Source organism: Spea bombifrons, chromosome 7 (genome assembly GCF_027358695.1).
Source record: "Spea bombifrons isolate aSpeBom1 chromosome 7, aSpeBom1.2.pri, whole genome shotgun sequence".
NCBI classification, from domain to species: domain Eukaryota; kingdom Metazoa; phylum Chordata; class Amphibia; order Anura; family Pelobatidae; genus Spea; species Spea bombifrons.
Window position 1 is genome coordinate 41,800,648 of NC_071093.1, and position 209,455 is coordinate 42,010,102.

Sequence of the window (209,455 nt, forward strand, 5' to 3'; positions counted from 1 at the left end):
TATAAAGTGAGTGAGGCATTCAGTGTGCCAAGTGGAGCCTGGAATATAAATCCAGCCCAGAATTGGGTCTTCTGTTGGGTCTTCAGGCTTCACAGATGTTTAACATGAAGGGTATTCATAGGATATGGGGACACTATACCTTTAGTGTCAATATTAAGTCCATGCCCTTGTCCATAATATGATTTATCCAGGATGGTTTTAGTATTCATACCTATGGCTATATAAGATATAAGTGAAGATCACTCTATGGCAGTAGGTAGAGATATACCTCCATGTCGGCTGAGGGACCAGTTGTAGTGAAGAAAGTCTCTGTTTTAAAAGTATTTAGTCATAGGCATGTGATCAGCGGCACTAACTGGGTAACTTCTACATACGGGACACCTCACAGCATTTTGGGCACAGTTCTAAAGGTCACAGCTAACCAGAGGGTACTAATTGTTTTCACCCCAGTGCAGCCCACCATGGATAAAATGGGAAAATCAGGCCCGGGTCCTTACATTGCCCAATACTGAATCGGTTAAAGGGATTTTTTTTTAATGGCTTGAATAGAGACTGTGGTTTTTATGCAAAGTATAGGGTGTGGAATTGATAGTAAGTTGTTAACAGTTTTGGTGCTGGAATGTTCACCTGGAAAGGAACACTCGGTTTTAACCCTTTGAATGTTCTAAAATAATTTTACCGCCCTTTGGCATCCTAGAAGTTAACGCCAATCTTCAGCATAACCACTTGGCATAGCAGTCTGATTCACAACACTTACCCGAGTGCCTTATTGCTTCTCTGTTGTACCCCTGCAAGATTACCCAAACACGTACGGCACCTAATTTTCACCCCAGCCCCAGTTTGGGCAGCGAAGCAATAGCGTATACCACATACTGTTTCCTTTATTTTTCGTGGCGATGGAGCAGGCTCCCGCCTTGTAAACGTCTTTCTAATGCGGAAATATTCAATAAAAAAAACTTGACCTAACATGTTTCGGTTACTGTTATTATATCGTGGATTCACTGGGACCAGGCATGCGTACAGATATATGGTTTTATAAGAGTTTTAGCGATTATTGAATTATCTAAACACCTTAAATCCTTAGTATATTTCACGCTTAAAGGGACGCCATCACATCGACAGAAAACCTGGAGCATGAAAACATGCACATTAAAATAAAAAGAGCCTTAACTATTGCCCCTCTGTGCCATTTTACCCTTTTATTATTTGCAACACATTTTCACATAAACTCTAACAGAGATGACATTGTCTTTGGAGGGGCAATTTATGAATCTAGATCCGTTTTCCATGCTCTAAAACCGAAAACACAGGCAGAGAGGGGGATATTAAAAAATAAAAAGCCAAAATTTTGAAGGTGGAGATTCATAAAACAGAGAGACACCTGGAACCACGAACTGAGGGGGAAAAGAAGGAGCAAGGAAAGATTTGAAGGAGTTGAGAAGTTAATTCATCACGTTATCATCAGTCACACACCTGGGCTGAGCGACGGATGGCCAAAGGTGACCTGCGGATGGCGGGAGGACTTCATTTCTGAGAGAAAAAAAATAAAACGAAGATTTATGATCTTTTCTTTCCAGAAATACTGTAGCATTAATGAAACGTTATTTGAAACACTGAACAGAGATATAACCCAGGGGGATGGAACAGCTGTGGATTAAAGAACACACTTATGGGTTCATCTGCACAGTCCTGCCAGCAGAGACTGCGGCAGCCCAGGGTGCCGAGTTGGAGGTGGGCATCGCTGCCGGGGTCTGGACTGAATTAGTAAGCAGATTCATGCAGGTGTGAAGGGTGTCTAAAGCCACAGTTCACCTAGAGGGTTAGAAACAATGGGAACGGCCATTGCTGCTGGAGATCCTGCGCCGTGAAGTGGCGGTACTGAAGGAAGACTAAAGCCTGGGAAGCCACCTGGGTTAGGACCAGCCTAGGTTGAGCCAGAGCTGTAATCTGTGTGACTATAATAGAGTACTGGAGCGGCAGAGGTTGGCTATCTTTGTTGGTAGCTAGTGGGTTAATGCGCACCGCTCCTTTCCTGCGCTGGCCGGCGTGGAGCGGGGACAGGTGCACAGGGGCCGTCTGTTTTCCTGCTTTTCATTCCAAGAGGAAGAATTGGGCCTTGTGGCTGAGGCAGGATTCCTCCCGCTCTTCTCATCTCTGCCAGTAACCTAAAGCCAGTTAAAAGAGCCGCTTCCCCCCCTCCCCAATCCACCCCGGCTGCCTGGACTCACACCTGCACTTCTGACAGCTCCCTGGAAACAGGAGAGCCGCACTTCATTTTATATATCAATTAGGCCAAGCGGTGATTAACAAAGAGCATACTCTCCCCCGCCGACCTACCCTCCTGCCCGTCTACCGCCTCAACACACTGCATCGTAAACCATAAAGCATAAACTGGCAGAGACCGGCAATACCTACCTCTCCTTACCATACATTACTGGCAGAGACCGGCGATACCTACCTCTCCTTACCACACATTACTGGCAGAGATACCGGCAATTCCCACCTCTCCTTACCATACATTACTGGCAGAGACCGGCAATACCTACCTCTCCTTACCATACATTACTGGCAGAGACCGGCGATACCTACCTCTCCTTACCACACATTACTGGCAGAGATACCGGCAATACCCACCTCTCCTTACCATACATTACTGGCAGAGACTGGCGATACCTACCTCTCCTTACCATACATTACTGGCAGAGACCGGCAATACCCACCTCTCCTTACCATACATTACTAGCAGAGACCGGCGATACCTACCTCTCCTTACCATACATTACTGCCAGAGACCGGCAATACCTACCTCTCCTTACCGTACATTACTGGCAGAGACCGGCAATACCCACCTCTCCTTACCATACATTACTGGCAGAGACCGGCAATACCACCTCTCCTTACCATACATTACTGGCAGAGACCGGAGATACCCACCTCTCCTTACCATACATTACTGGCAGAGACCGGCAATACCTCCCTCTCCTTACCATACATTACTGGCAGAGACAAGCAATACCCACCTCTCCTTACCATACATTACTGCCAGAGACCGGCAATACCTACCTCTCCTTACCATACATTACTGGCAGAGAACGTCAATAACTACCTCTCCTTACCATACATTACTGGCAGAGACCGGCAATACCTACCTCTCCTTACCATACATTACTGGCAAAGATACCGGCAATACCTACCTCTCCTTACCATACATTACTGGCAGAGACCGGCAATACCACCTCTCCTTACCATACATTACTGGCAGAGACCGGCGATACCCACCTCTCCTTACCATACATTACTGGCAGAGACCGGCAATACCTACCTCTCCTTACCATACATTACTGGCAGAGAACGGCAATACCGACCTCTCCTTACCATACATTACTGGCAGAGACCGGCAATACCTACCTCTCCTTACCATACATTACTGGCAGAGACCGGCAATACCTACCTCTCCTTACCATACATTACTGGCAGAGACTGGCGATACCTACCTCTCCTTACATACATTACTGGCAGAGACCGGAGACACCTACCTTCCCTGTTTACCGTTTCAGTAATGTGCTACAGAAAACACAAACTGGTGCGCCTTTTAAAAAAAAAAATCTTTTGTCTATTTTATAAAAGGGTTAAGAGTTTCGATTTTGCGGTGAATTTTCCTCACATTTTTGTCACGCTCAGTATTCTCTGGTGGGATTGGTCAGCTCACACATCTCTCCTTTGGCCATGAATACATGTCCTGTTTTGAATGGCTGGCCTTGTGTCCAACCTCAGCAGATAGAACCATCTTGGAAGAAGATCAGATATTTCTCTGTAAATGAGCAAGAATGCACAAATAAAAAATACAGAGGGAAAGAAAGGAGTGAAAAGTTCAGGCTTAATCTTTGTGCAGTCAGAAGAATGAGCTGTAAAGCTAGACACTCATATAGAAGTAGACAGAGACAGATAAAGATACCGAAGAGGAGGTGCATGTGTCTTTGTTATATAGTCTAGTCTGGGGTAGAGCTCCATCTGAACCCAAAACCTGTTAACTAATCATCAGTAAATTTGCACACCTAAATTACGTCACAATTTAGGGTGAGAACAGGCCACCATAGTTCACCATCTTGGTCAGCAGTTGACCACAAGACTCATGCTTGCCAAATGTTTTAATCTTTTAAGAGGTAGGGGTAGGTACAATAGAATCACAAAAAGGGCAAGAAGGTGTGGCAGGCAGAGGGGAGCCGAATGTAGGAAACAAACAAATCTAGAAGTAGGTGGAGGACAGCAGAGTCAAAACCAGGGGAGCAAGAACTTCACCCAACCTTCATCATATTCAGAATGCTCAAGATACTGAGAGCTGAAGACATTTCTCAGTAGGTGCACATCAATGGTTAACACAATTGTATTTTTCAGTAAATGTCTAACAATACGAAGGGCTGAACATGTTGTGAAGGCCAACAAGAGTCCATGGGATTAACTAAACTAGAGCATATGAACAGGCAGTGGTAGTTTCTGTGGCCAAGAATCGAGGCAGTGAGCCAGCAAGCATGGAGACCTTGGATGGAATCCTGGCAGATTCCATCAACAAGGCTCCATGATGTGTGTGCCGGAGCTTGAGTCATGTTGCACTTATACAAGCGCTCGGCTAGAATTTTATTAAATAAAGTTTAGTTTTGCCATATACAGACACAACACAGTGATTGCTGCAATCAATATCATAACCCCCCAACCCCCCAAAAAAAAGCTGATTACAAATCTTTTCCTGCAACTGTAGTTCATGGCATTGCTGTCCTGTTTAGTAGAAGCCTGAAAAAAAGACCTCCAAAGAAGAAAAAGCACAGACTGAGAGAAAAATAAGTGAATAAAGCTCCTCTCATTCCTCCGGCTTTCGTGCGCATTTACTTTTTACCAAAGAATTTCATTATATATAATAGCTGAAAGTGTTTTGCTGTTTGCGATGAGTTCTGCTTCTTTCTGATCCATGGGTTTCATTGTTCCCAGCAGCGAAGTTTGGAAGTTGCAGTAAAGTTTGAGTAACGTTATGGTTTCCCTTTCACAGAGTTGTAATGTACACATGATCATGGGGAGGGTTATTTTCTTCAAGTCTAATTTGAAACCATCTCAACGTCATAAACACGTTCAGTAAATGCTAAGAACCTTCCTGGTAGAGGTATGATGTCACACACCCTTATCATCACCCTGTGGATATCCATTTGGTTCTTAAGAGACTATTCCAGTGTCAAGTGATATTAATAGACATACAGTAGAACTGTATATAAACTGGTCCAAAGCGTCAACTATAAAGCTAATCTCCGTCCTAACCCTGGGGTGTGTTTTTGGAGTAGTAGTGGAGTGGAGTGGTCCCCCATACAGCCGTATTACATCCCAATAGGAAATCGAGTCATTAATTGGGCCAACGTAGACACCTTTACACCTCTTTCTCTGCCCCAATTAAAGGCATCAACTTCAACTAAAGGCTAAATGTACATTTTGATGATATGCATTCTCTATCATATATACCCTTCTCAGTGCGTGTACCATTTTTTATTTTGGAACCTGCAGCCTCACCGGAATTCTGAGCCTCCGTTACGGTCAACAAGAGCTGACTAGGCTGTTTCTTCTAGTTCCACTGGCTCGCTTCCTCCGCTTACTTGTGATGGCAAAGAGCTACCAAAAAGATTTTTTGGAAGTATTGGGAATAAATTACACCCACGCTAAGAATCTAGCCTAATGCTATTTTATCTAACCTAATAAAGGCTGAACAATAACAGCCCCAGGCGGTAATGAATACACGTGTAACACCACACTGCTTTACACAAATGTTTCTTATAGGAAGAGTCATACGGAATTGGCCGAGTCTTCTTCCCACCTCGGAATGTTCTCACACCAACTCAGAGAACGTTTGTTGAGAACATCCACCCATCATGTTCCAAAAAGCCCACCCTGGCGACTAATGATATAGATCTGCATTGAGAACTGGGGTTGTTCCCCACAAGTCAGATATGGTTCATAAGATCTGTCCTTCGTGTCCTCACCTTCGTGTCCTCACCCACTAGCAGGACTAAAGACCAAGTCAGAGAAGTGCCAGAGTTGGTGGTACTTGATACATTGACAGGCAGACATTGATAAACATAGAGATAGAAAGATAGATGGATAGATAGATAGATAGATAGATAGATAGATAGATAGATAGATAGATAGATAGATAGATGGATAGATAGATAAACAGAGATAGATGCGAGCTTTTATCAGACAGAAATTCCTAGACCAAATAACTGTCATTGAACAGAAGCGAGGGACGGAGACATTGGGGAGAAAGTAGAGACAAAACAATGGCGTCAGGGTGAGAATGTCGGAGATAAAAGCAGAGAGCGAAACGTGGCATTTTTATATATAAACTGAGAACCAGAGGCGTTTAAATATTTATTTAAGGCGAGACGCGTTAATTTAACTGATCAAAACACTGCTTAGCGGTACGCTGCTAAAGCCAAGATCTGGTTAACCCTTTCAGCCGGTACACATTTGGCTTGCGCCATAATAAAAAGAGAGATTGCTGGTCCATGGAAACCAGGAGAGCTTTCAGCAGAGCCTGCTAATTAGCTTGAGAAGGATTCTCCAAAGGAATGTTCACAACAAGTGAACGCTCTCCATCTTTCCATAGCTTTTCAGCACAAAGGGGGAGAGGGTGCGAACTAGAATATTTATTCAATAATTTGGGCTCCACCGCTATTTCTACCCTCCTTCTCATTTGGGAGAGCAATAAAGGGTCTTCAATATAATCCCCGGTGGTCAACAAAGATTCTGTCAAAGGTCACTCACCATCAGCAGTGTCTGAAGGCACCAAGATACGATGTCTCCTCAGTGACCGCTGATGGTCCCATTCCTGGGGCTTAACAAAGTAAATGAGTCTATAGTAACCAAAACACCATTTTAGTGTTAAAATTATTAACAAAAGGGTTAAATAAATATTGAGTTTTTGTTTTCTTAATGTCAGTTTTAGAATAAAAGGCGTCTATTTCCAGGTAGGAAAGCGTTAACCCTCGGGGTGCCAGCATATTCGGGGAAATGCTTTGGTGCTGTTTGAAATGTCTGTATAATATTTACAAAACCCAAAGATGGATGAACTGACTCAAAATTCTGAGAGGGACGGGAGAGGAAGGGAGGGGAGGACAGCTCCCCAGGAGCACAAGTCCGTGGATGTTTAAAACCAGGCGTACAACCTCTAGGACTATAAAATGGCTAAGTCTGGCACTTCTAGGTCTTCAGCATGCTGCGGATCATGGGTGTTGTAGTTAGAACAGGTTATGTAGCCTCCTATAGGACTATACCCATGTACTTTCCTGCAATTCTCCAACTTTTTACATTTAACCCTCCCCGTACCACCCCATACCCAGGAGCTTATAGCAAGCTGGAAGTCAGGCGATGCCGCGGAGGGAGGGAAGATATCAAGTTTTTCATTTCATGTGTCATGGGTTAGTGCCCGTCAGTTATTTGCAGGTCACTCAAACTAATGAAAATCGCCCCCCCCATCAACTAAATTCATCAAGTGATTAACCTCTACTATGCTAGATCCGAATCCCGAACTAATGAGTAACCGACGACTTCGAATGTACGCTGGCAGGCACTGCAAACAAATGAAACACACACCACGGAAACATATAAGTGCATATAAAATATAATGTATAAACAATAAACACATCCGCAATGGCAAGCGGTATAAAGGCTGGTGATTCTGTTTCCATCAATGTCATTTGTGGTTTGTTTATAATGGTATTTTGAAAAAGATACATATTAACAGGTCGGAGGATAGAGGAAGAAAAAAAATGGTCAGACTAGATGGGCCAAATGGTTCTGCCATCAAATTCTGTGTTTCTATGTTTCCATGTATACTTCCCAAGTGTCCCTTTTTAGGTCGGACAGTCCTTCTTTGGGACCAAAACCCCTATATCCTTCTTATATATTTTATATATCCTCCCCATCGTGCTTCAGCGTTACTTCTTAAACAAACAGGGGTTAATAACAGACTCCCCATTCATGTACCGTGCATGAGCGGTTCTAGAATTTGTGAAACGTCCTCATTCACACACTTGTAATAAGGATGCTCACATTGACGGACAGCTCTGAGCAGCTTGCCTGTGGCAGATAGGAAGCAGATAGGGAGCAGCACACGCGCATTCCAGCGCACGTCACATACACCTGCAGACACGCACACGCCGAGTATCTGTCAGTACCAGGCAATATCAAGGAAATCCTCCCGTCTTTCTACGAAGAAGATCATGGGAAAGTTCCCTAAATGTCTGTCTGCCTGTCCTTACCTGTCATTCTGTCCCCGGCCGAGCTGCCACCCAGCTTGAACACCTGTTACAAAAAAATCCAGAAAGAAAGCGCCTTCCAGACTAGTGGAATTTGTGCAACATGCGCGGTATTGCAATACAGAAGCTATACAAGTAGAGACAATAAATTATTATTCTTATAACTGAATAAACAGAGATGGAGCGATGTTATAAATATATATATATAATGTGATCCCGGTAAATCATTCATAATAATACACGCATTAACGCTGCGGCTGCTGCAGGCGAGCTGGTATTTAGAAAAATATTGTGACCAACAAATAACCCGGCGGAGGCGATACCAGGATAGGATTTTCAGAATAGGGCAACACTCTAACGATGGAGAAATCACCATGGAAACCAACAGAATGTTCTCCTTCAATGCTCTGTATTTAGAACACCAGGTCTTCTTTTCTTTTAATACATACATCAAATGTAAGGGAGGAAAGAAAATGACACCAACAACCTGTGTATAACTGCAGAGACACACATCAAGAAAACAGACACAACAGCGCAAACATGCCTACACACATATACAGAACAGGACACACACACGGAGAACACACACACAGTGTAGGACACACATACAAAGACACACACAGAGACAACGCAGGACACACATACAGCACAGGACACACACACACGAAAAAGGACACAGTGCAGGACACACACACAGCACAGGGCACACAGATGGACACACACAGAACAAGACACCCAGAGCAGGACACGAACACAGTGCAGGACACACACAGAGAGTGCAGGGCACACACAGCAGAACAAACACACACACACAGCAGGGCACACACACAGAAGGACACACACAGTGCAGGACACACACACACAGCAGGACACACACAGAAGGACACACAAAGCAGGACACACACCTTTCACTCAACAAGCTGTGATTAGCATCACAAAGTGCCCTTGGAGACCAGCTCCTGGTGCGGACAGATCGGTCACACAGGATTAAACTACTGAGCCCTCAGCCCCGGCCCTGCACTGCCAGTAACCCTTCACCTGCCAGGGGACCGGAACAGCCAGTGACCCTTCACCTGTGCACCGCTGAGTCTAAGCGCTGGGCTATGACATCATTTCCCTGCGCTCCGATATAGGAGCTATGAGGACCACAAAGCGGAAGAGCTGGCACTGGCCTACCTGCTCCTGAGCCAACAACTTTCTGGGGGGTGCCCTGCCGGTAACCGTTATCTGTCAGCGGCCCTGCACTGCTAGAGACTACTTGCCTATAAAGGGGCTGCAGCTCCAGCAGCCCTTCACTTGCCAACGGCCCTGTAATACTAATAACCTCCCAGGAGCCTTTTATCTGCCATTACAGGTAAACACCCTTCCCCCGCCCAAGAAGACCATATTTTACGGATGTACATATTTAGGTGCAGATTGGGACACAAGCAGCAGAGTTTCGTAAAAAATAAGGGATTGTCCTGTTAGCAGCACCCGCTAAACGTTAAATCGCTTTTATTGACGGACCGTGAAGCCTTTTACCCCCATCTGCCAAAAACCTGCATTGACTGAGTAACTTCTCAGGTACCAAAAGTAGCAGAATACAGCAAATAAATACTCAAAGAAAGCCAAATCATTAGGGTATCGTCGGCCGAAAGCCCTGCCAAATCAGTTCCAGGTAATTGACCAGGGAATAAAAAAAAGACGAGCCCAGCTATTGAGAGACGATTCCGCCAACAATACCTTCTTTCTGGGACAGAAATGGCCCAGTGTCCAAAACCACTCAGGCAGCCAATCAGAAGATGGAATGCTGAGCGGCTTCTGTTAGTTGCCGTTTGGCATAATGACACCCCAGACTTTAAATCCATCAACAGCCAGGGGTCCACACAAGCCAGGATGCCACATACCAGCATCCCACATTTACCAGAAGATCACCCAACAAAGAGGGGCTGATAATTTATTTTGAATTTTTTAAATGCCTACCCCCCGTCTCTAAGTGGTGCGGAGACGTGTTGCCCACCCTTGGCCACTCTTTGCATTTTTTGCCAGACACACAATGGTATCCACTGTGAGATGGGGGTGCAATGCCAGGCTGTGTTACTCCCTTTGCCACACACTGGGGGTCCCTGGCATTAACCCCCCCTCCTTCCATAAACACCCTTTTATCCAAGTTATGCCCCAATTAGCATTTCAATGTGTCTGTCACCCTGTTCTCTCGGAGAATGTCAGCAGGAGATGGAAAGATACAGGAAAACGAGGAGATTTCTGGGGAAAAAAGGGACAGCGGTGGAGGAGGGAAGAGAAAAAAATTTGAACTATAAAAAAATGACAGAGAAGAGGCAGGAGGGTATATAGCAAGGGAAAAACTGAAGGCAGGGGCCAAAACAGATAAAGATAAGAATCAAAAGAGAGAGCATAAAATTGCAAAAATATGCAAAAGTGTGTATGGGCAACTAGATGAATCAGCAAAAAAACGGTCAAGAAACGGAAGAAAACCGACTGCAAAAGAATATCATATTATATAAAACTGTGGAAGGAATTTCTGTCCCGACCAGGAGTCATTGAATCAGCTCCCTTCCTTCTCAGAAATAACTTGTTTTTCAGATCCTTGTTCTCTCCCACTTTGTCTTTTGCAACCTCTCGGATTTCTTTCCGACAATATAATGTAAACGCACCTGGTGGACTCAGGTCCCTTTCTTTCAATGCCTTCTTCCTTCCCGTTCCTTTTGTGAATTCTTCCCCTAGGTTTTGATTACTTCATACATTAACCCTTTAAGTAACAGAGGGGGGATACATGTTTTTTTTGGACACCTGGTATGCAAAAAAAACCTATTATCATTATCTCCCCCAAACCTTCTTCCTACCACCTTCAAGATCCAAACCTCATTCCCTGAATCTACTTCCAAAAGGTATTCCCTCAAGTAAGTTTATGACACAAATATACCACGGAGTAGAAAGTAGAATCAATGCTGTCCCCTTTTTTATACCATTGTTTTGGGTCGAATTGAAACTCCAGTCACCCAAACCCACTAGAAAAACGAATCCCTTCCTTCAGAAGCTCCTTTCCATGATGCAGTTCCTTCCAAAGTTCTGTAATGTTCTGATTCATGTTTCCTCCCGAAACCACAACTTTTCAAGTGGCAGAAAACTCACCCACGCCACCTTCTATCCTATTATATTTACACACACATTTATATCTTGCCTGCTTATTTTCAGACTCATAAACATGTGTGAATACATGTAGTCCTCAACATTCTACAGGGGCCAGCTCAAGGCTTCTTATGCTCCTCATAGAAAGGCTCCTCTCCGGTTTAGTTATTTGTACTTATTTATTAAGATCATTCTAGAAACAATACTCAGAGAACATGATTGGAAAAAAATATATTTAACCAGCACATTCGGATGAACTATGAATCTGAGGTGAGTGGGTATGGCTAGAAGTAGGCCTACCTTCTCCATGGTCAGCTTTCTAATGCCCCAGCCATTTCTGCCTATGGCCTACACATAATGGCTTCCATGTTTCTTTTGAGGGCATGAACGGTATTTGTGCCTTCGTAAATATTGTGAAAAGATTCCGTAATGAACCTTAATCTTCTGAATTGAGAAGCCCAAATTGGCAGTCTTTTCTCCGACCCTTGTGTAAATAGGTCCGCTAATTCTGCCCATTCTGTACCTGTACACACATGCCGCGGGCCTCATGTCCTGGACTCCCTCCCAGCCATGAAATTCTCTAAAACTTTAAGAAAATAAGGTGCATTTTTCCCCCCTCTGCCATCTCTATATTTATTTAACTGAGACAGAGTTTACACAGCTTGTGAGTGAAGCAGGCCGGCCCCAACTGAAGCGAGGAGAGTTATTTAAAAGTCCATTTGAAGGCCAACGTAACCCTTGGGATTCTAATAACTGACTCTATAAAGGTTACAAAATAGGTGATATTAATAAACTTTACCCCAGAGCTGCCCTATATAAAAATATAACATTCAATCACAGATTGTAAAGACAATTACGAAAATTGGGTTTTATTCGCTAGACTGTGGGCTTCAGGTGAGACGAGGAGACTTCAATCATTTTTTGTTCTTCAATTTTGTTTGTATCACAATTATGGCAGAATCTACCACTTTTATAACACAATGCTCAATCATGACAAATATCGAATCACCCGCCCAGGTAATATGGAAGCACGCCTGGCATGGGGTAGTTTATAGTGTAACCTATAAGCTCTGCTGGTAAGTGCCTGAACTCATATAATGCATAGTGTGTGATGCATAGTGTAACATTTATTGTAATTAAGAGAGGTAATTAAGCATTGGGGTACTAAGGTGTCCACAATAATCTTCTTAGGTCAAAACATTGATACTAAAGCAGATGCTTGTGAGATAGCATGGTGGCCACGTGGCTGTGACGTGTCTTTGGCTTTTTGGTATGTTGCCTTCACAAACTTTTACTAGCCATGGATGAAGGGCACTTGATCACCTATGGCCCTCAAGTGGTTGTAGGATACCCAGTGAACGGTACCTACTGAGAAATAACCCAAAAGGTGAAAATTCTGGGTTAAATAGGGCTGCACCTTTATAAAATATGATTACTAATCAGTGGATGCAGAGCAATCATTATAAAACTTAATGATGGTCATGAGAGGTTACATCTAAAATGTGAAATTAGATAAATTCTTTACACTTTTACTAAGAACAAGAAAATCTGAAAAGCTGTTAATTAGCTCTAGGTTTGCTAGACGTTTGACTAAAATAATCAAATTGAAGATCAAATTAGAAGAGTACTTTGTAACAAAGAGGACAATGAAGATCATTCTTTTTTGTGTCATTCTACACTCTGATTAAGCACTGAGATAGGGGTACCTTGTAACTCGTACTGTATCTTGTCTACTTTATAACACCTGCGTTCTTCAAGAACAATCGAACGCCATTATATACACATTTGAGAAGAGTGTCCGTGAATCACTGTTTTATTGCAAACCCTGGAGAGCTGGGTTGTCTCTTTGTCACGATGGGCAGCCACTTCTGGATCTTGAAGCTTAAGGGCGTGCTTTTGATAGTTTATTACCATTATAAAAAAGATAAAAGAGATTAAACAGAGATTTGACTGGGTATATGGATTTTTCCCATCAACATCCTGATTGAGGATCAGAGGCCATGACTTCAGGTATGAAGGAGTCTGATGTGGGCTAGTGTCTTTCGACTGGTGGCCACTAGACCTGAAGGTGTTTCGTACAGCCCCCGTGGCATAGATGTTGTCGTGTTCAAGAACATCCTTGCCTTTGATTAAAATAGAAGTATTGAGTATGATGACTGTACATCAGATTGTGTGCTAGTGGACAGATTTGGGTGGGAAAAACTGGGTTTTTTCGCCATAATCCCCAGTTTATACTTTGTGTCCCATACCCATAAATAACTTTACATGGAGAAATTTAAACCAGTCAAATTGCTGCCCATTGGGGATTATTGGAACAGCGACTCTTATAATGCTCGGTGTCTACCTGGCTATCTGGGTGGAAACCTGTCTGTGTTTTAACCCTACAACTCCTTATGTTTCTGTCTTTTGGTGATTCGGTGTTTAGGGGAGTCCGTGATTCTGCTGCTTTAATCCCATTAAGGGGCCTGAGTCACACTCTTGGCACATTAACGGTTACATTCATGTACGCTGTCACATCCCTGAATTTAGGAGAAGGGGTGCTGAAGAAGTGTTCCCCCTCCTTCCCTTTCCTGAAATGCCAGCACTCAGCCCATCCACGGCCCTGCTCCCTGTCTCCTTATATAGTATTACATTTTATACGCAGCTGCATTCCTCGCACACACGCAGCCTCACCCTTCCTCTGCTCTGATCTTCATTACTTCTTACAGTCTCTGGGGCTCTTACCTCTCATCAAAGGCCCATTCACCCCCCCCCCCACCCCCGGGGTATCCTTCATTCCTATGGCTGCACAGAGATTTTACATACAGATCCCTCCTGCCAACCACACGACCCAACTGCCAATCTCTGTCTGAAAATTTAGCTTACTACATGTATACTGCCCTATTACCAGACCCCCCCATCTTATAACTGCCCCGTACCGATCACTGCTCTATTACAGGACCCCTCGCCCTATAACTGCCCCGTACCGATCACTGCTCTATTACAGGACCCCTCGCCCTATAACTGCCCCGTACCGATCACTGCTCTATTACAGGACCCCTCGCCCTATAACTGCCCCGTACCGATCACTGCTCTATTACAGGACCCCTCGCCCTATAACTGCCCCGTACCGATCACTGCTCTATTACAGGCCCCCCTCACCCTATAACTGCCCCGTACCTATCACTGCTCTATTACAGGACCCCTCGCCCTATAACTGCCCCGTACCTATCACTGCTCTATTACAGGACCCCTCGCCCTATAACTGCCCCGTACCTATCATTGCTCCATTACAGGACCCCCTCACCCTATAACTGCCCCGTACCTATCACTGCTCTATTACTGGACCCCCCCCCATCTTATACCTATCACTGCCTTATTACAGGACCCCTCGCCCTATAACTGCCCCTTACCTATCACTGCTCTATTACAGAACCCCTTACCCTATAACTGCCCCGTACCTATCACTGCTCTATTACAGGACCCCCTCGCCCTATAACTGCCCCGTACCGATCACTGCTCTATTACAGGACCCCTCGCCCTATAACTGCCCCGTACCGATCACTGCTCTATTACAGGACCCCTCGCCCTATAACTGCCCCGTACCGATCACTGCTCTATTACAGGACCCCTCGCCCTATAACTGCCCCGTACCGATCACTGCTCTATTACAGGCCCCCCTCACCCTATAACTGCCCCGTACCTATCACTGCTCTATTACAGGACCCCTCGCCCTATAACTGCCCCGTACCTATCACTGCTCTATTACAGGACCCCTCGCCCTATAACTGCCCCGTACCTATCACTGCTCCATTACAGGACCCCCTCACCCTATAACTGCCCCGTACCTATCACTGCTCTATTACTGGACCCCCCCCCATCTTATACCTATCACTGCCTTATTACAGGACCCCTCGCCCTATAACTGCCCCTTACCTATCACTGCTCTATTACAGAACCCCTTACCCTATAACTGCCCCGTACCTATCACTGCTCTATTACAGGACCCCCTCGCCCTATAACTGCCCCGTACCTATCACTGCTCTATTACAGAACCCCTCACCCTATAACTGCCCCGTACCGATCACTGCTCTATTACAGAATGCCTCTCCCTCCAAACCTAGTACCAAAAACATGAATGCACCACAAAAAGTAGAGGCACCAGTACTAGCTTTTAAAAATTATAAGGCGATGTGTTGAGCAGAATTGCCAATATTCATAACAGCAAAGAAATTGTGGTATTAAATGATAGCCGCAGGAACACACATTGACAGCTGGTAAATGCGGCCAGAACTGAACCCACATGTTAAGGTTGGTTAACACCAACCCAGTAACCACTACACCACACCTTCAATCAAACCAGGATCTCACCGTATATTAAAGATAAATACTGCACCGGCATATAGTCAGGTTAGAACCCGAAGGGTGGGAGATAACCAGGTGTCCGTGGAAATGCTTCTACAGGAATCACCAAAAGCTTCATTGGGTTTAAAGCAGTAAAAATGGAACAATGGAAAGGAAAGGGACAATAAAGGACATTAAAGGGGGGGGGGCATTGAAAATAATTATCCTTGAGCATAACCCCCAGTGCTGTATAGAGCAATAACCTCCTGTGCTGTATAGAGTATATATTGTGTACAGTATTAACCCCCAGTGCTGTGTACAGTATTAACCCCCAGGGCTATATACGTTAATAACCCCAGCAGTGTCTAGCATTGTTATTCAAACTAAACCATCTGCCACCAGGTCTTGAGTCGCATACAGCCCTGTGGTGCCCATCCAGTGCACCTTTGGTGGCTTTGATGATGTCACTTGATGACTGTACCTGAGTAACTTGGTCTTAACTATGATGTCACGGCCAGCTCTGCCTACTTAAAGCAGCGTCGCTGTGAGGCACAGTGAGTGCACAGTGCCAGCTATGTGACAGGTAACTGGAAGCCGCTCTGGTAAAGCAGAAGTCCTATTGCTGGCCAAACACGGACAGTTGACGACTGATTATTTAACCCAAAAACCCCTTCTTATCATTTCCAAAGTCATCAAACCTGAAAGGCAAAGAGAATCCCCCGATCTCTCTATAAACAGGTGGGTTACTCCATACAGTGACCAACTCCATAGTTTTCAAACACCATACCCCTGAATGGCCCCCTTTCCCGAAAGTAAATGAGTGCAAACTTCTCTATAAGGTATCTACTGTTTGAGCCAACACAACTTCCTTTGGCTGTGAATCCAGCATTCCATATTATAAAATTCTGTTTACATTTGTGGTGCTTTGTAAATAAACACACATACATACCCGTTACTGCCCCTGCCAATCCTTACCCATAGGAAACCCTCCAGACGGATAAAAGGGATAAGATAGGAAGTATTCTTTTATGAGTGGCTACTAAGGAAACCTCCGGAGTAAACGGCTATTTATTTAAGCTTGTGAGTGGCCACAAACTGTTGTGTCTGAGAGCGGATGGAATGTGTAGTGAATACCCTTTAGTTTACTTACTGGACCTGCAGCTCGAATACTGTTTGCAGAAGACAGAAAAGCACATGGTGGGCTCTCATTTTTTGCCACTATGGAAGTTATCAATAATCTCATTGATAAACTCCAGGCCTACGTAGCAAACGGGGGTATTTTACCCAAGGCTGCAGGGAGCCGGGCTTTTTTTGCTCCTGCTCCACAGTGGTCCACTTGTGGCCGCAAGTACTCAGATTACTGGGTTATAATATTGTTATCCAATACATTGGGTTTCCATGCTTGTGTATCATGGAGAACAGATCACCCATGACTTTTCCAGACCACCAGAACTATAAGACTCCTAAACTGTACAGACACAGTGTGGGAGGAGGAAATATAATTGGAGGGTCCCGGAATACATTCAAGCAGGGGCTCCCTAACTTTTCTTTTAGTCTTCCTAAATATGTTCAAAAATAAAGTAAATAACAGCGTTTCTACTAGATATATGCATAAATAAAGTATATAAAGTGAATATAAAAATAGCTGCAAGCACGTAACACATAACATGGATAAATAAAGTATATAAAGTGAATATGGATAAATAAAGTATATAAAGTGAATATGGATAAATAAAGTATATAAAGTGAATAGTTACGTCCCAACATCATATGTGCCTATTGTACAGCACCATGGAATATGTTGGAATTTTTGCAACTTTGTATAACTCGTCACTACCCACAGCGTCTTATTATTAAGGTGTTTTCATGCAAAGCATCTACTTTCAAGAGTAAATTAAATGATTGCTAAAACAGTCCCTACATAGGAACCCTGTTCCATACTCATATAAAATACGTTTTATTTTATCTTTCTATGTTTATGATAAATCTGAACCTACACCCATGATAAATAGGAGAAAATCGTTCCAATATGAAACGTGCATTGATTGAAAGGTGAACATCGCCCTCTGCTGGCGATAAACCAGATTACAAGATGCTAAAGTTTCATGTACCAGTATGTTTTAACTTTTGTTAATGATGTCATTTTAAATTATCTTATTTATCATACAATATTCTTCTGCAAATTTGAGTTGCATGAAAAGAGTGCGTGCCTTTATGTTTTATGCTCTGTAGCCTTGTAGAGACTTGTATGTAAACTGTATGATGTGCTAGAGATGTTTGAAAATTGATAAAAAAAAAGAATTTACAAGAAAAAATATCTTAATTACTTTCACTGTCCTCTACTGCAACAGTGCTACAGGTCTGCGGTACAGATCTGCTGGTGCTATATAAATACGTTATGTAAAGTAATACGGCAGATTCTGCAGAATCCCTCAGTGTACTCGCATGGGGGGCACCAAGTAAATTCAAAGGGACTGTTAAGCTAATATTTACATTAAGGTGTTATTATGGTTGCAGTGTCTGTTCAAAGCAAACAAGAGTGTATATGTAGAGCAACTTAAAAGTATGCCATCTCTGTTATTCATAGTGAATGAAGCAATAAACGATTTGGAACAGTAGGGAATTTAAAGAAACTGAACTTCCTGATGACATCATAGTGTTTGTAAAGGTGTTAGTGACAGCAGAATGGTTTGTAAGCTGCCTATCAGTGCGTTGAGCTGTCTCTGATTTATTGTCTCTCTCTTTCTCTCATTCTGAGTCTCACTAGGTATGTCTGTGTATGGCATATGCTTTTGTTTGCGTTTACATCTCTCTGTTTCCTTCTTTTATGTCTGTGTCTTTGCCACTTGTCCATGCTGTCTTCATTTCTCTCATGGTCTTGACATGTAACTCTTTCATCAGATCATCTTATCACTACCTTGCTTCTCTTTTAAGAGAGAGAGAACTCCAGCTGGGTTGGTTTTCATTCAGTTCCCAGCTGTTCTTGAAGATGCTTTATATTACCTATCAGATGGTGGAACTTTTTGTAGAAATAGCTGAGACCATCTGATCACCCACAGGCAGATGCCAACGAAGAATAGGCAAATGGGTGGGTGAAGGCAGTATAGGTCTGATACAAAAAACAGAAAACTTGAAGGTAAACAAGAGCAAAATACTCAGTATGGCAGGAAATACAACAACAGAAGCCTCAGCAAACCAGCAAACTATTGCAAAAAGCCCTCAATGCCTGCAGTACGTTTTGCAATGCGAAGGTGCAGCAACGGGTACAGAACTAAAGAAGTAACTCAGGAGGGAAGTCAGGGCAGGCTGAAGGTCAGAAACACCAGAGAACAGGAGCACGAGGAGATCTGTAGAGAAGGTCAAGGGCAGGCCAGGAGGTCAGCAGTAACAAAATCCAATAAATAAGCAACCGCTAGTAACTGTAGAAGGCAGCAGGGAAGAGAGTCAGGAGCAGGGAAGAGAGTCAGGAGCAGGGAAGAGAGTCAGGAGCAGGGAAGAGAGTCAGGAGCAGGGAAGAAAGTCAGGAGCAGGGAAGAGAGTCAGGAGCAGGGGAGAGAGTCAGGAGCAGGGGAGAGAGTCAGGAGCAGGGAAGAGAGTCAGGAGCAGGGAAGAGAGTCAGGGGCAGGGAAGAGAGTCAGGAGATTGAGATGGGCAGGCTAGGTCAGAAAACAGGAATCCTAGGATCAAGGAGGAACAGGTATTTGTGGAGGCACAAAATACAACCAAGCACCTTCTATTTTACAGGTGCCCACTGCATTAATAGGTTGATACAGGCTACTGCACATGCTTCTCCAAAAATTAGGTAGAGCTGCCTTAAAGAAGGAAGAGGAGTAAGGGGCCATTGAGTCAATTGGCCTTACCTGCCCCCCTATCAGCCACCAGCCCATTTCATTCATTTGACTCTCTCCCAATTGTAATATCTCTTGGAAATCTGCTCCAGGCAAGGTGATGAGTAAGAGGGTAAAGGGGTTAGGCAGGGAGTGAGTATGTATGTGTGTTATAAGTATTTATGTATGTATGTTAGAGCAAGTGTGTATGTGTCAGCATGAGCGTGTAAACGTGTGTGTTCACATGAGTATGTCTTATCATGAGTTTTTGTTTGAGGGGATGTGTGTATGTGTGTGTAAGATCACTTTGTGCAATGCATCGTCTGGAGTGGTGTAAAGACATAAAGGCATGTTTGGATGAGTTTGGTGCAGAAAAACTTGACCGGCCGCGCGGAGCCCTGACCTCAACCCCATCGAGCACCTTTGGGATGAACTGGATGGATATTGTGAGCCGGACCTTTAAGACGCTGAACATCTAAATATGACATCATATCCTTGCGCTCCTCGTCTTAAAGGCACGTGGCGTCGTCTGATGTAGACTATGGGGGCTGTGGTGGGTTGGCGCAGCCTGTATAGTGTAAATGGGCCAGTTGAGGAGATGAAAGATCCCCTTGAGTAGTGGGATACTGGGGGGCCGCTCTAACTGCCCCCGGTTTGGCAGCAGGGTACCGGGGAGCCAATTGATCTGCGCCCAGTTCGGCAGCAGGTCCCCGGCATATTGCTATTTGTATATAGAAACAGCAGAAACGCGTTCATTAAACTGCGCCGACCAAACACTTTCTTCCAAATAATTTCTCAGTTATATAAAAAAATATTAATTGGACCCAAAATCACACAAAATATCCTCACCTTAGCCACGCCCCTAACCACACTCCTTAAAGCTAAAGGGTCTCTCATTTGAAACGTTGGGATTCACACTTCAGCGGCATTTGGTCACATGATCATTATTTCCATCGGTAAGCATATATATTTATATATTTTTATTATTATTAGAATTTTTTTTTGCTTCAGTTTACATTTCCCTGACCAATCAGCATACGGGTACCATTACCTACCACCGGGAGTACTGGCATTACATGTGTACCTGGAACCAGTTGAGAAGATACTCATGCGCATGCGCGGGCTAGCGGACTCATCCCGACACCTTCTGTGGGTGGAACTACACATTTGATTGACAGAACGTTTATAACAAATGGACAGAACCTTTCTTACGCGCACCCGGAGGGGATGTAATCTGGAAAAGACGTTTTGTAGGCGTGGCGATCAGTGAGCAATTGCACTGATGAGTTAGGGACAGGGAGGGGTCTTTCGCTTGTGAGTGACAGCAGGAGGTGGGGGAGTACGCGAGTGGGCGTGACCCGGCGGTGGCCCGCTCACGGTGTGGAGCAGGCGAGACAGCTAAGGTGGGAGGAGACAGCTCAGAGAAAGAGGTGCTGGGGAATGGCAGAGACACCCAACCTGACAGAAACAGATAAAGACAGGCGCCGGAGCACCGACAGACGTTACATTGAGGCAGACTGACACCCGGGAGAGTGCCCCCTCAGGCTAGTCACTCAGGTGAGTGTTGTTGGGGTATAATGGGGGTTGGGGATGCAGGTGGTACCAGTTTTGGGGGGAAGGATTGGCATAGAGAGGATGTGAGAGCTTTTGGTGCTGCTTCCAAGGAGGCCTGCAAACAATTCTATCCATTATTGGCCTCTGCAGGTTTGGAAGGGTTAATGTCTTGCAGGCCCCTCAATGTGGAAGAAGTAGTACCATGCAAACCTCTATGGGTGGTAAATGCAGCAAGGGTTAATGCATTTGGGGTCCCTTTTTGAATGCCATAGGGGTTAATTCATCTGCAGGCCTTCCCAATGCAAAACAGTGAATGCATTGGCTGCCCCCTTGGGATTAAAAAGGGTTAATGCAATTGTAAAGCATATTTGGATGCTTGAGGGAGCGGATACATGGGCAGGGGGGCTATAATGTTATATGTAGGTGGCCCTTGACATGTATCGGTGACCCTTATGTAAACCAGGAAGGTGGGTTATGCCCAGATGATGGGGGGCTATTATATGGGGATTTGCCCCGTGCTGGGACCACAGAAACCCTCCCAGGAAGTAAACAGTTTTCCTGCCCTGTAGGAGGGGGAAGGAAAGGCGCGTATGGGGAGCATATTCTAGTACAACAGAAGCTCCAGATGGCAGAGTCTGGAAATGCTGTTTTATGGAATGGGTGATGGAATTCTATTGGCCGGAGCCCAGCAGAGCTGGTAAAAATGATACAGTTAGGGAACTCCAAGATATTGGGGAGCACTGCCTGGGCCTCAATTATCATGGGGAGAAAACTGGTGAGGGCCACCAAGGCTGGATCCATTCTGTTGTGCTCTTGTGTTTCCTAGTCAGCTTTGTGCGCTTTAAAATAACGGGCTTGTCGGTGGTATTGACACGGATCATATAGAAATGTATTGATGGAGGTAAAAAAATAAGCAAAGTATGTTAAATGTAAGGTTTGTAGAGTGCCCCCCCTTTACATACCAGGTGATGCTCGCTTCCTCCTGCGCGATGGGAGTGATAAAGGGCCGTTGGAACACAGGAGTGATGGGAGTGATAAAGGGCCGTTGGAACACAGGAGTGATGGGAGTGATAAAGGGCCGTTGGAACACAGGAGTGATGGGAGTGATAAAGGGCCGTTGGAACACAGGAGTGATGGGAGTGATAAAGGGTCTCTGTACACCTATAATAATATTCTATTAAAATTCAACCGTTTCCAGCTACAATAGTTATTTACAACTTTAACCCCGTCTGCGCTGGATTTGTGATCCGTTTCATGTTATTTTAATGGACAAAATTAACTTTTCTGTCAAAAACATGGAAACTTCTAAGTGACCCCAAACTTTTGAGCAGTAGTTTACGTTACTTGGTGATCAAAAACTTATAGAAATAAAGGGATTTGGGGAATACTTTTTAAAAAAATATTTTTTTTTTTAGACGGTTCTGAGAGTGAATCAAAGGGTTGCCTCAAGTCCAAAGGAAGATTAATTGTATTATGTTAGATTCCCAAGAAATAATTCAATAGGTATTTTCTCTACTGTCTATTATACAGGGAGGCCAAAATTACAGTACACAGTAATTGCCGCTGCCGCCGGCGCTCTAATGATCTGCGTGTTTATAAACTCTGGCGCTTGCCGACGATCCGATACTTTATTAAAAAAAGTCTTGTAAACGCGGCTGAGATCGGTCAAACCTGACTTTTACCTGATAACAACAGAATGTTACAAGGACAGCATTCTACTAGACACAAGAGAATATCTCTCAGAATGCAATCCTTATCGATAATAATCTTTATGTAACGATACATTATAACGCACTCGGTAAAAACATCGCAAAACATTAACATACTGGAAATATCCCGTGTTTTAAAATGAAAGAAAAATCACTAAATTGACATGGTATCCATGTAAACAACATTGTCGCCGACCACAGGTTCTGTATCGTTTATACCACCCGACATTGGCAACAATGCACTGTATGTACTTATAACCTAAAGGGTTAATCACAGTATACAGCCAGTAAAAATGTCTCAAGGACCGAAGGGCAAAATGCCAGTAAATTGACTCTAGGGGGTGACACTGGTTATCAATCCAATATATTTAAGTGTTTTTGACTTTGGCTGTTTTGCTGTTAATTAATCTTTAAAAAGCCATTAATGCGGTTACTGAGCTCTTCTGTTAGAAAACAATGTGATGACTTAGTTACCCAAGTCTGTCTTATTATAGAGATGGCAAATGAAAATTAATATAGTTTAATGGAAACAATCTTGGCCTATGATTGAAAGAGTTGCAGATTATCCCCCCCCCTGGATATTTACTTTTATTTCTGTAGATCTCCAGTGAGTTTTTGTCATTGAGTGACTAGGAGTCTATTTAACCAGATTATTCTTGGGTTACCGCTTGGCTATTTAGATGGTTTGGGGGTAGGTTGGGGCCGTAATATGCAAACAGACCTTATAAAAAAAAAATAATAATAATAAATAAATAAAAACGAACCCGCCCCGTTTGCTTTATAAACCCCTTTGAGGCGGCTCCTTTATTTTCTGCCTCTGTATCTGTCAGAGACCGCATTGCCGCCCTGGCTATAAGCTGTGGGTGGCCGCCAACTCTCCCGACACCTGGTTACTTCATTATTTTTCTGTGCGGTAGGCGGTGACGTCGTGGCGTTCCCAGAGTTTGTTCTTCACGAGGCTTGTGTTTTCACTGCGTTAGTGGTAACGTCAGAAGGCACTGGAACGAGGAGCGTTTTATCTGCCCCCCGGAGGGGCATAGGACATTATATATTTATTATATTCTATATTGATGCGTTATACCCCACCCACTCTTGCGCCCAACGCGGTTTACGAGCGATCTGAAAGGGGATGTAAAAGCTTGGAATTATTGTGCTTGTTTTAGCTAATCCTGTAAAATAATGTTTAATTTCTGTTTAAATACCCCCCCACAATGCCATTTTTGAAACAAAATATAAGTTATTTGTTTTATTTCCCAATCATGCAATTTGTTTATTTGACATTTTTCTTGAAGTTGAAACTTTTTATTGATCCATCATACAAAATGTAACGTTCTTCACACGGAATACTTAGATTTGGTCAATAACGCCATCCTTTAAGGGCTGTGGCTGAATTCGTGTGTTTTTGCTGTCAGTGGGAATTCGTGTAGAGGGCTGTTTGGACTTTTAATAATAAAACTCATTTTTACGCATCTATATTTGCTTATAGTCCTGGATTTTCCAATGTTTCATGAGACGACATCCCCCACCCCCCCCCCCCTATTAGATCTCACATGTCTTTCATTAAACGGCGATTCACTGCGGCCAAATTAAATTCACGGCTAGTAGACCGTTGCAGGCTGGATTGATTTAATGGCCGTGCGTCAGATCTTTTCTCGCTGGCCTCAACAGCTCTATATAATATGCCGCAACCCTAGGCCCTCGACCAAGTCTTTTCTTTCTGGATGGAATTAAAATTAAAGGGACTGTCCCTTCAACATGTTATTGTCTCTTTAAACTACAGTCATTATTATCTAGCTATTCATGCTTTTTTCCATTGATATAACTGAAAAAGAGCCATGGATAATATATAATGGGGTATTGATCTGCGCTGTCACTGAATATTAAAATAATGCTTTTACCTCCATGAGCTTAAATGGCTTTTATGCTTCCCAATCCATCGGTATAATTAAATATCCTTTTCATTAGCAGTATGTTCCATCAGGTTTTATGAAACTATTCTCTGAGATTAGTCACAACCTTTTAAAGGTAAGCTTTGTCGTAAAAAAAACAAATAGGCACAAAGAGGCACGTAATGAGGTGAAGTACCTTTTATATCTTAATGATAACGCGAACCACCGAGGGATACCTTAAAGCCGATTAGTTGAATTAATGCAAGCCGGTTTCTCCACAGGGCTGGGAAATTCTCCCCAAAATTGCAGGGGCCACAGGGTTCAATGTATAGAGCTTTAAAATGTCTGGATTTTTGACTATTAATCAATTGAGCCATTAATCTTTGAGCAACGGAACAGAACGCAGGTAATCTCTCGAACCAGGGATATCCGTGCAATGACGCCTTAATGGGAGAGTCTGCTGCTCTGAAACTAAATATATCATCTTTATTTATTTAGGTCAAACACGAGGCTTCCAATCTTAAAATGGAAACAATGCCGTGTTTGCTCATACAGGTGAACGCATGAAACCGTTGTGTAAACACATTTGTCTGCGAGCGTGTTCCCGGGCCAAGTTCAGGTTTGGCAGCTGCCGTGCATCGCTCTGGGTTTATGGCCGCGCTGCTGGCTCGCAGAATACGTTCTGATCAGCGCAGAGCCGGCAGCTATTCAAGGGAAATCGAAGTGCATTTAATCTCGTTGCAGGGATCTATTGACCCGCGCGGCGATGCTGTAATAGATCCTCTCTCGCTGAGTCTCTGTCCCTCTCCACTTAAACCGCGTGCAACCCCCACCAGTTCATGGAGCTTTGGAAACATTCCGCCTTCTTACACAAAGCATCAATCTAGAATGCACATTTACACAAAACGCATGAGCTGTGGTTATCTGGTCACTTTCCTGGCCGGACGTTCTCTCCCTTCTCCTCGCTCACCCTTACAGAGCCTGCCTGATGCTATCAGCAGCTTAACAGTATAGTAGATATAAAGTAATGGGGAGGAATAATCATATAGCTCCTGAAAACAGCAAGTTGTGTTGCCTTTACTTATACAGGTAAAATAAAGGTGTGTGTATGTATGTGTGTGTATATATATATATATATATATAATTATATATATATATATATATATACACGCGAAATCTAGACAATGAAGGTATAGCCATATGTAAAAATTCCTTTAAAGGGTTAAAATATGATTTAGACCAGACATTGCTGTTGTGGTGGCTTATAATGGGCCGTTTTTCTTTCTTTTTTTTTTTTCTTTCTTCTCCTCATTGGAAACCCCACAAGCCCTGAGCACATCTGTTTAATAAATAACCAGGTTTCAAATGATCTGGGTCAGAGCTGTTTGTTATCGTGGATAGTACCGGGTTCCCTATAAACCAGAAGCCGGCCGGGACTGGCAGAAACATTGTTTTCTTGGGGAGATAGTAATTGCCGATAAACTATTTGACACTGCAGGCTTTTATAAAAACGTCATCGATATATCGCTTCAAGAAAAATTTAAAAAATATAGGATATACATTGTAATTATTTTTCCTATTGTAAAAATAAGTGTCTTTTTATTTATTCTACTGATGGCTGATGAGAAGTTTGTTCTGATCTGTGGTTCAATTGCCTCTGCTTAAGCTTCGCCAATGTCATAATGATATTAAGCCGGTATAACTTTCATGAGAAGGTGCAAATGAAGTGTTCTTCTGGTTAAACACCGCTTTCTGTACAACCCAAGCTTTTGTCCAGCAATTTAGGCTTTGATGAAAGATTTTAATAGTGGTCGGACGTTGTTTTATTTATGTGGTTGTTGTGTTTCTGCAGGATATGCGTCTATTTTGAAGAAGGTGCGCCAGTTTTTACGACCTTGGCCAACGCTTCTTTGGAGCAATGGATGACACAGAATATGGCACTTTTGTGGACTGGGATAAGATGGAGGTAGGGAACCAAGAGCCGAGTCCCAAAGTTCTAAACTGCACGGACTTCCAGGAGCTAAAACAACATTCTCGCCAGGGGTATTGGGCCAAAAGCCATTCGCTGCGAGCCAAGGTTTACCAAAAACTAATTAAGGATATCCCGTGCAGAACTGTAACGCCAGATGCCAGCGTGTACCGTGACATCGTAGGAAAGATTGTCGGCAAACGTACCTCAAGCACCATTCCTCTACCTGAGTTTGTAGATGACCGCCAGGTTCCTACTTACTGTCTGAACTCAGAAGGCATTGGTGCGGTCAGAAAAATTATCCTTTGCATCTCTAATCAGTTCCCGGATATCTCTTTCTGCCCAGCCCTGCCATCTCTGGTGGCTCTGCTCCTCCACTACAGTCAGGACGAAGCAGATTGCTTTGAAAATGTGTCTCGAATCTTAGCCTGCAATGACCCCAACAGGAGGCTTGTTGACCAAACTTTCCTAGCCTTTGAGTCCTCTTGCATGACCTTTGGCGATCTCGCGGGGAAATACTGCCAGGGCCCTCACAAGCTTATGGTGGCAGTGTCTGAAGATGTCTTGGAGGTATACTCTGACTGGCAGAGGTGGCTCTTTGGAGATCTCCCGTTCGCCTTCGTTACACGCGTATTTGATGTATTTCTGGTGGAGGGTTACAAGGTACTCTTTAGGGTAGCCCTAGCCATACTCAAGTTCTTCCACAAGGTAAGAGCTGGCCAGCCCATGGAATCGAGCAATGTGAAGAGAGACATCCAGATGTTTGTGAAGGACATCGCCAAGTCTGTTACTCCGGAAAAGCTCTTGGAGAAGGCGTTTTCCATACGGCTGTTCTCTCGTAAGGAGATTCAGCTGCTCCAAATGGCTAACGAGAAAGCCCTGCAGCAGAAGGGGATCACCGTGAAACAGAAGAGGTAAGAGCCTGGGTCTCGTTATGACATTCATGTCCTATTCGAGGAACATCCATCGGAACTAATGTAACTAATGCGTCTGTTCCTCTTCAGACAGAAGCTGTTCTAATTCTCCCCACCTGCCACCAAAGTGTATTCTTCTGGGTGGAAATGGCATTACGCTGGGCCCGTGATTAATAATTAAAGCATGTGTTTAGTTAATTTGTATACGAGGGTTACTATATATCAATGGGGAAATCTCCTCTGGAAAAGTGTATCCTTTGGTGGCTCAGTGTCTGAAAATATAAATATGGTTGTTTACTTTTTAACCCTTTGTAGCATATTCCAGCTTTTTAGCCACGGAAAATGAAAGTTAATAGAAATGATGTATTACCTTCACAGTAAAGGCGAACCCGGAGTCACCCTTGCCACGTGTCTATCAGTGCACATGATGGAATGAGTCCAGGAAAACCAAACACGACCCTTTACATGACTCCAGTTCGAATTACATGCTTAATGCACATCGGACACCATTATGCGTGTATTTTATTGAATGTAAATCCGCGCATGTCTTCTTTAGTTGCTGGAGTTAGAAAACTAGACTGTCGCTTCTAGCCAACAGCGAAATCAATGAGTGGCAGCAGCCAGTCACATGTACGTTGTCTTAACTGTTTTGATTGGCTGCTGGCTCAGTGGGCGTGCTGCTGAGCAAGAAGTGTACCAACGAATGCTTCCTGGCTTCAGTAAAGGCAGTCAGGGGAGGATTAAAACAATAATAATAAAAGGATCACTTTCTTTTTCTTTATAACTAAAGAATATATGCTCCAATTTGCAGAAGAGACCCAACGTGTGTTAAACCATAAATAAAAAAAAAATTGGGAACTAGACTATTCCTTCAACAGTGTAATTTTTCCTAAAAGGATTTCCGATATTTTTCCTTCTTTTTTCAGGTAGTAGAATTCACTGATGTGTTTCCTTTCTCTCTTCCTGTTTTTTTCCTCCCTCTTTCCCCCCTCTTCTTCCTGTCCCTCGTGTCCTTTTCCAGAGCCATATCTCCAGTCCGGTAAGTGAATTGGCCATCTCTTTCCTCTTTCCATGTTCTAACTTCTTGCTTCGCCTAATCCTCAGCAGGCTGTAATCTGTTTTAAGCGCATGAGTTGCTGCTCGAGAAGATGTTACCGGCAATATATAAAAACTGCCGGCATAACGATAAGGAGCATGCTTGTCATGGCTTGGCTGCGGCAATTCTAGAACCATTAAACCATGTTTCTTCTAAATACTCCATTTCATTGGCTGACAAATCCCCGGTATTTATGTATATATTTTATATAGAGGTATTTTAGATGGGTATTTAGTTGGCTTCTTTACTATGTATTGTGCCCTGCTAATGAATTTACGATATTAACGTTCCATACTCTCCCCGCATGAAATGCAAAGAAAGGGAACAACTAGTATTCTTTAAAAGAAGACTTTAAATAATTTCAGTAATTTGATTGATTTAGCAGTAATACATTCCAGAAAAGTAAGTATAGTTTGGTGCAGTTTAACTGTTTGTGCGCTCAGCAGTAAAGCAGTTAAATGCTTACGATATTTATTTAATTTGGTTGACGCATCATTTAACCCATGGAGGTGGTAGAGAAACGCGAGCAGGACGGTGGCTTTCCCGACGTGCAGACTCTGTAGCGATGCGTCGGCCATTTGTAGAATCGTGAAGCTGCCGGGTATTATTTCAGACACTACTTCGGTTGCTGCGGTGAGGATATTGGGTATCCAAGTTACATGGCCGTACGCCATTCATTTTTAATGCTGTTTTTATAGTCCTCGCTTTTCTTTTGTTTTAACTGCAACCAAGGACAGGCCTGGGGGGTGAGCGCCTCCCTCCCTGCGTGAAACACAACCCTGGCTTATTGTCTCGTCGCATGGCTGATGCCCGCTAATGGACGGCTGCGGGATGCTCTCCCAAATGTCACCTGAAGCTAGCCTGCTGTGTGTGGGATTGGGTGGGCTGGAGTTTCGGGGGGCCGGCAGCATTTCATGAAAACCAAAAGTCACAATTGCTACATACACAGTGGAGCTTCCAGGCGGATAAATACACAATTGTGTAAAATACAGGGGTATAAAAACACCGCGTGTCCTGGTTGTGTCCTTCAGATGACCTCTATGCTGCTGCTGTTTGTATCTGTGTGTAGAATGGGTAGACCCTGCACAGAGGGGCTACGGGGGATTTAAGAGTAGAAAGATCGACTGTTTTTGTATGAAAGGCCATTGTGTGTAATGGCCAATGAACTCAATGTTGTGTTAACTGAGGGTTTAAATTGTGCAACTAATTATTGGAACTGCGGTTACTTAAGAAGATACAATTGTTGCAAAATGATGAAACCTAAAAGTTCTGTTTCTCTTGGTAAAGGGGATCTTCATTATTCAAATGCAGACTCTGCATCCCTTTATTTTTGTGCTAAATAATAGAAAATATTAAACACGCCTGACATGTCTTATGCAGGAAATCACTGACCCAACGAGCGGGCCGACTGGCAGATTCACGCGGCAGGACTGGGGGGCTATAGCTGTTGTGCACATGAGAACGGGCGATCTTGGTTGAGTGGTTAACCCTTTAGATGCTGGATTGTGTTCATGTAGTAATTTTTCGCACCATGTGTCTGGCAGACAGAACGTCCATCTTGCCGTCCACGCGGAAAACTTCAGATCGGAAATAGTGAGCGTTAAGGAGATGAGGGACATATGGTCCTGGATTCCGGAAAGATTTGCCCTCTCTCAGCCGCTCCTGCTCTACACCAACCAGGAGCACGGTAACAGCCTCAGCAGGTGAGCTTCCCCCTCTCAAACGCCATGCGGTGCACACAAGGTAAGCCGATTTACTAATGTGCCGCTGCCGGGGCCACGGGATTACTTGCTCCGTCGGAAGTATTTATCAAACGGTCTCCACGCCTGGTGTCATCAAGGTGGGGCTTTGGTTATAGTGTTTGTTGCTGGGGATGTAGAAAGACTTGTTGTTCTAAGTGATCTTCGCAATCTGTTCCACCTTATTTAACCTTTTATACCTTGACCGGCGTAATCTAGATATCGAGTCTTCTTCCCGGGTCCTAATTTATAACTAGAAAAACCTTGCTATACCCAGTGAAGAAAAAAAATAATAATAAAAATAAAAGTTTTTTTTTTTTTTTTTTTTTCACTTTATTTTTATTACCGCAGACAGCTAGTGCTGGAACTGGATAATCCCTGCGTTTAAAATGATTTACAGAACTAAATCTGATAGACTGTGTACAGAAAGTGTGTAACATGACCTTTTCTGTGGACTGTTAGCCTCATTTACAAGACAAGCGGGTATAAAGTTTAATCTACATAAAGGTTTAGCGGTTATAAGAGTTTGAAATATCCAATGAGTTCATCAGTGAAAGCGTCGTCGTCGTCATCATCATCATCAAGTAAAGCAATGTTTCGTTGTCCAGGTTTTACCTGCACTGTGAGGGACACGAACCAACGCTGCTTCTCATCAAAACAAGTAATGGCGAGGTGGGTATTCGTATGAATTATTTTCTCATTCGGTGGGACCCCCTATTCTCAAAGGAAAGCATGTTGCTATATCTAGTTCCTGAGCAGATGTAACAGCCTTGGCTTAAGATTTGTGACTTGAGAAATGACTGAACGTTGTATTGAATGTCCCTAGGTATGTGGCGCTTACCTTTCTACCGACTGGAGTGACCGGAAGAAGAGTGGAAATAAACTGAGCTTCTTCGGCACGGGGGAGTGCTTTGTGTTTCGAGTAAGGACACCAGCCGCATATCTGTTCTATATATTTTCCATTCGATACCTCTCACTATAGTGTTGCGCTTTGGTTTTTACTGGGTGGTAGTTGCGAGTTCTTAGCTTCCCAAAACATACACAACACCCCAACACTGTCACTGAAAACAGGACTTTTTTATATTTGGGGAAAAAACCTCACTGTATTGTCAGTCTTAATTACTTAGACGTTGGTAAAATTCCATTGGTTTTCTGGTTGGACTTTGTCACATGGTAACTCGTAACACGGGGGCTTGCTGTCTTCCTTTTGCCCGTTTAGCTTCAGCCAGAGGTGGAGCGGTACGAGTGGGTGATCATAAAACACCCGGAACTCGGACAAGCGACTTCATCAGCTGACAAAGATGAAAACGCTTCCCAAGAGCCGGAGGCTGGATCTGATCCTTCTGATCGGCTTTCCCCTTTCCTGGCCACTCGGCACTTTAACCTCCCCTCCAAAACCGCCTCTATGTTCATGGCAGGGAGCTCGGAGTGCATCATCATAGGTGAGTGACCATCGAGGCACCCAGCCTTTGTTGTTCCACTGGGCTTGGTGAGTACTGTGACTATTACAGAAGGGCCAGTAAACCAATTATTATTCTGATGCCCTCTGTTTAGGTGGGGGCGACGGACAGGCATTATACTTAGACTCTGATCTGAACTACGGAAGAACCAGCCATTGCAACACGTTCAACAATCAACCTCTGTGCTCCGAAACCTTCCAAGTCTCCATAATTGAAGTATGGGGCTTCAAGGACAACCTGAACGATGATGACAGGCACTTGCCTTGATGCCCTCCTGCTTCGTGTATCATAAAGAGGCTCTCAACTGAGAAATCAAGGCAGCTGCAGACAGTCGGTTGATGTTCGGGGCTTGTGCGCGTTACCACAGACGTCCCGTGATGCACGTTTATCAGAAGACGGTGAATTGCTGGCTAGCTGTGCTACAGAGAACTTGGTCTGAGGGATCAACCCTGATGTATACATCTGAGTAATTTTGCATATATACCCCCCCCAATCAGGACCTACACACTTTCTGACACACACTCATTCACTCTTACCAAAATATGCACTTTTACGTGGCTCTCAGAGATAAACATGGACCTATGCAAACACATTAACGTGCATTCCTGACTATGTGAGCTAATGAGCCAGTCGCCCGTCCCTTCTAATCACTATATCCAAACGTCTTAAACACGAGTGACATTCCACCTCACCGAGGGTATTTCCACTGCATATCTGCAATCTGATGGATAGAGGATCGTGTCCTGTATGCATCAGAGATCAAAACTCCGTGAGATTTGTTGTGAATTCTATGTGACTTCTGTTTGTGTTTTGTTACTATCCTTCATGCCATTTTTTTTTCTTTTTCTTTCTTTATGTCCCTGAAGTTGTGTAAGTGAAGCCACCGGTGTTTGTAGGTTATTTGAATGTTGATCCTGAGTCTAGAATCATACAGAAAATTTGTCTCCATAAGATTTCAGGAATAAACTTGAATCTCATACGTGTTGTTTTTGGTTGCTTGGATTGTACAGGGATGAATATATTCTGGTATACAAGGCACTGATGTTGGGAAGTTTGCTGAGAGGGTGGGTGCCGACAGGCATAGGGGTCGGTGCTGCATAACTTCTGTCTTCTTCTTTAGCTTGTTCGTATTCTTTGCAGACACCATCGCTGCTCTTAGGAGACCTAAAGTCCACCAGCGAAACGTTTTGCCCGTGGAATGATAGGATAAAGACATTATGAGTTCACTTAGTGTACCTGGAGTGAGATGCATACTACATACAAAGCTTATTGCTGTACACAATACAACAAGCTTAAAAAATAACAAACAAATGTTCCCCTTTAACCCCTTCATGACAAAGCCCATACATGTACAGGCTTACAATGCATTGTTTTAATGGGTTTAAGGACAATCCATTGTTCTTAAAGGGTTAAAGTTAATCATGCATGTTAAATAGTTTGCCTTTGAGTTAAAAATTAATACACATAGGTGCAACTTGGCAAAAGCAAAGAGATCACCTGCTCTGTCATTTTTAACGTTATAAACATGTTACCCAATGCAGGTTTTATGAACATGTTTTCTTTGGAGCGATCCGTGCGATTACCGTGTTTGTTTGTTTGATTTATAAGACGACTCTCCAAACTTTGGATCTTATTGAAATATAAACAAAAAAAAAATGCCTAAAAACAACCGTATGGGGGATACGGAACAATCCGATCATCTGCAAAGTAGAACATCAAAACAAAATCTTGTATACTCGCCTACCTGTCAGTAGCCAGTGGCTCAGAGATAAGTAGTAGAATCATGGGATATGCAGTCCACGAAGATTTGCCCCTATTTGAACGAGCTTATCTCTACATCTCGAAAAGGGATGTGTTATGCAGCATAAACTTCACGAAGAACGTTCCTTAGTGGCCCACGCCTACATGTGGCCTGCAAGTCTTTGGACGCAAGCGTTCAAATGTGTCCGCGGGGCTATAGCAGGTGGTGGAAGTGTTTATATCGGAGTATCAGCAGCACGGGTCTGAATAAAAGATTACTTTTTCTGATTTTTTTTTTTTTTTTTGTAGTCTTAGAATCTAACACAGAATATTTTATAGTATTATATGTATTATATAAACAGTATATTATATAGTATTATAGATACAGAGTACTATGCGTATGGCTTCATGGTTTGTATGTGAAATGCCCACTAGATGGCAGCAGAGATGGGCCTTACAGCAAATACATATAGCGAAGACTCCATAGCGCTCTTACAATACAGGGCCCTGCTCTTATGAGCTTACAATTTATCGTGGTTTTTTTGTGTGTGTTAAGTAACGACGCTTAATTTTTTTTTATTTTTTGTAATGGTGAATGGGTTATATGATTGTTCACAACTTTTTGGAGTGGAGGGCAATGTATGAATTAAAACCATAAAATTGTATGCCAGGCACTCGATAGCAGTCTCCTGAACAATGAATACAGGTGAGACCACTTTAAGTAAGTTTCAGATGCATTCATTTTACCTGCAAAAAAAAAAAAACTTGCAGCAAAACGCTCCTTTGGTTGTATGGGGATTCGTGGCAGGAAAGCACTTCCACTGAAATCAATTTGGTTGAACACATTTTCTTGCAAATGCATTTGTAAGGGGGGGGGCACCATAAAGCCACAATGCATATGTATATGTGGAGTATAGCTTAAACAATAACTGCACACTATGAGCTTAAGGGGCCGGCAGCTTCTCGTTCCAACATGTGACAGCGTTTCTTTATGTTGATGATGGAATTTCCCTATATCTTGACCGGCTCTCATTCTTACCGCTTATAGTCACGTGTCTACATCAGACTTGTGGCCACATTGAAGAAGAAAGTCCCGTTGCCTGCAATTTCCACCAATGCAATATTTAAATCCTCCATCATGTACGGCTGCCATCAAAGTCTAAAAACTTCCCAATCTGCGTACTAAAAAAAAAAAAGTGGAAGCATGTATTGGGCCGTGACACCCTCTGTTCTTAGAAAATTAAAGAGGAACTGTGACCTGGGCCTAATTGTTGAGACAAATTAAGGGTATGTGTTTGTGAAACTCTGTTATAAAAAAAACTATTAAACCGTAAAAGAGCTTGTTTTTTAGTTTTGTTGATTAAATTCAAATTTTTCTATTTTCATCCGCCCTTTTAAAGAAATAACCTCTGCCGCATTGTGTTTGCTCTGTTATATATAATGGCTGTAGTTATAAGTTGGGGGTCACAGTTGGATATAGAATAGCTCCTCCATCTACATTGTGCTGTACAATCGGTTCCTTTGTGACATTTCTAGGTTAGTTCACGTCCTTTTTTCAGTAGGATACCGCAGGATGCTGCTTGAGCAATCAGATGACTGAAATCGCACACTGCCTGTGGTTCCTGGAATTGTTTAACTCCTTCCTTCTGATACTTTTATTGCAAACAGACACTTTTCATCTCTGACCAAGACGGTCACTGACCATCTACACCAGACAACACCCCCCCCCCCATGCTTTGCAGACACTACTACTGTGAGCTCATAATGGCAGATCATATACTCCTTCCCAGGAGACAACTTACAGCCTCCGCTGCGAGAAACGCGTGGGTCAATGTAAAAATATCCTGCTCGCTATATTAATAAGGACTTGATGGAGGCGGCTCACTTCCATCATTCATGTTTTCAACATCGAATGCATTATTAAAAACGCAAGAGAGGATTGTAATTTGTATCGGCAGCGATGTGTCCTGTTTGCAGGGAGACTAGGTCTACTATGGCACTGTATTCTAATAGTGGACAAGGGGTGGGGTTTAACATTAGCTCCACCCCTGTCTGGGGGAGCAGTGGCAAGGGGGTCTGGGGGGCACACTTTTGAACATTCTGGGCCACTACCAGAAGCCCTTTTTTGTGTTGATTACTTGTAGTTCAACATAAGAGTGCCTATATTAACGAGGATTTTATGCAGCGAATACACCTTATCTGGATCCTTTTCATGTTTCTATTAAGGGATCCCTATTCTGGGCTATGTGTTGCGTCCCAAATATAGTCTAATCTGCTGTGTTAATGGTCCTCCTTATGTTTATATATTTTCTGTTTAAAGATTTTTATGTTCTGGTTTAAATAAAAAGATAAAAATAAAACGTGGGACTCATTGCTACATTCTAAGGCGCAAACTGTGTTATTATGTTTGTATCTTTATTTTTCATTTGTAACAAAAAAAATATTTGAGGAGAAAAAACCCCACAGAAAACATCAAACAACACTTTTTCAATGCTGTGTTGATTGGTAGTCGTTCAAGGCCGCTGGCATTTAATACCCATTTGGACTTGTAACTGGTGTAGGGTTAATGTTTTCTCTATACTACAGGGAATAAATACCTTACGAGGTTCACTTATTTCACGCATGTGCATCGGATCCCCCCAGGAGCGTTGAGTATAACAAGCCCCCCTTTGTCTCGCCCTTCGTCTCTCTTTACCAACAAACACATCAAGTCAAACCCATGACAAACCTTCCTGCTTCACCCAGACGCGGTAAAGATCTGACCGGTTTGACGGTCTGTCTCTGCCTGTCCTCCCCAGGACGCGGCAGCCTCCTACCCCCGACCTCCAGCACAGGTATCCACCTCCCTCCAAGCCAGCGTGTTTAAAAGGAAAACAGGGCATCTGGATACAACCAGCCCTTAGAATATGACCTCTAAATGTCTAACCTAGGTATGTTCTGGATAAATGTATGAATGTATGTATCGAACATCCTCCAAGACCCGAGTCTACATTATGATTTGATTCATGGTGGGAAGTCTGATCTGATTACTTTATTATATTTTCATGACACTGTAGTATTAAGTGGAATGGAGAACCCGGGGGTATCAAGCGCCAACCAATAGGTAACAGGCAGAATTGTGTCTGCCATAGTACGATATACGGTGGATCTGGAGGTGCGGAGCATCTTAATTTGGTTCCCTGCTTAAGGTCTGGTGGGATCATAAGAGAGCCCCTAAAATCAGGGTCATGACATAGAGGTCAACAGATCAGAGAGAGAAGGGCAAGAACAGATGGCAGAGGGCATCTACACCCAGAGCTGAGGGGAGGGTAGAATGAGGGGCAAGGAGACAGTAACGGGGAGAGTAAAAGCAGAATGAAACCGAGACGGTAGGAGACGGGGCATCGGGCAAAGTGAAATAACCCATTTACTTCCTGCCAAGGTTTTCCATGTTTCTGCACGTGGACCTCTTTGCACAATGTGCAGCTGGGTTTATGTATACATCATGCTTACATCGGCTCCACTGATTGGTTGAAGCTCTAGGCCAAGGAATATTTCCCCATCAGCCCTTTTCTTACTAGCCCCTGAGACTCTGCATCAGCCTTAGTGCCACCCCTGCCAAGGGGCTTCTTTTAAGTTGCCCTAAGCCTTGCCGTGTTCATGTCCCTGAGTCAAGGGGGCTTAGATGAGCAACCAAATTCAGCACCGGACTTGGTATCAGCTCCACCCTGCAGCTCTCCATGAACTCCGCCGATGCCAAGGTCTGAGGGGTCCTAATGGACATAATGGACAATCTCAGGAGAGTCCTGAGTGATCGCCTCGATGAATACCTGCGATACCCTCATACCCACCAAACATTCTGAACGCCTAGGAGAAGGGGCATCAGGGGTGGAAAGAGGGGCACAAGGATTTGGACTGTTCCTCGAAATCAGGGACACATGGGTGACATGCGATACTCCAGATTATTATTGATTAAAACCTAGTTCAGTAGCAGCAGCCGCCATGGAATGATGTATTTGTGAGAAGGCACACGTGATTCACATGCGCCGCTCAGATTCCTGCCGGGGGAGGTTCGCCCCTGAAGACGTTGTGTACTCCTAGCCGGTGTAACCTGTGCTATCCAGCGCTGTGCTTACAGTACACAGAGACAGCACTCCGTGTATACACAGGCAACACTCCCCGGCCCAGATCTACTAAACGGGGGATACAGCTGGGGAGGTTTTAACCCTTTACATAAGAGCAGCATGACATTTCTGACTTTGCTACGGGTCCTCTCAACCTGGCAGTGAAAGAGTAAATTTATAGTTACTGCCACATCCCATACAACAACCCTGCAATCAGTGGTGGAGCCAGGTAGTCTAATGACAGTCACATGTTTAACCAAATCAGTGCCAACGCGGCCCACAATTTCCACGTTTAATATTAGGACACCAAATGCGATCATTATCCGCTTATAAATGAATGTGTGTTAAGTGTCATCATTCTGACGTCTCATTAAACTTTCTGATGTTCCTAATGCAGACTTTAATCATTCGTCTGCCTCGTATTAGATTCAGGAGCCGGATGCCAATCCCATGCATTTTTAAACTACCTCAATGAATAAGCCTCTACCACTTCTGCTGGTAGGCTGTTCCACTCAGTAGCATTGCTGCTAGTATTAGATAGGACCATGTTCAAGGCGGACATGAATGGTGAGATGCAGGCCTTTTCTGAACAGTCCTATAGAAGAGTTTAATAATAAGTTTGAACGCCGCAGTTTTGTTTTTACCTTTAAGAACTTTGGCTGCCGATAACCTGTTCTTCAAAAAACATTCATATCCAAAACACGCCTTAGTTTGCCCTACAGTCCCTACAACTGACAAAAACATGTATTGAAGTCTTGATATTTATCAAGAAGTCAATGTATTTTATCACTAGTATGGAATAATTAAGCAGATAGCAGGAGTTTGGCATCCCGGACGACTGATGATAATGCCAACCATTCCTTAAAAATAACAGCCGTTCAATGTCGGAACCCCAACAGATCTGAGCAGCCTCGTCAGACCATGTGCAGTCAGAGATGTCTTCTCCATGGTCTGTCCTGTATACCTGCCCTTGGTCTAGGGTCCAACAAGACCTACACTTAAGGAGTTGTATGTCCCAGGAGGTCCGTGTAGAACTCGAGGAGAAAAGGTTTAGTTCTAAAACATTGGAACATGGAATGTCTGTGGACTCCACTCCTTTAATGTGGTGTTGGGTGGACTCAAGGAGTTTATGTGACCGTTGGTGGTGGAGAGACAGTTATATAATTATGTCAAAGATCTACTGGCCCAGTCGGCCAAAGCAGAGCCTCAAGATCAAACTTTTCACCTTGGGTTTAAAGGGCCACCTTGGACCTCCTTGCCTTGGAAACTCACCAAGGTTCATCTGGAAAACTACAGAAACTTGTGGAAACTCACCTAAACTTGGGGGGGGGCTGCTCAGTGAATGGGGAATATGCTCCAAATTCATTGACTAAATGAACATGACCCCCCCCACTACGTCTAATAGCATAGCCTGCCTGGATAATTCAAGAGTCAGACTGGTATGGGTTAATCACACCATCAGAGACACTTGTTGGGCCGGAGAGGTTATCCTTCGTTGTCCTTCAGACCTCGTTGTCTCATGTGACTCTTAGTCTGTCTAATAACTTCTCTTTTTCCTCTAACTGCTTTTTACTCACCGTCTGATCGTCCGTTTTAAAGGGAAAGAATTCGCAAAAAAGAAAGAAAAGACGCAAATCTGGTTAAAAATGATATAAATGTATCATTACCACGTTTTCTCTTTAGTTTTGGGGGAAATAACCCAGTAAATCTACCGGCGGCTGCTATGAAAAAACCTCAAATCAGATTCGTCATCAGGGCCAAAACATACTAATCCTGCTATAAAAATTTAAATTTTCTGTAAAAAAACATTACTTTTTTTTATTCATAGTAATATAAATATAGACGTTTCACCTAAAAATAACTAATTTAAATAGCTTAATATGTTTAGGGATAGTCCCTAGAATTCCAGGACAGCTGGCAGGTGCTTGATTTTGCAACGCACACATTTCTCTGTGTTGAGACCGCCGAGTCCTTTGATGCAGACAGTTGTATTTTGCGTATGGATACACAGTACTTTTATTGTAATGCAAAAAGCTGAATTTACCAGCCCCCCCCAGCTCTCTCTGTACAGCAGCCCTCCCCACCCTCTTATCTCCGTGCGGCACAGCGGTTTGCAGTAAACACCTAGTTATGTTGTTGTGTATGGGAAAGAGCGATAGACTCCTCCTCGGGACTGATCAACTAAATGGATTTCTTTAGAACGTAGTCTTGTGAAGGTTGCTCCGGGTTTTTACGGCGGGGGCCGATCTCTGGCACAGTGCAGTAAATGAAGTGCTTTGCAGCGATTTACTGATGCTTTGCTATTTGCATGGGCTGCATTCGCGCAGCGTCCGGGGGCTCCGTGGAATGAAATTAATGCAGCATTAGGAACATAAAATGTTTGTCGGAACATTTAATTGTCATGTGACACAAAAGCAGGCACTGATAGGTTGTTTTCATAGAGATGAAAAAACTTCTTAGATGTTTCTGTGTGTTTTTTATGTGATTAAAACCTTCAGAGGAAAGAAAAAAGTGACAGATCTACTAAGCTTAACATGTCTGAGAGTGCAGTTAATGTTTTGTCTAAATGGAACAGCACCTTTAGGTACTCTGTCACTGCACTCTCTCCTCTGTCCCTGCATTCCCTCCTCTGTCACTGCACTCTCTGCTCTGTCACTGCACTCTCTCCTCTGTCTCTGCATTCTCTCCTCTGTCTCTGCATTCTCTCCTCTGTCTCTGCATTCTTTGCTCTGTCTCTGCATTCTCTCATCTGTCTCTGCATTCTCTGCTCTGTCACTGCACTCTCTGCTCTGTCCCTGCATTCTCTCCTCTGTCTCTGCATTCTCTCCTCTGTCTCTGCATTCTTTGCTCTGTCTCTGCATTCTCCCCTCTGTCACTGCACTCTCTGCTCTGTCCCTGCATTCTCTGCTTTGTCGCTGAGCACCCTGCTAAATTACTGCATCATTTACAATGATTCACAATGCGCCCTGTTAGCCCAGCCTGTGATCTTATACTGTACATTAGCATGCAGTGTTACCGAAATGTGCAGAATGGGATCAGTATACTCTGCGCTCTCATACTTTGAAGGCAGTGACTCTTAGCATGTGGTGCATGAACCCAGTTGAGATGCTTCAGCGAAAAGCCCCTTTATCCCCCCCACTCATAGATCTCTTATGCACATAGCCGACGCATCGTACAGGCATCTGTTGCCCCCTGCCGGGTACCGGACCCACTCCTGCACATTGGGGGCACGATTGACTACCAACCCCCCCCCCCGGTCCTGGCACTCTAAGAAGCTGCCTGACTCGGTGCCACTAAGACCAAGCCCTGTACTGAAAAACATTGAGATGCCACACAATTGAAATATTACGCAATTCAGCTGGAGCGATGCCCTGCACTCCCTGCCTTCCCTCCTGTCCTATCCATCATCTATCTGGCTCAGTGAATGCACTCCTCACCTCGCTGTATGAGCCCCGGCTCTCGCCCTGTCCAACACCCACAGAGAGACTCCGAGGGATGCCCTGCTACGGGCATAGAATAATAATCCAGAGCATTCTCCCTAGAGCGTGTATTAAGAGTAAAGATGCCAGAATGCGGACCCTAATCCGCATCCAGCACAATTCCCGGGGCGCTCTTAATCCAGCTCTGCTCTTTCTGATGTCTCATCTGTACAGTAGTGTACACAGTGCTGCTCTGCACAGTGCTCCATGCGGCCATCTCATTTCCACAACCCTGTGAAACCATCCATGCATTACCATCCCCGTCATAATGAAACTCTCCCTTCTGCTTCCCTGACCATGCAGCCACTACACCGTTTAAGTACACAATAAAAGCTTGATGCGTCCTCCACATTGTCTCTCTCGTTCTCCGCTTCCCCTCCTCTATCGCCCACCTTCCAGCTCTGACGTCTCGCTCTAATCCATCACTGGAAGCTGTGCGGTGACACCGTTCCCCGGCGTCCGTTCCAAGCCCTGTGCCGGCATAGATTTCCGCTGGCGTTTCATTGCAGCCGTGCCCTCACCTTGGGGGAAAAAGCGCTGATATCCTCATCATTCGTACAGCGGCCTTAAACATGAAGACATCGGCGGAAAGCAGCTATAAGCTTTATGTAAATATACATAAATTGGGATATTGTGATCTGCCTAGTGTGGTTACAGACGAAGTTCCGCAGCCTATTTACGGTGTGACCGCCAAGACTGGGGAGAATCACCCATCCCTGAGGTTCTGGCCAAGGCCTAGGGGAGTAGTTCTGGGGTAACAACAGCCCCTCTTTCACATGCATGCCTCCCAATGTCCCCGCTTTGTGCGAGAGAGTCCTGATTATGATCCCACTGTCCCTCTGATCTTTACCTCTGTCCCGCCGTAGGGACCATAGGTAGAGCATTGGTAGAGCATGTGGGACAGCGGGATTTAGGATCGAAAGTCTCTGCATGCACTTGCGCAGTCCCAAATGCTATGAACGGGGCTGGCCCTTGGGTAGGGTTCACTGGCCAGCCCTCAAAAGTAATGGGGGGAGGCACAGGAGACCCCTTAACTGGGATTACAATCCCAGTCATCGGCCACCAATTCTCTTCTGTGTCCGTATCTTTGTGACGGTGTTTCCAGCTCTCTGTGATGGATTCCCAATTGGAAACCTACATGGATCGGTTACGCGTATGATGTATACATAGTACAGGACATATTCCTAAATGACACTGCGTAGGATGCTTAATGGCTTCAGGCAAACAAGCCGCGGCCACATTGGTAGGTGATCACCGGCCGATTTCATTGAGTTCTATTAGCCACCAAAATCTGCAGATTTATTTACGTTTCTCTGCTGGATTTCTTCATATATATATATGATACAATATATTAAATCAGGTGGAAGTATGAATGTATTTATTACTCAGTTTTGTGCCGATTTGGAAACAAATGGTAAATCTAAACAGGAAGCAGAATTATTCCAATAACCGGTCACTTCGCTAGTGAATAAAGACTATTATTGAGATTATGTGTCTGCCACTAAAACATTCTGATTTTGAAATGACGTCCATTGTGCCTAAAAGAAAACAAACCCTAAAACGCTTTCTATTAAATATCGACTTGTTGACGGGTGAGAAACCTGCGCGGCTCTGAGCCGACCCAACACCTCGACTCTATTACTATAAAGACATTTCCGTGCTCGGTGTTCTTGCAACATCGTTATTTTACACGGTAAACACCGTTCTGCACGCTGATTGCGACATGCACAGACATATACACGCCTCCCAACTGTCCCGTTTTGTGTGGGACAGTCACCACTAATTTTCTTTCTATTTATTGATTTATATAGCGCCATCATATTCTGCAGAGCTGTACAACGGGTTACTATAGCATCATTTTACAGAAAGGTAATCTTATTTATTTAAATCAAAATTGAAAAAAAAACCAGAACTTGGCTTTTGACGTCACCCGGATCATTGACATTTATTTCCACTAATTCTGCATCCTCGTCCGGGTTAGGGACCCCGTGTAAAGCGCTTTCTGTAACGTGCATGCGCGCTGCTCGGTGCCGCGGAGTGAACCCCCAGCTGGTTAATTCTGCAGGAAGAGTCATTGATAAAACAGCGAGCCTCCCGCAGGCCGCTCTCACCCAGACATCGTCCTCTCGTCTCATCGGCCCCATCCCCCTTCACATCCTCGCCCTCCTGCATCTCACCTCCTAGAACACATTCTATTCCCTTTCCCTTCTCGGTGCTCCTTTCATGCATCTCTCCTTTATCACTGATCCACTTGGCTTCTGCGGTTAACCCTTTCTGTTTTTGTTTTTTTATTAACCCTTATCTCCTGTGATCTCATGGTTCTACTCGCTGGTCTGATCTACTACATCAACATCATGTCCATAACAGAAAGTCCTTGGCCTCCTGAAAATTTTGGGGTCCGCTTTTGGGTCGGGGTTCCCACCCGCTGTCCCCACCCCATGCTTGCATCCAATTGGCTCTCTTGCAAAACATGTCACTGTATGTGAATTTGTTATATTAAGTAAAAGATGATGAAAATGATGTCATGTACACTGCATGATGTAATCGCCTTATTACTGCCCATTCATTATCTCCACTAACAAATAATGTGTACCTTTATCCATTTTGTATTTCTTACATTCTTTTATTTCCATTCCCGTTTAGTTTCTCGTCCCTCTTCTCTTTCGCTTCACTTGGTATGATGTCATGAGTCCCCGGCCGTCATCATCTAAGGTCTTGTAGAGTTTGTTTACAGCGAAGCCTTACAGCCTCGCCATGTTCCCAAATACAATCTACAGCGTCTTCTTCAAACGTCAAATTCTCTTAACGTGTATCATCTCTGACGGGATCCCTATCCCTGTATCCACCTGTTTTTGACCTTGGTGGCCATCAAAGAGCTAAGATAAAAAAAACACCAAATCAAATAATTCACGCTTTATAAATATATCTGTGTGTACCACACACACAACACACACACACATTGTATTTATACTGATAGAAAGAAAAGTGCAATCACTTTTAACACAATTCTATGATATTTATATTGGTTTAAACAAACGTGTGACTTATACATGACGCGTCCAAGATACTTTGTCATGTGATTAGGGAGCAGGATTTATTGTACCGTATAAAAACTGATTACTATAAATCATATAAACGATAAATACATTTTTAGAATGGACCCACATACCTAAATGGGGTGATTTACATGAAAATAAAATTCCTAATAATTTGGGTATCATTATTTTACATAATTCCACTTTTCTTGAAATGGTTATGTTATATACTACTTGTTATGTCCGTTGTACAGCGCTATGGAATATGATGGCGCTATATAAAGCAATAAATAATATTAATAATAATAAATGACGATCTGTGTTATATCAGTGGCCTCGCACGGCGTCATTAGCTTCATACGCATCGCGGTAACTTGGCCTTGTAAAGATTTGCTCCCAAATCCGATGTTGGCCGAGAAGACTACAAATTGTGTTACATGTGATGACCTCATCACCTTTTTTTTTTGGTGAATAATTCACCGCTAAACACTGGCTACTCAAAGTATCATCTCCATCTTACTTTGTTGTGTATCTACTAAGAGATCTAGCTGTGCTGTCGTTACAATGACACACGTCCACCCTTTGTATTTTTTTGTGTCCAAAACACAGCTAGTTCACAGAACCGCAACCTCCCCCGACCCCGTGTGTTAACTGCCCCAAACCCCCCCTCCCTCACCGACCGGGGCGGAAAAATCCTGCACCTGAGTAAACTGGACTTCTAGGTGTTGAGAAGATACAAATCTGGAGTGCCACTGGTTTGGAGTAATTACAGGGAAATGCGCTCCAGCAGGGTCACTTAAAGCATTCTTAAGATGTTTAGATAGAAATAATAGTACATTCAATAAAAAATAATAATAATCTGAAGAAGCAACTGGTGGCGTCAGCTCAATTTAAACGATTCCAGACTGGAATTTCCAGTGGTCTTTAAAGATGGTGGAAATGGGGTCATACTGCATGGATCTGTAGTAAGAGTCACGCTATAACATAGGGGTGGGCAAGAGAGGGTCCGCCGATCAGGACATCACACCCATGAAACGAGACTAATGCCCCCCGTCCCTGCGTTGGGTTTCGGTTCCTGATTTCTGGGGCTCAGTCCCTCTTAACAATTCTCAAGGTGAAAGTTAAATCCTTAAGGCGCTTTCTAAACGCGAGCACACGGCTGTGTACATGTAACCTGCCGAGTTTATGCATATGATGAGGGCAAGACTCCATCTGAATGTGTGTTTTACATAAAACCACCGGTAAATATATTCTACTCCTGCTCCAAATGCTTCTATTTATTATTATTATGTTATATAGCGCCATTAAATTCCATAGCGCTGTACAATGGGTGGATATTTCCTATCATCCATGGTCTTTAATTATAAGATGCCCCTCTTTATACTCTTTCCTGTTCATTGACATCAGGTTAGGCGGTATAATGCTCTCCATCAAGTCCTCATTTGTACCCTTTTGTGACCTTTGCCAACACTGTATTGACCTTGGGATCTGTAACTTGAGATTGTGTGTAGTTACCGAGTTAGAAGTTAGTTGGTATTCCTAAATATTTAGTAACTGTCAGCACTCCCCGTCCGGCTACATTTCATTTACAATTAGCGTGTTTTTTCACTTTCCAAAATGCGTTACCTTACTTTTATCAATGTTGAATCTCATCTACTGAGTCCAAGAATAAAGTCACCCACATTAACAAACACCCCGAGCTGAATGTTACCCTGCCACACTTTGGCGTCCTCTATAAACGAACTTTACTTTCGATCTACAACAATAATATACAAACGTACTACCCCACCATCAGCAAGAAATCCGCTTAATAAAACATTGGCCCCCAATTCGCTGTTTTAAATGGGCATCTGAATGTTATAGGGGCCCCAATGTGTTCCCGTGCGAGAAGGGGGTAGTTGGCCCTTAAAACATTTTAACGGATACCACAAAATAGGGGCATTTTCATAGTGAACGTTTCTCCCACCTTCTCACTCATAACAGATTGTAAGCTCATAGGATCAGGGCCCTCTTCTGAACCGGTATGCGTTACGTTTAATGTTGCCTATCATTTATTTTAATGTTATTGTTAAACGTGTACTTTCCGTTCAACGTAATAGCGCTACGGAGGCCACCGGCGCTTAATACGTTTTATAAAATAATGATATTTAGTAGGCCAAATTCTTAATTTGGCACCAGTGGGCAGATCGGCTTTTTAGGGCCTTATCATTTAATATTCACTAATAGTGACTGCTATATTTAATGAAGCGATGCCTTTACACATAACCTTATTGTCTTTATCAGGTAACTTTCAGCATAAAATTAATGTATACATAACATAAAAAGCCAAGACATGCTAAGCACGAGCATCCCTTCCTCGACAGATCCAGATCTACCTGACACCATAACATTATGCTAATGAAGCCTGAGTGACGCATGCCTCGCTACACCCAAGCAGACCGTACCAACTGTGCTTAACATTTAAAAAAAAATATTTTACACGTACGAGCCTGTGAATTACCTTAAATAAAGTTAATATAATTTCATCATTGATCTATATTAAATATAAACTTAAATAATGCCGGTCAATGATAGGACTGGGAGGATGCACGCCTTCATTTTGATCTGATGGTACATTCCACCTGAGGAAAGAAGGAGGAGGCGGGATGAAAAGTCAAGGCAGATGGACACGCCAGGGCGTCACGTGATTGTGGACGCCATTTTGTGCTGCGGTGAAGTATTTAGAGCAGCCAGCGGTGTTCGTTCCCGTCCAGTTTGAGAGCCGCAGCCGCCCTGACAGGAGAGAAGCAAACTCTAGCCCCGCTCCCCTCTTCCTCCTCCTTCCCGTAGGCTCCGTATCTTCTCTCTTTTTCTCCCTTGTTCCCCGGCTTTTCGGTTCTTGCTCAGTCAGTGACAGGCACCATGTCGACGGAAACCAACGCTCCCGAGTACTCCGCCTTCTTCGCCGTCATGGGCGCATCGTCTGCGATGGTGTTTAGCGGTGAGACCTCCATCCCCCTCACCCTTGCATGCCCCTGTCACCCTCATAGCTAAGGAAGCCTTCATTGTTAGATTTTACCCAAGCTGAACACGCCTTTATTATAGGGGATAGGTGCGTCCCTATTCCCTCTGATGTATTCTGCCTATACTATCACCTTAAAATAGAAATGATGTCCTATGTTAGCTGGGTGTGTTTTATGATTTCATCTTTTAGCTTTATAATTTATACCCGCTTGTATGGGGCAAATCTGCGATTTAAGCCTTAATGTTGGGAATGCACCATGCCCTTGAGGTATGTTGGTTTCTGTGACGAATACCCCCCATATATGATCTGCTTGTATGATGAGTCTTCATCGTGCTGATTCTTTGGACCATATAAAGCGCCTATGTAATTTATCTTCTAAATGGGGATTGGGTCCAGTCGTGTCTATCGTATGGATGTGCGGTCAAGAATCTGTAGGTGCCTGATCCTCCTTCCTCCATCATGTGACCGGTTCCAATCTGCCATCTTTTTTATCTCCTCGCGTCAATGGCTTCTGCCTTACTCGTCTCCTGTCAGTCATCGGGTTTTCTCGCTCTGTCAAGGCCGAAGGGGTTCGGGTGTTTCCGGAATCGTGTTGGTTCTGGGTTAGCTCACCTGTCTGGGGGGGGTGTCTGTGGAAAAGGGTTCGGGGTTGTGTGAATAGTACACGGGGGACGCCGGTAGCTGACGTCACTCGGGTGATCCCGGCAGCTGGTGAGCTGTCACATGACTGCAGAGGGAAGGGTGACTGGGAGGGGGGCGACCATTGATCGAAGCCATTTTTCCTTTCCAGTGATGTAGGGTATAACTGGTTCAGCACTAGTATCGGAGCCCTGGCCCCTGTGTTATTGGATCTACCCACTTAGTGAACTAGGCTGTTGTATGGGTTAAATCTGCTTCATAATTGAGAATACAAGTGTGGGGGTCCAAGGATGTGTGTAAATACTTATTATATAAAGCAAATCATACCACCCCAACCCTGTATACAATCGAACGAAGAATGCCAAAGCGAAAGTGCGAGCTGCTTGTCAGCTGTATCTTCCCTGTTTACAGCAGTCATTCATTAACCTGTCTGGTTACAGTGTTTCCTCCTGGGTTAATTGGCTTCATGCATTTTCTTTATTTTAGCTGCTTGGGTTCCTCTGTCCTCCTAGTTTATAGGCCGTGTGTCTGATTTGTCTCGATGTGCATTGTTTTCTGGACCAATTTGTTCTCTGTAACCCTCCTCTGCTGTCAGTTTGACCTGAACTGCTACGACTACTGCAGCTGCAGTTAAACATCTCAGCGTACTAATAATGCTGTTAATGGTACAAATTCTAGCTCGAGCATTGGATGCCTAGATTGAATGTGAGCGTGTTTTGAATTACTGAGGTAGATGAGTGGAACAATCTCCCAGCAGAAATGGTAGCGGTTAATACAGTGATGGACTTTAAACCTGAATGGGCTCCTGAATCCAAGATTCAGGTCACAGTCTTTACAGCAGTATAAAAGGACAGACTGGATGGGGATGGGGGGGGGGGGTGGCGATCTGCCGGCATATTCTTTCCGTGTAAATTAAGATTAGCTTTTTATTATGCAGGCGCAATTTAACTCTCCTAGTTGGATATTTTACGTTTTGCTTATATGTAACCATTCTTGTCTATGAAGAATAACCTTACCCCTATGGCCCATCTGTGTCACAAGATTACCCCCCCATTATGCAGAATGCTGTGCCTGTCTTTTCATCTTTTAATCTTTTCATCCCGGTATGGATGCTCTGATGCCTTAACTCGTGGGAGATATTTTAATGATGGCAACTAACAAGCAAGCATTAAGCTGGAAGCTTCTTGGCGTTTCGGCAGCGTGTCCTTAAACTTATTTTCCCGTTTTGGGCTGACTGCGGCTGAATTTGCACCCTGCGACTAGTGATTTTTCAGATCTCTGAAAGCCTGCCAAGTTTCTATTTTTGGGCATCTGTTTTCTTCACCCTCCATGCCCCAGCGAGTAACGTGAAACTAAGACTTTTTTTTTTTCCCCTTGCTCATCTTTACTACAGTTATTTGCTATACATAAAGTTTAACCCATCAGTTACTGTTTCCATCATGTTTGGCGTTATGGCCATAAAAATAGCAAGAGCTTTAATTTGAATGGCGGGCGAGTAGCTGAAATCCCTTCACCAGGTCTGTAAGAGTTTCTTTTTTTTCCTGTACAGGATGACGGCGTCTCTAACGTTCGTCATTCAGTTTGTCTAATTACCTGAAGCTTTCTGCGCAACAGGTTGTCCCAGAATGCAGCTGTAGAGATGTGCGCCGTGAAGCGGACACTGGCCCCTAGTCTACGGCTCCTACTTGGCTTTGCGAGTTGTGCAACTCAATATTACGATTGTGAAAGCGAGAGGAACAGATTTAACTTAATTCTGCTTCCTCTTCTGGGAATTGGCAGCCTGCATGAAGCATAAGTGTTGGGTTCTGTGACTCTAATCCCCCCCCCCCCACAGAAGACATGTGGATGTGTTGGTACCCTCAACATCCCAGATTTCCTTGATGAGTAAGAATAGACACCTTGGCCATAGCTTAGTACTTGGGTCTGAATTTATGGTCCATAACCTATTAGCTCTTATATCTGTTGCTGAAACCTTGGAACACACAATGCTGATGTATGCATGTGTAAATATTTATAATTAGTATTTATAGATATTAAATCTTTAACACTGAATTCTGTCCAAAGCATGGAAGCTTCTACGACCAAACTGCTCTTGTGACCTCTGTATCCCATGAAGGGCTCGTGACGTCCCCCGGTGATGGGGAATATAGCTGTCTGTGCTGAAAGCATGATTTCTTTGATTTCCCGCTCTCTTCACTCCATAGCTTAGTTTTACAAAGCGGTTTGTGTCATTTGGAAGCCAAGCCATGTTTAGCTGATCAGGCGTTTGTTTACACTCTTATTTTTTAGTTACTCTTCATTCCATATCAACCAAATGGTGCTGTATTGATCTTCCGTTTCACATTCATTCGGGGAAAATGATTTGAGTGTGAAGGTCTTTCCTCTACAAAGCCTTTGTCGGGTGGTTATTGCATTACAGCGGCAACTTTTCATAAGCAAACGTTCTATTAGTTCAGGATGAGGATTACAGGAACGTAAAATTTCTATATATTTAGCTCTGCCAGACTCTGTATTCCTTTGTACATTATATACGCTACGCCGCGTGTCTTGTGCTCTCCGTGCACACGCGAGATCATGTGCTAAAGGCTCATTCTGCTTTTACTCCAGGCTGTAATCTCTTCATTGAATGACTCGAAATATGACTGCCGCAGTTTGGAGTCTCTAAAACTAGAGTTTAACTTGTGAAATATTTCAATGTAAACTAAATGGTATTGACCCCCCCCCCACCACCCAATCTGCCTTAACAGTATTAAAGCTATATACTCTATTAGGACCTCTAAGACTGTAGCCCCGTTTTAGATACATTAGACTTTCTTGTTAAACAATTTTGGGGAAATGTCTGGTTTAAGCATTTTACGGTCTTGTAAAGACAAATATATTGGGATTCTGAGTGAGTGAGACTTGCAGTCATGTGACTTCCTCTGTTGCTTTAAGCTCTTCCAAAAAATGCTGATCGTCACGGGATATTAGTCGTAGAAATGCTGGAAGGTTAGCGGTGGGCATCTTGGCGCTGCGGCTATAAAGTGTGTAACTCCTTCTGGACACGTTTTGGGATGCTCAAATTTTTCTAAACAATCCTCTACTCTTCACAGCGTTGGGGGCTGCCTATGGCACAGCAAAAAGTGGCACCGGTATTGCAGCCATGTCCGTCATGAGACCCGAGCTGATCATGAAGTCCATCATTCCTGTGGTTATGGCTGGTATCATAGCTATCTATGGCCTTGTAGTGGCAGTGCTCATTGCAAACTCCCTGACGTCAACAATCACATTGTACAAGTAAGTATTTTGGCAAAATGGTGTGAAAACTCACAAGTATATATTTTCAAAGTCTTGAAACTGATAGCTCAGTGCCCCCCCCTGTTGACTTTACATGGCTGTTTGATCTGTGTGCCTTAGGTTACCCCTGCTCATGCAAAGGTTTAAGGGAAAGAATATATTATAGTACTCTATGTATTCTAGCACAGGATCTACTGTAGTTTTTATATTTATTTTTTTTAAATTAACATCCTATGACATCTCCTGGCTGCGTTCTAATGTTTCCCTTAACAGCCATACCTACTTATTACTAATGTATTTCATTTCCTCCACTTTAGGAGCTTCCTACAACTCGGTGCCGGCTTGAGCGTAGGCTTGAGTGGTCTTGCTGCTGGATTTGCCATTGGCATCGTCGGCGACGCAGGAGTCCGGGGAACAGCGCAGCAGCCCCGACTATTTGTCGGCATGATCCTCATCCTCATTTTCGCTGAAGTCTTGGGTCTGTACGGGCTCATCGTGGCTTTGATCTTGTCCACAAAATGAAGAAACCACCTGAACAAAATGCTCTGGAAGTCGCCACTTACAAATGGTTTTATCTCGTGTACAGTCATTCTTCATTCACCCCGATTCAGTAGTTTCTCTTTCCCCCACCCTGAACCCTGTTACTCCGCCATTGTAAGTTAGTGACTGTTGTGTGTAATACTTTAGCTATACTCCTTCAGTTGGACTTGAGGTTGTTAAAAGTCCAGACGCCAGGCTGGGAAGCAGTTGTCACTTCCCTCACGTGACTTCCTTCTGCGTGCAGTGTTCTTTTTTCCCCCCAAAACCACTTCTGGATGTTTCCTTAAAAGTACCATGTATAAATATGATCTAGAATTGTAACTTTCCCATTCCAGTTAATGTTTTATTTATAAATATAAAGGAAATCATTGTTCATACTTAAGAATGAGCCAGTTCTTCCCTCTGAAACCTATTCCAGTCCTCCTTTTTGCTGCGTAAATATTTAATCTATAGCTGTGTATCTGTGTGGGGTTTCCTTGTAAGTGCTGAGAATTCCCTGGATGTATAATTTGGTTCAAGATTGCTGTACTGTTCTGCCATTGGAGTGAGGTCTCATGATATATATATTTTTGTTTTAATACAAGGAACAAATTGATTCCCGTCCCGTGTCAACTGGTAACCAAAACAACCATTTAAAAGAAAACCTTGTATATGGCACCTGCTGCTGGGTATCAGTTACACATTTCCAAATAAAACATCTCCAATACTTTCAGGTTTCCACTTTATTTATACCGAATTTGCGATATTCCCCTAAAAAAAAACAAAACTTTTTTTATCCCAATAAAGAAGCATCGCCTGCGTGCTTCCTTCCTTGGGCGCCCCATTGACTTGGCCGGTGCGACTGGCGATTGAAGCCAGTTAATTTATTGTCTCGATGCTGTCATATAAGGTATAGGATTCTAATAGCAGAGCCTGAGACAGTATCATGGGATCAGATCAAAGGCCCTTATGTGTAAAGAATGGACTATGTATGATCTAGTAGTAGATATGGAAGTAATTCTGTCTTCCTAAAATAGTTTACCTCTTCATCTTCTTTGTACTGTTCTCTAGCAGCTCCTGTTGCTGCCGCTGGCTTCAGACACATGTCTGGCTGGGTGGGTTAAGGCGATGGCGTGCTTAAGCTACAGAAATGTCAGGAAGTCAGCCCGATTCCGAGTGCACGTTATGATGGGTTAGATGTGGACCAGGACTCTTATCACCGGTCCCTGTGTACATTAATATGATCGGGGGCATCCTGTTTGGAAGTGTGAGATGGACCTGGTCAGATGTCTGCCGTTCATCCCCCAAAAGCTCCTACATGCCTCTTATTTGGGGAAAGCGCAGCCAAGGGTGTGAGGGTACAATGTCACAAAATATTAATGTGCGTCAGCTCTGTTCCTCACTTTCTTATAAGGAAGACCTCTGCGAGGCGGGTTTGGGTGGAGGAAACGCAGGTGGCGTTACGGTCAAGTGGTTTACTCTGCCATCCGTATAAAAGGTGGTTCTCTAACAAACTACCTGGCCAGGGCACGGTCTAAGCTGGCTGGTGTCTGGGAGGGATGGAGAGCGTCCCACATGCAGTCTGTCTTCAGTGTTTACTCCTGCCGGAGAAGGTCACAACGACCAAAATGCCCTAAATAGTAAGATTACAAATAAAACAAACCGTAAACAATGGGCTTAATTACAGGGGATGCTGTGTTCTGCCAGCGTGGCTGTAAAAATACTGTATTGTTATACCTACAAAGTGCCCCCCCCATGACAGCCCTAAAAGCCCCGATAATGTGTATAGAACCATATAAAATATGTAAATGGGATTGTACATTAAACTGTATACAATTCTTATAAATACCTTCATTACTAATTAAGTGTGTGTGTATATATATATATATATATATATATATTTATAGTGTGTGTAACGGAAAAACTCCCATCCCCCAGCACGGTTCGTGAATAAGCCCACCCGCATATGTCAGTAATTGCACACACGCCCATGTGACGTCATAACGTTGAGCTTTTTATTGCATACGAAATGTAACGAAAGTACCCGTTATAGTTACATACACGTTCTTTGATATTCACGGTACTCGTGTATCAGCATTCATGGAATAATACAGCAGGAGCTGGAATGACCTTCCTAAAATGGCGCTGTGACGCGTAATTGCTTCCATGGTGGCAGGTTCTATCACGTGACTAACCAACCCTTCCCTGTCATGTGATCTGAGCTCCTGTCACAGGCTGCGGGGTAGCAGTGAGTGGGGGAAGCCTCTGCGCTGCAGCATTAAAAGGATCCCGGTGAAGCCCCGCCAGTCAAAGTAATAGAAACCGCATAATCCGAATTAACAGGGTCTAAACATTTTCAGTAATAAGAACAACAAAGATACCCATAAAACGCCTGTCAGCTGACCTCACAGCAGATTAGATCCACCGAGATACCACCAAGACATTTTTATTGCTTTAATACCAATTTTGTCACTAATTGAAGACTTGTTTTATGGCCTCGTTTTATGGGGCTCTCGGGTAAAATAAATGTCTTTTCGGCAAACAAAATATAAAATTACAATAATTATAAGGGATACGCAGACAGACTGTGACGTCAGCTTTACCCCAAAGACCAATAAAGGACCCTAATGGGTTATGAAGAAGGTGTCCATCGATGCGCGCACCCGCAAATCATTAGAGCTAGCTAATTCCGCGCTCCCGCGCGGTAGAAAATGCGCGTGTACGTCTGGATGACAGGTCTATGGAGCTTTGGTGACCTTCCCAAGATGGCGCTGGGGCCCGTAAGTACTTTCCTAATATGGCGATGGCTGCATTCACGTGACAGATCAAAGGCTATGCCATCACATGACTTGAACCCACGTGATTCGAGGAAGCTGACAGGATATGGAGCACAATGAGTAGGGCTGAGGGGGACAGGGCAGTGGGAGTTGGCAGGTGATCTCTGCGCTGTGGTGTTTGGGTGAAGGGGTTCAGACCAAGTCCCAGAGATGCCCTCAAACAAGTCAGTGTCTGATGCCCCCATCACCCAGTTTAGGAACTGCAGGATCTTGAGGGACCATCAGTTGCAGAGGTGAGAGGAGGAGGGGGTGTTTTTTGTGGCCCTAACAGTGAGATCAGTGGGTTCTAGAGTGGCAATTAAAGGGGCAGAGACACTTCAGAAGTAACATGTCCCACAATCAACAGCATTTTGTGTTATAACGTGTGATTCCAGGCAAATAAACGTGTTGTTAACGTGTGCGATGCGGCTCACAAAATCCTCCTTACAACACTGCATTCCATTAATAAAATATAGATTTTTTTTTGTATAATGTTATCATTATTTCTTGTTTTATATTCCATAGCGCTGTGCGAGAATGGCTTCGTTGGCCCCGTACAGTTATAGTTGCACATTGAATTATACATTATAGAGGGCCGGGCCTGCCCTGCCCTGCTCTTCGCACTGGAGACATTTGCCATTAACGGATAGTGAAGTGCAAGAGTTAATACCTCAACTCTCCCTTTAGTGAATAAAGCCCATTGGGACAGTAACTCACATTTTAAGTACAATTCTACTCCCTACGTCATCCCTTTAACTGATGATCAACCACAAGGAGGGGCAATCGTATATCTCCCAGATCATTAATAAGAGTTTACTGATGTTCTTTCCTCACTTTTATAGAGAAGACCTTTGGGTGCGAGAAGGAAAGATTCTAAACCCCGAGAAGCTGTTCTTCGATGAGAAGGCATCAGCTGATGTCCAGGTGGACTGTCAGGGCAGGATCGTCGCCCCGGGGTTCATCGACGTCCAGATCAACGGTAATACGGTATTGAGAGCGTTCTCTACGCCGTGGGGATCTTCTCATTCGATGCGTCAAATAACCTAATTGCTTTTTATTTTAGGAGGATTTGGTGTTGATTTTTCCCAAGCAAATGATGATGTAGGAGAAGGCATTTCTCTCGTTGGTGGGAAAATATTGTGTCATGGTGTGACTTCCTTCTGTCCCACTCTCGTGACTTCTCCCTCATCGGTCTACCACAAGGTAACGTGTCTTTTCTGGCAGGGTCATCCATCCAATGATGCAAGGTTCCAATCCATGATACATACATTTCAGAAGCTGTGAAGAACCATGATAAGTACAATGTCAAGTCAATGTCATTGCCTGTCCTCTGGAAGAACGTCAAGGCATTGGTACAACTTGGCTCAAACACTAGGAACCAGTAACAAAGTTCACAACGTAAACCTCTAGGATGTTGGATCTACTAGAAGCTAATGTTTGACAAGATATTACTGAGGCTTTAAGGGGGTTCATCTTTAGCCGTGTTCGGTTTCTCGCATTGATCTATAAAATTGGATATTTCAGGTTCTTCCCCAGATCTCTGTGAAGGATGGTGGCCCGGACGGAGCGAGTGTGCTCGGTACGTTCTTGCAATATGTCCTCCATATTTGATCCTTGTTGTGCTCTTGTCTTACTAACTTTCGGACACTTGGCAGGTGTCCACTTGGAGGGTCCGTACATCAGTCGGGAGAAGAAGGGAGCCCACCCTGAGCGTTGTTTACGCTCTTTCAGTGAAAGAGGATTCCCAGAGCTTTTGGCCACGTATGGGACCTTGGACAACGTCAACATATTGACGCTGGCCCCTGAAATGCAGAGGAGTGAGGAGGTCATTAGAGGACTGGTACAGCGAGGGATATGCGTGTCGCTTGGTAAGAATGAAAACAATGAAGTTCTAAAGCCGTCGTAGGAAAACCAGCAAAGAATGACCCTGTGTATGACATCACCAAAGGACACCCAGGGCCAACAGTGTGTCTTGGTCCAATAGTGGACTGCATTTTCCACACTTTACTTACTTTGCCGTTAGAGATGAGTATTCTTGTCCTTGCGTATGTACATGACCGTATTCCTTTACGTTGATTTAACTGTTCTGCTAATTTATTACTGACGATCAGCAGCTCTACCGCGTTTGGCCGCCTTCTCCGTGTAGGTCGTGTCCATTGAGGTGGCACCAGTCTAGTTCCTAAAGGAAAAGATGCTCTGTTTTGTTCAGTCCCTCATAATGCATCTCTAATATACCTTTACATGGCAGTTTATGTTCAGAATTAACTCTTCCATGGACAACAGGGCCACCGGTTCTCCGTGATACGTGAAACGGTTCTACACAGTAGAGTATTGGGGCTGAAATTATGGTCACAAGATCTCCCCTCAAACTATGATCCCCATTTATCTAAACCAGCAAGCAAATACAGATGAGTTCCTTTTTAGGACTAGTACTGTTTGTATGGGTTATTTACTAAGAAATCAGTGCACGTTATATATGTTTTGATGTTTGCTCTTGTGTTTAGGTCACTCCATAGCTAATTTATCCCAGGCTGAGGATGCAGTGACCCACGGAGCTTCGTTTATCACTCACCTCTTCAACGCCATGCTGCCGGTAAGTTTAAAACCTTATTTTGTATTTTTTTTGAAGCATCTTAGATTCATAGTTTTGGGATCCAACTCTACGTTTTATTCGCTGAAATAATCGCCTCTGCGCTCCTCGCAGTTCCACCACCGTGACCCAGGCATTGTGGGATTACTGACCAGCGATCGCATTCCGGCGGGAAGGACGGTTTATTACGGAATGATCGCGGATGGAATCCACACTAATCCGGCAGCGCTGAGGATAGCGCATCGCGCCCACCCCGGGGGTGAGAACCGGAAATTCATTATTAATTCTAATTAATAATTAAGGAATTAAGATTTAGAAATGGTTCTGAGTTACAAATAGTGGGCTTGATGAGTGATATAAGATTTTTTTTATGCTTATGCAAAAAGTATGCATTTATTTACTCATGATGTCATAATTCTCAGTTTTTTATTGAAGTATCTGTGTTTTCTCCTGTTACCCCGCAGGTCTAGTTCTGGTAACAGATGCCATCATGGCCATGGGCCTGGGCCCGGGGAAACACATGCTTGGTCAGCAGGAGATTCTCATCAATGGGCTCAATGCATATGTAGCAGGTGAGTGAATATGTTTGAACTACAACTCCCATAATCCTGATCTATTTTGAATCATTGCGGCCACTGGATTGCCCCAGAGTGCCCGTTTCTGGTAGTCAATCGTATCCTTTTTTGCCTTTTTATTAATGTATATCCCAATTATTTGAGTCTCGAGATCAGCAGTAAGGTCACTAACGGCAGCCGTCTTATAGGAACACAGACTTTGGCTGGGAGCATCGCCACGATGGATATGTGTGTGAGACACTTCCGCGAGGCCACAGGTAAGTGCCGCTCACGGACAACTCACCCGAATCAGCTGGTTTTGTGTTGTTGTTTTTTTTGCAGTGAATTATGATCTCTTTAACCGTAAAGCAGAAAAAGCCTTTGTATACTAAATGCAGAATAGCAGCACTTTTCTAATTAATAGCCAAGTGCATGGGACACAAAAACCCGAATCTCGCACCCCAACAGAACTGATTAAAACGCGTAGATTTCAATGTTTCTATTCTGGCTTTTCTATGCAGTCATCGGAGCCTCTGTTTTTTCTCCCCGTCTTGTAGGATGTACAGTAGAGGAAGCCTTAGAAGCCGCATCCCTGCATCCAGCGCAAACTCTGGGTATCCAGCATCGGAAGGGGACCCTGAATTTTGGGGCAGATGCAGGTATGGAGGGACACTGTGTGGGGCAGATATATGAATTTCTGTCCTACATTTTAACTTCATATAGTTCAATGTATTTGTAGATAAAATAATGCCTTTCTCTGTACATTCATCCTGCGCAACTCTAGCACCCATCCAGCCCATTTCACAGATAATCAATATTCGCTGTCTTCATTGAGTTGCATTGAATCTTAATTTACGGTAAATACAAGGTACATTCTGTCTGCCCACATTCCCTGTATTATGTATGACGTGTTTTAATCGCCTTCAGTAGACCTTGAGGTCACCGGAAAAGGAAAAACGACACTGCATACTCTCCTTTCCCTTTTTATTTTGCCCTTTTTCACTCTGTCTGACTCTTTCTTTCTCAAACTCCTCTTCCCTTTCAGATTTTGTGCTTCTGGATGACCGTCTGAATGTTAATGCCACCTACATCGCAGGACAGGCTGTTTGGGAAGAGACAAGCTCTAGTTAAGTTGCTACAAACCAGAGGCCATATAACACGAGCATCATTCTGCTGCTGTGCCTTAACCCCGGGCCGCTTGGAATACATCCACCCAAAATCCCTTAAAGTGACCACGTGATTTCCCAAAAGTGGATTATCACGCCGGAGATCTGTGGGTAGTTCTCCGGTGCGTTACTCGCTGTGACGCGTGTTCTGTACGGGAACAGTCTTTTGACCATTCCATTCTTGTAATGATAACTACAGAGCCATTTAAACTTATGCCGCTTGCATTCCACCTTAAATGCATTTCGTGAGACCATTTGTTTCTTTTCAGATCCCCTGTCCTTGTTGGTTCTAACAACATCCCAATTTTTTTAAGCTTTGCAACATGTGAGCGCCCCTCAAAAATATTAAGTGGTGCCATTCATAGTATCTATGTATGGACAAAAAAAAAGCCATCACGCTCTCTACGATTAATGGAGGCTTGAGAACTAAACCAATAGCACCCTGACCTGTATATTCTTGTTGAGTGCAGTTTACACTACAGCCACTAGATGGCGCATTACCTGACCTCACATATGGTGGGCAAGAAGCCTGCATCGCATTGCGCAATCCGTGTGCTCTTCCATGTCAGCCACAGGCAGGTAGCCTTCCCTAAGCTTGTTGCTCCATCTCCTGTGCTTAATTTAACACTTACAACGAAATGCAGAATTAAGAACCCCAATCCTAGTGCTGTTAAACGCCCAAACCCTGCCAAAAATAATTCTTTACATTTTTTTCTGGGAATACTTAACTGTCATGTGACATAGAAACTGGAAAAAAAAAGCTCCTTTAAAACTTTGTGTGTTTTAAACCTTTAGAGGAAAGCTTAACGTTCTACAGCTTGCAATTACACTTTCCCCCCTGAGAGTAAAATAAGCTGCGCGGGGGCACAACTGCCATCAGACATTGGTGGGCACAGGCAGAAGGGGCCACTGGGTTTAATGGTTTCCATCTATTGCATATATTTAATCTGTATAGGAACCCTGCCGAGGTGAACTGGTTAACTGGGTGGCTTTGGGCCAGAGCGGTAATTTCCAGTATTGACTCACCGTTTATTAAAAAGGCCCTCGGGTTCTGGAGGGGGTTTTGCTTCTTTAATTCCAGAAGCTGGATCTCCCGTATCAGACCTTTCAGACCGGACACCCGATACACGTTCGTGGTCCGGCTCTGCGCCGGGGTCATTAATTTAGAGACAGTTTGTACACAGCCGGACAGCGCATAGAAGACATTCACTTGTTCTGTTTTGGGACCCGTAGGCGGGGGGGCAGAAACGGCCCAAACACAATCCTGCTTCTGATTGTAATAAAAGTATAAAAATATCCAATCTGCTTTATAATTCTGGGAATAGAAACCTATAAATAATGCTGGAATAATGCAAAACCTCCTCTGTAATCATTGCAATGAAACCCAGCCATATTAACCCTTGCTATGCCAGACCTCCTCTGTAATTTATACAATGAACTCCTGTGTAATTGTTGCAAAGGACTGAGCCATATAAACCCTTTCGTTGCCGGGGTTCATTGCACACTTCCCTTGGCATTATAGGGCTATACTGAATACATATTGCTTGGCTTCTGGCAATCACATGAGAATAAACGTTATGTACGTACGGCTGTCGTTTCTTACCTCGGCGATGAACGCGTAAAGCAAAAAGTTACAGGGCAAGGGGGGCAAATAGCGCAATTATGTTGATTTACAGCGAGGGGTAAAGCGTCAACATGTTCTTTTGATGGATTTATAAGCAGCAGCTACATTATTTAACTACTTGTTATCAGGAAAAAATATACAGAATTCCTGGCCCGTACACGGCCCTCGGGGACCCTGTCTAATACACGGAAGGGTATCCTATAGAAAGCTGTGATGTGTCTACTATGGAAAGGTGTGTATAATGATGTATATTACACCTGGGCTATTACCATTACTTTTTTTTACCCTGAATCTTGGGATTTTGGCCCCAATCTCAGGGCCACAAAGTGTACAGATCACCCCTTCCTATTATTCACTGCTGCGATCATATATATATGACTCCCAGTTGGTGCCTTTGCTATACCTGCTTGAATGCAGGTGACTCAATTAAGTGTATCGTTAAATAATGTCATGGTTTCTATAATGACCGGTAACAGGTTTGGCGATCACATTGAATCTTCACAATGACCTATTAAAGGGTTAATATTTTGAGTCTCAGGGTCAGCTCATTTAGAAAGTTTCCAGATATAACTATTACCCACCGGTTACCCTTTCATGGCAGAAAGGGGTAGAGCGGCCCCCTGAAGGCAGGATCGGACAGCCCTGAGCTTGATTCTTAACTGGACCGATGCTGGGTGCCGGTGCATGCGCAGCGCTCCGGTAACTGGAGGGTTCTTTTATTTAATTGGGAAAAATCCGAGACGGTCAGGGAGTAATTTGATCTGCGGAGTTTATTTCTGGCCGCGATCTGGCAGCCTGCGTAATGATAGCAACGCTTGCTGGTAGCCGTATACAGGGGGCTCTACAGCTGACATAATGAAGACCCTCAGAGTAAACTGGTTCCAGGGCAAAGCCTCAATAACTAGCGGGCTTTAGCCCTAGATCTTTAGCACCAGATGGGTTTCTTGTCGCACAAAAACCAGGACACTTGGGGGTTATGAGTCAGGTCACTGCAGAGGCATGTCTATGTTGGCATGGATGGGCGTTATAGGGGTTGCAATTCTACAACTGCAGTTCATTCATAACATTACAGTATAAAAGTATCATAAACATGTTCTATTAACACATTCAGTGCCAGAAGGGCAGCAGAGCACAACAAACCTGCTAATGTTAAGGAATAACTCGAATCACAGCCGGCCAGTGAAAAGCCTGGGCTACAGCTCAGAGGGGTGAACAATCTGCGTGTGTTTTATGGACATTTCCCAAATCACCTGAGAATATTTATAAAGTAGCTAAATAACAATTTTTCCTGACTTCTTGTGCTAGAAACCCTCTTTATACTGTTTAGACGGAACCTTTTATATGCGGAACTAAAGGGCAGGCGTTTCGGTTCCCCCCCGGAAGCCTATTTGAACGGAGACAGATGGGGAATGAATTCCCGAAAGGACGCTCAGCACGGGCAAAGCATAGTGTGCGTGTTTACACTATTCCTTAATGTAATGTGTGTAGCAGAGGGTCAGCGAGAGAGAAGCGTGGTGCTGCGTGTACCCTGATAGTGTCCATTTATCAGTTTATTTACGGTAATAAACTGCTTCAGTCACTTGCAGAGCCTGCTGTCTGCCACTTCCACTGCCACTCGTGGTTTCTCGTGGGTAAAGTAACTAAAAGTTGCTCTGCAGACTATCTATAGAACTGACATTTAAGTCTTTTTGATGTTGCATATTATATTTCATAATTTTCTCAAACTTTGGGAGTTTTCACTCATTTTGTGATTCAGGTGTGAAGTCGCTGGAGTAACGCGGTAATCCGGTTCAGCCTCGCCATGGAGGAGGTGAGATTCACTTTATCCGCCGCTGTAACTTTCTTTTATGATGTGTTTTGCCTTTTATTTGTTAAAATCCTACACTTTGGGCAAGCGGCACACTCCGCACAGGACACTGGGAGTGAGCATACCTCCCAACAGTCCCGGGTTTTGTGAGGGTGCCATGCCTCACCTTCCCAAACCCCCCAACACGGGTATCCCAATTTGGCACCTGAAACGTTGGGGGTATGAGGGAGTGCAGCGTAACACCCCCCCCCCATCCAACTTCTCAAATAGCCAGAGGGGCAGTTTTGTTTTAGGGGGTCTGGTTAGAGGCACGCCTAGGGGCCGGGGCTTTACCAAGACATTTTTATATAACGATGCACCCAAAAGAAAGGTTTTATTTTTTGCGTTTTCTGGCCAGGGCAGGAGGTAGCCGTCTTCTCCGTTCTAGATTAGGTAACACGAGTTAATGTTATCTTTGCTTTGGCTCGTGGAATTGTGTAGGCACCTAAGGGAACTTTTGAAGATGAGCTGGAATGGTGCATCCAACAACTGGAGAAAGGACTTCTGAGGCGGAATCCCACCCCAAAACAAGGTGCATAGCTTTACGAGAACATGACTTCTGGATCTTTAGCATTGTGACCCGTGAGGAAATAAAATCCAAGTATAATCAGGGTAACTTTAGCCTAGAACTTCCGATTACTACAGCTCATCGCTACAGACATGCATTGACCTGTAACATTCTTATCAAAATAAAATATTTTATCTAATTTAAACTTACCGTTTTTACCGTGGGTCTGGCACAACATAGATGGGTAACGCGCTTCTCGGTTGTTGTTTTTTATATCAGTATCGGAAGCTCAGCGTGTCCTCCAGGTCCTGCGCTCTCGGAAAGCTCCCTTTGTAAAGAAGCGTCAGATGATGAATCAAGTGTTCGGAAACTACCGTTTAAAAATGGCCGAAGAGCGAAAAGCTGAAGAAAAAGCAGGTTTGTATCGATATTATTAAAATCAATAGTGGATGTTTTTTATGCGTTCTAAATCATACCCCGGATTCTTCTTATGACCAAATGGGGACCTAGGGCAGCACCCCCAGCCACCACCTCCTCAGCGTCCAGGTAAAGCAATGGCGTTGCGCACCTTTTGAGAAACAGATCGACGGGGTATCTCTCGGTGGGTCGTGTCACGACATCGTATCCCGGCGAACTGTGTCACGACATCGTATCCCGGCGGACGGTGTCACGACATCGTATCCCGGCGGGCCGTGTCTTAAAGGCCTTTTAATGAAGCCTTTGGATGCTGTGCTGAGCCGGCACAGCCTTCATAGCGTAAATAGGTCTGTTGGGTAGATGAAAGATCTTCCTCCTAACCAGCCCATTGTGCAGCAGGACACGAGGGGGCTTGATCCTCCAAATGTTGTACCAAGGACACTGCTGCCCCCTGGAGCTGGAGCTGGACCTGGCCAGGATATGTCATTGGAGAAGGAGAAGCCTTCAGAAGCCGTTTCCCATATTTTACCTATAACCTTTCCCAGTGTACAATTTGCTGGCGCTATTTCCTTCATATCTGCTGTATCGTTTTGTGGAAAGAACTATAACTTTTATTATTTTTTTTTCCTTAAAGCTACCAACTCCTCCGATGCTCAGATCCAAGAAGGTGCCTCTCAGGATTCTCACAGCGTTTCCTATAGGAAGTGTTCGAAGGACACGCCAGGCGGCTCCGGGAGCTGGTTCCCAGCATCTAATAATTCCTTCAAGTTCAACTTCTGTCCAGATGAGAAGGTTCCAAGCACCGACGGTGGGTCTGTGGACTCTGAGAAAAACCCTAATGAACTTATCAAAGCTAACGATGTTGAACAGGGACGTGTCATGGATTCGGGTGAAAAGTCTGGATTCTCCTTCAACTTCCAGATACCCTGTGATATGGAAGCACCATCGCAGAGCTCAGACTGTCAGGGTCGGGGCTGTGTTCAGGAGACCTCTGGGCCGCTCGCCGTTGGGTCATCATCTCCAGAGGAGACACAAACGGTGTCTGAACCAGAAAGATCTCAGCAAAGCGATAAAAAATCAGAAGTTCCAACAAAGACTTTAACTCAGGATGTGTCCGAGAAGATTCCTGGAGACTCTCCCAAGAAGAAAAAGAAGAAAGCCTCTCGCGGGAAGGGCCCGACTGGAGGAGGAGGACCGAAAGACAATAATAAAGCAGCAGGGACTCAAAGCGAGACCGTGAAAAATGTACCCCCCCGAGATGAATCTCAAGTAAGCCTATTTTCAACGGTCAAAAATAATGCAGAACTAGGAAGCACATCGGGGGGGGGGGGATAATTTTCTGTTAGGGCCTCCTATTATGATAGATGCTGATTATTAAAAAACTTGCAGTCGTTATCTTTTTTTTTTTCTTGCCCACATCCTTACTTACAGCCACCCGGAGGAAGCACACTGTCAGATCCGCAGTTTAAAAACAATCTAACCATCCAACAGAAAATATAAAGCAGAGAAATGTATTTCAAACGTTATTCTCTTTGTTAAATATACTTTTTTCATTGGATACTTGATGTCCCTGTCCTAAAGCTTCTGTATCTCTGCCAATCATTTGTTTGGTAACGGCGATAACCAATACTAAAAGCTGAAGCGGCGTTTTCATTCTTTTCACGATTTGCCTCCCGACATCGTGTTTTTATTTTTTAATTAATGCTTATTTAAAGTCCCCAAACCTCGTTTGGTCTTGCGTATTTCAGACGGCAGAGGAGGAGCTGCGGAGGGAGCTGGACTGGTGCATCGAGCAGCTGGAAATAGGGCTACAAAGGCAAAAATCTACACCGAAACAGGGTGAGTAGGAGATCTAAAGTAATAAAACAACAAATAGAGAATGGCTATTGTGTATTTTAAAGGCATTAATAAAGTCTAAATATATATAATGACTACCGTACGAAGCTCATCTGTAGTTAGGAACCCTGTGCCTTTAAATCATATATTTATACCCGCTGCCTGCTTAATGTAAATATATGAAACTAATGCATACTCTGTACATGCGGCCCTCTATATGTCCCGTAAGATCACCCTCTGCTCAGACTCTTTCTCTGTATTTCTCACGCAGTGGAAGAAGCCACGCGCGCCATCAAGACCCTGCGAAGCGAGAAGGCGGCGTTGGTTAAGAAGCGCCAGGTCATGCGGGCGATGTTTGGGGATTACAGGAGCAAGATGGAGCAGGAGAAACAGAAGCAGCTGAGGTTAATGCAGATCGGTGAGTGATATAAAATCGACAATTATTGGGGAGAAATAATCAAGTTCCTGGGCACAGGCAGTCAACATGGCTGATCTCATCGCACTTGGCACACTCCTGCGGCCAGCTGCCACAGCTCCTAATACGATAACCGCATGACATTAATATGTATCCTGTTACTTTTTGTTTGTAACGCTGAACGTCTCTGATTCTTAAGTTAGATTTTCTTGCATCATTTTATGTCTTAATATTATTTAATTTTTTAGTTTTTTGTTAACATAGTGTTTCTTTTTCCATTTTTCTTTCCGTAGATCACTGCCTGTCCTTCCTCTGGAAGAGACCGGGTTTGTGATCTACTGCTCACTGGCTTATTCTTATTGGCCACCAATGACTTTGATGTAGCCAAAAAGACGCGTAGCCCGATGATTGCACCAAAAAAGGGGTACAGATTACCGTAGCTCAAAAAAATAAGTGATTTTGCTTTGAGGGAAGTGATGTGTTTAATGCGTCTTTCTTCGTAGCGGCGCAGTCTGCTCGGGTCAGCGAAGTGACCGGCGTTGCGAGGCGAAAGAGCAGCAAAGTCTTCAGGCGGAGCATCAATAAAACTCTCCGTACCCCAAGAGCGCATCACGCCGGCAGCCCAGCTCCCCGCGTCTCCAATTCAGAGCCCGCGGACCCCGGAACGCCAAGTCAACGAGTGTTTGTACTCGCACTGTTGAATGAGCCTTTCTGCTTTAATTTTCAAGTATAAAACGTATCCCTCTACTTAAGTCTAGTTCTACATATTTAAATGTTCAGAGCGGATATTTAATAATAATGCACTTCAACTCATGAGGCTAAAGAGGTGTCTTTAACCTGCAAAGTGCCTTTTTATTTGGATTCGGTGACCCCCTGTAAAAAGATTTGTGTTTATTAGAGAGAAAAAAAGTAATTTTCTTTGGTTTTTATTTCTTTGTCTTTTGTTTTGTTTTTTTTATGTAAAAAACAAAAGGTAATTATGTTTTATCAGGAACTATCAGAGGATGTTGCTGGGACATTGTCAATAAAATAAACTATAAAAAAACAAAACATTTTTACATATTTATGCTATGTCTGTTTTTAATAATTGTGATTGAATATAAAATACGTTTATAATATCAAAATCAGTACATGTAAGACGAATACCACATTCAGTGCAAGGCAAGTTCAATATAATCTGAATGTTTTCCCCGTAACGTTGGAGTTAACTTTCATTTATTTGGATTCAGATTTTAGATTAGAACTTGGTGGGTCGTGATGGAATTATGCTGGAGATTTTAAATATTTTGGGTCTAAGAAAGTAATTTCCTACTGTAAGTTTCTTTGCAATTAAATAGATGCAGGAAAAAAAATAAGTAAAGTAAAATGGGATCTGAAATCTCATTAATCTACTAAGAAAAAAAAAATCAAAATGAAGCCTGGGTTATTAAACTTTTTCCGTTTCTCCTACGCGTGAGAATGTTGCAATAGTAATAAAGTGTTGAAATTCTGTTGCAATTCAAAATTATAGAGTCCCCCTCCCTATGTATACGTTCTGCATCGAGAAACCTGACCCCTAATATAACCGCGGCCTATGTTACGGCATCGTTTTTTAGGTGACGCCTTAATAATACCAGTTTTCGTTCCCCCGTGTTTTTGTAACACTTCTTTAGATGGTACTTGATTACAAAATGGCCGCCCTCTGTCAACAACATGGCTTCGTTCCAGCCAGATAATGAAATAAAAGCCTTTGCCCTCTTATCTGATTGGTTGGCAAAGAAGAAACTGCAACAGGAGATCTCGAAATGTCATTGGCTAAGGTGTCATCCAAACACGTTGCTGATTGGCTGGGTGTTTTTGGCGCGTTGAGCAGCTGGTGAGGGTTAGTTATATTTCACCTCTTGTAACAGTTACTTCACTGAAGACAATTAAGTTGAAGACTGTAAACAAGTAAACAACTCGCTACGAACTAGTCTGTTATAAGGGACATATAGCTCTTAAAGGGCATTTTTACCTGATTTTCTCCATTTTGTAAAAAAAAAAAATAAAAAAAAAGGGAAAAAATGCTATTTGGAGAAAAGAAAAAAACAGAACTCTACGATTTTTTTTCTTATTAATAACTAGGCTCTTAACAATTCCTTCTGAATCATTTTGCAACTAAAATTTTCTGAAGATACTGTTTCAAGAGGTGTCCTCAAACCCTGCTTTACGTCTACAGAGGATACGCTAGATCGTCTGGAAAATGGATGAGGTCTGGATCATTTCCTTATGTCTCACCTTGTTTGCTTTTTTTATTGTTGTCTGGTCGTCAAGGAAAAAACCCGAGCCAGAACCCGAAAGTATCCGTAAACGGCCAGCCTCCGTACCCGCTAGCTATGGAGGAAACACTCTGCAAGTGGACGAAGAAGAAGTGGAGAAGATGATGGCCAGGTTGACCAAGCTGTTAAGTGAAGCAGAAGAAAAGAAAAGAGAAGTCCTTCAGGAGAGGAGAAAGATCGTTCCCCAGGAAAGGGAAGAAGAACGTTCCCTGCACAGACGAGAAGTTGAAAATGCCAATGAAACCCAAGAGTCAATGGGAAAGTCGCCAGAGAAGAACCAGCCTGCCTATCAACCGAGCCATCACAGGGTTCAGGTATGGGTCAAGGCGAGGTAAAATTAGTCCATTCAGCAGTAACGCAGACCCAAAGGTCATATTTAGCAACACGGGAATTATACATTTATTTCAGCAAGTCATGGAAAGCCCCCATCTGGAAATGTAGCAAATATTTTAGTATAATTATTGGAATTCCACTTAAACAAAATGTTCTAAAACGTGCTAAAAGGTACCGCTGCCAAATGTAAATGCCAGTATTATTCATATTATAAACAATAATAATATTCTTATATAAATAATATCTATTACAGCATTATTCTTATTATTTACAATAATAATATTTATTATTATATAAATATATTATTATTATATATTACAGCATTCTTATTTACAATATTTATTATATAAATATAATTAGTATTATATATTACAGCATTATTCTTATTATAAACAATAATAATATTTATTATATAAATAATATATTATATATTACAGCATTATTCTTATTATTAACAATAATATGTATTATTTTTATTACTGATAATAGTTATTATTTCTTTTTATAGCTCTATCATATTCTGCATTTCCGTATTTAATTATAATATTAACGCAGAGATATTTTGTAAAAAAAAAAAAAAATCGAATTCTAAGGGTGGAGAAAAAAGATAACATTCCACGTTTCAGGAAAAGTTATCTGAGAGATCTGAGTTTCTAATCTCTATAAATTTGGGAAATTATGTTTTGCATTCTGTCTCGTTCTGCTGTATTTCTTTCTTATACAGGAAATTTAATATTTTGAATTTTTGGTCATATTTTTGCCACGTTTTTGGATGTTTCTTAGTTTTTTTTCTCATGGTACAAACAAGTTTGTAATATATTGTTACAAGGCACCAATACAGTAATATTCATTTTCGTTAAGATATTTTATTATTTATACTTTCCTGACCCAATGATGTAGATTATACAGAAAAAATAAATAATTTCACGTATTAAAATGATCAACAAAAAAAATCGATATAAAAATCAGGTTTATTTAAAAAAAAAAAAAATCAATAAAGAGACAAAAAAAATTAATTAAATCGAAAAATTGGCCCAATTAACACTTTGTGTTATTATTATCTTTATTGTTGTCGCCCTCCGTGATATATATACTTCTCACGCACAGATCTCGATCGCATATATGGCATATCCCGGCGCTCCAGACATGGCGGCTGTTGGGGGTCACAGGAAAACAGGATCTATGGGAATAGATTCCTGTAATCATAGACCACAAAGTACACAAGAGGGGGCTCATAACTGGTTTGTGAAGGATTGGTGCAGCTGGTGGTGCTGCTCTAAAACTGAGGGTTTTAGGTACCCAAGATGGACGGTCCCTCCTAAAGATGGCATGGTGGTCCTCTACTGAGATGGGCACGGTTCCCCGGGGAGGTTGGCACCATAAGGTCTTCTCCTCCGTATGTTCTTCTTTAATGATTCAATGTATGGTTATAGCCATGAGATGAAAGAAACTAATTAACATTGTAACTGAGAATGCCAATACCAGATTAATCCTTCAGCTTCCGACCTGCTGCTTGGAGGATTTCGTTTTGATATGTAACAGGTGAACGAGGATCATGTGTGTCCCGTAAACATGCGGATTCTATATTTGGTAGGTTTCTAAAATTAACTCTGCTCTTTGCACTTGTACCTTGTATTGCGATTAAGCGTCTGCCGTTCCCTCTCCGGCATGTCGTATCCTCACGTGCCAATGTTGGGAGGATGCAGGTGAGCATTCAGGCTTTGGTTACAATATGAGGCTGAAAACTTATATATAGAGTATATGTGTGTATATATATATGTGTGTGTATATGTATGAGTATACACACAATCACCCTCAATCACAGGGGATGCGGGGTCCGGTATAATCCCCCTAACCACTCGGCTGTCTTAGAGATTTGTAGCATCCATCACAAGCCGCTTTGTCTGCCACACGATGACACCGATCTCTTCCATCACCATCAAAGTCCGCACAGATCTCCAGTTCCCTAACGCTGCCCCATCTTTTCTTTTGCAGGAAAGATCTCCCCCATCTGGTGTTGAGAATATCATGGACGAGATTGGTAATGAGAACTATGGGTGAAACATAAGTGTTGTTTGCTGAGAATATTTAATAATATGTAAAGTTTTGAAGTGTTATGGGATGCAATTAAATTTGCCTTAACATCTACCACCCTCTGAGTTTGCTGCTGCACACAAGCACTCGTATGTTAGTGATTATACCTGGTTGTCTTCTGTCTTTGTGTTCTTTTTACACACATCGGGGACCCATACTCATTTAATTTGGGGACAAAGTACAATTCCAAAGATCCAATTGACCCTAAATGCAATCCGTACCCTAAACCCCCTTACCCAATCCATAACGTAAACCCCCTAACCCAATCCGTACCCTAAACCCCCTAAGTCTATAGTCAGTACTGAATACACTTCAATTTTATTTCCATGACGAGGCATCATCTAACACAAGAGATACAAAAAGATTGAAGGATGGAAACCAATAATACAGCAAGTCTCAGCGCATATTATACATCTGTACCTCAAAGTAGCGTATGAAACATGGTGGGCACCCTGCATACCCGGGTCATTCCGTTTTTTTCAGTTTATCACCCCTTTTATTGTTATAGATGAAGCTACACACCCGAAGAAGAAGGGCTTCTTCCCCCAAATAGTCTAAAAGTAACCAGGCAATTCCCTACAAGCTAGGTCGTCGTCCTGAAATCAGTTTGAATGCTTTGAGCTGTAGTGTTCTGCGTTGGGTAACGGTGTTTATAAAAAGAAGACAATAATGGAAGGAACATAAAGAGATGCTGAGGGAGTTTGATCATTTCTAATGTTCTCTCTCCAGAGCAAGCCGTTCAAGAAACAGAAGAGCCGGACTACTATACCCGGCGCAGGCAGCAGAGAAGACAGTGGTACGTAGAATATACATTTATATCACTTTAAAATCTGGCTCTAAATGAGCGCAGAGATCCCAGATGGGAGTTTCGGACTTTTATGGGGGGCTCTTGCAGTTTTTCGCCAGTGAAGAGTAACCCCTTGCAAACCCAACCGTGGAGTCGCAACGCTTTGCTTCCACTCTGGCTTCCAAAGAGTTAAATCTTGCAGGGGCGAGACACAGAAGATACACAGCTGTGGGGTTTTCTGAGAAATCTGTGGCGTGGATCTATGGATTTCCTCAAATAAAAAAAATTGTTTAAATACCAAAATATACAGTCACGTGCGTGACGCTCGGTATTCGTTGAAGGCAAATGCGTCCTTTTACAGGGCTGCGTATCTTCATATTAGTTATTGATTGATACAGCGCCGTTATGTTACACAGTGCTGTACGATGATTAAACGGGACATGAGAAGTGCTGCGTCATATAACCGTTGAAGGCCCTGCTCCAAGAAGCTTACAATCTATTTTTTTTTTTTGTGAACAGCAGGTCTGAAGTAACAGGACGCGGTGAAATGGACAGCATCTGAAAAGGTCTGTGATCCGGGTGAGATGGATTATGAAGTCATTCTTTGACATCATTTGGTGTCTGTCTGGCATCATTTGGTGTCATGAGAAATGTAATTGATAATGAAAATACCAGGAAGCAACGTTTCTTTTCCAGAATCACCGTATGGCCGCCAAGCCCGTGCTTTCCTTCTAGCTGGCATTGGAGTGTTGTGGTTACTAAGTGTCACATTGGCCCAAGTACAACAGTCCAAGAATTAGCACCTTGTATGTGCAGAGCTCCTTTCCACCCTCTCCCTGTAACCTTTACCGAGCTCCACAGACCTGCTTAGAATTCCACAGATAGAATGTCCTAGGGGTCAGCAAAAGATTCACCCATAAACATCAATTTAAAGAAAAAAGCGAGGCTCGGGCAGCGTTTTTTCTTCTTCTGAGTAATGGTTACCTGGCTTTTAGGACTTCTCATGCCATGGCCCAGGTGCTTCAATATGGGCACGGTGCTCCTGGGTCTCCAACAGATCATCTGATTACCGATATCTGCTCTGGAGTTACCCCTCACTCTCCATGTCTAGAAGAAGAAAATACAATAAAAATAAAAAAAAAACCTTATCATAATAAAATACTATAATAAAATGTAACCTAACCCCTAAAAGGCCAATTCAATGCATTATCATAGTGCCTCTACAAATCATTAATTAACCATAATAAGTTCTCTTTAGATATACAGTTGGAGACCCACGACTTATAGTAATTTAGTTTTCTGGTGGACCAACCATGCTTGATCCCCGTAATTAACTCCATCCCTGATAATTGGGAGAACAACGTGATCTAAAATAACACTGCTGCCTCCTCTTCAGATTCCGACGAAGTCTACACTCTCTAAACAAACAACCCGTCATACATCAGAGGGTAATTATATCCAGTCTACTTTGATACTCGAGAAGGTTTTGGGAACCAAGTCAAGCGTTCTGCGGCTCCCCGGACCAGGCGTCCGTCTCAATCCCATATAGGTTTTGATAAGTAAGCTAATATCGGCCTTGGTGTTGATCCACCAAGGCAAGGAATCTTTCTCATTCCTAAGTGGGGTGTCTGGATGAAATATCAAGCTGCTCCTCCAAGACAGTATTCCCACAAAAACATGTTACATCAGTGTTCGGAAACTCTTTATGAGGACCGTTCCAAATCTTAGAAATCTTAGAAATCTTAGAATATTTGTTTTTGTCTTTTCTTTTTTTCCTCTACAGGTTGTGCAGTGGTGCTTTGCAAGACTGGTGTCCACATTTGGTCAACGCAAACTGGTCTTCTCAACGCAAACTGGCCCTCTCAACGCAAACTGGCCCTCTCAACGCAAACTGGTCTCAACGCAAACTGGTCTTCTCAGCGCAAACTGGTCTTCTCAGCGCAAACTGGTCTTCTCAGCGCAAACTGGTCTTCTCAGCGCAAACTGGTCTTCTCAACGCAAACTGGTCTTCTCAACGCAAACTGGTCTTCTCAACGCAAACTGGCCTTCTCAACGCAAACTGGTCTTCTCAACGCAAACTGGCCTTCTCAGCGCAAACTGGTCTTCTCAGCGCAAACTGGTCTTCTCAACGCAAACTGGCCTTCTCTGAATGGCGTCATCATCCCTGCTTTAAAAGACCCCTGACATGCGGCTGATATGGCTTGTTGTACCTTAAGATTAAACACGAATGAATGCAATCGTCTGATATTTTTGTTTGTTCCATACAACTATTGGATCATCAAAGTCCTAGACATGAAGCCAGTAGCTCTTGTAGACCATCCTTTTGAGTAGTTTAAAGTTCTAGAAGCAACTTTTTAACTTATATGGTGGCACCTTCAAGTTTTTAACGCTTCCAAGGGCCAATGTTAAGACCATGCCACTTGCCTACGTCAATATAGGGTTTAGTGGTCAGCAGGGTCCTTGAAGATATATTCTTTTTAAATACAAAAGTATAAGTAGATAATGTTACATGGGAGGAGAATACAATGTAACAAGAAAGGGAGGGTGCGCAACATGCACAATCGCTAACCCCATGGTCATTAAAAAGGTGACATGTCTTATGGATCATGCTGTGAATGTCTGCATATAATGGTATAAGTAGTCTCAAGAGCTTGCAATCAAATGCAATACAGTTAACGAATAAAAGTATTGACACAATGTGGTATCATTGACAGAGACGGCTGACAGTTTAACCTTTTCATGTCCCTGACCACATATGTCACGCCACCTTCAGACCCCATACCAGCCCCTCATCCGTCACCCCCCATGGGATCTCACGGTATAAGAGGACGTGTAGAATCTGCCATCCTCACCCTGTCTTCTCTTCCATGTTAATGTTTATTCCATTTTATATGAATTAACCCTGTGATATTGGTGCGTAACAATGTAACAATCTGCTGTCTGTTACCAAGGACCTTGCAGACCGTTACAGTTTCCAGATAAAATTATGAATATTAGAACACCGGGGCTGCGGAGGAACCTGGCATACAAAGGCCTCGGCCTAGTTCGGTTTGAACACAGAAGTATCGCAGTATACTTCTAGGATCACAACGTTGAGTGTCGTACTCGCGCAGGGGCCGCGCTAATCCCTGGTTTCGAGGTATTTGGAGTATTTTGTGTCCCAAGTTCCCCTGCGTTGTATGATCTTTGGAACTGTACTTTGTCCCAAAATAAAATCAGTGCGGGTCCCCGATGTGTGTAAAAAGAAGACAAAGACAGAAGACAGCCCTCTTACCAGCACAGAAAACAACCAGGTCTAATCATAGCGTACGAGCGCTTGTGTGCAGCACCAAACCGAGAGAGTGGTAGATAAGTGGAACTGCGTCCCAGTAGAAGAGGTAGAAGTCCCATCACTTCTGTGTTCCAATGGCCGCTTATCACTCCCATCACTCCTTTATCACTCCCATCACTCCTGTGTTCCAATGAACCTTTATCACTCCCATCACTCCTGTGTTCCAATGAACCTTTAGCACTCTCATCACTCCTGTGTTCCAATGAACCTTTATCACTCCCGTCACTCCTGTGTTCCAATGGCCCCTTATCACTCCCATCACTCCTTTATCACTCCCATCACTCCTGTGTCCCAATGAACCTTTATCACTCTCATCACTCCTGTGTTTCAATGGCATGTTGTGTTCACTGATCCAAGTTTAAAAGGCTAATTGATGGTTAGAAAACCCTTTTGCAATTATGTTACAGACAGAAATGTCCTTGTTTTCCGTGAAAACAGCTAACGTTTGATCAGTAAAGTATATACATTACAGTTATACACAGGGGCAATTTGTTAGTTGGGTTCATGCGACCGAAAGCCGCACCTCCCCTAAAGACACAGTTATAAAATGCGGTCAGCCCAGCTGGGAGGTATGCATTTGCTATCACTACATCCCACAGAGAAGTGCTTAACTTCTCTCCCAGCTGCAGTGACTTGAACATGTGGAATCCATTAGTGTCCCTTCAACTCACCCCAGCGAAGAAGGATCCTTAAACAGATCAAGGTGTGTTACAGTCCCTTGTACATTAAGCGGTTTCGGATTTCAGAGGGAAGAAACACACTTTTTTGTAATTTGGGATTTGTGGGAAGGAGAATGAGAGGGGAGGAGAAGGAGACGCTGGGATAGGCCATACGACTAGAACTAGGTCAGACGTGCAGTGCTCAGGACAGGATGCTGTGTAAGTTACGGGGGCCTCGCTAAGGCTGCGGGGTACTGGGGATCTGTAGAAAATATATTTAATTTACACCGAAAGGAGACGGATCTTCTGCTAATTCTGTACAAACTTTTAAAACACATCTGGGATGTTTGCTGGAAATGTTTACCAATGTTTATCAAGCTGCGCTATTGTCTGTTGCTTAGGGATTGCGTTAACTGTGGTTAACATTTAAACAAAATGTCATTAACTGCGTGTTTACCAAATATTTTCTTTGTTGCAAACATGTCAATGGTGAGGTTATTTATACATTCTTTTAACATGTTAACGGAGCGCTCCAGCCTTCATGCGCACTTTAATGCACAGTGTCCCCTTTCAATTATTTTTTTTCTCCCCCTTTGAAATGCATTAAAGGTTTGTGGCAGAAACCCCCATGCATTTGCTTCTTCCCCCACCCCCCAGCTGCTTCACTTTCTCGAGATATGTTCGGCCAAACACATCTCCTGCTTGTTGTCAGTACACATGCGTGCTACGCTCGCCCCACACACGTGCAGAAAGCGCACCCAAGGATTTCAATGGAAGCGCTTTCCAGGCGCTGATTGGCAAGCATCTAAAAGTAATGTGGAAAAGTGATGTGATGCACTGCAGCTTTGGAGCTCTAGCTTCTCCTAAATAAGTTTAGTCTTCTTCTACAGATTAAAGGGACAGTTTAGTGTCCCAATGAGCCCCTCCACAGAAAAATATACATTAAAGTACTTTATCTCAGAAGCTGCAGCTTCCCTCTTCGTCTGAGGATTCATGAAGCTGCTGGCACTTCATGCATAAAACTCCCGCAGATTCCATAGCAATACAACAGGGGGCCACGAAAATGAACATTGAATCTGCCGAAATATACAACTTGACAGTAAGATAAACACACATTAAGAGATACCGGTACCCAAGGAGATGTCTCGGCTCTTGCCAACTCTACGGCATGTCTTTAATTTATCAATGGTCGCCATACTATGAAAGTTCCGTTGACGGTTTGCGACATAGAATAGTGAATGTCGTGTAACATTGTGGTCTATCTCAAGCCTTACCACATTTTCAGCCTTTTTTACATGAATGAAACGTTTTTAAAGCCTTTGGTCAATCCGTGAGTACGGACGACCACAGAGCAGGACTGCGCTGATCGATCTGACATTGCCGAAAGCCACCGAAGCTGATCCAAGGAGTTCTAGATTTCTCGAAGGACAGCATTCTAATCAGAACCAAAATAAATCGTTCTCCCTTTAAGGAACAAGTAAGGAGCAAGTGAACTGCGATCTAGGTGTAGTAATACAGTACGTTTTGTAATCTTACCATCTCACTGCGGTTTCTACTTTTTTATGTTTACGGAAAGCTGTTTTTTTTCTTCTTTTTGACAATTTGTAAGATCCTGTGAGTCATCTGAATTTCATCAGATATTTCGGTCACATGCTCTTGTGGGATACATTGAATCTGGCTTTATTTATTGCCGTCATATTTCTTCTGCGTTGGCTGCTTTCCTGGAAGTCCTTTAAATGGTCAGTCTTACGTTACTTTTCAGGTCCTTCTTAAGCTCTGTGAATCTATTACATTTTATGCTAATTAAAGTTAGATCGCTGTTCAGGTTTAAATATTTGATTTTTTATTTTAAGTTAAAATTCCTATAGTGAGTGATTCGGCGTGTTTGGTGTTAACGTTTTCTGCTTTCTACTTTAAGGAGGAGACAAGTGAAAGATTTTAGTTGTCGGAAATACAACTTGCTGGAAATGGTAGGAGTCAAGCCAAGTGTGTTGTTGGTGCTGTGCTGGGCTGTAATATCGGGAGAATCCCACAACCTTATTAAAAACGCCAAGGAACAAAAGGTGGAAGGACAGCTACTCATTAGTGAGGTGAACACAGACAATCCAGGACTTGATACTACTGAGTTTGTGGAACTCTATCACACCAGCGGACACAATGTTTCTCTTGATGGTTATACCTTGGTCTTCTACAATGGCAAAACTAACACCGCTTATATGGTTCTGAACCTGACCGGACTTTCAACAGATAAGAACGGGTTCTTCTTAATCGGCTCACTAATGGTAAACCCAAGACCTTCCATCATTGTCCCAAAGAACACCATCCAAAATGGGCCAGACGCCATTGTCATCTATTTTGGAAATGGTCCTTACAGGGAAAACATGAAGATTACTAGGGATGGCTTGGTGGATGCCCTGGTCCATAAAGCTAAAGCCACAGAGCAAGCTGATATTTTGCAAACTGTCCTTACGCCTGGGGTCGAAGCCTTTCTGGAAGACTCCAGCTTTCACACATCTGATGAGTCTATCGGGAGGTGCTTGGAAATCGATGGCCAGTGGACCTTTCGAATGACGCATATATCTCCAGGCAGCGAAAACTTCTGCAAAGGCTTCCCAGCCGTGGTCATAAGTGAGGTGTCTTCTCCTTACGCTCAGTATCTATATGTAGAAATCCAAGGACCTCCATCTACGCCTCTGTCTGGACTGGTACTGGCGTTTATTCGTGGAGATGACCAAAACGTATACTATACAACAGATATTAGAGGTTATACCAACCAAGAGGGATTCTATGTCCTTGAGAATGAGAAATACAGTAATCGTGGTGAGTACATGATTTCGTTTTATGTCAACAGACGACCTAAACACGTGTGTCAAAGTCCTCGTTGGAAGACATTGAGTAATGAAAAAGAAACCTATAATAATTTTCAGCAAGAGCTTGAAGGCCCTTTCAGAGGTTTGACCAGTAGCTGGATTGGCATCAGTAGGATAGGATGATAAATCTCAGATTTTCTTCCAGATGATGTGGATTTGATTATTTTTCCCCGTCTTGTCTTTTTATATGTGTACTTTTCTCCCCCTTCCCTTTACCACCCAGCACAGCAAAGCCTGCCAGATTCAGTACGTTTGTTCACCAAGGGCGGTGGGGCTGTGGCCCTGTATTTGGGGAAGACCACTGGAATTTTGCCAAACACGAGCTTTCCTACAAGTGGTTTAGTGGATGCCGTGGTGTACGGTGATTATGAGGATATGGGTCCTCATCCCCTTCAGGATTTGACCCTGGACCATCCCATCATATATTGGCATAGCGGGTAAGGAATAAAGGAAGTCAAATAAAAATTTGTCATCGAAAGCTTTTTTTCTCCATGGACTGCTCCGGTCTTCCATTGTCCAGATAGGTTCTCCTTAACCTTGGACATTATCGTACTGTCAAAAAAAATCTAAGATCTGTTCATGTTTTGATTTATATGAAAAACTTCTGACAATTCTCATTAATGGTCATTAGTCTCAGTTTTTACCCGAATTTGCATGCATGGCCGACGTGTTTTATATCTTCATGGTAACTCTTTTCTTTTATCCTCTGTAGAGATGTTAACATTTCTGCCAGCCGCTGCAGCGTCACCGTGGGGGAGCCAGCCATCTTCATGCTAAGAGGCAACTCTCCTGGCCAAACCAATGACTGCCCTCCACAAAGCAGCCCTCGTCATATCATGGTGTGCTTCAAGATATCCGGTAAACAATATATCCATTCTAGCCATGGTTCAATTTGGTCCCTTTGCCTCTATACAATCCATCGTCACGACAACTAACTCCTGTCCTCTCTTTTCAGACTGTTCCCAATGGACTGGAAATCAAATTCTCTTAGACCTTCTGTCTTCCATGATCCGCTCCCTGCAAACTCTCTGCAGCTGTAACTTGCCTCTGAACGTCGTCACAGGTGAGATATACAAAAAAGTCCAGATAGGAGAAGATCCATGGGCATATTGGAATTGAAAGAGTTTCATGATAGCGGTCCTAGCGCTCACACACCAGCCTGGACCATGACATACGCCAACGACTTCTGTAGAATTGACCAAGAAATTATGTTGTAATGTAATTGGCCCTCTGTGTGCATTGTGTCTTTGGTTTCTACTTTTATGTTGTATATATAGGGATGGTTTTATGGACAGAATATAAAATAACAAAAAAAAATATTCAAAGCCGACTATAAAAGTATAATTTTGCAGTAGAGAAAATAACCCTGGCTTCATTCATAACGCCATTCAGATGCCAGCCTTTCCTGCCGGTCTGATTTTCTAACCCTCAACGCCAAGCAAAACACCACATTGGGATTACAAGGTGTTGACCTGACTGAAGTTCTCCATAAATTTGTGACATCGGGAAGTTCCCTAACTGTTGGAAACAGAAATGCCGCGGTCATGCCAACCTGTTCGCTGCCTACAACTAATCCAACAAAGCCGCCAGGTAGGGAAATGCATCTATCGGCTTCCATCTTGTTGCTGCCTCTGCAAGTTACTATCTCTTATGACACGGTAATGAGAGAAAAGTATAAGGGTTCTAAATAAATAAGACTAACAATTTTCCTTTTCTCCAGTGGTCGTTACTGATGCTTCTCCTGCATCCGGCAGTCCTGGCCTCCTAATCAGTGAGGTGAACCCAAACACTCCTGGTTCGGCTGAGGACACAGAATACGTCGAGCTTTATCACCCCAAGAACACGTCCGTAGGCCTCACTGGCTACTGGCTGGTTTTCTACAACGGGAAAAACAACATGGCCTATTACACTTTAGATCTCAAAGGCTTTCAGACGGACAAGAATGGCTACTTCTTGGTGGGAAACCCTAGGGTGTCGCCAAAACCTCACGTTACAATGCCCATCAACACTTTACAAAATGGCGCAGACGCGGTGGCTTTGTATTACCGTCCTCAAAAGCCCTTTAAGAAAAATATGGCAGTGACGTCTCATGGGTTGGTCGATGCTGTGGTTTATGTGTCCCAGGTTGGAGACGACGCGGACGGACTATTGAAGGTTCTTACACCTGGCCAGAAAGCAGTGCACGAGGATGAAAGGTTCCATCAGGAAGACGAGTCGTTGAGTCGATGCTATGGACTGATGCCCCTCAACCAATCCGGATTCAAGGTAATTGGCGTGGCATGAAAGGGCTTCGTGTTATTGGTTGGAAGAAGACGCTGTCCATTTTACTGAGTAGACATTCTGCACTTCATATTGAAGATATTTTTGGGTCAGCCCGTAGGCATCATACTGGCATTTTATTTAGGACAGTCCAACGATGGGATTTGACACTAAGTTAGGGGTTCAACATAATTTATTTCATCATTAACATGAACTTTTAGAAGAAACGTGAGGTAATATTTATCAAATATCCCAACCCGAAAAACTGTTGTTTAATGTATATGAAGTGTCATGGTCTGCCATTAACGAGAACCTGTCGCCATCAAAGCTCTTATTAATAGGTTGATTAAAACTAAAAATTATAAGCTGCCTTTTTTTATTCAATTAATTTGGGTATATTTGGTGAAAAAGTTTTACCTCACCAATGCTAAGCTGAGAGGCAGCATGTTTACGCGTTTTAACCTTTTCATTTACTAAAAGACATTACAGGATTAATTTGTATAATATTTTTTTTCCATTGCACCCTTTCAGGTTACCAGGCTCACCCCTCTATCAGATAATGATTGTCAAAGTCCTCTTCCATCCCACCTTCCGCCTGTGACCCCCGTCCCCCCTGAGACTTCTTCCCCTAGCGCGACCGCGGTGATCAGCGAGGCAGGAGTGTTAAGCGGTTTTGAGCCGTATGACTTCATTGAGCTGAAGGGGACGCCGGGCAGCGAGCTGGATCGGCTGACGATGGTTCTGTACGGCGCGGGCGGGAAGGTCTACAACCGGTTTGGCCTAGAAGGCACGATAGGAGCAAACGGTTACTACCTGATAAGCATCAAAGGAAAAAGAGGTACCTAAGCTTCTTGGATCAATGCTTCATTAGGTATTTAGTTTAACTCATAATATTATAATATATATGATATAATACATGAGTGATAATATTGACACGTTATGGAGACATATTTGATGTCTATGATTGGATGAAAGAAGAATATTATGCAGAAATTCAGGATGCCTATAAAGGACAAACTTTTTCCATTAGCTTCCCCGTCTTTTTAAGTGTAACACGTCTTAGTACCACTAACGTGGAGAATGTTGACTTCCGTTCTTTTCTCCGTACAGATCAGCTGCTTCCATCTCTGTCTCGCCCCGGCCTCTCAGGTCCAGAAGCCTTGGCTCTCTACGCTGGAAGTCCAGAACATTTTCCTGTGGGGTCAAGCTTGACCAAAAAGGGTCTCTTGGATGCCATTGTGTACTCCATGGAAGAGGAGCCAACGGCTGAATTCCTGAAGGACTTGGGGAAAGACACCATCATTTTAAATGAAAAACGGTGGGAGTTATAAGATGTCACACAGAGGCCATGCGTGTTAACTGGTGTCCTACATATTGTGTAAAGTCCTATATGGTAGTTAATTGAAATGTGTCTCCAACAATCATACATCACTCAGTGCGATCTAGTGAGCTGCCAGGCGTTACAGAATATTTATTAGAACCATCTGAGTATCTGATGTAGAAAGTCTCGCTTTTTCTATCCACCTGACAGTCGGATTGTTGTTGTAGGTTGGTGTCCGTCAGCCTCTGTCCACATCCTGGAAATCTTTCCGCTCCACTTATGTTACCCGTTACGATGCCCAGTCCGGGTTCGGCAAACCTGTGCCCCTCCAGTGTCACTCCAATACGTATCAACAACTGCAAGGACTCCCATACAGGTAACTTATCCTTTATCCTTCAGAGACCTAGAACCCAAACTTGGTCCTTGGTCTTGTCTTAGATTCAGGAGCCATGTGCCTATCCCATGCATGTTTAAATTCCCTCACTGTAGTAACCTCTGCCACTTCTGTTGGGAGGCAGTTCCACTCATCTACCTCCCTCTCTTATATATAGTTATATGTATAGTTTTATATATATAATAGTTTTATACAGACGTTTTGTATGCTTTCAGGTCCATCTCTTTTGGCTTATGTGTGTTGGATGGGACTAGATAATGTGTTGCAGAGGTCATGTTTTCGTGGATATATTAATATATAGAATATTAATGAACAATTTTGAATTTGTATCAAAGTGGGTTGTTTTTTTTCTCTATCTCGTCGTTTATCCTTCTCTCTCTCCAACCTGCAGACTGCTCCAAGTGGGAGAACGTGACGCAGAAGGCACTGGACAGTCTAAAGAACTCATTAAGCGAATTCATGCAACATGACTGCTCGTGCGCCATGCCTCCTGCCTACATACAAGGTCACGCCATGTCCGCCATGACTGTACATTGCGCTCCAACTGTCTGTCTTCCTTTAATGATAAATGACCTGTAGCTGGTTTCCATGTCCGTAACCGCCTGGGCTCCCTATAACGTTCTTTATCTAAGCAAATGTAGTCAGACTCCTCAGCTGAGGCTCTGCCAACGTAGGGAAAGTTGAATGTTGGAAATAGTTGAGGTTTGGTCCAAACTGGGTTTTTTTTGGGTAGTATCTCTGCATGACATTCCCTTCTACCCTCTGATCTATCGATACGTAATGGTTTGATTGAGTGTTTGCTGCAACTCTTTTAGATATGAAGATCACGTGTGTCGATAGTCGGCTGTCTATCTCTAGCCATGTTCTGTCATCTGTGGAGAACCAACATCTCGTCCAGAAATGGAGCCAGGAACACGCCGACCGCCATTTTACTTTGCATGGACCTTTCCAGCCTTCGGAGTGTTATATCACTGTACCAAGTGAGGGTAATGGAAAAATATGCTCTGCACACAAAAATTGTTAATTTTGCCGTGCCTTCCCTTTTTCCTCCCCTCCATACTCCGTCGCATTCTCATTTCCCTCTCTATATTTGGGTTAGATCGTGCCTTACGGAAAGTAAGTTGAGGAACTTGGTCTGCCGGTCGTTGGGGCAGTACAAGCCGCGCAAGGGTTAAGTCAAGCCCTTAAGGTACTCTGTGCTTCTGATGGCTGCCGATAGACCTCCGGACGCGTCTCCGGTCCCAATAACGGAAAGAGAAGAGGTCTCGGCTCTGAATAATACTTCCCAACACTCCTGAGCTCAAACACATCTATAGAAGAAAGTGGGAAAAGGAAAAAAATGACCTTCTGCAGGGTGGATTTATATATAGACTGTTAATCATTTTTAAAAACCTGTGTCAAGCTTCTAAATCTATCTCATTGATGCTTTAAACACATTTTATTTATTCCGTGCCAGAAGTAGGACAGCCTGTACCGGCTATTAATAGCCCAATTCAGGCAGAAAGCACGGCTCCGAGTGACGGGTGACATTATTAAATGTCCATCGCTCTCGCAAGTCAGGTTGCTTTCAAGTTGAAATCATATATTTTCTGCTGCGGAGACGGCTTCTGGTTCTGAGTCCGGGCAATAGGGCTTCCTTTATGGCTTTTTGGGTGAGTGTGTGGGGCGCTATCGGCCAGAAGCCTACCAGGCATTTGCCAAATGGCCAGTCCAGGCCTGATTAAGACATTTATTTGGCACCTCACCCTGCCATCCTTCCCAACACATTCTTCTCATATGGACCCCGTGAATGTGCGGCCAACTTAGACCGATACCGTACAGGCTACTACAATCTGTTTGTCCAGACAGTCACCCTTTGACAGGTACTAATGTGCACAGCTGGGTCACGTAACAGCTGGCACAGAGAGCGGAAACTGCTCTCAAGATAGTCCGTGCACAGGGTTAGAGTGTGTAGGTGTGAGTGTATGGTATTAGAGAGTGTGTAGGTGTGAGTGTATGGTATTAGAGAGTGTGTAGGTGTGAGTGTATGGTATTAGAGAGTGTGTGGGTGTGAGTGTATGGTATTAGAGAGTGTGTGGGTGTGAGTGTATGGTATTAGAGAGTGTGTAGGTGTGAGTGTATGGTATTAGAGAGTGTGTAGGTGTGAGTGTATAGTAGTAGAGAGTGTGTTTCGGCATATGGTGTGTGTGTGTTAGAGAGCGTTAGCATATTGTGTTAGTGTGAGTGGGTGTGTGTTAGCATACGGTACAAGTATATGTGAAGTTTGTGTGTCAATATACCGTACTGTAGTGTTGGAAAGTGTGTGTTAGAGTGGGTTTGCATGTTAGTATGTGTTAGTCTGAGTGTAAGTGCGTAAGTTACTTGCCGTAAGAAAGAATCCTATGTCAGGGTGCCAGTAACACTAGGCTCACCTAGCTGGCGGCCAGGCACAGAGAGCAAATGCATAGGGGGAGAATACATATGCAAGTGTTGATAACTATTCTTAACTGTTGTCCAACGCAGACCCGTCCTCAGGATCCTTACCAGCAGACCATGTGGCTCTTCTCGTCGTACCAATCCTTCTGTTGGTCTGTGGCTTGGTTGTACTTGCATTCTACCTGCATAAGAGGTACGGGAAGGCTTCTGCCGGATGTTTTAACTTCCATACTATGATAGAATTTTTTGATCGTGTCAGACTTTGTCGTATTTCTGATTCAAACTTCCAGTCACAAGCAGAGACATCTGGTAGGTCCAGATCCTCTGTTGCCATAGAAGCAGTCCTTGTAAAAGTTATTTCTTCTGCAAATGTCCTTAATTTAATTGTCTTTTGTTGACATCCACTCATTGAAACGTTTTGTCCAGGTACAATAACCTCTGGAAATGGAACAAGTACCCAAAAATAAAAAAAGAATGTATATTGTAACTTTTACTTATTTTGGTTGATCTCTGATGCATTATATTTGTTGTAGGAGGACCAGGCTTGCTCAGAATTACACCACCATAGAAATGAATCCACAGACAGAGCTGATTTCGGACTAACAACCAGAAGAAAGACACCAAGGATCAGCATGAATGATATTCTTACTCCACGGGGACTCAAACTTCCACGAGAATTAATGTTTAAAGGGACGTCATGCTGCATTTTGAAACTGTTATGTCATCCGTCCTGATTATTGCGGTAAAATAAAATCTGTCACTATTGGAGAAACGATCAAATATCGTTCAGTGATGGAAACGAGAAAAAAATGTAATTCTGTCCGGAAGCAATACAAACCCCCCCCCCCCACAGATGTGGTCCCATAGTGGAGCATAACATGGCGGGTGTTTTAAAGTGACAGTAACATTAAAAATAACTGTTGCTACTCTTTTAGAAGCCAGTTTCTTATGTGTAAGAATTTTTTGGTTCTTTTTTTCTGTTTTTTTGGACAGAATACATTTTTATTGATTTTTTTTTAAAAAAAAAAACACCAACCCAGCAAGATTTTTATAGCCCCATAGGATACATTATCCAAGTGCTTCCTTGGTTAGAGGTGAAATCCAGTCTTCCTACTCCCACGGTTAAATCGAAAAGAAGAAATTAGGGTTATTTTTTTTATTTTGCACAATAGAGATGAACCAGGGTGCGAGAGCTGAGTATTTACCAAACTATTCTTCGGGGGCAACGGACGGGATGCCAAGACCTACCTGTATTTAAGCAAAGAAAATTCTGTCTCATCCAAGCATCACCTTAATAGATATTGTGATATCACAGTTAGTTTTTTTTACATTTTTGACCATTCTGTCCAATTTTAGAAATACTGTTTTACATGAAAACATGTTTTTTTTTTTTATAATGTCTGCTGAAACATTGCTTGTATTAAAGTTTTTAATAAAGATGCTCTTCCTGTCGTGTTTGGTCGGGGAGGGACATATTTACAGACCCCCTGTTACTGAGATTACAATCTGAGATCGCCCCCCCATTCGTTGGATAAGAATTGGATTCTGCCCATCTAACATGTACCGTTTTGTTCCTGATATAAGGACCTTATCCCTTAATCCTTTCTCTGTCTCATCATAGATTCAGGAGCCGTATGTCTATCCCATGCACGTTTAATACCCTCACTGTATTGCCCTCTACCACTTCTGCTGTTCCAATGAATTACCACCATCTCAGTAAAGTAAAACTTCTTACATTATAGATAAGCCCCTGAAACTCACTTCAGAGAAGAAACTTTTGAGCCTAGCTGTACAATGTGGTTAAACTTTAAACTGGATTCGGTGACTCTTGCTCACTGCAGACGGTGAACATGAACAAAGGGCATATTCTAGCACGCAGCTGTCTTTCTTTAAATTATGCATTCTACAGGGCCAGCTCCGCTTTTCTTGCTAAGAAACCAGCCTCACTGAGTGCAGGGATACGATGTCATATTCCGGCGCCCTGTAATAAAGATGGCGGCCGTGGAGTGGGTGGCAGGAAAATAGACCCCTGATGAGCACCACCCCTTGCAATGCAATAATTCCGTTTTTTTCAAAGGCATACATATACATCGCAGAATTAAGAAATCCAGTCCCTTTCCATCTCTTTTAATAGAGTCACAAAGCGGATTCTGAATTCTAATACGAATTTTGCTTAGAAATACTTTCACTATATGGACGTTACAGCAAAGATGTTTTGCAAACTCAGGAATACTACTTTTAAATAAATTAGCGACGTTATATTTTTTTGTCGATATAGACTTTTATTTTGTTCTTAATAGCAACTGTTTTTTCCCCCACGCGACTTACAGGGCTTTAAGAACTGAAGTGAAACCGTAGACGATATGCATTAGGACAGGGGTTCTCAAACTGCGGCCCTCCAGCTGCTGCAGGACTACATCTCCCATAATGCTCCTTCAGCTAAGGGGCTGGCTGAGGAGTATGGGAGATGTAGTCCTGCAGCAGCTGGAGGGCCGCAGTTTGAGAACCCCTGCATTAGGGTGTCCATCAACCTTCTTCTTCTGTATCTATCTTCCTGATATCTTCACAAAAGCTCCATTTTGAATTGTCCGATATCAGGGAGTGGGGTGTCCGGCTCCTGTCCATAAGAACTCCTTGCTGTTAATGTGGCCCCTAACTGTTGGATTTGCAATAGCACCTCCTGGTGGTTGCACTGACGCTGCCTGTTCTGTTCCTGCTCCCAGCGGCTCTGTCTGTCCATTAGCGTCTGCACGGCTTGTGTCAATCTCTGAAGCTCTCCTCTGATGGTTTCAAACTGCTCTGCGTTCGCAGACGGCGGAGGAGCGGTCTGAGTGCTGGCATCTCTTATCTAAACAGGGATATTAATGATGATCAATTTATTAAAATTTGCCACACAATCCCGGAAACAAAAAAAGGAAAATAAAGCAGGCGCAGTTTCAATGGTTGGGTGGCTCACACCTGATGCGCTTCACCCAAGGATCTTAATCATTAATAGAATGTTTTAATCAAACCAAGAGAAGGGGATAGACTATGGGTGGAGTGATCACTCAAGATGACCCACGGGGATTGTGTTGACTTTATAAGACCCCAGAGGATTGAGGCTTAACCCCCAACCTGCGAGGAAAACATTTGATGCAATAATACTACAGCACAAAATCCTCAGATCTACTGTGCTTACATATCAGTAGCTCAGCGATCAGCACCCCCCCCAGGGAGGTGAGCTCCCTGAAGTCAAAAACCACCATGTTTAATTTGTAAATGGTTTACATAGGACAGGTGATCCGAGCCTCAGTAACCCAGCATACCCGCGAACATGCTGCAGCTACTGGTCTCAAAGTTGGTGGCCGGTGGGTAACAGTGGTGGAAGGAGGGTAGTGTCCGCTATGAGCCAGCATTGGGGTCCCGTTCTGAAAAATAACCTGCAACGAGAGCAAAATAAAATCAGACTCAAAATAACAGAAGGAAGTGTTCTTTTCTTCAGCTATTGGACACACGAGATGTAACTGTGGTTAAAACAATAAGGCAATGGTTGGAGTAATGAAATAAAACCTGTCCCGGTCCCAAAGAAAAGTTCTTGTGGTGCGGAACCTCCCTCCCATACGTTATTCTGGGACTTTCCTAACAAACCGAGATGTAAGACTCTACCTTTTTCTGCACGTTGATGGCTCTGTCCACAATCTTTTTCGTGACCAGTAAAGCTGGGTTCCTTGGGCCAGGGAGCGGAGTCCTCGCTCTGCCATGCGAGTGATGGGAAGTCGCCGGGAGGACTGCCGGCTGGCGAAGACTGGTGGCTGTAAGTGGGTGGGCCTGGCGTACGACGCAGTCATCTGAGAAACGCAGACAAATCGTAGTTAGCCGACATCTGCAGACACATCATAGCTCGTGAGAATCTTTTATTACTGCAAAAAACACAGCTTTTAGAAGAACTCAGTTCATTAACTTATACTAAAAATATGTTATGTCACATTAATAGTAATTAATAGTCTTTGCATTGAGTTGTATGTACATGCGCGATGTCATTTAGGATTGACAAAGACCTGTTTTAATAAACTCTCTTAATCTGCAGACCCGGAGCAGCCATCGCTGTCAGTCATGTGATATTTTAGGTGACTTTCCCGGCTCAAACACCACACTGAGCTGATGCTTTATGGCAATGCTAATGAAGTCCTTTCCTCCACAGACTTCCATGAGCCAGGGGGTCCTCTAGCTGATTAAAGGTTAAAAAACGCCTAATCAACAGCCTATATGACACGTCCGGGGGTGAAGGTGGCTGATCGTATGGTTTTCCCCAAGTGGTTTATAGTTTTAGTTATAAACAAACGTCCCTCTGGTTATCGTAATTATTCTGTTTTATCCCCATTATGGGCATCATACACTTATCATACAAGGATCAGGCATATGGCGCCTGAATCTAAGACGAGACCAGCGACTGATTGAGGTCTCTACAGCAGGAACAGACGGGCGACTAGACGGGGCAAATGGGGCTGATCTGCTGCCAAATATTCTAGTTAATCTCCGGCTACTGCTCTCCTACTCGTACCCCCTCCCCTCACGCCATCGGGGTCTGTATAAGGGATCGTTCTACTCACTCGTCTGCCGTAGGGTTTGCCTCTGCGATATGCCTGTTGTGGTTGACGGAGGTTGATATTCTTGCTTCATGTTGGACAAAGAGGTCACGCTCACTATCTTAATGCCTTCCTCCCTGACTGCTTCTTGCGATCTCCCACTGTTTGCCATTTCGTTGTGTTTGTTACCCAAAGTCCTTCTATCTTTAACACCATGACCCTGGCCGCCATTCTCCTGCACCAAGGCCCAGGGATGTCCGCTCTCCCACGGCTTCTCTTTGGGAACCGATGACGGCGGCACCACCGGTGACTTTTCAGGCTCAACGTTCTTACGTTTCAGGAAGAGGTAGATAGCTTGCGGCGTTACTTTTATGTTGTCCAACTCAAGAACTTTCTTGATCTTACGGAAGCTGAGGCCAGCTTTCCTCAACACTACAATCCTGTTCTTCGCTTGTTCATCCAGTCGCCCCATGGCTTTTGTGTTTTTTTCCAATGAAACCGATGAAAAATGTGTACGATTTTATAAAATAAACATTTTCGTCTCAAAAAAAATTGTCCCATAAAAAGAATAGGCAACTTTTTTATGTAATATTATTTCACTTAAATTATAAAAAAAAAATATTAAAAAAAAGACAGAATAAAATATTAAATGTAACAATTACCACATCTTCCAGTTATATTCCAGGTTAGTGGGAAAAAAAGGCCTTTTTTTTCCACAAACACAAACCTTTTCAATTATTTACAAAAAAAAATAAGGAATAATATAAATGTGACTAATGTTTAATGTTTTACTACTAAAATATTAGATAACTTTAGGAAAACAGAACTAATTTAAAAAAATATAGATCCATATAGATACAGAACTTGCTTTACTTTTCCTGAGAGAAAAATTAAAAAAAAAAAATGAATGTAACTAAAAAAATGTTTTATTTCAAAATGAAACGGAATCGTAGGATGATATCAAGGATTTTCAGAGGTTTTATTTTTACCATTTTTAAATAAAAAAAATTTTTTACACCGCTGTGTGCTTTGTCCCTTCACAAGAAGATTCTGATTCTGCTTCCAAAAAGGAATTTGCCTGCCAATCCTCTTTACTCAGAACAAGTGTGCATGATGACAGAACTCACATCCGGTTTCCAGGGTAACGGGAAAAACTGTTACATGTTATCTGTAGAATTAATGAGATAAAAACCATAATCAAGTCAGTTCAGAAATAACACATTTCAGTTTATATTTTTAATAGATTTAATAAATGTATGATTTATTAAACATCAGTATATATATATATATATATATATATATATATGTTTAAACTATATCATATTAGCAGTTTTGGGTCTAGAGCACACATTTATCTGATCTTTACAATATTATTATATATTTCTACTGTACTTTCTAACTGGCGAAAGAAAAAAAAAAGGGATGTTAATGAGCGCCCAAAATGCCCAGAGAGTTATGAGCTCCAGGCAGCCTGATTGCAAGCTTTTATTAAACAGCTTAATCTTTAGAATAATAATACAAAGATTGCATGCAGAGTATATATATTTACACACAAACACATTATATATATATATATATATATATATATATATATATATATATATATATATCATATACTTTATAATATATATTATATACACATAATACACTCTAATGAGTAACGGCTGGGACGGGTCCGCTACATCACATCACGTATTACCAATACACAACATACAAGTAAGTGTCCACTCAGCAACAAGTAAACGTTGCCTGATCCTAATACAGACACCAGGACACCTACCCCTCACCCCTCCTAATACACAGATACCAGGACACCTACCCCTCATCCCTCCTAATACACAGACACCAGGACACCTACCCCTCAGCCCTCCTCCCTCCTAATATACAGATACCAGGACATCCACCCCTCACCCCTCCTAATACACAGACACCAGGATACCTACCCTCACCCCTCCTAATACAGAGACGTCAGGACACCTACCCCACACCCCTCCTAATACACAGATACCAGGACACCCACCCCTCACCCCTCCTAATACACAGATACCAGGACACCCACCCCTCACCCCTCCTAATACACAGATACCAGGACACCCACCCCTCACCCCTCCTAATACACAGATACCAGGACACCCACCCCTCACCCCTCCTAATACACAGATACCAGGACACCCACCCCTCACCCCTCCTAATACACAGATACCAGGACACCCACCCCTCGCCCCTCCTAATACACAGACACCAGGACACCCACCCCTCGCCCCTCCTAATACACAGACACCGGGACACCTACCCCTCCTAATACACAGACATCCAGGACACCTACCCCTCCTCTTAATACGCAGCCTTCTATGTCTATTTTGCACAGATTTTAATACCTCATCTCTTTCCAGCCAGTCCGTCCTCCGCTGCCATATCCCACTCTTTGTTTACACAGGAAGAGGGCTCCTGCAGGGGCTTCTGGGAGTCGTCTCCATGTTTGTTTTGCCAGTAGGAGGGCGCCTGGACCTCATTAACCCGTTACTCTCCAAATCCTTGTCTGTCAGCTGCTCCAAAATAGTCAAGAAGCGGCTACCCCCTTAATTACCATTACCCCGCCCCTTTCCGTTGCTAAACCCCGCCTCACCAGGCAGTGACGTCAGCGCATAGGCGCCCAAAGGTTTTTGTGGGTATTAGGATGGCGGCCCCGCGTCAGAGTGAGCGCGACGGCTTATCCGAGCTCAGACGAGAGAGGCAGCGGAAGGCCGGAAAAATGTAAGAAGCTTCGCGCTTAATCCGCGTCCATCCTGCGGGTACAGGGACCATTCAACCCCAGGGACCGGCTAGCGTAACCGGGGAGACCTGGTGTTTAACTACTGCTTTATATTTACCTCCGGGGACGGCGTCCTGTTCAGGTTTAGGCCCAGGATACGAGCCGAGGCTCAATGGCGGTTGTAGGCCGCAGCCATATATGAATGGCTGTAACCCGTGCAAAGCAGCAGCTTTTTATCCCAGTACTTCACGGCTTGTTCGGGGCCTCTTCCGGTGCAGGTTTTGTCTTTTTACTGGTTAATCTGAGCGGTAAATCGGTACATCCAATTCATTGAATGGCGTGTTTTGCGTTCACGTATCGGTCTGTGGTGTGCATTAAGCTTGCGGAGCGGTCTTCTTGTTAATAGTATTCTGATCGTAGCGACGTGTACTTTGTTTTACATGCATAAAACTCATCATCCTCAGCACTGCCTGTTGGTTGATATATATAATGGAATGAATGGGTAACTGCATGTGGAAAGCAATGGCTCGTATCCTGCCTGAGTATATCTATATCCACAGGCTGTATGTAATTTACCAGACGATTGCTGGACTAAAACTCCTGTGATCCTCAGCAAAGGGTGGGTGATGGATCAGCCACTGCGGAGTTACCCCTTTCCCGTGCTTACGGTAGTTTTACTAGTAGGGATGCAGTGTTTATATGTTTAGGATGGTGGAAGGGCTGTTCCGGTGTGGTTTATTTTTTTTTGTGTGGGAAAGGTGTCTAACTATCGCCTAACTAATGGGGGGACACGATCTTAAAAAAAAAAAAAAAAAAAAAAAAAAATAACCCTCAATATGTTCAGGTTGCCTTTTCCGCTCGCTTCTCCAGTTTTATTTTTTCAGTAATTCAGTTTAACTCAAGCAATTACTGGCCCAGGGGGCAGTTTTCTCACCTGGTTTTTGTTTGTTTGTTTGTTTGTTTGTGTGTGTGTGTATGTATATATATATATATATACATACATACATACATACATACATACACTCCCTAGTATGGGTGGGCCTCCCTTATACCTGTGGTGGTCCCAGCATGGCCGCTGCACTCAGTAGTGGATGGGGTTGTTTAGGTGCTCTGGGGCTTTTTTTGTTGCAGATGCACCGGATCTATCAATGCTTTTGTGGTAACCTAGCTTACTGCTACTTAGCAAGTCTTAGAAACCATTTTTAATGCAGAAGCCCAAAGCTTTAACTTCATGAACCCAAACTGCAGCACATAAAGTGATCCTAAACCTTTCTGGGGAGGCGATGCAACTTACCGCTCCTTGGCATTGGATGTTTAGAGTTCCATATGATGGTCGGTGGTATCTATATGGGCTGAGCTGAAGGATGATGCCTTCACCCCTTAAAGGACAAATAAGGAAAGGTTCTGTTAACATAGAATGCTGGATATGAGATTTGGCCTCCTCTTGTATTGTGATTGAGTTGAATCAAGAATTTCCATTGATGGCTTCTAAAAAAAGACTGTGTGAGATTGAGTTTAACCCTGTGTTTAAATCAGCTTCATGCATTGTGTATTCCTACCAGGGCTCCTTCTCCCACCAAGCGAAAGGAGCGTTCAGAAGACAGGACCAAAGAGCGGACTAAGGAAAAGACTGCGGGCAAAGAAGCCACGGATAAAGAAAGAGGGCGCGATAAAGCGAGGAAGAGACGCAGCGCCTCCAGCGGGAGCAGCAGCAGTAGGTGAGTAGTGAGTGAAAGTCTGTTAAACGCATGTTTATAGCTGGTTCTGCAGATGAAAGAACGTTCATAGCCACAGATTCAAAGTTCCACCTGAAGGTAACCATTGCTTCTGAGCGTTCAGCAAGAGATCTAAAAGTTACTTTTTATATGAGATCAATCTCGCAGGACTTCACTTTCTTGTTATTTCATTTTGCTTCGCCTGGAAACGTTGCAGTTTCTCATGCCAGTCACTCTCGATCCAGTTCATCCTCCAGCTCCTCATCCGGATCCAGTTCTGGTTCCAGCTCAGGTTCCAGTTCCTCGTCTGCTTCCAGCCGGTCGGGAAGCTCCAGTTCCTCTCGCAGTTCCAGTTCCAGCAGCTCATCGGGGTCTCCAAGCCCATCAAGACGCCGCCACGATAACAGACGACGTTCCCGCTCAAAGTAAGTCTGTTGCCCAGCCTGGGCTCTAGTGGTTTAAAGTACATTAACAAGCTACTAGAGTGAAGCTGTAACTGAATCCAGATGCTTTGTATAGACCTCCAATGCATTTAATAACTATCTAATGAACATAAACCCAACATGAATGAAAAATGTACATCTTTGTGCAGATGGAGGGGGAGGTGGCTTATATTTTAATGGAAAAGGCCTTCTAATTTCAATAGCTGATGTAACGGTACCACCATATGAGGCTAAACTGCCTCGCCTGCACGTCTGGCCTCTAAAAAGCACCACGTTAAGTCTGATTAAATCTTTCTTCATGCTGCTCTTTGCCCTGTTTGTTGTGTCTACAGGACGTGGGATTAAGTGTAATACAGAAATTTGCAGAAGCCACAGTTCATTTTTAACGTAAATTTGTCCATGCAGTGTACGATCTTTAAATTATGTGGGTTTTGTGTTTTTAAGATCTAAACAGCCCAAACGTGATGAGAAGGAGAGGAAGAGAAGGAGCCCCAGCCCACGACCCACCAAAGTGCACATCGGGCGCCTGACAAGGAACGTCACCAAGGTTGGTCTGGCTTTTGTCAAATATTTTTTATGTGGAAGCTCACAATCTTCTGTTTAGGAATTAGCAAATTTTTGTAATGTAAAAAAAAACCCCACAGGAAATAAATGCTGCCATTATCTTTATCCATTGTACAGGATAGCAGGATACATCGATAAATACTTAATCTCTCTATTCTCAGGATCATATTCTAGAGATCTTCTCGACGTATGGAAAGATTAAAATGATTGACATGCCACTGGACCGCACACACCTCCATCTATCCAAGGGTTATGCCTATGTGGAGTTTGAGGCACCTGAAGATGCAGACAAGGCCCTAAAGCATATGGATGGGGGTAAGTGTCAGCGTCTCCTACAAAAGCAAATGGCAAATACTGTCCTTCAGTATTATGAACAGCATAACCCCAGCAGGACTTTATACCCTTCCTTGGAATAGTGCTGCATTTAGCTACCATAGATGTATGGAAAGAAAATTGAAGAACTGTTTATCTAAAAGAGCAGAGAAGGTTATAACAGTTTGGATTGTGTACACTTTGAACATATATGAAACTGATTATTGGACTATATAAGGGTATTATATTTGCTGATCATTTATTTCCAATTTAATTTTAACCTGACTTTCTAACTCATGGTAATCTTGTAGAAGGTATCCTAACTCTGATTGTTTTTACAGGACAGATTGATGGCCAGGAAATCACAGCTTCTGCGGTTCTTACCCCACGACCCATGCGTGCAATGCCTCGGCGGTTCAGTCCTCCCCGCAGGATGATGCCCCCTCCCCCTATGTGGCGCCGTTCTCCCCCACGTATGAGGAGAAGGTTAGTTCATTTACTAATCCCAGCTCTAAACTTACTCTGTATAATTTACCTGTCAAATAATTCACCCACTAGAAGGCCCTGACTGCTCACTTTAGACCTCATGAAGTGGGATTTACATCTTGTTACTTGCTCTTGCATGGCTTTACCCCGTGCTCTTTAAAACTGCACTGAATGTGCTGTTGACTTGGGTTGCACTTCTTCGGGGTATTTGTCTTAACATTCTTTCTTCCTTAGGTCCCGGTCCCCCCGCCGCCGCTCACCTGTCCGCCGTCGTTCACGCTCACCGGCCCGCCGCCGTCATCGCAGCCGTTCCAGCTCCAATTCATCGCGGTGAACCTCCAGTGCTCCCCTTCATGAAACAAACGCGAGCCGAATTCCATCACAGCGCAGCCGCCATAGGAAACATTTCACAGAAACACCAGTTATAAAACCTACAGATCTCCAAGACTGAAATGGCGGTCCTGAGCAGCATGGTCACAAAAGGAATTCCTTCTGTTGCTGGCTTGCATACCTCCCCCAGGTTTCCCAAATATATCGCTGTTCCTGTAAGCCTGTTTTTCTTGTTGGACCACCGTTCCACTCCGCGTTACATGGGTTCTTGGTCCTAATGAATCAGTTGTACAGACTTCATGACACTTCCACCTAAAGAAAATATGTTCTGATCAAATTAAACATTTATGTCCTTCATACGGTATAACTTGACTTTCTGGACTGGTGGGGCTAAATTTTCGCAGCCTCTGCTTTTTTTTTTTCTGGGAGTATAGCTTGCTCTGCGTACTGGGACACTGGGTGCTTGTCCTGTGGTTCAGTACTTGGCTGGAACGCGTGGCAGGCTCCTAGTGACCCCGTTCCTACAGCTGAGTAAACAGTGGTGAAGGGCTTTTAAATAAAACATCATATCAACTCCAAGCCACCTCTTAATTGTATTACGGCTCCTGCTGAGTAAAGGTGGCTAGTGTCCAGAGCTGGGACAAGTATTAAGAATACATGTAACGGGGTGTTTCTGGATGTATTTCTTTGAATGGCTGTATAACCGTAAGGAATTGAGCCTTGATTCAGCAGTGATGTAAGTAAGCAGGGACCTGCCAACAACTGTAGATTTAATCCGGACTGTACTATTGGCTACAAAAATCACTGGGGTTATTTGAAGTGTAGGGGGGGCATTTGTCTCTGGGAGATCAGTGTGCATTTATTCGTGCTCTGTACAGATGTAGATTAACCCTTCTGCTACAGCGCTGGGATGTTGGAAGCGATTCCACGTTTCACATCACCTTGGAGTAGAGGAGCTCCCTCTATTCTCTGCCAGGGATCTTAGGGGCTCCTCTCTGGAAGCTCGTTCCAAACTTTAGCTGGTTTTAAGAGTGAGCAAACGGTAATGTTGCTTGCCCCCTAATCTTAGGTAAGCAAATCTGCCCTTTTTGTTTTTATTTATGTATTTCCCAAACTAAACCAATATGGGCGTTGAAGAAACAAATGCCTCTTCTGTACAAAGCCTGCAACATGCAGAATGTGCCACAAGCCAGGGCCGACACTTCAAAGGTTACTTCTTTTAATAATTCTTTGCTGTAGAATTGTGAGCGCGCTGTTCTTATCGCTAAAAAGATATATAAAATGTAACTTGTACAGTTTTTTTTTTTCTTTCTGGTTTTTATGATTTTTTTAAAATGTCTTTTCTCCATGTCTTATGATATTTGTGGAATAAAAAGACAAGTTTGAAAGTTTGACTAACTGCTCCAGAGTTTTAATGCTTGGGGTGCAGTCTGGGATTTGGTCCTTGTTTGAACGTACAGATTCCGGAGTGAACGGTCTCTTGGTGCCGGATCAAAACAAGAAGTGGTGAAAAAGAACATCGCCCCGCTAATGTATCCCTATGCTTTCGTGACGGGGACCCACGGGGTTAAAGCCGCAATTTTATAACTATAACATTCTGCTATGTCGATTGAATAAGCCATTGTATTCTTCACACGTTCCATAAACTTAGGGGCTTTTGATATTTTTTGCGTCGCATGGTTAACATGGCCGAGAATTATCAACGAGGCAATGGTGGATGTTTTTGGGAGATTTCTGTATATTAACAGTGCCAGGAGTGAGCTGTTTTTAGCGAACCGTTAAATTCAGCCAAGTAAGTGGAACCCCAGCTTAACCAGCGAGCATGGCCACAAAAGCTCAAATCACCAGGTGTTTTTTATTTAAAACACTTTATTATTAATGCTGGACGGGGTTTAAAGGAATAGAAGCATCTGCTCCGCGCGCTCGGTCTGCTAACATATAAGAAGTCATGTTTCTCTCCGTTTGATTCATTGACCACCCCCTAGTTCTCTTAGGAATACTTGGGGATGGCGGCGCTTCTACCACGGGTTTAGTTACGGCAGTTTTTTTTACCGATGTCTGTGTGCCCAAAAAATATTTGGTGATGCAAATGAAAGCAAACGTGCAGCCCCTCTAGATTGCAAGCTTGTGAGCCCAAGCCGCTTTACTCGTTGTATCGGGTTTAACTTAGTCTGTCGGTTCTAGTTTTGAATGTACGGACTGTAAGAAGCGCTGCGGATGTTTTTGGCGATATATAAATAAAAGTCACAATAGAAGAAGAAAGTCTGTTTACGGACATACCGGGTACATTTAATCTGCCGCCAACGGCAGCTCTGAAATAATTGGCTGGTGGCTCGCATGATCTGGCTAATTACGCATCAATTGACCTCCCGATGGCACGAAACGCGCCGGGTTTTCTTTTATGAAAGGATAAAGTGCTTGTGTGCCGGTGGAAGGTTTACTCAAACTGTTCATTGCCCAGAATCTAAACGTTTTAAAATACAAACCTGCAGTTGAGTAACCAATACATCCAATGTAACCACCAGCATTAATAGAATGGCCCCTTCGCTAAAGCCTTGCCCCACAACAGCTCTATCCACCTGTGATCAAGCAGAGGCTCCCTGTATATTTCACAAGAGAAGTTTTTAAAACAACATAAAAAATAAAGGCAACCAGGCACTCAAACCGTGTGACGAAGAGGTGGCCGGTGCACTCGAAAAGAATCCCCCCCAACAACATTAGAAAGCGGAACGTATAGAAGAAGCTGCCTGCAGTGAGCGTGGGTGTAGGAAGATGTCTGAAAACCACTTCCGGTGAGAGGAGAAAGATGGCGGCGCCCGCGGCTCTAACATGTTAAACAGCGCAGCGGGTGAGTGATGCGCGTTAAACCGGGAGCACGCGTGGCATTTTCTTAATATATCGTCACATTAGTGTTAAATAAACGGGGATTTTAACAACATATTCTTTGTAAAATATTTGTAATTGCCATAGCAACAAAGGCACCGGACCGGCTACCTTCAAAGTGTCCCTTTTATAAATTCATCCCGTCATTTATTTATCTCATAGTAAGAACGAAATCTCCCTGACTTATCTGTTTAATGCCAATCAGTATGTGAGGTTAGAGAAGGCCTGTCATCTTGGCGGGGGTATCCAAACGACCCTGTAATTGCCCCTTTGGTGGCTTTTAATGAGTCCCAGTACTTACAGGGTCATTATGGTCCATGTTTTTGAAAAAGGACCTATCACCATAGCAACCATTAACATAATCATGTGGATTGGGCCGTTCTTTTGGTTGCCATGGTGACAAGAAAGACACAAAATAAGTTTTAATGCAGAACCCCTAGTCTTGTCACCATAGTAACCAACTGGATGCCTTTTGGCTGGTTGCTATGGTGGTGAAACCCCTTTTTATAATTTTGTACAGTAATTGTCCTTTATAAATTTTGTTGGGCCTGTTGTGTTTTAGACAGAGGTTAACTCCATCTGTGAATAGCGATTGTGTTTAAACAGTGGTTGTGTCTGTAAAGTTAATTTGATAAAGACCTGAAAAAGAGACCTCCGTGATCACGGAAGCTCCATGTTTTCTTTGTTGGCCAAATAAAAGGGATTAATTGGATTTGAACTGTTGTTACTGCAAAGTAATATTTTTCACTGGTGAGATTCGGCTCGCTTGCTCTTATTTCTTGCTCGTGTTCTTCATTTACTGTAACCTGATTGTCTCTGCTCTTTCTAGGACTACCTGGAAAAACTCCAATGGATCCGTGTGCTGGTTCTGTGAGCGGAGCGCTTCAAGAGGCCATAGCGGAGCTCTCTAAAATTAGTGATGGCGACAGGCTGGTTAAAGTGCTAAGGAGTGTTAAACGTTATATGACCACGGAGAACGGCTCTGCCCCAGACCAGGACAAAGCAGAGTTTAGGAGGACGCACTACACCCCGTTCCTGAGGTTTTTAGTGGGCCAGATGGGGCCCCAGTGGGCAGCCCTGCTGACTTCAGAGAGGATGGAGCTGTGGGACAGTTTCTTCCTGGAAGGACCGGCGGATCAGGCGTTCCTGGTGCTGATGGATAGTTTGGGTCACACTGGGTGAGCGTTACCGCCTTGGAGCCACGCTGTCTGACATGGTTCTAGAATTCTGTGTTTCTAAGCTGTGCTTCCCCAAATACTCAAATTGTTACCCCCCCAAAAACAAACTGGCAAGCATGCTTGAAATCTATAGGGTTATCAGGACATTGCTGGTTCTCCATGGATTGCACCCGTTTCCACAGTCATTGAATGATCTCTAGAAGCTCTATCGTTGTTCTTTCAACTTTTAAAAATCCCACCCGTTGTCAATATTATGTGATCCTGCGTTTTCAATGTGGGGAACCATTTCTTAATGTTTTCTCCCATATTTGTATTTCCATTGGTTTCCCAGGCCCAGCATCTGCCGAGACCGTTGTGCGCATGTTCTGGAGCGATTCCTGCAGCGGGAAGCACTGGCCGATGTAATCTGGGAGGTTTGCCGGCAGCAGCTTGAGGCTACCCCAACCCCTGTCCTGCATGAGGCTATCCTTGGGAGGATATGTAGCTTACCGGATCATGTAGCCAACTGCCTTCAAAAACACACAAAGCCCTTCTTCTATCCGAAGAACTATTACCCTTGTGTGGCAGGCTCCATCTTACGTGTCCTGCGCATGGTCTCCGATTCCCTCAGAGGTATGATTAGGGACATCAGTCTGCGTCTTTTAAGTCTGTCTATACCTATGCGAATATGTTTAACTGTCTTCAATTTTTCTCCTACAGACGGCAAGGGCTGCTCCATATCCTTTGTGTCTCAAGTCCTGGGCAAAGTCTGCATGCAAGGGAGGCAAAGTATGTCCCGTTACCCAGAAACTTACCCGGAAAAGTCAACCACTTATTCCGTTTACTTGGCGCCAGATAATGAATGGTGCTAGCTATTGCATTATTGACCCCCAAACCACAACCCCCCACTGTGGTCTTCCATACCCCATTAAGGGTAGACTGTGATAATATCTGTTGAGTTTATTTGTTAAAGGGATGCTCCAGTCATAATAAAGACCTTTAGGCATTTGAGAGCTGCCCCTTACAAATGCATTGAGGGATTCTCCAGAAGGGGGACATGCATGTTTCGTTCATGGATACGTATTTATTCTGTGATCTGTAACCATTGAGGTGACCCTGTAGTCCTAATGTCGTTGATGGGATTCAGATCCTTCTATTGCATATAATATCTCTGTCTCCATTGGCTCTGTCTGCAGAGGAATTGCTTTCCGTCCTGGTGCCACACCTGATCACCCTTGTCCAATCAGATTGTATCTGGCAGAGGATCTGCTGGCGATTGGTGGAATCTGTGCCAGACAGATGGATGGAGCCGGTAGTCACCGGGTTTGTGCAGATAGCCCAAGGGTAAGGAATGGTGCTTCCATTGATCTTACCAAACTCCTTGTCCAAGCCTATTGCCCCGGTCTTAATCTTGCGCCATACTTTTTGCGGTGCCCGTCTTTGCTACATACCTTGCCTTGGCCTCTGTATTTCGTCTTAGACTTATTAAAGGTTTGGGACTCTCGTTCCTGATGTCCCTGACCTGGAGTCTCTGTTTTAGATCTTCAGCTCTATCCATATTGCTGGGGGATGTGGTTTTGAAAAACAAGAAGGCAGAATTCCTGCTTACCCAAAAGATGCTGTTTCTGCAGTACGGCCTCAAGGTGACCATTAGTTTAGAGCAGAAAATATATATTTAAGACAGATTGTGAGATTTTCCCAAGTTTTAATTACCAGACCCTACCTGCACACTGATTATACCTGATTCCTGTGACTAATATATATTGGTTTATGTTGCAGAAAGGGGAACTGCAAAGCATTCTGGGATATATTTCAATGGATAATAGCCGCAGACTATTATTGGTCAAGGTTGGTATTGTATTTATTGGATACAATTTCTATTGTAATAGATACAGTTGAAATAGACTAGGAGGGCAGTTAGGCCATCTGGGGTATCGCGCTGCGTGGTTACGAAAGGCTCAGGGATACGTTTGTCTCTTTTAGATCTTGCGGCAGCTCCTCGAGGTTTGGTCATCGGGCAGTGTGGTCAAACATTCTCCCCGTGCCCAGCTGCTGCACGTAAGCCGCTCCATCCTCATCTGTCTGAGTCTTCTTAACAAGGAGGAGATAGAGTCCTGTCGGACAGGTAGGCGAAAGAGAACCAAAGGTGGAGTGCATGAGAGGATGAATTATCACTCTCGTCTCGCGCATGACGCTTAGCCGCTGTCTTTTTGTGTTCTTTCTTCCTTAGACCTACTCTTTGCATTGACCTCTGGAACCCGCTTTTACTTGGATAGTTCTCTCCCTAACAACAGATACCTGGGAATGGTAGTGGCTGAATGTATAAGCCAACACATTGACTCTGAGGGTGCCAAGCTCTCGTTTCAGGTATCCCCCCTCATCTTCTTCTATACCCCCTCAACAAGCTGCACAACCACCTCTGACCACTAGAGGGAGTTCTGCTATCATCACTCGATAATGGTGATTCTTAAAATAATTATTCCTGTGTTTTTTACGTTAATACAACCAATTAATGGAAGTTATAAAATGAAACATTTTGGGGGAAATCATGCATAATATAGGATGATTCAAGTTTCCTTTATAGAGATTTATTTGCACCAAACAAGTTCTTCATTAAATGGGAATATGCGCTATTTTGCAGTATGAGGAGGACGAGGAGATCAAAGAACTGAAGTCCTTGCTATCACCTCCTTGTGTTTGCTCCTCCGACCTCGGAGACAGAGTCAAGGTCCCGTTGGAGAGGTAGGTGGTGAACCTGTGGATCAGTGCTCATGAATAAAGCACTTGTCTGCACTGTAAAAGTTGTTAATTTCTCCTCTTGGGCATCGCTGTGCTAGATTAATGTGCAGAAGGAACCTGGTTGAAAGCACAATGTGAAGGCAAGAAGCTGGCACCCTGCTTCTTATTTGCAGAACATTACAGTGGCTGAACGCCGTGTAGTAGATGCAGCTACCTACCTTTGGGTAGCGTTTAGAAAGAAGACTGACCAATTTGATTCACGACCCGTGTTCTTCTCACAGCTCACCTTCCAAAGTGTCACTTCCCAGAAATGATGTTAAACCCGAGGAAAGCTCCAAGTCTGAGCACAGATCTGATTCAGAACTCGACAGGTGAGTGGTTCATGCTGGATCCATCTCTCTCCCTTTTGTATTATGTCATGCTTTCTGTAGAACTGTTTAGAAACACCTAAATTCAATAGTTAGGAGGGGTGTCCCAATACATTTGTCCATATCGTGTCCATATCGTGTACATGTTAATGAATAGCAGTAACTGCTTTTATTAGAAATAGTTAATTTAGGAGCTTTAGTCATTGAGAGTCACTCGCAGGTAATATATTGTCTGTCGGCTCTAGCTTTGTGAGACATTTTTTTATATATAATACAGAATAATAATAATAACAGTGGAGGGTTGTTTGTACTTCTCATCACTTTTGGAATAACTGTGGCCCCCAATATCTGTAACAGTGATGATGACCTGACGCCGTATGACATGAGCGGGGATACAGAATTAAAGAACTGCAACGCCCCGGCCTATATCCGTGACTGCATGGAAGGTGGGACTTCTTCTTCTATGCTTTTACATGCGTCTTCCTCATTAAAGCATGGCGTCTCCTGCCAAAAACCTGTGATCACCACCCAAGAAATGTATTGCTGTCTCTGCTTTGCATTAAATGACAGCGCTGGTTTACATATGAAGTATTTTTCTCCTGCTTTTTGGGCAAATCTCTGTAGCTTTGGTTGTGGTTTTTTGGTTGTGTTCCATTAGATCGTCCTTATTTTTTCCTTTAATCTCCCAGTGCTGTTGTCTGATGACATTGACAAAGTAGAGGTGGCCATGACATCCCTGGCGACGCTGATCCGTGGAAATGTAGCAGCCACCAAAGAGGTACAGACAGTCCATTAAAAGATTTTTTATATCATGCACACATTTGTATTTGTGGACTATGTTAATAATAATAAGTCTTCTGAAGATTGATTCACAAACTTTATCGCAAGCCGCTCAGCGTTTTCTAGGAAGGGTTTGATGATCTGGGGCTTGATATTGATTACCGTGTTCTCTATCGCATGCACCACAGGTCAGCGTCGAACTTTCCAAGATCCTGTTGCATCTCGATGACCGACCCGGCATTGAGAACTTTCCGCAGCTGCGTCACGGAGCTCTGGTGGCTGTCACGGTGGTGGACCCCGTGCCGGTAATGTTTCATATCTTGTAAAAGATGGGTCAAGCATAAGGGAATTAAACCACGTTCTTTAAATACGTCCAGAAGTTCTTATAGTGCAATATTAAAGGAAGCTGACCCTTGTGATTTCTAGAGCTGTGTCTCAACAGCATTGTACAGCACTGTGGTATATGATGGTGCTATATAAATCAATAAATAATAATTAGAGACACTGCAAGGTTCTAAATGTTATCTTTCCACAGGTTTCCCAGTATCTTACTGGTGAGTTCTATTCCCTTAACTACAGCCTGCGGCAGAGGATGGATATTTTAGATGTACGTATATCTGTTGCTGCTAATTCGACTCGAAATACATCGCCATGAAAAATATCGCACCCCGATCTACTTTGCAATCACGTTTGATTGAGATTAACAGCTTTTAGTTATTTTCATGTATTTGATGTTTCTTTAGCTTTTGTATAAGTGTGTAGGAGTCACGGTCTTCTCCTTGATGTTTGACTCGTTGTGTTAACGTGTTTGGTGTTTGTTGTCTTTACACAATTTCCCGTTTACTTGCCAGGTGTTGGCATCGGCAGCAAAGGACCTTTCTGAGCTGGTGACCACCGGTAAAGCGGTGGCCCACAATCTCCGCTCTGCCAGCAAGCTGAGAAATACCGAGGCTCCTGTCGACTGGAGGAAGGTTGTGGAGGAGAGGATTGAAAGCAAGACGCGGAGGTTCGCCAAGGTATCTGTTACATGACAACACAATTACAGAGTGTGACATCAGGGAGTGTTTGGCGTAGTGTTCCTGGGTTTCTTGGTCACGACACTCATGTGGTTTTCTGTAAGTAGACCCGGTCTCCGCTACAGTGATAAAGATTATCCAGTGCTGAAGGCAATCTTTTTCCAGTGCATCATGGGAGATTTAGTCCCACACCAGCCATATAGACCATTATGGTTGTAGTCTCTCATTGGTCAGCTTTCCACCTCTGCTGAAAACCCATCTGTTCCTACTTAGGGGTCTTCAGTTGCTGCTCCAGTCTCGGCCCCGAACAGTTTCCATCCCGTAGCCGGACATTTCTTCTTCCCTCTCATTCAGAACTTTGACAGGTAAGGGCTGCAACTCTGTGCTTGGGTCATTAAATGGAAGGGGAATAAACGCATGTATATATTATCGACTGCTAGTGCCCGTCACAGAAAGGAGTTATATGAGTTCACCAGTGATAATTCTCGTTCTATTATGGATACACTAAGAAACAGTAAGAAGTCTTTGTCTGTAAGACTCACTCAGGGCACGGGTATCACCACTTTGTCCCGAAACGATGCATGATTTTAATAATCACGCACACACGTGCTCTATATGTGAACACCACGCTTAATTAGTTTTTCTATTCTAAGGCCTGTTGTGACATTTGACCTCATGGGAGAGGACTGTCTGGTGCTCGGACGGATGGTTCACACTCTTGGTATCTTGATGCACCTTGCAATACACGCCACGGTAACGAATGGGCACAAATACTCTGCACCTCCTTATTATTATTTAACATCCTCACGGGCAAGGGAGAGGGGGGTATTTTGCAAGTTTCTGGAAGGGACACGCAAGCTAACATTGAACTGAGGCATGCTGCTGAAGTTACGTATGGTCACCCGAGTTAACCCTTAACTGGACTGGCCATTCTACTTCTTAATGAATAGACCCAACTGTGTTAGCGTATGTTCAGGCTCCCTCTGCACCCAGCCTGTCATATCTCCCATTGATAGAGGTGCATATTATAAAAGTCATATGAGAACACGAAATACAGTTAATGCGAAAAGAGAGAATATTGGGAATTGTGTTTAAGTACAGTTTACTTATATAGGAGAGCTTTATCCACCTTTTACTAAAGGGTTCCCTTAAAGATACCGTTACGATGATGATGATGATGATGATGATGATGAGCTTGTTTAGAGCGACTCAGACTTTGGTTCCTTGCAGGTTGCACCTCAGATGGGGAAGGCACTCTTGGAATTTGTGTGGGTTCTCCGATACCACAACGATTCGTGAGTATCACAACACTGGGATTCCGGGATAGTCAGCACGATTACGTTTGGTGGCAGCCGTCTCAATACGCCGCTGTAACAATGTTCCCTGGCGTTGCCTTTATTTAGGTTTGTGAGACAAGGTCTCCTGTTTTGCGTCTCCACCGTTCTTCTGAGCGTACCTTGGGAGCGGCTAATGACGGACATGGTAGAGGAGATCCTGGAAACCCAGCGTTGGTTGGCAGGTAAGACCCTGCAAATGCATATAATGTATGAAGTCCCCCCCCCAGCCTGTAGGAGAAAAAAAGAATACGCAACCACAATTAAAATATAAAATGTATTTCTGTATGAAGAATCATTTGGTATTTCAACTATTATTCGTTTCAGACGTGACGGAGAAGGACCCCGATGATGACTGCCGTCGAATAGCTTTGAACGGCCTGCTGCTGATGGAGAAGATGAGAAAAAACCTTCAGGGGAAATCCTAGCAGCGGGGGGTCTTCGGTCCATAAAGCCGCACTTATACAGAATGTGTTATATGTGCCGTTATAGAAATCATTCCACGACCAGCTAATGTTTAATAAAATCTTGTTAAGTCATGTTTTGCTGGAAACAATCTTGTTTCTTTAGATTAATGGGGTTAATACCATGGCTTTAAAAGTACCCCGCAGAAGACACGATAGCATTTTATATTTATCCCTTATTAACAGATTATCCTAATGTCTTTCTGCCTGCATTGCACATAAACTGACCCTTCAGAAGACAATTAAATGGCAGATTATGTAAACTATGCATTTGTGAGTTTTTCCTCTTCTTTATAACCTCCAAAAACTTGGACGCACAGCGACGGTCTGCAAAAATAAAGGGTATGTATGTCTAAAAACTGGATAAACGGACAAAATAAAGTGAATGAAATGTTAACACCCTTTTAACTTATTTAAAAACTGTGGCTGGGAGCAGGGAGGGGAAGGATGACTTCCCTCTTTATTTTGGCTCGCTCCATCCTGTACATAGAGTCCCAGGGAAGGAAGGAGAGGACTGGCAGACGCAGAGTCACGTAGAGGGCACACTATATTAAGCCAGGTGGATATCGTGCAAAAAAAAGCTAAAAATACATAGCGGGATCATCTTCCCACGGCTCGGATTTTTCTGAACCCAGGGCGTCTCCGACTCTCGCAGGCAGTGGGAGGAATCCTCTGCCCCGGCTGGGAAAGTGGGCTGCGGAGATGCGGAGAAACGGTCAACTGCGGGGTTTTTTTCTTCTAACGGATTCTCATTGAAGAAATGAAGCACATTTAATGAGTAATTCAAGTGTGGCAGACAAGTTAAACCTAGTCCGTGTGTGATGGGTGTTTTTTGCCATTAAATACGATTTAGTTAAGTAAACTTCTCGTGCTTTGGGGCATCTCGGACGCTCATCTGTCTGATGATTTCTGCGCCATTTACAAAAGACTTAAAACAGTACAAAACGAGCAGCTTACTCGAGGATAGAAGGAATATTGTATACAAAACATGAGACCAGTAATAAGTGCAAGTAAATTATCAAAATATATTCTAAAAACATCATAAAAATGTTAAATTTCCACAACAATTGGATTATTTGCACAAACAGGTGTTACATTTCCCTGTTCTGGGAATTGGGGAATGGAATTAGCTAAAGCACTTTAACCTTCTACAATGTTTTGTCTCCTTCACTCAACGTAAAGAAAGACCACCCTGAAACACAAAAGGGTCTCCAGGGTCTGTTCCCATTGGTCCTTACTGCTGAAGATCTTGGGGTGTGTTACTTTAGATACCCTTGAATTTAATGAACAGGAGCCTATGGAACATCCGCTCAGTAACATACTGGATACGATGTCATCTCGCTAAGATAACACAATTTCATTGCTGTAGAGACTGCAATCGGACAAACTGTAACAATATGTATTATTGTTTGTTTATTATAGAAATTGACCGTAAAAAAAATAATAATTTAGTAGTGCTTTGAAAAAAAAGCTCTGTGCTATAAAAACAGCCACGTGGAGGTTACGGCCGTCCCTGGAGATGGCTGCGTGTATTGCTTAAGATATCGCAAACCAAGTGTCCGCATGTTGGTTTATAGAATGAGCTCTGCCTGTTTCTGATTGACGGACTCTCATGATATAAATCAGGTTTCCCAGCCTAGTGTCCAGTGGAGATGCCTCCTCGATCTGAAATCAGTCTGAATCAGTCAGTGCTTAAAGCATTTTAAAGGGCCCACAGTGTGGTCTGTGAAAAAAAGGTTTAGAAAGAGGTGCATTTTGTGCAAAGAACAACAATAGTATATTGCAAATAAAGGGCCGTAGGTGGCAAAGGTCCAGCTTGTTTGCTTCTCGCTCATACTGCCTCCTTAACGAGTTGTAAGAGGTCTTATTGAGAATGTGCAGCAGACTCTGTACGTCGTTCCTCTTGGCATTGCGGTGGAGGGCACTTGATTCAACCATAAAAAACATTCCTTTAACCCCGTAGTTAGCGAACAGGGTCAGTGCTAGGGTTCGTCTTCGTAGCCGATCTCTGGCATCTCCTCCACTTCCTCGCTGTCCTCCACGCTGTTGTGCCGCACGTGCTCGGGTAGAGCGTGCCGACTGAGCGGGATTGAGAGGGCTCTGTGGACGGCGTCCACCGTACTCTGTGGCACGTAATACGTCACTTTGACAGAAGGGATCTTGGAACGCATCTCCTCCAAGGAACGGTATGCCTAGCGAGACACAACAAGCACAAGGATTTTTACTAGAAGGATTTTTTTTTTCGCCACAATCCTTTCTGTTCCTGTTTACAATATATATTAATAATCATGGAATAAAGATACCGTCTTTTCTTTAATTTAACCTAAAGATATTTTATTGCGCAACATCTCCCAGGAATCTTCCGAGAGAATAAGGAGAAATCCCTGATACATATTAGGGGTTTCTTCAGTGTATCTCATGGAGCAGTGTGCAGAATAGCCCTCTTTTAGGAACATAATCAATAAGAAAGATGTTTCTCCCAGCCTGCGATGCCCCCCGCACCTTCTGGAAGTCTCCGTGCTGAGTGTAGTGTTCCACCAGAAGCCTGTAAACATCTCCGACGCGTATCGCGCTGTCCAGATCTGGCTCCTCCAGCAGAAGCTCACATTGCTTGATACCTTCTTGGCTGTCCACTGAGTATGCCCTGGGGAACAATGATATGTGAGGTGTATGTTTAGCATGACATGTTTTATTAAAGATGTCATAAAAGAGTTCATTGAGTATTTGGAGAACAAGTCCATGTGTTTTAGTTGTGTATAACATGAGATAACAGGTCAATAACCATGCAGGACTACATCTCCCATGCTCCTCAGCCAGCCCCTTAGCTGAAAGAGCATTATGAGAGATGTAGTCCTGCAGCAGCTGGAGGGCCGCAGGTTGGACACCCCTGTTATAGAACAAAATGAGTGTGAACTATCGTCTCACCTGCGTGCCTGGATAAACCTCTTCACCAGAGTAATCTTGCTCTGCATGTCGGACAGTTTCCTCTCCTGCTCCTCTGGGTTCCTCATCTTTGCTTTGGACAGACACTTGTAGGCTTCAGTTAGCGCGCCCAGGGCTTTCTCATAATTCTGATACTCGTCAACCTCCACCTAGAGAGGGAGACAGACAACATCCAAAAGAGACAATGCAGGACAGCGGACCAATGTATAGTTGACGTCAATGAGAAACCACAACACTCACCTGAGCGCAAGCATCATAGAATCCCGCCAAGAGGTCAAGAGCCCTTCCCTTGGTGTAAAAGCTGATGATATTCTTCATGATGTCAGGGTCCGTGCGCCAGTCCAACGACTGCAGATAATTGGCAGCCATGATGTAGATTTCTCTCTGGCGTGAAACCCCAGCAAAAAACACTATTTTCTCCGTGTCGCCTGACTTTAGTAAGGATCTCATTGCCTGGGGAACAAAACAAAATATTTGACATAAAACAATGTTCTCTGACACCCTACGAGCCGTCATAATATTCCAGGCTGAGAAAATGTAGACAAAACTATATCTTGCAGAAAACATCATGGGTGACGTTGATGCTTGACGTGGTCCGCTTTTCCCCTAAAGCCCCTACTGCATTCCTGGTGGGATATTCATGATAAACTAGTTCAGCGTTTTGGGGGAACCAGAACTCCCTGAATCTCCGGAGGAAACTTTACTAAGTTCTGGATCCTTGATATGGATTCTCTGTCTTACCTTCAGCTTATTGCCAGCCTGTGTGTACTTCTTGGTTGCAAGGTGATAGTTTCCCTGTCGCATGCAGCAGTCGGCGATGCGTTCCAGCAGCTCCCTCCTGGCCTCCTCGCTCAGCTCTTTGGAGTCCTTTGGCACGGTCATCTTTTCGGCCATTTCTTCCGTTATGACCAGGTTCTGCTCCAGGCACAGCTGAAGAGCATCGTAGTACTATGGGGGGGGATAAAGGTGACATCTTCCTCTATCTAATTGAAGAAAGACAGGGATCAAACGAAATGTACTTATTCTCATCTCACGTGAAGACTTACCTTCTTAGCTGCCAGCAACAGTTCCACCGCCTTTTCAAATTGGTTGTGCTGGATGAAAAAATCCGAGCAGCGAGAGAGGAGAGCCGGATCCGACTTCTCATTCAGTTCCTCAGCAATCATCTGTAGGGCTCCAAACTGCTCGGTGGCAAATGCCAGCTCCAGAGCCTTGGAAAGATGGCCAGCCTGACGAGTAACACACAGTGATAACATTTCCAGTATAGGGGTAAACATTTTGGGTAAACATAATGTCTTTATTATACGGGTATTTAGCATTTCTGGGAAGTGGCAGACCTTTTACCCCAATCTCAGGGTAAATGGGCTGCTGCTCGGGGGGTCACACAGTCTGAAGCATAGTCTTTTATTTAATGCATACTCTTGATTTAGAATATCTCTACGTCCTGACAAGTTCGCAGCTCTGGTAATCAGAACCCAAAACATCAATTTATTTATAAGAGGAAAAACTATTTTTAATGTAAATATAAATATATATATATTTATTTAATATAAAAAATATGCAGCTAGGTCCACATTACTGATTTCTGCATTGACTGTGAGGCCCACAGATTTTTTTATTGTTACTTTTAAATTTGTTGACAAATGTGTGATCCACAGCACATAGCCCTCCGTCCATATCCCATTGTATAGGCAGACGCTTACCTTTTGGTACAGCATGACTGCCCTATCCATCTGCTCTCCGTTCTCCTCGTAGTAGCCGGCTGCGTCCATCATGTCCTCGGGGCTGCTCAGTAGAGCCAGGTTCATCAGATGATCATCCAGGCTGTTCTCCTGAGTGAGTGAGAGAGCATGCGTGGATAAGCCTTGGAGTATACAAGATTCACACAATACTCTTAGATCCATAAAAAGTCACAGTCTGGCCTCGGCTGAGGTTTGAGGGAACCTCTATAAATGTAACCCATGTACCTTGCAGAGCCTGATGGCGTTGTTATAGGCCTGGGCCCTGGTGTAGAAGTGCACTGCCTGCTTCACTTCACCTTGGCTCTCGTACTTCCTCGCCAGGTGATAAGATGCTGCTAGATTTCCCGTTTCGTTGGCTATTTCCGCAGCCTAAGAAAAAAAAACCACAAGACGTCAAGAAACACGTCTTAAGACCAAGGAAGAAGAACTTGGAACGGAGAAAGCTGATGTTCATTACAATATGCAAGTCATAAATAGAAACACGGAAACATAGAAAGTGACGGCAGATCCTGTCCGCCCAAATAAAAAGGCATTAGAAAAGCTTCAAAGATTTAAATAAAGCAGGGAGACCAAAAGAGATTCATGGGGAAGAGCACATGCCATCAGGAGAAAAACAGGCCAAGATGAAAAAGAAAAAGAAAAAAAAAAGTGGATAAATATTGAATTTCCACTTAATTATCCATAAGTCCGCAGTGTAGCTACCTTTTGGATGTTCTTTAGAAAGCAGTGCACCCGGACCAGAGACAGGTAATCCTGAGACATCTCATAGTATTTTAGTGCGCTGTCCAGGTCTGACTGGCTCTCCAGGTACTGAGCCCACCATTTCCAAAGGTTCCTAGAGGGGGGAACCGGAGAAGAGGATATTTTGGGCGAACTATCTCAAGGCTCATCTTTTCATAGATAGTTGGGTTGATGACATATATTTTCAGAGAGCTTGGAAGAAGAAGTGGTTCTCTTACTTGTCCTTCTTCTGGTTGATGTAGCTCTCCAAGGCCTGAGGGTCATCCAGAAGCATTCTCGGAATCTCGAAGCGATGGGTGTCAGACTTCTCGTAGCTGATCAAAGGATATAATCACTGTAAATAATTCATGCTGACCCCATTGTGTCTGATATTTACTTTCTATAGGTAATCCAAATGCACCATAAAATGAATCCTAGCCTACCCCAGAAGATAAAACCAGTACCAATAACCAAAAATTAAAGCTAGGAGGAGAGCCTTTAGATATGATAAGTTGTGTCTTCACCATGGCTGGAGTATCACGCTCCATGTTGTAGGAAGAGCTTGCTTTGGTGGTTTGTACTCAACTCATTAAACCAAATATTTTACATCCCATTATATCTTAAAGAGGTCTTCAACTACAACCACACAGGGCAGACCATTAAGGAGGAAATGTTTTCTCTGCCCTACTGGGCCATACTGGGTAAAGACCTAGAAATGATTATTATTTCACAATGAAGTCTCTATGGGTAGATCTGAAAAAGTGAACATTGGTGGTCACCCTTAAAAAGTTTTCAAACGCAAAGTGATGCAATTACTATGGAAACCAGTGGGAAGTGTACTGATTGTGTTGGTTTTACCAGTTTGGGCCCTCAATACTCTATGAAGACTACAATTAGAAAATGAATCTTCATACAAAATATCACTACAGCCTGTACTATTATTCATCATGCGCTACTCACTAGCTGAGTGATCCCTCACGGTCTCCAATAGCCTCCAAGTGCTTGGCATAGTTATAGTAAGTGGTGCGTAAGTGGACTCTGTCGTGGCTCTCGGCGGTGTCAATGGCTTTCTGCCACTGGCCCCATGCCTGGTAGAACGTGTTGAGTAGGTCATGGCGATTGCAGCTTTTGTACAGTTGTTCTGCCTCTTCCTGCGAGAGAGAAGATGGAGGAATGTATGTAAAACACGCATTGCGATTCAATTGCAGGGGAACATTCGCTCAGTAGTGATTTTTAGAAGAGAGGTGGGCATTTACTCACCAACATGCCCAGCTGCACTGCCAGCATCGCCACCTTGGCCTCCACCTCGGGCTCCTTCTCAGCCTCCCGCAGTGCCTTGGCACCCCGTGCGTGACCCATTTTTCCCAGGCACACCTTGGCCACGTCCAGCCTCCTGGTCTTCACGCACATGCGCGCCATGTTCTCCCAGACTGACTCGCTGCAGGGTATGAGAGGCAATCAGCATCTAATTTCTTATATAAAATTGGAATATTTGAAATATATTTAAAAAAAATGCATTTTAAAACATAATGTAAGCGAGGACCCTAAGCTCATGCTTGGTCTGCTATATGAAGAATCACGGTGAGAATGTACAAAAAGAGCAAAGTGCGAAAAACCGACCCAAATTTATTTATTCTTTTTTAAAAAAGGAATTCATGAAAAAAAATCATTAATTACCTTCTGGTATCTTTTTTAAATAACAAAAACCGGCATTGGTGATAATCTGAGATTGAATAAGATACTTACCCAATTATACATCGCTACACATTGGCCTTTTAAAATATATCAGTATAGATACAACAACAATACGCAACAAATTGTGTATTAAAAAACAATACCTTTCAACCAAAAAATAATAAAAAAGTATGTTATACACAGGTATAAACCCTACTGGTTCCAGATCCTCCAAATCATTAGAAGATGTAGTCTTAGTTCGGTTGTAGTTTCCCGTTTGACCACAAGGGGCGCTATAGACAACGTACTTTGGGTGAAAACTCTTGGATCTTGGCCGGCGAGTATATTTTTTTAGAGGTTTTTTTTTCTAGGTTAATGGACAGCGATGATTGTTTATGATTACAGTTCGAAGGAAAGCACAACCACAGCTAAACACGAGAACACGTACACAGAGGCTCTTCCCAACAGTAAACACCGTCCTTTTCCCACCATCGTGCGGACAGAGGATTTCCTGCGCTGATTGAACGAGGAAAGCCATGCCTGGAGATACTCGGGAGGGCAAAGCGAGGGACGGGGAGAGTGCTCTATAGACATGGTGAAGTGGTGGATGAGATAGCAGGAGAACGGAGTGAAGGACAAGGCTTGGTGGGCTGGGGAGAAGGGCTTTTAGTGTTTTCTAATGAATGATGAGGATGCGTAAACCACCGGAATGCTGAAAAGGTGGGAGAGAGGGATGAAGGCGAAGAACAAAAGATAGGAGGAGGGAGAAGAAATGTAGAAGGGAGGTTAATGGTGCAGGAGGATGACATAAAATGGATTAGATCCAAAGGAGCATCAGAGACGTAGGACGTGCATACAGACAAAAGGGCCACCAAGACACAAAAAAAAGACATATAAAAAATCATGACATTTAAGATAAAGATAAATGAGATTTTCTGCTTTTCTATAAAACGGGAGTACATCAGTCAGCTGTTTGTTTTTATTCTGATCACTTTGGACAGCGCTACGTGGAATATGATGGCGCTACGTAAAACAATAAATGATAATGATAATAAGATAAATATGCCAAAACCGTCTAGTGATTTAAAAAAAATATTTTTTTGAAGATTCATCTAATTTCAAGACTGGATTTTGAAATTGTTCTGAGAAATAAAAGTTACGGGAATTATAATGATACTATAGTGTGTATTTATCGAGGGCGCACGACGGGTGATGATGATGATGATGATGTTGGATCCCCACCAGACGGTCCACACAGGAGACTCCGCTCTAGGTACGTACTAGAGAAATGACTTAATCTGCTTCTGAGTTATTGCCCCCCCCACTCCTGTTGGACATTATGTTTCTTTTAATCTATTGAGAAAATGAGAACTCTGCAGAGCATTGATGGTTTGGTGTAGCCTGTGCAGACTATCGCACCCCCACATTCTGTGGAACCATGTCACGCGCATGTTGCGGGGAGGATAAGGTGTGTACCCCGGGCCTTCCTTTGGATCGTCATCACTTCGGAGGCCGATGCCGCGGGACACATTGTGATGGCTCTTTTCCTGCCATCGCCGCGATGCAAGGTGTGGTTGGGAGACATGATGCTGGAGAGGGGGGAGCGGGACTAATACTGCCGTCTGAGAGCGTAATTACGGGGAATACGTCATGCCTTGCTTTGTTTAGCGTCCAATACTCACCCCCCCCTGCCAGAGACCAAATGGAAAGTGGTGGAGCGCAGAGTAAGAAGACATACTATATATAAATTCAGAAGACATACTAAGCCCCCTCCGCATATGAATGTGTTTCTGTGCGCTATACTGAAAAAGCGTCTAGAGCGGTGTTATATATGGGAGTTTTAGTTGTAGTTGAGGAATTCCGCTCCCTGCCGTCTAGTGATGAAGAATAGAAAAAAAAGGGGGGGGATCAATTGCCGGTTTAAATATCAGTTTTTTAGAAAGGAACGTTAAAAGGGTTTTCAACGAGAATATGATTCGCTGCAGCAGCCAGACATTGGGGAATTAGTACAGTAATTAGGTTTCCCTTTCACTCTTACAATAAATTGGAATTCTAAGAAACTCTCCGCTGAAAGCCTGAGAACTTCCTTTGCCGTGTTACCGGGAAGCGGCTTTGTAAACGTTTCCCATGTGTTCTGCCGGGGGTCCGCGTGTAATACGGCCTGTCCTCTGCGTAAACAGCTGGAGCGATGCTGGAGACGCTTCCCGATATTTCAAGAGCATTTCCCTTTCTGGGAAGACACTCATTCCCCTGATCATCGGATTTATTTACACCCCCCCCCGGACAGCTAACGATCACCGGCTGTAGGGGGGTCATGACTGAGAAGCAGGCCCTTGGGCTTTATGAAAAAAAAAGGTAAAAAAAAAAAAGAAGGAGAAATGGCTCGTCTTTCTGAATTTTTGAAATGTATCTCACAATTATCGTTCGAACACAAATGATGAAAGGGATACTCTTACACAAGCTGAGTAACGCAAAACCTAAATACCCCAAAAATGAGCCTTTAATCTTCTCTCCCGGCTGAAAACAGATGTTCCCAGTTTTATTATAAGCTGTTCACGTGAACTTGAGTTTTCTTAAAATTCCACTTAAGGCCGAACTCTGCGGCCTCCTAATTACTCAGCGATCACCGTGGCGCTGAAATCGTTAACGGATTTAATTGTTAGCTGTTTTCCACAATCACTGCCCCCCCCCAACAAAAATCTGAAAAACAGGAATCAGCCTCCGGTTTTCACCAAGAAGCAAAATCTAACTTTTTTTGTCGGAAAAGATAGGGGTTTCCTGTTAAATATGCCTAGTGCGTGGCTTTGATGTGATTGGACAGAAGCCTATGCTGCCTCAACTGCACCCCCTACTGGACACATCTATACATATATATATATTTATAATATATAATATCTTATAATATATAATATATATCTTATAATATATAATATAATATAGATCTTTATATATATATATATATATATATATATATATATATATATAATTATATTATAGAAAAAAATATATACGGTACTGAAGCCACTACTAAAAGTATATTCTGGCTACTTAAGGAACAAACCCAATTTAGAGAGGAATACATTTTGCAAAACTATTTATTTTATAATTATTATTATTATTATTATTATAGGAATTTGTTCATTAAAGGCCAATATTCCCAGTTTGCCTTGAAAAGTAAACTGGAAAATAGAATCTTTTAGAAAGGTTTTTCTAGAGAATCCAGAAAACGACAATCGATTACACTCCGGGTTCATGTTTTGCACGTAAGCTGATCAGAGAAATCCTTGACGTTTGGCAGATTTTGAGATCTAAAGCACAGGTTTGGGGATTTTCAGATCCTCTGCTTAGTTCTGAACCACAGGGAACGGTTAAGAAGAGGACGCCCTACAATTTTTTTTTTTAAATGCCTTTGATAAAAAAAAAAAAATCATTTCTGTATTTTTGGCCCCAGAAATTTAGAGCTGGGCTAGTAGGACGTGCTTGAGAACGTTCTTCTTAAGGGTGATAAGATATTTTTGAGAACCAATAGGTTCATAAAATGAATCCGGCAAAGTTTTTTATTCTGAAACGTATTATCTGGAGCGAGACCATACACCGAACTTCACAAGGATGAGCAGCTGGTGTTTAAGAACGCTTCTATATTTTGATCTCATGGATCTTTCTATGTCTGCCTTCCTTGACAAAAAAATATTATTAAATCAGAGGGATGGAGAGGGTCTTCTTCTCCGTTGTTGATACGGATCCTGCTAGAATTTCAGTTGAGAGCCTCTGTCTGTTTGATCGAAAAATTCAGAGATGGGGGGGGTGGAGATGGCTGAAAAAAAAAAGGAAAAAGGGGGTGGGAAACTGCAACACAAAAACAACCATTTCCTTTCGGAGAGACAGAGAGGAAACAAATTAACAGAATTCCATGCCAAAAATATTTATATCCGTAACAAAAAAAAAAACTTCCTATCAGCTGCTACCTCCCCTGGCTGTTCCTCTGCCTACAGCCCTGACACAGAGAGCAGACACACTACACGGCTCCTCCATCATCTCGCAGCTGCTGGATAAACTGGTCCTTTGGCCCCCGTCAATTTTATAAAGGATTTTCTTTTTGTTGTCGTCCATAGAAGAGATTCTTTGCTTCTCCTGCATCTGGAACGTGTGGCACCTCTACGCTGCCATCGTTACAGACGCCCTCTTTGCTCGAGGGGCTTGCGAGCTGTTAAGTGGGCTTGCGAGAGGGAGGCCACATCTGGAACACATCTGTCTCCTTGGGGCGTGAGAAGAAGAGGGTCTGGTTTGGCACGTTAGCCGGAGCTCGTAGTTCTTTGGGGGTCCGGACAGGAATGCTCTTGCATCCTGGTGTGGAGGAGGTAGAAGTTACTTTGCAGGAGTGCGGATAGAGGTCTTCTGTCTTCTATCTCCTTTTCATGGGACTTCTAAGTCAGCTGCCTGGGCAATACTATTCCTGGGGGGCTGTCGACTCTCAGAATGAGTGGAGATGTCCTCTAGCCGCTCCTGACCCTGTCCGGAGGAGCAGGGGTCCTGTTTGAGGATCTGGAAGCTCAGAGGGAACGGGCGATGGGCATGCAGAGGTTGGTGGCTGTGGCAGTCACGGTGGCTTTGGTGTCACTCATTCTAAATAACGTGGCTGCCTTCACCCCAAACTGGGTGTACCAGACTCTGGAGGAAGGACGCAAGCGCACCGTCGGACTGTGGAAGATGTGCTTGGCTGGAAGAGGGGTGCTGGCACCTAACCCTCGGCCGGGGCAAGGGGAAGAACGGGAATGCCACTCCATTGGCTGGGGGTCAGAGATCTCTGGTTTGCAGGAATCCCGCAACACAGTCAAACGTGAGTATCCGTATATCACAATCAAGCCTTCACCTGCAAGCTGCGGAGACACACTACCGCTCAAAAGTTTGGGGTCACTTAGCCCTTTTCATTATTATTATTATTATCTTTTATTTATATAGCGCCAACAAGTTACGCAGCACTTAATACAATACATATATACAAGGGGTCTGACAAGACGAGAATTGACAGACTGAGACAAACCGATACATTAGGTGGAGAGATCATGGAAAACAAGGACATTTCTGGCTGTAACATAATTGCAAAACGGTTTTCTAACCATCAATTAGTCTTTTAAACTTGAACTTGTATTAGTGAACACAACGTGCCATTAGAACATAGGAGTGATAAAGGGCCATTGGAACACAGGAGTGATAGGAGTGATGGGAGTGATAGAGGGCCATTGGAACACAGGAGTGATGGGAGTGATAAAGGGCCATTGGAACACAGGAGTGATGGGAGTGATAAAGGGCCATTGGAACACAGGAGTGATGGGAGTGATAAAGGGCCATTCTATGAGGAGATTCCATTAAAAATCAGCCATTTCCAGGTACAATAGTGATTTACAACATTAACCCCGTCTGAGCTGGATTTCTGATCCATTTCATGTTATTTTAATGGACAAAATGTGCATTTCTTTTAAAGTCAAGGAAATTTCTACGTGAATCCAAACTTTAGAACGGGTAGCGTAGTGTTACTCAATATCTTTAACAATACGAGTATTTGCTTTCTCGGAAAAAGACGCCTAAAACGCTCACCTCATGTGATCTCTTACACTGCGAGACAACCAGGGGCTCGGGGAGATGAATCATTAATCAATTCCAAAAAGAAAAATCCAAATAAAACACGGCTTCTCTCAAACATTCTTCCTGCACATCACAGATACGCGTCCCGTCTAAACTATAACACGGATTAGACAGAAGAATAACATAGAAATACGGCAGATTCCCCACTTCTGGGGTGAAATCTCCTCGTTTTAGCATATTTTAGAACAGATCACGCAGGAAGCGAGAAAATAATAGATTTAATACATTGTAACACATAGAGGATCCTAGAACCAGTAGGGTTACCCACAGCATCTCCTGTGCTGAAGAGTATCTATGGAAATAACCAGTTTAATGAGTGGGCCACTCAGTCCTAGGAGGCATCACTCCACTCAGCGAGTGCAGCAAGTCTCAGGCCAGGTTTTATTTCTAGCGTTAAGACAGCCTGAATATCCAATGGTATGATGAACTATATACAGGATAAAAAAAATATTAATGTATTCATGTTATAGTGATTAAAAAATAAATTGTTATAATAATAATGTGATATTATGGTCTGGCTCAACAGATACCTGGCTGGTTAACATAATGAACATTGAAGAAAGATATATGGTATTAAAAACCATGTCATTGATGTTTAATACTATAGAATACTTTGTACGGCGATACGTTAAAGGCGCGCTCCTGCTTCCCAATGATCCATTCTCTGGGAAGATCCAGGGCCCTGGGCACCAGTGAAATCTGGTATTTGCCCCCCCCCCATTCCAAGCGGGAATTTGTATCCGTGACATTTAATGGTTAACTCTTGCGTGACCGGGTACTGAAATTGGGATGGTATAAGAACGATTAAAGGGCTTGTGCTCTCTACAGCAAGGGAAGGGTAAAGAGAAAAGGGCTCAGATTGCATGAGGTCATTGGTAATAAAACATTCATCATTCATTTTCCCTCCCCCACCAATGTTCCCCCGGAGGTCAAACACCACATGCAGAAAGCTGGTTTTTAAACAGTTTCCAGCTTTGTAAAAAAAAAAAAAAAAAAGAAAAATCTATTAGTGCAGAGTGGAAGGGAGAGAGCAGATCCCAGGTAGGTGAGGTCCGAACCGCACAAAGACCATCTGACAACGGCCATTACCGCCATGCTTTGGGAGTCCGATGGTTTTATCTCCGGGTAACATAACAGAATAAAACTGTTTACGCCAAACACCGCCTGGTCCTCCTCTCTGTGGTTTTTATGCAGAACAGACAATCCCGTAGACTTATTGGTTCTCAAACATCTTATTACCCTTAGGAGGAACATTCTCAAGAGCTTCCTACTAGCCAGAGATTCCGTTCCTTACCTTTTGCTATGACACAGCTCTGTGACAAATATCGTGCGCGATCTTAAAACCCATAACGTAGTCTATGGTCATATCACGCGCTATATATATATATATGTGTGTTATTTCTCAAACCTGCGCTAAAACCATGGTTTGATGATCACTACAAGTTCCACAAAGGCCAGAGAGCTACCAGCGGGTACTGGATATACATGGTTGCCCAGCTTGAGGCCCATCACCTGCTTTTGGACTAGAACTCCCATTGCGCTTAGTCATAAAGGCTACTAAAGACAGATGAGATCAACCCTCTAGACTACCATTCCCAGCATCCTCAAAAGTCCCTCAGCACTCTTCTAATGTAATGTTTCAATGGAAGTCAACCGGTCTGTCGATCCCGGGAGATGGTACAGCGCTGTGTAGTATGGTGGCTTTTTACGACTAATAATAACTTCCCCAGGGCCACAAAGCCAGACCAGCGTGGCAAACATGGCGAGCGTGGTGTTGTCTTCCTGGTGTTGGTGGATACGTTGCCTGCAGACACACGGTGTGTGAGATTAAACGTCTGTTCTGTCTTTCTCCCCAGTGCAATTTGACATGATGAGGGCCTGTAACCTCATAGCCACCGCCGCCCTGACAGCCGGCCAGCTCATCTTCCTCATGGGCCTTCTGGAGCTGCCGATGATCACTCAGGACTCCCAGTGGTGGGAGGAAGCCATTGCAGCCGTGTTCCAGTTGGCTAGTAAGTGCCGCCGTCAAACCTTACGACTATGAATGTAAAAAAATAAATGCGTACCCAGAACAGGGGCAGATGCACCCGAGTAAAAATAATCAGACCCCCCAATCCATCCCGATTACCCTTCTATACATCGCTGCATCAATTAAACACTCAAGCGCGTAGATAACTTCTCTTAAAGTACTCCGATAAGGCTCGACCCAAGTAAGGCGCTCCCTTTTTCTTCCAATTTAGTACAAAAGAGGTTCTGTAAATAAACACCATTCTGGGGCTAAGTTCTTAAAGTGGTCTTATCGTCATAGCAACTGCTGACTGGACAATACTTAGTGGATAAGGCCACTTTTAAAAGTTTGTACTTACAAGTTACTTCCAGCCGTAATAAGACATAATAGTCCATTTATTATATTATTATTTATCGTTTATTTATATAGCGCCAACAATTTCCGCAGCACCATTCAATCTAAAAATGAGAAATATTATAATAATATAATAGTAATATATTTTAATTATATCATCAATTGTCTAGTTAGTGACAGAGGTAGCGACGGACACCATCCGTTAACGGTTTCGATCCCAGGCAGGCAGCGGTAGACACGATCCTTCCGACCTCATTGAGATGTTAGAGGGACTGCCCCTTTAAGCGGCTTCCTCCGTACTCGTTCTCTATGAATCAGCCCCCCCCACCCCCTTCCATTTTTTGTTTCATGTCCGAGGCTTTCCAGACCCAGTTTGCATAACAGGTAGTAACAGGCATTTCCTCGTCCTGGACGGGGACTTCCTGGCGCCCTCCAGTCTCTGTCCCTCGGCCCGGCGTTCACAGCAGACCGCGGCTCACAAAAAAGGAGGGAAGCGACAGGCAGGCTAAATTTAGCCGCGGGGAGCGTGCGGGTCGCTGTATGCCAACGAGAGACTAAATAATAATAAGAGGGAGAGCTTCCTTCCCGAGAAAAACAGGGACGCAGCAGCTAAACTGCGATAATGCTTTGTATCGGAGTACGGCTGAGAGCAACAGTACTTGGGGATGGAACATTACGACAATGTCCGAAGCAGACCAGATGTTAAGTAAGACTTTCCATGGCAAAGATATAAATCCATCAGTGGGTTTACATTAGGACTGTCCTACAAAAACCGGGGCACTTGGGAGGTGTGAACAGTTTAGCACAGAGCGAGTGATGGTAGGGATAGATGGACAGGCCATGAAGACAACACTGGAACCAGAAGGCGCAGAGCCAGCGGGGGTATTCTAGATCTTAAGCGTGTATCCGGGTCCTTGTATTTTCCAATCAGAGGATACATTTGGGGTCTTCAGACCTTCTCAATGTGTCGAAGAATTTAATCTGCCTTTACGCCTGTGGTGGGGGGTGACTGGGGGCACATCCTGACCACAGCAAGTATTATATTGGCCTGAATACGGCCAATGCCTTTTCTCAGAGTTCAGCCATCCAAGAAACTAATGTGTCACCTACAACAGGAATTCAACCAAAATCAGGTTTTCCTTGGACTTCATGTTTACGATTTCCAAAATTTTTCCAAAAACAGGCCAACTGATCTCTATCAAAGAGCTTCTTCAAAGATAAGATACATAATAAGAATGTTTGTTTTCTTCCAGGTTTCGTGCTGGTCATAGGTCTGGTGACTTTTTACCGCATTGGTCCTCACACTCACTTATCCTGGTCTTGCTACATGGACATTGGTGCTTGCCTGTTGGCAACTTTGGCAGCTGCTATCCTTATCTGGAACATCCTCCATCGCCGTGAGGACTGCATGGCTCCACGTGTCATCGTCATCAGCCGGACTCTCACCGCGCGCTTCCGCCGAGGCTTGGAGAACGATTACGTGGAGTCTCCATGTTGACCGAGGCTTGCGGGACAACTGATCCTCAACAGACTAAAAATGGACTTGGCGACGGCAAATATATTGCCAAGCAAGTTAACCAATCAGAGTTCTTCTGTCCGTGGAACATATAGACAGAGGAACCACAAGGCCATAAATATTCAATGTATAAATATATATATATCATACAATTTATATCTACAAAGGAAAAGAGAACTCAGAAGCTGTTGCAGTGGAATGTGCAATGTTTTCAAACTCTATGATGGTGGAAAGTCTTATATACAGAAGGATTTGTACAGCCGCCGCCGAGGGTAGAACGTCTAATTAAATTAGATGATGCTACCAAACAAATAGTGAACATTTGGGGACGTCGGCCTATTTTCATCGGTTGGAGTCCATTTTACATTTACTTTGAAGTCTTGCTAATTGATATTTGTTAGAAGAAGGTCTCTACATCTGTAAAAAGAATCTTTCAGGACCCTGAATATTCTTAATGGGAAACCTTAAGAGTCTAGACCATGCAGATTCCCATCCCTTCTCTAAATGGATCCAATATATCTCATCATATGAAAAATATTACACACTTGTAGCACTTATCCCCACCTCGTGGCATAATAGCAAAGATGAAGACCCCAAGTTACTAGGGAGCTCCCTATAGAATATTGAATTGAAGTGTGAGGAAGAGCATTTATTTCCCTACCTTGTTAGCCCACATTGTAATTGTGTCATACCTGATTCATTCATTCATTCATTCATTCATTCACCCGACTGGTGAGCAAAGCAAGGGGTAAGAGGAAGAGAGATCTCTGCTACCTCACTAGATCAGCAGGGTCCTCACACAGGTAAAGCTTGTAAGAGGTGCACATGTAGAAGTGGGGGTCCCAAGAAAGGCCCCACCTTTAAGTGTATTTACTGTATGCTATCTCCTCCCGTGGGGTCCTTTTATATATAAAAGTGTTAAAAATGTAACACCCCTAGCCACGTACATACGGTTCCAGTAACATTTAGAAATTAAATTCACCAAGTTTATAATTATCAATATATACATATGAACACCGGGTAACATTATATTATTATTATTTTTTTTTGTATTGTGTTATTATTTATCACTCTGGGTTTGTAAAATCAACTTTAATAAGCAAGTAAAAACCTTCCGCTTTATTGTCTTTTGGTGTATTGTTACTTTTTTCACATATAGTGGATCCCGTAGCTGCTCTGCTAGGTATCTGTGGGATCTTCCATCTTTTCTCCCAGTAGGAGCTGGTGGATTGTTTCAGCTGAAACGCTTTCCAATAAACTATCTGCCGACCCGGAGGCCATTAATGTTGTCAGTGATATTTTGGGTGACTTACCCTGCCCTACACCACACTGAGCTCATTCTTTATGGCAGTGCTAATGAAGTGCTTTCCTCCATACCCTTTCTTTAGTCAGAAAGTCCTTCTGGATGCTTAAGACAGAGCCATTCTATTTTTTATCACAGGGCAGTATGATCAGAAGTCAGGGTGTCTGTCTAGTAGACAGGACCATGATAAGAGAGACAGAACATGTACACAAGACAAATGTGCAGCTGTCCAAAGAGATTATGCTATGTAAAACTAGAATCATTTTAAAACAGAAGGCAACGCAATATGTTTTAAAAGTAATTTCTTAAAACAAAAAATAATTTTAGCAATAATAAAAAAGGTGACAAGTAAAAGGTTTCATTGTAAGATCCCCCATTATAGCGGCCTACATTGTATGTAATGAGGTAAGGCGAGTAGGTTGGACTAATTTCCCTTTTGATGTGAAGGAAAAGTTGCAAACGCTGGAATCAGCACAAAAAAAGGCTTCCTTGTAAATATGACCTACGTCCTTTGCTTCCGAATCCTCCAGCACATCACTAATCAAATATACGCTCTCGTCACGCTGACCCCAGATACTCATCTTTTGCACAGAAATGTTAAGAGGAAGTGATCATTAATAATTGTAATAAAAAAAAAGAAAGACAAACCATTATCGGATGTCTAAGAGAGTCCATCACCAAAGCTGGTCTGCGGGATCATAATGAAAGCTTACATTTTTAACCTATTATCAAAAAAAGCTATTTGATCACAAAAAAATTATTAGTGTATATTGAACCTGTTGTTTTTTTGTTATTTAACTAATTAAAGTCCCAAAGGGGTACAAACATTTCGAGTTGCAATAATGTGCGTCTTTGTGAAACATACACGTAGATATTTTTTGATGGGGGGGATACGGTATACCCAATTACTCCCAATATCTTTTACTTTGTCTAACATTTCCCGTATCCTCCCAGTGCTATTAAACTTGCCTCAAAAAATAAATCAATCAATCAGCATTTCGGATCATCGCTGTTAGAACGTATTATCCCATCCTGACCGTTCAATAGATGTGGACTGTTTGGAGTTGCTAATGCCCTGACACCACAAAGCTTGATTTATGAAAATAAAAGAGATTTATATCATTCTCGGGGCCGACACAGTAAATCACAAAAAAAGGTTGGGCGCGTGAAAAACTTCACAATAACGTTACTTCTATATAAGCGTGTCCTAGGACAAGAATTCCCTTGTAGCAGCATTTCCTCGGATTTCCTGGTAACGCGCCTTAAGCGTAAACCTTGTGTTCCAGATCTTGTCTGAAGGTCACGCTCCAAGACTTGAAAAGGAGCCCAGTGGTACGGAAGTACTTGACTCACAGAGTAATAAACATTAATTATGGTCTATAAGTGCACATGCTAATTCAGAAAAAAAAAAACTCTTTTTTTCCCATGATACTAGCTTTTCAGTACTGTCGCAGGCGATGGTGGACCGAGGTGGGGCGTGACAAGGAAAATCCGGACTGTCCTACCTTTTGATGAGTTTGATAGACTTGAAGGCTTCATCCATATCTCCGACAGTGAGGTAAAAGCTGAAGTTGAGCATTGCCTCCCGGGTGGTTTTGTCACAGTCCTCAAGTCCTATAAAGTCGCGCAGGGGCCTTTTCGACACCATCTGGGGGATCCGTGGTGCCCCTTCTTCTACCTGCGTGGGTTTTTCTTCCTCCCCAGGCTGTGTAAAGCATAATAATAAAAAAACGTAGTTCGACAAGAGTAATTACGGGCATTTATATATATATTCCTGCCACTAAAGGATTTTTCTCTAGAATACGTCTTTTCTATCTTACTCATCTCCTAGAACCACGGTCTACAAGTAATTATATTTGAATTTACGCGGCACAAACAAATTATGGGCCATCAGTAAGATTTTAGGAGTCATATTTTCTGCCTGGCTGTGACATTTTAACTAAATATAAGTGACCAAAGCACAATGTACTTCGGCTATCATCTATCAAGTCGTGGAAGTATATTTGCCCGGTTGTAAAATGTACGGTGTCCTTTTTGGGGTAAAAAATTTCAGAACTGAGTGTGTGTGAATTCCAGTGTTATACTCACAACAGGCTGATAGGCACAGCCCCTCCGAAATAACAACTGAAGGCGGGTGGCAAAAAATAAATAAAAACACATCAAAACTCAAAAGTAAAACAGGCAAAGAAAACAAATGTATAAATAAAGTAGAAATAAGTACATTGTAAATGAAAAGCATGAAAATAAAGGTGAAAAGTGGAATGTCGTGACATGCAACGAAAGAAAAACACTGAGATATGAACGGTGTACACATCAGCGCTGTTGGATACAGTAATCCAAAGAGGTATTGGAATGGCGGTGTTCTCTTTAATGCTGTACGTTTGTGTGTTTACCAATGGAAAAGTCACTGGTGGGACACTAAACCCAGCATCACTACATGGCTTTCTGATAGGCTGTATGTACCAAGTGATGAGTGCTGACCTTTCTAGTAAAATAGTAATGGGGGACTTCAATGCCAAGAAGGGCTTGGAGGGAAGCAGGCCGCGGGAATGTCTCTTGAAGCAGTAATCCATGTTCCTGGGTGCTGAAGAATGACATGACCAATATGTCCTCCTGCAAATAAAATATGCGGTATTAGCCGAGCTTAGGCAATAGCCGGGTGCTGCTAAAACAAAGTATCCAATAAATAACATTCAAGCTAGCAAGCAGCGCACTTCTGCCAGTAAATCGAAAGTACTGTAGTGGAGTTTTGTGTGAATAAAATTAAAATTATTTATTGGATCGCATTAAGATCATAAATACACGGAGGAAATCAGGCTGACATGTTCTGCCAAATATCTATGAACCATGTCAGACTGGTTTCTGCCGTGTGATCCAATAAAGAATTTTTATTTTATTCACACAAAACTTGGCTACAATACTTTGGATTTACCGGCAAAGGACAAAAGGTTGCATACCGAGATCCAGCAACCATTGGAATCTTGAGATAATTATTTGATTTTTACGTTGGTAAACGAATTGACATATTCAAAAATGGATCGCTGTGTGTTTCAGCAAGAAACTTTTACATTTTATTCACTTTCCATGACCATGTATGTTTACATACACATGTACACTAACAATACACACATAGTAACCAATACACGGCATGAGGGTTATGAGTGTCACCCAATGGGATTTCCACTCTGCATACTTATCTGCCATTGACTGGACAAGGTTGGTTATCATTTAAAACATTAAGTTATATGTTTAAGGTTTCACTAAAACGGGTGTCATCAATCATACCTTTCCTTGAGGAACATCAACTGGCTTGTCCATGTACCGTTTTGGTGATGACTGCGTTGAATTTGGAACAGCCAGCATGGCTTCGCACACGATAAGCCGAGATTCACTCTGGTCCCAGAATTGATTGATTGGGATACGGTCAAGAACCTTGGTTGCATTCCTGTTGGAATATTAACGCTTTGATAAAGCTGCCAGGCCAGATAGTTACTGGAAATCGCACCCTTAATCCAATGCTATTTGAGATTTGCATTACAATACAGCTTTGGTAATTGGATAGATTTTCGATCACAGAAAGCTAGCATTACAGAACTTGGACGCTCTCCTTTAATGACTGATCAAGACGCAATATTTTGCTGACTCCCACAGCTTGGAACACATGGAATACAATGAATATTTTGAGAATAAACTATGTCTATAGGAAGGAACACCATTCTAGATTGTATGAAGCTAAAAAGGTTCTCACAAAGGAGATTCATTCTTATATATTTTACAAAAACCACCCCAGCTCAGCGCCACTTACAGATCTGCGTCCTGGTTAGTGGGGGACTCTGTTTGCTCTGCCTTTCCGTTCCAGAAGTCAAAAAATGTCACAGTGTCCAGTTCAACATCATAGAAATACATTTTGGAGTCCAGATTGCCATCAGGCTAGAGAAAGAGAGACAATTCAATTAGAGAATCAGCATCTGTTATACTTATCAGGAGGACTGTGCGCCACTCAGTGGTAATATTGTGGAATTACAAGCTATATATCTGGCAGGGGGAATCACATTACCCCAAGAGAAAATGGATCTGAAAGTTGGCCAACATAAAAACCAAAGTAAAGTTACATACATTTCTGGGACATCCCAGATCTCTTTCTCAGACTGAGGCAGGAATCTTGTAATGTTTCGGCGCATTTTAGCATGAAACTGAACAAAAGACTATTATGCCTAAACCACTTGCCCTAAGGTTCCTCACTCCCTAAGCCCCTCTCCCAGCTCATATTTGTTGGTGGACATCTGGGCCCAGATATGATGTCCTTTATTTAACTGTCTCAATGCCCGACTGTTATCTTATGGCGAACATTGGGTCACTTACATCACCTCCACCTGTTTCAAAATAGTTAAACGTAATCGCAGATGTCACTTACCCTGTTTGCGATGATACTGACTTTGCTTCCGTTGGAGTTACACTTCACAGACACGATGCCTTCCAGTCCTGGCGCCAGCTCCAATAGGTTTTTGCAGTTGCTGTGAGGTTTGGCCTCCCTTTAAATAAACATTAAACCTGCATATTACATCCCAAATGACTTTCTGACTTTTATTGGTAGGTTTTTCCAGTACAGAGGCAATAATTTACTGAGCATGCTCTGCCTTACTGCGATACTAGCTTAATAAACTGGTAACGAGATGATTGCAGCATGGGGAAAAAACAAGAACATTACCAATATTTTATCTATATACAGTATATATATACACACACACACACACACACACACACACACACACACATATATATATATATATATATATACAAACATATACCATGTGATTGTCAGTTAGTTGGTACTATTTTTTTCTACTGCCCCAGCTAACAAAATAATGGCTCCTTGGACAACTGATCATACTGAGCCAAACGTCATTACCTCCTTGAGAGATCAAAGATCTTGAAGTGAGCGGTGTCCGTTGCCACCGCCAGGAAGTTGCCACAAATATCCAGCAAACACGGGTTCCCTTCGGACTTGGAGAACTGTAGGAGCTGTTTGACAGTACCCTGAGTGATAAAAGAAAAGCAGGTTTACTCATGCATTGTAGGCTCCCTCATGGAGTGATCTTTAACTGAATCAGGGATATCCAGCCAGTAAAACCAGTAGGAAGTGCATGGGAAAAAAATTACCTCCCCTGCTTCATGGTGCTGACCCTTAAAAAGCATTTTCGCATTAATACAGGAGAATGCAGCTAAATTTTTTCATTATATAGATTAATTATAAGGTGATTATCTGTTCTAGAGGCGTCTGTAAATGATGTTAATCGTTTCATGTTCTGGTTTGAAACATTTGCAGACGTTTACTACAGGCTAGTGACAGATCCTCTTCTTCCATGAATTAATGATGTACCCATTAAAAATCACACAGGATCATGGAGATTCTACACTTGACTATGAAAACAAAGACAAGCAGCCTATTAGGAGTACTGGCAAAGCATAATATTAGTAAGAATAACGTTCTCGTGCTCACCTGCAGAGTGCGAATCTGGACTCTGTTGGGTTCTACGGTGTAAATGTTCTCCTCATGCATTGCAAGCACCGGGGAATCACTCAGAAAGGAACCTAGAACCCAACAATGAATTTACGATGAGTGTGATCTAACCACTACACAATGAAGAACAGCACGGCTTAATATGGCTGCTTGTTCACTGCTGTTCTTGAATAAGACTGATCAGCGCATTTATTTTCTTTAGCCATAGATAACAATAGAAAGATAGGTCAACGAAACAAAAAGGCTGCTATATATAAAATTACCTTTAGTCCCAGATTTTTGCAGACAGGGAGCAAATTCTTCTTCTTATTATTATATATTGTTTTATTTAGCACTATCATATTCAAATCAGTCTTCAGAGAATCAGAGTTCAAATCAATCTTTTAAAGGCATATGTGAGTTTCATACTCTTGTCGCTTATTGGCTTCCCCATCCCATAAGGTACGCAGCTCAAACACAAACCTTAGGTTCCTCCTGATGTTACTGGGATGAACCAGATGAGACTCATCTTAAAAAAAATACATTGATTTCTCTTACACCGGATGATCTCACCTGTGTTCCTTAGTGTTGGTCCTTCCAACTCATACGTCGTGACCTGCTTCCCGTTCCACGCGACAACTGCTTCCTGATGAAGCCACAATGAGGACACGATAACAATGATTATTAATTGTTCCCAAAACGTGTAAGATTCACTATCCAATTCTAAGCAAAGTAAATCAATCCTTTAAATAAATAAAATAAATCTAGGTAGGTGATTTGGGGAGAAATTTGTGTGATTGGGGTTTAATAACAGTTAATTGTTCACGCACCTTAGTAACAAACACTCCTTTAATGTACATGTCAGTCCGCAGGCTATGCGTTGCCCCAGTGGCGAAGTAAGTCACGTTGAGCTGGGTGGGAGCCACCTGTATGGCTGCAACTTGTTGGTGGAAGTGAGAAGACATTATCTGCTCACTGAGGATAAGCACGGAGCTCAGATTGTTCATGGCCAGGAGGTTCTTGGAGGAGCCCCACTGCAACCCCAGAGAGATAGTAAAGGCACGGGTTACAAGTCATTACCAGGTTCCAAAAGCTAAGCAAAGAGGACACAGAGATTACAACAAGCCACGGTAGACACTGTCAGGGCAGAAATGAAGTTATATTTATATGTACCCGTTGCCCACATCCCTCTACTACTGAAACACCTGTGGCAGACAGGCTGGTTTTCTGTCTAAAAGGTAAAGAATTGGGATTAACCGTGCGTAATTTCCAGATGCGCTTCCATATCTTGCACCTGTAAAGTGATCTGTAAGTTACACTTGCTCTTGATGATTTTGCTCACTGAAGGTCTAAACTACCAACCCACACAATGATCCCATTTCACCGGCTTCCAAACAGTAAAATGACATCCACTCTTCTCAACGCTCACATAATGCAGTTTATGCAACAACAAAAAAATACTACTCCACAGAAAGTTTGATTGAACTTTTATTTTGCAGGAGAAAGTTTTGTTTGTTTGCATTACGCTGTATCCTAGCTCTCCAATAAAGTTTATCATTTCTTCTTCTTACCTTTATCTGCGTGATGTTCCCTTCCAGCTCAGTTGGCGTTTTAAGTTTCCAACCGTCCTTCCCATCTACCCTGATAGACTTCTCCCCGGCAGGGAGCACCCTGCCCCACATGGCCACCCTGCCTTTATTAGTTCCAGTGGCCAGTATACCTGAAATGGGGAAAAAAAGTATAATGTCAACAATGCAATGTGTTCATCAGACACCAAATAAATCACAATTACAACTTTTTTGACAGAAACAAGATCTATTTATGAAGCCCTTTAAGATTTCCAAAAATAGGGAAAGGTAAAGGTGATATCTTGGGATTAATTTAATGTAAGAAATTAATGGTATTCGGTAAGTAATAGTAATAATATTAAAAATTAATTTGTGTACTGGAAGAATCTGTTGCTAGTGGTACTTTTGGAACAAAGTTGAGGATGCCGACAAAACCATACACAGCGACTTGGAAACTCTGCATCCCCCAGACCCAAAAACAGTGTCTTCCCCATAATCCTGAGAAGAAGACGTCATACTCTACCTTTGGCACTACAGTATGAAATGCAGTTGATATTTTCCCCAGCTTCAAACCCCAACTGCTCATCCAGGAAAAGTACATAATTGTCATCTCGTTCCAGATCCCAGAACCTAATAAAAACAAGCAAAAACTAAAAATTCAGGAATCAGCATTCTAGAAATGATAAAGTATTTTCTTTGCATGTTTTCATCTAGAAATTGCTGCGTATTTTTTGACTTAAGACCAAGTGTGCAGAATTTGCAAACTGAAGAGTCAAGCGAATATATCTTGAAAATGCTTGTAGTTAGCGTCCCAAGGTAAGAATTAAACTAGGAAATTACCCAAAGCATAAAAAGCTGTGATGTAAAGTCATGCCTGACACACAATTCACCTTATAACGCTTTCTCCAGTCGCTGTAATTAGAAGGCTGTTGTCAACCCAAAGGATGTCGGCTGCATGACCGATCTTCCCAGTCAGTTTCACCTGTCCAAAAATACATAACAACGTAATCTGAAGTGACGGCAGATCAGAGATCAGAGAGAAGATCTATTTTAAATTCTTCCCGGGTGAACAGATCCTCACTCTCTATGGTCTGATCTTAACCAAGGCTCCACTGCTTACCTTCGAGACCTCCTCTGCACCGGCATCTGGTGTAATGAAGAACTGGGAGAGCAGCAGACTATCCGTGATCACTACTAGAAATGATTTTTTCTCTCTGAATAGCAGCCGTCGGACTGGGCTGTCCATGCACACCAACTGAGTGCTTTTTCCTTGCTCATTCACCCAAAACACCGAACCTGCCAACAGAAACAACATTTTTCTCTATAGTGTATAATAATGAGTATTATAGATGTTGGAAGATTGTATGCAGCCAACAGGAGGCAGAATCTCTGGACCTCTTAGCTCAATTGGCTTGCCGGGTTCTTACATGCACATACAAGACAAGTGCCAATTTTAGACATACAGATGTAAAAGGAATCACATGTATGATCGCAACCCAGAACCCTACTTACCGTCTCCTGCACTGACAAAAAAGGAGAACTCCTGCTGAGTCCTGGCCTTCATTGGAGAACCTTTCACGGATTTGTTCCAGTTGAACATGTCCAGAGCTCTCTCATCGCCACTCACCGCAGCCTTGGCCAGCTGGGCCAGATCCCTGTCGGGAGAGGTAGAAAGATGGCATTTGAATAGATCTGGCTTTCTGCACAATGTCAACTACAAACAGAAGCTAAATTTGACATTAAATTCCATTTGACACTAGACGGAATAAATCCTAATCGGTAAATCCTGTTTTATTGTAATTACAAAAACAATTATAAGTTGAAACAAAAGCCTGAGACATTGTGGTTATATACTCGGCACAGATCAGTCCACAGAAACTCCACCAAAATGCCCACAGAAAGCTGGCAGCTAACAGCGAATGATTAATGTCGTGACCCGTGCAAGTTAGTAGCTGTGAACACACTGATTTTTAATAATAAACGTAAGGCTGCAAGAATAATACAAAACATTTTGTCATTCCCAATGTTGGTGCTGAACAGAATGTAAATACAACAAAGAACTTGCAAAGCAGGAGTCATATATGTAGTACCTACATCAAACCATGGCCACTTACTCGTCAGGAGATAAGGGTTTGAAGAGGCAGTGAGTCAGGGGTTTGTGATACTCATGTTTAAGCAGAGGTATCCCTTGAACTCGTCCCCGCTGGTCCAGCCGCCACACAACTAATAATCCATGCTAGAAACCAAGACAAGAAACCACAATGAAACAAGTGATGCTCGTGATTTTGTAACAGGGGTCCCAAAATAACTTTAATGCGGAAGCAAAGTGGACTCATTATTCCATTAAGGTGCTGTCATTAAAAGGGTGGGATTTAAAGCCTTCTATAAAGTTGTGGAGCATAATGGGCAAGCAGTGGTTAGCACTAAAGTACTCACAGCTACTTACCAGTTCCCAAAGGAGAGGACTGCTTCTACGTCCTCAAAATATGATGTACTGAGGTACAGTTCACCATCCTTAATAGCACACATGCAGAGACACCACTGACACTTACGTGGTCTCCAGAGATCAGGTGGCTACTGTTGTTGCTCCATTCCAGTAACGTAATCTCAGCACCATGAGTAGACGGCACCGTGTACTGTTCCTTGTCTTGTTCATTAAAAACAACCACCTCTCCGGTAGACCAGCCCACCGCCAGTATACATCTCGTTGGATGCCAGACGAGTATGGTGGGTTGATACGTCCTTTCAATGTGAGTTCCATTTACGTGTTCCCCCTGCACATGAAGAAAATTAAAGAAACTTGTGTAGAAGCGGAATATATGGGAAGGATGTGCTGATCTATGGACCCTGATCCAGATCTATAGAAGACGAACATAAAGGCACCGTACCAGTTCATTGTAGATATCCACATAACCTCCAGCATCTGAGGTGGAAGCCACAGCAAGTAGTGCCTGCTGACAATGCCAGGAGATAATGGATGGAGATGCTGCAGGAACCTGCGGCTCTATCCGATGGTCAAAGTAGACAGCCATTGTGGGACGGTACTTTTGTCGCAGGCCAAACCCTGTGTTAAAACAAGAACTTATTAGCACGAGAGCGTTGTACATTGTTTGCGTGACTTGTTTGATCATGAATGCACCAAAGAGAAAGAACATCAAAAGAGTCAAAAACCACCAATAATTTTACCACTTCTCGTTCTAGACCTTCTGCAACACTCCGATTACAAACATAATCGGGGCATTTGCAAGGAGGCATGCTTGAGCAAAGTTCTAAATGTGGAGTAATCACCATGGAAACCAATGTAATGATCGTCTGATAGCACTACACTGTTATAATTTATATGTTTGCCCAAAATTGGTTGTAAGTAAAAATATTAAATATATAGATCCCACAGGGCCTTGGGGCCATTCTTCACTGTAAATATAACTTGTACTTTAAAATATATATTTTTTTAAAGTGTCTTAATGTTACAAAGTGTATCTACCATAAGTAATGCCACTGTAACCCCCCCCCCCTATATCCCAAAAGGGACACTCCAGCCATTGTATTTGGTTTAATGCATATGATAGCTGGGAGGTCCCTTTAAATGTAAGTGGTGTGCCCCTTGCAAATAAATGGGGGGATTCTCCAAAAGAGTGTGAGATGTACTGACAATAAGAGCCCCACCAGAGGTAAGAGGGAGGGAAGGAGCATTGTGTTGAAGTAAGTGGGGAAGAGAGATGAGGGAAGGGAGGAAGCGAGGAGGAAAGGGAGAAAGCGAGGAAGAAAGGAAGACAAGGAGAGTATGTGTGTATGGGGATGTAGAAGTGTATGTTGTCAAGAGTGTGAAAAAGAAAGAGAGAGTGTGTGTATGTAGATGTTGGTGTATGGTGTTAGTATGTGCGGTAGTTATGGGGGCGCCAAAGAAATATTGCAACAAGGCAGTAACCCTAGGCTGGCCCCTGTGTGCCAGGGGAGAGGCTGATGGATGGTGTTGTGTGGAGCAGCTGGATAGTGTTGTGTCCGGAGGAGATGCTGCATTATAGCATTGTGTTCAAGGGCTCAGGGATAATTAAATTATAGAGAGATGAGAGAGGAGGAAAGAAAAAAACAGAGAGCGCAGAGAGAAGGAGGGAGAAGAATCAGAGGGAGAGAGAGGAAGCATAGAATAGTAAAGAAAGAGATGGAGAAAAGGAATAAAAGGAGAGAGAATAGGAAGAGAGAGGGGATAAGCAGAGGATAGATGGTGGAGAGACAGAAATAATGGCCATACGTGATGTTACATAACTGCACTAAAATGTCCCTGGATTTAGCTAAAACCATCTGTTCCCGCTAAACAGGAGACTTAACATGTACACAGCGCACACCGGGGCGACTCTAACACCCATCATGCCAAGCTTTGCAAGAGATGGTACTCATATTGTATGGATGCCCCTATCTGCCTCTCATCAGAGAGACAGACAGACATGGGCAGATACTGCGGTTATCACCCCATGAGGCATGTCTGAGTGTAAGGCAAGGACTTGTTTCCCATGGCCCCTGTCTCATACGCCTCCAGCCCGTCCGCCTCCCCGATACCCTCAGCTCCGCCAGTTCTGCCGTTTCCTTACCCTCCTTTATGTTGCTATCCCCGCTGCTCCTTTCAGGCTCAAGTGTGCCCAGCAGGCCGCTTCGCTTCCCGTTACCCCTGACAACGGCCCGATACGTCACATGACAACGACTAACGAACCACTACCAGGAGGGAGCCGATTGCCGTCCCGAGAGCTCGACGAGTGTTCCCGAATCCAAAGGCATTCGGAGAAGGTGACGTCACCGAGGCTTCGGCTGTCTCCGGAACATGGCGGAATAAGCCAATGATATTTGCACGCATTTCGAATGAGATAGCTAGTCAGAAAGCTAATAATAATAATAATAATAATAATGGTAAATTTATTAAACAAAATAAAGCAAGACAGCCAATTTTTTTCAATAGTTTATTACAATTATTCTGTTGTTTTGTTTCTTTTTATTACATCACGCCTCCCAAGCAACTTGCGTCCTGCTGTTGCAGTTGGTAATGATTGTTTAACTAGAGGGAACTATGTAGTGTTATATATGATGTCATCACACCGCCATAAAATGTGGGCCGTGCAAGGTATGATGTCACAACAAATAAAGATAGCATTGGGTGGTGAGCACAACGTACCGTATATATAGCTTCATTCCATGTAGTACTGAAAGAGACACAGGTGTCAAGTGACACGTGATATTTTTCCTTAAAAGTTATTACTTAATGTTTCATTTATTTATGAAAATTGTTTATATTATACTTTTCATCATTGTAATAAAAATGTAACATCAACTCCCAGACAGACATTATAAGGTTAAATATCAAGAAAGAAAGCAAGGTAACAAGGGTAAAAGAGATCGACAAACTCCCGATGTATCTTCAGGTCTGGAGAACCTCTCTAGAAGGTCCGCCAGGTGAGGTCATTTATGGTAGACGTTACCGTTAAGAAGATGTGGATATTAAGCCCCGGATGCAGCTAGTATCTGGGGAGGATGAGACGTGTGTGTGTGAATTATTCAGTGCTGGTTCGGTGCCTGGGGGTACTAATCACAATAGGATCAGAGGCGGGACAGGACCATGTAAAAGCCATATGGCGTGTAATCCGGCTTTGATCCTTGGATAAACCCCTTTACCTTCAGAAATGAGGTTACCTTATATTCCCTTTAAGGTAAAAAAACTGAACATAACACAGTCTGATCACGGATCACAGACAGGAGGGTTTGCAGGGTATTATACGTCGAGTGATACAGACACCGTCATATGAATTTGTTGCCCAGAAGGATCAAGCAAATCAAGGTTGTCCCTGCGAGAAGCTTTAACCTGGTCCTAAGGGCATATTTAATTTTTTGCCAGATATACAAGGGGGTTGTCATAGTACTGGCTTATTTTATGGCAATTTGGTCTTTTTATTAGCATCGAATGAAAATCACACGAGGTGACAATGAATCAAGAACCGTTCTAAGTAACGCGTTATTTTTAGCGTGGCAGCGGAGTACAGATCAGGGGGGAATAACACAAAAATTACCAATAACATTAAAACTAAACACGCACAAAATTCATACACTTAAAACATACAGGTACAAAAGAGCTTGCTCTTGGGAGCTGACAATCTATTACGAGGGGAGTAAGACAAAACGGTGAGTCTCTCCATCAGTGGCGTCTCCAGCTTTCATATTTAGGGGGGGCACATGGGGGGCCAGGGAACGAAATAGGGGGGCCAATTATAAAACGGTACATATAAAATATATATATATATATATATATATATATGCGTTAGACGTGCATTTTTAACTACATCATATGTACTTATCTCTTTGAAGTGATTGAAATATGATTTTAAAATAACAGCTGAACTGGCAGTTATTTTTCATTCTTTAATATTAGCCCCTGCTGCCAATATATATATATATATATATATAAATATTAGACCCTGCTGCCGATATATAGAAATATTACACCCTGCTTCCGATATATATTAATATTAGCCCCTGCTGCGGATATATATTATTATTAGCCCCTGCTGCGGATATATACTTATATTATACCCTGATGCCGATATATATTAATATTAGACCCTGCTGCCAATATATATATAAATATTAAACCATGCTGCCTATATATATAAATATTAAACCCTGCTGCCAAAACATATATACATATTTGCCCCTGCTGCCAATAAAAATATAAATATTTGCCCGTGCTGCCAATATATATATATATATATATAAATATTAGACCCTGTTGCCAATATATTTTATAGTGAAAAAATTGGACCCTACCCAAGCATTTCCTTGGGCCCTGCTCAATGCTCCCTTGCATGCAACCACTCCCTCCGCTACCACACCAAAAAAATATATTTGCCACACTGACTGCAGATCAGGGGAAGACAGTGAGAGTCAGTCCTTCTGACTGCACCGTGACATTGAGAGGTCCTCTCCCCTGTAATCATCCCTTTGTCCCCTCATTCACTAAACCATACCGCTCTTTTACTTACACCCTGTAGTTCAGGTATAGATCAAATGAACAACACAACAGAATAAGAAATACAAACCCTGTATTTGCAGGTATACATAAATAATGTATGGAAGCATAGCATAGCAGATACAGATCAACAGAATGACACACAAACCCAGCTATGCAGGTACAGATCAACTGGAAATCACATAACAACTAAGCATTAAAGGTATAGATAAAACCCCCTAAATTACAGGTATAGCTCACAGGATGCAGCTTACCAGCCCTGGCGTCCACACTGCCCACATAGAACCTGGCCAGCACCCAGATTACACACATAAGATTTGCAATCTGTGTCCCCAAATAGCCCAGCACAAGTCAACTTTGTCCCCAAACAGTCCAGCCAGTGCCATCTTTGTCCCATGTACACCCTGCCTGTGCCATCTTGGTCCCCAAGGCTCAAACCTCCTGCTAGTGCCATCTTTGCCCTTCCACAATTATACATCTATGATACACAAACACTTTTACAGTCACTCACTAATTCACACTTTAATTCAGATAACTCATCCAGACATTAACTCATGCACTCCCTCATTCACTCAATGCATCCACACATTAACTCATGCTCTCCCTCATTCACTCAATGCATCCACACATTAACTCATGCTCTCCCTCATTCACTCAATGCATCCACACATTAACTCATGCTCTCCCTCATTCACTCAATGCATCCACACATTAACTCATGCTCTCCCTCATTCAGACAATTCATCCACACATTAACTCATGCTCTCTCTCATTCACTCAATGCATCCACACATTAATGCACACTCTTTACTTATATCTACCCCCTCTCCCTCCCCTATCACTTTTTAACCCCCTCCCCTATCACTTTTTAACCCCCTCCCTCATCACTTTTTAACTCCCTCCCTCATCACTTTTAACCCCCTCCCTCATTCATCACTTTTTAACCCCCTCCCTCATTCATCACTTTTTAACCCCCTTCCCTCATTCATCACTTTTTAACCCCCTCCGTCATTCATCACTTTTTAACCCCCTCCCTCACCTTGAAGTCCAGCGACGGGAGCACGATGCTGCTGTCTTCCTGCACCGCTCGCTGGTGCCCGCTGCTTCACTGCTGAGCGCCGTAATATGACGTCATATTTCGGCGCCCGCCAGTGAAGCAGCGGACACCAGCTAGCGGCTTTAAAGCGCTTTCTTCTTTTTTTTTTTTTGATGCGGGGGAGAACGAGGGGCGCCGAGCGGTTGCTAGGCGCCCCTCTCTCTCCTCCGCATCAGTGTTTAAAAGCCGCTCGCTGGTGTCGGCATTTCATGCAGAGCGCCGCAATATGCCGGCACCGGGACGGGAGTAGAGGGCTCGTGGAGGAGAATGAGGGGCGCCGAGCGGTTGCTAGGCGCCCCTCTCTCTCCTCCGCATTAAAAAAAAAAAAATGCCGGTGAGCGGCATTTAAAAGCCGCTCACCGGCGCCCCCCTAGAGATGGCGCCCATGGAAAAAAAAGACGGCGTTTCAATTGGGGGGGCACACTGGGGGGCACAGCATGCTGTAGGGGGGGCCATGGCCCCCTCTGGCCCCCCCTTGCCGACGCCACTGCTCTCCATATCCACAAAATCTCGTTTTACATTTCTTTTCATTGACGTCCACACCTCTGATATTGTACTGTACACAGTAATAACCCCAAGCGCAGTATACAGTCATTCCCCCAGCGCTGTATACAGTAATAACCCCCCAGTGCTGTATACTGTAAATTCCCCCAGGGAATCTGTATTGTTAGGCGTTTGTGTTTTTTAGGTTGTGCGCTCCCCTATTTTGCTAATTTTTTTTGTCATCATACGGACTTTACTCATGTGATCTTAACTCTTTCACTATCCAAGCTGGACATCCGCAGCCACACACTGTGTGCTCATGTGGCGGGCATCCGGACATATCCAGCAGCTGCCCACACGGCAGATCGGGTGAGTGTGTGGTGCTGATGACCAGTTGCCCACCGAGCATTTGCAGGGCCTCATGTTTTGAAAACCTGGTGCCTAATTCTACTCAGCCAATAAAGGCAGCACGTTGCCTCTGCTTGTTTCTTGTTGGCCTCAATATATCATACAAAATCTCAATATATAAAAGGCAGAGCGGCGATAACGGATAACGTCATTTAAGGACCCGCGTCAAGGTCACCGACTACAACGCGGCAGAATTCCATGTTACTCAGCGGCTACACTCCTTATGGATGGAGGCAGAGTGAATGAACTACACGCTTCCGGCACGCCCATCATAACGACTGCCAACCAATAACAACGGACAAGAGGAAGTAATCGCGACGATAGTACCCCTGCTGCTTTTTTAAAAACCCTTTAACAATTGGATACTCCGCTTGGCCAATCAACGCTTTCAGAGGTCCTACTTGACACCATTCGCTACCGCCCACCAAACCCATACAGCCTAGCGTTGTTCTTTCGTTGCTCATTCCTATTGGCAGATCTCACATAAGCCCCGCCCGACACAACAACACTATCCAATAACTGGCTTTGTTTGGGTTCTATGGGGCGGGACATGTTTTGGCAGACAGGCTTGGCGGGGATTGTTGTCAGATGAGGACGCGGTCTAACAGGAGGCGGTCTATGCCGGTTAATTAACGATAGGAAACCAGGGCCCTTGGTCCGAGAACCCCCTCTCGTGGGTCCCTAGGCGCTTCCTGTTTACCCTTACGGAATATATACCTCCTGGGTGCCGCCAAGCAGACCCCACGGCCTGGACTATCAGGTTCGCTACCCTTATCCAGCAGGGTAGGGGAAGCCATACCAGGCTGCCCATCCCATTCACTTCTCTTTGATGCCCCAGGTAAGGACTCTCCTATCACCCTTGGGTTATAGGCCCTGCTGTCTTTGCGAGGAGCTGAATGAATCACCCCAGTAAATATTTGCCCCAGGGGTCACTGTGTGTATAAGATGTATTCTGCCCCTGTTGAAGGTGGGGGCTGTCCTATCACTGGGGCAGACTTCTTCCAATAACCTGATCAGCTGTTTGGCTGCATGTGTATCACCCATTAACCCCACTCAGGATCATAATAAATACAGTTTCCTGATCCTTCAGATTGTCCTAAATTACAGTATGTGTCAAGATTCCTAATACCATTATACATCCCCACCTCCTGCCTCTTATGTTAACCCTTCTGCTGCTCCTTTCAAGTAACTAAACTGTGTTCAAAAGTATCAGAACTGTATCTTCTCTAAATATAAATGATCATAATCCTGATTGTCTCAGTAATGGAGTGAAGGGGCAGATGTGACATATTTACCCCAGGCAGTTATTAAAGAGGAAACAGGTGTGTGTGTGTGAAAGGGGTGTGATAGTTGGTAGCAGCTGCAGACTTTAGGGGGTAAGCAGGGGATCTGATCAACCATGTTTAATGTTTAAGATTTTTTTTTATATAGACCAAGATTGTCTCTATTTTATTTAAAATTGTTGCAATTTTACATTATTATAGAATAAAAGTGAAGTAGCACATGTCATATAACAAAATTTCTGTTTGTGAGGATATTTGTCATATTTTAAGGATTGGAGATAAATCCCTAATATTTTTGTTATATATATATATATAAATATATTATGATTAGAATGTTAATTATTTACATTATCAAACACTTTAAATTCCATCTAGATTGCCATTCATTAGCAGGGAATGTTATGCAATACTTAATTACATTCCTAGACCTGACTTTTAGTTTCAGATTTATGGAGGATTTTTTTAGGTATCTTTCCTGGTTGTTATCTTTAAAAATGTTTATAAATTTCTTTGTTTTGTTTTTTTTGCAATTTTCTTTGATGTCTCTCTATTATCTTCCATAATAGGGATGATATTAGTTGTTTTATTGCATGAAGGATAATGTTTTGTGTTTCAGAATTTTCTGGAGGTTTTAAGAATGAAAATAGAGAATTTCATAAAGTAATTCTTTAATCTTCAATTTCAAAAAATGTGGTTGTTCTTTTGGGGCTAAATATTGTGGATTTTGGAATCCATTGTTGTGGGGCATGTTGTCTGCCCTTTGGAAACGTGTTTCAGAGTCTGTTGTAATGGGTGTGAAGATCTCCAGTTTCTTTGTGTGGGGCTGTGTGATTTGTTGTTTTTATTCATTTTTAATTGTAGTTTAAATAGTGTTTTTTTCTTTTCTTAAAATCTATATATTTAATTTGAAAGGTTTCAAGATGATGACGTAGCAAGCAAAGTTCAGATCCTCTCTCAGTCCCAGTGTTTGTCCCCCCCCAAATTGGAAGCCGTGCTGTTTAAAATCAGAAAGGGCCCTTGAGGGTCCGAATACGGTTTCTGAAAGCTGGGGGTCTTGGCTTTCCGATGCGTGTTTTGGGGGGTCGATACGAGCCCCCGATCGGGAGTTAGGGGCAGTTTTGTGAGGGGTCTCCCTCCGCGCTTTTGCTGGCTTGGAGCGTGCAGTTTGGTGGAAACGAGTTTCCAGCCCCAGCCAGAGACACGCAGAAGGAGACGAGGGCGCAGAGCAGAGCTGCTCTTTCCTCCGTTAATATGGGCGATCCCGGGCGAACCGAGGCTCGGGACAGCACGGAACCATGGTGAGGAAGAAGACGACCCCCGAGGGGTGCCGGGGACACCGGAATGGGTAGGGATCGGCGGCTCCAAATCACTTTTTATGACGGCGAGCGAGCTGAGTCGAGGCGGCTGCTGCCTGATCATCATGTCGGGTTTCTTGCTGAGGCAACAACAAAAAGCTGCCCCGATGTGTCCCCTTTACCTCAGCCCTCCGGCCACTATCAGGGCCCGGGGACCATGCCCAGGGACCCCTCTGCCCCCCAGCCCACCCGGGAAGCCCATCCCGTGGAGTTTAGAGGGGGATCCAGCCCAGGTTGTGCAGTCGGGACAGTGCAAGAGCATTTGTCACTAACAATGGCGGCCATGTTGTTCAGAGCTCTCTGCTTGTGCCTCTCTCTTTCTCTCTAACTTCTGATTGTTGCCCCAGATTTGGGGTATTTGGGGTTGATTTGTAGGCCCAGAGGGGGTGTTGAGGGGCCGGGGTAGCAGTTGGTGGGGTAATGGTGTGTTTTTGTGTTTGAGCCTCTGCTGTTTTTTAGGATGACAGTGAAGCTGAAGAGTGGAGAGACGAGGTTGAGAAAACCAAACAAGAGAGCGCTGGGACCTGAAGAAGAGAGAGACACCACAGAAGTGGAAGAGCCAGGGGTCAAAGGGGGAGGTGAAGACCTTCCCGAGACCCCCGACGGGGGACCCCAAAAGGTCCCGACACCCCAGCAGCCGTCCGCCGGCCAGCAGGACCAGCACCATTTTCTGAGGTCCAGCGTCAGGCCGCACAGTAAGAGGATAAGGAGGGATTTCTGTGGCACCAGCACAAAAAGCAAAGGTACGGACCCCGCGCAGCCGCCGGACCCCGCGTGTGATGGGGCTCTGGGGGCTGACCGCGCATGCACACCCACCGGCACCCACCCAACAATTAACTTTTGGGGTAAACGGAAACAAAATGTAGGCGCGTTCACGGCGCCGGTGATGGTGCGCACACTCGCCCCCAGCCTGGGGCAATGTCACCCTAAATTAAAGGGGTGACTCAATAAAAGGGGGCAAATGGATGCTTTTATAGCGTGGAAATTACCCTCCTTTTAGGAATAATGTTCTGTTTTAATTTAAATAAAGTTTTCCTATCGTGAAGGGTGATGCGCGCCGCTGCGCCCTGCGTAGAGATGTGTCCCGCGTGACGCGGACAGAAGATGGACGCTGACGGGCTTTCTGTGGACGGTATGCCCAAGCAGCTTAACCCTTTAAGTGCCAGAAGGGCAGGTAGCAGACTGGGCAGCGGTGATATCTTGCCCTCCTCGCCTTCACGGGTTTAACCCCTTCAATGCCACACGCAAGTGTTAATTGCTTTGCTCATCCAGCGCTCAAAGGCTTAACCTGTTAAATGGCAGGTGGGTAACGGCGTAACTGGAAAGCCAATCGCTGTATACTTATCCGACCCGCCAAGGGCTTTTAACCAGTTAAATGCCAGATGAGTGGCCAGCGTACTATAAAGCTGCAATTCTCCTTTTAACGATTTAATCTCTTTAAATGCCCCACGAGGTGTAGTTGCTTGCGCAGGCAGCCCTGAAAATGACAACCTCTTAAATGACAAACTCGTAACAGCATAACTGGAAAGCAATGCTTCGCCTACCTATGTGACTCCAAAGTATTTGTAACCAGTTAAATGCCAGATAAGTGGGTAACCTACTGTAAAGTTGTGATTGCTTACACGACTCGACCCTCGGTGGTTTAACCCTTTAAATGCCACATGCATTGCAACGTGGTGGATCGCAGTGATTGCTTGCACATCTGACCCCCAAATGATTTAACCCTTAAAATGCCAGCCAAGTCGATAGAATAACGAAAAGCCATGATGGCTCGTCGGTGCAACCATCGGATATTTAACCCGTAAAATACTGGATGGGTGGCATGCTGAAAATAAGTGATTCACCCATGCAACCCACCGAGAGTTAACCCTTCAAATGCCAGACGCATGTGCAACATAGTAGAAGTCTGAACCTCAAACAGTTTAACTCTTTAAATGTCAGAGGGGGTGGCCAATATACTGAAAGGTAAAGCTTTGCTCCCCCGCTGTCCTTTATACGGTTTAACCCTTTACATTTCAAATGGTTGGGCAGCATACTAGAAATTAAACCTCAAACAATTTAAACCTTTAAATTCCAGGTGGGAATCCAAAATATTAAGAAGCAAAGCAATGCTTACCTGGCTGCCCTTTCACAAGTTAACCCTTTAAATGCCTTTTGGGTTAGCAGCACATTGAAAGCGAGTGCGTAATCTTTCCGCATCAGGTGGGATAATGGCTCATGGGTTCCTCTTCACATGTGCTTCTGGAACATCTAATTGAGGTTAAGTGTAATACGATCCTTAACGACTACATGGATATGTGACATAAACATGCTAAAGGCATGTTTGACAGAAGCTTCTGTTTTATGGCACCATCTGTATGATGCAAATTTACTATAATGAAACCCCCCCCAACAGTTGATATAAGAACAGTATTTATATTTCATATTTTTACACAATCTGTGAAAAAGCTTATAATAATTTAATTTTTAATTTGTATATTTAATATTAATTTGTAAATATTTTGTTCTGCATATGCTTTTTGCACAGGCTTCACTTTTTTTGTTCAATAATTTAATTTAGCGCTTTCAATTTTAAGTATATGATGCATTATTGCCCATTACATTTTAGATTTTTTTTTTTAAAATACATGGGTTAAATACATTTAAAAACAAAAAAATAATTCTGACTTTATAAATGCGTCTTGTTATAAGGATGTTTTCCATTTTTGCCCAGATTTGGAGTAAATTATTTGCATATTTCACACAAGACTTTTGAAAGCTACCTCTTGGTGCGTCACAAAAATATACCTGAAATATCATTATTTCCACTCTATTATTGATTGCCTGCTGCAGTGTAAAATTGATGAAGCCTTCGGTTACATTAAATTGTATAGCCTTCGTCTCAAATCTAGAAAAGGCTCCTTTAAATTTAATACCGTTAAATTGTGGAATGGGCTGCCATCCGAAGTCGTTTTGCCCAATTCAATCAATATATTGAAAAATCGTTTGCATACGTTTCATATCTAGAAAACCATCCAGAGTTATCATGAGTTAAAGTGGATAAAGAAATGATGATCCTGGTTGAGTCTGATTGCCTTGGAGTTAAAGGAATTTTTTTTAAAAAAATATTTTTTATGTAATTTTATTTTATGTAACTTGATGGGCAATACGTCTTTTTTCCAACCTAATTAACTATGTAACTATGTATTTTACGCTCCTACGAGGGTTGACGCTACTACGTTGTTGCGTGCACACCCATTCCTGTTTCTGTTTAGTACAGATAAAATCGGGTTGGTGACAATGGATGGGGTAATAACCAGTTTCGCCATTTTGTTGCTTTAATGACAGATACAGAAACAAAAGGTTAACAGATTATTTAAAAACCTTGGAAACGCATCTATGCTCATTACTGTTGTGTGTGTGTGTGTGTGTGTGTGTGTGTAATATATAGTTTTATTGTATTTAATAAGTCATTTATTTAAAAATCAATAAGGGTGTTAGAATAAGAATTCTGTGTAGGGGAGAACAGATAATTTCTCCAAAGTTAAAAATGTGCATAAATACAAAAAAATCATCATATATCGTGTGCATCATTTATCCAATTTTTTTAATTATTTTTTTTTTAATTAAAAAAATGGTGTATATATGGTATTACATAAAGTGCTGTTAATGTGCAGATCTGTGGATGTATCCTCACCTTCCAAATCCAATTTATATTTTATTTAAAAGATCGGTTTAAATTACAGTTCTTTAACTTTAATTTTTTTACAAATTTTGTATTTAAGAATATTCACATGATAAAAGTACAAGGGATTTTGCGGATTAATGTATAATCCTGCGGATATAAATCTATTTATTACTAACTGACCACATTCTAATGAATTTTGCAAAAAGTAATTCCAACACGTGTGATATGGTGTTTTGATATATTTAACAAAAAATAAACAGAAATATACATTAATTCAGTGCCAGTTTTTAGTGACACAGGAATATCTCAGAATTTAAGATCACAAGTTTGGGTTGAATATTTAGCACTTTATTTTATTACAAACAATAGAGCGGGTTTATGTACAAAAGAGAGATTCTGGTGCCGAGTTTTTAAAACAATGGCCGCAAACAAAATGTTCCTGTTGATTGAAGCTTGCTGTCAGTTGCCGTGGCGATAAGACCACTTTTAAGACTTTGCAGCAGAGTTGTGCTTTAAAAATAATTTTTATTATTGTTTGTTCTGTCTGCATATCTTCAAAAAATTTTTACAAAAAAAACATAAGAATTTTTTCCCCTCCTTCCTCGGTGATGAATTAACCCTTTAAGGAACAAAAGGCTTTTTTTAGGTTTTTTTTTTCTTTTTCACGCAAGTATTTTCAGCACTTTTGCTATGACTTAGTCCAACAGTACTAAAAAAAACAATAAAAAAAAAAATAAAAATGCAAAGATATCATGAATATATTTCGTTTTGTGCCTTGGCTTTTCACCAGTCCTGGGGATTTAAAGGGAAATAATGAGAGCTTTTGAGATCATCAACTTGACTATACATTGTGCAGACGCAGCTCACTGGGGTTGGCCGTTCATAATATCAAAGTGAAGTCTGTGGATTTAAATGCCCGGCTCCAAACCTCCTTGTTGCAGAATCCACGCCGATGTGTTTTAAATGGCCGCAGAATCGGCGGAGTATAAGAAGCGTTCCTATACTGAAGTGCTTTCTGTAGGATGCAGAGGAGGAGGACATCGAAGCCGCCTTTCTGCGTACACAATGTCAGATTTTCATTCTAAAAATACACTCTGACTTCATTCTGCAGTCCCACTGCTTGTGTGCTTTAGTACAATTTAATAGCACACGTGGGAGCTGTCCTCCTGATACATCCTGTTTGTGTGTATATATATATATAATATATATATATCTATCAGGAAGCATTGGATTAAAATCATGCTAAAGCAGAAATGTGGCAGGAAAAAAGCAATACCTGCCACTCAAAGACTGAAGGCTGAAGTCGGACAGAGCTTATGCCGGAGCCGTTTCCAAGATTTGAATTCCACTCCTGGCACTTGCAGTGTTAATATTATTAGTGCCAGATGTCATCTTAGTGGATTTATTACATTAATTAATATTGCGCCGGCAGATTCCAAAGCGCTATCACAATACGGGACGATGAAAATAGTTAATAATGAACTAATTAATAATGAACTGCCAATTAGAAGAAAAAAAAAGTTTGATATAGATTTCTGGTCTCTTAGCAATTATTGGGGTATTGTACAAAGAATGCACTTCCTGGAATGTTCTTTGCTAATCGGACTGTTCTATCGGTTTGCTATGGTGCTTTCCTGGAATTTTGCACCAGAGCACGGATCTCTAGATAAACCACTGGTCTGTGTTAATATTATTCAGACCCAACACTTGAGTGGCGACCGATGAGAAATTGTCCACCCTTTGTGTTTCCAGGTGTGCACAATGCAATTCCATCTCCACCCAGCTGCTCCTCGAGGGTGGCCACCAGCGCCCCAAAGACCTCTGGCCGAAATGTGGTGCCCCCTGCTGGTGAGAAGGATGAAGGGAGCACGAAGAAGGTGCGGAGACAATGGGAGTCTTGGAGCACAGAGGACAAAAACACATTCTTTGAAGCACTATTTGAAGTGAGTTGGGAAGGATTACTAGCTAACAAGCTGCTGTCCTGTATGCTTTAGCTTGCCAGTGGTTGAGCGCCCCCAAGAGCTGCCTGTTACCCACTTCAATGGTGTATATTCTGCCACATCCAGTAGACCATGGATGTAAACTTTCAGGGTAAACCTAGCACCCTGCTTAGTAACATGCAATGCGTGTGTCATTCCCTTTGTTACCACATAAGATGCTTTTCCCGTTTAAAGACCGCTTGTGGGGTGCTGGATAACTTCCAACCACAACCAAGAAGAGTTGACCCCCCAAATGAAAGGTTATTGTGATCTTGTGTTTTCTCTGCGTAGCACGGGAAGGACTTTGAAGCCATTCAAAATAACATTGCCCTAAAGTACAAGAAGAAGTCCAAGCCGACCAGCATGGTGAAGAACAAGGAGCAGGTGCGGCATTTCTACTACAGGACCTGGCACAAGATCTCCAAGTACATAGACTTCAGCAATGGTGAGACTGCCCTCCTCCAGCATCATGTACATCTCTGGCCTGTTTATGATTGTTTTCCTGCCTTTATTGTCTAAATCTTCCCCACAATATTGCTTATTTTTTTTATTTAGACTTTAAAGTGTTTGTGGATTTTCCTCTTGCTTCCTTTTTCCATGATTGACTGTGCAATCCAGCGTCATTCCCAACTTCTATCATTTTGTTCCTTGTAGTATTTTCTCGAAATCTCAAGAAGTCCTCTCAGGAGCTTTATGGCCTTATCTGTTATGGAGAGCTTCGAAAGAAGATCGGCGGCTGTAAGTGTTTTTGTTTTTTTGTGTTTGTTTTCTTCCCACCTGTGTTTTCAATCCATCCTTCCTATATTTTGATTTCTTTTGACTGCATATGATGGATTTATGCATTTATTAGCAAAAGAGAAAAAAAAGCTAATCTAAAAACAATTGTAGTTTAGAAGATTATTCGTTAGAATTGGGTATGGGTGCAGTAAAGGTTACTTCTGCTAAAAATTCAGACTTTTCTCTTTAAAACCAGGACATGTTGACTACTAGTGTGTTACTGCGAGCACCATGTCATCCTTAAAGTCTCCTACTTTTTTCCTACCCAGGTTTGGGTGACAAGAATGCAGCCAAACTGAACGAGCTGATACAGTTGGGGTAAGTAAATGTCCTGCGCTGGTGTTTCTTTTACAGCAACCAGAGTCTTGCATACAAACTGCTCTCAGGAGTCGTTTATATAATATGCTTTGGAGTGTCAGCCTTATGGACCATATACCGTTTGGTTTAGTTACCTTGAGAGCAGATAGTAGCTCTCCAGACTGACCAGGTTTATTCACTGATCCATAAATAGAGCATGGCTACCCCTTTAAATATTAGTCTTGGAACTCTTTTTAGGAAGAATTGGCTTGTCTGTTTTAGTACTGATAGGATACTGAGAATGCCAATACTTGATGAAGTCTAGAGATATGGCTTATTATCTGGCTGTTGACCCTAACTTGTTTGATCTTGTGTTATGCCAAGATATGGTTTTGGTTTTTTAAACATGGGCTAACATGGCCATATCCATTTTTTTCTCATTCATTAATAGAGCAACCACTGTGCGACACAAAGGCAGGAACCTGCGGATCAAGGCTCCCATGTGCCGAGCGTTGAAGAAACTCTGTGAACCAGAGGGCAAGACAGGTACACTCTTTAAGAGATTCTGTGGTCTGAGTATGATTGACAACACAGTAAGGAGATATATATATTGAAGGCTTGTGTACTGTTGCACTAATGCAGAGAGTAAATGTATTCTACGTGACCCAAAAATAAAACAAAGGGGCATGTTGGCTTAAAGTATTGGGATCGTGGACAATGTAAATGGCATCTGTGAAATGTATTCTCCAAAAAGAAGGAAGTCGTGTGGTATGTGTATGTATGTATATATGTGTGTGTGTGTGTGTGTATGTATATATGAATTGTGCTGTGGTCTGTTCCTCTGATGAGCTCTGCATCCCACGCTTGTCCTCAGGTGTGAGTGATGAAGAGGATCTGAAGCCAGTGCGGCTTCCACTGAAACTGCCTGTAGAGCTCCAGCCACGGAACAACCAAGCCTGGGCCCGGGTGCAGAGCTTAGCCCAGAATCCTCGACTCAGGTAAAGAAAGAAGGTCCATTGTCCAGGGGGATCAAATCTCCATGTGCATTGTGTGTCTACTTGCTATTTAAAATGGGATACAGTTTTCTCACATTGTGAATAGATTTTCTCTTTGCCACATTCTATGACAGGTGATCTGTTCTTTTGGAAAGTGGCCGTTCTATGGGCCTTTCATGTAATGTTTTTATCTCCTAGGATGATTGTGGAGTTGCATCGGAAGGTCTCCAGTCTAATTGAGTTTCTCCAACAGAAATGGGTCCTGCACGAGGTTCGAATTGTATCCTTTGTATTTTTGCAGTTAAAGAGATAAGGTGCCAACGTAAATTTTATCCCAAATGGGAAATCCGATGGTGCACCAAAAAGTCATTTTGTAGAATCAAGTTTTGTTAGATAGGAAGTGGATGAGTTCCTGCTGTTAAGTATTTACTGGGCTGTTTATGTTCCTTAAATACTATCTCTCAGCGAAAGAGCTTGGAAGACCATCAGCAAGCAGAGCTGGGGCCACAAGAACCTGAAGACGAGTTGGTCCTCTTCCCAGTTGAGTCGGCTGCTCTCTCTCCTTTACCTGGCGTTGCCAGAGTGGTGCACTCAAAGGCCTATTGTACCGTCCATTGGCAGGAGACTGGCAAGTGCAAACAAGGTGTTAAAGACATTCATCTACTGCCACCTGCCCAGATCCTTGGCACTCAGACTCGGCAAGGCACAACAAAAGTCCAGCAGAAGTGTCCCCGAGGTGGGACAGACAGTAAGCAGGGGGGCAAAGTAGATGATGCTATTGATGATTCTACAGCTGGGACTCCAACAGCAGAGAATGGCTGCATGGACAGTGTTCCTTCTGAAGGGGTTACCGATGGTCCGAGGACCCCTGATAGATCTCCTCCTGAGCTTGCGAACTCTCCAGCAGAGACAATATGCGAAGCATCTGGCAGCCAGCCACCTGCTGTAGAGGGACCATCACTAATGGATCCATCACCTACTAGTCTGAATTCTAGCCAGGACCCTATTGTTCCAGAGGAAAGCATTTGCACAGACAGCGCTTCTGCGAGCTCACCCAAGTCCCCAGAGGCTCTTCCCACAACTTCAGGAGAAGTTCCTCCAGGGCAAGGGCATACAGACCTGCAGACTGAAAACGTTCAGCCAGAACCTTGCACTACGGAAACTTCAGGAACGGCCACTCAGGAGAAGGAGCCAACGGGTTCATCCAAAGCACCCTGTGACGACTCTAACCAGCTAATAGAGCAAGTACGTCAGAAGGGCTGGAACCAACAGACTTCTGAAAATCTGACGCTAGCCGAGGTCTACCTCATGTTAGGCAAACCAGGAAAACTGCAATTAGAATATGAGTGGCTGGCGCCCCCTAGCCCAGATGACTCGAGCTCCCCTCTGCAACACAAGCAGAGACTTCTAAACTGCCTCTTGCGCCTCATCTCTACGGAAGTGAACCCTAAAACCGTAAGTTAGCGCTAACTGGCTTGCATGCGTTTCCAGGGTCCTTTTTAGCTAGGGATGTCGGTATACCTGTGACCCATTTTCTTCATGAAACAAATTTGTTTAGAGACTTCTTGAAAAAGATTCTAGAACAGGCTTCAGACTAAATGCCTTCCTTTTAATATTTTCATCAGTTGTCTAGGGAGGTGTTCTGAGATTTTGGGGATACCGTGTAATACGGTGCGTGCATCTTGTTGCCTCATCAATGACCCCACACATGCAAAATCTTACACTTCCAGTCCCACTGCGCACGCCTGGTTTCTGATCATAGATTTGAATGTGGATTGGGGTGCCTGTATAATTATATTATTTTCCCAGGAAACTTGGTAGCACGAAAGGTTCCTTTACCCGTCCCTAGTTACGAAATTGTTCCCTCATCACGTGAAACTTCTGTGCCACAACAAAACTCAACCTATCCCCGCTCTCTGACACTGCATAGTTCCATCTTATTGAAAGAGAAAAGGTTTTCTTCTAATTCCAAAAACGTTAGCTTGACGTTGTGTGTGTTTACCTTGTCAGTCCTTGTTGCTGTAGTCTAGCCTGCTGCAGCTTTCTGCATAGTAGACGTATTATAATATCCTTGGTGGGCCAAGCTGGCCCTTTACAGATAAGATCGCCAAAGTCTCGCATAATGCCCCATTGAGGCCGACGCTATGTATGGCTCCAGGTATAGACTTCCAGAAAATGGCACAACAGAAAAGATTTGTTTGGCCACTACTTGAACGTTACAACACGGTTTTGCTTGCGTTTCAGCCTTCGCAGGGTCCCGAAACGACATCGGTGGCCACGTCTCCTCTGAAGCTGCCCCAGGAGCAGGTTCTGACACCCTCACACAAAGTCATCGCCCTGTTATCGAGAAACCCCGAGTGTCTGAGTGCGCAGCCTGTAACACACATCCATACAAACTTCTCTACAGCCTCCAGTACCTCAGGTGAGTGTTCACGCCATGGCCAACTGGTTTCGAGCAAGTATTTGAAGTCCTCATGCCGGAGACAAAGTAACATCAATACGATGGCTTTCCAGGTGTTCCAGAATCCTGTATTTCCATGCTGATTCATTCATTGTTCTCGTTCCTTCAGCTTTTGGGAGCCTGTCAGGTCCGCTGTTGGTTGGCCGTCCTTTGGGGCCCGTGACAAGCAGCAGTGATGGCGCTATATTTGCAGTTCCCACGATGTTGCCTCCAAACAGTCGACATTCAAAAGTCTCCGCTCCGAGCAAGGAATCTGAAATGGCAAGTCGCCAGCAGCTGGGGGCTATGGGTGTAATCGAAGGGGAACCATGTTATGATTCATCTATGAACAATCAATCGAGGGACCTCTGTGGGCCAGTATCAAAGTACCATAGCTATGCCTACAAGATGCAGCATTATATGAACATTGCTAAAGTTTAAGTATGTGTAGAGAATACATAATCTATGAGGTTTTCGTGGCCCTCGGTTTCAGAAGTTCTGCCATGTTCCTTCGCTGTTACCCCCCATATCTTTCTTTTCCCCATATTTCTGCCCCCCCCTCATGGACCTTTTTTGTATTGTTACAGCCTGAGCTTTACCTTCCGAAGACAAAGAAACAGAGAAGCCGCCAACTTCGGAAACCCCTCGTAGTTCAGGTGAATAACGAGCCGGATGCTTCTCTAGTTCTCCAAATGCTGCCTTTTTTTATTACGTCGAGCAGCCGGATAGCTCTGGAGATATTTTTATATATATATATATATATATATATATATATATATATATATATATATATATATATATATATATATATTATATTGTTTTTGTTTTTTTTTGTGTGCGTGTACATTTTTGGGTAATTGGAATAAATACCCTCACCCTCTATTAAGTGATGACCAGGAGATGGGTCTGGTTTAACATGCGGAGGGTCACGAGTGGACAGATATTAAAATAGAAACTGTATCGCACATTACTTATCTTTCCAAACCAATGATAATCTACTAGAAGAACAGTTACATTATTAATGTGGATTGTTAGTTGATTTTTGGCTCCCTCACTTAATCAAATCCCGCTTTTTTTTTTCTTTGCAGAGAACACTTCTTCCTCGGCCGTCTGGCAGTACCTCCCCCCACATGTGTTCTTTCAGTATTTTTCCCAACTCTTCTGTTGCAGGTACTGCATTGACAAACTCTTCCTTAAATTAACCCTTTAAACTGAAGTGGTGGCCTATGGTTACATAACGACACACCATATCTAATGTACCCCATTCATAATGTCTGGCCACTGTACTCACAGAACACCCTGTCCACTCATTTAGTAGGACGGCAGGGGTTCTGTCTTCCATATTTAATTTTTCCATATTATTGGCCCGCTGTTTCACTAAATTTAACCTGTTTGCACTGGATTTATTTGTACGAACTTGCATTTTACACAATTTTGTTTTGGAGCATCGGGTAACTCCTTGCAATTTATAACCCTCTTTTCTCTTTTTAGGAAGAGGCTCTTTTCGCCCCATTCACTCTGCCCTCAGCAATGCTACTATTGCGCAACCTATAGTCTCGAAAGCAATCCCTTCCCCTGCTGACAACTCTCTATCCGGTGAGTACATGTTATCCGTAGTCGTTCAGCCTGGAAGGACTGATCAGCAAGTTAATGGACAAACCCTTATTGAATAGACGTAGACTCTGTTCATTGAGTCACGGTACTAGATTCCTTTCTGGCCCAAGTATTTAAGCGCATTACAAGTTTGCCCTCCAGACTTTAAAAACATAGAAGAGTTGTTTAATAGTTGTTTTTTTTGCCAAGCAGAGGTGTGAGTAAATTAGATATAATGCCATGGTAATCCTTGCCCAACAGGTGCTATTGATCTGGCTGCCAAGACTGCGGGTATCATCCCTGGACACTCGCTTAATGAGCTGGGGACAAACGGCTTTACTGGCATCGGCCCCATAAATCCTGATGGATTGTCTGGTGCAGCTCAGGAATCTTCTTCAAACAGTACCAGTGGAGATGCCATACAAGTGACAGTTTGCCCCCAGGTACTCTTGACATTTACCCATGAACGCTTTTATTTTCTCCAGCTGTCCTTCCCAAACCCCAAATTCACTATTTATTTATTTATTGCCACTGCATAAACCCCTTCTTGAGCATCTATCTTCTCCTCTCTAACAATTCTTTTGTGTTGTTTTTTCCCTAGGACCCTATACCCTTTATGGCCCTTTCATCTTCAAATGTGCAAGGACCAATCCCACCCTTCCAGGTATTGACACAGATTCAATCTTTGCACATTGAGTAACGTTGTGGGGTGCAATCATATCCACAGATATTCGTCTGGTAATCGCAGTGATTGGGTTGCACCTAAGTATTCTGGGTAGCAGCCTGGGGATTTCCAAAACGTCAGGTTTATTGTAAGACGTAGGGAAACCTTTTTGGTCCCTACAGTGTCTCCTAACTCTTGGCAACATTACAATGACTTTTCTTGTATAAGGTTCTGTTTCAAAATTGACAAAAGTATTGAGACACCTGGCCATTACACCAAAAGGGTTTTTTTATTACATTGCACTCTAAATACATAGACATTAATATGTAGTTGACCCCCCCCCCCCTTTCAGCTCTAACAGGTTCCACTCTTCTGGGAAGGCTTTCCAGAAGATTTTGGGGTGTTTCTGTACAAATGTTTGCCATTCATCCAGTAGAGCTTATTGTGAGGTCAGGCACTGATCTTGGACGAGAAGGTCTGGCTCGCAATCTCCGTTGCCGTTCATCCCAAAGGTGTCTGATGGGTCAAGTTCTTCCCCACCAAACTCATCCAACCATGTCTTTTATGGAGCTTGCTTTGTGCGGTGGGTCACAGTCCTGCTGGAACAGAAAAGGGTCTTCCCCCCAAATTCTGACAAAGATGGAAGCAGAGCATTGTCCAAAATGTCTTGTCCAACATCAGTGCCGGACCCCACAAATGGTCTACTGGATGAATGGGCAAAAATCCCCAAAGAAGCCTTCCCAGAAGAGTGGTAGCTGCAAAGGGGAGGGGGGGGGCAACTTCATATTAATGTCTATGTATTTGGAATGCAATGTTATAAAAGTCTCTGTTGTTGTAACGTTCAGGTGTCCCAATACTTCTGTCCATATAGTGTAATTCTGCATTAAGGCTGTTACTCCTTTATAGTGGTAACCCAAGCACTATATGTTTTTGCTCATTTTGCTAGGGTTTTTTGGGTTTGATAAATATTTAAATGTTTTTTAGTTAAAATACGTTCACCAAAACAATGACAGTTTGGTTGCGGGTGGATAATGGTACTTTGGTGGATTAAGCAAAGCACTAACAGGCTCTCTGGCTACTCTTTTCTAGAACTCCCTTTACAGCGTTACAGCAAACTCGTCCAATTGCGCTCCAAACAGCAGTACCAGCTGCCTCTCTCCCCCCAATGTTTCCTCCTTGCTGGACATCTCTCTGCCTGGCCCCCCCGATGACGTCCTATCGCAAGGAGACTCCGTCACGCACATCAGCGACTCGATCATTGAAATTGCCATTAGCTCCGGGCAGTATGGTAAGTTTGTAGCTGTCACATGTCCTGGATTAATGGTTTATATAAACCTACATTGTTGCAATGTGTTAAGGTTATAAATGTTCCAAATATCGAATATCTGCTATTCGGAAAGATAGCTGAAGTTTCTTTAAAGTTCTCTCTGCACGCCTTATATTTGTATATATTTTTATTTTACTTACAGGAGAAGCTGCCTCGTTGTCCCCAGCCAAACTCAATGACAACTCAAAGAGTCTTCCTTTCCCATCCTCGTTCCCCCAGCCGAACTGGATTGCCTCTCCCAGTCATGATCCTCAGTGGTACCCCAATGACTCCACCGATTCCTCTCTCAGCAGCTTATTCTGTGAGTATCCATCACAAAGGGCCACACGAAAGAGTATTGATGGGTTCGTGACTTGCATGAGCTTTGAAAACAGGCTAGCAGAGTTTCGATTTAACAAAAGGCAGAATGTTCTCTTGTGTCCATCAGCTTGGAGTTGGTTCAGTTATTTAGCTGGTTCTGCGTCTGTCACTAATAAGACTTTCTTTTTTCTGCTCACAGCCAGTTTCATTTCGCCTGACAAGAGCAAGAAAACCTTACCAGCATCTGCAGGAGGCGCCAGTGAAACGTCCTTACTGGACGCGAGCTCCCGCGATTCCTTCGTGTCTCGCTCTATGTCGGACGTAGCCGAGGTTAGTGAACGGAAACCCTGTCCGGTGTCATGCAGAGAAAAGCTGTGGGGGTTTGGAGATCGTCTGTAATATTGAAAGCGATATGATTGATAAAGGGATTAAAAGGAAAAGTACTGTGTGATCTCTGATGTCTTGAATGCACATGTGGCTCTACATCTATGACCCGAGTCCCTTCTTGTTTCCAGGTGGTGGATTCTCATCTGGCCTGCCTCATGAACGAAAACAGCATAGACTACATATCTCGTTTCAATGACTTGGCCCAGGAGCTTTCCAGCACGGATCCTGTACGGAAAGAACCCCCCTTTGAAGCTGGGATCGCCACTAGCGGACAGCCCATCAGTGACTCGACCTAGGAGGGTTTCGCTCCTTTCAAAATTGCGTACTCACCTCGATCACTAGTGATGAGGCAACAGACCTCCGGACCAGTTTTTGTCTTAAAACTAAAGATGCTGCATTGTAATATACTAAAGAGTAGCTAGTCGGATAATCTTTCCATGTGACCTGGCTGGTCTTAGGTTTGTATGAATACTTGCCAGTTTTACAAGTAACCATTTCATTGTCCATGAAATGTCTTTATGTGTAGCCATGTCTTTCACTACATGCGTGCAGCGGGTGTCCCCGGCGATCCACTTTTCTGCCCCGTGCAGCGCGGAGTACGTGGCCCGCGGGGTCCTCGAACTGGCGCCATCTTTGTTCCGCTTCTGTGACAGCTTGATTCTTAATGTCCTCTATGATGGCAGTTTATGATGTACAGGCAATGAGGCACTGAAGCACTCTTGTGACTTGGACAGTGGTATAGCAGCAGCATGTTACAGCCGTGTGTACGTGCAACACATCATGTAAATAGATGTCCCGTTGTCTTTCTTTTCAGGAATGTCACGTCACTTTCTTGCTTGCGTCTTCTAAGACTGGTGACGTGACTGACCATGCGCTAGCAGAATTTCCTATGGAAGGAAGAATTAATAAAAGTAAACGGTAAAATAATCCCTTTGATCACAGCATCTACGCGCAGTCCCTCTGGGAGGTGACATGGGTTTACATGTATCTTGGAGTACCCCCGGTGCCCGAATGCTGTGTTCAGCGGATGGTTTCTATCAGACTTTTCTGTATGTGAAGATTTGTTACTCTACAGAGAAAAATAAGCCATATTATTAGAAATGTGACTTTATATATTAGACTGCAAAATATGCAAATTGTGTGTTTGGGGGGGGTATATGTCAAGTAGAAAATGAGTCGTTTAATATATACTGGTACATAAACCAGCAAAAACAAACAAATTGTGCTATCTGGTGATGGGAAAGGGCCTTTTTTTTGGGGGGGGGCACATTTACTTGTCACATTTACTCATCGTTATTAACCTCTGCAGCAGGATTATGAATAATAGCCCGTTTAGCGGCGGTGTTACAGTTCCCACAATGATAGGCAAGTTTAAGGTGGTTGGACACTCGGGAAGTTTAAGGTTTGGATGAAGCATAACTAAAACCCTTCACGGCCACAGCGATCAGCTATTAAACCCGTTCCCGCTGCGAAACCAGAAGGTTCCGGCGTATATTCATCATCATCATCATCATCAGCAGAGACAGACCTCGAACGTCTTTCTTGTTAGTCGGCCCAAGAGGTGTAATCCTTTAAATTAAAATATTACTAAAGATTGGGTTCTTTTGATGTTGCGTTATTCAGCTATTTGTGTTTTTTTTTTTTTTTTCCATGGGAGAAGCCCCTATTTATATAAAAATAAGTTGCAATTTACTCTGAAATATCCAGGAATAGATTTCAGTACTTTTTATTTTTTTTATTTTTTTTTTTTACTGTTATTTGTTTGTACTATATATGTACTTTATATAAGAATCCTGTATAGTGTACGTATAAAAATAACACAACCGTCTGTAACCTCTCGGAAACTATTATGGGTTCATCGGCGCTTGTTTTATACTACGATGTAAATGATAACTTATTTCCACTCCTTGGTCTTTGGAAACACAGGTTTTTGTTTTTTTTTCTGTGGGGAACGGGTGGGTTATTTAATGAGTGGATTCGGTTTAACTTCATGCAGGTTTCCAGAAGGGGAACCCTTCTGTTTTTGGGGAAAACTTCATGTCGAATTTGTAAAATGTATTATTTTTTTTTATTTTATATACCAGTGTGTGTATATATATATATATTATTTGTGTAAAAACACAGCAAAATACAAAAATGAAAGACGATCCTGATTTTATTTTGTCTTATTTCCATTCCGTCTAGTGCATACAATAACTATCTTTTATAGTGTGGGCATGCGGTATTAGTTTTTGGGGGGGGTTGACATAAGGATGTCAATATTTTCAAATATTGAAATATTAATATCAATAGATTATCTTTTTTTTAAAGGTCCACGCTAAAGGGGAGGAATATTTGTTACTCTACAGGAACGTATACACAGTGATATATAATAAATGTAATAAGATATATCTGGGAACCTCTGACATGGAATCCGGTGTTCAGAATGATCATCTCCCAAGAATCGTCTCCCTTGCTATCTATCTATTCCTGGGTCGATGAAGATGAATGTCCGCGTGGTTCTACTGGATCCAGAAATGGCCGGAACAGATGATGGGGAGTGCGTTGGAGGCAGCGTTGCGTGTGCTGCTCTGTTCCGGTAGTCGGGGAAGTGTCTGGCGTGACGCTCGTACGTTGTTGGGTAGACATGCAGTTTAATGACCCCGTGAAGTCCATAGTTTATTCCGGTTCCCTACATTAGAAGATACAGTGAATGCCATCCCATCACAGTGTTTGTAATCATTGTTTTTGTAGAGCCTCGGCTGACTCTTGAACTTTTTGGTCATCCAGGTGGTAAGAAGCGTTTGGACGCCATGGGGAACCGGTGACCGTGGATTTCTCAGTGTTGGGTTTCTGTACGTTCTGAAGCTCGAAACAGAGAAAGGTAGCTCCTTATCTAAAACTTGGAGCCACTCCAAAAAAGTGTAATGACGTCTTCAGCATAATCATGCTTCATAGAGTCTTTCCCCCTGTACTGGTCCCTAAAATCTTTTCTTTAACCTTCGAAAAGACATTCAATTCATTATTTTGGAAAGCTGAAGTCCTTCCCGCCCGCAGGAAGGAAATTTCCTGGTTTACGTAACCAAGTGGCCCCCATGCGCAATGTTTCTACCCCTTGTAAATCCCCCGACGGTCTAATGGTCCCAGTTTCATGTCATCTGTAATTAAACATGTGAAAGCAAGTTTGGAGAAGAGGACAAGAAGAGAGAAGGACCATCGTGCCAATGGATGGCCACCCTAGGCATGTATGGCCCTACTTACTCCCCGCCTGTGGCCCCTGCCAAAATTATTTATAAATCGGCATGGTTTCAATGGAGGACTGGTCCCATTCAGCCTAGGGGACAAGCTCAAGCTAGATGCCCAACGATATAGTGTCCTACATGGCTGGGCCCCAATTTAGTGCCTTGGAAAGCTGGGGTGATTTGAACGCTTTTGGAATTTAAATTATTAGGCAATAGCTGGTTTCCCTAAAACAGCTTGTATTTTATCAGTTAATATGATGTAGTCTGAGTTAATTTTGTTCATTTCCCCAAAAACCTCTGAAAGTATTCCCAAAATGTTATCACGCAATACATTCCAAAAGAATGTGTTACAGCATTACGTCACCATTTAAAGTTAACCCGGGAACATACTTTTAATCTACAGCCAATCAACGTTGAGATTTACTGCATAGGCGTGGAAGGGTGTTCTACAAACACCCTTTTTTATATATCCAATAGGAAGCTAGGTTGAAGTAATTGACATTTTCTATGCCATCCTGTTAGCGAGTGGGAAATCGAGGGCGGTGTCACTCTCGTGCTATGCGTTGATAGGCTCATGGTGCTGACAGACAGGCCGCGCAGCGAATGGCAAAGCAGCCCGCGCTGACCCGGGTTTCCTCTGCAGTGAGTCGGTGTCCGCACTGTTGTCAGTCGGTGTGGAGCTATCATGACGTCTACGCATACATTTCTCGGGCTGGAGAGCGACAGTAAGCCCAGCTCCAGGTAAGACGAGACAAGAGGGGAGTGAGGGAAGACTGTTTGGGCCAGTCGGATAAGCGGCTTCTCTAACGTCAGAACGTTAGTTAGCAGACGGCTCCAAGAGGAAGCTGTGTGTCTGTCAGGAGCCGCAAGACCCGTCCGGAAACGTATTAACGCGTTGTGTGCTGGAGGAGGGCGTGACCAGCGCTTGTATAAAGATATAATATATATATATATATATTTTCCATAGAGAGGAGAACCTTGCCCCACCCACCTGCCACCACTAGGTTGTCAGCTCTCTGGGCTAGGAATTAACCCTCTGCATGAATTGAGTGTTTCTTTCTCTATAGACTATACATTCTCGCGTTTGGTTCTCAGAACTCTGATATAAATAGCTACAGAAGGCAAAAAAAGCTTGTATTACCCAACCCCTAGGTACCTGCCCTAGATTGTCAGCTCTCGTGGTTAGGACTTGATGCCCTGGATTTGTGTGACGGTTTTGCCCTTTTGTCCCCGAATGGCATGTTGAAGTGGTTTCTGGCTGGCAAAGGGTTAATCTGTGAGGGTGCTTTACATGCCGGTTGCGTGTTCTTGCACAATGCCGTGAATGCAGATTGTCTGCTCGTGGCTCAGCAGAGGGAGTAACCTGCGCCGCCGGGGCTTTGTTCTAAATCCTGATGCGTACGCTTCCTGTATAGTCGCTGCTGAAACATATATTCCAGGTTGCGGAGACGCTTCGTGGTTATTAAGATGCTTTTGGATGCGTGGAAGCTGCGACGTGTCCCAAAAATCAGCAATAATGCCCTTTTTTCCCCTCTTTTCGGGTTTAGGTGGATGAAAGCGCTTGGCATGACCACACCTAACATCAGCCGTTCACTACGGCATTGGTGGGAAATGGTAAAAACAGGAGATATCTGCCAGGCCATGAAAGCGTTAAATTATCCCACGTCGGCTCATTAAATAATAAAGAAAATAGAATACAATGAGACGCGGAACAAAGAGATCCATCCGGGCAGTGAGGCGCCGCACAGCATGGCTGGCCTTCTCTGACAACATATCATATGAACCTTTGGTACTGTCCATAGAAACGTAGAACCTGCCGGCAGATCGGCCCTATTCGGCCCCTGTCGAGTCTGCCTGTTTTTCTTGCTGTAAAGACTCAAACCTTGAGTCAGTTGTTGGTCTCGTCTTAGATTCGGGAGCCGTATGCCGATCCCATGCATGTTTAATCGGTGTGCTGGGGCTTTAGTGCTGAAGCTCAATTAACTGTTTTATGATTACAGCGTATTTGCCCCGGTGACCGTTACGTTACTCTGGACAAATGTTTGTGGTGCTTCTAGATCTATGTTTTTTTTGTAGTCGGCCGCTGTGCCTGCTGCACAAAAAACGTGGATGTGCCATTAAATCGCATCCGAGGTGAACTTTTGGACAGCCATGTAACTCGCATCATCCTCAGCCGGATCCTAGCTAGTGGGCTGCTGTTTGAACTTCACCTGTTCTGCGGTACACGAGGGAAGGGCATTTCTCTGAGTCAGAGGGAAGGGTTTATGGATAAGATTCACGTTATGGATTTATTATACAAATGATTGCTGCGGACTCGCCCAGCATAACCCTCCGACGTATACGCCAAGCACCTCGGGGGTTACGAGAAGAGCGCAGCTGTGTTTGGCGCTGCAGGGGTGACCCCGATGTGTAGGAAGGGATGGTTATTCTGTCGCCGCAGACTAAAGTGGGGAAACCTGTGGTTTTTAGTATCTAATAATAGCGACGTCTCGTTATCCCAGGGCTTCTCTAAAATCGCAACCTTGAATTAGAGCATTAAACGCGCGACGAGCCGTGCCACAAATAGCATGTAGTGACTTATAAGATATGTATGTTTCCAGGTAAAGGCTGGCGTGTAGATTTGGTGTCCAGCGGGACATCTTGTGTGCCTAAAGTAGTCCTCTAGGACCCCTCCTGCCTGAAAACCCAACAGGTTCTACATCTCTACATACCCTACATCTATCCAACCACCTACACCCCTGGGTGCTAACGCTATGTGGCTCCTACAGAGAATGTGTTATAAACGCCTCGCCCTGGGTGACCGAGGTGGTCTTTTGTATAAGGATCTGCGACTAGGTAGGCCGATGGTTACTTTAAAACCCAGTGTTTGGAAACGGGACGCTTAACATAGATCACCCTGACAGCTTTATGTGGAGAGGGGTCAGGTTACCAGCTTTTAAACACTAAGAGATTGCCTGAGTGTTTATACTACAAGGAGTGTCTGTATTACCCCCTCTCGCCTTTGCTGGGGATTAAACTACTCTTTAAAGAACTCGATAGGTTTATCAACAAAAAGTGATGTTCACCAGTCTCGCCGCGAGGACTAAAACATGTGAACTGGCCCCTCCGACATAGGGCCTCTGAGCCGCCACATGTGCCTAAGTAAGTGTTTGTAAGGGGTTAATACACACGGACATAAAGGAGCCCTTGTTGGAGCTGCAGCTTTCTTCTGCGCTGCCTCGGGATGTAATTCTGCAGAATTCTATTCTTACAAAGTCATCTAAAAATGTTGCAGACAGTATCCGCTTTCTTTATACACGCTTCTTACGCTTCCTTGTGTATCCTTCCGTATATGTGGATAATGCCTGGTATAGATGTATAGGTATATGTATATTTCAAGATAATGGGTTTCTATAGGTGCTGTAAAGATTCCCGATTTCCGGGGTATGCTTGGCTCGGCGGCCTCCTTAGCTGATGCAATCTGATTATGGGAATCTTGTCCTTCGGGACCCGTTGTTGAGCGTTCTGTCGCTGCTGGGAGGCGGATGTGGCCGGACGCTCTGAACCAGTAACAAGCCGCGCATTGCGATCCAGATGTTTCGCTGCAGCTCCCGCTAAGAAGCATTATTGACGTTATGCTGTCCGTATCGGCTGCTGGATTCTCTCAACTCGCGCCATGTGTCACGGAGCACAATAGTGAGTTATCAGAGTCCAATCTCTTAAGGCACTCCACCTCCTTTTTTTTTACTCTAGTGTCCCAAAAGGCCCTTAAATGATTATTTTCATATGCACTCTTCAAAGCTGCAGTAAAATAAACATTTCCTCAGGGAGAAGCTGCAGCTCTTTACCCCGCCTGTGATCCGACGTTAGATAGGCAACATTTTGTCTGCTTTTAGCAGCCTGTAGCATGGGCTTGATGTGCGTGGGGGTCACCGAGCCGGTGCTGGAGCAGACTGGGGGTAAGTATTTCACGTGTGTAACACGATATGTTGGGCTGAACCTTCGGCCTGGCAAATAACTGGGGCGGGGTACAGGGGGCAAACCCATACGGGAGGATTCCGCGGAATACCCCGTGCATTTATACAGGAAACTGAAATAATTAAAGGGCACGTGGTGGGTGGAGAGTCCTTTTAAATCAATCCAAGGAGCTATTGCCATTTTTAAACACTTTTGCTCACGTTTATTCTTGCCTGGCAATAAATATACTTTAATACTATAATACTCATCGTCCTTAAACTCTTTGAATAGCCCTTTTGTTGTTTGTGTCGCGGTCCCTTTGGTTACAGGGACTCTCTGCGGCTCTCATTTACCCTGCGCCTGTCATGAGTCTGGAATCTGACAGAACAATACCTGGGCCTGATCTGCTCGTGGCTTTTGTGCGTGAAAAAGACTTTACGCTTCACGGGGTCTGAGCGTTGGGTTTCTCAATGAGTCTCGGCAGGAGACATCAGGGCGCGGTCGACTACGCGCGCTTACAAAGGGTCTCGAGGGGTGATGCTAGCTTAGGGATTGGATGTTTTTGTACGATTTTGTCTTTTGTCGTTTTTTTTTGTCCGTTACTATTAGGATAAAGTCGCTCTGAAGACCAGACTGTTTAACTTAATTATATACATGCATGAGTTCCTGTTCCATTCTTTAGAGTCTCGAGCTGTCTGTGGCGGTAACCCTGCATGACCTACGGAAAAGCCTCTCATAGCTACCGTCTGCCGCGATTCACGAGAGGGCCACCGAGCTCCCAGGCCTTCGAGTCGCGGATCGGAGACTGCGGCGTTATTTCGAATACTCGGGCTGTGGTTACAGAGCCGTTTCCAAGCGCGCAGCCGGATCCGTACGCTTGTGTTATTAATTATGGAGGGGGTTTGGGACAGCTTTTTGAGCGTCAGGAAGACAGACATCCGAGATGTTTCCTGCTCCTGCGCTGGATCTGTCTGCTGTTGATTCTTTGGGAAATGTCGGCATTGTGTGGCGGTAGTTTTTATTTTGGGGGTATTGTTTAACAGAAATGTATATCTTGTTGAATGCACCCCTGGGCTGTGGCTTTCATAATGTTTCCCGTATCTTTGAGTATTGATAACCCCGTACGGAAGCACAACGTTCCTGCCTGCTGGAAACAAAATAACCGACGTGAAAGCGCTAGCCGGGCTGGTGATGTTCACCACGATATTTTGTTGTCATAGCAGCAAAACATGATTTAAATAACGGGACGGTATCCAGTCGCCTCGATGAGGAAACGAACAAGAATAACTGGGTGTATAATATAACCGGACACGCAATACCCGTCGAACTGAATTCCAAAAAACCCCAAACGTTCCCATCTTACTGAAAACCTGCATACACACGGGGTTAATGTATGAAGACCGGTCCTGATGTACTAAACAGGGAGTCAATTGGAAAAATTGACAAGCGTTGTGGTTTCAGATCGTCGCCATGAAGGGCTGGCAGACTGATCTGGACCTGTGTAATGTATAATTCAATAGGTGACAAGACTTAGGAGGAGCTGAGGAGAGATCACGGATTCATTATACAGGGCCAGCCAAGCTCTTCCCACATTACCCACTGGGGTTTGACCTTTTTACAATGCGTAGTGAAGTTCAGAACCCCAGCTCTTCATTCAGTGAATAAACCCCCCGTCGTAGTGTCCACGATATAACATCCAGGGCGAGTATATAAATGTTCATTGTATTTAGGGGTTTATAAACGTTGTCTTTATGCGTCTAACGTTAACCACAAAACCCCATTTCTTTCCCCGCGTGTTTCCCGTACAAGCCGGGCGGAATATCGGCTCTGCGTCAAAACCCTAAAACTGTGGTCTTTCTCCGCTCGTGATCAATTATCCATTGTTGGCAGGCTTCTAAAATCGCCCGGCTCTGTTACCTCCTCTCCTGGTATGCGGATTTCACATTAAAACCTGTTTTGTTTTTACTGCCTGACTGCAGAAGAGATTAAGCTGGTCCCGTGCTGCTGGCTGACAAACGAGTCCCGTGTTACGTGTAGTTCCTAAAGTGTAGTATGTGGTCATCAGGGCGTTTAAAAACATATTTACGCGCATGCAGCAGCCTATGGGGCCTGTGAACAGCTTCCCGGTTTTACAATGAGATCTTATTACCGGTTTTACAGGCAAAGTTTTCCCAGCACTGGTCATAAATGCTACGTTTATAATTACCCCCTTTTATTTTCTTATGTTGCTTATTATACCCTCTTCCCCCACCCCCCTCCTGATTATCATCTGACGTGCTTTGGCAGACAGATATTCAATATAGCCGTTTGCTTTTAATATCTATTGGTACTTTTAGATTCTGACATAACTGCCAACATGCAGTCGCCCAGAAAGTGCTTTATCTGCTGAGCTGCCTATCCACGCGCGGACCTGGCTGTGTAACACTTAACCCTTACAGTGCCAGACAAAAAAAAAAAATTAGATTATTTAAGGCGTATAAATGCTGCTAAGGTAATTGTGTATACACTACACATTTCTAATGTTAATGACTTTTTTTTTCTATTTTTCTTTCCCTTTTTAGGGTGCTGAAGCCCCCTGGAGGAGGTTCAAGCTGCATCTTTGGTGGCCCAGAGGAAAGCGCCGCTCCAACCAGGTCACACCGAATGACCTCCAACATCTTTGGGACACCAGCAGAGCCTCAAAATGCGCCAAAGAGATCTAATCCTCCGGGTTAGTACCGTGTATAATATCATATTCTTATTTCAAGGACTGTGATTACTCTGTAACTCATTGGGGACATAATAGGGTAACACAGGTGGCTTTGGCTGTTCTATGCCGTCTTATTGCATACAACAGGGGACTTTTGTAGTCCTGAAAGTTCACGTGGATGTTTGACAGCTGCCGCCTTATAAATGGAGGCCGACGCGTTGTAGTGAAAGCAGGGACGGATAACACGGAAAGAACATACAACCATCACATCGCTCACAAGAAGCTGTCATTCACAGCAGTTGTGAGTCTTAAAAGAACGGTCACAGTTTAGTCTTAATTCTTTCCAGCTCTCTCAGCTCCTCAAACCGCCTGACTGTTTCAGCGTGGGATCCGTGTCTGGGTTTATCCCGGCTGCACAGCAGGAGTTGATCCTTTTAGTGCTTTATAAATGCTTGGTGAGGAGCGTTACGTTACGGCCAGCCCTTCAGCTGATCCTTGGAGTCTCGCAGTATGAGGGTTTTGGGTTTTCCTGGTGACCGAGGAGACGGAGGTTTGCGGTCGGATAGAGCCTGCGCTGAGCTGGCAGCGGAGGACGGGAAGGGGTTATGTGGCAGAGTATGAGATCACACTGGGCCAAAAATAAACCGATATGGACGGTCTGTTACCTTTTGGCAAATATTCCAGCTTCTAAAGTCCAAAAGTATTATACCTATACACAGAACACAAGGTCTGTTTAGTTAATGAATGTGGTTTCATCCCTTTAAACTGATGTGTGCACGAATAGATGTCTGATTTGGCTTAGTCTGACACAACCATTTCAGGCCATGAAATTCACATGATATAATATAATATATATATAATATGTGTGTGTTTTTTTTGTCCCTGTTATACTGATGGAAATGGCTTTTTCCCATACGCCGTCATGTTTTGGTTTTAGACACCCTTAGAATCTTCTTAGAACGAGCAGGGATAGTGTGTCTGTCTGCTAGTTTATGTTCTCAATGGGATTCCTGGCCCTTATTATACACATTGCAGATCATAATTTAATTGGATTTCCATAATAAGCATTTATCTCTTGCTCTGGAAGCCGTGTCCCTGCCTGCCTGGCATGGAATGTTAAGGTTGGCTGCCGTAGCGCACATAGACACTTTTACTCTTGTAATGAGGATTAAAATACCCTCCAGTCTCCGTGTTTCTGGCCACCTCCTCCATGATAGCCCGTCTGGGTCTCTCTCTCCCCGTCTGTGGAGGGCCCCAATGCAAACTTAATTCCAGGGCGAGCACAAATATGTACATTGAGGCCATGAATATTTACACAGTTTTGTTAAACCAGTATGTGGAAAATGTGCTAACAGTGGGTTAGACCTCGTCATAGGCGGCTGTCTAAATAAACACCCCTCCAGCAGGAATGCCGGTTATTTCCCAACGTGTGTATTTATTATGATGGACATTTTAATAAATTCAGATAATGTGTTTTTTGTTTTATCTTGGTGCGGTGTGTTGCAGATTGTTGTTCTGCCATCTGCCTTGTGTGATTTCCATTCCACCTTCTAACACAACTATATTACATTTATCATGAAGGTTTGATCTGTGAATTGTTAACCAATTGTCGAGTAAACGCATAGAGCAAATACTATTGTTGTAAGATCCCTTATTTCTCACTTGGTCAAGTAGGTTCGGGGCAGTCTGAATCTACGCTTTGTGTGATCTTTAGTTTGTGGATCCGTACCCACGCTGAAGTCTCTTGCATGCAATAACCAGGACTGCGTTGTTCTATCCTCAGGTGGCAAGCCAAGCGGCATTTTTGCAGACACCCCAGCAGCTCCAATCTCCCAACGAGCGCACCCATCGCCTGCGAAGAGCAGCAATATATTTGCGGACGGAGAGCTTCCAAACAGCCCCAAAGCACATCCCAACAAACCAAAGGTATCCACGCTGGTCACCATCTCATTCTTGGCTTAATGGCTGACGTGGGAAATGTTACTTTCTGTGTTACAGAACAGATTGCTGATCGCATTTACTGTAAGATATAGGCGTCTGCCACCACTCTGCAAAAGTACCGTTTTATTTGGTGTTTGACATTACTGGTTCGTTGCAGACTCTGTTCTCTTCAGATATTTTTCATCCCACTAAGGAGATCAGTGATCCTGACAGCCAAAATTCACTTAAATTTACTTAAGCACAAAAATGTCAGAGAAGCGGCAAATACTGAGCAATAAGAGATATGGTTGTTTCTAACAATAGTTATGTACTTCAAATCCTTTAATAAAATACAATCACATCTGACGTGATGGAAATATTAAACGGAGTTCCCCAAGACTTGTTTGCTGGGGTCTTGCCTTGTGTTCAGCAAGCTTCGATAGGAACCTCTTACAAGGCAATCATAACGCCACCTTATCTGCTGTCCAGAAGTGAGTGCGTTCAGTCCCCGAGTATTACGCTCACACTGTGCTGTTTGTATCCCGTAGGATAACATCACTCTGAAAGAACCGGAAGTTAAAGAGAACACCCCAGGTACGTGCGAGGAAACGTTCATACCTTTCACGCTGCTTTTGTAGCGCACCATTTTAAAACTAGCAGTCACTGATGCACTACAACTCCCAAGATCCTCTTCCAGCCACATGTGGCACTCAACTCTATTATTATTGTTTTTATATAGCGCCATCAAACTCTGTAGCGCTGTACTATGGGTGGACAGGACAAAACAAGTAGTATGTAACATAACAAATTTACTTATAGAGACAACCGGTGAGGAGGGCCTTCGTGAACCTTGAAATTGAACAGTTTAGCGTCAGGTCAGTTTAGTAGCTGTCTTGTTTACTGGCTGTCTTGTTTTTAGCTACTATAATTTAGGGTTTTCAATAATAAACCCAAACCTCTAGCTGATTTTTATATTATTGCAGTTACCCCTCGGCGGTAATCTTTACAGCATTACTAGTGTTAAACGCATTTAAATGTTCTTCCCACTCCGCGTTACTAAACCTCCATTAACCTCTTACAGTGAAAGCCGCCCCCCCTGCTCCTGCACCCAAGGAAGAGAAGCCTCCGGCCCCCAAGGAGGTAAAACCTCCAGCACCGGATCCAGCGCTGGCCGCCCATGAACCCCACTTAGGTCCAAGGCCTCGGTCTCACAACAGAGTCTTGAACCCTCCAGGAGGCAAATCCAGCGTCACCTTCTATTAGCCGCTATAGAGTTTATCGGGGTGATGTTATGATGGATAACAGTACGCAAACAACTGGAAAAAATGTTAAACTTTGGAAAGTAGTGTTTTATTGGACCTTCATTTCCACTAAAACGAAGAATGTGGTCCCATTTGCTACCAGATGATTTAAAGCCACTCGCCGCCCTGTGTGTTCTTACGTCTTACAAATACCTTTATGCTAAAATTCTTATTGGTGTTTCTTGTCCAATGATGGCTAAAAAAATAATTCAGGTAATTGACACATCATGCAAAAAAGTGAAATTTTTATGGTATTTTCCCATTAAAAGCACGGAAGAATTATAAGTACCGTCCTGCTTCTTAGAAAGTGGAATTTGATTAGAAGCCTGTAGTACTTTTTGGTTTAATTTAACCTATTTCGGTGGATTGCTGACATCTTTGGCACTTAACAGGTACTACATTAGAAGTCCATTTACCTTTATGCCAGGTGTCCAAAAGACTTTGGCTACTGCCTCCTGGAGCTGATTATGTGTCTTATCTCTTTAAAGAGTAGAATCTGATGGATTGCATGGTCGTCCCCTTTGTCAAGTAATCATTTTGTATATTTTCTGTTTCCTTTGGGCCCGTCGTGAAATAAATACATATCCTCCTTTTCTGTTTCAACAAATGTGGCTTATCGAAAAGCTTTCACCACGACTGATAAAATAAATGGCACGTGGACATTCCCTATGAAGTGCTCTTCTCTGCTAAGTGCTTTGGCCCAAATGGTACCAGAGGGGGGTCCTGCTGACCATACCTGGTCCCCAGAAGACCGGTATCCGTGCAGGTAAACCATGGCGTAACATGTATACACCAACGTTGTAACATGGCTTCACAAGCCCGTTTCTCTGGCTACTTTTGTTTCTAAGCCAAAGCTAATCATGTGAGCCTCGCCACAGTGCCTTTGAAGATCTGGAATGTTGGTTACATGGTTTCCTGCCCTCTTATATTGCGGTTTAAGGAGGGCTAATGAAATATCTCACTTAAAAAAAAAAAAAAAAAAAAAGCTACGTATGGAGTAAATTATGGCCTCATTTTAGGTGCTGAAATCACATATCTGACGTACATTAATTAAATTAACTTTAAATAAAGATTTGGCACAATGTTATTAGTATAGCATATTTGTAAATCCTTTACTGTAACGGGTACAATGTTCAATCCTTATTAAACCTATCGTGTATATTTTCTTTGCCAAGGAAGCCTGCGCGGTAACGGACATCCTTCCGTGAAGTGCTTTTAGTCTTTATCAGCAGATCACCTAGGCTGACTAGACCTGGGGCGGTATGTCCATAGAGATCTGCCTCCTTGGGGCAGATCTCTTGAAACTGCCCCAGTAAGTCGGAGTGACCAGTATGGCCTCCATCATAGCTATCCTTCTGAGGCATCAAGGCAGAATGCAACGTTGCGGAAGAGACCCAGGGCAGGACGCATCCATAAATACCCCACTGCTTAGCCGTACATATCTTACTAGCCTCTGCTGTGCCATTTGGGACCTGATTGTAGAAGAAAATTCTGAATATAAGCTGCACATGCGCAGAGCCGTGATCATTTGGAGCCTTAAACCCATCATCTTGACGTGTGTTTGTTTTCTATACGTAATGTACAGATTTTCTCCGTGTTATGTAGCAGCTGGCATTGTCCCCTTTATACATTTACCAAACGGATGCCATTTCTACTGTTACCGTAATACATCTCTTAATAAACAATGTATTTTGTTAATGACTTTACTTGTCTTTTATGTGGGCGTTGAACCGAGAGGGGTGACGCTCTAAACCTTTATGCGCTGAACTATCCAATATAGGATATAGAAAAGTCTGCTTTAACCTTCTTTGGCAACGGAAAACGATGTACAGAATACCCTTTTGATTCGTTTATTCTAAAGCAGTTGTATAAAAACACAGATCAGGTAAGTTCGGCCTTCGAAGGATTGAAACCCTTCAGAAATTGTATACAAAAATATTAAAGGAGGGGTCATCTGCCACACCTCAGAGGGTTTTGGAAGACAATACATTTAAAGTACTTGTAGCTGCGAGTTTTCCCTTTTTGGCGCTGCCATTTTTTCATTTAATTTCTAAACTGACACACATACTCCTCGATAATGCCTCAAAGCGCAAGAACCTCGCCCGTAACGCCCTTCCTACAACGCAAAACAATCATTTTAACCTTAACGGTCCCAATTACTGGGACCATCGATGGTAAAATACTTTTGTTCCGAGGACCGGTGTAAGTTATTTTTTGCTTTCTGGTGCGATTTATTCCAAGCTCCCGTTGTACGTTAGTGTCGATGCAGCACAAGAAGCTTCTGTGTATCAAAACATAAAGAAAGAATAAAATGTGGCAGCTGCATAAATGTATTTAACAAGGATGTGGCTTTTATGTCTATATAGCTTTTGTTTAAAAAGTTTTTTTTTAATAACTAGAACCTGCAGACCTTTCCCTTTTAAAATGTAAAACCAGTCATCGGTCTGTGTCAACGTAGCAAAAGGCGACCCCCCCCCCCTTAATGGAGATAGTGTTAGTAGGGCCGCCGGAGAACTGTTTGAGGTATAACCCGTATCACGCATTGTTAAAGAGATTCACATCCGCCGCAGCGCGTTACACATTAATTTATCTGCCCGTCGTCCTCGTTTAGTATGGGAGTCCTGTCTGCTTCTTCGCTGGGTTCTGGGGCTGGCCTCCGTTTGCTCGTTCTGTTTAGTGTTCCTCCCTGCAGGCAAGTAGTGGAAAGATAGAAAGACTCGGTTAAAATATACCCAGGAGCCATCCATGATTTAGGAAGAACGCTCTCCCCTTATGATATAACCCAGCACCGGTAGGCCCAGACCGGTATCCCAAGCCGAGGTGTTTAGAATTACCTGTTTCTTATCCACTATATTCAGGGTCACGGAGGTTCCGATACAGGCGACGGTGTTTGCCAGCATGAAGATCATCATCTGCTGCCAGCGCCACAAGGGGATCTTAGCCTCGCTGTATAAAGAGAAAACTTTTTATCCTATAGCAAGTCTGGATGGCAGCTTCACCCATAGAATAAATTCAGCGTTAGTACGGAATCTAGAATATGTATAATGCTGACTTTTACCAACCAACCTACGGGAAAGACTCCGTACCCAACACTTCTCTATTTCAGAGGAAAAAGGGCTGGAAGCCCTTCCACTGCCGTCCCCCTGAATCCATACAGCCCACCCGGCTTTTGTTATTCCCACTGGCAGCATTCTCGGAGGGGGGTCCCGCCTAACGGACACTCACCTGGATTTAGTACCGAGGATCCTGCCGACAATCAGGTTTGAAATTCCAATCCCGATCATTTGCACAGAGGTTGCGAGTCCCATAGCCGTCCCCAACGTGGCTTGGGGGACCACGAGGGGAATAGAGGGCCACATGCTTGCCTGTGAACCGAAAAAAGCAATTTATTAATAATTTTCAATAGCTATTCCAGTGTATATTGTCCGCTGGTGTCGTGAATGATACGGGAGTGCAAAGCACTGAAGCAGGTTAGACAGACTGATGTTTCCTCTAAACCCCGCCACCGAACCCAAAGCGAGTTTATACTTTACCGCAGCGAAGGAGTATGTGACTCCGAGCCACAGCGTGGACACCAGCGGAGGGACGAAGGTAAAAGCCAGGAGGGCAAATACAGGAAGCGTCAGGACAGCGCAGAGGACGGCCAGCACCCCTCTCAGTCCTACATAGTCCTGCGAGAAACAAACGGCACGTGACTATCCTCAACAAACCAAGTGGGCCCAGGTTCTGTGTACTCATTTTCTCCCGGTACATTTTTTTTTTATACCTTACTTTTATAATAAATATGGGATTAGATGAGATCGGTTAGTACTGTTACTAAGAAATCGTAAGTTTACTTACAATTAATATTCCGACGGCTGCAGATAGAACCAACGAGCTGTCATAGACCGCCCCGGCAATGTACGCGGCCGTCTGCTGGTCATAACCGTCGTATTTATCCTGGATGAATTTACTAGAAAAAGAAAAGGTAAGAATTATCACAAAGCGTTACTTCTGACAGTTTGCACAATTTTCGGAAAATAGACGTATCCGGTCCATAGAAACACAACCCACGATTAGAAATACGAAGCATTCTATACAGTCATATGGATCCGGAACCCAGAAGAAAGATGGCAAGAAGTGCCCACGTATAGTGTGCCAATACCTAAAAACATCCCCCCGTAACATTAATACGGAAAACCTCAGAGCCCCTCCTGCCCCCCATTTACCTGGCATCTGCCACAAAGGGGAAGACCCCATTGTAGAAGAACATGATGGTGAGTACCAGCAGCCAGTAGCGCAGGGGCAAGCGCCGTATATCTTGTACTCGCTATAGGAACAGAGAGAGAAAAATATCGATTTAATAATAAAAAGCCATATTTTTAAGAAAAAAAAAAAAGGTCTTTTAGGCTATCCTTCTAGGCTGCATAAGCCAGTGCTCCAGAATCATCATGGAGATAATATTTCTGAAAAGGATTCTGGTAAATTCAGCCAGACCCCATCATGTCCAGGCCCACCAAGACCTAAATAAAAAACAGCCCGAAGTCTAGCCTCATCTACTCACCACTTTCTTAGACTCTTCCTGGATGGCTCCATCCAAACCCAACTGTTTCATTCCCATCTTATCCAGCCCGCTGACCGTAATGGCGGAGAGAAAGCCCAGTACGCAAAGCAAGGTGCCTGGGCAAGAGGAGAAGTCCATCAACATCTTCATGATGTCAGCGCTGACAATTTATTCACAATGGTTTGGGAACGATTTCCAACGGAAGAGCACTCGACACAAAGCAAAAAAAGGCATTTCCAAACCGAGTGTGAGAGATTATATGCCGACAATCTCTCAACCTCTTTCATGGATGAAGACCTCTTAGAAGGTCATGGAAAAAGAAACCGGTAACCAAGACGTACCTCCCCACAGCGTCCACTGGATTCCATAATTACTCTCAAACCGCTGAGTCAGGAAGAAGTTCAAGACGCTGCCGAGCCGAGAGAAAGAGAGGGTCAGACCGAACGCCAGCGCCAACTCCTTGCCCTTAAACCAGAAGGCTGTGATCCGGTTCTGTACGACTGCAACAGTATCAGAGCAGATGAAAGAAATGAGGGGGGCGAGGAAATAACCCCCAAATAAACTTTGTGGAACTTATGCCGCCATCACGATTTTGCTACATTCTTTCTCTGTACTTCTATGACAGGCGGAAGTCGTCCACACGCGTGTTTAAAACGCAGCCGGGGTCTCTTACTTGTCAGGGAGCCGTTTCCAGAGCCGAATAACAGACGTCCGGTCAGCATAAGAGGCAGGAGATACGGCGTCCCTTTGAAGTGGGATCCCAGCGCAAAAATGGACGAGCCCAGGAGGGTCAAGAATGAAAAGAGGAACAGACCAACTGGAAAAGAAGGAACAAAATGGAGTGACGTAAAACAATAATATACGTTTCTGTAAATAGGGAGAAGAGTTGCTCTAAAATGACTTGAATATTATAGTCCCGAAACCCATATATATCGGATTTTTTTTAAGCTTTGCTAATAAAATGTCACCAAAGTTTTTTATCCTCAGAAGATGCAAATTCCCCGCCGAGCCGCCGTCTTCTACCGCGGCGATCGTACCATTTATTACGCGTCTAAGAGAAGCAGCTTCGTTAATGTTACTTTTTAACATTTGTTACTTTTTAATATCCTGGTAGCTTCAGCTTTCACTTACATCGGTTCCCGAGTTTATCGATCAGGAAGCCGGCCATTATCACCACCAGGGCGTTCCTGGGGAAGAAGAACGAAGACAGCTGTTCATCAACATGCCGAGAACACGACGTAGCGAGGGGTAAGACCAACATGCGAGGGGTAAGACCAACATGGGTGGGATACATCCACAGAACCTCTTTCCACGGAGTTCCACCAGACAAGGAGAGCGAATGAATCACATCTGCGGGTCTGGTGGAGATCACGTGACCCGGCCGCGCGCCCCCCTATATACTCACGTCCAGGCGTAGATGGCGTACAGCAAGTTGTACTGCTCCGGGCTCATGCCGAGACCCTCCACACAGTCCGTGCTGCCGTTAACGTGCGTCTCATCGGGGTGGCTTCCATTGCTGCAGGTCAGGTTCTGTTGATGGGCGAGAAACCAAGAGAAGGTTACCCTCTACCGACAGGCAAGAAGAATTCGGAAAGAGGACGGATTAATCATCAGAAAGAATAAACCGGCAGAGCCGATACAGGGAAAGGGAGCTACAAAAATGGCGAGTGGTTTCCACTTTAGCAAGGTGGTGGATAAATGGAACAGTCTACCAGCAGAAGTGGTGGAGGGTAATAAAGCGGGAATTTAAACAGGCATGGGATAGACATAAAGCGTTCCTCACTATAAGGACCCGACACAAGACTGATAGGGGGCTTAAAGCCCTTAAATCAGGGAAAAGGGCAGACTAGATGGGCGAATGGTTCTATATTTCTGCGTTACCCGGGAATAACTATAGCTCTGCTGGCGTAAAGTGTAGACAGGTTACAGATCATGCTGGGGGGGTCCCGTCTTCTACACCTTTGTCCATGATAGGTACATCGGAAAGTCACAGAGCCCCCCCCCCATTTTGTAGATATACCGAACGGACCGGGAATACTCACCCCCTGGAACTGCTCCTGCAGAACGCTGGGAATATCGAAGCAGAAGTAAGAGCCGAACGTCAGCAGGCAGTTAAAGAAAAGCACCAGAAACCGGTAATACGCTGACGGGGCAAAAACAAAGAGATCCAATCAGCTCTGGGATAACTAACCGGGGTAAAACAGGGTAAAGAATAATGTGGGGGTATTAATAGTCTACGGGGGCTCTTCTCTGGCCAACTGTGACCTTACTGAAAGGTGCTGCCCACCTACCGTGATGAATTTAACACTTTCATAACTAAATGGGGCAGTTACATCAATTCACATTTTGCAAGCAGGGGGCCGTTACATTTTAAATGGCCATGGGGGGGTGATTTTGGTTTAGGGGGCACAGTTAGAGGCGGGGCTTTATTGATGCTTTGTAGGTGACTTTGTGACCTATTGATGTAATTAAGGTATTTTTAAGAATAATAGTGCATTTTGTCTCCATAATTTAATTTACACAAAGCCTGTTGTTTCTACACACATTATTGGCAGCTTTTAGGGCTGTAAAGAGGGGCACCAGGGATTTCCCTCTCAAAGTAGGACTGGCTCTCCTGAGAAGGGAAAGTGAGGCGGTATGGAATAAAGGCCACGAGGTTTACTCAGACTCCAGTGTGCAGAGGATAAAAATGTTATGAAAATACCTACTGAAAAGATTCATTGTGTTAAATCCCACCCTCACAATCACCGCCTACAAGATATTCACCTCAAATCACCCCTAATAAAAGATCAGAAACTACGGCTTTATTAAAACCTTTTACTGGGGAAAAATGATGCAAAAGATAAATAAGCTTTCAGGACCTCAGAGGTCTCTCCTTCAGGAGTAAGCGACATTTTAATACACATTTAATTCAGTATGGAATGATTGACATCTATCACATATTGCACGGCGAGGCGTATTTCTGAATGTCAGTAACCGCAGGAGAGTCCCGAGTCTGCCCTAAAGAGACACAAATAATGGCCCTAAAGGCATTTAAACAGCTAACTCAGCGATCAACCAGGAAGCGCCCCGCTGGTCACATGATTCCTGGATATTTAAACCAGGTCATATGACTGAGCTGGTATCACGTGACTGGCGTATTAAAAAAATATATTGAAAAGAAAAAAAAAACATTAGGGAGGCCGTGTTACCTCTCTCAGCCGGGACAGACATGGCGTCTCCTGCGGGGTACCTGAAAGACACACAGACCCGGAGTCACAATCATTACACACAGCAGTATACAACCTACACAACCACACAGAACGGATCACAAACAGCCACGACGTGTCAGTGTGTAACCTGCACGATCTAACCCTATCCTATCCTATCCTATCATTACATACATTACATTACATACATTACATACAATAATACCAGAGCGAGCAGTCCGTCTCTTACCACAATCACCGATCAGCCCACGCTAAACACCAAACCTATAGCCACGCCCCGAACAAGCTTAAACCTGCCCAGCAGTGCAGTAAACTCCGCCTACACCCGCATGTCACGTTAACACTCCAGGGAGTCTCCCCAATATGGCGCTCTGGCTCCACCCACGGGCCCCTCCCCGGGATGCGGCCACCCGGTCTCCCCAAACACATGGATAATCGTGCCGGTTCGTGCACGGGGTGCACCCGCTCATCTAACGGGGGTGGGCGGTCTGTGGCACGCCAGATGCTGTGCGCTCCGTCCCAGCTCTCCTTGGCTGTGCATGATGGGAGTTGCAGGCAGATTGCTGCCTCCCTGCTAGATGCGCTGTGATGTATATATATAGTATGTTTTATACATTCACTGCCCTGATCGAGCATATTCACAAAAAGGAGAGAAAGGTTTTGGCTGTTATTATACATAAAAATATATATTATTATATAATTAATTTCACTATTTGTTTTATTAAAATGTGAGACATTATTAATATTTTAATATTGTTAAAAATCAGGTTATCACTTGGAATATTGCATCCCTCTCTATACCCCCCCCCCCGCACCCAATTGTCCCTCTTTGGGACCTCAAATCCCTGATGTCCCTCTTTTTCCTCCCCAGGTGCTCCTCTTTTCTAGAAGCTCGGAATGTTTGCTGGGTATGAGGGTATTGCAGGGTTCTATAGCCCTTAAAGCCCCGATAATGTGTATAAAAACATTATCCTGGAAACCCCATACAGGGCAAGTGATCAGAGGGGCTGTTAATAATGCTGTATCACCCGGGGGCCGGGGTAACGATCACAAGGCGGCCCTCGCACCTTAGCGCTTTCTGCTCACGTGGTCTGCGGCCGGGCATATCCAGCCACTGGCCACATGCTGCAGCGGCCCACCTGGGTGCCGGTTGGCCAGCCTTGGTCTGGTGTCCCCTGCTGATAAAATTGTTGTGTTTGCTGGGATCGGCGATAAGGGGCCACTAAAGTGTGGGATTATTCTGTATAGAGAATGATTGCGATCAGATCCCCAATAAACCTTTTAACGATCTTAAAATAGAGCGTACAGAAAATGCAAATTGTTCACAAATCGGTGGTTTTTCACCAGAAGTTTTTACTCGGGAGCTCCGAGGGCTGCGCATGTCCAGGGAAGCAAGGGGGAGGCGGTTAGCACCGTGTGTCTGTAATGCATCACGCACGCCTCTAAAGCAAAGGGTTAATAATGGAGCGGAAACATCAACCTAATGCAAATGTTGGTAAATCCAGCAGAACAGCCGGTGGGACGGAAAAATAGCCATAAGGGAAATTTAAAGGGACCTCGCCGCTGTCATACGTGACGCCCGCACTGTCCCTTTAATAGTCACATAATGTCACGCCACAACATGGCCAACTGCACTGGAACACGCGTGTGCCGGGTTAGCCTCTCTACATGGGCATCCACTATTATTGTCTATGGGGGAGGGGAATATTAGCCTTATCCGAGCGGCGGTGCGCAGGCGTAATAGTGCCGCCCTTCCTACAGACTCCCAGCCGGTGCATGATGGGGATTGTCGTCGCTATAACAGACTGACTAAGCCTGATAGGAATCATCGTCCATGCCAACTGCCTCGAACACCATGGCATGCCAGTCCTTATTAAACACTAAATACCCCCTTATTATAATACATGGACTTTATTGCCACTAAGGTAACCTACATCCAAGAGTGCAGCAACCCCCAGCATTTATTACGTGATTCCGGGGTGCCACCACCCACCCAGGGGGTCATTTCTCCTTCCCCCAGGCTTATTTACCCCGACAAACACCCCCCCTACCCCGAGGGCACCCGACTGCAAAAGATCACAAACACAATGAAAGATAAAGATAAAATATACATATTTTTTTTATATTTTAATGCCCCCAAATGTTTGTAACTAAAGAATTATTACCCCCCCCCAGCTGCTGAATTCTCTAATTGGATACAATCCTTAAATACATCAGAGATACCGTTGTTCCTTTTTATGGATACATTTCTTTTTTCACCCCATCAGACACATTGTATCCTTCCTGCTTATTATTATTATTATTATATTATTATTATTTATTGTTTTGTATAGCGCCATCATATTCTGTAGCGCTGTATGGAATCCTATAACTAAAGCATTAAAAAACACATCACCACAGATTTCATTTTATAGATCTGGTCGTCTGAGCCTATAAATAAGTGAACAAGAGACTTGTGTGGCCCCCCGAGGGAGTATCCGACTCGTAAGGTGGCCGAGAGATCTCCTGCACTGCAAGCCAATGGCAGAGAGGAGATGCTGAGGGTGATTCAGCTGTATCCTCTCTACCCACAATGCAGACAGCCTGACGTCAGATCAGCAGCCCTGCGACGGGAGGGACGGCTGATCCTGCCTCCTAGCCCCACACATACAGCAGAGCTGGGAGGAGGATCCAGCCACCATCACCTCTTTAATGAGATAGATGGATCCCACTACAACCTGAACGAGGGGGGACCGTTTAATCCGGGATCACCAGCTGGACTGATGCAGGTGTGTTCTCTCCATACGCGGATCTAAATAACCGGGGGCCGAGATCGCGTTCAGGGCATCCTCGTAGGGTGGGGGTGGGAGGAATCAGGTGCATGGATCAAACACTAGAGAGAAAATACATGTAACTGGGTACGGCCCGGGGGATTTCTATAGCATAGATGCAATAATCCGTGTAGACTATGGCCATCGTCGTCATTTGTAACAATATACATGTATGTACAGAGCGGTCCCGGCGTCACGCGTAGAAAACCTGCAGCCGCCTATTTATAGACAGCACAGCGTATGATGATGATGATGATGATGATGATGCTTACCGGACGGCTAAATATTCTGTGCCCCCCCCCTGTAATTTGCCGGTCATTATCTTTTATTAACCCATGTGCCGTTGATGGATAAGAAATCAGAATGCAAAATTATGCAAAATTACCTGTAGCAAGATTTAAAAAAAAAAAAGGAAATTAAAAAGTATGTCCCCCCCCCGAGCCGCCTTCCCACCCCGAATAATTCCCGTGTTTACAAATGCAGAGAGGGAGGGGGCGTCAGGCTGGCGTTCACATTGTCATGCTCCGAGGGGGTAAAAGGCCTGGCTGCTGCTGTATAAACCTTCGTAAATAATGTATATTTCTACATGCAGCTCGTATAGTTATTTCCGCCGGTTTTTTTTGGCTGAGCAAAGGAGCTTCGTAAAAACCGGTGGGATTTTACTGGCCTGTACATACGATACGATCATTGGGGGGCCGCTGACCGATACGGGGGTGTCTATCCCCTCTTTATACAGAAGGTGGAGGAAAGAATAAATGATTCATTATTTGAAATGTATGGACTGTGTAAGCTGTGTAAATTGTTGGCGGTACATTAAATATATTATTAATAATGATAGTCATCATCGTCATCATCGTCATCATCATCATCATCGTCATCATCATCATCATCGTCATCTTCTTAGAATAATATTGATGTTGCAATCATTTGGTTGGCATGAGGTGCATTTCTGGTGTTCTGATATTTTGTCTAAGAATTGTTTTTTTATTTGTTCCCCCGTAAGGCAACTGAAAGGGGCAACATCCCCTAATCTCTCTCTACCTGTATTTCCACCCCGGCTCATCTGGGGTAACTTGCCAGCAGCCAAGATGATGGAGATACAGATTGACGATGGGGTGGTCTACCAAGATGACTATTGCTCCGGGTCTGTTATGTCGGAGAGGGTTTCTGGACTGGCAAACAGCATCTACCGGGAGTTTGAGCGCCTGATACGATGTTACGACGAGGAGGTGGTAAAAGAACTCATGCCGCTGGTGGTCAACGTTCTGGAAAACCTCGATGCCGTGTTGACGGAGAACCAGGAGCATGAAGTGGAGCTGGAGCTTCTGAAGGAGGATAACGAACAGTTGCTGACTCAGTATGAACGGGAAAAAGCCCTCAGGAAGCAGGCAGAGGAGGTAGGTGTCTTGGAAATGAATTGTCGATGGTCAACGGTGACCTCAACATTGTAACCGTAGATGGAGCTTGATGGGTCTCCGATGTCATTCACAACCTACAGCCGAGATTTGTAAAATTCTGCTTACACCATATGTTCTTCAGGTAAAAAACAGAATTTATGATGTATAGGTTGATGAATGAATGAGCCACAGACTTGCAGTTGAGTTGATGAACTATGTAGGGTATTCTTCACATGCCTATGGAAAGTAATGGAAGGGATCTGTATGTTACGTTGACATTTGATTTAATGAATGAAAGGAGGAAGGTTTATTTTGAAGGAGGAGAAAGTGATAACCCAAAGCTAACGTAAGGAAGTTTTCCTTTACTGAGATGGTGGTAGATAAGTGGAACAGCCTCCCAGCAGAAGTGGTAGAGGGTAATACAGTGAGGGTATTAAACATGCATGGGATAGACATACAGCTACTGAATCTAAGACGAGACCAACGACTGATTAAGGTTTGAGTCTTAATAGCAGGAAGAATGAGCAGACTAGATGAGCCGAATGGGGCCGACCTGACGGCAAATTCAATGGTGGACCATCCATGAAGACTTTGTGTAGCTCTAAGGTGTCTACGAGGACACGCTGGGATTCTGGACCCCCATTCACTGGTCCTACACAAATACATGATTGATGGATTTGCTACGTGGGTCAGTGCACAAAATATTGCTTTAGTAGGAGGAATGTCTGTAACTTAAAAGATATTCCCATCTCACGGGAGCTTCTAATGAGTACTCTGTTACTATTCAAGAGCGATAGAATAATACATTTATAACCAAAACGGACCATTTTCAAGCACAGAAAGCCCCTGGCCGCTGAAATGTGAACAATTACTATAACCTAAAGAATTCCGGGCGCTGAATGGAATAAACAGTTTGAAGTTAAACGCTTCGTTAGCAAAAAGCATCTAAATATTAACGAGGAGTCATGAAATTGTGATGAGTAGAATAAGGTCTTTTGGGGTATTTGTGTCGTTTGGACTTGACAGGAATTAGTAGAATTCGACTCAAATTCACCTCAGAAAGTAAAACTGCAGCAGAATCGGCTCCTGGTTTTAGCGTCTAGTTCCGTGATATTGCGTTTTTTTGGTTGAAAAAAATAAATATAAAATCAATAATGCATTTGTGAAAGTAGCAAATCAAAGAGAATTTCACCGACCAACGAACAGTGATGTTTGGTATCGACTAAAAATGCTGCGTAAAAAACCATGTTTGATGAACCGGGGAATTGTGAAAGTCCGAAATAAAATATATAGAAAAAAAAAAAAAGGAAAAATACATTTTTGTGGCAAAAAAAGGCAAAAATCCACGGTTTGTGGCAGAAACATTTCAAACTAGAACTTTGCTAGATTCTTCAACGTCGTCGTCATCATGTTCTGTATCAGCAGCTTTGTGGTTAAAAGACCTATATAAAAAGAGCGATTCTAGGACAACGTTATAAATACGGAGCAATCGCCATGGAAACTGATGGAATCTTTCTGCGGAATGTTCCTTATGTAGCTCTTTAAACCATAGTTGATCTTTGCAAATAAAACCCTGTGAAGGTTTAATAACAAAAAAAAAACAACATAAAAAGTTTTAGGAAACTTTTCCAGTTTTAATGGCAACAGCCTATCGGTGCCGGGCTTTGTGTCACGTGACACAATTCTGGGTTTTGGATTAGAATATGTTAGTTTAGCTCATTTGAAATAATAAAAAAAAAAATCAACTATGTTAATGCATCAGTCTGGGACCGCCGTAAATCTTTAAAAACAGAGATCTGGGGTTTTTTTTGTATTTTTTTTTTTAAGTTGGCCATCTACCATAGAGTAGAACATAAGTGGAACTTTTCAGAACTTCTTCTGTACAGACGCAATGTTAGCTCCATTCTTCTTTATAAATTACTATTTTTTAATGAATCATCAAAAGCAGGTTATTTTTGACACCTGTGTAAAGGTGAATTTCCCGTAAATTTGGACGTCATTAATAACTTAAGGTTTTTTTTGCCGGAAGCCACAATGAAAAATGAATCCTATGGGAAGCAAGGAGCTTCTGAAAGCAATGGAAATGAGCATGCGCCACTTGCCTTTTCAGGTCACGGTAGGGAGGGAATAGTTAGTATGAATGATCGCGTGTTTATGTTTCACGGTAATGGACGAAGGTTATGAGGTCCACAGAGACCTTGCTACGATTTCCTTTAGGGAAAGTGAAATTCTGTTGCATAGACTCAGACGGGAAATCGTGGCATGGAAATCATACAACAAAAATGTACGTTGAATTAGATTTATGGAACGTCGAGCGTCCTTGGTCATGATCTTTTTCAATATGTGTGATATTTGCATATTAAGGGGGAAATATCCTCAAATAAAAACCTGGGTTTTTTTGGGGTATGACAAAGCCTGGGCTTGATATCAATTCCCGGTGCACCGAACCAAAAACATCAGCCTTTGAGCCCACCAAAAAATGTCACTCTGTACAAATGACGGGGGAAATGTGGACCTCTACAAGGCTTCTCCCTTCTTCTGATCTGGTAGATATGCGGTTCCTTTGGCGTACGTGTCATGGCCGAATGCCCTGCCACTGACATAATACTTAAAAATAAATAGCGTCTATAATGATTTTAGGAGGCCTGCTCAAGGACCTCCTCATATTGACCCAAGAGTTGCTTGGGCGCAGTTTGAAGAAACCACTAATATTTAAGAACCATTTGTAGGACAAATGCAGAAACCTCCTCAAAATTCCACATAATCTCAAAGAGTGAGCTGAGAACCCAACCTAGGTCCGTCTTAGTCCCTTTTTACTTCTGATCTAATCGTTATGATATTGCAATGGTTGGGTTTTGGCTAAAATGGCCAAAGGTCAGTCTGATTTTCTGGAATTAGATTCCTGTGGGACTCACCGTAGACAGAACTCTGGGTAACTGGAAGAAATAAAAGCCTTGTCTAATGGGTATATTTTATTTATGAGTTGCTTCTAGTAACATACAGGGTGCTCTATGTAGACAACAGACCATTCATGAGTACTTTTTGGTTCGCCGCTCCTGGTTTCATCTATTCCAGCTTCAAATGGGAATCCTGGATCTTTAGAAAAAAAGAAAGCCAGGGCCATAAAACCCTTGGGTACCAGGGGTTGAACACGGTGAAAGGATACTTATTTACTATTTGAGAATCTTGTTGCTCCTGAATGCCCCTAAACTGAGATTAACATACATGGGGGGAACATACCAGAGAATGTGGTCTATGTTCATGGATTAGCCTCCCGTCAGAGGTGGTAAGGGTTTATACAGGAAGATAACTGGATAGCGCAGGGTTGGAGAGGCAGTAGGTTGCATCACATTATAAGATCAGTGATCTAATAAGCAGAGGGATGGGCGGCGTGCGGGGAGGACAAACGGGAGACAAAGGCAGGATAATTCATTAGTGTTGGCCTGTTTGCTCTCAGGGAATCCATTAGCTGTAACAATCATCCCTCCTCTGTCCTGCAGCGAGAAGGACTCCCGGCTCCCATTACTCCCAGCCGTAATAAAGACGCAAGCCTTTTTTGTAGACCTGACCATGTAGTGTCTCAAAATCGTGGGCTTGAAGGCAGCTGTTGAAGGAACCGGTGTTCCAGTTAATTATTTATCGCAGTCGCTTCATATTACCCTGATCAGCACTTTCTAGGTTTTATCCCAAACTCTAGGGATTAAGACACAATCCTCCCACTATCCCTGCCCGGTGTAATGAACAACGGCTAAAGAACAGTGACTCTCGAACGAGTCCTCATGGACCACCACCGGTCTCGGCCTTGCGGAACCAGGACTGTGCGTGGTCCAATCCATGCAAATAAAAAAAAAATGGGGTATAGAAGTGGCCGGTCTGCTAAGTCATGGGATGTGAAAATAGCTTTATGAAAATTCTGGGGAATCCGGGTTTGATTGATTTCTAACGGTCAGGATGACTGCGGCTTACGTGAGCTCATTCTCTGCCAGAACAGAAGATTACTAGAATTAACTTGATCTCAGTCGCCGCGGGAGACGCAGCACTAATTTGTATCAGATAGAGTATCGGGAGACAAGAATCGGGGAGACGTCTCATTGCAAAATAACCCCCTACCAGAACCAATACGTGTCTAATAAATTGCAGTAATAGGTGTTTGGGGCCGAGGCTTAAAGGGGATCTCCCACTGTTTTTTGGGGTTTTCTAATTACAAATTTGCTTTAAAAAATAATGGTCTGTTTTCTTTCTTTTTTTCCAAAAATTCTAGTTTTTGCATGATATAATATTTCCAGGCAGCTGCATATCAGCCGTTTGTATGATTCTCGCTCTGTTATCTGATCCCCAATCTACTAAACACCCCGACTCCTTATCATACTGCCTGTGGGAGACAATAGAATTGCTCAGTATTAATCACCCAGCCAGACACTCTGACTTAATGAATGAATGAGGGACGGACTTCATTAGCATTTCCATAAAGCATCAGCTCAGTGTGGTGTTTGAGCCGGGAAAGTCACCCAAAATATCACATGACTGACAGCAATGGCGGCCGCCAGGTTTGCAGATAAAGGGAGTTTATTGGAACAAAATGAGATAAAAACAGGTCACCGACAGTACTGTATACAGCGCTGGGGGGTTATATTACTGTATACAGCGCTGGGGGTTATATTACTGTATACAGCGCTGGGGGGTTATTACTGTATACAGCGCTGGGGGGTTATATTACTGTATACAGCGCTGGGGGTTATATTACTGTATACAGCGCTGGGGGTTATTACTGTATACAGCGCTGGGGGCAATTACGGTATACAGCGCTGGGAGTTATTACTGTATACAGCGCTGGGGGGTTATATTACTGTATACAGCGCTGGGGGGCTATATTACTGTATACAGTGCCGGGGTTATATTACTGTATACAGCGCTGTGGGGTTATTACTGTATACAGCGCTGGGGGTTATATTACTGTATACAGCGCTGGGGGTTATATTACTGTATACAGTGCCGGGGGGTATATTACTGTATACAGCGCTGGGGGTTATTACTGTATACAGCGCTGGGGGTTATATTACTGTATACAGCGCTGGGGGTTATATTACTGTATACAGTGCCGGGGGGTATATTACTGTATACAGCGCTGGGGGTTATTACTGTATACAGCGCTGGGGGTTATTACTGTATACAGTGCTGGGGGTTATATTACTGTATGCAGTGCTGGGGGTTATATTACTGTATACAGCGCTGGGGGGGTATTACTGTATACAACACTGGGGAGGGTTATATTACTGTATACAGCACTGTGGGGTTATTACTGTATACAGCGCTGGGGGTTATTACTGTATACAGCGCTGGGGGTTATTACTGTATACAGTGCTGGGGGGTTATTTTACTGTATACAGCGCTGGGGGGTTATTTTACTGTATACAGCACTGGGGAGGGTTATATTACTGTATACAGCGCTGGTGTTTATGCTCAGGGAGGAAAATATGTTCAAGCATAAACCCCACTGTATTCCAGGTCTCCTCATACGCACACAAATGCCCCAATATTTATGTTATTTTCAGTAAATTTTACAGTAAATTTTTTTGGTATTCTGCCACTAAAATGTAATTTTAAACCAATATTCCACCATTTATGTTTCACAAATTGGTGGCTTCGTTCTCTCTCATCCCTCGGGTCCGTCAGAAGTGAAGAATACGTATCATTATCCGTAACATCGTCCCAACATCAATAAAAAGAATCGTTTAGGATCCACCGATCACACGGAAATTCATATATTTACACTTTCTTGCAGAAATTCATTGAGTTTGAAGATTCGCTTGAACAAGACAAGAAGGATCTTCAGTATCAGGTGGAAAGTCTGGAATTTCAGTCCCGGCAGCTGGAGCTGAAGACCAAAAATTACGCTGACCAAAGTGCGTGGAACGGGGCATTGGGGCCCAAAAAACTGGAAGGAAGGCTCTGCGTTCTCTTCTTTTATATAAATAACTGTCAGCTTTAGTGTAACGCGGTTGGCATGGAAACGCATTCTGTTGTATGCTGGCATTATGTAGAGAGAATTTGATGTATGGGGAATTTGACGTGGGTATCGTGGCATTTTGTGGCACAGGGCATAATCGTCATGGGACCTGTGGGCATCTCATAGGACGTTGGCTGTAGTGTGAGGGCATGGCGTCAGGACTTGTGGAGCTAGGTTCGGGTATCTTGGCATTGTGTGCTAGACTTGGGATAGTTTGAGGTTTTATAGAGCTGGGCTTGGGGGGAATGATATTAGGGCGAGCTAGACTTATCGTCGCTATAACAGAGCTGGGTTGGGGAGCTGCGGCTTTTGTAGGCTTGTTGATAATGCGTAGCCATGTGAAAACAAATGGAATATCCCTGAAATATTACAGAGGACTCTTTCTGACTCAGTTTCCAGGCTGGAGGAGCGAGAGGCGGAAATGAAGAAAGAATACAACGCTTTGCATCAGCGGCATACAGAGGTGCTTCTTGCTTTACTCCCTTGGGGAAGCTAAGTGGTAGATGGTCAGCACCTGGTCCTGGTTTAAATATTATTATTATTATTTATTGTTTTATATAGCGCCATCAGTTACACCCTTCATATATAGAGCTTATATGTGTCCTCTGTCAACGTTGAAGTTGCTGTTCCACATAGACAAGTCATTTATCACGCTCGCTAGTATGTTAAGCAAACACGCCGTATCGATCTCTCATTTATTCTTTCTTATTAAACATGTAAAAGCACCACAAATTTTTAGGATTTTTTTTGACAGATTTGATGGCATCAACCAATCAGCACCTGTTTTTGGGTCACATGACTATTAAACGCGCCTCAGAAAAATTAAGAATAAGGCGACATTCAGCATGATTAATGCTAGTAGGTGGAACAGCCCCTTTAAAGACTTTAAACTTTTTTTTTACATGGAAAAAACCCAACCCCCCCAACCTAACGAGGCAGCAAGGGGGTTTTTTTTTTTGTGATCCAAGTTCCATAGTTTATACTCATTTTTATCAAAAATTCTGAAGTTATCGCATTGGCCTCACAGATGATCCAAACGTACGTGGAACACATCGAACGCTCCAAATTGCAGCAGGTGGCAGGAAACAGCCAATCAGATGGCGGCGTCACTGGCAGAAGGTGGGTTCCTAAGGTTATGTTGAATAATTTAAGATAATTTAAGATTAATGGAGAATAAAAATTGAAATTAGGGATGTTTCGGGATATCCAGAAGAGAGGTGAAAACTGGCTCTCCATTCGCCGTGGACTACAATTCCTATTATCCTTCCAGGCAACGGTTGTCCAAATACTCTTAGTTCTTAATGTTTGGGAAAGGACCAAAAGCTTGCAATCCTAAATAAACTGCCCATAAACCAAAAATATATTGGTGAACTCAGTTTTATGTAAAAAAAACCCAAAAACCCAAAACACTAAAAGTACAAATCTTTTTTTAAAAAAAAAACAAAATTTCCATGAAGCTCAACTTTAACTCAAGTCGAGTTGATGCTGAATATTTCTGATTACTGAGAAAATGATTTAAAAGTAAATAAACAAATATTTTGCTGCGGATGTGAACGCTGCTGGCGCCCATGCATGCGAGCAAACTATTTCCACGCGGTTGTTGCGCACGCTCGTTGCATCACACATTTGTATGCATGAATTGCATCTGCATCTAACCGCTGTTTTGTTTTTTTTTTGTCTCGCTTCTTGTGCCGTTACCGCTGTGTTTTTGGGTGTCTTGTCTGTAATTTGTAACAACCAGCCACCGCCAGTCCTGGAGGAAAAGGTAATAGTCCCTACATTCATAGAGATAGCTACAAACCAAGGCAGGGGTTGGTCGCCTGGGGGCCGTCAGCTGTTAGTTGGCTAACATTTCTATCACGCTCAGCCGGCCATAGAGGTGGACAGACACATCTTGCCCAAACCTGGTACAAGGCCTGGGGATGTGTTTCTGGTTTATGAGTTAATGGTTGAGTCCCCTTCACCAGTAGAACCACAAACAGAACCTGGATCCAAAAGACAAGGCTGTACTTTCAACGTAGAATCTTTTAGAACTCGATTAACGGAACAGTGTGGTCCCCAGAATTCCATTTTATTCTTTAATGCATGTTGGTGTCCATTGTTTAGTAAGTGGAGTTAGAAAATTCAGACTTCTGTCTTTTTCCCCCTTCCCCGGCTGTCTCTACTGAAACCAGAAAGCATGGAGACTTCTTGCACATGCTCAGTTGCGCTCAGGTCGAAGTTCCTGAAGCAGCAGCCAATCACACCTATGCCGAAAAGCATCAGCTAGAAAGGGAGTTCTATTGAACATGTGCATGAAGCATACTCAAGTATGCTCCCTGCTTTCCATAGATGCGCCTGGGGGAGGAGTTAGATCTAAATGACTAAATTGTCACTTTCCTTCAATAAAAGTCCATGTAAAACGCATTAAATGTGAAAATCAGGTTGAAGTTCTCTTTTAACCTTCAACTCAATACAGGACAATAACAAAATGCGTGGACCAAAGGGGTAACCCTAAATGTTATAGGTTCACTTCAAAATTAAGTTAAAAGAATTGTATAGATAATAATATTTATGACAGTCAATATTTTCCCCCGTCCCTTCATTAACAGCTGAAATTAATATTTTATTATCTATAAATATAATAAAATATGATATTTTATTATATTTCTATCTGATTCCTTGTGTTCTGTCTGTCTGCGTCCGCACGTCTGAATGGTGTCTCTGTCAGTGTTGTGGCTCCGGTGTTTTATTAATAAGCCACCTTCTGCATGATGGATTATATATGGTCAAGGTCGTAAATAAGGTGCTTTTATTGGGCTTTAGCATTATGCCAAGCAAACCGATTCCCCCAGAGCGGGTTCCTTTGCCAAGATGGCAGTGAAGCGGTATAACAACATTTTAAAGGGGTGTCCAAATTTAAACATTAACAACTTACACGAATCTGCAGAATCCAAAATTAAGACTTAAATCACTTTTGCAGTCAATTTTCACTTTTGACTTTGCCAAGTATCGGCCGAGCCTCGAGCGTTTAAAGCGTTCAATATATAAAGAGCTGGCTCTATATATATAAAGTGTAGAATGGTATAGAAAGTGCCAGCATAGATACTATAGAATGTCAACATCATACGTCACTACATGAAGAGGAACTTTGATAAGATGAAGGCCAACAGTGGGTACCATTGCTACAATAATAAAATAGCTTTAGGAACTTTGTATCGACCTTTCGAGCCCCTTGTAACATTTGTTGCGTCAGCGATAGGTTTCCCCGTCACCTTCCTACCATAATGTGTGGCTCGTTCCTTCTGTATATCTGATTGTGGTAGACCTCGCGGTGAGGTTGCAGCCTCTGATGGGTGATAATGTGGGGTTAAAGAGGACATTCGTGGCTGTATTAGCGTGTATTTTTATATTGAGCCCCATAAACTATAGCACTTCTTCAGATGTTCTTTGACCATCGTTCATGAGGAACCCCTGACAATATTGCCGAAGTGGGCTACTATTCTCTGTAACCAAGATGTATGATGCATACGTCCTAAATCAGCTCTTGTAGGACACCAGTTCTTCTAATGCCCTGTTGAATGTTGAGGATCATAGTACATGTTTGTCCAACAACCGCTAGAACACGTATGTTTGTCTTCTGCTGATTTTGTCCTTTCTTTCTTAGCCGAAAGGAGCGCCCAACCTCACTAAACGTCTTTCCCCTGGCGGACGGAATGGTACGTGGGCAGATGGGTGGCAAAATCACCCCAAGCTCGGACCACTGGCGCCTGAGTGACCTCAGCCAGCTAAAGTCCAGCTTCAGCTACAAGGTTGGCTCAGACAATCATGGGGGCAAAGTTCCCGCTATGTGTCTCCATCACCAGCTTCATCTCACTTAAAGGTCATCGTGCGTCTTGTTGAGTTTAAGCTCTGTGACTGGCTGCATTTACATGCAAGCATCGGGGGTAAAATCTCAAAACAGGCTAATGATTTGGCCCAGCGAGTCGCCATAAAGTATTGATAGTTTGGATTTCATTATATATTAGTTTTTTTTTCCAGTGTTTTTTATGCATATTTACCCAGGACCCTTTGTAATTTTATGTTTCATGGCTACCAGTAACATTCTAAACTCATCTCATTCATTCCGTATATATGTTCAGTGTCTCTGCGATGGATACTGGTAAGAAATCAAAAATAATGACTTTCAGTAAAAAAAAAATCCTACTTTATTGTGTTAAAGTGGACTTCTCAGATATAAAATCTATTTAAATTAATAAATAAAACATTGGGCCATTTATTATGGGACCAAACCCTAAAAATCCCCGTGGCACATGTGACATATAAACATATAAGCTGAAAGTTAAAAAATACAATTCAATTTTCCAAATTCAGTGAATTGAAACATTTTTAATTCTATTGGATCAGATATTGTCTGATTTTACGTTACCTGGTCATGGAAAACCTGTGTAAAATATACAAGTAAGCTCAAGCAAAAAAAAAAAAAGTATTTTTATAGTTAAAGTCTATTCTAAGATTTAAATACCAAAAAAATTCTTTTTTTGTGGAAAAATTTATTCTATACATTTAAATACAAAAAAAATATTTTTTGGCGGAAAAATCAGAGAGGCTAAAACTACATTTGGAACTTGCCGTATTTATGACATTATTATTATTCTTATTATGACATTTTCTTTGTAGGATGAGATGTCTGAGTCTGGCCAGTCGTCGGTGGCAGCCACCCCAAGCACCACGGGCACCAAATCTAACACTCCCACCTCATCCGTCCCATCAGCGGCGGTCACCCCCCTACACGAAAGTCTCCAGCCCCTCCAAGATTACGGAATGACCGGCAAAAACAAGAGGTCGCGAGAGAAACGGAACAGCCACAATATGGAGGTGCAGGTCAACCAAGAGATGAGGAACGTCAGCATCGGTAAGACCCGCTCATTCTAATCAACTCTTACAGAAAAAGTCACAATTCCAGGAAGACTATTTTTTGGCATGAAATAAAATCAGTCAGAATTAGGTTTTATGAGAAGTTTGAGTTGCCCTTGAGTGTAACAGCAGTAAAAGATAAATGAAAAAAACACATAATTCACCCAAGACATATAGTAGAGTTTAAACAAAAAACAAAAATATCACCAAATAGTTAATCAGAAATATTTATCCAGATTTATTTTTTTTAACTACACACAATATAAAAATGAAATTCAAACGCTCCACGTAAATATTTTATAAACGGATTTTGTTCTTTATTTATTTTATATTTTTGGTGCATACATTTTTTTTTGGTTTGTCAACCATTAATTTTTAAGGTTTTGTTTTTAAGTCAGCAAAACGCTTTGTTTTTCCTTGCATATGCGCATTCCTCCTTTAGGTTTTTAATAATTCATAACATTTTTTGGTGAATGTGGTAACAGAACTCACAGAGTGTCTCTCCCATAGGTATGGGTAGTAGCGATGAGTGGTCTGATGTCCAAGAGATTATCGATTCCACGCCAGAGTTGGACATGTGTCAGGACCCCAGGTTGGAACGCATGGGAAACAGGTGAATAAACCTAAATATTTCCAGGATAGTTGAAGACTTTAGTCGCTGACTAATCACAGCTTATTTTCTTCTGATATTACAGAGCGCGCAACTATCTCCCAACCAATTAACCCCTAATTACACATAATTACTCTATGGTGGTACTAAGATTATTCACTTCTTAAATAATGAAGACATTAAAGTATGCAAATATCCCCGTCTTAAGCCATATTACCAGTTGATATATTGAGAAACTATGACTGTGTTACTACGTTACCATTTTAATGTGGATCTATCGCATCCGTTATATACTTTATTTTATAATATATACAATTTTGCAACCTGATCTGAAATATTTGGTTAATTCCAATGGCACAGAATTAAAATCACTATTCAAGCCGCATAGAGTTGTTTTACTAAGGCAAGAAGTCGAAGGTCATAACGTCCGTTTCCAACTTATCCATAGAACCGTGGCTACTTTAAGTAATTGCTCAGTTTAAGTGTGTCTAGAGGCACGAGGGTAACTCATATCCATGTGCCCCCCTATACTCGCGGACTCTTATGGGGTCTGACAGCTTATTGTATTTCTCGCTAATGCGTAATAAATGCTTTATCGGACAGCCCAACGCAAGGGATCGTCAACAAAGCTTTCGGAATCAACACGGATTCTTTGTATCATGAATTAGCCACAGCCGGCTCAGAGGTCATCGGCGATGTCGACGAAGGGGCAGATCTTCTCGGTAAGCAGCGTTTTTAAATGCAAAATGTTACACGCAGTGCTCTGTTATTGATCAGGCTTTGTGAATGGAGCAGAAAGTAATATTGAGTGTCATTGAGATGTCATCAGCTAACGAGAACCTATCATCTAATTACAAGCTTTAAACATTAAATGACATCACATGATGTAACAGAACATAATTATGTTAAATATTTGTGACGTACCTTGAAAGGTATAAAAATAATTATATCTCAGATGGTTGTTTAAACGGTCTTTTCAATCCAATAGTCAGTCTTAAACACTATTTTAATGCAAATTCAAATGTTATTAGTATTGGGCTACAAAAATTCAGATTAAATATCCTTAATTTCTATGCACCATCAGCAGCATGAAAAATATCCATGACGCAGCTTTTGGCTCCCGTATATTCTGTTGGAGCGCTTGGCTTGGGGGCATCCCGTGTGCCTTTTTTTCCCCCCTCTTGTATGTAGCAGATCACGGAATAAACATAAAATATCAATAAACGCACAATTTCTTAAAGACTGATTTAAGTGCAATGCTTGAATAAAATGGTTTAATCACCATAGCAACCAATGGAATGTTCTTGCTGACTCGACAATTCCATTGGTTGCTATGGCGATAAAACCAGTCTTCAAGCTTTGGATGAGAATCCCTTTACGCGCCCTTTGTCTTTGTATAATTGTTAAGCTTTGTAAATACTTATTATTTATTTTATGGTTGAAACCACTGACTGACCCAATCTACCCTCTGTCCCACTTCTCTCCTCACATTCCCGTCATGTCACTCCACTGGATGGCCCTTGTAGGAGAATTTTCAGGTGTGTATGTCCGGGGGGGGGGGTTTATGTGACCTCTCCTTTTTTTTTGGATTTCTCGCCATTTCCCAGAATCCTTGGCTTATCCCCGAGCGAATGGCCTCTTTTCCTTACTGCTGGTAAATCGCTGGCGGCTTGGACCTGAACCTACTCAGGGATTTAATATCTAAATCCAGCTTGTACCAACGCGTTTTCACCTGCCTAATAAAAGCCGATCTTTTCTTTTCTTCTATCTGACGTTCACTAACTGATTCGTCGTAACCCTCGTATTAACCCATAGATCACCGCCGCCGTTCATGGCTTTGAACACCAGGTCAGCTCAACAGCGTCTAAAAAACACTAAGCCCAATATAATTTAATCGTTGCCGAGAGTCTAAAACGAGCTTCACGGAGGGTTAAAATGTATGAAAAAACACGAAACGCGTAGGGGTTATAAGGTCGTGAAACCAAAACCCCATTTGTAACTGAGGATTTTTAACCTGGATCAGTATACTTGGGGGGTATATTTACCATCATACATTGATATATAAATAAGCCACGTTGACCTTTGTTGAGTCCAAAATGGACGCATTCATTCTTTTGCTATTAGAAGTTTCCATCATCAATAAAAATAGTCATAAATGGTTTTATTTAATACCAATATGTGGGAAAACCATACAAAGTGCAGATTAGCCCGACACATTTCGCAGCATATTTGCCACTGTGTAGTCCACAGCAGATACAGCGAGGCTATAGAGAGGCTCTCCTTGAATGTTTCAGCATCTTCTGCACCTGATGGGACCCTGGCGGGACCCATGGGACCTCTGCATGGCATTAATTGCTAGAACGGCTGGTTTCCAACCATTTCCTAACAGCTGCTCTGTTTTTTTTCCTCCCCACTATACCGCTTTCCTCTCTCTCCCCGCGGGGCTGCACTGGCAGTACAAGATGATTTCTTTGGTAAGGCCGAGGCTCGGGCTTCTGTATTTCTGGCTTTATTCTGTCTTTATTCTGCGTTTTCTGCTCATAATGGATGAATGTGGCGGACGAATCGTTTTCATTGCTGCTGAGTGGAGAACAGTGCTACTTAGGCAATAAGGCCCCAAAGACCACATTTTAAGGAGGGAGGTGTCATTTTTCTTGGTGTTTTTTTGAACATTCTGGATCCCAGGCTAACAATATTCGATATATTCGATAAATATATATTAATTAAACACCGTTTTCCTCCAATTCATAGCAAATAAAGAATGTAAATGAACTCTTAATTAGAAGTGATGACTATGCTGCCATAACGACATGTACTTCCTAATAAATATGACGTTAGATGCCAAAATACGATTTATAAGACAAACATAGATCTTTAAACCATTCCCAAAAATGTTCCCATTTATCAGGGCCCTCCTCACCTGTTGTCTCTGTCAATTCGTTATGTTATATACTACTTGTTGTGTCCTGTCCACCCATTGTACAGCGCTATGGAATTTGATGGCGCTATATAAAACAATAAATAATAATAATAATGGCGGGTACCCATTAAAAATTCAGTGCTTGTGAACAATGTTTCTAGTCCCCTTTTCAAACGTAAAAGACAAACTCGTTTCTCCCCCTTTAGGGATGGGAAAAGAAGTGGGGAATCTCCTCCTGGAAAACTCTCAGCTACTGGAGACCAAGTAAGACAAAGAATTTGTGTGTATGAATTATGAGTACATATGTGTTCCCGGTAAGGGCTGAGTCCGGCCAGTAGGACATCTTACAGGAGGTGGCGTATTCTCTGCAACGCGTCGATTCCGTTGGTTGTGTTCTATAGACGTTCTATAGGCGGATATATATGATTGTTCTTAATTCCATTCACACACACAGTTTTATTTCGACTTTAGGAATGCCTTGAATGTGGTAAAGAACGACTTGATAGCAAAAGTGGATCAGCTCTCTGGGGAGCAGGAGGTTCTGAAAGGAGAGCTGGAGTCTACAAAACAGGCCAAGGTGAAGATGGAAACCCGTGTTAAAGAGCTGGAAGAAGAACTGAAAAGGTACAGTACCGGAGGGGGGTCGCAGGAAGGAATCGTCAGCCGGTAGAGCGTTAAATGTCAAGTGATTTTAGTTGGGATGTATTATTTTTCTCATCCAGCATTGGTTTTTGGTGTCATGGTGTCTTTATTCTCTTCTAGGGTGAAATCTGAAGCTATTGTAGCCCTGCAGGAACCTAAAGAGGAGGTGGATGAGGTCAGAATAGTCTTCTACATTATTCTTATCCTCTGTGTTGCAAATTAATTTGGTTCCTGTTATTGTACTTGGAATGGGTGCGGATATTAGCTTCACACCTAAAACATTTGCTGTGTCCAGACCTTAGATCCACCACTTCCCAGGTCCTTGCCCTCCGCACCCTGCCATAGAAGAATTATTTCTCCAATGCCCACCCAGTCCCCCCTTCACCGTAGGGATGGTTTTATTATCTGGCCAGGGGTGCCACACTGTACCCCACTGCCCAAATGGCACCCAATTATCTAGTGATTCTAGATGTCATGGGACATGTACAAGAAGGTAAAATAAGAGGTCGGTCGATATGTATAACCGTGTGATGTTGTCATGTGTTTGAAGTTATGCGTTGTTGTAGAATCTTGATGCCTCTCTGTTTCCAACTATGTTGTGAATTGTAATACATGTTATTGTTATTAGAAGTAGACTTAACACTCTTGTCTGCTTTACTCCCTTCTTTTACAGAGTTCCTCGCCTCTCCAGGATAACATCCCAATCGCTCAGAGAAGAAGGTTCACCCGCGTGGAGATGGCCCGTGTCCTGATGGAAAGAAACCAGTATAAGGAGAGACTCATGGAGCTCCAGGAGGCTGTTAGGTGGACGGAAATGATCAGGTGAAGATGCTGCTCAAAAGACGTGGCATTTAACCTATTTATCGTCACCAGGAAAGATGTGGCCCTTTAGCTGTCATTAGGAAGCCCAGTCTGCCCCCCAAAATTCCTTTGGAATTAACATCAATGTTAAAATATGTGAATTTAATGCATGCCCAAACCAGGGACTGTTGACAAGGGCCTTTCGGTTAGTTAGACAGCTATCCATAAATAGATTTGGGTTACGGCTTCCATAATTCTTTGCTAGTTTCAATCTGATTTAGGTTCAAGGGTGCTTTATCCTAAAATGAACTTTGGTGCCCGATACCACCATAAAAAAACAAAATGACACAACCTAATGTTTACATCATCAAATGTATTATCTACGCCATGTTTAGAGAATAACCAAAATCTGACATCCCGCTCCATAGTCCATTAAGGAGTATTGATAGACATAAATACTCGGATATGCATCAATTTGGCACAATAATCATTGTCTGTTTCTCACAGAGCCTCCCGGGAGCACCCGTCTGTACAAGAAAAGAAAAAATCCACCATCTGGCAATTGTACGTTTTTCGGGGGGGATCCATCAGAGTTGAGCTTTTACGCGGCTTCTGGGATTTTTATGTTTTACTATTAAATAATTATTTTTTAATTTATAGTTTTTGAGCTTGTAGGATATACTGTGTTTTTTTAGAACTTTTTTTGAACTTTTTCTTTTTCTTTCACAGAGGGCTTCTGACTCTTATCTTCCATTAAGAAGTATTGATTAGAATTAGCATATGTTTTTTGGTTCTAATAATCGTTATTTTATCCTTAGTCCTTAAATGGGGCACAAAACCCTGACTAACTTCATTGAGGGGACCCAAAATATTTAATATTTATACTTTGTGTCTTACAGTTTCAGCAGACTCTTTAGTTCTTCATCCAGCCCCCCTCCAGCTAAGAGATCTTACCCGTCCGTCAACATCCACTACAAGTCTCCTACCCCAGCCGGGTTCAGCCAGCGCCGAAGCCACACAATGTGCCAGATCTCCTCGGGAGGCCGAACCATCGAGTTCTTCCCTGATGAGTACGTTTTAGTCTCTTAGTCTTTTTATTAATTTGTTCCCTAAATAGGTCAATCTCAATGTACTTGTGTCTCTTTTTTAACCTTACTAACTGTGTAACTATGGAGCGACAAACCGGTATTGCCTCCTGCATTTGCTCCCTATTGCTTGCCGTTTGCCTAACCATTGCCCACAGCCCTCTCGCAGCTTTGCTTTTGGCTCCTTCCCCTGACGCCGTTGCCCGTCTCTCTCTTCTCTTTCCTCCCATAGATTGAGAAGTAACACTGTGGCTTCTCTCCTCAGTGACTGCACGTCCACTGCTCGCAGGGAACAGAAGCGCGAGCAGTACCGCCAAGTGCGAGAGCACGTGCGCAACGACGACGGCCGGCTCCAAGCCTGCGGGTGGAGTCTACCCGCCAAATACAAGCAGGTCGGTGGCATGGCCTCACGCGGTTGTAGGGTCGCCACCTTACGTCTCCGTGAAATGATAGCTTTTGCTCAATAATAAACCCATGGAAGTATAAAACCGGCCAACGCCAGCTCTAGGGAAAAACTTCTGGCCGCGCTATTTCTTTCATAGGAATATTATTGGCTAAAAGTTACATAAAAGGCAGACGGTGACATACTTCTTGGGTTTGGTGGCGGTGGGGGCACCAGCAGCCATCTTGGTTATATGTATCCTAGGGCCAGGGCTGATACTGTACATACACGCTGGTTGGCAGTCCTAGGTTCGTATTACTGGTAAGATTTTAGTGCGTTTAATGAATAGGTCTGGTTTTTTCCCTGGATAAAGTAGGAAAATGTTGAGGAAATCATAGGGTCTTACAATCATGGAGCTCTGTTAAACCAGCACTGAGCACCGTATGAACTGTATTTATAATAGAGATCTTTGAGCAGAGCCTTCATGTTTGGCCTATGGGACCGTTTTCCAGCACGCCTTACACTTCCATGACTGAATTACTTATCTGTTTATTACATTGGGTTCTTTATGAGGTTTTGTTAAAGACCTCATAGACGTCCATGTTTGCATCTTCCATGGCAGCTGAGTCCGAATGGTGGTCAGGAGGACAACCGAATGAAAAACGTGCCGGTTCCAGTGTATTGCCGACCCCTGGTGGAGAAAGACCCCACCATGAAGGTAAGTTATATTTTAAGCCAGAGGTTGGTCATATTCACAAAAAAAATCCCAAAACTCAAAATGGTAACTAAGTTTCATCAATACAAAAAGTTTCTACAAGTTTTACTTAGTCTCACGGATCATGTTACTGACGCAGTCGTATCTCCCGTGGTCTTCCAGCTCTGGTGCGCGGCTGGAGTGGATTTGACCGGCTGGAAACCATGCGAAGAGGATTCTGGGAATGGCATCAAACCAATATCGGGACGGGATCCTTTGACTTGTGATCGAGAAGTGGAAGGAGAAAGTAAAAGCACCCATACCTCCCCAGAGAAGAAAAAGGTAGGTACAGGACTATTTCTATACTGGCAGCTAGCATTTTCATGGCTGCGCATGTATGCATTTACCTAAAGGCATGTTTGCACATTTAATCCATTATTTACTTCCAAGACCATACACGTTTCTGGGAATGATACTGCCGGCTGCTGTATACACGTGTGTATTATGTTCTACGAACACATATGTAATATACGATCACACCGTATGTATGAATGGACATCTCTAGACGGACATTATTTCCCTTTCGTTGGCAGAGTAAAGAGTTGCATGAAGCTGATGCGACGTCCAGCCGCGTGTGGATCCTTACCAGCATGCTGTCTACAAGCAAGGTGGTGATTATCGACGCCAACCAGCCTGGCACCCTGGTCGATCAGTTCACTGTCTGCAATGCGCATGTTCTGTGTATCGCCAGCATCCCTGGTATGTGTCAGAAGGCTCGCTATGGGCATTGATTTTAATTTTTTTTTAGGAATGTAGATACGATAAAGAGGACAGAAAGACAAAAAATATCTTAAAAAACAAATAAAATAAAGTGTATTATTTTGTATTATTTTGTCTACTTTGTATGCTTGATCGTATTATACTTTTCTTGTTGTAGCTGCCTGCGACACGGATTATCCGCCGGGCGAGATATTCCTGGAAGGGGATGTGAATCCAGAAGATTCAGGAGACACCGATGGCGTCTTAGCAGGTATCACCATCGTGGGATGTGCTACCAGATGTAACGTGCCACGAAGTAACTGTTCCTCCCGCGGAGATACTCCTGTCCTGGACAAGGGGCAAGGTGAGAAGCAACGTGATCTTAGGAAACATTTAGAAAAGGACCTGTAGAATCACAACGTTAGATTAAATCTGTGGTCTTTCACGGTGATGAGGGTTTCATTGTGTCCCTAACAGGGGAAGTTTCCACGGTCAGCAACGGGAAACTCAACCAGCATCAATCGGCAGAAGAAGCCACAGAGGCCCTCGAGGTTCCGGAATCTTCGGCCAGCGAAGCAGCACCTGCCCAAGTCCGACCTGGTCTTCTAACGGAACATGTCTTCACTGACCCGCAACCCGTGGCCAATGGCAAACTCTGCAGGTATGGGGGGCGTATGAGAGTTGGACAAGGTCATCAGTTTGATGACAGCAACTAAAGATGGGAACCATAGCCGTCTTCAACACTTCCCTGGGCTTGGGTAGAAACATTTCTCCCCATCTGCAGAATGAACATATTCTTGTTTGGGCCGTATTTTGTGCCACTTTGTCATTTTGCTGTTTTCTGTTTTCTTTATTTTCTGTAAAAGTGAGAATGGACTTTTGAAACCAGAAGTAACAACAACGCAACAAGATACAGAGCAAAGCAATGACGCCGGGGGTACCAGTGCTGCACCCACAATGTGGCTAGGGGCCCAGAATGGCTGGTATGTGCAATGGGGGGGCTTTTTACGCCAAAAAAAAAAGAGACATGTCTATCAAGTTCAACCCTGGTGTTGATCCAGAAAAGGGCAAAAAAAACTCCTTCCTTTGTTCTGGAAGAGGCACATTTTATGGCCAAATCCTGATAACCCCGGCTTAATATGTAGCGAGGCATCGGTTCATCAGCCCTAACTCTTAGCATATGTTCTTGGGGCAAAATGGGTCAAACCCGAGGCCAGGCTGGGTTCCGGATTTTAGGAGGGTCGCTCGAGAAATAAATTCTAGTTGGCAAAGCTTTCATTGCCTGGTATACAAGAGACCGACTCTGAGGCGGAACTATCATACCTGGAATCCATGGAACAAAGAATGTTTATGTTGGGACACCAGGTGGTTGTATGGAGACCATTCCTATTAATTTATACATCTCTTGGCTTTATCTACCTTCCTACCTACCTTTCTATCTGTCCGTCTATCTGTCTTTTGCACGAAATATATGAACACGCAGTTTATATTGCAGGTTGTACGTACACTCCGCTGTCTCTAACTGGAAAAAGTGCCTGCATTCGATTAAACTAAAGGATTCTGTGTTAAGCCTCGTGTGAGTATAAACGTAAAATAAGCTGTTCTGTCTCTTTTAATTATAGTACAACCAGATTTTTATTTAGTTTTTTTTTTCTTGTTTATTTTCTGATTTTTTTTTTTATATATTTTATATTTTTTAAATAATTTTTATATCTTTGGATTTCGGAGTATACACTCAAGCATTTTTTTTTTATTTAATTTTTTTAGGAAACATGTTAGATTTGTTAATGCAAACCTTTTTGTTGATTTTTTGCAGGCACGTAAAAGGACGGGTTCTTGTGGCTCTTGCTGACGGAACCCTCGCCATATTTCATCGGGGAGAAGGTAATTTGACCCATTTCGTTACCTGTCCCCTTTCTATGTGTGCTGAAGCATTTTGATCAAGCTGGAAATGCTGAAAAAACCTAGGCAGTAGCGCAGTTGATAAGAATACAGACTGTGACAATTCATATCCATTCCAGGTTCTCATAAAGTCATAATCCGATTGCAATCTTTCACATTTCCTAAAATAGGGATGAATGGAATCCATACATAATAATAATCTATTTACAGTATCACTATAAGCATGTTTTATTGTGTCTTTGACATTAAAAACCTATTTTCAGACCGACAGTGGGATCTTAGTAACTATCACCTGATGGACCTGGGTCACACACATCACTCAATCCGTTGCATGGCGGTGGTGTACGACCGTGTGTGGTGTGGGTACAAGAACAAAATACACGTGATTCAGCCCAAAACCATGCAAATAGAGGTACGTGTGCCCGTTGTGGTGTTACTTAGATAGGCAGATAGGCAGAATATACTTACTATTCCCCTCCTATAGAATGTAGACGTGTGGAATGGGGCAGGAAACCTTTAAAACTTGGACACCTATGTAGATAAAATTTTGTTATGAAAGTTTTTGATAGATAGATGGATGGATAGATGGATAGATAGATAGATGGATGGAGAGATAGATGGATGGAGAGATAGATAGATGGAGAGATAGATGGATGGATGGATGGATGGATGGAGAGATAGATATGGTTTACGATTGCAGTCAGTTTAGATTGATTAAACATTGAAAAACAATAATCCAATCTCTACGGGGTGTTTTCATTGGCAGAAGTCCTTTGACGCTCATCCGCGCAGGGAGAGCCAGGTACGGCAGCTGGCATGGATCGGAGACGGAGTGTGGGTATCTATACGGCTTGACTCGACGCTGAGGCTTTACCACGCACACACGCATCAGCACCTACAGGACGTGGACATCGAACCTTATGTCAGCAAAATGTTAGGTGCGTTAGGTTCCTCAAGATGATATTGCCACGCTTACTCTTACGCCTTTAATTAGTTTAAACATTTTGATGGGTTCTCTTGAAATGGTAGTCCAAGCATCCGAGATTTACCTGGCTGATGGTTTTATCATTCACAGGCACAGGGAAGTTGGGCTTCTCGTTTGTTCGGATCACTGCACTCCTCATCGCTGGCAATCGCCTCTGGGTAGGAACGGGCAACGGAGTTGTCATCTCTATCCCGCTAACAGAAAGTGAGTTAAGGAAATGGACCTGTAGTACATTTGCCAAAGGGTGCTTTATAGACTTATTGATTATATATTATGATTTCAGCACTAAGAAGTCTAAAGGGTTTGATTTAAAAAGGAGTATTTTCTCACCCCCCCTGCAAAAAATGGCATTAATGTATGTATACATTTTCTTATCGTTCTTAGTGATGTCAGTTAGCTGCAGCATCCTCTGCCTCTATGTCCTGTATTGCGCAATTCTGGCAGAATCCCCGGCAGACAGGACCATAGAGATGCACTGGATACCAAAGAAGGGATGACGCAGCTCTTTAGTTCCTCTCTATTGTAAAAAAAATATATAATAAGTAGAAGCAACATTCTCCATGAAAGACCAGCAAAAATAGTCAGAAAAAGCCCCCATTACTTATTAGTTTTTGTGGGATAGGGGCAAAAACATTTGTGCTACAGGATCTTCAAAAATGTTTTTATTTAATTCTTCATGTCAATTCATATTATTTCCTCCTGAAAATCCCGCCAATAATTTCTTATTTTTGTGTTCTCCATGCTTATTCCTCCCTCCCTATCTTCCTCCTTTCCCTTTGACTGTCCCCAACCCTTCCACCTCTGCTAGCGGTAGTCCTCCATCGGGGCCAGCTGCTGGGGCTGAGGGGTAAGTCGAGGACCTTTCTCTGTCCAGAAGTATCACCTCATCCCATCCTTCCACACAACCTTCTCTCTCCATTCTCATCATTCTGCCGTATTTGTTTGGTGACGAGGTGTTAAGATCGGTGACGACATTGGTGGTGGGAAAGCTGATTCTTTCATATTCTGGTCTTAGGACCTCTACCATGCTCCATCATTTAGGAAGTAGTTGGCTTCTATATGTTTAACCATGCAGGAAGTATTAAAGTAGATTTGTCACATATACGCAACTTTAATTTTAGATATAGAGACTTTTGTACATTAACACTCCAGAGAGGGATAAGCGGGCAAAGCTTGGTCATGTAATTATGTAGTTGATGGCTCTTCCTAATGATCATGTAGTTATCTAGTTGATGGCTCTTCTTATTGGTCATGTAGTTATCTAGTTGATGGCTCTTCTTATTGGTCATGTAGTTATCTAGTTGATGGCTCTTCTTATTGGTCATGTAGTTATGTAGTTGATGGCTCTTCTTACTGGTCATGTAGTTATCTAGTTGATGGCTCTTCTTATTGGTCATGTAGTTATCTAGTTGATGGCTCTTCTTATTGGTCATGTAGTTATGTAGTTGATGGCTCTTCTTATTGGTCATGTAGTTATCTAGTTGATGGTTCTTCTTACTGGTCATGTAGTTATCTAGTTGATGGTTCTTCTTACTGATCACGTAGTTATGTAGTTGATGGCTCTTCCTACTGGTCATGTAGTTATGTAGTTGATGGCTCTTCTCATTGGTCACGTAGTTATCTAGTTGATGGTTCTTCTTACTGGTCATGTAGTTATGTAGTTGATGGCTCTTCTCATTGGTCACGTAGTTATCTAGTTGATGGTTCTTCTTACTGGTCATGTAGTTATCTAGTTGATGGTTCTTCTTACTGGTCATGTAGTTATGTAGTTGATGGCTCTTCCTACTGGTCATGTAGTTATGTAATTGATGGTTCTTCTTACTGATCATGTAGCTGATGGCGTTTACATTCATATATTACTTTATCAGTTCCACTAAACTGTGAAATTTAGAATTTGAGAACGCAACAAGCCCACGTTATATATCTGCCATCATAACCTAATTATTTATGCTAACCCTCCTAATGACTGAATAATTGAGAACTGAGGATTCAAAGTGCCTTTTCTGATATTAACGGAATTAACTACATCTTCACCCAATTTGAAACACCCAATGGCAAGTTCTTAAAGTGATAGTAAACTTTAATGACCGATGCTAGGAAACGGAGGGGTGGGATGTCCGGACTGCGCTCAAAATAATTGCCCTTCGGACCTGCCCTGAACATTTTGTTCATATTCCTGTCATTGATGTGTCTTAGTGTTGACGGTATCTAAGCAGATGTATTTAAAAGTGTGGTCAATCTGTCTCAGACACAAACTCAATTTCCATCAATGGGTTTGAGACTGTAATTAATCATTAATCATTTATCATTAATTTAACCTTTTATTATCAGGAAATGTTACCCGAGAGATAAGACGTAACGTTCAGGGCTTGGCTGCTTGGGAATTTAACATTTGAAACGTTAGATTGCATTATATTTATAGAGAAGATTCCGTGGCGCCATTACAATAGGGGAGATTGAGAATGAACAATAACATTTAAATTGATAATAACATTAACACACGTGAACAGAAGGAGAAGAAGGGTCTGTCCCTCTGGGCCCACAATCTATAAGAAGTTGAGGGGGAACCTGTGAAAGAAAGTGAGGGAATGCTTGGGTGAGGATGATTTGATAGTAGAGTGAGTGAATAAATGGGGTAGAGAATGAAAGAAAGAGGTTGGGAATTCGATATATATATAGCACAGGTAAAATCCCGAATGTAAGAGTGGGAAGAAGCCATAATGGTTGAAGAGAGGGAGAGGTGGGGTAGAGCAAATAGGGCAGTTAGGGGAGTATTTGATGGTAAGAGCCAAGGTATTGGGGGGGGGAGTGTTGTTAAGGGATCTGTAGGTAGGGTCGGGACTTTTAATTTAATTCTGGAGGGTATGTTAAGCCAGTGGAGGGACTGACACAGTGGGACAGAAGATATAATAATTAGTCGGCATGGGGTTCAGGTTAGATTACAGGGGTGACCAGTGGGAGAGGCGGGGGGCAGTTACAGGAAGCGGCAATAATACAGGCGGGATATCACAGGGAATAATGTCTCATGTGAGGACAGGAGGGATTCCCAGGTAAAGACAGCAGGACTTCCATCCTTTGCTGTGGATGGAAACACATTTGACGGCCGACGGCCATATTTACCTTCCTGTAAAAGCGTAACATTCCCGAGGTTAGCAAAATGATGGGATCATCGTAACGTCTCCGGTGTCATCCCATTAATACCAAATCTGCCTCTTCAGCCAACAAAACCTCCCCCACCTCCGGAGAAGGCACGCGACCGGGTGGCGTGATCCACGTCTACAGCGACGACAACAGTGATAAATCTACGGGGAGTTTTATCCCTTATTGCTCGATGGCGCAGGCTCAGCTCTGTTTCCATGGACACCGCGATGCCGTTAAATTCTTTGTGTCAGTACCAGGTAAGCCATCTTGTTTTTATTTGACACCCATCTGCTCGGTTTCCACACTCTCAGGAAGTCAATGGCCTTGATTTGAGTGTATATGTTGCTCGGCTCACCTCAGATGTTTATCTTCCCTTATTGTATAAGCCTTTACCACTTCTGCCGGGAGGCTGATCCACTATTCTTTTTTTACTTCTCAGGTAATGTCCTGGCGACACTGAACGGCAGCGTTCTGGACAGCCCGTCTGAAAATCCAGGGACCCCGTCCGCGGAGACAGAAGTGCAGCAGCTCAAGAACGTCCTTGTGTTGAGCGGAGGCGAAGGATATATTGACTTCCGCATCGGTGAGACCACATGCCCTCCTCAGCGCCCTTACGACATTGGGAATCCGAAAATCTAAAAAATGCTCCCATTTGTGGAACTAAAACCTGAAAGATTTGTAAACCACGAGAATTTTTTCTCGCCTTGATACATTTTACGAGTTTTTAATGAATGTATCAATCTATAAGGTTATATGGCTTTTGTCTTCTCTGGGACGCAGCTTCATACTGTGCAAGAGCTCCTGATTGATCATAAATATGGCAATATTGGTCAATTGGGAAAATCCATGACTCAAATCTGTGCTCGTACTAAAAGACATAAGTAATAAAATATAGATCTGAGACAGGACCAGAAATATCTATGTCTTGCTGAGCTAAACTTTTTTTCTTTTCTCTTTCTCAGGGGATGGGGAAGACGACGAGACGGAAGAACACTCAGCGGATGGTGGCAACGAAACCAAACCAGTGCTATCTAAAGCAGAAAGAAGCCACATTATAGTATGGCAGGTGTCTTACATCCCAGAATGAGTCCAGCCTCCTCTCAGAATGCCCAGACAATTCCTGCATCCTTCCACCTTTTCCTCCTCCGACTTCATTGAAACTTGGACCTGCGTCAGACCGGGTCTCCCCATATTACTGGTGGCTCCCGACCTTCCCTGCGATGCCCTTGACTGTGGAGCTCAGCAAACTCACAAGATAGCCTGAAGACTCTCTGCACTCCGGCTCTGTCTGTCACACGAATGACATCTCTTTATGCTTCTTGTAATGAAGAACCGGTGCCAGAGCTCACAGCGATAACCTAAGCAATCTAACACCTTCAACGTCACCGGGGAAAGACAAAGCCCTGATTTTTTTTTTTTCTGGAAATTAAGTTAGTTAAACCCAGTCCAGGCACAGATTCACCCAATTCCTATCAACGGAGAGCTGCATGGATCACTCATAGCCCGCCATATCTCCATGGGCAATAATATAATTGCCAACCTCCTGGCATCATGTGGCATCATGTTGCCAGTAAAGGGTTGTGGCATTCTACTCTGCACACGGTGCATGGGCAAATCTTAATTCGCCGTAATACAGGCATTGTGTCTCCACATTCACTAGATGGCAATAGTTGGGAGATCTGGCCAGCAGGGTATGAATCCCACCATCATGAATTCATGACATCATGACCAGATCGAGACACATGCCTGTAGGCAATAAACCAATAATCCCACTCTTGGTATATCCCTGTAGATATGAATGCTGTCCTCTCCTCCTCTGTTACTGCAGGGGTGGATTCAGGACCAGATCCCTTAGCGGAGGCAGATAGGTGAGTGCGGATTAATGGTGATCACCTGTACCCGCTAGAACCCCACTCAATATTATTGACGCCCCTCCGCTGACATCATTTCTTCAAAGCACTGCATTCCCTCTATGTGCCTAGAGGCACCAGGGATCTACATTCGGCCCTCAACGATAGGAGGCTTCCTGTAACACCGCACTGTGGGGTAACTGCTATTTATCCTGTTATTACAATGATTAAAGTGATGATTAACGTCTGATGTCTGGGGTGACCAGATTATTTGATCAATCAGGGGGCTTTATAAAAATGTATAAGGCAAGGTGCCTTGAAATCATTGCCTACAGAAAACGAGGGGTCTTCACTGTAAGTGCCGAATGAATCTTTTCCCTTTGGTCCCCCAAATCACTAATTTAATAATTTGTGGAATTAGCTATGGGGGTCCTGAACCCTTAACAAATTATGGGATAAAATTAGCTAATAGTATAAAGGACTATAAACATATTTTTCAGTATATATGAAACCCCACTATGCTGCCGTATTCTAACAGTATTGGCATTTTCGCTAAAATGTACTTCTTTAAAAGCAGAACTTAGAT

At 43.3% G+C, this 209,455-nt stretch overlaps 14 protein-coding genes across 17 annotated transcripts; 11 read left to right on the plus strand and 3 right to left on the minus strand.

Annotated features, from left to right (window-relative positions):
- Positions 1–20,922: 20,922 nt before the first annotated feature.
- Positions 20,923–32,882, plus strand: TBC1D24 (TBC1 domain family member 24). Of its 3 annotated transcripts, none has more exons than XM_053472150.1 (8): positions 20,923–21,130; positions 26,578–27,608; positions 28,630–28,647; positions 30,249–30,407; positions 31,052–31,115; positions 31,270–31,365; positions 31,663–31,885; positions 31,998–32,882. In XM_053472150.1, the coding sequence occupies exons 2-8, from the start codon at positions 26,644–26,646 to the stop codon at positions 32,168–32,170; spliced, it is 1,698 nt and encodes a 565-aa protein (XP_053328125.1). In that variant the 5' UTR covers positions 20,923–21,130; positions 26,578–26,643; the 3' UTR covers positions 32,171–32,882. The 3 variants fall into 3 exon arrangements, with proteins under 3 accessions (XP_053328125.1, XP_053328128.1, XP_053328129.1); XM_053472154.1 differs by lacking the exon at positions 20,923–21,130 and having other exon boundaries at positions 26,601–26,691; positions 26,838–27,608; XM_053472153.1 differs by lacking the exon at positions 28,630–28,647.
- Positions 32,883–46,953: 14,071 nt separating this feature from the next.
- ATP6V0C (ATPase H+ transporting V0 subunit c) lies at positions 46,954–52,425 on the plus strand. Its single transcript, XM_053472161.1, has 3 exons — positions 46,954–47,240; positions 50,996–51,179; positions 51,497–52,425. The coding sequence occupies exons 1-3, from the start codon at positions 47,162–47,164 to the stop codon at positions 51,699–51,701; spliced, it is 468 nt and encodes a 155-aa protein (XP_053328136.1). The 5' UTR covers positions 46,954–47,161; the 3' UTR covers positions 51,702–52,425.
- A 2,156-nt stretch (positions 52,426–54,581) lies between these two features.
- AMDHD2 (amidohydrolase domain containing 2) lies at positions 54,582–59,075 on the plus strand. The gene is made up of 11 exons (XM_053472157.1): positions 54,582–54,768; positions 55,357–55,493; positions 55,578–55,717; positions 56,039–56,093; positions 56,170–56,382; positions 57,019–57,107; positions 57,219–57,363; positions 57,569–57,676; positions 57,868–57,936; positions 58,216–58,317; positions 58,704–59,075. The coding sequence occupies exons 1-11, from the start codon at positions 54,686–54,688 to the stop codon at positions 58,787–58,789; spliced, it is 1,227 nt and encodes a 408-aa protein (XP_053328132.1). The 5' UTR covers positions 54,582–54,685; the 3' UTR covers positions 58,790–59,075.
- Positions 59,076–61,645: 2,570 nt separating this feature from the next.
- Positions 61,646–66,520, plus strand: C7H8orf33 (chromosome 7 C8orf33 homolog). 2 transcript variants are annotated; one of them, XM_053472155.1, is made up of 8 exons: positions 61,646–61,898; positions 62,205–62,258; positions 62,736–62,826; positions 63,082–63,219; positions 63,854–64,488; positions 64,968–65,058; positions 65,327–65,473; positions 65,974–66,520. In XM_053472155.1, the coding sequence occupies exons 2-8, from the start codon at positions 62,250–62,252 to the stop codon at positions 66,201–66,203; spliced, it is 1,341 nt and encodes a 446-aa protein (XP_053328130.1). In that variant the 5' UTR covers positions 61,646–61,898; positions 62,205–62,249; the 3' UTR covers positions 66,204–66,520. The 2 variants fall into 2 exon arrangements, with proteins under 2 accessions (XP_053328130.1, XP_053328131.1); XM_053472156.1 differs by lacking the exon at positions 61,646–61,898 and adding an exon at positions 62,045–62,079.
- Positions 66,521–75,159: 8,639 nt separating this feature from the next.
- LOC128502367 (uncharacterized) lies at positions 75,160–84,846 on the plus strand. Its single transcript, XM_053472149.1, has 14 exons — positions 75,160–75,190; positions 76,890–77,791; positions 78,065–78,278; positions 78,554–78,699; positions 78,797–78,904; positions 79,234–79,431; positions 79,562–80,106; positions 80,632–80,938; positions 81,211–81,418; positions 81,649–81,797; positions 82,207–82,320; positions 82,631–82,801; positions 84,318–84,423; positions 84,764–84,846. Exons 2-14 carry the CDS (start codon positions 76,939–76,941, stop codon positions 84,831–84,833), a joined length of 3,189 nt encoding a protein of 1,062 aa, XP_053328124.1. The 5' UTR covers positions 75,160–75,190; positions 76,890–76,938; the 3' UTR covers positions 84,834–84,846.
- Positions 84,847–86,746: 1,900 nt separating this feature from the next.
- Positions 86,747–89,337, minus strand: LOC128502371 (uncharacterized). The gene is made up of 4 exons (XM_053472158.1): positions 88,820–89,337; positions 87,876–88,057; positions 87,536–87,649; positions 86,747–87,078 (listed from the first exon to the last, which is right to left on the minus strand). The coding sequence occupies exons 1-4, from the start codon at positions 89,265–89,267 to the stop codon at positions 86,794–86,796; spliced, it is 1,029 nt and encodes a 342-aa protein (XP_053328133.1). The 5' UTR covers positions 89,268–89,337; the 3' UTR covers positions 86,747–86,793.
- A 2,076-nt stretch (positions 89,338–91,413) lies between these two features.
- On the plus strand, positions 91,414–95,752 carry RNPS1 (RNA binding protein with serine rich domain 1). The gene is made up of 7 exons (XM_053472159.1): positions 91,414–91,549; positions 93,110–93,265; positions 93,508–93,687; positions 94,150–94,252; positions 94,431–94,584; positions 94,923–95,067; positions 95,302–95,752. Exons 1-7 carry the CDS (start codon positions 91,473–91,475, stop codon positions 95,399–95,401), a joined length of 915 nt encoding a protein of 304 aa, XP_053328134.1. The 5' UTR covers positions 91,414–91,472; the 3' UTR covers positions 95,402–95,752.
- A 2,454-nt stretch (positions 95,753–98,206) lies between these two features.
- Positions 98,207–106,230, plus strand: TELO2 (telomere maintenance 2). The gene is made up of 21 exons (XM_053471318.1): positions 98,207–98,245; positions 99,110–99,458; positions 99,790–100,070; positions 100,158–100,226; positions 100,634–100,781; positions 100,978–101,080; positions 101,217–101,285; positions 101,421–101,562; positions 101,668–101,804; positions 102,079–102,179; positions 102,458–102,547; positions 102,902–102,990; positions 103,234–103,322; positions 103,513–103,629; positions 103,860–103,931; positions 104,176–104,340; positions 104,614–104,705; positions 104,994–105,093; positions 105,571–105,635; positions 105,744–105,859; positions 106,002–106,230. The coding sequence occupies exons 1-21, from the start codon at positions 98,227–98,229 to the stop codon at positions 106,100–106,102; spliced, it is 2,514 nt and encodes an 837-aa protein (XP_053327293.1). The 5' UTR covers positions 98,207–98,226; the 3' UTR covers positions 106,103–106,230.
- A 1,305-nt stretch (positions 106,231–107,535) lies between these two features.
- On the minus strand, positions 107,536–135,790 carry IFT140 (intraflagellar transport 140). Its single transcript, XM_053471503.1, is given in 30 exon segments — positions 107,536–108,330; positions 108,641–108,782; positions 109,064–109,230; positions 109,322–109,534; positions 109,823–110,029; positions 110,128–110,310; positions 110,785–110,913; positions 111,049–111,192; positions 111,526–111,658; positions 111,783–111,878; positions 112,504–112,694; positions 112,804–112,981; positions 125,547–125,746; positions 126,523–126,654; positions 127,327–127,486; positions 127,838–127,971; positions 128,456–128,573; positions 128,951–129,078; positions 129,542–129,633; positions 130,115–130,187; positions 130,372–130,575; positions 131,113–131,261; positions 131,633–131,739; positions 132,000–132,091; positions 132,230–132,405; positions 132,622–132,764; positions 133,224–133,345; positions 133,662–133,883; positions 133,998–134,173; positions 135,699–135,790. Coding segments are annotated over 29 exon segments (4,389 nt in total). The 5' UTR covers positions 134,142–134,173; positions 135,699–135,790; the 3' UTR covers positions 107,536–108,120.
- TMEM204 (transmembrane protein 204) lies at positions 117,522–122,998 on the plus strand. The gene is made up of 3 exons (XM_053471502.1): positions 117,522–118,054; positions 120,717–120,872; positions 122,476–122,998. Exons 1-3 carry the CDS (start codon positions 117,784–117,786, stop codon positions 122,718–122,720), a joined length of 672 nt encoding a protein of 223 aa, XP_053327477.1. The 5' UTR covers positions 117,522–117,783; the 3' UTR covers positions 122,721–122,998.
- Positions 135,791–142,608: 6,818 nt separating the features above from the next.
- On the plus strand, positions 142,609–158,000 carry CRAMP1 (cramped chromatin regulator homolog 1). Its single transcript, XM_053471897.1, has 22 exons — positions 142,609–142,733; positions 143,203–143,486; positions 148,163–148,353; positions 148,681–148,834; positions 149,044–149,127; positions 149,436–149,484; positions 149,915–150,009; positions 150,338–150,461; positions 150,657–150,738; positions 150,924–151,913; positions 152,703–152,880; positions 153,029–153,210; positions 153,486–153,554; positions 153,987–154,068; positions 154,390–154,494; positions 154,753–154,934; positions 155,093–155,155; positions 156,245–156,443; positions 156,625–156,783; positions 156,982–157,112; positions 157,298–157,724; positions 157,760–158,000. Exons 1-21 carry the CDS (start codon positions 142,684–142,686, stop codon positions 157,463–157,465), a joined length of 3,621 nt encoding a protein of 1,206 aa, XP_053327872.1. The 5' UTR covers positions 142,609–142,683; the 3' UTR covers positions 157,466–157,724; positions 157,760–158,000.
- A 2,994-nt stretch (positions 158,001–160,994) lies between these two features.
- On the plus strand, positions 160,995–170,901 carry JPT2 (Jupiter microtubule associated homolog 2). The gene is made up of 5 exons (XM_053470905.1): positions 160,995–161,131; positions 166,888–167,036; positions 168,799–168,941; positions 169,484–169,529; positions 170,017–170,901. The coding sequence occupies exons 1-5, from the start codon at positions 161,076–161,078 to the stop codon at positions 170,196–170,198; spliced, it is 576 nt and encodes a 191-aa protein (XP_053326880.1). The 5' UTR covers positions 160,995–161,075; the 3' UTR covers positions 170,199–170,901.
- Positions 170,902–172,072: 1,171 nt separating this feature from the next.
- Positions 172,073–178,269, minus strand: LOC128501617 (major facilitator superfamily domain-containing protein 1-like). The gene is made up of 14 exons (XM_053471167.1): positions 178,218–178,269; positions 177,971–178,011; positions 176,822–176,922; positions 176,185–176,309; positions 175,911–175,966; positions 175,453–175,596; positions 175,121–175,279; positions 174,780–174,895; positions 174,445–174,545; positions 174,077–174,188; positions 173,770–173,907; positions 173,462–173,601; positions 173,071–173,182; positions 172,073–172,922 (listed from the first exon to the last, which is right to left on the minus strand). Exons 2-14 carry the CDS (start codon positions 177,990–177,992, stop codon positions 172,818–172,820), a joined length of 1,431 nt encoding a protein of 476 aa, XP_053327142.1. The 5' UTR covers positions 177,993–178,011; positions 178,218–178,269; the 3' UTR covers positions 172,073–172,817.
- Positions 178,270–180,594: 2,325 nt separating this feature from the next.
- Positions 180,595–208,551, plus strand: MAPK8IP3 (mitogen-activated protein kinase 8 interacting protein 3). The gene is made up of 33 exons (XM_053471277.1): positions 180,595–180,756; positions 181,802–182,195; positions 187,978–188,098; positions 188,595–188,665; positions 189,230–189,321; positions 189,944–189,967; positions 191,849–191,993; positions 192,862–193,096; positions 193,609–193,711; positions 194,312–194,430; positions 195,235–195,246; positions 196,835–196,892; positions 197,100–197,252; positions 197,391–197,445; positions 197,944–198,092; positions 198,579–198,635; positions 198,971–199,141; positions 199,422–199,548; positions 200,161–200,256; positions 200,416–200,574; positions 200,826–200,991; positions 201,170–201,355; positions 201,469–201,652; positions 201,858–201,974; positions 202,487–202,567; positions 202,808–202,875; positions 203,157–203,305; positions 203,660–203,831; positions 203,969–204,082; positions 204,687–204,725; positions 207,097–207,276; positions 207,459–207,602; positions 207,982–208,551. The coding sequence occupies exons 2-33, from the start codon at positions 181,887–181,889 to the stop codon at positions 208,104–208,106; spliced, it is 3,981 nt and encodes a 1,326-aa protein (XP_053327252.1). The 5' UTR covers positions 180,595–180,756; positions 181,802–181,886; the 3' UTR covers positions 208,107–208,551.
- The last annotated feature ends 904 nt before the right edge of the window (positions 208,552–209,455 follow it).

What these genes read in the sequence shown, in the direction of transcription:
- JPT2 (XM_053470905.1), top strand. Translation starts at nt 161,076, where the DNA reads ATGACGTCTACGCATACATTTCTCGGGCTGGAGAGCGACAGTAAGCCC. An exon ending in GACAGTAAGCCCAGCTCCAG is followed by an intron (nt 161,132 to 166,887) that starts GTAAGACGAGAC and finishes TTCCCTTTTTAG; the next exon opens with GGTGCTGAAGCCCCCTGGAG. An exon ending in AAAGAGATCTAATCCTCCGG is followed by an intron (nt 167,037 to 168,798) that starts GTTAGTACCGTG and finishes TTCTATCCTCAG; the next exon opens with GTGGCAAGCCAAGCGGCATT.
- TELO2 (XM_053471318.1), top strand. An exon ending in TCTGATTCAGAACTCGACAG is followed by an intron (nt 102,548 to 102,901) that starts GTGAGTGGTTCA and finishes TATCTGTAACAG; the next exon opens with TGATGATGACCTGACGCCGT. An exon ending in ATGTAGCAGCCACCAAAGAG is followed by an intron (nt 103,323 to 103,512) that starts GTACAGACAGTC and finishes CATGCACCACAG; the next exon opens with GTCAGCGTCGAACTTTCCAA.
- LOC128502371 (XM_053472158.1), bottom strand. Translation starts at nt 89,267, where the DNA reads ATGGGGCGACTGGATGAACAAGCGAAGAACAGGATTGTAGTGTTGAGG. An exon ending in CCATCAACGTGCAGAAAAAG is followed by an intron (nt 87,650 to 87,875) that starts GTAGAGTCTTAC and finishes CTCTCGTTGCAG; the next exon opens with GTTATTTTTCAGAACGGGAC. An exon ending in TAGCTGCAGCATGTTCGCGG is followed by an intron (nt 87,079 to 87,535) that starts GTATGCTGGGTT and finishes ATCCCTGTTTAG; the next exon opens with ATAAGAGATGCCAGCACTCA.
- C7H8orf33 (XM_053472155.1), top strand. An exon ending in GAATCCCACCCCAAAACAAG is followed by an intron (nt 62,827 to 63,081) that starts GTGCATAGCTTT and finishes TTTTTATATCAG; the next exon opens with TATCGGAAGCTCAGCGTGTC. An exon ending in AAAATCTACACCGAAACAGG is followed by an intron (nt 65,059 to 65,326) that starts GTGAGTAGGAGA and finishes TTTCTCACGCAG; the next exon opens with TGGAAGAAGCCACGCGCGCC.
- LOC128502367 (XM_053472149.1), top strand. Translation starts at nt 76,939, where the DNA reads ATGGTAGGAGTCAAGCCAAGTGTGTTGTTGGTGCTGTGCTGGGCTGTA. An exon ending in AAGCATCAAAGGAAAAAGAG is followed by an intron (nt 80,939 to 81,210) that starts GTACCTAAGCTT and finishes TTCTCCGTACAG; the next exon opens with ATCAGCTGCTTCCATCTCTG. An exon ending in CTGCAAGGACTCCCATACAG is followed by an intron (nt 81,798 to 82,206) that starts GTAACTTATCCT and finishes TCCAACCTGCAG; the next exon opens with ACTGCTCCAAGTGGGAGAAC.
- CRAMP1 (XM_053471897.1), top strand. Translation starts at nt 142,684, where the DNA reads ATGGTGAGGAAGAAGACGACCCCCGAGGGGTGCCGGGGACACCGGAAT. An exon ending in TGCCGGGGACACCGGAATGG is followed by an intron (nt 142,734 to 143,202) that starts GTAGGGATCGGC and finishes GCTGTTTTTTAG; the next exon opens with GATGACAGTGAAGCTGAAGA. An exon ending in TACAGCCTCCAGTACCTCAG is followed by an intron (nt 152,881 to 153,028) that starts GTGAGTGTTCAC and finishes TCGTTCCTTCAG; the next exon opens with CTTTTGGGAGCCTGTCAGGT.
- AMDHD2 (XM_053472157.1), top strand. Translation starts at nt 54,686, where the DNA reads ATGCCCTCAAACAAGTCAGTGTCTGATGCCCCCATCACCCAGTTTAGG. An exon ending in GGACGGAGCGAGTGTGCTCG is followed by an intron (nt 56,094 to 56,169) that starts GTACGTTCTTGC and finishes GACACTTGGCAG; the next exon opens with GTGTCCACTTGGAGGGTCCG. An exon ending in ACACTTCCGCGAGGCCACAG is followed by an intron (nt 57,937 to 58,215) that starts GTAAGTGCCGCT and finishes CCCGTCTTGTAG; the next exon opens with GATGTACAGTAGAGGAAGCC.
- ATP6V0C (XM_053472161.1), top strand. Translation starts at nt 47,162, where the DNA reads ATGTCGACGGAAACCAACGCTCCCGAGTACTCCGCCTTCTTCGCCGTC. An exon ending in GTCTGCGATGGTGTTTAGCG is followed by an intron (nt 47,241 to 50,995) that starts GTGAGACCTCCA and finishes TACTCTTCACAG; the next exon opens with CGTTGGGGGCTGCCTATGGC. An exon ending in TCAACAATCACATTGTACAA is followed by an intron (nt 51,180 to 51,496) that starts GTAAGTATTTTG and finishes CCTCCACTTTAG; the next exon opens with GAGCTTCCTACAACTCGGTG.
- RNPS1 (XM_053472159.1), top strand. Translation starts at nt 91,473, where the DNA reads ATGGCGGCCCCGCGTCAGAGTGAGCGCGACGGCTTATCCGAGCTCAGA. An exon ending in CAGCGGAAGGCCGGAAAAAT is followed by an intron (nt 91,550 to 93,109) that starts GTAAGAAGCTTC and finishes TATTCCTACCAG; the next exon opens with GGCTCCTTCTCCCACCAAGC. An exon ending in CCCCCACGTATGAGGAGAAG is followed by an intron (nt 95,068 to 95,301) that starts GTTAGTTCATTT and finishes TTTCTTCCTTAG; the next exon opens with GTCCCGGTCCCCCCGCCGCC.
- MAPK8IP3 (XM_053471277.1), top strand. Translation starts at nt 181,887, where the DNA reads ATGATGGAGATACAGATTGACGATGGGGTGGTCTACCAAGATGACTAT. An exon ending in CGCCAGTCCTGGAGGAAAAG is followed by an intron (nt 189,968 to 191,848) that starts GTAATAGTCCCT and finishes TTTCTTTCTTAG; the next exon opens with CCGAAAGGAGCGCCCAACCT. An exon ending in CCTCCCCAGAGAAGAAAAAG is followed by an intron (nt 200,575 to 200,825) that starts GTAGGTACAGGA and finishes TTTCGTTGGCAG; the next exon opens with AGTAAAGAGTTGCATGAAGC.
- TBC1D24 (XM_053472150.1), top strand. Translation starts at nt 26,644, where the DNA reads ATGGATGACACAGAATATGGCACTTTTGTGGACTGGGATAAGATGGAG. An exon ending in TCAAAACAAGTAATGGCGAG is followed by an intron (nt 31,116 to 31,269) that starts GTGGGTATTCGT and finishes GAATGTCCCTAG; the next exon opens with GTATGTGGCGCTTACCTTTC. An exon ending in CTCGGAGTGCATCATCATAG is followed by an intron (nt 31,886 to 31,997) that starts GTGAGTGACCAT and finishes CCCTCTGTTTAG; the next exon opens with GTGGGGGCGACGGACAGGCA.
- TMEM204 (XM_053471502.1), top strand. Translation starts at nt 117,784, where the DNA reads ATGGGCATGCAGAGGTTGGTGGCTGTGGCAGTCACGGTGGCTTTGGTG. An exon ending in ATCCCGCAACACAGTCAAAC is followed by an intron (nt 118,055 to 120,716) that starts GTGAGTATCCGT and finishes CTTTCTCCCCAG; the next exon opens with TGCAATTTGACATGATGAGG. An exon ending in AGCCGTGTTCCAGTTGGCTA is followed by an intron (nt 120,873 to 122,475) that starts GTAAGTGCCGCC and finishes GTTTTCTTCCAG; the next exon opens with GTTTCGTGCTGGTCATAGGT.
- LOC128501617 (XM_053471167.1), bottom strand. Translation starts at nt 177,992, where the DNA reads ATGTCTGTCCCGGCTGAGAGAG. An exon ending in TACGCCATCTACGCCTGGAC is followed by an intron (nt 175,967 to 176,184) that starts GTGAGTATATAG and finishes CTTCTTCCCCAG; the next exon opens with GAACGCCCTGGTGGTGATAA. An exon ending in CCCTTTGTGGCAGATGCCAG is followed by an intron (nt 174,189 to 174,444) that starts GTAAATGGGGGG and finishes TTCTTTTTCTAG; the next exon opens with TAAATTCATCCAGGATAAAT.